The sequence below is a fragment of the Drosophila miranda genome, chromosome 3 (genome assembly GCF_003369915.1).
Source record: "Drosophila miranda strain MSH22 chromosome 3, D.miranda_PacBio2.1, whole genome shotgun sequence".
Taxonomy (NCBI): Eukaryota; Metazoa; Arthropoda; class Insecta; order Diptera; family Drosophilidae; genus Drosophila; species Drosophila miranda.
In genome coordinates, this window is record NC_046676.1 from 14,055,997 (window position 1) to 14,258,890 (window position 202,894).

General features: G+C 46.4%; 31 protein-coding genes and 2 long non-coding RNA genes across 59 annotated transcripts; 20 read left to right on the top strand and 13 right to left on the bottom strand.

The window, feature by feature from the left end:
* Positions 1 to 738: 738 nt before the first annotated feature.
* LOC117188160 (myosin heavy chain, non-muscle-like) lies at positions 739 to 23,982 on the top strand (the record flags this gene model as incomplete). Its single annotated transcript, XM_033391583.1, has 7 exons — positions 739 to 876; positions 954 to 2,690; positions 19,670 to 20,941; positions 20,998 to 21,528; positions 21,607 to 22,902; positions 22,968 to 23,131; positions 23,745 to 23,982. Coding segments are annotated over 7 exons (5,289 nt in total), but the record flags the coding sequence as incomplete, so codon positions are not given.
* On the bottom strand, positions 18,616 to 29,757 carry LOC108158556 (scavenger receptor class B member 1). Of its 4 annotated transcripts, XM_033391584.1 has the most exons (8): positions 28,389 to 29,757; positions 26,954 to 27,244; positions 26,799 to 26,890; positions 26,503 to 26,730; positions 26,155 to 26,427; positions 25,504 to 26,095; positions 25,043 to 25,431; positions 18,616 to 18,793 (listed from the first exon to the last, which is right to left on the bottom strand). In XM_033391584.1, exons 2-7 carry the CDS (start codon positions 27,207 to 27,209, stop codon positions 25,073 to 25,075), a joined length of 1,800 nt encoding a protein of 599 aa, XP_033247475.1. In that variant the 5' UTR covers positions 27,210 to 27,244; positions 28,389 to 29,757; the 3' UTR covers positions 18,616 to 18,793; positions 25,043 to 25,072. The 4 variants fall into 4 exon arrangements, with proteins under 4 accessions (XP_033247475.1, XP_017146461.1, XP_017146460.1 ...); XM_017290972.2 differs by lacking the exon at positions 18,616 to 18,793 and having other exon boundaries at positions 24,865 to 25,431; positions 28,873 to 29,757; XM_017290971.2 differs by lacking the exon at positions 18,616 to 18,793 and having other exon boundaries at positions 24,865 to 25,431.
* A 1,797-nt stretch (positions 29,758 to 31,554) lies between these two features.
* Positions 31,555 to 41,086, top strand: LOC108158557 (scavenger receptor class B member 1). Of its 4 annotated transcripts, none has more exons than XM_017290975.2 (7): positions 33,351 to 33,437; positions 37,662 to 37,781; positions 38,740 to 38,992; positions 39,066 to 39,239; positions 39,319 to 39,890; positions 39,953 to 40,074; positions 40,146 to 41,086. In XM_017290975.2, exons 2-7 carry the CDS (start codon positions 37,721 to 37,723, stop codon positions 40,524 to 40,526), a joined length of 1,563 nt encoding a protein of 520 aa, XP_017146464.1. In that variant the 5' UTR covers positions 33,351 to 33,437; positions 37,662 to 37,720; the 3' UTR covers positions 40,527 to 41,086. The 4 variants fall into 4 exon arrangements, with proteins under 4 accessions (XP_017146466.1, XP_017146464.1, XP_017146462.1 ...); XM_017290973.1 differs by having other exon boundaries at positions 33,353 to 33,527; XM_017290974.2 differs by having other exon boundaries at positions 33,354 to 33,467.
* A 1,730-nt stretch (positions 41,087 to 42,816) lies between these two features.
* On the top strand, positions 42,817 to 46,134 carry LOC108160405 (scavenger receptor class B member 1). Its single transcript, XM_017294396.2, has 4 exons — positions 42,817 to 43,592; positions 43,649 to 44,051; positions 44,120 to 44,370; positions 44,441 to 46,134. The coding sequence occupies exons 1-4, from the start codon at positions 42,975 to 42,977 to the stop codon at positions 44,717 to 44,719; spliced, it is 1,551 nt and encodes a 516-aa protein (XP_017149885.1). The 5' UTR covers positions 42,817 to 42,974; the 3' UTR covers positions 44,720 to 46,134.
* Positions 46,135 to 47,029: 895 nt separating this feature from the next.
* Positions 47,030 to 48,382, top strand: LOC108160404 (ejaculatory bulb-specific protein 3). The gene is made up of 2 exons (XM_017294395.1): positions 47,030 to 47,136; positions 47,898 to 48,382. Exon 2 carries the CDS (start codon positions 47,909 to 47,911, stop codon positions 48,284 to 48,286), a length of 378 nt encoding a protein of 125 aa, XP_017149884.1. The 5' UTR covers positions 47,030 to 47,136; positions 47,898 to 47,908; the 3' UTR covers positions 48,287 to 48,382.
* Positions 48,356 to 49,442, bottom strand: LOC108160403 (m-AAA protease-interacting protein 1, mitochondrial). Its single transcript, XM_017294394.2, has 3 exons — positions 49,051 to 49,442; positions 48,701 to 48,996; positions 48,356 to 48,635 (listed from the first exon to the last, which is right to left on the bottom strand). The coding sequence occupies exons 1-3, from the start codon at positions 49,357 to 49,359 to the stop codon at positions 48,494 to 48,496; spliced, it is 747 nt and encodes a 248-aa protein (XP_017149883.1). The 5' UTR covers positions 49,360 to 49,442; the 3' UTR covers positions 48,356 to 48,493.
* A 1,457-nt stretch (positions 49,443 to 50,899) lies between these two features.
* Positions 50,900 to 52,032, top strand: LOC108159896 (60S ribosomal protein L19). The gene is made up of 3 exons (XM_017293519.2): positions 50,900 to 51,009; positions 51,253 to 51,359; positions 51,430 to 52,032. The coding sequence occupies exons 1-3, from the start codon at positions 50,921 to 50,923 to the stop codon at positions 51,927 to 51,929; spliced, it is 696 nt and encodes a 231-aa protein (XP_017149008.1). The 5' UTR covers positions 50,900 to 50,920; the 3' UTR covers positions 51,930 to 52,032.
* Positions 52,033 to 52,268: 236 nt separating this feature from the next.
* Positions 52,269 to 54,711, top strand: LOC108159894. The gene is made up of 4 exons (XM_017293516.2): positions 52,269 to 53,668; positions 53,733 to 53,937; positions 53,998 to 54,306; positions 54,367 to 54,711. Exons 1-4 carry the CDS (start codon positions 52,754 to 52,756, stop codon positions 54,462 to 54,464), a joined length of 1,527 nt encoding a protein of 508 aa, XP_017149005.1. The 5' UTR covers positions 52,269 to 52,753; the 3' UTR covers positions 54,465 to 54,711.
* Positions 54,712 to 55,408: 697 nt separating this feature from the next.
* Positions 55,409 to 60,939, top strand: LOC108159895 (dentin sialophosphoprotein). Its single transcript, XM_017293518.2, has 3 exons — positions 55,409 to 56,032; positions 59,647 to 59,788; positions 59,904 to 60,939. Exons 1-3 carry the CDS (start codon positions 55,992 to 55,994, stop codon positions 60,561 to 60,563), a joined length of 843 nt encoding a protein of 280 aa, XP_017149007.1. The 5' UTR covers positions 55,409 to 55,991; the 3' UTR covers positions 60,564 to 60,939.
* A 7,474-nt stretch (positions 60,940 to 68,413) lies between these two features.
* LOC108160328 lies at positions 68,414 to 74,623 on the bottom strand. 2 transcript variants are annotated; one of them, XM_017294257.2, is made up of 8 exons: positions 73,691 to 74,623; positions 73,112 to 73,415; positions 72,101 to 73,046; positions 71,391 to 71,979; positions 70,883 to 71,305; positions 70,625 to 70,819; positions 69,933 to 70,567; positions 68,414 to 69,867 (listed from the first exon to the last, which is right to left on the bottom strand). In XM_017294257.2, the coding sequence occupies exons 2-8, from the start codon at positions 73,358 to 73,360 to the stop codon at positions 69,635 to 69,637; spliced, it is 3,270 nt and encodes a 1,089-aa protein (XP_017149746.1). In that variant the 5' UTR covers positions 73,361 to 73,415; positions 73,691 to 74,623; the 3' UTR covers positions 68,414 to 69,634. The 2 variants fall into 2 exon arrangements, with proteins under 2 accessions (XP_017149746.1, XP_017149747.1); XM_017294258.2 differs by having other exon boundaries at positions 71,391 to 71,934; positions 73,691 to 74,622.
* On the top strand, positions 74,579 to 74,898 carry LOC117188515. Its single transcript, XR_004472615.1, has 2 exons — positions 74,579 to 74,671; positions 74,836 to 74,898. It is a non-coding gene; the product is annotated as an uncharacterized LOC117188515 (long non-coding RNA).
* Positions 74,899 to 75,120: 222 nt separating this feature from the next.
* On the top strand, positions 75,121 to 77,071 carry LOC108159645 (dnaJ homolog subfamily C member 21). The gene is made up of 2 exons (XM_017293112.2): positions 75,121 to 75,862; positions 75,922 to 77,071. The coding sequence occupies exons 1-2, from the start codon at positions 75,257 to 75,259 to the stop codon at positions 76,960 to 76,962; spliced, it is 1,647 nt and encodes a 548-aa protein (XP_017148601.1). The 5' UTR covers positions 75,121 to 75,256; the 3' UTR covers positions 76,963 to 77,071.
* LOC108159647 (LHFPL tetraspan subfamily member 2 protein) lies at positions 77,004 to 78,568 on the bottom strand. Its single transcript, XM_017293114.2, has 3 exons — positions 77,487 to 78,568; positions 77,316 to 77,429; positions 77,004 to 77,260 (listed from the first exon to the last, which is right to left on the bottom strand). The coding sequence occupies exons 1-3, from the start codon at positions 77,893 to 77,895 to the stop codon at positions 77,118 to 77,120; spliced, it is 666 nt and encodes a 221-aa protein (XP_017148603.1). The 5' UTR covers positions 77,896 to 78,568; the 3' UTR covers positions 77,004 to 77,117.
* Positions 78,569 to 78,716: 148 nt separating this feature from the next.
* On the top strand, positions 78,717 to 80,840 carry LOC117188517 (wnt inhibitory factor 1). The gene is made up of 3 exons (XM_033392517.1): positions 78,717 to 79,506; positions 79,559 to 79,669; positions 79,723 to 80,840. The coding sequence occupies exons 1-3, from the start codon at positions 79,100 to 79,102 to the stop codon at positions 79,823 to 79,825; spliced, it is 621 nt and encodes a 206-aa protein (XP_033248408.1). The 5' UTR covers positions 78,717 to 79,099; the 3' UTR covers positions 79,826 to 80,840.
* On the top strand, positions 80,691 to 82,562 carry LOC108159650 (troponin C-akin-1 protein). The gene is made up of 3 exons (XM_017293116.2): positions 80,691 to 80,872; positions 81,792 to 82,111; positions 82,180 to 82,562. The coding sequence occupies exons 1-3, from the start codon at positions 80,858 to 80,860 to the stop codon at positions 82,346 to 82,348; spliced, it is 504 nt and encodes a 167-aa protein (XP_017148605.1). The 5' UTR covers positions 80,691 to 80,857; the 3' UTR covers positions 82,349 to 82,562.
* Positions 82,563 to 82,711: 149 nt separating this feature from the next.
* Positions 82,712 to 83,592, top strand: LOC108159651 (putative gamma-glutamylcyclotransferase CG2811). 2 transcript variants are annotated; one of them, XM_017293119.2, is made up of 3 exons: positions 82,712 to 83,196; positions 83,256 to 83,363; positions 83,430 to 83,592. In XM_017293119.2, exons 1-3 carry the CDS (start codon positions 82,883 to 82,885, stop codon positions 83,470 to 83,472), a joined length of 465 nt encoding a protein of 154 aa, XP_017148608.1. In that variant the 5' UTR covers positions 82,712 to 82,882; the 3' UTR covers positions 83,473 to 83,592. The 2 variants fall into 2 exon arrangements, with proteins under 2 accessions (XP_017148608.1, XP_017148606.1); XM_017293117.2 differs by having other exon boundaries at positions 83,256 to 83,592.
* On the bottom strand, positions 83,494 to 85,028 carry LOC117188516 (protein CDV3 homolog). The gene is made up of 4 exons (XM_033392516.1): positions 84,715 to 85,028; positions 84,560 to 84,642; positions 84,133 to 84,388; positions 83,494 to 84,053 (listed from the first exon to the last, which is right to left on the bottom strand). Exons 1-4 carry the CDS (start codon positions 84,940 to 84,942, stop codon positions 83,802 to 83,804), a joined length of 819 nt encoding a protein of 272 aa, XP_033248407.1. The 5' UTR covers positions 84,943 to 85,028; the 3' UTR covers positions 83,494 to 83,801.
* A 1,006-nt stretch (positions 85,029 to 86,034) lies between these two features.
* LOC108158172 lies at positions 86,035 to 86,818 on the bottom strand. The gene is made up of 3 exons (XR_001775226.2): positions 86,422 to 86,818; positions 86,283 to 86,352; positions 86,035 to 86,214 (listed from the first exon to the last, which is right to left on the bottom strand). It is a non-coding gene; the product is annotated as an uncharacterized LOC108158172 (long non-coding RNA).
* Positions 86,819 to 87,882: 1,064 nt separating this feature from the next.
* LOC108158874 (putative fatty acyl-CoA reductase CG5065) lies at positions 87,883 to 97,730 on the top strand. Of its 3 annotated transcripts, XM_017291619.2 has the most exons (11): positions 87,884 to 88,174; positions 91,096 to 91,379; positions 91,441 to 91,866; positions 93,657 to 94,095; positions 94,164 to 94,295; positions 94,366 to 94,494; positions 94,568 to 94,632; positions 95,291 to 95,729; positions 95,788 to 95,919; positions 95,975 to 96,103; positions 96,165 to 96,398. In XM_017291619.2, the coding sequence occupies exons 2-11, from the start codon at positions 91,100 to 91,102 to the stop codon at positions 96,256 to 96,258; spliced, it is 2,265 nt and encodes a 754-aa protein (XP_017147108.1). In that variant the 5' UTR covers positions 87,884 to 88,174; positions 91,096 to 91,099; the 3' UTR covers positions 96,259 to 96,398. The 3 variants fall into 3 exon arrangements, with proteins under 3 accessions (XP_017147109.1, XP_017147108.1, XP_017147110.1); XM_017291620.2 differs by lacking the exons at positions 93,657 to 94,095; positions 94,164 to 94,295; positions 94,366 to 94,494; ... (3 more) ...; positions 95,975 to 96,103; positions 96,165 to 96,398 and adding exons at positions 96,489 to 96,687; positions 96,746 to 96,985; positions 97,049 to 97,180; positions 97,238 to 97,363; positions 97,429 to 97,730 and having other exon boundaries at positions 87,883 to 88,174; XM_017291621.2 differs by lacking the exons at positions 93,657 to 94,095; positions 94,164 to 94,295; positions 94,366 to 94,494; positions 94,568 to 94,632 and having other exon boundaries at positions 87,897 to 88,174.
* Positions 97,731 to 100,831: 3,101 nt separating this feature from the next.
* On the bottom strand, positions 100,832 to 101,643 carry LOC117188165. Its single transcript, XM_033391608.1, has 2 exons — positions 101,140 to 101,643; positions 100,832 to 101,065 (listed from the first exon to the last, which is right to left on the bottom strand). The coding sequence occupies exons 1-2, from the start codon at positions 101,535 to 101,537 to the stop codon at positions 100,954 to 100,956; spliced, it is 510 nt and encodes a 169-aa protein (XP_033247499.1). The 5' UTR covers positions 101,538 to 101,643; the 3' UTR covers positions 100,832 to 100,953.
* A 6,140-nt stretch (positions 101,644 to 107,783) lies between these two features.
* On the top strand, positions 107,784 to 110,783 carry LOC117188453 (transient receptor potential cation channel protein painless). The gene is made up of 3 exons (XM_033392352.1): positions 107,784 to 108,002; positions 108,068 to 110,074; positions 110,142 to 110,783. The coding sequence occupies exons 1-3, from the start codon at positions 107,784 to 107,786 to the stop codon at positions 110,703 to 110,705; spliced, it is 2,790 nt and encodes a 929-aa protein (XP_033248243.1). The 3' UTR covers positions 110,706 to 110,783.
* A 1,079-nt stretch (positions 110,784 to 111,862) lies between these two features.
* LOC108158872 (sodium channel protein 60E) lies at positions 111,863 to 143,554 on the bottom strand. Of its 7 annotated transcripts, XM_033392348.1 has the most exons (30): positions 143,476 to 143,553; positions 142,376 to 142,543; positions 140,075 to 140,751; positions 133,017 to 133,228; positions 129,257 to 129,465; positions 128,779 to 129,189; positions 128,491 to 128,710; positions 128,292 to 128,426; positions 127,486 to 128,227; positions 127,206 to 127,420; positions 126,981 to 127,151; positions 126,723 to 126,916; positions 126,558 to 126,660; positions 126,368 to 126,496; positions 125,408 to 125,422; positions 124,786 to 125,037; positions 122,594 to 124,725; positions 122,192 to 122,519; positions 122,026 to 122,126; positions 121,251 to 121,425; positions 120,840 to 121,136; positions 120,372 to 120,526; positions 119,449 to 119,582; positions 118,698 to 119,367; positions 118,218 to 118,577; positions 117,997 to 118,105; positions 117,758 to 117,939; positions 116,161 to 116,279; positions 115,458 to 115,700; positions 111,863 to 115,378 (listed from the first exon to the last, which is right to left on the bottom strand). In XM_033392348.1, the coding sequence occupies exons 3-30, from the start codon at positions 140,109 to 140,111 to the stop codon at positions 114,825 to 114,827; spliced, it is 8,604 nt and encodes a 2,867-aa protein (XP_033248239.1). In that variant the 5' UTR covers positions 140,112 to 140,751; positions 142,376 to 142,543; positions 143,476 to 143,553; the 3' UTR covers positions 111,863 to 114,824. The 7 variants fall into 7 exon arrangements, with proteins under 7 accessions (XP_033248239.1, XP_033248240.1, XP_033248236.1 ...); XM_033392349.1 differs by lacking the exons at positions 116,161 to 116,279; positions 125,408 to 125,422 and adding an exon at positions 117,319 to 117,419; XM_033392345.1 differs by having other exon boundaries at positions 120,840 to 121,425.
* LOC108158879 (mitochondrial thiamine pyrophosphate carrier) lies at positions 130,096 to 134,531 on the top strand. Of its 2 annotated transcripts, XM_033392357.1 has the most exons (5): positions 130,097 to 130,207; positions 130,324 to 130,414; positions 130,488 to 130,946; positions 133,389 to 134,216; positions 134,339 to 134,525. In XM_033392357.1, the coding sequence occupies exons 4-5, from the start codon at positions 133,400 to 133,402 to the stop codon at positions 134,455 to 134,457; spliced, it is 936 nt and encodes a 311-aa protein (XP_033248248.1). In that variant the 5' UTR covers positions 130,097 to 130,207; positions 130,324 to 130,414; positions 130,488 to 130,946; positions 133,389 to 133,399; the 3' UTR covers positions 134,458 to 134,525. The 2 variants fall into 2 exon arrangements, with proteins under 2 accessions (XP_017147121.1, XP_033248248.1); XM_017291632.2 differs by having other exon boundaries at positions 130,096 to 130,207; positions 133,389 to 134,531.
* On the bottom strand, positions 134,717 to 136,188 carry LOC108158877 (loricrin). The gene is made up of 2 exons (XM_017291631.2): positions 135,879 to 136,188; positions 134,717 to 135,800 (listed from the first exon to the last, which is right to left on the bottom strand). The coding sequence occupies exons 1-2, from the start codon at positions 135,894 to 135,896 to the stop codon at positions 134,739 to 134,741; spliced, it is 1,080 nt and encodes a 359-aa protein (XP_017147120.1). The 5' UTR covers positions 135,897 to 136,188; the 3' UTR covers positions 134,717 to 134,738.
* An 863-nt stretch (positions 143,555 to 144,417) lies between the features above and the next one.
* Positions 144,418 to 146,805, top strand: LOC108158876 (angiotensin-converting enzyme). The gene is made up of 4 exons (XM_017291630.2): positions 144,418 to 145,576; positions 145,642 to 146,208; positions 146,276 to 146,589; positions 146,645 to 146,805. The coding sequence occupies exons 1-4, from the start codon at positions 144,528 to 144,530 to the stop codon at positions 146,659 to 146,661; spliced, it is 1,947 nt and encodes a 648-aa protein (XP_017147119.1). The 5' UTR covers positions 144,418 to 144,527; the 3' UTR covers positions 146,662 to 146,805.
* Positions 146,806 to 146,980: 175 nt separating this feature from the next.
* LOC108158875 (sodium/potassium-transporting ATPase subunit beta-1-interacting protein) lies at positions 146,981 to 154,720 on the bottom strand. Of its 7 annotated transcripts, none has more exons than XM_017291629.2 (8): positions 154,153 to 154,240; positions 153,068 to 153,470; positions 152,836 to 152,973; positions 152,659 to 152,739; positions 152,397 to 152,588; positions 152,269 to 152,329; positions 151,298 to 151,352; positions 148,362 to 148,477 (listed from the first exon to the last, which is right to left on the bottom strand). In XM_017291629.2, exons 2-8 carry the CDS (start codon positions 153,125 to 153,127, stop codon positions 148,465 to 148,467), a joined length of 600 nt encoding a protein of 199 aa, XP_017147118.1. In that variant the 5' UTR covers positions 153,128 to 153,470; positions 154,153 to 154,240; the 3' UTR covers positions 148,362 to 148,464. The 7 variants fall into 7 exon arrangements, with proteins under 7 accessions (XP_017147115.1, XP_017147117.1, XP_017147118.1 ...); XM_017291625.1 differs by lacking the exon at positions 148,362 to 148,477 and adding an exon at positions 148,764 to 149,812 and having other exon boundaries at positions 149,885 to 151,352; XM_017291626.2 differs by lacking the exon at positions 151,298 to 151,352 and having other exon boundaries at positions 146,981 to 148,477.
* A 1,866-nt stretch (positions 154,721 to 156,586) lies between these two features.
* Positions 156,587 to 160,694, bottom strand: LOC108158147. The gene is made up of 3 exons (XM_017290367.2): positions 160,601 to 160,694; positions 158,634 to 159,585; positions 156,587 to 158,572 (listed from the first exon to the last, which is right to left on the bottom strand). Exons 1-3 carry the CDS (start codon positions 160,692 to 160,694, stop codon positions 158,041 to 158,043), a joined length of 1,578 nt encoding a protein of 525 aa, XP_017145856.1. The 3' UTR covers positions 156,587 to 158,040.
* Positions 160,695 to 163,091: 2,397 nt separating this feature from the next.
* On the top strand, positions 163,092 to 172,670 carry LOC108158141 (latrophilin Cirl). Of its 2 annotated transcripts, XM_017290357.2 has the most exons (13): positions 163,092 to 163,693; positions 163,831 to 163,895; positions 164,048 to 164,124; positions 164,477 to 164,666; positions 164,728 to 166,205; positions 166,278 to 166,505; positions 166,564 to 166,774; positions 166,843 to 167,083; positions 168,711 to 168,876; positions 168,948 to 169,177; positions 169,239 to 169,336; positions 169,406 to 171,151; positions 171,219 to 172,670. In XM_017290357.2, the coding sequence occupies exons 4-13, from the start codon at positions 164,632 to 164,634 to the stop codon at positions 171,658 to 171,660; spliced, it is 4,875 nt and encodes a 1,624-aa protein (XP_017145846.1). In that variant the 5' UTR covers positions 163,092 to 163,693; positions 163,831 to 163,895; positions 164,048 to 164,124; positions 164,477 to 164,631; the 3' UTR covers positions 171,661 to 172,670. The 2 variants fall into 2 exon arrangements, with proteins under 2 accessions (XP_017145846.1, XP_017145845.1); XM_017290356.2 differs by having other exon boundaries at positions 164,048 to 164,666.
* Positions 172,671 to 174,415: 1,745 nt separating this feature from the next.
* On the top strand, positions 174,416 to 175,351 carry LOC108158155 (vacuolar protein-sorting-associated protein 25). Its single transcript, XM_017290377.2, has 2 exons — positions 174,416 to 174,540; positions 174,593 to 175,351. The coding sequence occupies exons 1-2, from the start codon at positions 174,491 to 174,493 to the stop codon at positions 175,065 to 175,067; spliced, it is 525 nt and encodes a 174-aa protein (XP_017145866.1). The 5' UTR covers positions 174,416 to 174,490; the 3' UTR covers positions 175,068 to 175,351.
* A 272-nt stretch (positions 175,352 to 175,623) lies between these two features.
* LOC108158153 (probable palmitoyltransferase ZDHHC24) lies at positions 175,624 to 176,908 on the bottom strand. Its single transcript, XM_017290375.2, has 2 exons — positions 176,450 to 176,908; positions 175,624 to 176,399 (listed from the first exon to the last, which is right to left on the bottom strand). Exons 1-2 carry the CDS (start codon positions 176,685 to 176,687, stop codon positions 175,783 to 175,785), a joined length of 855 nt encoding a protein of 284 aa, XP_017145864.1. The 5' UTR covers positions 176,688 to 176,908; the 3' UTR covers positions 175,624 to 175,782.
* A 982-nt stretch (positions 176,909 to 177,890) lies between these two features.
* On the top strand, positions 177,891 to 181,157 carry LOC108158145 (sulfhydryl oxidase 1). The gene is made up of 2 exons (XM_017290365.2): positions 177,891 to 179,460; positions 180,337 to 181,157. Exons 1-2 carry the CDS (start codon positions 178,030 to 178,032, stop codon positions 180,820 to 180,822), a joined length of 1,917 nt encoding a protein of 638 aa, XP_017145854.1. The 5' UTR covers positions 177,891 to 178,029; the 3' UTR covers positions 180,823 to 181,157.
* An 8,562-nt stretch (positions 181,158 to 189,719) lies between these two features.
* On the bottom strand, positions 189,720 to 190,569 carry LOC108158237. The gene is made up of 4 exons (XM_017290469.2): positions 190,423 to 190,569; positions 190,236 to 190,364; positions 190,043 to 190,171; positions 189,720 to 189,964 (listed from the first exon to the last, which is right to left on the bottom strand). Exons 1-4 carry the CDS (start codon positions 190,487 to 190,489, stop codon positions 189,741 to 189,743), a joined length of 549 nt encoding a protein of 182 aa, XP_017145958.1. The 5' UTR covers positions 190,490 to 190,569; the 3' UTR covers positions 189,720 to 189,740.
* Positions 190,570 to 198,890: 8,321 nt separating this feature from the next.
* On the top strand, positions 198,891 to 200,325 carry LOC108158247 (parafibromin). 3 transcript variants are annotated; one of them, XM_017290482.2, is made up of 3 exons: positions 198,891 to 198,993; positions 199,145 to 199,802; positions 199,860 to 200,325. In XM_017290482.2, the coding sequence occupies exons 2-3, from the start codon at positions 199,263 to 199,265 to the stop codon at positions 200,220 to 200,222; spliced, it is 903 nt and encodes a 300-aa protein (XP_017145971.1). In that variant the 5' UTR covers positions 198,891 to 198,993; positions 199,145 to 199,262; the 3' UTR covers positions 200,223 to 200,325. The 3 variants fall into 3 exon arrangements, with proteins under 3 accessions (XP_017145971.1, XP_033246513.1, XP_017145972.1); XM_033390622.1 differs by lacking the exon at positions 198,891 to 198,993 and adding an exon at positions 199,067 to 199,084; XM_017290483.2 differs by lacking the exon at positions 198,891 to 198,993 and adding an exon at positions 199,067 to 199,084 and having other exon boundaries at positions 199,863 to 200,325.
* The last annotated feature ends 2,569 nt before the right edge of the window (positions 200,326 to 202,894 follow it).

Here is a 202,894-nt window from a genome sequence, read left to right on the forward strand (position 1 = left end):
AAGAAAAGATAGAATATACATAAATGAGAATATACATAAATGAGAATATAAGTATATATTAACATTTTTACATATATACAAACTGATGGCTACATACTACAGTACAGGTAACTGGCTGACTAAGATGTACGTTTAATCCTAGAAAAAAAATTCGAAAATCTCATAGAAGTCTGGATAATTTTCCCCGTCCCCGCCCATGACTAACTAACTAACTATCTAACTAATGGCACCCTATATGTTTTGTTGATCCTCTCCTATCTTTCGTTATCTATTACGTTTAACCCAATTTTAATGTTTCTCCCAATGAGGGGACTGGTTTCTCCCACTTGTCCATATTTTATTTCTAATTCATTTATGTATGTTTTGATGATGCATTTCCTCTCACAAAAGAGTACCTTCCAAGGGGCTCTGTGTTCTGTTTTCCCATTTCCATATCAAGACCACACATACACTCTGTACATCTGTTTAAAATCATCTCTCTGCTCACTGCTCTCTCCTCTTGCCCTCCATTCCATGCCACGCATTTTTAGAGTAGTCAAGAGGCATTTTCGGTAAAGTATGCTCTACTGTACACACCCCCCCAATTTTTAGAGTAGTCTTTTGCTTGCTTTCCGTAGATTAATCCTTTGAGAACTGCATGTGGTTGTCCTTGTCCTTGTCCATTGTTTGTTGCATGTTTTCTATGTGTACATTCTGCTTTTTTTGTGTTGCTAACCCTAGACATCGTTAGATCTCTGAAGAACCTGCAATAATCCCATTCTCTTGTGTCCTCCCGCTACTCAGGGTGAACTGGAGCAACAACTGCTGCAAGCGAATCCCATACTGGAGGCCTTTGGCAATGCCAAGACCGTCAAGAACGATAATTCATCGCGTTTCGTAAGTCACACACACACACACACGTTTCGATAGAGACTCTTCCAGTAATCCTTGTATTTGTGATCCTTTTTGTGCAGGGCAAATTCATACGGATCAATTTCGATGCCTCTGGTTTCATCTCGGGCGCCAACATCGAGACGTACCTGCTGGAGAAGTCGCGGGCCATCCGCCAAGCCAAGGACGAACGTACATTCCACATCTTCTATCAGTTGCTGGCGGGCGCCTCGCCGGAGCAGCGCGAGAAGTTCATACTCGATGATGTCAAGTCGTATGCATTCCTGTCGAACGGCAGCCTGCCAGTGCCCGGTGTGGATGACTATGCCGAGTTCCAGGCCACCGTCAAGTCGATGAACATCATGGGCATGACCTCGGAGGACTTCAACTTGATATTCCGTATCGTGAGCGCCGTCCTGCTGTTCGGAAGCATGAAGTTCCGGCAGGAGCGCAACAACGACCAGGCCACGCTACCCGACAACACAGTGGCCCAGAAGATTGCCCATTTGCTCGGCCTGAGTGTGACGGACATGTCGCGGGCCTTCCTCACGCCGCGCATCAAGGTGGGCCGCGACTTTGTCACCAAGGCCCAGACCAAGGAGCAGGTGGAGTTCGCTGTGGAGGCCATTGCCAAGGCCTGCTACGAGCGGATGTTCAAGTGGCTGGTGAATCGCATCAATCGGTCGCTGGACCGCACCAAGCGGCAGGGGGCCTCCTTCATCGGCATCCTCGACATGGCTGGCTTCGAGATTTTCGAGCTCAACTCGTTCGAGCAGCTGTGCATCAACTACACGAAGCTGCAGCAGCTCTTCAACCACACCATGATCATCCTGGAGCAGGAGGAGTACCAGCGCGAGGGCATCGAGTGGAAGTTCATTGATTTTGGGCTCGATCTGCAGCCCAGCATTGACCTGATCGACAAACCGGGCGGCATCATGGCCCTGCTCGACGAGGAGTGCTGGTTCCCCAAGGCCACCGACAAGACGTTTGTCGACAAGCTCGTCTCGGCCCACTCGATGCATCCGAAGTTCATGAAGACCGACTTCCGGGGCGTGGCCGATTTTGCCATCGTCCACTATGCCGGACGGGTGGACTACTCGGCGACCAAGTGGCTGATGAAGAACATGGATCCGCTGAACGAGAACATTGTGTCGCTGCTGCAGGGCTCGCAGGATCCGTTTGTGGTGAACATCTGGAAGGATGCGGAGATCGTTGGCATGGCACAGCAGGCCCTGACCGACACCACGTTCGGGGCACGCACCCGCAAGGGCATGTTCCGCACCGTGTCCCACCTATACAAGGAGCAGCTGGCGAAGCTGATGGACACGCTGCGCAACACGAATCCCAATTTTGTGCGCTGTATCATACCGAACCACGAGAAGCGGGCCGGCAAGATCGATGCCCCCCTGGTGCTCGACCAGTTGCGTTGCAACGGCGTCCTCGAGGGCATACGCATCTGTCGCCAAGGCTTTCCCAATCGCATACCCTTCCAGGAGTTCCGCCAGCGGTACGAGCTGCTCACTCCGAACGTCATCGCCAAGGGCTTCATGGACGGCAAGAAGGCCTGCGAGAGGATGATCCAGGCGCTGGAACTCGACTCGAATCTGTATCGAGTCGGTCAGTCGAAGATCTTCTTCCGCGCGGGCGTCCTCGCCCATCTCGAGGAGGAGCGTGACTTCAAGATCTCCGACCTAATCGTGAACTTCCAGGCGTTCTGTCGCGGCTTCCTCGCCCGCCGCAACTACCAGAAGCGGCTCCAGCGCAACTGCGCCGCCTACCTCAAGCTCCGCAACTGGCAGTGGTGGCGCCTCTACACGAAGGTTAAGCCCCTGCTGGAGGTCACCAAGCAGGAGGAGAAGCTCGTCCAGAAGGAGGATGAGCTGAAGCAGGTGCGCGAGAAGCTCGACACGCTGGCCAAGAACACCCAGGAGTACGAGCGCAAGTACCAGCAGGCGCTGGTGGAGAAAACCAGGCTCGCCGAACATCTGCAGGCCGAGACTGAGCTGTGCGACGAGGCGGAGGAGTCGCGCTCGCGTCTGATGGCTCGCAAACAAGAGCTGGAGGACATCATGCAGGAGCTGGAGACGCGCGTCGAGGAGGAGGAGGAGCGTGTATTGGCCCTGGGCGGTGAGAAGAAAAAGCTGGAGCTGCACATCCAGGACCTCGAGGAGCAGCTGGAGGAGGAGGAGGCCGCGCGCCAGAAGCTGCAGCTGGAGAAGGTCCAGTTGGACGGGAAGATCAAGAAGCACGAGGAGGATCTCGTGTAACGTGTCATCTACGCACGTCTGTGTATATAAATCCTGCCAGGCTAGCTGTCATTCAGCGAAGGGAAGCACACGCTTTGGGTTTCCGGCCTCTGCTCGTCGGCTATTGGAGTGATGTTCTTGCCCCCCTCCTGCTGGTGGCCTATACGCATTATACCGCGAATGAAGTAGCGTGTCACGACGAAAATGCTTAACCGGGAGACACTGTTTATCCCTGAATAGAATTGTGGATGTGTGCTGGAAAGGTATCTCAACTCCGCCTCTGGTGTTGTCGAGGTCGTGTCGCCCACCCTACCATGGCCATTCCAAACCGTTCGATTTAATGACGGAATGGCCCCTTTGTCCGGGGCGTCCTACATGGGGAATTTGCCAGCGAAAGCAAAGCGGTAGATTAATACATTATAAAGTTTATTCACCTACTGGCTAAAACACTAACATTACCCGCAAATACCATAATATAATCACCCACATTAAAAGAGTAGCTAAATGAAATATATGTATAAAAATTCCTACAAATACTTGGCTATGTGTCATACAAACGATATACTAAATAAGTCCGAAATGGACAAACTAACTTGCTTGCTGACTCCGTAATGCTACGAAACCAATTCGAGTGGGCACTTCTCCCTCTCACTCACCGACCGGCCCTAGTTCCCTTGTTTCAAGTTGTATTTATTAATAATAGAATTTAAGTCCACTCATACCTTTTCTCCAGTTTATGGCTCCATCGGCGAAAGCGCTTTCCTCGATGAATACCTAAAGCTGCTGTGGTGGAAGAACACTTAAATGGGCACAAGGTTGGGGGAAATCATATTTGCAGATCGGCGAGAGTCACGAGAAGCCACTACCGGAATCAAATCTAAATCTCTCCTAATTAGCTCCGCACAGAAATCATAATTAATTACACATTTACAAACACGAATACAATTACTCCGTCAATCCGTTGCTTCCTCTTTTTTTTCTATTCTCTTTCTCCCAACTGTTATCTATGTTTCCTTTCCACCTCCTGGGCGAACGGGAACAACTCAAATTCTTTCCCCTGCTTCTGCAGGTGAAAGGTACGCGAAAGCAAAGAAAAAGGCCAAACGGCCAATCTCCGACGGTGCTAGATTAACACTTTCTCTCCGCCGCTCTGCTCGCGACCAAGGGACGGGCCCTCCTTATCTGCCGCGTCGCGCTCGACTACTAAAGTGCCGACGCCAACGCCTCGGGAAGCTAGCCGCTTGGGGGACCGAGCGTTCCCCAAATGTCTTCTCCCTCTGCTTCCACGCTCGCTTCTCCGATGGCTGAGCGCTTTCCAGATAATCCCAAAGGTTTAAACGCCACTTTGTTAGGCTTGCGGCTGTTGTTGTTTGCTGGCTGGCTTCCTTGGACGATCGAATCCGCACTGATTAACTCGATTTACTAAGCGCCAAGACTACAAATGGGACAACTCTTTATTCTCCTTTAGCCCTTATCTTCTCTTCCCGCAGCACTTACCCCAACCGGACTCAGCGCTATACGGCTTCTGACGACTGAATAGCCCACTCGCCTTCAACCAAGAATCTCGCAGTCGAATCTTGGATTTAGATATTTAGATTCCCTAGAGTTTTTCTCTTCACTAAATTCTTGGTTTTCCTTTCCGTCGGACCGATACGCAACCGACTCAATTGACTTTCACGAGGGAATAGCCGATAGGGACGCCAACGTTCTGGCGGCAAATCCTCTAACAGGTCCCTGGATGCATTTTCAACAGAGATAGCCTGACGTTTTGACCTGTTACCGTCTTTTTGGTTTTCCCTTGACCTGTCGTTCGCCTGCCACTCTGAGCACTAGATGGCGCCACAAAAAACTCAGCATTCCCTGCTACAAGCGCTACAAAAGCCCCCCCGAAAGATCAGGCTTGGGGGTTACACTCCCAAGAATGATAACAGGACAGCTTGAAGCAGTTGGTTTACTGACAAAGATCTTTCGCGTGAAACCGTCCTACGTAACGACCCTGCAAATCCTCTAACTCATAGTAGGCCTGCCCTATCTTCTTTTTGACCCTGGCCTTCAGAAAGGCCGGACCCAACTTCGCGCTGTACCCTGACTGAAAATTGCTCTGCCTGAAATTTCTTCGGAACACCTCCTGGCCGACATTGTAGGATATGTCTCTCGACCGTAAGTTATACTGCCGTCCATTCTTATCGTTCTGTTTTTTCATGACTTCTAGAGCCTTGCTTCGAACCAAGTCTAATGAATCCTCCCGCGAGAAAACTGCTGACCTGTCGTCCATCACCCGCAATGCTCTCAGAAGCTTGTATGTTGCCCCGGAAGTGATGAAATGCTGTCCGAACACCATATAATAAGGAGTTGCATTCAGACTTGCATGCACCGCCGAACGCAATGCGCAGCAAATGCTGCTGAGGTGCTCGTCCCAGTCCTTCTGATCCTCGCGCACATAAGATCGGATTGCTGCAATCACCGAGCGATTTACACGTTCGGAAGCATTAGCTTGGGGTGCGTACAGGGCCGTGAGAGTGTGCGAAACTTTATATTCCCGGAGTAGCTTTTGGAATGCCTCAGACTTAAATTGTGTGCCATTGTCGGATACTATTGTCTCCGGAACCCCGAAAGCATGAAAAAGATCTTGCTGCATGTATTTGACTACCACGTCCGCGGTCAACTTCTTCACTGCCTTAAGAAACACATATTTAGAATAGTGATCGAGGACGATAAAGATGCCTATATGTCCACTTCTTGAACGGGGATATGGCCCCAGGAAATCTACATATAATTTCTGGAAGAAACGTTGTGACTCGGGCGCAATTCCAATCTTCGGTCTCTGGATTGTATTGGGGGCCTTGGTAGTCTTGCAGACATCACAAGCCTGGATATACTTCTTCACATCGGCAACCAAACCAGGCCAGTAATAATACCGCCGTATCCTTTCTAGGGTTTTGTGAATGCCTCCATGGGAAGCCAGTGAATTGTCGTGCGCGTTACGCAAAACGTCAACCACTAACCCTTGAGGAATCCAGAGTTTCCAAATGAGCACATCATGTAGCACCTCTCCTGTTGCGTGATCTGACCTACGATACAACAAGTTATCTACAATTTTGAGATCTGGCAACTTATCAATATTGGCCCTAACCCTTTCTACGATCTCCACGTAATCTTCTGCCTTGAATTCTGGCGATTCCAAATCCACCAACAACCCATTGCTCGCGTCTAGAGTCGCCACTTCCTCCTCATTTACGCGAGAAAGAGCATCCGGAACCACATTAAGCCTGCCGCTACGATGCTCGATTTTAAACGAGAAACTCTGCAGCTTTAATGCCCATCGGGCTAGACGTGAGTGTAAGTCAGTTTGTGACATGAGCCACTTTAAAGAGGCGTGATCAGTGATTACAGTAAATTCATGCCCCTCGATATAAGCTCTGAACCTATTTATGCAAACTATTGCGGCCAGACATTCTTGTTCGGTGACCGAATAATTCTTTTGGGCTTTGTTGAGTTTTTTCGATACAAACGCAATCGGATATTCGTCCCCCTCCGGCGTCTTCTGCACCAGCACTCCCCCAACGCCTGTCTTGCTAGCGTCGCAGTGAACATAGAATGGTTTGCTAAAATCAGGACTACGCAAAACTGGCGCTGAGCAAAGCATCTCCTTCAACTTTTCAAAAGCCTCCTGACCCTCTGGAGTCATTGAAAATTTCTGTCTGGGTTTGAGCAAGTCCGTGAGAGGCGCGGCTACCGATGCGAAGTTGCTTATAAACTTCCTGTACCAGCCTACCATACCTAGGAAGCGACGCAGAGACTTTAGGGATTTTGGCAAAGGAAAATCGGACATGGCCGAAATCTTATCCGGATCTGTACGAATCACCCCTTCGCCTACTATATGCCCCAAATACCGCACTGACTTCATGCAAAACTTGCTTTTCTCCACATTCAGCGTTAACCCTGCCGCTTTAATGTAACTTGCCACTTCACTCAACACCCTCCGATGTGACTCGAAACTGTCCGACACAATCAAAAGGTCGTCCAGGTACACAAAAACTTCATTTCTTAAACTGGCCGGAATTACCTTGTCCATCAACCTTGTCATGGTCTGCGAAGCATTAGTGAGACCAAAAGGCATTACCTTATACTGGTAGAGAGGTTTCCCCGGAACCGTGAACGCTGTTTTATCGCGTGAGCTCGGCTCTAAGGGAACTTGCCAATAGGCATCCTTAAGATCCAGGCTCGAAATAAACAACGCCTTAGGAAGACGTCCTAGAATCCCATCAATTTGTGGTAACGGATACGCGTCTTTTTTGGTCACCGCGTTAACTTTCCTACTATCTAAACATAGCCTCACCTTTCCTGGCTTCTGCACCAATACTACCGGTGATGACCACGCACTATCGGATTCCTCTATCACCCCTAAGCTGAGCATCCGATCTATCTCCGCATATAACAATTTCTCTACCGCAGGAGATACAGGGAAGTGTCTCTGCTTCACGGCTTTTGCATCACCTACATCAATTGAATGCGAAAGCAGAGCCGTCTTTCCTAGACCGGAAACGGAAAACGAAGGAAATAAATTGATGGTCGCTTGCAACTGGTCCATTTCCCCTCGGCTGAGGTTCTGCGGTTCATGAACTATCTCTGCCAGCGACATGCTGGGTGGTAATAAATCGAAACTTGACCAAAAGTCGATCCCTAAATACAAGTCCTGGCTGAGCGATGGAATAATGTGCAGCTCAAGGTCCTTCACTGCACCCTTATACTGCACCGGTGTCCGCAGTCGTCCCACTACCTCTTGCCTCCGTCCATCCGCAGTGGAAGCATTTACAACTCCTCTCTTAAAAGGAATTCGGCTTTGGATTACGCGTTCTGCTAACTTTCCGCCTATAACACTCATAGCTGCTCCGGTGTCCAATAGACCAAGGACCGTTTGATCCAACAGGCGAACTTCCGCATATGGACGCTTGTCCTTCTGCTTGTAACGAATGCAATTTATCGCTTTCGCCGCCTGCCGGAACGCTCTCATCCTTCTTGCACTCCTTGTGAGGGACTTATTACTGGGTTGGTCGTTGGTGAAAAGCGAATGGGATCTGGCATGGACTAGTTGTGGCCAGACTAAAGCTTGGTGTATGTCGGATTCTGATTTCTCAGACGGAAGCTGGGCGGTAGTTTTAAGTATCCCTACTGGGATTTCGCCTCTGCACTCGACTGCTTGCGCTGAACACTGACCGGCTGGCGAGGCTGGGTGTTCACTTTGCCGTTTTTTTGGCATTTGCTACACGACGGCTTATATTTATTAGGTGCTCCGCACCCAAAGCAAAAAATTTTCCTTTTGCTATCGCAATCGTGGTAGCGATGCCCCTCCTTTCGGCAGTTCCAGCAAATCAGTGCCATGGCTGCCACCTCGTCCTCTTCTTCTACATCCGAGAATTCGGAGGCCTCCTCTAATTGGGCTTCCTCTACCAATTCCGCAACCTGTTTCCGGAAAGGAATCAATTTCTGGTACCCATGACTCCGCCTAACGTCGTCGAGAAAACCCTCCCTTCTACGACAGACTTCTCTCAAGCGTTCTACGGAGTCGATTTGGACATTCAGGAGCTCATGTCTAATTTCAGGTCGCAAATTGCGCCGTAAGGTTTCCACAATCGCTTTCTCTGACATGGGAGTTTCCAAATCATCCATCAGCTGTATCAGGGCGTCGTGGAAGGAATCGAAATTTTCTTTTTCTTTTTGCTTCCTGTCCCTTATCGCTTCTCTGATATCCACATCGGTTCGAGAATCCCTAAACTGCTTTCTTAGAGCTTGGCATAACCGGTCCCATCTCATCGATCCTGAAGTCTTGTGGTAACGCCAATAAAAATCTCTGGCCTTTCCGTCAAAAAGCAGACTGGCTTTACTGCACAGAACTGGAAAATTTCCTTCGAGAGTCTGATGCGTCAAAGCCTCTACCCTATAGAGAAAATTATCAATGCTCAATCCTTCTTGGGTACCATTAAAACGTAATTTCCAACTATTGAGGATATGGGCGACTTTGTCCGGTCGCTGACTCAGATCTGAGACTGCACTGCTTGGACGGTCGTAGCTCGGAAACTGTGCTGAATACTGACTATTCAGTCCCTGTCGGAATGTATCCTCCCCTTCTCTGTCCCTATTTTGTTGGACCGGATTATCCGCTTCCCCACGTCTATTCCCTTGAGGAATGCTATTGCCAGTCTCTTGGAAATGTGCTGCTATGCTGGACTGAATGATTTGAGCCATTTTGTCCGTGAGCTGGGCTACCACCTCGTTTTGCATCGTGCTGATGGCCTGTGTAACCATGCTACTAACTCTTTCCGCGGTTATGGCTGCTGCATCGTTTTGCTTGGCCTGGGACCTGGTATTATGAGGAGTACTTCTATCGACGCATAGCGTCTTGCATGTGGGACAGGTAGTATGGGTCTTGACATGTGACTCAATACAAGTTTTGTGAAACTCGTGGCTGCACTTTGTTTTCAATGTAGGAGCCGAAGCCAAAGTTTTCCCACACAACTGGCATTTTGGCGCCGGAGCCGGTTCAGGCTCGTTATCGGGGTTCTCCATTGTAAAAAAATAAATCAAACTTAATTGCTAACTGTCCTGACAAAAATATGTCCCACAAAAACTACACGACAAAACATAAACACTTACTTATCAAACGCAGACAAAACCAAAGTTAAAAATGTGTTAATAGTAAAACTAAATTAAGTATTCTGGTTAAAAGTCAGATAACTTATGCTAGCAAACCTAAGATGACCTAAAAATTCAAAAATAATAAGTAATTGTACGTGAACTCAAATTGCAAAGAGAACTGATTCCTCGTGTTATAATTCATAGCTTCCAACGTTGCCAACTTAGGGTCAATGGCCCAGCAAACGGCACAGCTGTTCTCAAGTCTCGCTTCCCTTGTACAGCGAGAGAGCTAGCAAATCAACAGCCCTACCAAATAACACACATGGAATGTAAACCACAAGAATAGAACGCAAAGAATATGATACGATAAAATAAAGTCATAAAAATGTTTGCCTTACGCATAGCTAATCCCCATGCGAAACGGACCCTATGCTAATTGAGACCCCAATTCCTAAGCACAAAAGAAAATGAAAAGAATGTGTACGCGCGCAGACGCCTTGCACTTGTCGCTGTCTAATCAAAACCAACAACAACTGCAGGCGCGAGCCGTGGCCAGCTGCTGCTTTGATTCGCGCCGCTGTCGTCCAAACATCTCGGCTCGGCACTCTACACTTGCAATGAGCATGCTGCTTCTGATTTCACTCGTGGCCAACGGAATTCTATAATCAAGATTAATCCGAGTATGTCCAACGCGCTAAAGCTCATCAGCAGCAATGTCTAAGCCTTCCGCACAGTCCTTCAGCCGTGGGCAGGGTTCCGTAAGTAAACGAGATTCCCTCTGCAGTCCTATGCGCCCGAAAGACCATGTTTAAGACTCCTGCCTCAGAAAAAGTAGGGTATTATTAAGATCGATGCACTTTTCGAAACGCTCCTCAGACGTGGCCGGATGAAAAGTCAAAACTTCTGCTTCCGTTTTCCGAATCGTCTGACAAGCCCTCTACTTGGTGTTGAGAAAAGAAGATATTCTTGAGCAATGACCACTTTCAGAGAAACAATTTTGGTCAATGCCGTCTATGCTGAATCGGGAAGTTTTAAAGACAAAAAAAAAGGATGTCACAGTGTTGATGGTGTCACACCTGAAAAGGTGTGGCTACACGTTGGGCGCCAATTTTTAGTTATAATACTATATCTATGATTCATAAATGTAACGTGTCATCTACGCACGTCTGTGTATATAAATCCTGCCAGGCTAGCTGTCATTCAGCGAAGGGAAGCACACGCTTTGGGTTTCCGGCCTCTGCTCGTCGGCTATTGGAGTGATGTTCTTGCCCCCCTCCTGCTGGTGGCCTATACGCATTATACCGCGAATGAAGTAGCGTGTCACGACGAAAATGCTTAACCGGGAGACACTGTTTATCCCTGAATAGAATTGTGGATGTGTGCTGGAAAGGTATCTCAACTCCGCCTCTGGTGTTGTCGAGGTCGTGTCGCCCCCCCTACCATGGCCATTCCAAACCGTTCGATTTAATGACGGAATGGCCCCTTTGTCCGGGGCGTCCTACATGGGGAATTTGCCAGCGAAAGCAAAGCGGTAGATTAATACATTATAAAGTTTATTCACCTACTGGCTAAAACACTAACATTACCCGCAAATACCATAATATAATCACCCACATTAAAAGAGTAGCTAAATGAAATATATGTATAAAAATTCCTACAAATACTTGGCTATGTGTCATACAAACGATATACTAAATAAGTCCGAAATGGACAAACTAACTTGCTTGCTGACTCCGTAATGCTACGAAACCAATTCGAGTGGGCACTTCTCCCTCTCACTCACCGACCGGCCCTAGTTCCCTTGTTTCAAGTTGTATTTATTAATAATAGAATTTAAGTCCACTCATACCTTTTCTCCAGTTTATGGCTCCATCGGCGAAAGCGCTTTCCTCGATGAATACCTAAAGCTGCTGTGGTGGAAGAACACTTAAATGGGCACAAGGTTGGGGGAAATCATATTTGCAGATCGGCGAGAGTCACGAGAAGCCACTACCGGAATCAAATCTAAATCTCTCCTAATTAGCTCCGCACAGAAATCATAATTAATTACACATTTACAAACACGAATACAATTACTCCGTCAATCCGTTGCTTCCTCTTTTTTTTCTATTCTCTTTCTCCCAACTGTTATCTATGTTTCCTTTCCACCTCCTGGGCGAACGGGAACAACTCAAATTCTTTCCCCTGCTTCTGCAGGTGAAAGGTACGCGAAAGCAAAGAAAAAGGCCAAACGGCCAATCTCCGACGGTGCTAGATTAACACTTTCTCTCCGCCGCTCTGCTCGCGACCAAGGGACGGGCCCTCCTTATCTGCCGCGTCGCGCTCGACTACTAAAGTGCCGACGCCAACGCCTCGGGAAGCTAGCCGCTTGGGGGGACCGAGCGTTCCCCAAATGTCTTCTCCCTCTGCTTCCACGCTCGCTTCTCCGATGGCTGAGCGCTTTCCAGATAATCCCAAAGGTTTAAACGCCACTTTGTTAGGCTTGCGGCTGTTGTTGTTTGCTGGCTGGCTTCCTTGGACGATCGAATCCGCACTGATTAACTCGATTTACTAAGCGCCAAGACTACAAATGGGACAACTCTTTATTCTCCTTTAGCCCTTATCTTCTCTTCCCGCAGCACTTACCCCAACCGGACTCAGCGCTATACGGCTTCTGACGACTGAATAGCCCACTCGCCTTCAACCAAGAATCTCGCAGTCGAATCTTGGATTTAGATATTTAGATTCCCTAGAGTTTTTCTCTTCACTAAATTCTTGGTTTTCCTTTCCGTCGGACCGATACGCAACCGACTCAATTGACTTTCACGAGGGAATAGCCGATAGGGACGCCAACGTTCTGGCGGCAAATCCTCTAACAGGTCCCTGGATGCATTTTCAACAGAGATAGCCTGACGTTTTGACCTGTTACCGTCTTTTTGGTTTTCCCTTGACCTGTCGTTCGCCTGCCACTCTGAGCACTAGATGGCGCCACAAAAAACTCAGCATTCCCTGCTACAAGCGCTACACTCGCCCTCACCGACGACCAGAACCAAAAGCTGCTCAAGGAGAAGAAGCTGCTCGAAGAGCGGGCCAACGATCTCTCCCAGACGCTCGCCGAGGAGGAGGAGAAGGCCAAGCACCTGGCCAAACTGAAGGCCAAGCACGAGGCCACCATCGCCGAGCTCGAGGAGCGCATGCACAAGGATCAGCAGCAGCGCCAGGAGACGGACCGCACCAAGCGAAAGGTGGAAACCGAGGTGGCGGACCTTAGGGAGCAGCTGAATGAGCGACGCACCCAAGTGGAGGAGATGCAGGCGCAGCTGTTGAAGCGCGAGGAGGAGCTCACCCAGACCCTGATGCGCATTGACGAGGAGTCCGCCACCAAGGCCACCGCCCAGAAGGCCCAACGTGAACTCGAATCGCAGCTCGCCGAGATCCAGGAGGATCTCGAGGCCGAGAAGGCGGCCCGCGCCAAGGCCGAGAAGGTGCGACGCGACCTCAGCGAGGAGCTCAAAGCACTCAAGAACGAGCTTCTCGACTCCCTGGACACCACGGCCGCCCAACAAGAGCTGCGCTCCAAGCGCGAACAGGAGCTGGCCACGCTGAAGAAGTCGCTGGAGGAAGAGGGTGTGAACCACGAGGGCGTCCTGGCCGAAATGCGGCACAAGCACTCGCAGGAGCTGAACGGCATCAACGATCAGTTGGAGAACCTGCGCAAGGCCAAGTCCGTGCTGGAGAAGGCCAAGGGTACGCTGGAGGCGGAGAACGCCGATCTGGCCACCGAATTGCGCAGCGTCAACAGCTCCCGGCAGGAGATCGAACGACGCAAGCAGGCCGAATCCCAAATCGCAGAGCTTCAGGTGAGTGACGAAAGCAGAAGGTGGCCGAACGATCTCTATTCTGATTCTGTTTGCAGGTGAAACTGGCCGAGATCGAACGCGCACGATCGGAATTGCAGGAGAAGTGCACAAAGCTGCAGCAGGAGGCGGAGAATATCACCAATCAGCTGGAGGAGGCCGAGCTGAAGGCATCGGCAGCCGTCAAGTCGGCCAGCAATATGGAGTCGCAGCTGACGGAAGCGCAGCAGCAGCTGGAGGAGGAGACACGCCAGAAACTGGGCCTCAGCTCCAAGCTGCGCCAGATCGAGTCCGAGAAGGAGGCGCTGCAGGAGCAGCTCGAGGAGGATGAGGAGGCCAAGCGTAACTTTGAGCGCAAACTGGCCGAGGTCACCGGCCAGATGCAGGAGATCAAGAAGAAGGCTGAGGAGGATGCCGACCTGGCCAAGGAGCTGGAGGAGGGCAAGAAGCGGCTCAACAAGGAGATCGAGGTGTTGGAGCGACAGGTGAAGGAGCTGATTGCCCAGAACGATCGCCTGGACAAGAGCAAAAAGAAGATCCAATCGGAGCTGGAGGATGCCACCATCGAGCTGGAGACGCAACGCACGAAGGTAGGTCCCTGGCCCTCGTCATATTCCTTGAAGGACTCCCTTTGCTAATCCCCAATCCCAATCCCAATCCCTCATAGGTGCTCGAGTTGGAGAAGAAGCAGAAGAACTTCGACAAGACCCTCGCCGAGGAGAAAGCCATATCAGAGCAGATCGCCCAGGAACGCGACACTGCAGAGCGGGAGGCGCGCGAGAAGGAGACCAAGGTGCTGTCGGTGTCCCGCGAGCTGGACGAGGCCTTCGACAAGATCGAAGATCTCGAGAACAAGCGCAAGACACTCCAGAACGAGCTAGACGACCTGGCCAACTCCCAAGGCACCGCCGACAAGAACGTCCACGAGCTTGAGAAGGCCAAGCGCGCCCTGGAGTCGCAGCTGGCCGAGCTGAAAGCACAAAACGAGGAGCTCGAGGACGACCTCCAGCTGACGGAGGATGCCAAGCTGCGTCTCGAGGTCAATATGCAGGCCCTGCGCTCCCAGTTTGAGCGCGACCTGCTGGCCAAGGAGGAGGGGGCGGAGGAGAAGCGGCGAGGACTGGTCAAGCAATTGCGCGATCTGGAAGCGGAGCTCGATGAGGAGCGCAAGCAGCGAACGGCCGCCGTGGCATCGAAGAAGAAGCTGGAGGGCGACCTCAAGGAGATCGAGACCACGATGGAGATGCATAACAAGGTGAAGGAGGATGCCCTGAAGCACGCCAAAAAGCTGCAAGCACAAGTCAAGGATGCGCTTCGCGACGCCGAGGAGGCCAAGGCGGCCAAGGAGGAGCTGCAGGCGCAGAGCAAGGAGGCCGAGCGCAAGGTCAAGGCCTTGGAGGCAGAAGTATTACAGCTGACCGAGGATTTGGCCAGCTCGGAGCGGGCCCGACGGGCGGCCGAAACGGAGCGCGACGAGCTTGCCGAGGAGATTGCCAACAGTTCCAGCAAGGGATCGCTGATGGTCGACGAGAAGCGGCGACTGGAGGCCCGCATTGCCACACTCGAGGAGGAGCTGGAGGAGGAGCAGTCCATTTCGGAGGTTCTGCTCGACCGCAGCCGCAAGGCGCAGCTGCAGATCGAGCAGCTGACCACCGAGCTAGCCAACGAGAAGTCCAACTCGCAGAAGAACGAGAATGGACGCGCCCTGCTCGAGCGCCAGAACAAGGAGCTGAAGGCCAAGCTGGCCGAGATTGAGACGGCACAACGTACCAAGGTGAAGGCCACCATCGCCACGCTCGAGGCCAAAATCGCCAATCTGGAGGAGCAGCTGGAGAGCGAGGGCAAGGAGCGACTGCTGCAGCAGAAGGCCAACCGCAAGATGGACAAGAAGATCAAGGAGCTGACGATGAACATCGAAGACGAGCGGAGACATGTCGACCAGCACAAGGAGCAAATGGATAAGGTAAGCAGCCCGACCGTTCCTGACTGTGGGATGGTTATACTAAAGGATTCGTTTTGCTCCCACAGCTGAATAGCCGCATCAAATTGCTCAAGCGCAATCTGGACGAGACGGAGGAGGAACTGCAGAAGGAGAAGACACAGAAGCGCAAGTACCAGCGCGAGTGCGAGGATATGATTGAATCGCAGGAGGCCATGAACCGTGAGATCAACTCACTCAAAACTAAACTACGGTAGGTGCAGATCCCTGTTCGATCAAGGGTTTTGTGACGGAAGGGGGAAGTCTCTAGCGCTATGTCTCTCTTTCGCTCTCTTCCGGGATTCAGATTCTTCCTATATTGTTTTGACATTTTATTGTTTTGGTTTAAGCTCCATCCAAGTGGCCGAGACCGAAAAGGCCAAGGCCTATTCGCCCAAAAAGGATGCCGCACTCATTATGAATTGTGAGGGTCTGCATTAGGTTTCGAATCGTTTCGCTTCTTTCTCGTAGGCGCTGTAAGTGCTGCTGGCCAAGATCCATAGTCAGATCCTCAGACCCAGACCCAGACCCAGACCCAGTGAATGTGAACCAGAAACCAATCCAAACCAAAGAAAACCTAGCAACCACACGTCTGTGTACATCTCTCTGCATGTTAGGAACACACCATCCAGCAAAATCATCCAACAGTGCGAACTAATGCCGTTCAAACTCCTATTTTAAATAGAACTTAGTTCGTGCAACTCCAACCTCTGTTCTGTTATTTTTGTATTCCCCCATGCACTGCACGTCTACCCAGAACCATCCTCTACTATATATTGTAAACCCTGATACTAATCCTGCAACTTGTATGTCTCCCTTTCCTTTAGACGCACCGGCGGCATGGGCCTCAGCTCCAGCCGGCTCACGGGCACACCTTCATCGAAGCGCGGAGGAGGCGGTGGTGGGGGCGGCGGCGGCGGTGACGACAGCTCATCGGTGCAGGATGAATCATTAGATAGCGAGGATTCGGGCAATTGACGCGTTAATTATTAGGTCAAGATCGAGAATAGGACGGAGAAGAGATGAAGAAGAGAAGAGCAAAATAAACGACGTAAACCAACAAAACCAACATTTTATAACGACAAACGAGGGGGAACGTTGTGAGTTGCTGCGGACACCGCAACTCTACGGTTATACCCGATACTAAGTCAGTATAACTCTCCTCCGGCAGACGCCGCTAATATTAAACGACACGACAAAGAGTGCGTGCGAGAGAGACAGAAAATCAGTCTGAGCGTGACGTCGGGCGCTGCGTAGCAACTGAAAATTGATTTCTTGCTTTTGGCTACAAATCTGATCCAGATTCAGCGATCTGATAGATATGGTCATTATCTATGATTCTGCGTTTTTAGTTTTCTCGAATGTGCAATATTGTGGATGCAACAGATTTTCGTCTTTTGTGGGGGCGGAACGGGGTGGGGCGAAATTCTGAGATATACGTTTTATAGTGAGATCTAACAGAAGTGCGGATACCAAATTTGGTTACTCTAGCCTTAATAGTCTCTGAGATTTGTGGATGCCCCAGATTTTCGTCCTTTGCGGGGGCGGAAGGGGGTGTGGCGAAATTTGGACACGAAACGGTCAAGGTCCGATATCACAGGAGTGTGGATACCAAATTTGGTTGCTCTGGCTCTTATAGGTTCTGAGATCCTTGAACTCATATTTTGCAATTGACAAAACCGACCATGAAACCTGTGTGTTAGAGAGAGACAGAGCGAGAAAGAATGAAATTGTTTTCTTGATTCTGGCTATAATCATTATTCGATCTGGTTCAGATTTTGCACTGTAGAAGATATGGTCATCCTCACCGATTCTGCGTTTTTGGTTTTATCGTATCTTTAAAAATGTGGATGCCACAGATTTTCGTCCTTTGTGGGGGCGGAAGTGGGCGGGGCGAAGTTTTGAAATATTTTTGTAGCAGTGACATATCACAGAAGTCTGGATCCAAAACATCGTTGCTCTAGCTCTTATAGTCTTTGAACACTAGGCGCTGAAGGGGACGGACGGACGGACGGACGGACGGACGGACAGACGGACAGACAGACAGGGCTCAATCGACTCGGCTATTGATGCTGATCAAGAATATATATACTTTATGGGGTCGGAAACGATTCCTTCTGGACGTTACACACATCCACTTTTACCACAAATCTAATATACCCCAATACTCATTTTGAGTATCGGGTATAAAAACATAAACAATGAAACAAAAAAAGCAAAAAGAAAAACGATGTTGTCAAACACTCCAATTTCCCCCAATTTAAATTTATATAAAACAACCGTAAACACATAAGAAACTTTCCCCGCATCCCCCGATTGGCTGCCGATCGGAGCAAGCATCGAAAATAAAAACGAAAATTATGCAACTCAAAAACAACCGAAACCCAGAAACTTATTAACTTCCTTCAGCATATCTTTAGGATACACTCACTTCCACGTTGCAATCAATCTTTAAATACATACATAAATACCTAACATAGAACAGCCCGTAGCATTGCAATACGATGCAATATGTAATTCATGCATTTAACAACTAAAACGGTTCTCAAAATGGAAACGAATCCGAACAGAGCTGAGTAAAAACAAAAGATAATCGGAAAGAGAATGTTGAACAAGCAACTAATGTACGAATTTAATTTCGTTTTTGTTTAGAACTAAACAATAAAATTTGCTATATTATATACATAAAATGATTTTGTACTGTTAGCCGTTAGGTTGCTCTGGATTGAGGAATAGGAAATACAGAGATCAGTGTATAATTTCTAGAGTTATTCATGATCTCGGCATGTATTCTGGTTCTCTTCAAAATTGGGGTAGTTTGACCGGAATTTAAATTGAAATTTGTGCTTTTTAGTGTGACCATCTTTTCCAATTGTTATCGATACCATCGAAATTCGATTTTTTCTGCATACTTTAGAGCACTGGAAATACCATTAAATCGGAGGGAATTTTAAGAAACATTAAAAACTGAACATGTGATTTCTTTCCTGCAAGCGTGGATTTAGAAATAATAATATGCCATATTATTTAAGAAAAGATAGAATATACATAAATGAGAATATAAGTTTATTAACATTTTTACATATATACAAACTGATGGCTTCATACTACAGTACAGGTAACTGGCTGACTAAGATGTACGTTTAATCCTAGAAAAAAAATTCGAAAATCTCATACAAGTCTGGATAATTTTCCCCGTCCCCGCCCATGACTAACTAACTAACTATCTAACTAATGGCACCCTATATGTTTTTTTGATCCTCATTTATGTATGTTTTGATGATGCATTTCCTCTCACAAAAGAGTACCTTCCAAGGGGCTCTGTGTTCTGTTTTCCCATTTCCATATCAAGACCACACATACACTTTGTACATCTGTTTACATCTCTCTGCTCACTGCTCCCTCCTCTTGCCCTCCATTCCATGCCACGCATTTTTAGAGTAGTCAAGAGGCATTTTCGGTAAAGTATGCTCTACTGTACACACCCCCCCCCTACCCTCTATAAGTAAATCCTAAACAAAACTAAAACTAACCATACATATATACGTAATGTGAATATACGATTTTCAGTTGTAGATAAATAGCTAGATCTAGATACATATGATTTTAAGGCTTCCCCTTCCCATAACCTACCCAAAAAATCCTGAATAATTACAGATCTATTCGGTGTTAGCGAATAAATACGTAAACGTCAAAATATTGACCAAGAAACAAAAACAATATAAGTATCAACGGAATATCGATATAGCAATGGAGAGTGATCAGAATGAGGTAAAAGAATCCAACCGGCTGGAGCAGCCATCGCCGCCGCCGCCGAACGGCAGAGTAGAGGAGTTTTGTCCCGTGTTCAGTACAATTTTTAGAGTAGTCTTTTGCTTGCTTTCCGTAGATTAATCCTTTGAGAACTGCATGTGGTTGTCCTTGTCCTTGTCGATTGTTTGTTGCATGTTTTCTATGTGTACATTGTGCTTTTTTTGTGTTGCTAACCCTAGACATCGTTAGATCTCTGAAGAACCTGCAATAATCCCATTCTCTTGTGTCCTCCCGCTACTCAGGGTGAACTGGAGCAACAACTGCTGCAAGCGAATCCCATCTACACGAAGGTTAAGCCCCTGCTGGAGGTCACCAAGCAGGAGGAGAAGCTCGTCCAGAAGGAGGATGAGCTGAAGCAGGTGCGCGAGAAGCTCGACACGCTGGCCAAGAACACCCAGGAGTACGAGCGCAAGTACCAGCAGGCGCTGGTGGAGAAAACCAGGCTCGCCGAACATCTGCAGGCCGAGACTGAGCTGTGCGACGAGGCGGAGGAGTCGCGCTCGCGTCTGATGGCTCGCAAACAGGAGCTGGAGGACATGATGCAGGAGCTGGAGACGCGCGTCGAGGAGGAGGAGGAGCGTGTATTGGCCCTGGGCGGTGAGAAGAAAAAGCTGGAGCTGCACATCCAGGACCTCGAGGAGCAGCTGGAGGAGGAGGAGGCCGCGCGCCAGAAGCTGCAGCTGGAGAAGGTCCAGTTGGACGGGAAGATCAAGAAGCACGAGGAGGATCTCGCCCTCACCGACGACCAGAACCAAAAGCTGCTCAAGGAGAAGAAGCTGCTCGAAAAGCGGGCCAACGATCTCTCCCAGACGCTCGCCGAGGAGGAGGAGAAGGCCAAGCACCTGGCCAAACTGAAGGCCAAGCACGAGGCCACCATCGCCGAGCTCGAGGAGCGCATGCACAAGGATCAGCAGCAGCGCCAGGAGACGGACCGCACCAAGCGAAAGGTGGAAACCGAGGTGGCGGACCTTAGGGAGCAGCTGAATGAGCGACGCACCCAAGTGGAGGAGATGCAGGCGCAGCTGTTGAAGCGCGAGGAGGAGCTCACCCAGACCCTGATGCGCATTGACGAGGAGTCCGCCACCAAGGCCACCGCCCAGAAGGCCCAACGTGAACTCGAATCGCAGCTCGCCGAGATCCAGGAGGATCTCGAGGCCGAGAAGGCGGCCCGCGCCAAGGCCGAGAAGGTGCGACGCGACCTCAGCGAGAAGCTCAAAGCACTCAAGAACGAGCTTCTCGACTCCCTGGACACCACGGCCGCCCAACAAGAGCTGCGCTCCAAGCGCGAACAGGAGCTGGCCACGCTGAAGAAGTCGCTGGAGGAAGAGGGTGTGAACCACGAGGGCGTCCTGGCCGACATGCGGCACAAGCACTCGCAGGAGCTGAACGGCATCAACGATCAGTTGGAGAACCTGCGCAAGGCCAAGTCCGTGCTGGAGAAGGCCAAGGGTACGCTGGAGGCGGAGAACGCCGATCTGGCCACCGAATTGCGCAGCGTCAACAGCTCCCGGCAGGAGATCGAACGACGCAAGCAGGCCGAATTCCAAATCGCAGAGCTTCAGGTGAGTGACGAAAGCAGAAAGTGGCCGAACGATCTCTATTCTGATTCTGTTTGCAGGTGAAATTGGCCGAGATCGAACGCGCACGATCGGAATTGCAGGAGAAGTGCACAAAGCTGCAGCAGGAGGCGGAGAATATCACCAATCAGCTGGAGGAGGCCGAGCTGAAGGCATCGGCAGCCGTCAAGTCGGCCAGCAATATGGAGTCGCAGCTGACGGAAGCGCAGCAGCAGCTGGAGGAGGAGACACGCCAGAAACTGGGCCTCAGCTCCAAGCTGCGCCAGATCGAGTCCGAGAAGGAGGCGCTGCAGGAGCAGCTCGAGGAGGATGAGGAGGCCAAGCGTAACTTTGAGCGCAAACTGGCCGAGGTCACCGGCCAGATGCAGGAGATCAAGAAGAAGGCTGAGGAGGATGCCGACCTGGCCAAGGAGCTGGAGGAGGGCAAGAAGCGGCTCAACAAGGAGATCGAGGTGTTGGAGCGACAGGTGAAGGAGCTGATTGCCCAGAACGATCGCCTGGACAAGAGCAAAAAGAAGATCCAATCGGAGCTGGAGGATGCCACCATCGAGCTGGAGACGCAACGCACGAAGGTAGGTCCCTGGCCCTCGTCATAGTTCCTTGAAGGACTCCCTTTGCTAATCCCCAATCCCAATCCCAATCCCTCATAGGTGCTCGAGTTGGAGAAGAAGCAGAAGAACTTCGACAAGACCCTCGCCGAGGAGAAAGCCATATCAGAGCAGATCGCCCAGGAATGCGACACTGCAGAGCGGGAGGCGCTCGAGAAGGAGACCAAGGTGCTGTCGGTGTCCCGCGAGCTGGACGAGGCCTTCGACAAGATCGAAGATCTCGAGAACAAGCGCAAGACACTCCAGAACGAGCTAGACGACCTGGCCAACTCCCAAGGCACCGCCGACAAGAACGTCCACGAGCTTGAGAAGGCCAAGCGCGCCCTGGAGTCGCAGCTGGCCGAGCTGAAAGCACAAAACGAGGAGCTCGAGGACGACCTCCAGCTGACGGAGGATGCCAAGCTGCGTCTCGAGGTCAATATGCAGGCCCTGCGCTCCCAGTTTGAGCGCGACCTGCTGGCCAAGGAGGAGGGGGCGGAGGAGAAGCGGCGAGGACTGGTCAAGCAATTGCGCGATCTGGAAGCGGAGCTCGATGAGGAGCGCAAGCAGCGAACGGCCGCCGTGGCATCGAAGAAGAAGCTGGAGGGCGACCTCAAGGAGATCGAGACCACGATGGAGATGCATAACAAGGTGAAGGAGGATGCCCTGAAGCACGCCAAAAAGCTGCAAGCACAAGTCAAGGATGCGCTTCGCGCCGCCGAGGAGGCCAAGGCGGCCAAGGAGGAGCTGCAGGCGCAGAGCAAGGAGGCCGAGCGCAAGGTCAAGGCCTTGGAGGCAGAAGTATTACAGCTGACCGAGGATTTGGCCAGCTCGGAGCGGGCCCGACGGGCGGCCGAAACGGAGCGCGACGAGCTTGCCGAGGAGATTGCCAACAGTTCCAGCAAGGGATCGCTGATGGTCGACGAGAAGCGGCGACTGGAGGCCCGCATTGCCACACTCGAGGAGGAGCTGGAGGAGGAGCAGTCCATTTCGGAGGTTCTGCTCGACCGCAGCCGCAAGGCGCAGCTGCAGATCGAGCAGCTGACCACCGAGCTAGCCAACGAGAAGTCCAACTCGCAGAAGAACGAGAATGGACGCGCCCTGCTCGAGCGCCAGAACAAGGAGCTGAAGGCCAAGCTGGCCGAGATTGAGACGGCACAACGTACCAAGGTGAAGGCCACCATCGCCACGCTCGAGGCCAAAATCGCCAATCTGGAGGAGCAGCTGGAGAGCGAGGGCAAGGAGCGACTGCTGCAGCAGAAGGCCAACCGCAAGATGGACAAGAAGATCAAGGAGCTGACGATGAACATCGAAGACGAGCGGAGACATGTCGACCAGCACAAGGAGCAAATGGATAAGGTAAGCAGCCCGACCGTTCCTGACTGTGGGATGGTTATACTAAAGGATTCGTTTTGCTCCCACAGCTGAATAGCCGCATCAAATTGCTCAAGCGCAATCTGGACGAGACGGAGGAGGAACTGCAGAAGGAGAAGACACAGAAGCGCAAGTACCAGCGCGAGTGCGAGGATATGATTGAATCGCAGGAGGCCATGAACCGTGAGATCAACTCACTCAAAACTAAACTACGGTAGGTGCAGATCCCTGTTCGATCAAGGGTTTTGTGACGGAAGGGGGAAGTCTCTAGCGCTATGTCTCTCTTTCGCTCTCTTCCGGGATTCAGATTCTTCCTATATTGTTTTGACATTTTATTGTTTTGGTTTAAGCTCCATCCAAGTGGCCGAGACCGAAAAGGCCAAGGCCTATTCGCCCAAAAAGGATGCCGCACTCATTATGAATTGTGAGGGTCTGCATTAGGTTTCGAATCGTTTCGCTTCTTTCTCGTAGGCGCTGTAAGTGCTGCTGGCCAAGATCCATAGTCAGATCCTCAGACCCAGACCCAGACCCAGACCCAGTGAATGTGAACCAGAAACCACTCCAAACCAAAGAAAACCTAGCAACCACACCTCTGTGTACATCTCTCTGCATGTTAGGAACACACCATCCAGCAAAATCATCCAACAGTGCGAACTAATGCCGTTCAAACTCCTATTTTAAATAGAACTTAGTTCGTGCAACTCCAACCTCTGTTCTGTTATTTTTGTATTCCCCCATGCACTGCACGTCTACCCAGAACCATCCTCTACTATATATTGTAAACCCTGATACTAATCCTGCAACTTGTATGTCTCCCTTTCCTTTAGACGCACCGGCGGCATGGGCCTCAGCTCCAGCCGGCTCACGGGCACACCTTCATCGAAGCGCGGAGGAGGCGGTGGTGGGGGCGGCGGCGGCGGTGACGACAGCTCATCGGTGCAGGATGAATCATTAGATGGCGAGGATTCGGGCAATTGACGCGTTAATTATTAGGTCAAGATCGAGAATAGGACGGAGAAGAGATGAAGAAGAGAAGAGCAAAATAAACGACGTAAACCAACAAAACCAGCATTTTATAACGACAGAAAACATAAACAATGAAACAAAAAAAGCAAAAAGAAAAACAATGTTGTCAAACACTCCAATTTCCCCCAATTTAAATTTATATAAAACAACCATAAACACATAAGAAACTTTCCCCGCATCCCCCGATTGGCTGCCGATCGGAGCAAGCATCGAAAATAAAAACGAAAATTATGCAACTCAAAAACAACCGAAACCCAGAAACTTATTAACTTCCTTCAGCATATCTTTAGGATACACTCACTTCCACGTTGCAATCAATCTTTAAATACATACATAAATACCTAACATAGAACAGCCCGTAGCATAGCAATACGATGCAATATGTAATTCATGCATTTAACAACTAAAACGGTTCTCAAAATGGAAACGAATCCGAACAGAGCAGAGTAAAAACAAAAGATAATCGGAAAGAAAATGTTGAACAAGCAACTAATGTACGAATTTAATTTCGTTTTTGTTTAGAACTAAACAATAAAATTTGCTATATTATATACATAAAATGATTTTGTACTGTTAGCCGTTAGGTTGCTCTGGATTGAGGAATAGGAAATACAGAGATCAGTGTATAATTTCTAGAGTTATTCATGATCTCGGCATGTATTCTGGTTCTCTTCAAAATTGGGGTAGTTTGACCGGAATTTAAATTGAAATTTGTGCTTTTTAGTGTGACCATCTTTTCCAATTGTTATCGATACCATCGAAATTCGATTTTTTCTGCATACTTTAGAGCACTGGAAATACCATTAAATCGGAGGGAATTTTAAGAAACATTAAAAACTGAACATGTGATTTCTTTCCTGCAAGCGTGGATTTAGAAATAATAATATGCCATATTATTTAAGGAAATACAGAGTATACACATAAATGAGAATATAAGTTTATTAACATTTTTACATATATACAAACTGATGGCTACATACTACAGTACAGGTAACTGGCTGACTAAGATGTACGTTTAATCCTAGAAAAAAAATTCGAAAATCTCATACAAGTCTGGATAATTTTCCCCGTCCCCGCCCATGACTAACTAACTAACTATCTAACTAATGGCACTGCTTGGTCACCTGGCTTACGCTGCTCGATGATCATCCACTTCGATGTGTGGAGCAGAAGGGGCACAGGAGACTGGTATGTTTAAGTGCTGCACCATCACTATGCCACCGTTCAGCGCCTCGAGCTCAGCGGAGGACTTGCTCTCCTGGAGGTGCTCCTCTCGCTTGCTGTTAAGGTAGTAGACCCCGGCCACAATCAGGCTGAAGGAGGTCACGGAGATGAGGAGCGTACCATACTTGAGAGACTGCTGGATGGCGTCAAGGTAGAAGGTGCTTACGTACAGCATGTGCAGTACCTCCTCCGAGAAGTCACCCGAGGTGATCTCGATCCACATCAGTGGCAAGATGGTACCGTTCTCCAGAAGATCCCCCTGATCTGAAATTGCCAAAAATTATCATTATCAAAAAGGTTGGATGGAGATGGATGGAGATCCTCCTGATAACTTACTCTTCAGTAGAGGGGTCTTGTCCAGCATAATGTTGATCTGGACGCGCGAAGCTCCGCTGATGGGGAAACCAAAGCGCGGATGAATGTCGGCGTAGGTCTGATGGAGCTCCGCATCGGGTTTGATGCCATCGAAGATCTTGTACAGGACCGGATCGCCGGAGAAGAAGTGCGGGAAGGAGGGAAAGATGGGCGAGTCCCCGTAGCACTTTGTGGCATTGATCACTCCGCTGGGCAGGCAGCGTTCCGTGTTGTGGCAATAGCACTGATTCGCCGGGTTCTCGGACGGATGGTCAAACACATCCATGGGCGTCCGGTAGCGCAGCACATCGATATCGTCGTAGATGGTCACCTCCTTCTCAAAGTTGAGCGGCACCTTGCGACACAACACTTGCAGGAAGACGTGAACCGTATCGCGAGTCTGCAGGAGATTCGGGGAGAACATGGAGGGGTCCACACCATCGATTCGATTACACTCCTCCCCCTCCCAGTAGTCCAACTGGGGCATGCCATTGAATTGGGTGATGGTGCTGTACTTGGTGATATCGTCCTCGCCGGTGTTCACCTGAATCGAGTCCACGCTTGTTCCATTTCGCTGAAGGAAAATAATACTATTGGGCCAAAGATCTTGGCAAAGGATCGACAAACACTTACGCTCATCAGCAGGCCGAAACGCCTCTTGCCCTTGCCCAGGCTCTTCAGTTTGATGATCTTGTCCTCGTATCCCCAAAGGTACTCTGCAGCCGTAAGGTTCTTGAACAGGCCTTCGTTGAACGTGTTGATTAACATGCCTGAAATGAGGCGATCAACGTAAGGCATACGCTTCACGTGGCCGGCGGCACTGATCAGCGGCACATTTGGTACCAGCAACACATCATCCTCCCGGATGGCCGATTTCTCTGGCAGAAACTTGTACGACTTGCGATCCTGCAGAGCAATTATAAAAAAGGAGGAAAATTAGTAAGCCCTGCTTTGGTTTTTAAGTCGGCTAGTGACACCTACCCTGAAGGTGACCGTGAAATTCTTGTTGAACGAGACCTCGTCCTTGACCGTGTGCTCTTGGTAGACTAGCGGGCCCATATCGCGAATCTGTATCTTATCGGCCCGCCCGGCCAGATAATCCTCGATGTTGGGGTAGTGGAAGATGTGCGCCTTCAGCAGCGTATCGTACTTGGGGTCTGGGTTGAGCCAACTCTTGGCCGTGTCCGAGTTCTCGGCCAGTACCAGATTCTATGGTGGGGTTTTGGGTAGATTCAAGAATTTTCGCAAGCCAATTCTGCCAGTGGGCAGCATCTTACCTCTAGCATGGTGTTGTTGTAGAACTCGGTGAACCACATCACAAAGAATCCAGTCACACTGATCACGAACAGCAGGAACATCACCCCCAGCACTGCAAAGTGGGTCAGGTTAGTCAGGGATACGAGTATCATCCTATCAACCGTGCTCTACTTACTTATCAGTGTGCCAATATCCTTGGACGTTGGCTCGCGGTTTTGTGTGTGATTGCGCAGCCCGAAGGCCTCCAATATCATCTGGAGTATCGTTGGCTTGTCGTGCCCACTCTTCCCGCTGCTGTAGGCTCCCCCGAAGGTTCCAGTTCCTCCCGCACCGGCCCCATTCCGCTGAGAGTTCAATGTGTTGGACTTGGATCTGCTGAGATCATCTTGAGTTGGTGGCAAGGCCACATCAAGGTTTGTTGTACGTGGCATTCTGTGTGTTTGTGTGAGGGGACGCTTCGATGGAGCTGAAAGTGGAGTTAACAAATGTTATGCTGTCCTCTTATCACAGTGATCGCAGTATAGTATGTTGTTGCTAGCCAGGAGCCTGTAAGCTAATAGATTATGATTCCCATGAATTCCGATGCCATTCTACTATCAGTAATAAAGTTTCCATAAAAGGTGCTCCTTGAATTACAGATATCTCGGCACTTGAAACTGATTCTTGTTCACTGATATTAATAATATGTATAATTTGATGTTATCTTTGGGATTGGGAACACGTGGCGCAGCCAAGGGATCTATCTGCCTGGGCTGATTATAATTATGGGCTTATCAGAGAATCCAAGAGTTCATCGAACACATAAGTATACAACGATTGTACAACAAGTTCGCGAGTGTTAAGTTAAGTTTTCCTCCATTGATGGAAATCAAATTCATTAATACCTTTTATAGGGTTATATATAATTGTATTTGTATATGTGTGTTCGTTTTCGTGTGCGTGGTTTAATCGGAACTATTTTCCGTGGAGCTAAGATTATTAACCATGCGATCGTTTACAGAATTTTTCACCAACTAATCTGGGTTTCAGCTCTCAGAGCCTCCGCATGCTGGGCTCAGCTGCGACTTCTGCCCGTGCTGAAATCAAAGTACAACCCATATGTATGTGCTAGGCCTTATCAGTAGCTCCTACGAATATATAATACTGATACTTTTATATACTATAGCTGGCAAATCATAAAATAATATTATGGAAGCAACAAATCAAGGAGGTATCAGTTTGAGTGACTGTGTGTCTGTATGCCATAGAGTTAAGCTCTAGAAATTACCAATTCTGGGGGGTACTTGTACGCTAACTTTGAAAACGGGTCAACGCCACGGAATAAGCCTCAACCTGGGCGTCAAATTTTCCAATTTTTTCAGCACGAGCATGAACTTTTTGTGAATGTGAACGAACTGGCGGAGATAATGGCTCAATGGGTTTCAATGGGGTTATTGATAGCTAAAGTGATCTGGAACTGCTGTGACCGCAAATTGATTTGATTTCGAATTTTGATAAGACTGGCTCTGAGCAGCATGAAATTGCGCCTTAGACTACCCCCCAAACATTATGAATTCAATATTGTGTTTGAAAAAAATGTTTTTGGATTCAAATTTGCTCTTGAGACCTACGCTTAGAGGGCGGCAATCTGTCGTCTGGTTGGTCTGTTTCTCCTATTTATATGTGTGGGACGCGTCGCGGCGAAGGTTGGTTGTCTTCACCGTTCCTCTCCCTTTTTGTCTGCTTCTCTCCTGTCTGCTTTTTCCCAATTAGTTGCAGAAAACTGAGCTGGTGCAGGCAGTTCAGTTGACTGATAACGGCTTGGAGATGCGGGTGCCAAGCGAACCAACAAGAGAGTGGGTGAGTGAGCGGAGAGAGATCGTGCGCGAAGACAGCTGTTCAGGTGAACGAAATGGAAACGGAACACAACACACTCACACAAACGCAAGGTAATTGCACCCGCACTTCTCTCTCTCTCTCTCTCTCTCTTTCACAGTGCGCGTTCTCTCTCTGTGGTTTACTTTGCCTCCCGCCACTCGCCTCTGCACTTTCGACGACTGCCAAACATTTGGCGTCTTAATTAACAATTTTGTCGTATTTACGCTGTGTGCACACCATTCGTATTGAGCTTTTTTGGGGGGTTTTCCTGTCGCTCTCTGCCTCTCTTAACGATGTGGATGCTGGGACTGCTCCGCGGGATCTGTCGCTGTCTCTGTCACTGTATCTGGATCTGTATCTTGCAGCCACACACTTGCACGAGCATCTCTATAAGAAAGAACTCTTGTCGCTCTCCTCTCTCCTCTCTGACCGACACTGTGTTCTCTGTTTTTCTTGGCTTGTGTTCTTTGTTCGCCTGCTTCTTTGTTTTGTCGCTATTCTCTTTTGTCAGCTCGATCGTTGGGGCCAGTTCCTGCCTCGATTTACAAAAAAAAACAGTGGAGCTGTAACTGCAGCTGGAGCTGGTTTTCCATATGGAATACACTCAATCCTTCTCCACTCTGCCACTGCCACTGTTATTGCCTCTTCTGCTTCTTCTTGCTCGTCGTCTTCCACTGCACTGCACTTGGAATCGATTCCGTTTCTGGTTTGTCTTAGTTGTCCCAACAACTGCAACGGTACGACCGAACAACAGGGAAGGAAACACAACGGCAAACACTACATATTCGGACCAGCCGTTGGCTTGATAATATCTTTCGAGCGTTTTGCCCCCGAATTGGCACTGGATCAACCACTTGTCCGTTGGGTATGGTATTTGTTGCGGATTCCGCGATTAGAGCCCGGGACCTCTAGAACCGATTAGATTTCGCTTTCTGGGGGTTCTGGGGCTGTTTGTAACCCGACTGCGGGTTTCCATAGACTCTGAAAAACACTGGGACTGGACACGGGGACTGACTGTGGTGCGTGCTGCTGCCCACCAAACAAGTTATTACTACGACGGAATCGGCTCCGCTCCGTTCGGAATCAACAGCTGGGCCTTCGTTGTGTTTCGTTCTCTTTCCTCGTTCTACGATCTTGCTTTCGGTGTCGCCGTCGCCGTCGCTACCGCAGCCGCTGTCTCTGCTGCAGCTCTGTTTCTGATAAGCGAGTGGTCAGCAATGATTGCTGATAACTGCAGGGCGCCGACAGCGCTGCCAGCGTTTTACGTATCGGTATTGCTTGCTTACTACGTAGCAGCCAATGTGCGTGTGCCAGCTTCTATGCTTGTGTGTGTAATGAGACAAAGTGCAAATTTAATCATCGTTCATACAAAGGAACCACAATGATACCCACACGCACACGCACACGCACACACACTCTCAGGAAGAAGAGATAGAGAGCAGCATCTGCAGCAGCACCAGCAGCAGCAGCTGCAGCCCCATCCCCCATTGCTTTCTCTCCACTCGAGAGAGTAGTGGCTGCTTCATTATTATCGAATTAGATGAACGGCGCGGATCATGCAGAGACCGAAGAAGAGGGGCGGGGATCCAGAAACGGGCTCCATTGTTTCTGCTCCAATCTGCGATGCACTAAGAGAAAACGGGAAGCGGGAAACAAGTGGAAATGGCACAAGGTGAAAGCAGGAAGAACCTTTTTATAGAACATCTTATATATACAGCAGTCAAATATAGTGAAAAGAAAGCTAAAGAGTCGTCTGATCAATAATATATGCATTATAGGTCTATATATAGGAATGTTCAAATGGCCCAATACAATTGTATGTATGTACGTATATTCACACGTGCCAAAAAAAAAGCAATTAGCACTTAGGCTTTTTATAGCGTATTCCTGAGTTTACCATTTCACTTATAGAGCTGTAATGGACTTTAACCAGTCAATTAGCGGTTGACAAAGAAATGTGCATTCACTATTTCGCTCAGTGCATGGGTGCTCAAGGTGCTACCTCTGTCTTCTTATTCTTTTTCTTTTCTTTTCGTCTCGTTCTCCTCGGCTTCTGTTGTCGTTTTGCAATTCTTGGAGCATGTGAGGATATATTTAAATTAGCTTATCTTCCAGTCGTATGAATGCTCAGTTCTTAAGCTGGCAGACTTGCCTCAAGCCCGCATCGCTATGACATGACAACGTGATTACTCGCGTAAATACCCCCGGGAGGAGAATCGCAAGTTATTGAACCCCACACGGCCAGAGACCAGGCCCAGGCCCAGGCCCAGGCACAGGCGACGATTGTGTGCTCGGCATTTATCAGTTTAGTCAAGAGTTTACAATTAATCTGTCGTGCTCCCTATAAGGCGCGGTGAAGCGGCGGCGGCCCCATCGTGTTTTGCATCATTTTCGATTGATAGCCTCTCTGAACTTTTTGTTTTTCTAGAAGGCGCGGATGACGCGCATGATATTCCAATGGCTCAATCGTTTACTCGTTCCGTGCTGCTAATAGCTTTCCAATACTGTTCGCCTGCAATGAGTATTGTCTCCGCCCCGAGCAGGTCCCAATAGCTAGCTTCAACTTCTATTTTACGGCGGAGTATTTGACTGGAACTGACAACTTAAGTGGCACTAAGTCAGCCGCGCTCTAAGTTACTGTAGTTTGTTTAGGCCCTCACATAAACTACCTTAAAAGCTGTAAAGATGGAGGGCAAAGTCGTTTCCATCACGTTAAATGTAGAGCTGGCGGTGCCCTCGATTGGCTTTCAGTTCCCGCTTCCTGAATGCTCGCTTGTAGGGATCTTATCAGCTCTGACGGAGAAATAAAAGGGAAAGCGGGGGGGGGGGCCTTATCAACAACCTGGGTTGCCGGGTCGTCAAGTGCCAAAAAAAAGTTCTTACATACACAAATATGTATAAACAAGAATCACACATAAAAAATCTCAAAATTAAATAATAAAAGTTCTTCGAAAAGTAGGACACAATCATCGGAAATCCAGAATCTTCAAAGCCTACATCGATAGCCAATCTGAGCGAAGATACCCTGAGGAGCTGATGATTGGCCATGCCGACGTTGGTCGACATTCTGTATCGTAAGTGAAAAACCAAATTTGATTCTCTTCCGTCGGCGGGGCAGGGGCTATTGATGACACGCAACAACATTTAAATTTACATATGCGTATGTTGTTGTTGTTGTTGTTGTTGTTGTTGCTTTTGCTGTGCTTTTATTATTATTTATTGCATCACTTACAACAAAACTGCGCCACTTTGTACGACAGTTTACATAAACAGAAAGGTCGCATGCAACCCGGTTGGCCTTATTGGCATGCAAAGTCGTCATAGAGTTAGGCATTGGATACGGGTCGCCGTCACCGTCGTCGTCGTCGTCGCCCCGTCCACCAGCACTCTATATCTTTGTGCGTCTGTGTGCGTGTGTGTGGTTGGTCTTGGAGTCGGAATGTCAAACACATTGAGGCGATAATGTCTTGGTTCGCCTTCTAACTAAAAAGCCATTGTTATGGGGATTGAGCAATGGTTTTGTCAGGCTTAAGCAAAAGATATTAATGCTAGTACACAACTGGATCCTCTTAAGATCATTCCCAACTCTAAAAATTCTATCCGAATATCTGAGAATCATAGAATCTCCCAAGTCTTATTCATTTAGCAATCATCATATCGTCAGAACTTGCCCCTGATTCATCTAAGCTGGAAAAACTCTCCATCGTTTCAGAACGAACGTGCTCGCTGTGAAATTTTCTGCCAGTGGACAATTTCTCGAATCACATTTCCTAGACATGGTCTGAAATGATTTCCCCTCGCTGTTATTGGTTATGCAAATGCAACAAGTTTTTGTCGCGCGGTGTTGTTTCCCCGGCTTGCGCATTTCCCAAAAGCCTGTTTATGCTCAAGCAGGAAAGCTTTTGCAAGATTCCGATTCTGGAGACGGACAACAACAAACAAAACCAAAAAGCTTCGCAATGCCCACCGAAACTGCAACATTCAGTGGCAATAACAATAATTTGTGATCGTTGGAGCTGTCAGCTTTAGCATACATTCTGTGGCTTCAACTTGATCTGTCTTCGTTATTGTGGCTTCTGATGTTTGGTGTTTGGCAACCACTGGCACAAACCATAATAACAACAACAACAATCACGATAGAAGTGAGTCATTTGCAACAACAACTAAATATCATAATCGTTTAGTGCTGCCAGTGGTATTGGTGTGGCAATCAATGGGATTGTGTCTCTGTGTGTGTGCAACATAAAACGGAACGGAACGCAACCAAAACGAAAGACTTCAATGCAAAAGCAACAAACTTGTTTTTTATCAGTCGCCGCCACCCATTCCATTCCTCAACAGCAGCAGAAAGAGAGAGAAGAAAATCGAGGGAGCGACAGCAGAAACAGGCAACATTTATTTCGAGCCGATCGAAGACTATTCGAATATCCGAAAGCTTTTATCGCATACAGTGCATTGAGCAAAAGCTCAAGTCATGCACCACACACAGCCACACACAGCCACACACAGCCACACACAGAGCGCGCTTGCTTACTCTCGCTTTTGCTAGTGCCTCTCCTCTTGAGCACACACCTTCATACACACATACGCACACAGGTGTACCTGTTTATCTGGTTTTCGAGTTTCGCTTTGTCGCAATGCCAAGCCGAGCTTCAGGTGGAAGCTTTCGCCGCCCCAACATCTTACGTTGTGGGGCCACTCGAAGACATCGACATCAGTTTCTCGGCGGCTTTACGAGCGTACAAGTCGTGAACGTTTTTTACCGGCAGTTTGGTGTTACGTTCCACATTTTGTGGCCCCCCGTAAGAATCTATCTATCCACAAAACAGCGCGTACGTACTAAACTTGCATCCGTGTAAACGGCCAATTTCGACTCCGATTCCGGCTCCCGTGTGAGTGCCTGTCTGTGTGTTAATATAACTATTTTGAAATGTCTGCGGATTGCGACTTGCGGCTTGTGGCCTGTCCCCTCCCTTCCCCTCAGGCTGGACAGGTCTGCGTCTGCCTCTCTGGTGTGTCTTTCACAAAAGCCAGCAGCAACAGCAGCAACAAGTGTGTGGTGTGTTGTTTGTGGTATGGTATGGTATGGTGTGGTGTGGCAGTAGCACTCACATTCCAGGCCTTTTGCGGCAGTAAAAGTCCATTTGTTGTTGCTGCTTACTGCATCGATCATTGATAAACCTTATAGATGTTGTCGGGTCGGTCTCGTCGCAGTCGCCGTCGCAGTCGCAGTCTCAGCGTTGAGCAAGACCTTGCCCACTCAGCCAAAATGAAACCATTTCCATGGTGGCTCGATGGCTTGGCTGGGCGCTTAATAGCTCTACAAAAGCGGAAAATCATTGAATTATGCTTTGTGGCTGCTGCTGCTGCTGCTGATGATGCCTCTTTCCCCCTGGAGCCAGCGGCAGCAGCTAAATGCTGTCTACGGCCCTGCCAAAAGCGCATTTTACGAACGTGCATAGTTTTTATGATTACTTGTGTGGAAAAAGTGAAATTTTCGCTCTGCACAGCGCGCTGATTGGCGCTGCCACGAAGCAGCGACTCAAAACGAAATCAAATAAAAAAAGTTTACCCAAAAAACACCACACATACTACATACTCGTCCAAAAATCCAAAATCAAAATTCAAAAATTCAAAAATCAAAATGAAGCGTGTGTCCAGGTCAGAAAACCCCACAGAAATCAAATAAAACTAAATAAATGCATAAACAAGTGAAGAGGGCCCGAAAGAAAGCTCTCTTTTTGACCACATAACCATGATGACGATTATGTGAAGGTTGCACCAGAAGCGGCCAGCAGCAGCAGCAACAGTCCGGTCCGGAGCAAAAGCTTTGAATCATCATCTTCATAATACATATACGACTACGAGTATACTATGTTATCTTGTGGCACTCTGTTGCTGAAGTTTCTGCTGAAGTTGTTGCTTGATTTCGTTGCCAAGTTGGTCATAAAATTGAGGTGACAATTGCCAGGCTTTGTCTTTGTCTTTGCTGTTGCCCGTTGCCCGTTGACACATTTCACTGCGAAAGCAAAACGCAAACAACACTTTGTACTTCTGCTGTCTCTCTCTCTCTCTCTCTCTGTTATGGTCTGTTCCATGTACCTGTACCTGTACCTGCACCTGCACCTGTACCTGTCCCTGTCTCTGGGGTAATTGCCACCAAAACTGACCTACTGAAACTCCAAGATGAGCCCCGTCGCACATGTTTGTCACGCCATTGACAACAGCACAGCCAAGCACTGTTTAACGCACAAAAATGTAAAAATCATTTCATTTTGTATTATTAAAAAAAAAGGCAAAGTGAATTTTGTCAGCAGCCCGCTTGGTTTTTGGCCAGGCCAGTGTCACAGCGGCAGCAACAGGCACAGCCACAGCCACAGCCCCAGCTCTGAAATTGGGTCAGGGTAATTGTTTAAAATAAGTAGCTGCTACCGCTTGTATTTATTTGTGCAACATTTAAACGCAGTGAAATTATGAGACTCGACTCCACGTTGTCTTCGCCTTTACTTCATTTCAATCCGAGAGCTCTGCCAAGCTCTGATCAGCAGCAGCAGCAGCAAGAGGGGCAGAGGATGTCTTCGCCAAGATTCCGCTTTCAGTTCAATTCATACAAAAACGTGTGTTTAGAAAGTAAATTTCTATTGAAGTTGGGATTCTGTCTAAGCCATATATAACATTCAACACATGCTCGTACACGTCGAAGATATAAAAGCGAACACTCGGCTGGCGATTTCACGTTAAACACAACACGTTAGCCGCTAATTGAACAGCTGAAAGAGCAGCTCCAACAGCTCCAACGACTCCAACAACGGGCGAGATCCGAGTCAACAAAAGTAAAATGATTACATCAGTTATCGCATTTCATTGGAATAGAATGGAATGCCAAAACTGCTGAAATCTGGCTGTGATTCTCATACCAAGGTGTTTGGATGGTCTGCTGTTCAGATCTAGAATTTCCCAGTCATTCCAGTCACCTCCGGTTGCTTGCATACTTCTTGGGGATGCGAGACACAATGGCTCAGGTTCTGTTAGTTACACACACATTTCATTTCCCGAGAACCAGCACTCTGAGTCACACTGCATCTCCAGTAGACTCCACTCCACTCCATTCCTCGTTCTTGGCAAGCATTTGTAATGCTAAAAAGTTTTTACGTATTTGTACTTATAATAGCCAGGCCCTGAAGCAGTGCACTCCGCCAACAAAGCGCACAATCAGCCAACAGCTAACAGCAAACAGAACCGAAATTACGAGTACTAAGTACTCAGCAAATAAATTCCTGATTGAATTAACTGATTTATGGCTCGATGACGGGTGTCACCGAAAATCATTTGAAATAATTATGGGTTAATTGGTATTCAATGGGCATCGCTCGACAAGAGCCAACAATGGTGGATCCAATGGTGGATCCAATGCAAAACACACAACACAAATCACAAACACACAGATATTGGAGTCGCCAGCTCGACCTTGTGGCGTTCAGAGAGCGCAGTAAACTCGACAAATACTAAAAAAAAAATACAAAAAACTTTGTATCCACTCAGTTGGTGGGTAAGTGGGGTGGTGTGCGTGTGCTGTGTGCTGTGTGCTGTGTGCTGGCCAGGGCCCAAAGTACAAAGTTTAATGGTTTTTGGCCGAAACCGTAAAGCGAAAACATCTAAACTGGTTGTAGGCCACCATTTCCGCAGAGCATCCAAGAATTTGAGCGTCGAGTCTGGCTCTCATGTTCTCGTGTTCTCAGTGCGTTCTTCCGAATCGCGGAATGGAAGGTGTGAACGTGCCCCAGCAGTAATCTCCCACTGGAGTTGCACATTATCTCGTTCGCGCCGATAAACGACTGTTTGTATGCACTTGAATCTGAGAATAATCTGCGTATCGCTGGAGTGCTGGATTGGATCGAGTGGGGCAATTAAAACGCTTCGTTTCTATTGTCTCCGACCGTGCGACGCCTGCAAATAGCTCAAACCATTAGCCGAATCCCATTTTGCTGCATTGCGTTTCGTTTATGAATATGAATAATGGCTTGCGGGCTGTCTGCCTGGAATTTTCAATAATAAAATCGTTGCTGTTTACGCACGAGTCCGAATATTAAAAGATATACTCGTATGTATGTATGTATGCCCAAGCACAGCCCTGGCCTCGGTCAAGGTTTCATTCCGACATTTGTTATATGCGAAACCTCAGAGTCAGAGCCAGAGCCAGAGCCAGAGCCAGAGCCAGAGCCAGATTCAGAGCCGTAGAGTAGACAGAGGGGGAGAGGCAGCAGGAGCCTGCCAGTCCATTAAAAAGTGCTTAATTGCCGAGCTGAACGGCAGCCAAGGTCTGTCCCTGCCAGGAAGGGCGCAGAGCGTTACAGTACTCGTATGAGACTCGAGCAATTATCCAGCGCACAAAAGCCGCGCCACAAAAGAGCCCCAGCAAAAAGTCATTGTGCTGACTTGAAGGTTCTGGAGACAGTCCCCGTCCCCCGTCGCCCAACCACCAAAACAAGATTGCAGATCGGTTTTGTTCGTCTGTTTTGTTTTGTGTCGAAGCATCGCATAGCTGATAAATCAGCTTTTGGCCAAAACTAAATACAGCCACAGCTCGAGCGTTGTCAAGCCCCACAAGGCCAACACGCCCCGCAACGTGTCTGAGGTCTGGGCCAACGTCGGGGCATCTCTCCTCCACTGTCATCTGGTTGTCTCTTCAAGCCATGCCATGGATATCCATAGACATAAGTAAACATATGGAAAGAGTGGGGAAAAAGAAGCAGAAGCACAGAACAGAAGATGTTGATCATGATCGTATCGTGATCGTGAACGCTGATCGCGGATCATGAGCTCCAGCATCGAGACCCAATGTCGGCTAGAACTTTACGATGTGATTATCAAGTGATATTGAATGATTGCATTCCTGTTTACCTGGCTTTTGCCTGATAATTATAGATTAACAACTTAACCGGTATTACAGCTTATCTGTCTGTAGGTCGTCCCCCCATAAAAACAGCTTGATATGTCTTATATATAATTTTGATTTGCTTTTCTAGTTAACAGCTGCAAGGCGGTCAACTCTTGAAACAACAACGACTCCAACAACAGCCACAACATGAACGGTCCCAAACACAAACTATGCACTAAACTGTCCAGCACGTATCTGAGAAAATGGTGTAAGTATAATCAATTCAATGAATCCGAGTAGCCCCCAAGGGGGTGAGCGATGCTTCGGTGATGTGTTCTCAGAGTTTTCCCCACTGGAAGCTGGACGAGTATTACCTGAAATCCCACTACCATTAGCATCTGATTAGCCAACCGCGCTCTTCCTATTAACAAAAAATTTCCATATGGATTTCCGCATTGATTTGTGCAATAATCCCCTGAAACGATTTATGCTCAACGCAATGGCAGGTGGAACCACAAGAACCCATCGACTGACTTAACGCCAGGGCGAATCATCCATATATCGCATACAATATATAACTCCACGTGCCGTGCCTGGTTCTTGATTTTGCTCAATAGATTGCGAATGCTTCGCTTTGTTCGTATGACTGGTTAGACTGGTATTCGCTTTTGAATTTCTAATTGATTCCGCTGAAAGTACGCAGAGGATAAACTCAGATCTTCACCCAAGTAGCTACCGACTTTCCCTTCCTTTCGTTTCCTTCTGGAAAAATAAGACTAAGGCGCAGTGGGCTTTTAGTTCCAAGGACTGGGACTGGGATCTGGGACTGGGATATGGCTCTGATTGCTGTTGTTTAGCGTCGACATTCCAGTTCTGGCGCTTGCACTTCAGTAATTAAACGATAATTATTCAATCACAACTAATTGGGGATCGGATCGGGCATCTCTATCCATCGCTAATTGGATAACAAAGTGTATAAGGTCAAAGGGTCACTAGAAGAGTGATTCATGTTCCGCAATATGTACACTAGTGTTCTATTCGTTCGATGTATAAATATTTATGCCGAGCTGTCCCAGTCGAGTGCCAACTCAAATATTTGTCTCGATCGAAGCCAACAAAGCCAACATTTTCCCACCTTCCCGCTCACAGGGTCTGACTCATTCCAATCATCCACTGATTTATGCAATCGCTGTACAACCGTTGAATAATTCTCCTTGGTTTTCCAGGGATTACGATCGCCATTGCGTCGATTTTGATAGTGGGAGGCGTTTTGGTGGCCTGCGAGTTCTCCGTGCTGATCAATGCCATTGTGGACCGCATGGTGGCTCTGCGGCCTGGCGCCAAGACCTTCGGCTGGTGGGCCAAGCCGCCGGTGGAGCCCCACATCAGTCTGTACATCTACAATGTGACCAATGCCGATGACTTCCTCAGCAATGGCTCCAAGGCCATTGTCGATGAGGTGGGTCCCTATGTCTACAGGTAAGTGATCTTTAAACTGCACCTAAACGTCAATGTTAACACGATCTTCTCTCCCTTCATCTCCGACTTGCAGCGAGAGCTGGGAAAAGGTTAACATCGTGGAGAATGACAATGGCACGCTCAGCTACAATCTGCGCAAGATCTACTCGTTCCGCGAAGATCTGTCTGTGGGCCCCGAAGATGACGTGGTGATTGTGCCCAACATTCCCATGCTGAGTGCCACCTCCCAAAGCAAGCATGCGGCCAGGTGAGTGCCCTGCGTGTGCCGACAGTGGCTTCTACAAAAAATGCTGCAATCTGATTAACCCTGATCTTGCCCATCCCAGGTTCCTGCGTCTGGCCATGGCCAGCATCATGGACATACTGAAGATCAAGCCGTTCGTTCAGGTGTCCGTGGGACAGCTGCTCTGGGGATACGAGGATCCGCTGCTCAAGCTGGCCAAGGATGTGGTGCCTAAGGAGCAGAAGCTGCCATACGAGGAGTTCGGCCTGCTGTACGGCAAGAACGGCACCTCCTCCGACCGCGTCACCGTCAACACAGGCGTCGATGACATCGAGAAGTACGGCATTATCGACCAGTACAACGGTCGCACCCACCTGCCCCACTGGACCACCGATGAGTGCAATCACCTGAACGGCACTGACGGCTCCATCTTCCCCCCGCACATCGACCACGATCGTGTGTTGCATGTGTACGACAAAGATCTCTGCCGCCTGATGCCGCTGGTCTTCGAAAAGGAGGTGATGACCTCTAACGAGGTGCCCGGCTATCGCTTCACCCCACCCGAGTGGGTCTTTGCCGATGTCGAGAGCCACCCGGAGAACATGTGCTTCTGCCCCGCCGGCCAGCCGTCGTGCTCCCCCAACGGTCTCTTCAACGTCTCGCTGTGTCAATACGGTACTACTCACTGGGCCTCAAAAGATCCCTTCCTGACACTAACAAATGTCTCGCCCGTACAGATTCCCCCATCATGCTAAGCTTCCCCCATTTCTATCTCGGCGACGAGAGCCTGCGGACACAGGTGGAGGGCATTTCGCCGCCAGAGAAGGAGAAGCATCAGTTCTTCCTCGATGTGCAGCCGGTAAGAAAGGCGACCCTTTCCTCCTGTCAGTTCTCCTGTAATGGTCATTCATTTCCGTCTTTATCCCATAGAAAATGGGAACCACTCTGCGTGTTCGAGCTCGTATCCAAATCAATCTGGCCGTCAGCCAGGTGTTCGACATCAAGCAAGTGGCCAACTTCCCAGACATCATCTTCCCCATTCTGTGGTTCGAGGAGGGGATCGACAGCCTGCCCAATGAGGTCACCGATCTGATGCGCTTTGCCGAACAAGTGCCGCCCAAGATACGTGTGGCTCTGATTGTCGGCCTGTTCGCCCTGGGGGTGGCCCTGCTGCTGCTGTCGACCTTCTGCCTGATCCGCAACTCTCACCGGCAGAGCACCCTGCATCTGGAGGGCTCCAACTACCTGGCCACCGCCCAAGTGGACATGAACAAGAAGCAGAACAAGGACACCCAGCCCGCCAGATACTAGAGATTGTCGAGTTTTGGATGATATGATCAGTAGACGTATCGAGGGGTCGGTCTCTGGGTGTCTTAGTTTAGTGTAGATAGGTAACTGGGACTAGCCCATTCCATTCCATTCCCATAACCCATCCCCTGCACCCATCCGATCCGATCAGATCCGATCAGATCCATTCGGGTTTGATCCGGTGGGGGGTGTGTGTGAGTGTCTGTAGTCTAGAACAAATGGAGCTGGGAAGACTTGTATGTATTTTGTATGTGTATCTGTACTTGTATCTGTATCTGTATCTATTGTATTGTATGTAGGTTATCTTTGTAAGTAATCGTTATGAAATTTTGATGATGATGTGTAGTCCTACGCAACAGTCGTGATCGCATTAAGGCTCAAAGCTTCGACTTAGCTTAAACTTTGATTTGTTATACCAAAACTGAATTAATATACCCCAACAACCCCACAATTCCCCGTACCCCGTTGTACCACTTGTTGAAATTCGATGTCAAGACAATCAAGTCACAAACCAAACCCGAAACGTTTCTCAAATAAAAAATAAAGCAATGTTCCGTCCTCCATACAAATGTGCTTCATTATCGATCCAATAGAAAACATCTATTGTATCTATCCCATGTACAATTTATATGTGTATAATATGCAAATAATTACGATATTATTTTAATTAGGCATAGACCGGAATCGAATCCCCTCTTCCCCTCGCCTCCACAACCCCGAAAGCTTCAACAGAATCCAAAGCAGGGCTTCACGTTCCCCTGCAAAATGTTTGTCGGCTTAAGCTCTACACATTTGGTTCTCAAATGGCCTATCCCCATTCAGTAGCCATAGAATATTTAGATGGGTTCCCGAAACAAAAGAATATTTGTATTTCTTAATAAAAATAACAACAATAAAAAAGTACCTAGCGGGAGAACAAAATCAAATTTGAAAATGTGTTTTGCCATCGATAATTGCTTAATTGCCGACCATTTCAGTGTTTATAGACATGCAGCTTCCTTTTCCGGAATGCAATCGGTACTAGACCCGAAAGTATGCAACGAATGATGTTTCAGAATATTATTCTCTGATGAACTCTGGAATAATATCCCAGCAAATGCGGTCTGGATTTGTGTCTATTCTTGGGAATGATCGAATGCAACGACCGGCTATAAGTATTCCCCTGTGGGCCTTTGATGCTTAGATTTAAAAATGTTAGAATCTGGCTCCTATTGATCCCAAAAGTATGCTTCCGAAGGGCCTTAGCTGGATCGAGATCAAGTGAAAACGAAAACGAGAATCGAGGCAATCGAGGCAATCGAGACAGATAAGCCCTATCTATCCATCAGTTGATTTAATGTCCGAGTTCCCTTTCTATATAGGATTCCAGCGGCTGCGAGGTCATCCAACATAACCCAAACAAACAAAAAATACATGAAACATTAAATGGTAATAAAAAATTCAATGAATTATAAAGCCCGCCTATCAGCAGAACTCATCTCAAAATGCCAGGTTTAGGAATTCAGTTATATAGTAGTTTGTTTACTTTCGATTGGATGCATTAAAGACCTCCAGACACAGACCAGACCGGATTCTGCAGCACAGCCATTAAAGCGTCTATTAATACTGGATTCCATGATTGTTATTGCGGATCACTGTGCCTGGATCAGAGTCAGAGTCAGAGCAGACCAAGACCAATCCGGGACAGACTTTAATGGCAAGTCATTTGTTTCGTTGCACGTTCTACTGCCCGCTGGACTGATAAGCGGAGTGCCGTCTGCGTCTGCGTCTGCGTCTGTCTGTGCCTGATAAGACAGCCTCTGCGGCGACCCCAGGGCGGCGTCTCCCAGTCAAGTGCAGGCAATCTCCACCTGCCAACGACCGAGGTTAGCCGTGAATCCACGCAGGGGGGACTGCCACCACCTGAATGGCAACAGGTGATCCAACAAATGGAAGACGTCATTCGGACGCATAGCGCTCCTGAATAACAGGAGAAAGTGCTCCGTGCAGACTTACAGTAAGTACCCTTAAGTACTGCTTATCTGGAACATAAAGTTTTAATTGGAATGTGCGTGAATTGTATGATCGGGTCAGAGATCCCCCATTATCGCTGCTATTCCCCAGAGTGGGAGCAACGGAGAGAGCGGCCGGGAGCCGGGAGCCGTAAGTCGGGAGCCGGGCAGCCGAATCAGCCTCAGCCTCAGCCTCAGTTTCAGTTTCAGCTCCAGCTCGAGGGCTTAGCTGATAGCCTTTCCGTTATTTTGATTTCATATATTTTGTTTTCATTTCATTGCGTTCCGCTGGCCAAGAGTCGTGATAAGTGATTGTAACACCAGTGTCCAAAGCGCTTAGATTTCGAGTCAAACGGATCGCGTGTTTTCTCCCGAACAGACGTGGTTCTTTCTCCGGCCAGTTGCTGTCTCCATCTGACTATTCGTCTTAGTACCAAGATCTCTGAACCTCCCTTAAGAGATGAAGCCTGGACAGAAGCTGAGAGTAGCTCTCTATGTGTTTCTCGGCCTGACGAGTCTCTATCTGTTTGTGCTGTCCTGCATCTGGGACTATCGCGTAGTGGTGGCCCGGGAACATGTCCGCTTCCGCCAGGAGATGCCCACCATGGACAGCTGGGTGAACTCTCCGTTTGGTAAGCTCAAGAGCTACCTGTTCAACGTGACGAACGCCGCCGAGTTTGAGAGCGGGCGCGACAAGCGGCTGAAAGTGGACCAGATCGGACCGATCACCTACAAAATAGTGGGCTACAACGACATCCTCAGTCGCACAGAAAACAATGTGACGTACCGAAAGAATCGCTACCGCCATGTGGAGTTCCTGCCGGAGGAGAGCGTTGCTCCCGATGTCCTCAACTGGACCATCACCTCGCCCAACAACGTGTTACTGGGCGCGGCGGCCAAGTTCAAGCACGTGGCACCGTTCTCGGTCCTTGGCTTCGATGCCATCACTAGGTTCGAGGACTTGTTCATCACGGGCTCCGTCTACTACTTCCTCTGGGAGTTCACACGACCCTCCCTGCAGCTGGTATCCAACCTACTGCCCTTCGCCCTGTCCTCCAACTGCGGACCGCTGCACAATGTAAGCGGTTCGATTCCATCACATCTGGCCATATTCTTATACGCTTCCACCCGTAGGCTCTCAAGGATAAGGAAGAGGTCTACACGGTGAACATTGGCCCGGAGCAAGGCATTGACAACTTCTTTCGCATCGAGACCCTCAACGGCCAGCAGGTCATCAAAGAGCAGCTGCCGCGCAGCGAAGAGTGGTCCAATGACGCCTGCCCCTACAACGTGAGCGGCGCTCACGACAACTCGCTTTTCCCGCCCTTCCTGCAGCCAGAAACACCGCTGAACGTCGTGGCCATCGAGTCCTGCCGCGTCCTGCCCCTCATCTACCAGCGCCCAGAGCGCTACGCCGGCCTCGACACCTACCGATACCTGCTGCTGCAGCCCGGCCAGGAGCCCCCAAAGTGCATGGACACTACCTACGGCATCAAATTGCACAAAGGGATGTTTGACGTCTCCAAGTGTGTGATAAGTAAGTCGATCGGGGGATTCCCTCACAAAATTTTTGAATTATTTCTAACGTTTTTGCATCGGTTGCAGATGATGCCCCATCGGCGTTCTCGGCGCCACACTTCTATGGCAGCAGCTACAACTGGAGCGAGCACTACGAAGGCTACAATCCGAATGCCGAGGAGCACGAGCCGTTCATCCTGATGGAGCCCACGACAGGCATACCTGTCAACGAGAAGTACCGCTTCCAGTCAAACATACCCATGCCGAATCTCTCTTCCTACAGCAGGAGACTGAAGAGCTTCAGCAACATGCTGCTGCCCACCTTCTGGTATGAGTTTGTAAGTGGAAACAGCCGCCAACCCCCATGGAAATTTCCCTCCCACTGATACCCCATTGAACGTTTTCCAGGAAATGGGTGAGCTGCCCGACTTCGTGCTCAGGCTGATGTGGATCAATGTGAAGGTGCTGCCCCACGTGCAGGCGCCCTGCATGGCTCTGCTGCTGCTGCTCGGCCTGTGGAGCGCCCTCAAAGTGATCCGTGTGGCCTGGGGCGATCTCGGTTACGTGGATCTCTATCGCAAGATCTGCGGCCGCGGCACCACAAACGCCTGCCTTGAAACGGTGTTTCCGACAACCGATCGCCACCTTACGCAATGCGGCCAAGTTTCTGATGAGGCTGTCAAATAGTCTCTGATTTAGGTTGTGATTGAGCTCAGTTCCAAGCCCAGGCCCAGGCCCAGGCCCAGGGCCAGATCCGAGAGCTGGACTAGTGTACATATACTATACATGCATACAAATACTCGTAGTTTTAGGCTAGAGGTGCGGTCTGCCGCTGCACTTATCAGTTTTTTTTTGTTTTTTTTCTTTTATATAATATACTATTAAGTTGAAAATTGAATTCTCGCCTCATTTCACCTTATCTGTCAGAGGAGAGCCAGAGCTCTGCCCAAGCCCGGCCTAAGCTAGTCCCAGACATTGGTCTCATCTAATCCCCACTGATCCTCCTCCCCCTCCTCCTACCATTCCTCTGTCGCCACCTTTGCCGTGTTGACTGTTTGAGGTCGCGGCTTTCGTTTGATTCGCCTCGCTTTTTGTGTGGTGGCAGGCAGCAGCTCGGAATGACAATGAAAACTTGGGCACGTACCAAGTGGAAGATTTATTTTGCGCTTTATTCAATCTGTACATTTAACTTTTCGTTGTCATTATTTCTTCAGCTTCTTCTTGCTCTGTGTACCTTGTGGTTTTGTATACCCTTGAGGAGGGTCGAAACGTTTTGGCCAGGAGCTTGCAACGCTCCTAGAAAGAAATGCTTCCGCGTCTATTCAGGCATCTAAATAATTGTATTTATTATTTTGAAAACTTGCTATTGGGTTTTCTGAAAACTAACTAAAGTGTTAAATACAATTAAAATTACAAAAGTTTAAATATTTAAGATTATACAACCAAATTGTATGATCTGAGAGTTTTCTTCATCATCTTTCGACATAATCCTGTAGAATATTTTAGACTCCCTATAGGAAGGGAGTTCAATGCTTCGATCCGTTGGAGGATAGCCTTCTTTTCTTGTTTACCTGTATTGTACTTGATTTTGTTCATCTTTCCTGAACCTGAACTTTTGAACATGCCCCTGTCATGCCCATGTCTCTCTCTCTGGCTGATGCCCCGATGCGGTTTCAAGGTAAGCAACCCTTTGTCTCTTTTTCTCTCGCGTCAACGAAATGTCGTGTGTTGACCGTTTTTTTCCTTTCCCGATTACTCTCGATTTGCATAAATCGATATATATGTGACGACTGCCGCTTGGGGCAAAGGATGCCCCAATTTAAATGTTAATCGCCGCCAAACAAGCCGAAAGTTGTTTGTATAATTGGCTCGGATGTTATATCACAGTGGAGAGTCGGGTCAACGCCGGTCGAGGTGATTTATTAACCTTTTCGCAGCCTGTCTTGGTAATCCATTGAGCCAGCCAGCAGCCAGATCGTCTTCATATGCTTGATAATTGCGCTTTTTCTAGAATCGCCTGCGTCATTGGCAGTGCCATAGTGCCATAAAAGCTGCGAAAGTACATAATTATACGAATATAAAGTGTATTTTTACTTTTTTATAGTTAATTAATGTTGCCCCCAAAGCGGCTAGAATTATCAGTCTGAGCTCGAGTCCCGAATCCATTAGCAGACGTCCTCTTGTCCCCTGTACAGCTGACCGACCGTTGGAGCTAAATATTATCTGCCAAAAAGGCGGAAAAACCCCCTAGTCATGGCTAAGACGGCAACAAATACATACATATGTATGTATGTACCCAAGGCAGTGGGGTAAATCCCGATTTATTAGACCAGTTGGAATGAATCGGCGCTAAAGCTTTCGCAATATGGTCGGGTCTAGACTTGTGCGTGCGATCCATGAGCCGAAAGATAATTAAAAGGGAAATGGAAATGCATAAAAGTGATTACAACACAAAAACAACAATAACAATAACAACAACAGCACCAGCACCAGAAACAACTAAATGCGATCGTTAAACCAAGTCAGAGTCAGAGACCAAACCAGCTAAAGCCAGATCAGTGAGTGTCTCAGATCTCCGCTCTCCATGCTCGGCTCTGTCCAAGTCCAACTCCAGCTCGGAACTCGGTCCGGACTGGCAAAATCAACATTTAAATTTCAATTTCCACGCAAGTCAATGTTTTTCCTACGAATTTCGTACGTGAGAGCCGCCAAAAAAGAAAACAAAAACAAGAGTAACGATCAAATAAACACAAAACCAGAGATCTGGGCAGAGGCATGAGGAGTGGACAGATAAATCTGTGATAAACTCGCATTTCCATTCCACCCTATGAACTGGTGGACTGAACAGACAGACCGTTTGACTGCTTGCCGAAAAATTCAGCTGAAAAAACCTTAAGTCAATCGTTGAAAATCCGGTTCCACATGCGAAAGCTCCAAGCGAGCGGGGCTGGCTGCTGGGAATTGCGCTCAGTGTATGAGCCGTTAAAGCTCCTTAGTATAAAAGTCAGCTAAACAGGCTAACAGCTCGCAATCAAAGCTGCACCGTTGTACGCACCACAACGCAACCCATCTCCGCCCAACCCCAACGATCAGACAAAAACGAAGTGAGTGACAACCGTGTTTAGTAGTGCACCACCAGTCGTAAAGTTGAGTGCCAAAAAAAAAAAAATAGAGACGAGGAAACCAATTCCAATTCCAATTCCAATTCAGGCTTAGAGCATGATAGTACGTCCGACCTGTCGTGCACAATTATTGAGTAAATTTTGACAAACCACCGGCGGCCGTACTGCGCCCGTTAAACAACAGTTTGTGGTGACATGGCTGCACTGATTTGCATAGTCAGAAGAGCAGAGTAGAGAAAGATGTAGTGGATAGAAGGGAATAGAAGCGGAGAGGACAGAGGGAAACCAACAAGCAGCGACGTGGTCTTCGCCGATTGAGAAATTGTGAAATCTTCTGTGTAAAATATCGAAATTAAAATGAACACCAATTAGTATGCATACGCGATATATATGCCAAGGGCCATTAATAATGCATGACAAAGTGGGCTCCGCTCCGCCATCGGGGGGCTCATCGCGATCACCTCAGATGATTCTTTCTACATTCAGACAAACATAAACCGATTTCGGAGACTTGGCGGCGACGCCTTCTATATTCAATAGATTTGCATGTTCAAAGCGTTTCCAGATAAGCAGCCTCTGGCCAATGCGGCCATTCCAAGAAATCATTCCGAATTATTTGCACTCTAAACAATTGCCTCTATAAGCATCAGACAAACAATGGCACCAGGGGGTCTAATTTTTATTTGCTTTGCCATTACCCGAATTTGGGGACTAACCCAAACACCTCCCTCCTCCTTTTACAGCACTCGTCAAGATGAAAGCTTCGCTGGCCATTGTGTTGTGCGTGCTCGCCGGACTGGCGGCCGCCGCTCCGGACCAGTACACCAGCAAGTTCGACAATGTTAATGTGGATGATGTGCTCGGCAATCAGCGCGTGCTGAACAACTACCTCAAGTGTCTGATGGATAAGGGGCCATGCACGGCCGAAGGCCGTGAGCTGAAGCGCCTGCTGCCTGACGCCCTGCAGTCCGACTGCTCCAAATGCACCGCCGCTCAGCGTCGCAACTCCGAAAAGGTGATCAACATCTTGCGCTCCAAATATCCAGGCGAATGGAAGCAGCTGCTCGACAAGTACGACTCGAAGGGAATCTATAGGTCCAAGTACGAGGCGGCGGCGAAGAAGCAGCACTAAGCGGGGGTCGCACTCCGCGGTCTACAACTCATTTCACATGAACTTAATTTAAAATCAGAAGCTCCACAATTAAAAATGTAATTTTGTATACCTAAATGCGGCAAAACAAAACTTTTATTCCAACGCGGAAGCTGGATGCGGATGCGCTAACGAATATCAACTAGTGCTTAACGAACAAAACAGGCTGCACTGCGGCTGGGGCTTTTGTTATTTCGTTTCGTTGATCAGATCAATCGCCCTAAAATGATTTGCCACATTGATTGTCCAGTCTGAGTGTTGGCCGGCAGTGAATTCCTTGATGAAGCGGTAGTTGCAAATAAAGACCTTATCCTGGTACTCCGGCAGAATTCTGTAATGAAAAGGATGACTCATCAGTTAAAGGGTTCTGTGAGATGGATGGCCGGCACCACAAACCCCATGTTCCATGGTATCTCCTCGCCGCGCTCTCTCATCTCGGACAGTCCTCGCATCACATGAAATACCATTGTGATCTCAACCCAGCGCTTCAGCAACTTGTCGTTGGCCTCTTCGAAAATGATGCCCACCTGGTAGGGGAACGAAAGGTAGATGTCACTCTCCTTGATCTCCAGCTGACGGCGTTGCGACATCGACAGTTTCTGTATCACGGGCTTCAGCTCCGCAATAGCATCGACAGAAACCAAGCTGTCCAAAGCCTCCAGTTCGCCGGCCATTAGTTTAAAGGATACCACCTAAAGAGACTGGAGTTAGGCCCCCTGCGTTAAATAGCCCCATGTCAATCGAACCTGCAGTGCCTGCTTGGCGCCAAAAATGAAATCCTTGAGCTGGAACTCGCTGTCGAAGTAGGGCCGGATGATGAACTGGATTGTAATCCAGTTCTTGATCGTGTTCAACACCGACGGCCACACAACCTCCGGGAAGTCCATGAGGCGCGGCAAATGATTACGGTCGGACCTCGTCTCCTGCTCTTTTTTGTTTTCCTCCTGCGGCACTGATGCGAATGATATTCTATTTGCGACTGCGATGGGACTATGATGAAGGCGCAGCAGGGGCGTCCGGGCCATGCCCAGGCAACGTCTGAGTGTGTGCTGCATTGTTAATTTTCTCAGATGCAGGCAAATTTTTCGTCGCTTTGTAAATTTTGTTGTTGCGGAGAATATGGGCAGTGTTGGGTAGCGAGCAGTTGCCATCAGTACTGTAAAACGAGTCAGAGTAAATTTTAAATCTATTTATTTTTTGGAAAATACAAATTTTTGAACGTCCTTCCGTGCGATAGTATTGAGCTTTTTCTTTCGGGAAGATTTGCAAAATCTCGCGCTCTATAATATTTATCGCCAGTTGCCAGATTTCGATATCCATAGACTCTTTTTGTCATCATTTTGCCGGTCATGGCATATGACATTAGACTAACGGACTACTACAAAAACAGAGACAGCCTGCCTGTCTCCCTATTTATTTTCTCCATTGTTGTACAACAACAACAAATTTTTGTAAAACAATTGACAACAACAACTTTTGTTGTTTTCGCCGTTATTTGTAGCTTTCTTGATCTAATTCATTCAATATCAAGGACCAAGGAGCAAGGGTATTTTCTCCAAAAATATATATCTTTCTCCCTTATTTGTGGCCAGATCGCCACGTGCGATTGCTTCCTGTGTTCCGAATAGCATCCTTAATCAAGTGCAGTCCTTATCAAGAACCAAGGATCTGATCTGCGTGATCAGAAAATGGTCCTTGATGCTTCGCTTAGGACTCCAACACATCCGATCTGGGCGTGCGATGGCTTCCTGTATTCGAAAAAATGTCCCTGATTTGATGGATCTGCCTATTTCAGGCACGACGAGCAAGGACAGCATGACGTATATTTTTACCAGGGCTCTTTCAAACCGTACTTCCGTGCATCCATTCCAATGGATTGCATTTAAATCCTTGTCGCTCATTTATTTTCTAACAATTTCTATTTGGCGCTCAAGTTTTGTGGGATTTCCTCTCTATTATGTGATGGGATATCCTCTCTTTGTGGGGTGATTTTTCATCGCCACAATGTCCTTTTCAGCTCAATGTCATATGCTGCTGGCAACATTTATCTAAGGATCCAATATATGAAAAAACTAGTCAGTCTCTGTTTTAAAGCTATTTTAACGACATTTTCAGCTAATTGTCTTCTTACAGAGACCAAGAATAGGTATCGGGATCGAGATATATATACAAGACAGTAATCATATTCATGAGATAAGGTCAACAGCTTGGAAAACGAAACTAATCGTATAAATCTAAGCAAGGTCATTATTAATTAGGTTTTAAAGCAGCTGTTCGGCTATATACTTCTTATTCTTCCTCTTTCTTGGCCGAAAATAACGCATGGCGTTTTATTACGTTGTTTTGTTGAACTTTTTTACTTAAACCTTTTCTTAGACAAGATCCAATAAAAGCAAGTATTTTAAATAAGCCAGTCAAATAGGAAATAGATTCATTAATCGGATACAATTATGTGGGCATGACTGAGAGCTCTATCTAGCTAGTAGTATTCGACGGAATATCAAAATCGAGGAATATGATGGAACTTTAAAAATTCGTAAGCATATCACGGTATATTTTGAAAATGAGGCGGTATATTTTGGTATATTTCTGAGGGTCAGACGGTATATTTTTTCGATGATTCCGCTGTCACCCTGCTGCCTACTTCCGCCTGTCAAATTTTTCTTTCTTTCCCAGCCACGACGAGCGACGAGCGACAGCATGAGGTACATTTGAGTGTTTTAAATATGCGTGAATTAGCCGTTTTTGTGGTGCCGAAATATGTGAAAAGTGCGGCGGGGCGGTGGTGCAGCACGGCCCGTGCCACACAACATGAATGCAATTCAATTTTCGGCCAATAATTGTGAAATGTCTTGAACGTACTCACACATACAGACACACACACAAACACAAAGGCGCAGAAACAAGCACGCTGTTTTCATGAACTAATGCTTGTCCATTATTTGCAGTTCTCTAAAGCTCCAGAAGAGGCTCGCAGCCTCTGTACTGCGTTGCGGCAAGAAAAAGGTTTGGTTGGATCCCAATGAAATCAACGAGATCGCCAACACAAACTCGCGTAAGTGCTGCTCGCCGGCTAGATATAGGCTCATTGAATAACCATCTGATGGCCGCCTCTTGTCTTCCAGGTCAAAACATACGCAAACTGATCAAGGATGGTCTGATCATCAAGAAGCCCGTCGTGGTGCACTCCCGCTACCGTGTGCGCAAGAACACCGAGGCCCGTCGCAAGGGTCGCCATTGCGGTTTCGGTAAGCGCAAGGGTACGGCAAACGCCCGTATGCCCACTAAGCTGCTGTGGATGCAGCGTCAGCGTGTGCTGCGTCGTCTGCTGAAGAAGTACCGCGACAGCAAGAAGATTGATCGCCACCTGTACCACGATTTGTACATGAAGTGCAAGGGTAATGTGTTCAAGAACAAGCGCGTCCTTATGGAGTACATCCACAAGAAGAAGGCCGAAAAGCAGCGCAGCAAGATGCTGTCTGACCAGGCCGAGGCCAGGCGACAGAAGGTGCGCGAGGCCCGCAAGCGTCGTGAGGAGCGCATTGCCACCAAGAAGGCGGAGCTGGTTGCCCTGCACGCCAAGGAGGACGAGATCGCTGCCAAGGCTGCCGCTGCGGCTCATTAAGGAGTCCACGCTTCGCTAGTCGAGGCACATAATATTGATAGTAATTGTTTATCAACTGAATAAAACAGAAACTTTAGTTTGGCGGAAATGATTTTGTACAAACACGAAAACCCATTTTTCCATGATTTCCAATGCGTGCTGCAGGACAAGGATAACCAATAAGAAGAGTTCGACTCTGTTTGGAATCAAATTCAGTATCAGTCTGGGCTAAGCATATAATCTAGAATTTTTTGAATATTTTTATAAACATTTTAAAAAGCAATAACTTTATTAAAAAAATACTACATCTATCGCGATGTGTTTCGATAAACACACAGATGCGTTTGCCCATATTTAGTGACTAAATTTTAGTCCAATTCAGAAATCTTATTGTGCATCACGAACCAGTAGCTGCATCTACACATGTTTTTCTTTCTTAAAATGAATTCCAAGGAGTTCTTGGAAGAAAATCTAACGCGGCATTACCGTAAGTACATTGAAATTAAGGAGCGGGATAGAGCAGTATATGGTAAGCATTTCGAGACCCTTCACACAACACTATTTCGGATACTACAAAAAGAAGATCCAACGTTGGAGCATCTCATTGTGGAATTCAATTTGGAAGGTAACATTTATTCTGTGCAACAGCATATGGTGTTTTTTCTCTTCCTATAGGTTTGGAGCCTTCATCAAGGGGTCGATCTGTCCTCTAACCGTTAGTAGTACATACTTATGTACATATGTATGTAGTAGTGTATTGTATTTTCGAGTTCACCCATTCTATAGTTTGCTTTGGACTGGTTAGTCATAATAGTTAGACTCGTGCGATAATAAATTTGTATACCATGTTTATGGTATACCCCCGCGATAAGTGGGCCTGGTTGAATCGCGCGTATCGGTACCGTGAAGCCGTAATCAAACCCATCCTGTGCCCCGCCGTGAACGACTCGTGTCCGTACAAGAATCGCGTCCGCCGTTTCCGCGTGATTTATTCGAATAGTGTTTACTTTGCTCTTGCAGGAAGCTCGGGAGATATGTTAAAGATCGCGAAACCCAACGAATTCGATTTGGTATTTAAGCTCCGTTTTCCGCATTACCGGGAAATAATCGTGACGCGAGATTCGGAAATGCCGGGCAACGTTTTACTCGATATAACGCGCGTACTTCAACTACTCAAAAGCGATCCCCGCGAGGATCAACAGAATATCCGCCGGCTGTTAAAATCTCTCGTAAACGCTCAAAACATCCTCATCGTGGAAAAGCTGCAGCACTGGCTCCAAAGCCTATTCAGTCGCACTCTTAACCGGCTCGATCATCGGATCGTAGTGGATGGCAAGGCATCTAAGTTAAAGTATCGCACTTGTGGGCCGGCTCACACCATCGAGGTCGAAGGAATGGAATATTCGGTTGATTTTGTGCCTGCCATCCGACTGGATGACGCGCAGAACGTGTTTCGGACCGAACAGTTGAATTACCACGCGAACATACACTACTGGGATGCGATACCCAAACCATTAAAAAAACCGCTCATAACCGAAAGTATTTCATTTCGATCTTCCTTTTACGAGGCCGAGAAGGCGATGTTAAGGGGTAAACACGAGAATTGCCGGAATGTAATCAAGTGCATTAAGAAATTTCGCGATGTTCAGACGAATTTACACAACTTAAAGAGCTATTATATTAAGACTCTTTTTCTTTGGAAGATTAGGTTCGAGCCGGAGTCTTACTGGTACAAGCCGCTCACAGTCATATTGATCGATGTATGTATGAGTAACAATCCTCAAATCCGATCCCCACTTTCTGAGCCACACAAATCAATTCTAGATGTTTGAGGAGTTGACGGATCGTTTAATGCACGGAAGACTAGACTACTTCTGGGACCCCAAGCTAAACATGCTGGATATATATTCAAGGAATCAAACAATAGAAATGTTTCGATGTGTCCAAGGAATGTCGGGCAAGCTAAGGAGGGTGGCTAAAGCTAGAAATCCCACATATCGCAGTTTGTTGAGTGTTCTGCAGGCTTTCAGCAAGTGAACCCCAAATAGTAAACCGGATTTTTGCTCTAATTAAATTATATTTCCCACAGGTCACAGAGAGGAACGCATTGCTATCCCTCGCTGTTACACGAGAAAGTCTCATCAAAAACGTCAAAGCAATAGGTCCTGTATTATCCCCCAGGAGATTATAAATTTTACATCCGGACCAAATAGAAAAACTGAAAGAATACAAATAGGAGCATCTACATTCTGGGATCCCGAGCTGAAAAACTTCGATATCTATACAAGCGTTCAAACAATGGAAAAGTTCCGATGTGTCCAAGGGACAGTGGACAAACTTAGAAGGGAAGCTGGGTATACCATATATTGCAGTTTGTTGAGCGTCCTGCAGGATTTCAGTAAGCTAATCCCCTATAGTTAACAGGACTTGTGCGCTCAGTAAATTGTATTTTCGACAGGTCACAATAAGGAATGGATTGCTATCCCTAGCTGTTACCCGAGAAAGTCTTATCCCAAGCGGAAATGCGTCAAGCGCCTGAAAAATCACTCCCAATGATGCCGTCTAGGCAATGGGCCCTGAATTAATCATGAGGAGATAACATTTCTTTCTAAAACTGGATGAAAAAACACAAACTGAATAACAAGCTTCGGCTTGGTTTCGCAAGGGCCACTTGATGATGCAACCATTGCACGTCAACGTCCTAATAAGAACAAGATTAATTTGGAGTATCTCGCACTCACAGACCCATGCACCGATGGTACGATGCACCGGTACGCCGCTAACAAATAAAATTTAAATTCATTTTTTTGGGGGCGCATATCAATTAAGACCTGGGCTCTCCTTCTCGAACTTGCGTAGCTTCGTGTGCCAGCCCAGCCAATTGGTTCTCCACAGATTAACACTTTACGTTCCTCAATATTCAAGAGGGAACATCGATAGTGACAGTAGGGGTACTCTCTCACTTATTCACTTTCAAACAATTTCTATTTGGCGCCTACCACTCGCCTCTTTTGGCTCTCTTCAAAAAGGTTAAGGCACTCTCTAAATCGGATACTGAATCGGTAGCAACAATGAATCTCATTCCATATTTTCTAATTATGTTCTTTATTTACTGTACTTGGATAGACATATGGTGAAGATTGGAGTTGCATTTCCCAAAACATTGAAAAGGTGAACCCACTGGGAAATGTACGTTATGTTCAGAATTCAAAATTGCATGCGTCGAAAAGTGGTATACCATTCAGGCTGAGCCACTTTAACAGCCTAAAGCTGGAGACATTCGGAAAGTCGCTAAGAGTGAATATGCCGCAATTATTGGGGAATGTAATTCAAATTTTCTTATCGATTTCAGCTGAGAAAATCAGCTGATTTTTAAAATCTTTTATCGATAAAATATACCGAAATATACCGACTTTTGTTCAAAATATGCCGTAAATATACTGACAAATTGACGAGTGTATTTAACGACACACTACTGTGTATTTAAAATTTTTGCTCGTTGGCTGAGGTTGTGGTCGTCGTCGTCGTCGGTCTAGTTGTGGTCATCATTGTCCATTGTCAGCGTCAGCAGTCCAGCAGTTCAGCAGCCGTGCGCGTGCAAACTGTTTAGAATTCTGATATATAAATTAATTGAATCGGGCAAGATCATCAGCCATAGGCCGTCCGCCTGTCTAATCGAACACCGTGCGTGCGTGAATGCAAATTTTTTGGCATAAAACGGCCGCGACTTCTTGAAATCAGCGCAATAGCAATCGCGCCGGGGCAACAGACAGTACAAGCTATCCAGCCACTAACTAAACGACACTAAGCTAAACAAAACTAACTAAAACAAGAGCTGCATATCTAACTGAACTACCTGTAACTGCAGTTGACAGCGCATTTCGTAATCCAAAACCAAAAGCGAAGCAAGAATACGGGTCCGAGAAACAGCTGAAGGCAACGTAACGCCAAGTGAAAGTGCGCGTGTATTTGTGAATAGCGAAGGCAAACAGAAAATTTCTTATATCAATTATAACCTGCGTTTGTCAGCAGAAGCATCAGAAGCAGAAGCAGCTCAACACAAGAAAGCAACACGAATTCACAATGAGCGGATACACAGACCTCACCAAGCTGGAGACTAGTCGGTAAGCCACGAATCCAGTTCGCTAGTTAAAGTGCTTAAGTTCAATTTAATCAAAACGATGCTAAATTGGTGGAGAGCGGAGTGGTGCAGCGGGGCAGACAGCCATAAATTCCTCTCTTTCTCTCTCTCCCTCTCAGCAGCACCAACCGCACCCCTCCATATGTTTTCTCTTTCGTTTGCACCGAAAACGAGATACAAGAAATTTATCGTACGATTTTGTTGGACGGGTGGACGGACGGTTGGACGGACAGGCAATTCAAACACGAAAGAAAAAACCAAGCCACCGCGCTGCCCGCTGCCCGCTAATATGACACAATCGGCTATATCTATATATCGTACCAACCTCTCTGCTCTCTGAAATATGTAAACGCTGCCTGCGAGCGTCTGTCTGTGGCTACGTATGTACATGCATGTACATACGTACATATTTGAGCGTGTTGTTTGTTTAAACGTTTTAACTAAACTAATACCAGAGCCAAAGCGGAGATCAGCGATAAGGGTTTATCTTTGCGGCGGCAGTCACTTCCTCCGTCCGCTCTAATCAACGGACACCTCGCCTGCCATTTACCGATAATAGTTATTACTCATCCACAAACATACGATGGCTATACATATTTGCCACATGAGCAGACCAGGCCTAGCCCGGCCCTCCTCCTTGGTAAATCACAAAAAAGTTCTCTGATTCACAGTCTTGTGTACGTACATACATACATATGTACGTTCGTATGTAAATGTGTATATGTATGGATAGTTTTGTGTGTCACAGCTATTGTATTACTATTACTAACGACGCTTTTGTGGCAAGTGTCGCCTTGAACAGAAACTTACGGCGAAACCCATCTTCGTTCCCCCCGCAGTTTATGTGTGTGTGTGTGTGTGGTCGTTGGCCAGTCTTGATCGAAGCTAGAATATCAAATTGGTAGTACGCGGGGGCGGCCATATCAAATATCGATTATGTTTAGTAGGTCCGAACCCCAACACCGCCACAGTGGTGGAGGTCAGACGAGGGGCCAAGTCGTAGTCAAGCTAAGGCAAAACAAAACCAAAAAATATTGGTCAATTCGGTTCAACAAAAAAACGAGTGTATTGTAAACATACATATGTATGTATATGTTTATACATATGTATATGACCATTGCCCAACGTTGCAAATACGAGAAATACCACAAAAACATACCAATCGCAGCCGCAGCAGCAGCAACGTTGCTGTTCAACAACAACAACAACAATCACAGAGAGGAGCATCGCATCGGCAAACGATTTCATTCATCACACGCTCAGCTGAGAGGAAGAAGAGGGAGAGATGTCATCAGTGGAAGAGCAGCAGCCGTCTCTTGCTCTAACAATTGCCCGTACAGTTGCTCAGAAACATCACGCCACACGCCACACACACACACACGAATCCTAGTAAAGAGAAACCCGCTGTACAGTCAAAGAGAGCACTAAAGCACCATAGTCTGAGCGTAACGGCCGCCGCTCTCTTTTGTGGCAAGAGTCAGCTTGTGAATGCTGCAACCCAACAACCCACCACCACCCACTGTCTGCCGTCACTGAATGAAAATAATCGCCTGATTTCGGTGTTGTATGCGGTACATACATAGCATTTCTCTGCCGCTGTCTCTGCTTCTTCTTTTTTGCGCATGTCGCGTGACGCCGCGATTCGTCGCCTCCTCCTCAGCTTAGCCCAATTCTCAGAGTCAGGCGGCCCAGCCAGCCAGGTGTATGGCAGGGGGGGGCGGCAGAGGGGAAGAGAGCTCTTTATTATTATATCAGAGACGGAGATGGAGCCGATGGCTGGTTTGTTCATGCTGCTCTCCAATTGGTTGGCTCAATGTGGCGTGTTCTTCATGCCGGCATTTCTTCTTCTTGCATGGCCAGAAAGAGGGAATATGAAAAGGGAACAATAGGGAAGAGCTGGCCTGCAAGCAATTGTTGTATTTATAACAAAAGGTCAATAGCGCGGACACTCCCGCTGACTGGCGTGCGGCCAACATTCGAGTGTCGTATCGCCTGATTAGAACCATCTAAGTAAATCAACCCACAGGGGTGGTGACGATGCGCTGTCTAACATTCCTCGCAAATAATTGAAACTAAGTTGAGATGATTAAACAACAATCAAACAAATTACAGTGTCGAGCCTTCCCACCTCTGGGGCTGGGGCTGGGGCTGGGCCTGGGGCCTTGTCTATTCAAAATTATGTGCCTCACAAGTGTCCGAAGCTGGCAATCGTTGATAAGATGATAATTATTTTTGCATTCCTACGCTCTGTCTGTCCCTCCGTGTGTCTGTGTGCGATTGGAATTCAATGCTCAATTACGTTAATTAGTCATTTGTGTGAATGAATACTCGTAGGAAACTCAGCCTCTCCCCGTCCTGCCCCTAGACCAAGTTCCAAGTTCTCTGTCCCTGGAACTGTGCCAGACAAACCTTGACACAAGCGGGTCTGCCACTTGTTCTGCTTCTGCCTCTGCTACTGGTACCTACCGATATCTATCCATCTATCAGTCGGTCAGCCGTCAGAGCACGCAGTGGTCGCGTGGCCCGCCCCCATCCCTCACACTCTGTTACATGCATACATATGTACATATGTATGTATGTGCTTTCCCATACTGGGGAGACTCTGGGGGTAAGAGGTCTTGAATGGCGCAGTCTGAAAACTGAAAACTAAATTTATATCAGTTGCTCGCTCTGTCCCGCCGTCAAATACAATAGTATAGTTGCGATCACGCGGCTACCTACTGGCTGGGCTGTCGCTGTCCCAATCTTAAGCCAAACAAGCAGCAGATACAGATACGCAGCTGGTACTTGCTCCTCCAGCTGATTCGTCGTCTGGGGGCTGTCTGGCGGCGATAAGCCGGGTCGGGTTGGGACTTTGGATCGTACTAGTTTAAGCTCTCGCCCTGGGGGGTTAATGGCTGTCAAGTGCTTGCGAGTTGCGAGTGATTTTTTATGGAGCTTGACGGGGGGAATGACTGTTACGCGATCCCAACGTGAAATTAGCTCTTAATGAAAGACCCCGCTCTGACCGGCGAGAGTTGCATAAGGTGTCCGTTCGTAGCACTCTACTTTGCTCCAAGCTGCGATTCCAGCTCTAGGGAACTAGGGAACTGACTCTCTTCCAGCGCTCGCAGTCCCAGCACGTGGCTGGGTCAAATTGGCTTTTACCTCCAGAAATAGAAATCTTTCGGTCTGTCCGTCCGTCTGGTCTTTGTTTTAGACCCGCACGAGCACTTTCAGGTACAATAGCAGGCACCGCCAGGGCGGCGGACGGCCAACAGGTTTCTCTATTTTATACAAATTCAATTTGCGACAACGATTCACTAATTTGCATAGAAACCAATTCATATCTGTCATACGCCACGTTGTCCAAGCGATTGGGCGGCGCACCCATCCGAAAGAAAGAAGATTTCGGCTTTCGAGTGGCGGAAGTCTAAACGGCGCAGACTTAACGACGCTTGAGAATGGCCAGCGTCTGGTGGGGTCTAGTCTGATGTGGCATGGGTCCCCAATTATGGTATCTATTGTCTCAAACTGGTTTCCCCCCACATTACTGGTTAGCCGACTCAACTCAAGATCATCTTTATCATCGTTCTGCTTCTGTTCTGCTCATTTCAGGAACTGCCTGCGCCGCATCGCCCGTCACGATGAGCAGCAGTTCTCCAAAGACAGCATCGTCAATGTGATGGAGAAGTTTGTGAAGACTGTCAACATTATGGACGACACCATTTTGGTGCCATGCAGGCTCATGGATCGACAGGTACAGCATAGCATCCGACCCTGAAGCTATCTCCCCAAATTCTTGCCTCTCCTCCCACATAATCACAGCCCCAACTGATGTATGCCACCCTCTTTGCTTGCTTGCTCTCCCGCAGATCGGTGACAGCACTGACATTATACCAGCCTCGGGCAAGGACACTACCGCCAACCAGCTGACACAGAGCTCCAGTGCCCAGGGCAAGCGGGGAGCGGCCCACTCGAAGAACGTGCACGAGTTCCTCAGCGCCTCCGAGCTCTTCAATCTCTACAGCATGCTGAACGCTCTGAAAAAGGATCTGCTCTGGACCGCCAATCAGGAGGACGATGAAGCTGTCGAGATGGAGTCCCACCAGCAGCAACAGCGCACCGCCAGTCCCGTTGCTAATTCCAGCGAGAGCAAGACTGAGTCCAACCCCTCGAGTACAACATCTGCATCGAGCAGCATCAAAGGTCATGTGCGACGCACCTCCACCGCCTCAATGATGTCCACCACCTCTGTGAGCAACATGAGCGACTCGGACTCTGACATCTCGCAGGAGAACGACTCGGGCCTGGAGTCGGATGGCAACAAGAGCGACCATGCCCAGAGCAGCGACGGCAGCGACATTGTGGACGACGCCTGCCAAAAATCGAAACAGGCCTCCGGGGACAAGGCCACGGAGCTGGCGAAACGCTGCCGGAGACACCTGAACGGTCTGTACCAGTGCCTGGAACAAATGACAGAGGCGGCAAACTATCTAACCGCCAGATACCAAAGTGATATTGGGCCCGTCTAGGAGTTCCAACTCAACACCCTCTCCTTCTTCTCCTTCTAAATCAAATCCTTCGAACTGGTCGGGGCTAATCTTTACACCATATATATAGTCTGTTTAGTGGGCGGGTCTGTTTACTCTAATTAGTATCGATCGAAGCAAAGGCGAGGTCTTTCTCCAACTGTTCGAGTGTCTCTATCTATAACTATATCTATTTCTATGCCTACACCTAAAACTATATGTAACGCGGGGGGTGCTATGTACGTGTGACCCACGGGGATTGTATATGTGTGCCAGAGGAAGATTGTATAAATGTAAAACAGTTTGTAGTTGTAATATTAGATAGTGCAGCAGCAACTAAAGCAACAACCAATACATTTTATATTGTTAAACTTGCAACCATTTCGGCTATCTATGTTTACCTCTTTCTATCTGTATCGGGGTGTAAGGGGAATCGAAACGAGTCACAGAAAGCAAAGCGCATCAACTCTTAGCATTCCTCCGGTCGCCGCATTACGCTACGGGTTTGGGGCCCAACTGTACTCAAGTCAAATCCTATTTTAGAGTTTGCTCCCCAGGCTCGTTTCCGATAAAGTATAGAGCTATACCAGATACATCTAAAGCTATGGGTACTGCAAAAACAAAAAATGTTCAACAAGTACAAGAAATTTAATTTCTAATTATATTACGAATACGAATACGAATACGAGTGAAGTGGGAATGGGGTTAGCGGATCAGAATCACAATCAGAATGGGAGTTAGGGGGTTGGTTACCGACATTGTGGGTGTGGGGAGGGGGGAGGGGGAGGAGTTTCACTTCACTCTTAGTCTGTATGCAAGTTTAAATATTCCAGAATTGTTATTGTAATTGTTTAAGCCAACTATTTTTGTGCCGTTATTATGTCTCGTTGGATTCTTCACTTCGCAACAGACCAGCGATTAAGTTCAATGGGGGCTCGGACGATCGATCCCCCTAAAAAGTCATTTTGAAACCAATTTGCATATCGCTGGCCAGGCCATCGAAGCACACACAGAACAAACTGTAAATTACTAACGTTAATAGTCGCTTGTGCGAGAGCTAAATGAGAATTATTTATACAAAATAAATAAATTTACTTAGAAAATACATTTATACCACACGTCGTTTTTTTTCTTTATTTCTTCTTTATTTTGTGTCTTGCCTGTGTTTTATCGTTTTATCGGAGCGGCAAAGAAAGTGCCAACGGAGCTGAAATTGAATGGATTGTGGCCCGTGCGATGGGTACAAAGGCCAATTGGGTCGAAGCGGGCTGTGGACAGGTGGCAATGGTCATCATAAATGCGCCATATAGATTACAGTGGGCATCGGCCAAACGTACTCGGACTTCAAAGGCGAATTTCGATACAAGTCTGTTCCAATTCTTTTTACAGGTTTTTCATTCTTCGGAGTGTATGCTTCTGCTCTTTGATCTAGTCCAAAATACTACCTAATGGATTCTATATACATATGTATATATCGATGGCTATTTTATCTTATCTGGGTTTAGGTCAAAGATACATACAAAAGAAAGCTTCAATTTAGATTAATTGTATGGATATCAAAAAACGAAAAGTTTTCCTTGAATCTAATCTCTTTTTTTTTTTAAGACAAACAAATGATTCATTACTTTCGCTTATGCACTTATATCTATATCGTAAACAAGATAAAATTTTAAGTTGGAAATGATCATTTTATTTTGAACACATTTTTTTACGCATGTCCCAATCGAAGATTCCGAAGCCCTTTCCGTAACCGTAAATTTTCCAGTGCATCCCAATCGGAGATTCGACTATCTAATCTCTGATGCCACTACACTGATTGCGGATGGCGCGTGTCAATGGTGGCAAGTCATTGGGTTTATTCCTCTCTTGACTCTGAATAGGTATATCTTTGATAGACGCCGAAACTTTCCTCCACACATCGATAATCACGGAACGGAACCGATTGATCTAAGCCCCAATTCCTTATCTGTGGAAAAGATCATGTGCTGTGCTCAAGACGGGGAAGAATGCTTTAAATACGAGTGGGTAGTAATTCCCAGTGCAATTCATAGGCCATGCCCATGAAAAACAATCGATCATGGGGCTGTCTCATGTCCAAACCCACAATATAAGCTCCCAGCTCAAGTTCAGGGCAACGGAAGGGTAAGGAAATGAAAAATGAGAAATGAGAGTTCTCGAGTTCTTGGTACTTGCACCGCGAGTGGAGAGCAATACAAACATTTCCAAATGGGTCTCTTCAGGTAGTCAAGTACTTATATGGAAAGCATTTCCTTTGGCGTATGTCCCCAACTTGAGATTATGTTTATTAAGAGCGAATGTCAGTCCATTCTGGCAAGTATCTGGGCCAAGATAATTCTGTTTTCTGCTCTGTCAGTGCCGATGCCGCGATGTTGCCGATGTTGCTGTTGCTGCTGGTGGTTTGTGTTTGTTTCGGTTTCTATTCTGGTTTCGGTCGTGGACATGGCCTTATCGGTGATGAGAATTGCAACAAATCTAATAGAAGCCATGAACTTGTCTCGCCTTTATCAGCAGACTCCACTTGAGCGGTTTCCAGGGCCCCGTCCCTCCTCCGTCATGGCTCACTGAGTCACAGACAGAAGCAAAGTACGACGCTGGGCTGATTCGGATTCTTAGGGGTTCTACTGGTACCAGTAAATCAATTAACGCCTTGCTACGGCTTCCGCATCGCCGGTCCGGGAATGGAGGGGGGTGAGGCACGTGGATTTCTATAGATCCAAGCCATTTGCAAATTGCGTCAGTATTCGCTTCAGATTCGTTTTCGTTTATATACCCTTGCCGAAGGTATTCGAGTTTTACCCGGAAGATTGCAGCATCATTTCCCAGCCCATAAACTATAAGTATGGTATGCACACGAGTTTATATTCTTGTCCCAGTCCATTAGTTGGTTTCTATGAATAGAATTTCGGTGTGAAAGATACCTGTATGATGAGACTCAGCATTGACCTTCTCCAAACTGAATATTTCAACAGATATTTAAGAAAACCTTTTTATTTGTCTTCATAATCCTTTAAAGTTTATTCAGATTCGGTTCACATAGTTTTTAGACCACAAGGGTATAAGAAGCTTCGGCCTACAGAATCCAAGTCTTCCTTTCTTGCTTGTACGACTACTACAATATATTTGTTTTGGCGATTGTCTCGGATTTTCGGCGGCTGTGGGTTAAAACTTGTTTACGGTTCTAGCTCTGGGGCTCTGGCTTCCGCCTGTTGTTGTCGGAGGTTCGCCTTAACCCCCAGCAGAATTGGAAATAGACGGAAGTATCATAATTCACCAAAAGATCGAAGACAGAAGATTCGATATATTGGGGTTTTGATGCTTCATTTCCGTTTATTGACCCCGCCGCCGCCGCCGCCGCCGCCGACCAAAGGCGAACCTTGAGCCCCGACCAAGCCGAACCAAAGAACTGGAACCAGTTCACCAGCTTTGACCGCTGATCCCCCACCTCGATGCCCCTTCCCCATTCTATCCCAGCCAGAATTAGCATAGCCAATCGCATCGACCTGCTCTGCCACAAAAGAAAGTTGCGATCGCCGTGATTCAGCAGTTTGGGCAGCTTGTAACTTCTCAAGCGGTTTCGTAAATACCCCAAGGTTTCCGCAGACAGACTGACTGCCTGTCAGGTACAATAAGTCTCCCAAGGCTGCTTGGTTCTTCGGTTCTTTAGCAGTGAACTGCAGCAGTGGCAACAGGGGCAGAAGGGGACTACGTACATACATTCATATGTACATATGTACATATGTATGTATGCACATAAATCACAGAAGCAACGCCAAAATTCGGAATCGAATTTTATCACGTGTCGAGCTCGAGTTCCAAAAATAACTGCGCATGCAAATCGAAACGAGCAATTAATTAATAACGGCACTTCATCTTCAGTCTCCGCTTTAGATTAGCATGAGCATGAGGGTTCCGAAAATACACATACTGCATACATCGAGAAACACTTCCGTTTGACCCCAGCCTCCGATTCAGCCCCAGCCCCCTATTCAAGGCGGAAACGCTAAAGATCTTTGTTCGGCTCCAACTATTATCGAACGGTTATTAACTAACAGTTGCCCCCCCATCAGACAGTCAGCCGACTTCCTGCTTGCCAAATCCAAAGCGATCAGCTCACGGCTGATCTACGAATGGAATATGCATTGACTGTCCGTCCGGTAGATATGGCTAGGGTTCTGCAACCAAATCGGGAACAGAATTCCGCATTATGCTGTCATTAGAGTGCGTCACATTGTCGGAATAATTAGAGCCCCACGCCCCATTCCCTTCGCCCAATATACACAGGTACCGTACCCATCCCATCCCAGCTGAGATGGCTGCTTGGGTAGATGGCAAACCACTCTCTGCTATATATCACGATCACGTTAACCAAGGGAGTGGAGGGGGCTTGGACTTGGACGGTGCCCGTGTGTGTTGGCGGCCAGTGCTTGAGCTGAGCGAACGGTTCATGGCTAGCCACTGGTACAAAGTCCAAAAACTCGAAATTCCACACTCACACACGAACAGAGACAGAGTCCGAGGCAGGGGCAGAGCAAGAGCCAGAGACACGCAGAAACATGAATACTCGTACGTACATACAGTATTTCTTACAAAGCGCTCTATCATGCCAAAGATTCATTCACGAACATTCTGCGACAACTGGAAATTGTAAAAAAATGGTACGCCTCCAACTGGTTCCGGGATGCACACAGGTGAGCGGCAGCGGATGAAACAGTTTACCAAAGTACTCGAAGATCGTCTCGATATCCGATCAGAGTCAATGGGAAATACACAAGCGCTAATTGAGTATACTCGAAATTAATTAGCTTGGCCCACTCCACACACACACACACACTTAAAGCACACACAATAAAGAAAGGGAACACATACACACATGGGAACTTGGCTCAAGTTCAAAGATCGACGCTGCGTTGTTACGTCAGGGACCAGGCCAGCGAAGAATTCCCAAAATAGTAAAAAAAATACTAGTATCTCAATCAGCAGCTCAGCACTTGATGTTAATGCGAAGAACTCAGACGTGAACAGGGTCAAAGACTAGGAGAGGAGACTAAGAAAAAGGCGAAGGAGTGGGGGAAGCTCTACCCAGCATGATCTGTCAGAAAAATGAATGCTTAAAGCTGGCAAAGCTGCAGCTCGGCTACCGTTTATATCATCATTATTAGCATCCCAGCGTGACCTGTTTACGGAAAGAGAGGGACAAAGGAAAGAGTAAGAGTGGGGGGAGGAGATCAATGGAGAAGGGCTTCCCATTCGAGCTAGTTTTGTCACTCTTCCACCGATCGCTCCCTTCTACCTTTAGAACCGGACAATCAGCTACGTCGCAGACAACGCTAATCTTTTGCATGACACTGCTCTTTTTTCCTTTGTCAACTCTGATTTGTGTGTTCTCATCCTAAAAGCTTACTCTATGTCTCTCTCGCAGCATCTCTACTGCTCTCCCATCTCCATCACATGCTCTCTGTTTCATTATTTCCAGAGGCTTTTGATACTGCGCACATTTTGTCTCACTTTTTCTATAGACAGCAGACAGAAGTGGGCTGATGAAATATTGAGAACTGGCCAAGTCAGCAGCAGGGTGGTGGAGAAGGGGGCTCAGACACATTTGGCGCTTTCGGGGACGCCTCAATGGTTTGACAATCATTTTGGCTCGGAGTCTGTCTTTGTTTCACGAAATTTCTATGCAGACAAAAACGCAAAGAGATGTGCAATATCTATCTACATATGTATGTAATTACAATCTTACAAGAAGAGCAGAGGCGAAAGCTCAAAGTTGGCACACACAAACACACACTCAGATAGACCCTCACACACACAAACGGATACAGAGCGAGTCATTGGACTAGTTTCATAACTGCCAAAACAACAACCTGCCCCCTTGGTTCCGCTCCCTGGCCCCTCCTTGGACCACTCCCCCCTTATGTCCCTCACACGTTTAGCGTTGAGCGCAAGCGCAGCCACGCCGTGCCGTGCCGCTGTGCTTCGGCTCGGACTCGGGCCGGGGCTCAGGTGAGTCTGAATGCCATACACCTGGGCATGACCTTCACGGCTAAAAACAGCAGCGACGTCTCCATCGGCAGCGACTGCGACTGCGACAGCGCGGTCGAGCAGAGTCAACAAAAAAGTAACATTTTACGGCAAAAAAGCCACTGCGTTAACGTTGGAAATACCAACAACAAGAATCACAATAATAATAATAACAATAATCGAAACAGACGTTAAAAAGCAACAAAAATCTCAACAGACAACATGACGGACTGACAAAAGCAACAAGAACAACAGTTCGAACCGTGCTTAAAGCTTTCGGCATAATCGAAAGCGCATCGACAATACAATTTGCTCCGCTATCTCTCACGGTACTTTTTTCAGAGTACCGTACCGAACCTAGTAATACCCTAATAAGTAGAATATTCTACATATGTGTGTATATATCTCGGAATGAAATCGGAGATCTGATCTAGTTTTAGCAAAGAGTAAAGAGAAGAACAATCCTATATTACCTAAACTTTGCTGCCAGAACAACGTTCAGAATATATCTGTCATATCATTTTTACATAGGGTATAACAAAGCAATATTGGAATGTGCAAGCTTTTGGACCAGCCCCTACCTTTTCCATTGCATTCCATCTTCTGGCCACAAGAGGCGTACGGCATTCAAGAGATGTTGAACCAGTTTTGGCCATGTTGGGTTGCATCTCCGTTGTCGCCCCAGCAGGCCGTGCCTCCTTCACTGGGCCACCGGCTCAGCGAATGCCTCATTTTGTAGATGCTTTTTTGTGGCTTGCCCGTATTTTTGCCCACTTAATGTCGAATCGATGTTTTAAGCATGGCTCGTCCACTTGGTATTCCGCTTGGGCATTTCCTCCCCAGCTCTCCGCCTCCATTTGCATAATTAGCATCAGAAGCAGCAGCCCCAGCCACAACAGCAACGAGTCCATGATCTGTCTGCTAATTTTCCACTGTCGATGCTTTTCTGGGGATTTTTAGAACACGTCGAGTTTATTTTTACCTTTTCACAGCCAGGCATAATAATGAACAAGATGACAAGAAATGGGGATCGGAGGAGTCTCGAAATCGTCTCCATCTGTGGAAATTCCACACTCATATTGAAGGCCACTGCCGCCAACTAAGATAAGAAGCGAATCACAAAATTGGTCCTTTATTATAAGTAAGTACAATAGAATATTGGATTCAGATCCATAACGAGGGCATAGCGCATACCACACGTGTTGCGGAGATTTACATACATAAGTACACCCATTAAAAGGGTGAATCGCGCTGCAGTCTTTGTCTAGGTTGTGTTTTGTAAATTTTCTTATCAGAAAGCTCGTTGGATTGTCTTAAGGTCGCTTCACATCGGAAATCCAATTGAATATTTTGAATTTAGGGCGCATAAATTAATTAACATGAGAGCTGAGAGCTAAAGGTTCAAGCCGTCACTCGACTCTGGCTCTGGCTCTGGCGTCGACGTCCCGGACTGGAACTACGCATCGGCGTCCAAATTAAAGTTCGATACAATTTCTTCGTATGTCGTTCGGTGTCCGGCGGTCGATGTTCAAGTGCCGCATTTGGGTAAAACTAATTAAGTAAATTTAACACGGCATACCAGACCACTAGCCCACCACTTCCCAGTCCCTGACTAGCAATGTGATCTGAGCCTTGTACGTAAGCGAAAATGAAAACTAATTGCAATTTCAATTACATTGGCAGAGGGTACTAAAAACTAGAAAGGTAAACGACGGGGTAAAACAATAAATCACAATTATAACTGTTTAGCTATAGCTATTCTATATACGGTACATAAATACTTACTACGATTGCCGCTTTAATTCAGGGTCTTGGGGTATTCATTAAGTTTATTATCACGTTACATTATTGACTTAGATTATATATGTACGCTATGTGTGGATTCTATAGCGTCTACATATATGCATATTAATGGGGCACACAACACAATAATACATATGTAATTCAGAAAAGAACATGTAGGTACAAAATCGATGTATCCAAATTACAAACAATTTATCCGAATTGGAAATCAGCACAAACTTTACCAATTGCAACAAATTTAAAATTCATGGAGAACACAATACGATTTCGGTTCGCTCAATCAGTTTCTTCAACTAAGCAATGCAACTAAGGAAACAATATTTTAGTTTTTTTCCATTAAACTACAAACAATTTGGCTAAAACAAACAATTTTCATTTGGATGGATAATAATTTGGTTTACTTAAAGGTCTAGCTCCAAATACTCTTCGATAATGCTGATTAAGTGAATCATTCTAGTAATGAGCAGAGTTCTATGTATAAATCTCTAAATGTAGGCGCTGTTCATGTGGGATATGCTTAGGATTCAGTCGCCACACTCGCACATAAATGCTCGATAAGTAAAACTAAGGATAAGTATATCAGTATTGACACATGTAGTTCCATATAATGTCTAAGATCAACGTATTCAAGCTAAGGTTTTTGGTATAGTATGGTATGAGTGGGTTAGATAGTTACTTAAAGGATGCACCAAGGATTTGGTGTTTAGAACACCTTTCCAGCTTGGCAACCCAACGAAATAATACTTTTTGATTTGAATGTTATTCATGTAAAAAAATTAAATGAATATTAATACTTGGTTACGAATTATAAATTTCAAATGGCAAACAACAGACTAAAATATCAAATCTCAGATGGGTCTATAAAATATCCCCCTGTTTGAACAGATCAACGAAATATAAAAGAACAAAACCCTTGGGAAATGTCTACAGTTAAACATACATACTCCAACATAAACAAGTTTAAAACTACATTCTACAGATATTTTGGGGATAACTTTCTGCACCAGTCCATAGTTTCTATTGCGGCCCTTGAGGATATCGTGTAAATAATCGGGTTCTCTTATCATTTAGAAAGTTATTGCGCTCAGTTTCAGTGTCTAGTCTGAGGGATTCGGTTGGACTTGTTAGTTTAGGCCTTAGCAAGCTATTTACTGTCTAGAATCTAGATTATGCATGGGTTACGTATGATAATGATGATCTTAGCCTCTGTAGTCAGTTCAAGCTCAGTTCTAGTCACAGTTCAGGCCGCTCAGTTGATGGCTCTGATGCTCCAGACTTCGCTTCAGATCCACAATGGTGCTCAGTATTAACTGCTGCTTGCGGTTACTGCCTCCGCCTCCGCCACCCATTGCCTGGGCCTTCGCCTCATTACCGGTCACATCATGCATTGAGCTCTTGGCCGACACGGAAGTCGACAACTTTGATTGCGAGCGTTCGTTCGACTTGCTACGTCCGCTTATGTCTGTGGTTTTAATCAGTGGAAGGATGAATCATAGCAGAAGGGCAGGACATATGCAAAGCACTTACCTAGCTCCAAGTCAAAGTTCTTCTTGATGCGCTCAAAGGAAGAGCTGCCCTTGTAGACCTTTCGCTTCAGCGGCTCACTATGTGGACAATAGAAATTGTTATTATTGCTCTGCGGTGCCAACTGTGGCCCCTCCTCCGAGTTGATATTGCCCACATCCTCCACAGCAATGCAATCCAACTCCGAGTCATCGTCATTGAAGCTGAACACTGTCGTCGTAGTCGTCGACGTCACCGTCATCATGCGTCGCTTGCCCAAGGGACTCTCCTGGAGCCGCCTCCCATTTAACTGCAGCTGCGGTGAGAGCGGAGCAATGGGTGGGTTGCCGTTTATTTTGCGCGGAGGCAACTCGGGCGGAGCATTCTGGTTCATGAAGTTGGTGAGATGAGTCTTCCGGGGACTGCAGCGGCCGGGCTTGGGACTATTGGGTGGCGACGACGCCGCAGAATTCTCTGCAAACTTCAGCATCTCGATACGTTTATTGATGGCGGCGGCTAGTTCGTGCTCCGACGGAGGAGTTGCCGGTGGCGCCGGCTGCTTCTTCGAGTCAACCTCGCTGTGCTTAAGCATTTCCACGCGCTTGTTGGCCAAGGGATTCACGCGCCTCGGACTGGCGACGGGTGTGTCCCGGGGTATACTGAAAATGTTTGATTGGTTAGGATCCAATCCCCTAGAATCTGTAGACGTTACGCACCTCTGCAAGCTGTTCCTCATTGATTCCAGCATTTGTTCGGCCTCCATGATGAGCTGCTTGTACTTGATGTCAGCCTCTAAGTCAGCCTTAAGCAGCGCCTTCTCGCTCTCGGCAATGGTCAGCGAGGTCTTCTCAGTGATGCTGCCAAAGATCAGCGAATTGGAGCGATTCGAGAGCGGCGACGTCTTATAGATCCTGACAATCAAAGAAGGATATTTAAAATAATATACAGGCCGTTCTGTAACTTGACCATCATACCTCTCCTTGGGGCCTAGCAGCTTACGACGCAGACAGACTGGCGTTCCACCCACACTACGGGAACCACGAGGCTCACGCAGAGGAGATGCCGGAAGCTTTTCGCGGTTCTCACAGCTCTTCTTGCGCGTCTTGAGAAAGCGCTTACGCCGTCGCTGCTGCAAACCATCAGCTGACTCCTGACCGCTCTTCCGGCGGGAGCGGGTCGAGGTCTTGCGCTTGATCAAGGGACTGATGGGCTCATTGAAGTAGTACTGGCAGCTTCCCAGATTACGGGCCAGATCTTGGCGGTCGAGGACCACCTCCTGCATGGATGAGGTGTCAATAAAGTCGATGTCCAGCAACTCATCCGTGTCACACTCATCGCCAGCATCCTGTCCGGTGTCCAGCTCCGAGGCACAGTCATCTGTGGGATCAGAGTCGCTGCTGCAGGACAAAGGGTAAGGTAAGGTAAGGAATTTAATGGACAAAAAATACTAAAAGGAGGACTGAAACTGGGACTGCGTCTCACCTGAGTATGTCGGTCTCCTTTTCGTAGATGTAGCTCTCGTCAAACTTGCCAATCATCTCGTTGAGTGTGGCCTCATCATCGCTGAGCATGAAGGAGGTGGTGGTTACTCCAGCTCCACCGCCAGCAGCCACCGGGGCCGAAGTTGTTGTCGTCTCCACGTGCTCCAAGTGGCGCCGCTTTATGGTGTGTGGGGCATGCAGATTTTCCACTTCAGTCGACGACGAAGAGCCCTCCGAGGACTCGTAAGCAACTCCCCCAGGTGCAACGCCACCCTCCACACCCACTCTAGCTGACTTTCTGGGAGTGCCTTTGCAGCTGGTGGTGGTTGCATATGCTGATCCCTTTACCGTTTCTGCTTTTGCTGTTGTTTTGGCAGCCGGAACTTCCAGCTCATTGCCCGACTTAATGCCCGACGATGTGGTGGAGGTGGTGCTCGTGGCATCCAGCTCTAGACGCGTAGGCGCCGAGGAGGAGGGTGGCAAATGCTCGGCCGTGTTGTACCAGGGATTGGTCCTTATGCGACAGCGCTGTCTCGGCGAGGGAGCTGCAATTGGGGATGGGAAATGGCCGTCATGTGAAGGCGATGTCACTTGAGTTGAGCCGAGACTCTAAATAGGTTAATTGCTCAGTTTGTTGTTGGGTGGGTCTCGTTTCAAAGGATGGGGGAGCTCTCCATCGGATCTGACCAAAACGTAACATTTTACACTCACATTCAAATAACTTTGGCTGCTGCCGAAGTGCCAGGGGACTGGGCGACGACTCCAGGCCGTGAATGGCATTGGCGAAGTTGCTCTTGGGCAAGGGGTCCATAGGTGACATCTCCTCGATGCGATTCAAGCCGAACTTGTAGCGCTGCGCCTCGATGGCCAGCGAGTTGATGCTCTTGGGAAAGTAGTGGGTACCCGAGCGCATGTTTATATAGTACTCGGGGGGATTGTAGTTGCTGGCGGCGCATGGAGAGGTGCCATCTGTGGAGTATCCCGTGGAGTAGGCGCTCTCTGGCGATGGCAGGCTATGCGGACGTGGTCCGGGCATGAAATTAGTACGCTGCACTCCCCGTGGTGTACGAATCCTCGAACCAGCGGATGCAGAGGATGCAGCCGGAGGAATGGGTGGAGCAGTGGTCAGGCCGTCCCCAGCCTCTCCCAGTTGAGCAGGAGCTAGTTTCGAGGGCAGCAGGCGGCCATAGCGGACATGATTGGAGTTTGGTTTGCTCTCCTTCTCGTAGATCAGACGCATGTCGGCCAAGTTCTCCGACTGCGGACGCTGGTAGTCCGTTATAGGAGGCTGGGGGCGCAACAGTAGCGCTCCCACCTCCTCGTACTCCACCTCATCTTCCTCTTCGGGTGGAATGTGGTACTCCCCATTGGGCTGATGCTCTTTGAATGTTGTTTGCTTGCCCGACGAGGGCTCCTTGGATCCGGTGGACCAGGAAAGCGACGAAATGGACGAAGAGGAACAGTTCACTTTGCTGGGCGACTTCTCTGCACAGGAGATATCCTTGCAGTTGGGCACGCTCAGGTGATGGGTGTGATGCTGTTGCTGCTGAAGTGGTTGGTAGCATTGTGGGGCATACAGCAGATTGTCCGATTTTGGTGATGTTATGACGTATGAATCTTCATCTGGTGACTGCCATCCATACCGACGACTGGGTGGCTATACAATTTAGAGAGCTTCGGATCAGGTACGTTCATACAAAAAAGGAACAAAAAACGACTTACATGGCACTGTATGGGCGATACCTCGCGCCTCCGCACTGGGCTGGCGATGCTGTGGCTTCCGCTACTTGTCAGCACGGGGCTGGTAAGGTTGCTGCCCTGTGGAGGCAGTGTGCCCGCCTTCTTGCCATTCCCAGTGGTGATACCGCTACTGTGCGAAGCCTCTGCGGCCGCCTGCTTGTGCTTGCTGCCCTTCTTCCGCGGACGCACGATGTGCGTCTCCATCCAGGAGCGCAGCTTGGATCCAAACATAGTGCTAGCTTCTATCTTAACAAAATTGGACGGACTGTTGTTGCTGCTGATATAACTGAAACGGCAGAGAGAGAGAAAGAGCGTGCGGGGAGGCCATTAGGGTGTGCTTTGCTTCAAATGCAATTTGGTTGCAACAATAGAGGCCGAGCGGCCTCCTGGGACCACTTTGGGCTGATAAGAAAATCCATTTATGACAGCACAAAAGCCCGCCCGGATTCCAGTCAGGGCAGGGTCACATTTCAATAGTTTTTGCGATTCCCATGCTTCCTATATACATACATCCATACGTATGTACAAATGTAAGTGTGTTGGAATTTTATGCGAAATTACCTTATTCGCAAATGCGGCTATCTTTGTCTGCCGCCTCATAATATCCTTCCTTCCTTCCTTTTACGTCTGTTTTTATTGCGGCACACAGAAAAACACACACCAGCACGCGAGATGAAAGGCAGACCAACGGTAAATCTATACGATGGCACAGACACGCATTCACATACGTGCACACAGACAGACAGCTCGTCGGCTTCGCTTGTTTATTTTTTTGTTGGCGGGTCTTTTTTTCCCGTTCAGGCCGAATAACGACGCACCCAACGGTTTGGGCCACGGTATTGGGGGTGGTTTGTGAGCTGAGATGCTTCCTGGCCTCCTCTATTGCCTAACGGTGCTTCAAGGACTCCGACTGCGACTCCACTCCTCGCTTCGTGCTGTGCGGTGGAGTAGCTGTATGCGTGCGTGTGTTTGTGTGGGTTGTCTGTGTGCTTGGCAACCTCCCCCGCCGAAATCAGCTCGCTCGGCTGACGACGGGTTGTAAATCCGACGTAACTGTGAATTTTTATGTCAAGCTATTTCTCTCCGTTCTCCCCCTCCTCCTCATCACTTGCTGCAGACTCAAATGTTTTACGTTATTTTGGCACTTTATGTGTATTGTTATTGTTGATTGGCAATGTTTGAGTCAAGATGTGTATTTCATGCAAATTATTTGTAAATATTCTCGGCAAATTATATTTAAAAAAGCAGAATACTTCCAAAGAGAAAAAACCACTGCGGTTTCTACTGAGTATATACTTTTTCACTCGAAATTTTTTCTTATTAAACTTTTCTATATGATTTATGTATTGGTATGTGCTTAGTTATCTTCTCCTCTTCTTATTTATATTATATGTATAAACTGTTATGTATCTATGTTTGTGGTGGTAGCGAGAAAAGCGTGCGAACGAATGCTGTGCGGCAACAGAGAAAAGGAGCGTCCGTTGCCGCCGAAGAAAAAAAGCTAATGAAGGAATGCGCAGCGCAGTGGCAGCAGAGTACACAGTAAGTTTCCGTTGTAAGTTTAAAAAATGTATGGACTCTCTATGATTGCAACTTAATGACTGCCAGAATTTTGAAAATTATTTTTGAAATGAAAACTTAGCTGTTTAAGCTGAAAAGTATGCAATTTATTTATTAAAATGTTTGTTTATTGCATCGTTTTGCAGCACTAAGGTGTAACGCATTCATGAGCAACAGCTGTTTACACATGCAACGAAAAAATGAGTCGGTGAGTAATTTTAGACATAATCCAAAAAAGGGAGTCCTTAAAATTAGCCAGTCATTTAGTAAATTAATTCATCAATAGGATAAAATTATGTGGGCAAAGCTGAGAGCTCTAGATAGCTAGTAATATTCGAAGGAATATCAAAATCGAGGAATATATATAATAGAACTTGAATTCGTCAGTATATTTACGGTATATTTTTAAAATGAGACGGTATATTTCTGAGGGTCGGACGGTATATATATGCATATTATAAATCTGCAATCTAATTTCGTCTAACCATGAAAATGCGCTGTTTCTAAATTGTAAACGAGGTCTTAAGGTTTTGAACAACCTAAATAGTCGTAATAACCTTTGTCAAGATGCGCTGCTACTACGAGGAGCTCGGGCTGCAACGAGACGCCAACGATGGCGACATCAAAACAGCATATCGCAAATTAGCGCTTCGATGGCATCCCGACAAGAATCCAGAAAGTTTGGCTGAGGCCAAGGAGAAATTTCAACTAATCCAACAGGCTTATGAGGTGCTCTCGGACGCGCAGGAACGCTCCTGGTATGACAACCACCGTGAGCAGATTCTGCGGGGAAAGAATTCCGAGTACTCGGAGAACTGCCTGGATGTGTTCCCATACTTCACCAGCTCCTGCTACAAAGGCTATGGCGATGATGCAAAGGGCTTCTACAAAGTCTATGCCGATGTGTTCGTCCAGATTGCCTCCGAGGACATCGAGTTCATGGATAGCGATGACGAGTTGGGCTGCGCACCGGCTTTCGGCAATTCGGAGAGCAACTATGAGGAAGTGGTGGGCCCGTTCTATGCCTACTGGACTGCCTACACCACAAAAAAAACATACGAATGGCTGTGCCCGTACGATGTGAGGGAGATCAAGGAACGTTTCATTCTCCGCAAGGTAGAAAAAGAATTGAAAAAGATTGTTCAAGGTGCCCGCAAGGAGCGCAACGAAGAGGTAAAGAATCCCAACGTTTCTCGAGAAATTCCAGTTTTATACAAGTTTTATCTGTTCAGATTCGTAATTTGGTTAGCTTTGTGCGCAAGCGGGATCGCCGCGTTGCGGCATATAGACGTGTACTGGAGGAGCGAGCCGAGGCCAATCGCCTGAAGCAGGAGGAGAAGCGACGTGAGCAGTTGCGAAAACGCAAAGAGGAGCTAGCCGCCGCCAAGGAGAACAAAGTCTTTAACGAGGGCTACGAAGAGCAGCTAAGGCAACTGGAACAGGATTACGGCAGCGACTCAGACGACTACACGGATGAGGAAGATGAAGACGGCGACTACTCTGAGGCAGATAGCGACGACAATTTGGATGCCGAGGAAACCGAGTATGAACTGGAATATGTGGACGACCTGTACTGTGTTGCCTGCAACAAATCATTCAAAAATGCCAAGGCGCGAGCCAATCACGAGGAGAGCAAAAAGCACCGAGACAATGTGGAACGTCTGCGCCAGAAGATGGAGGCCGAGGAGGAGGCCTTCAATGATGCCTCTCCCGAAGATAGTCTCAATGATGTCGAAGAGGCACTGGATGAAATACATCTAAGCGATAATCTGGGGGACACCCAAGTGGAGGAGGCGCTTAGTGAAGAAGAGTCCGCGGCGATCAAACGCAACAAGAAGAACAAAAAGTCAAAGAAAGCTGTGGCAAAGCAACAGCAGGAAGAGGACAGCGATGTCTCCGATGATCATATTCAGCTTAACCAACCCAAAAGCGAATCTGAAGACGACTGGAGCAAAGGAAAAAAGTCAACCAAGAAGAGCAAAAGCAAAAAGTCAGCGACCAACAAGGGAAAGTCTTCTGATCAAGTGTCCGATCCACCAAGGGAAGTCAAAGTTACACCAGCAATCGTAGTCAACAGTGAGGAGCGAGAAGATCCCGACGCCGATCCGACAAAGCCCCAGCACACTTGCGTCACCTGTCGCCTCGTATTTGACTCGAAGAACAAACTGTTTGCCCATCTGAAGAAGACAAACCACGGCGTCTACATCCCAAAGGCCCAGCCGGATGTTGTAGGCAAACCGCCAGGCAAAGCCAAGGGCAAGCGCAACAAATAAAAGAAGTTGGGGAGCTTGGCACTCCGGCACATGTTTTACACTATATTGTAGAAATGTTAGAGGTTTATTTATGCTAGAAAAGTTAAAGTAAATTCGAAAATGATGTTAAGTATTCCCGCTTAATGAAAGTTCTCAGTTTTCTGGGGCAGCTACAGCTATGGAATGCAGACCAGCTTGCTGCCCTCTTCGACGCGTCGACGAACGCGCGTGCGCATGTTGGAGGACTCCGCCTTTAAGCTGATGCCAGCGGCAGCGAATGTGAGGAGTATGCCGATAACGCCGCAGTAAAATGAGATTCCTAGGGGGAATGGGTTAATTTTAGCTACGCATATGCGGAGTCTCCAATATAGTACCTATACTGCAGTCGGCTGGATAGAAAGGTTCTGCCTCCGGACCACACAGCCGCTGGACGCGAGTGGCCCGCCAGCCCAGGGGATGGAGGAAGAGGGCCAACATAACACTGATTCCTGGAATGAAAGCTTAAAAACTATCGTCTCGATATAGCTTCTGGAGCATGTCTTTACCTGACACCACCTGAGCGCAGGCGGTCATGTTGTGGATACTCTTGCCGAATGCCGACTGACGGCAGCAGGTGAGCAAAGTGAGTAGAACCGTGACCGAGAGCAGGGCGAATCCCAGTGAAATGAAGAACATGGCCGCCTTCCACTCGCTGGGATAGACGCTGCTGTCTGTGGCCAGTCCATCTAGGTCGAAACGTCCGCAGTGGTAGCCCACCTGGTGCATCACCTTACAGCGGGTGTAGATGCCCACGGAGGACTGACGCTGGCTGGAAACGGAGGAGAGCTCATCCACGGGCTGGACGGGACCAATCAGCCACCTGGGCGTGACCAGTGCCGCCGCTATGAGCATGTCAGCAACCAGGGTGCAGAGGAACCAGACTAGACTGCCGCTTGTGATGATAACGTAACACATTTTGGATGATTCGATTTCGCAGAGTTCAGAGATTGTCCGGTGGCGATGTCAGAACGCGTCAGCACTTGCCGGATACATAATAGACTCTAAGCATTAGCTTTGCGCGAGCACGCACTTCCACAACGGGCACATCCCACAGGCCCACACCCACACCCACCACCACCGCTGCCGCTGTGCCACCACCAGCAGCGCCGGGGCCAGAACTTCCTCCCAGCTGACCGCCCGAAATGGTATTGTTTATTTTATGCTTTCGCCCGTTGTCTGTTTTATGTTATTCACCCCATACACACAGGCACACAAACTCACACGCAAGCACTAAGAGAATGAAGGAGGGGGCGAGTGGGAAAGAGCGAGAATCAAGCATTCAATTTATAACTGCAATTAAAGCGGTTCGTTCGTCGTTGGATGAAGAAGAAAAGTCACAAAAAATAGAGAAGTCTGATGCGTTTGCGCTTTTATTGTTCACCAATCCGCCACTGGCGATACGAATCCGAGTTCGCACTCTGATCACCGATTGCCTTCGATTTTGCAACTTTGTGCCACACTTTGAACTTCCGTTCACGCAGGCGTCGCCGTCTCTGTTGAGCCGCTAACTTTGTCTTTATCGTTGCCGTTGCCCGATCGGGACTGGGAGGCCAACACTGCTCTCAGACCCCAAAAGACTGAATGAATGGGGCGCATTCAAACCAGCTGCAGCTACAGTTGGAGTTGGAGTCGATGTCGGAGCCGGGGTCCCTAATTCCAGGGCATGCGGTGGGGGTGGGGGTGAGAGCGGAGACGCCACTGAGCCAGCCAGAGTGTGGAATCCAGACATTCCAGAATTGCGCTCTCATTGGGTCTCCCTCTCTATCTCTAGCGCTCGCTGGGTGTGCATACATGTCGGAGTTGGATCTGTCTCTCTCGTTCTCTCCGCGCCACCACTCTCCGTGCTCCCAGCAGCAGCTGCTGCGATGAGTAATGCGGTGCTAGCGTCTGTTGGCTTCGTTTGCATGCAAATGCTTTTGTTGTAATTCAGATTGAGAGGCTCTCCGGCCGAGCGGTTATCAGTTGTCCATTGCATCATTGACGTAATGTGTACATATGGCGATCGTGACCGCCTCAATAACGGGACTAATAGATTCCGTACACAAATTGCGCCGCCTACGGAAATCACTTTCACTCTCATTACCCGCGCCATGGAGGAGATCATTTGCAATTGTCAAAGATGCTCGGCCGGACGGTCTTCCTTCAACTGGTGCTCCAGCACGTCTTGGTCCAAGGATACTACTACTTCGATTATGGCTATTGGGAGATTAATGAGCCGCCGCCACTGTGCTCCGACTACGAGATGCTGATCGTGAACACCAGGCAGTGTGTGCGACGCTGCAACATTGTCTGCCTGGGTGGTGTGTGTTTTGAGGATGGCGACTGCCCTTGTGCCGATCAGTATCTGGGGGCCAATCCGGACGGACTGGTCTGCGCTGCCAAGTGTCTGCCCGGCTGTCGGGAGGCTGGTGGGTACTGTGCCGCCCCGGATCTATGTGTGTGCCGGAAGGACAGGCACTACTACTTTGATGCACTTTCGCGTCGTTGTCGCCACAGGGGTGCACGCCTTCTGGACCCCTGCCACGGGTGAGTTGAATTCCTGCCGGATAAATGTGATCTCTAATTGTTTCCTCTGCAGGCGATGCACCCACGGCCGTTGTTCCTACGATGGATCATGCATTTGTGCCCAGGGCTATGAGCTCCGCACCACCCTGCTACACGGGCAGCAGTGCACGCCCATCTGCCAGCAGTAAGTTATTGATCCTTATCTTCGTTCCAGTCTCATCTGTGAATCCTCTGCAGCGACTGTGGACCCCATGCATACTGTTTCTCTCCCAACATGTGCGCCTGCCGTCACAAGCACCACCATTATGCCCATAATGGCATTTGCACCAAAGACTATTAACATTGGGGACAGAGAGCTTCAGTCGTCTGGGTCTGTTTTAGGTCCCACACTGCTGCTGACGTCATTCGTTCGAATTTTTCTCAATTTACCATTGCAGATTCTATAATTAAATTATTTGTATTTCGTTTAAATAAACATCTGTTGAATGCTTTTCGAGGGACTCTTCGAACTGATATGCTGTATGCCTCACGACCATGATTGTAGGGCATCCAAATGTTGAGCACACACAAGATTGAGAGCGGTAGAGAGAAAGATAGAGAGCGTATTCAACAGAAAATTATATGGCGAATTTGTTATTGTACCTGGCACATAGAAGGAAGGCCCGTCCGTCGCCTTAAAATTTGAATTAATGATATCTTTAATCGACCACTGATCGACAGAAGAAACAAGAGCAAAGCTGAGAAAATTAAAACATGCGTACGTGCGCTCCAGAGGCGTAGCTGTGGAAATAATATTCGTTGCGCTTTAATAAAGGGGGACAGACTTCCATGGAAGCCCCTACGCTTGGGCAGAGTGAAAGGGATAGCTACACATGTATGTACCTTTTTGCCTGTAGGCGTTTGTCTTGTTTATCCGATAAGACCCAATCCAATTTATAAAACACACAAAAAAGTGAAATGTGTATTAAAATAGGACTAGTTTTGAACTAAATCACAGGGTATTTGTTAGATAAAGACTAAAGCTAAGAATTGACATCAGCAGCGACGTCGACGGCGGCGTTGGCGTTTTTAAAGGCGCGCGTGTGGCGTGTTTTCATATTTCTTGTTGTTTGAAGGGGACCGACCGGGCCCCAACGTCGACGACAGCAGCAACACAAAAAGCGGCAGCACCACTCGTGTTCCGTTTGTTCTCCGTCGCGTTTTAGTTGGAGTTTTGCTTTCCAACGGCGCGGTCCAATTTTGTAGCTGGAGCTATTTCCCCATATCCTGAGGAGCGTATATTTTTTGTCTCTCTTGCCAACTGCAGCAATTTGCAATTTTAATTAACTTAAGGCAGCCTACTGAAAAAGAAGAAACGCCATAAAAGCAAAAAATGGGCCAAGTCAAGGTACGTAAAAGAGAGAGCGCTGCACACACAAACACACACAAAATTCACATGCTTCACATGTATGCGTATCCTGTTATCCTGTGGCAAGTTGGCAGCCCCAAAAGGATAAAAGCGTGGGAAAACTTCAATTCAAGATGAAATTGTAATTCAATTCGTGAATAGTGATATTTTTGATGTTATCTGGGAATTTTATCGCCTTATATGTTAATATACGTATGGGTGTATGTGTGCGTTTGTTCTGAGAGTTATGTAAGCAGATGCCTCAATGCAACGGTTCATTTAGTAATGACATTGATTGAAGTCCGGATAATAGGTTGTCTAGCGATAGCGTGTGGTTTCCATTTACAGAAATGATTAAACGATTTAAGCAATTATTTATGCACTTAATCACTCGCACATATGTACATATACTATATACATATATACATATGTACATACATTCATATGTATGTTCTTTTTTGATGGTGGCGTAGCTGCTGCGCAGTTTTAGAGGAACGAACGCACGTCGGCCACCGAAAAAGCGCCTATTAGCCATAATAACAGAATGGGAAATAACAAACACAAAAAAAAGTGTGAATGCACCAAACCGGTTTAAGTAATCATCCCCGCACGGTCTCTTCTCCGGGCAGCAGAACAACGCGGCAAAAATTTTATAAATAAATACGACCGAATATAACTGAGGAGACCGAGACGCAGACGTGTGGCTCGTGTGTCGCGCGTTATCAGCAAGTTAGTAGGGGGCCTTTCATGAGTGGAAAATACTCAGATCAGTGATAAGCCAGACAAAGTGTTCGATATTAATAAAGTAGAATATAGTCCCGGATAGGTACCACACCTGTATACACGCTGAATATCGGATCATTAACCTAACCTTACTTCTGCTCTGTCTATCTCTTCCGCCGTCGCCACACCCACACAGAAAGCATCAACTGCTCTGAGCAAACTTTTTGTCTACGGAGCTCTGAAGTACGGTCAGCCGAGCAACTCGATCCTCGCCAGTTCTAGCAACGGATTTGCCAAGTTCTGGTGCAAGGCCACCACCACAGAGAAGCTGCCGCTGGTCATTGCCACGCGCTACAACATTCCCTTCCTCCTCAATAAGCCCGGCATCGGCTATTATGTAACCGGTGAGATCTACGAGGTGGACGACCGTATGCTCAACTCCCTGGACAACCTGGAGGACTGCGAAGATGTCTACACGCGTGAGAAGCAAGACATGAACATCGGCGTGGGGGAGGGGTGAGCATTGACGTCATTCCTCTGATCGACAAATGTATTTACGTACAAGAATTTTTTTATCTTTGCAGCACCATCCCGTGTTGGGTCTATCTGCTGCAAAAGTATCCAGAGAAGCTGCTTTCTCTTCAGTACTTGTCCAGCTACGAGAACAGCTCCACCCACCCATACATCATGCGCCATCGCCGCACCCACAAGCATCCGGCTCAGGACGATCTCAGCTATGAGGCCCAAAACTAAACGGTTCTCCTCTTGGATTTGCTCTGGGAAGCCTGGCCAATTTATTATATAATGTTACCGGTAGTTGCATTTGTAGTCCGTACAACATTGATTTCCCCTGGGGATGCAGACATAACAGATTGATATACACAAACATACATATACTATGGGAAATTGATATATACAATGATATATACACTGTACGCATTAAATTAATTAGATTTTAGCAACCGTAGTTTATAATAATATATTATATTTTCGACAAACAATAGCAAATAAAACTGAAGCAATTCAAAGTAAATTTAATGACTGATGTTATATAAACATATACAATATAGACATGATATGGGTCAACACAGTAATTTTCCACTTGCCACCCATTCGATTACGCCGATTTCTCCCAGTGCACGGCAACAAGTCGCGGGGTGAATGGCAAACGAATGCCAACAAGAAGAAGAGCGAACGGGTTGCGGCGACTTGACAAACTTTTGGGGCGAAATATATGAACAAGATAACCCGCGCAACTGATAAGCACAGCGGATAGGCGCACTTGTAATGCTAAGAATGTCCGCGAGAGTCTTTGTCTATGGCACGCTAAAGACCGGTGAGCCGAACCATCACTGGCTAACCAAAAAGGAGAACGGCCAGGCGCAATTTCTGGGGCGTGGGACAACGGCAGTGAAGTTTCCACTGGTTGTCGGTACCCGGTACAACATTCCATTCCTTTTGGACAGGCCCGGCGATGGCCACAACATACACGGCGAGATCTATGAGGTGGACGAGGCCATGTTCTCAAAGTTGGACCAGCTGGAGGACTACCCAAACTACTACGATCGTGAGGAACAGACCATACGGACGGAGACAGAGGGGTAAGCATCTGGTCACACGAATGTTTCATTGACATCATTCTTGTCTGTGTTTGTTGCAGAAATTTGCAGTGCTGGCTATACCTAATACGGAACTTTCCGGTGAAGATGCTGGCCAAGCCGCAACTGAGTGCGTACCATAATACACCCGAGCAGCCGTACAGTGAGAAGTCAGTGCGGGATCCCGCCATTTCGGCCAAAGACGACCTATCTTACTGATGTGCACTCTCTTGCAGCTATGCGGACAGCCGTCCGGAAGATCTTGTCGATGATGATTAACACAAAACGAGACCCGCGAGGTTATACAAAAGTAACGTTTATAAACGGATTTCAACGCATGGCTATTATTCATATTCTATTACATTGACTCCATACTTCAAAAATGCAAAACGAAATGAACAATAGTGTATGTGGTATAGGGATAGGAGTAGCAGTAGCAGGAGGTGGCAAAGATGAATCAAAAAGCCTAGAAAAAGTTGACATATGCGTGCGTACACTACAAACTTGTAAATGACTTGCTGCCGATTGCAGCGGCGAGCTCAGCAGTGGACACACAGTGGTAGAAAACGGTTTCTTGGGGTAGCAGCAGCGTCGACTGGAGCTGGCACCTAGCTATCCGCTTCATCGTCCAGCGACTGGAATCGATTGGTAGCCGCCACGGGTGCGGATGTCGGCTCCTGGACACGCTGAAAGCGTCCGCCGTGACGGACTTCTTCGAAGGCGGGTTCGTTTTTCTTCTTTCGCTGTTCCTCCGGGCGCGCTGCACTGAGCGTCGGGAAGAACTCCGTATTGGTGATGTCCGGAGCAGTGCGTCGTGCACGCGATCCGCCGCCAATACCACTTCCAAGTCCACTGATTTGCTGCATATTTGAATTGCAAAAGTAAAAGGTACAATGTCATATTGATTAATGATCAATGGGTTAGGATATCGCTACTTACGCTGTAACGTAACGCGGGTGAAACATAGGGCTTTGAGGATGACTTTTCAACCTCCACCGGCACTGGGATTTGCGTAACCTCCTCGGCTGGTATAAGTTTCTTCCACGGTTTCTTCCCGCCGCCGCCGCCACCGCCCTTTCCGCCCTGCACGTTTTCATAACCATTGCTATCATCATCTTCGTCTTCTTCGTAGTTGCCAGCGTCGTTTGCGGCTGCAACTCGTGTGGCACGAGCCTCCTCGGACTCCCTGGCAGAGCTGTGACATGGAGAATAGGGGTTAGCATGCAATTTTGACTGATTCAGCACTGTTCAAGCAGGGGAGAAGTTGTTCACTGGTTGGAATCACGCGACTGCAGCTTGCAAAGATTGCCATTGTCCACTTAATCGGACGAATACGCATACATGCACAAGCAGAACAGAAACTCACTTTGCGCTCAGCTGGCCAATCTTCAGCCCGCTGTAATCCTTGCGCTGCTCAGGCTCGATCTCATTCCATTCCTCTTCGACGGGCTGCACACGAAAACAAACGACAGCAATTGTAATGTAATTAACTCTTTTCATGAATGATTTCACCAGGCTTACCGCTACGGACTCTGGCACCTTGGTGTCGGTCTCGTTTTCGCCTACTACTGCCACGCCGCCATCGACTACTGCAGCTGCTGCTACTGGTTCGGGTTTTTTTGGCTTGACCACTTCCCGTTTCGTGTTGTCCTCCAAGTTCTTGACCAATTCGTCGGCGGTCACAAACTTGGTCTTGTTCTTGGACTTCTTCTTATCCTTTTTCGCAAAAAAATCATCGAGTTCGGCCATGTTTTGCAATTAAAATTTGGAACAAAAATTTAGCACGTTGAGTTGGGGACAGTGTGGCTGCGGATTTAATTTACTGTCTGACTCTCACAAATACCGCGAAATATACCGACTCATTTTTGAAATATACCGATGAAATAAAGAGCTTAGCCCACTTGACCCCCCCCTAAATTTAAATAGGAAAAAAACTTGAGCTAGCGGAAAATGAAACTGTATGTACATTATTTTTGTAAATCCATCCTATCCTTCCTCTTTATTTATAAAAACACCACGATACCTTTCACTTGAGCTGCGCTAAAATTGTTTAAGTTTCATGATATTCGTTAAATGTATTTTAATGCCCACTGGTCAGCAATGGGTTAATCCGTCTCTGTCCGTGGTCAGAAATGATATAGTCCTCGATTTTTATACTCGGTTAGATATTACTAGCTAGGTCTCTCAGCACTGAAAATAAAATTGTATCCCATACATGAATCATGACCAACTAGTTCTGAGTACTCCTTATTACACATTTGCTAAAATCAACAATATATTATGAAGTATGTTACGAACCTTTGTTTTCTTCGGGGCAAGGCCGGCTAGCCAGTCATCCCAGCGCTGGGTACTTCCCAAGCCCTCCGGTCGCACAATATACCAACTAATTGGACATCTCGAACAAATTGAAACAACAAAAGTAACCGACAAAAAAAAATGCAAACGGACTCTACTCGACAAACAACATTACAGTAACTTCCTTCAACACAGACGTGGACCAGGTCGAGGTGTCGATGTTTTTACCCCTGACGTACCCTCCCTACCTGAGATCTGAATAACAGCGTTTTGGATCTCACTGCCATGTGCAGCAGCCTTACCCTCTCGTTGCTGTGGCTCCTCTTCCCCCCATATGAAACGCTTAGCAATTCATTTTCTTCGTTATAATTTTCACTTCAATTTCCTACTTTTACACCGTATCATCGCTACACTAAGACTGCCTATTCATACCCCCCTCATCTTATCACTACGGGCGGTTAATAAATAAATAGATAAATAGAAATAATTAATATAATAAATATAAATAAGTTACATATAGATATAATATGGACGGACTTAAATTAGGGGATTAACATATACATATAAATGGAGACGTCTAACAAAAATAAATGATGGGTGTAAATATGTTGATTGATGATTTTTTTTCTCTCCCTAAATGGGCGAGGGACCCGCACTATGTGGCCAGGATTGTGTATTCGAGTCCAGCAAAAAGCAAGCCAGGATGGCGGAGCTGTGACCTATTCCCTACGGATTGGCCAACAAAAAAAAATTATTTTGGGGTTTCTTTACACCCCCCTTTGGAGCGGACTCACTCTTATGCTTCTTGGGTCTCTTTCCCGTCCCGCTAGTCCTGGTTCCTGGTCTCTCACTGATCTGGATCCCCTGGAATCACAGATTTATTTATCTTTTTTTTCAGGGTGATGGCCACTACTCCATCCTCATCCCACTCACTTTTTCTTTCAGAACAAAAAAAATCACTAGATCACTATGTCCGGCGCGCATGCTCCTCCGTTGCGGGAATTTCTTTCTCTGAACCCCCTCTTGGCTTAGCTGCTCTGTTTAATGCTCCCGGGCCGCTGATCCCCATCCTATCGCCCTTGAACTAGGTTCAAGGGCATGGCCTGATTCGGGCTGCTGGCGGCTCTCTTTTCTTTGGGGTATGGGTGAGTTGGCTTCGGGACTCCGTTATGGGATGAGATCGGATATCTTCTCTCATAACGGCTCCGGAGAGCGCGCGGAGCTCTCACTCTCCAGGACCAGGTGGCGCCACTCTTCGCTAACCTTTTCCCCTTAAATTTTGGCCTTGCCACTCTGTTCAAACTTCTTTCCTCCTCACCGCTTCTATGGGGTATCACTTATCGATATCTTCGCATGCAACAAGTATAAACATTTGTATTCCCTTTTTTTATTTAATATCCATTAGTGATTTCCATATACCAATTTATCCATCATAGCTTTAGAAATCAGAAGCAATGCATAAATAGCAGAGTGTTTTTACGCTCTCTCTACGAATTTTGCGGAACATAAAATATACCTCTAATATACCTTTAAAAATAAAATTTAATAGCAGCTTGATTTGGAGGAATTAATTTCCTTTATGACAGAATAATATAGTGCAGATTCTAATATTATAAAACGTAAGTTCGAATTGAATAAAAATGCTATCGAATATAATCGATATTACAGTAAATACAGTTCTGTGGAAATTTTGAGTGCTTGTTGTACTTCACCACGCACTAGGAAATTATGTTGATGTGGCGGTTTTTTAAAAACTGAAATCAGCAGTGGTAACGGACTTTTTGTTCATTTGTTCATTGAATGTATTTTAATTTCTGCAACAATATTGACAATTCGCTGAATTTATGTTTTTGCCAATTTGCAAATAGCAGGGGAAAGCGTAAGCATTGATTAAGTATATTCGCAATATTGGCAAACAAAGCAATTTGCATAGGAGATTGATAACCACCTAATTAGTTTCAGCAAAATGGAAATCACAGCAGCAACAGTCGCAGCATCATTGCGTAATGGCGACCGAATCCGTCCATGGCTAATTTTCATCTATAATGGCCCGAATATGCATGCAAATTTATCTAGAGCCCGCGTCAGAGTTCAAGCAATGCTGCAAAGCCAATAAAATCTCGGCCAAATTGCGCATCTAATTGTCCATCAAATATGTTTACGTTTGCCCTGGGATGTGGGCTTGTATTAGCCGCGACTAAGTGCCAAAAGGCAACACTTTCCCAGCACTTGGACAGCCAAGATCTGAGACAGTTCCGCCTAAATTGGCCAAACTAATAGATATATAGGTTTCTGTACCAACAGACACCTTCCCCCAGGCCATTTTTTGCTTTGGTTTGCCACATCCCAGAGCGAGTGCCTCAACTTTAACCAGTTGGGCCACAGCCGCCGAGCCGCAGAGCCCCCAGGCCAGCACACTCCGAGACCCATTCATATTGGCAAGCATTGGCCTGGCCGCGTTCAGTCTTCTGTCGAATGTCGTAGCGTGCACATCGTCTCCAGTCTCTTCTCCAGTCTCCATCTCAATCCGAACCCGATTCGATTCGATTGGATTTGATCCGAACTGTGTCACTCCGCTGCAGTCTCTATCCGCTAGTCTCGCACCGAATCGCGTTCGTGTGTGACGTGTTTGTTTCAACGATATTGCAAGCGTTTTAATTGAAGAGAAGAATCCCAACCACTCGAGGTAATTGAAACACTTGAATGCACCAAAAATATTCATATATAATATTCTGTTCACTCTGCAGATTATCTGCAGATAATTTTGCTTGTTTTTCTTGGACCCTACCTCTCGTGGTACATAGTGGTCTTTTGATTGAGGTATTGTCTTTCGCTTTTCGGGGCAATTGGTATGCAATGACAGCAGCAGAAGTAGCAGCAGCAATTCGAAACATTTACCTGCCCAGCGAAGCGTTTAATTGGGGATTATATAAACATCTTTGTATAATCGAGCTGGCTGCTTTACTGAGACGGACTTGTAGAGATACTTGGTCATAATCGTATGTGTGTGTGTGTGTGTGTGTGTCAGGGTCATGCCATGAACTGTCGCACTGGCTGGCAAAAAAATGTCTTATAATATTTATTTTTTATACACATACACATTTGACAGGGTACTTCCGTGAGCGAGGGAGCCCTTTGCATAAATTTGATTTGGAGCTTACACGTTGCGTTGCGTTGTCGCTCTGTTAATTTTATGCCCGTCTTGGCTTCATCTCATTCGTATCAATGGCTGATCCGATACAAAAAGCAATTTGCATATTCAGGGGGGTTTTTTCTTTATTTGTGCTGCCAGCCTTTTTGTGAGACCTGCCACCAAAGGCCAAATGGGGAATGGAATGGAAGAATTGCCAAACATTTAAAATTTGTTCGATTTCATGGTTTAATGCCAGAGTTTCAAGTGGTTTTCTTAATGATCCTACACAAACTCACGATCTCTTGAGCTCTTCTGCTCAGGGCAGACGTACTTCGTGCCTGCAGTAAGTCATAGCCTTAGCCCAGAGGTCAATCAGTCAGCCATTCAGGCAGTCAATCATTCATTTAGCTGGGCTTATTAGCTGCAACATCACACGGATAGACAGACAAATTGGAGACCTGTAATGCACATTCGATCGTTTTAATGGACCCACTCCATCTATCATCGCCAGCCAGTTCTGAGGCCTCAATCGGGTTGCAGCAACAAATGCGACTTCAATTTCAACATTTGCAATATGCAAACAAGAGGAAGCCAAGCCAGACCGACAACCACACTCTCACACACACACCACACACACACACACACACACACACACACACACACCCAAAGCTAATCAAAGATTCGAAAATGTTTCTACTTACAAATGAATGCCTAACCCAACCGGTTTGGGAAGCTCTTATGAAAATATGACAAACTGGAGGAGGGAATCCAAATGGCATACATTTATAATGATATTTTCGCTTTTAATAGGGTCAGCTGTTTTAAAAACATTACAAGATGTGTGTCTACTAAGTGGATCTTGAGATCCAAGCTTGCGAACAAAAAATCCTTTGGGATGTCTTAGCTGGAAACCAGTATCATCCGGTGATTAATATATTGAAATATTAGAAAGATACCAAAAATTTCTTTACCTTCAAGTTTATCAAGTATTGTAAAAACTTATGCTACAAAAGATTTTCTGCATAATTTAAAATTCTTAAACATTCTCTGCTTCCAAGACTTTATAGCCCCAATGGGTTCTGGAGCTTTTCTCAATTAGCTGTCTGCTTTTCCTTTAGTCAAAGTGGAAATTTTCAATAAATTAACCATGTGTTTGTGCCAAAATATGGCAAAAGTGGAAACTTCAGTTAAATATTGCTTCCTTCCGTGCTATTTCCGCTCCTTTTCGCGGCTTTCTTTCAAGTGTATCAGCATCGCTCTCAAGTTCGTTGCCCAAGTTATTTGTTTGCTGTCAGTTCGACGGAGCCTCGTTGTTTTAGCTAGAGCTTGTGTGTTATGCTTATGATTTCGGCTTTGTCAACTTGGACGACCTGGCTGGCTCTATTTGTGGGTCTCGAAATTTGGCTCAATGTGTGCTTCGATGCTTGCATAAGTTGCAGGCAACAGCTGCTGCTGTTGGCTGGCTGCTCTTGCTGGCTTCACACATTCGGCAGACGCGTTTTAATTGGCAATAAACCCCGAAACTGAGGCTAGGTAACAAGCCCCCTAAAGGCGCTAAGTGATGAAGGAGAACCGCAATTTGCCGCTTAGCCAAGTTCCAGCGTCAGCGTCAGCCTCAACCACAGCCACAGCCACAGCCGTTGTCGCAGCTCCATCTCCATCTCTAGCACCTGTCTCTTAGCCTCAGCCTCTGGCTGTGGCTCAGCCTTAGCTCTGCCTCGAGCGCGTAGTTCAAGGTGTAGTAGTGCAGAGGTGCAGTGTCATGCTTTCATTGCAATTTTTGCTAAAGAGTTTCCCTAAACACTTAGCTTGAGGGGGATACAGATACAGTTGGTGATACAGATTTGGATGTGGATATGGATATGGATATGGTTATGGGTTATGTTATGCTTGGGCGGATGGCAAACAAACAAAAGTCCGCTCGGTGTTGCATGAAATGTCATGACATGGCCAAAGTGCAAGGCGTGCTCAGAGATCAGGCGGAGATCGCCCAGAGGCGGAGACACAGCCAGATGTGGCCAAGTGTAACGCGGCTGCAATCCATGCCAAATTCAGATTGGGCAACACCGACTTGCAACAGTCCCCGACTCCGTTGGAGCGGAGTGGAGTGGGGGCGATATGGAAACCACTGCCTGTTCCCCCTGGCCATTGCATAATGCCGCAAAGAAATGCGAATCCACAGTGCAGGCGCAATCGAAAATCCAAATAGAAACCGAAAGTCCAGTCCGAAACCCGTTTACAGCGTTTGCAGCAGGTTGTTTGTGGCAAGACAGGCACGCGTGCCGCAGTCGGGCACCGAATCACAGAATTAGCCCCAGTTTTTCCAGCTGCTGCTTGCGACACTCCGCGAGTCGATTGCGGGTTTCCTTTGACTGGTTTTTGCCTTCCCGGAATGCTTCTTGCAACAGCCTCATCGTCCACAAAATAATAGGCTATCCAGTGTGCTAATACCCGATCCACTCTCTTTGTTGCAGCAAGATGACGGTGGATCTATCGCCCGTGCAGGAGTACTACAAGGATAAGACGATCTTCATTACTGGAGCGTCTGGGTTCATGGGCAAGGTGCTGCTGGAGAAGCTCCTCTACTCCTGCCACTCGCTCAAGGAGGTGATCATCATCTGCCGTCCGAAACGAGGCAAGACCGCAGAGACGCGTCTGGAGGAGATGTATAAGCTGCCCATCTTCCAGCGCATCAAGGATGAGCGCCCCCACATGCTCAAGAAGGTGACCATCTACCAGGGCGACGTTACCTTTGATTGTAAGGTCTAAGCTGCATCCTGCATCCTGCATCCACATTCACATCTTCTGTTTACTTGCAGTGCTGGGTCTGAGCGGAGGCAGCTTGAAGCATGTGACCGAGAACACCAACATCGTGTTCCATATGGCGGCCACCCTCAAGCTGGAGGGCAACCTGCGCGACGCCATCGACATGAATCTTGTGGGCACCAAGCGCGCCCTGGCAGTGGCCAAGCAAATGAAGAACCTGGAGGCCTTCATCCACCTGTCGACTGCCTTCTGCAACTGCGATCAGGAGGTGATGTACGAGAAGGTCTACGAGTTCCCCCACAAGCCCGAAGATCTCATTCGCATGGCCGAGTGGATGGATGTGAAGACCCTCGACACCATCACCCCTGATCTGCTCAAGCCGCACCCAAATACCTACACCTACTCGAAGCGCCTGGCCGAGATCCTGGTGCGCGACCACTACGAGAGCATGCCGGTGATTATCGCCCGCCCCAGCATCGGTAAGTGACCTTTTTGGCCAATACGGCTCCTTCCAGCTACATCTATCCGTGGTGGCCTCTCTATGTTGCTTTGGCTTCCAGCTTTATTAGATTTATTTATGTCATTAATTTCCCGTGTCTATGGCTGTGCCTGGGGGCTGCCATCGAAATGGAAACTGGGAAACTGTAGTCTGGCCTCCGCCGCCAGCTGCCACCGCTGCTCCTGCTGCTAACAAATCATGCGCCTCCGCTTAACTTGGCTTGTGTCTATGTTCATGTCTGGGGTCTATGTCTATGGCTATTGCTATGGAGCCCTGGCCATTTGCTTATGTATTTCTCTAGCCACCTGGTGATTTTTTACCTGGAGTTTGCCTTTGCAAACTTTACGATTTTTGTCTGTCAATTACATTTTTCAATTACGAATTTTGGCAATCTTGATAGCAAGTTGTTGTATATCCATGGGAGAAGCGACGACAAGGTAATGCATTATAGAGGAAAATCTTTAGTTTTGAAATACCCATTTGCGAATATATAATTATAAAATGCATTACGTACAAATTCCTAGTAGTATTATTATCTTTAATCAAACGCATCAAACCATTATCTGCTAGATCTGTTACAAAACGTACTATAGTTTATTCATAGATCGATTTATATACATATACATATATGTATATGTATGCATGCATGTATGTCTCGTACATTTGTATATTCCGATTTGATGTATGGAAAAACTATAAAACTACTAGCCAAAGTTCAACTAATCTACGGAAACGCGTTTCAATGACGTTTATGATCAACTTTAACTGGTTGAAAGACCCATTTCGATAGGAATTTTCTCTACGGAGTACCCTCTTTACAACGAGGTAATCAACGGCTATTGGCCCGCGATTGTTGGCATATGCCAAGCTGTTACGCCCCTGTCTAGAATCTGTCTCCATCTGTGAGTATGTCCGATTGGGTTCAAGGCATTGAAGACCGCCTTAGCTCGGCAGATACCCCATAAACATTGTCAATATTGTCTTCGATTGCTAATCACCTGGCCACATGGCAAAGTTCGTCGAAAATGACAGCTTTTTAGCGGATCCATGGTGATAAATGGCCGAGCAGATGAATGGATGGGGTGGGTGAGGGTGAGGGCGAAAAGGGAGTGGCCAGGGTTGGTCGGGCTATTTAGGGGCTTCATCTAAGCTGCTTCTTGCTGCCTTCTGCTAATTGGTCAAGTGTTTTTTTTATGCTTTTCGTGTGTGTGTTTGTTTTATGACAACCCAACCTCGTTCCGCTCCTGTCCTCCACTTGCCGCCCATTGTGCTTACGCCTCCTCCACCACCGCCATCGCTGAAGATTTTCCTTCAGCTGACAAGCTTCACTGTGAGAAAACTACAACAAAATCAGCAACAAATACCAATGTGTCTAAACGGCAACAAATACAGAAACAACAGCAAACAACAGCGCTTAAACAAAAACCAAAAACAAAAAGAAAAAGTTAAATTACATGGCATGGCATAAAACATTGCTTAAACAACAAAAACTACAGCACACAAACGCCGTCGTCATTGACCAAAAAGTTCAATGAGCATGCAATGCAAACAAAAACTACAATCCGCCTCGCTTACCCCCCGCCTGATCACGCTGCCATCCCACAGCCATGCCTTTGGCTCAGTTCAAGACCCAGCCCAAGACTCTGCCTCCGCCTCCGCCTCCGCCTTCGGCTCCTGTTTTCTGAGCGATAAAACAACACAGCACGCATACAAATTGCTCGGAATCCCCGTATCCCAGTCCAGACTGATTACCACCGTTCACTGCATCAGTGTCGCCGTCGGCCTACGAGCCCGTGCCCGGATGGGTGGACAATCTGAACGGACCAACCGGCCTGATAGTGGGCGCTGGCAAGGGCGTCATCCGCTCCATGCTGATCGACACGCGCTTTCTCTCGGAGGTGATACCGGTGGACTATGCCATCAATGGGCTATGCGTGATCCCCTACCAGTTCGCGGGGCTAAAGGAGAAGCCCGCGGAGGTGCCCGTCTACAACATCACGTGCGCCGACCACCGAAAGATGCAGTGGGGCGATGTGATCGAGATGAGCAAAGATATTGGCTACCGCTACCCATTTGAGGCGGGTCTCTGGTATCCGGACGGGTGCATCACCACCAACAAACTGCACCATAACATCAACGTGCTTCTCTTCCACTGGTTACCCGCTTACTTCATCGACTTTATGCTGCTCCTGCTTGGCCAGAAGAGATTGTAAGTTCCTCCGAAGCCGCAGACGTCGCCGAATCAAGCCTGGCCTGACAGTTTCTCCCTCCGCCTAGTATGGTCCGCCTCCAGACCCGCATCGCTGTGGGTCTCGAGGTGCTGCAGTTCTTTACGATGAGGGCCTGGTTCTTCAAATCGGACGCCTACTCGTCCCTCTGGAACATCATGAACGACGAGGACAAGAAAAAGTATGTACAGGAAGAGTACGGATTGGCAAGTGTTGGCTGAAGTTGACTAAATGTGATTCACACTCAAAAGCTTCAACATGGACATGGACCCCGTTGAGACTGTGCCCATGTACATCGAGTCGTGTGTCCAGGGCGGGCGGCAGTATCTGATGAAGGAGTCTCCCGACAGCCTGCCCCGTGCACGGCTCCAGCTGAAGCTGTAAGAGAGCCCGTCCCCCAAAAACCTACCCTAGAATCTAGTTCCCCAGAACTCTGATCTCTTTCAATTTTAGCATGTACATCTTGGACCGCTTGTGCAAGACGGTCATCGTGGGCTCCCTGTGCTACTGGACCTACGGTGTGGTGGCACGTCTCTTGGGCATCTAAGGTGGTGGCCTCCGACTCCGACTTTGGCTCGGACTTGTACCGAACAATTCCCAATTCATTTGCGCGCATTCCTCAATCAAATCAATCTCAATCTTTGCTTAGGTTCGCTTTGGGGCACTACTTTCGAGGTACTCGAACCTCGAATCTGGTTTTCATTTCTAGTTTAAGTGATCTTTTATGTTTCATGTGAAATAAAACAAAAATCAAAAAAAAAAAAAAAATACAACAAATTATACATATGTGTTATATGTGTGTGTGTGTGTGTGTTCCAAGTGTCCAAGTGTTGATCCAGTGCTGAGGACCATCCGCTCCAGAGACAACACAAACAACACAAAACGAACTACACGATCGATCCTCACAAAAACAGACTCACAGATCCCCACACAGTCTTTCCCAGTCCACACAATTATACATACGAACTATACATATCTATTCATCCACTCATTATTCGTTCATCCATTCATGGCATCCATTCACACTTACCCACAAACACAAACACAAACTCACACACTTAATACGGCTTCGGTGACCATCATCCGGGGCTTTCGTGGTATGTAGAGTCAATCAATCACTTGGAATCTCCATCCTCCACTCGCCCTCTAATCGGACTCCTTCGCCTCTTCCCCCAGTCTCGCCCGCTGCCTATGAGCCAATTCCCGGTTGGGTGGACAATATGAATGGACCCACCGGTCTGATGATCGGCTGCGGCAAGGGCGTCATCCGATCCGTGCTGGTCAATCAGGAGTACAAGGCAGAGGTCATACCCGTCGACTATGCCATCAACGGCCTGATTGTGATCCCCTACGAGTTCAACAAGCAGGCCAAGCGCCCGTCCCAGGTGCCCGTCTACAACATCACCAATGCGGATCACAGGAAGATGACCATGGGCACCGTGGTGGAGCTGAGCAAGCGCATCAACAGGCAGATACCCCTGAACGCAGGCCTCTGGTATCCGGACCCCTGCGTAACCACCAACAGATTTTATCACAATATTAATGTGGCGCTCTTCCACTGGCTGCCCGCCTACTTCCTCGACTTCCTTCTGCTCTTGTTTGGCCAGAAGAGATTGTAAGTAGTTGTATTTGCCATCTTCTGTAACAACTGACTGAATCTGTTCTTCCTTTAGCATGGTGAGAGTGCAGCAGAAAATCTCCACGGGCCTGGGCGTACTTCAGTTCTTCACCCTCACTGCCTGGTCCTTCCGCTCCGAATTATATTGCTCGTTGTGGAACAAACTCAACGAGGAGGACAAGGCGATGTAAGTACCTAAGGTTCCATATCTAATTCGGTGCTAATCTTCATTCCTTTGCCAGATTCAACATGAACATGAACGTCAAGGAGACCGAAGACGACTACATGGAGCAGTGTGCCCTCGGAGCTCGTAAATTCATACTGAAGGAGAAGGAGGAAGACATACCCTCTGCTCGTCTGCACATGAAGATGTGAGTGATCCTCCACAGACGGTAAACGCCATATAACTCTGACTTTTCTCTGCCTTCTCAGTCAATATGTAGTGGATGTCGTGTGCAAGACCCTCATTGTGGGCTTGTTCCTTTACTATGTCCTCAAGTGGACAGGGGTGCTGGCTCTGTTTTGAGACCAAGGATTCTGGATACTCATTGGTTTGGTGGTCACAGGCATTTACTTAGTCAAAAATCTTAGTCATAGTTACGCATATTCGAGGTTATGATTCCAAATAAAAATGATTCTAGGTTGTTGTACATACATCTATCTCCATTCAACGTTGTTTTGCTCTCCTTGCCCTTCTATCGATAATCTTAAGGTCCGAATTCTTTCGAATACTTGAAATATTTTCTGTTCTACCAGTAACGCCGGCTGTGGCTGAGCCCCTGCCAGGTTGGGTGGACAACATGAACGGACCCACTGGTGTGCTCATAGGAGCCGGCAAGGGCGTTATCCGATCCATGATCTGCAATGGCGAACTGAGATCGGAGGTTATTCCAGTGGATATAGCCATAAACGGGTTGATTTTGCTGCCTTACCACAACAGTTTCGTGGAGAAGAGGTAAGTCTGAAGGAAATCCTGAAATACTAGACGGATCGATTACTAACCTTAATCACAGGTCCCTTCAGATACCAGTCTACAATTTGACGGTGGATGATGCCAAAAAACGCACCTGGAAATGGATCATGGACGTGGGCCGTGATCTCGGCAAGAAGTACCCCTTCGAGGTGGGGCTCTGGTATCCGGATGGTAACATGACCTCCAGCAAATTGTACCACACCTTCTGCACCATCATGTTCATGTGGTTGCCAGCCTATATCATCGATTTTCTGCTCCTTATTTTCGGACAGCGTCGCTTGTAAGAGATTCATATCCCACTCCAGATGGTGTGGAAGGTTACTCACTGTTACTCTTCGTTTAGCATGGTCCGAGTACAGACGAAGGTCTCTATGGGTCTGGAGGTGCTCCAATTCTTTACCACGCGCAACTGGGACTTCAAGTCCACGCATTTTGAGCAGATTTATCAGGAATTGGATGAAACAGATCGACAAATGTAAGCCACACAAATAACACCTTTACTTTTTGATCACGCTAATATGATCTCCATTAGCTTCAAGATCAACAGCAACGATGTGGACGACTATGAGTACATGAAACAGAGCATTTTGGGCGGTCGCCAGTATGTGATGAAGGAGCCTCTCACCTCCTTGCCCAAGTCGCGCATACAGCTGAGATTGTTAGTATTTCCTGAAATGACTATTCTCTTTTTATACGTAACGCTTATAACCATCCAAATTCTAGCATGTATGTCCTGGATCGCATTTGCAAGACGCTAATCATGACGGGTTTGCTTTACTGGTCCTCCCAAAAGCTGGGACTCATCGAACTAGTTCGGAATGGCCTCTTTGTTTCCAAATGAAGTCTGCCAGCTATTCTGCAGCCTCGAAATACGTACATACTTATTCTATTAAAGAGCTAGCACTTCTTATTATTTTCGTCACCCCAATGTACCTTTAGAGATGTTTTAACCATAGTTTCCTTGGTACAAATATTCATGAGTTGTATACGTTATAATATACTTATTAAAGGACACTGTTAGTACATATGATATGGATTTTTATGGTGCACAATTTATTTATCCACACTAAGGATATTTTTGTGGGATACTATATAACGGGAAGAGCTTTTCTGAACTTGGCTAAAATTTCTGTTATTTCCTTACTCCGCTGCAGAGAATTCAAATTATAGTTACCTTATACTCAAATATTAAGATTTTAAAAGTTTCAATAGCTTTTCCATCGCGTTTTTAAAATAAACGAGGGGGAACGTTGTGAGTTGCTGCGGACACCGCAACTCTACAGTTATACCCGATACTAAGTCAGTATGGCTCTCCTCCGGCAGACGCCGCTAATATTAAACGACACGACAAAGAGTGCGTGCGAGAGAGACAGAAAATCAGTCTGAGCGTGACGTCGGGCGCTGCGTAGCCACTGCAAATTGATTTGTTCCTATTGGCTATAAAAATGATCTGATCTGATCCAGATTCAGCAATCTGATAGATATGGTCATTATCTATGATTCTGCGTTTTTAGTTTTCTCGAATGTGCAATATTGTGGATGCAACAGATTTTCGTCCTTTGTGTGGGCGGAAGGGGGTGGGGTGAAATTTTGAGATACACGTTTTATAGTAAGATCTAACAGGAGTGCGGATACCAAAATTTGGTTACTCTAGCCTTAATAGTCTCTGAGATTTTTGAATATCCCCAGATTTTCGTCCTTTGCGGGGGCGGAAGGGGGTGTGGCGAAATATTGAAACAAACTCGTCTCGGTCCGATATATAAGGAGTGTGGATACCAAATTTGATTGCTCTAGCTTTTATAGTCTCTGAGATCTAGGCGCTAATGTTTTACTCTAAGCAAAGCCGGCTATGCTACGTGTGTGTTAGAGAGAGACAGGGCGAGAAAAAATGAAATTGTTTTCTTGATGCTGGCTATAATAATAATACGATCCAATTCCGCAGTCTTAAAGATATGGTCATTCTCTACACAGATTTTCGTCCTTTGTGGGGGCGGAAGTGGGCGGGGCGAAGTTTTGAAATATTTTTGTAGCAGTGACATATCACAGAAGTCTGGATCCAAAACATCGTTGCTCTAGCTCTTATAGTCTTTGAGCACTTGGCGCTGAAGGGGACGGACAGACGGACGGACGGACAGACGGACAGACAGACAGGGCTCAATCGACTCGGCTATTGATGCTGATCAAGAATATATATACTTTATGGGGTCGGAAACGATTCCTTCTGGACGTTACACACATCCACTTTTACCACAAAGCTAATATACTCCAATACTCATTTTGAGTATCGGGTATAACGAGGGGGAACGTTGTGAGTTGCTGCGGAGACCTCGTATGTAAAACTAGATTAAGTTGCCACGAAAGGTAGCAGTAAACTTGCTTACAATAAAATACAAATTTTCCACATGAAAAAAAAAAAAAGCTGCGGAGACCTCAACTCTACATTTATACCCGATAATTAGTCAGTATGGCTCTCCGACAAAGAGTGCGTACGAGAGAGACAGAAAATCAGTCTGAGCGTGACTTCAGGCGCTGCTTAACCACTGCAAATAGATTTGTTTTTTTTGGCTACAAAAATTATCCGATCTGATCCCGATTCAGCAATCCGGTAGATATGGTCATTCTCTATGGTTGTGCGTGTTTAGTTTTCTCGTATCCTCAATATTGTGGATGCAACAGTTTTTCGCCCTTTGTAAGGGCGGAAGGGGGTGCGGCGAAATTTTGAGATATACGTTTTATCGTGAGATCTATCAGAAGTGCGAATACCAAATTTGGTTACTCTAGCCTTAATAGTTTCTGAGATTTGTGGATTCTCCAGATTTTCGTTCTTTGCGGGGGCGGAAGGGGGTGTGGCGAAATTTTGACACGAAACGGTCAAGGTCCGATATTACAGGAGTGTGGATACCAAATTTGGTTGCTCTAGCTCTTATAGGTTCTGCGATCCTTGAACTAATATTTTGCAATTGGCAAAAGCGACCATGAAACCTGTGTGTTAGAGAGAGACAGAGCGAGAAAGAATGAAATTGTTTTCTTGATTCTGGCTATAATAATTATACGATCTGGTTCAGATTTTGCACTCTAGAAGATATAGTCATCCATTACGATTCTGCGTTTTCTGTTTTATCGTATCTTTGAAATTGTGGATGCCACAGATTTTCGCCCTTTATGGAGGCGGAAGTGGGCGGGGCAAACGGACGGACGGACAGACAGACAGGGCTCAATTGATTCGGCTATTGATGCTTGAGCCGAGTCGATTGAGCCCTGTCTGTCTGTCCGTCTGTCCGTCCGTCCGTCTGTCCGTCCCCTTCAGCGCCAAGTGCTCAAAGACTATAAGAGCTAGAGCAACGATGTTTTGGATCCAGACTTCTGTGATATGTCACTGCTACAAAAATATTTCAAAACTTCGCCCCGCCCACTTCCGCCCCCACAAAGGACGAAAATCTGTGTAGAGAATGACCATATCTTTAAGACTGCGGAATTGGATCGTATTATTATTATAGCCAGCATCAAGAAAACAATTTCATTTTTTCTCGCCCTGTCTCTCTCTAACACACACGTAGCATAGCCGGCTTTGCTTAGAGTAAAACATTAGCGCCTAGATCTCAGAGACTATAAAAGCTAGAGCAACCAAATTTGGTATCCACACTCCTTATATATCGGACCGAGACGAGTTTGTTTCAATATTTCGCCACACCCCCTTCAAAAATCTCAGAGACTATTAAGGCTAGAGTAACCAAATTTGGTATCCGCACTCCTGTTAGATCTTACTATAAAACGTGTATCTCAAAATTTCACCCCACCCCCTTCCGCCCACACAAAGGACGAAAATCTGTTGCATCCACAATATTGCACATTCGAGAAAACTAAAAACGCAGAATCATAGATAATGACCATATCTATCATATTGCTGAATCTGGATCAGATCAGATCATTTTTATAGCCAATAGGAACAAATCAATTTGCAGTGGCTACGCAGCGCCCGACGTCACGCTCAGACTGATTTTCTGTCTCTCTCTTTGTCGTGTCGTTTAATATTAGCGGCGTCTGCCGGAGGAGAGCCATACTGACTTAGAATCGGGTATAACCGTAGAGTTGCGGTGTCCGCAGCAACTCACAACGTTCCCCCTCGTTTTTTTTTTAATGTATCATCTTCTCTCGTTCCAAGGTCAACAAAATTACTTAAAAACTAAATAAAACAAACGAAAAACATAGAGTGCTTCCCCATCTCCACTTCCCATCGACCAGCCATCATCATTGCCGCTTCCAGGCACCCAAGAGATAGCCGCAATTGCCACAGATGACCTTGCAGTCGTTGTTGGAGCGTCGCATGCAACAGGGAAAGATGGGCAGCAGGGCAAAGCAGCTGCAACAATCGGAGACCAGCATTAAAGGAGGATCAGTGGATGGCTATACCTATACCCCATCCTCGCCACTCACCACTTGGTCTGCTGTCGCTCCAGACGCACCCCCTGCTCGTGCAACCGCTCGTGGCACTCCGGGCAGTACATCTGCCGCAGGCAACTGATGTTGGTGGCGGCGGGCGCCGGCGGTGAGACCTTCTCGGCCAGCTGACCCGTGGAGTTGGACTTCTTGCAGAAGTAGGAATCCGTTCCGGGATCAATGTCCGCATAACCATAGGGATAGCCGCGATGTGGGGGCGTGGTGGCCGCCAGGAGCAGTTTGTCCAGAGCTTGGGCCGACTGCTGCTTGGCCTGGCCGCAGTTGGGATTAAGGTTGATCTCGACTAGTTCTGAGTGGAACTCCTCCTCCCACTGCGACGGGGACAACGACGACGGATCCTCGACTTGCACATTGAACTTTAGTTGCCGGCTCATGTTGTTGAACTGACGAGACAATATTTTCTATTTGCCTATAAATTGGGTTATTTCCTTACAATTGAAACATTCAAGACATAAAAAGCATTGGATCAATGTTTGCTGAGCTGAGCAGGGGAGGAGGGGTGATCTTTTGGCCAAAACCAGTTGTTCGTCTGTTTTGTCAGGCCCCCGCCGGCTCTAGACTTTGTTTGTCTAACACTATTTTCATGGCTGAAATGTTAACGGTTGCACTTGAATCCAAAGTCAAAGCGATGAAAGCTCCCGAAAGCACTTCATCGAGTGGGTGGCAAGTGAAGCTTTTTCCATAAAAACAAAACACACTTATTAACCCGTTAGGGGTCTGAAATGTAGTTGCTCTCATATTGTTTAACAACAGCTGCATACAAATGTATATGTTTGTATATACATATTAAAAGCAGGTGAAAATTATATTGCGAGAGGCTGGAGTAATGATCTTTCGATGCAAAACCTGTAGAGAAGTATTTCCTAAAAGGGCCCCGACTCGCAATCATTTTTATACCCGATACTCAAAATGAGTATTGGGGTATATTAGATTTGTGGTAAAAGTGGATGTGTGTAACGTCCAAAAGGAATCGTTTCCGACCCCATAAAGTATATATATTCTTGATCAGCATCAATAGCCGAGTCGATTGAGCCATGTCTGTCTGTCCGTCTGTCCGGCCGTCCGGCCGTCCGTCTGTCCGTCCCCTTCAGCGCCTAGTGCTCAAAGACTATAAGAGCTAGAGCAACGATGTTTTGGACCCAGATTTCTGTGATATGTCACTGCTACAAAAATATTTCAAAACTTTGCCCCGCCCACTTCCGCCCCCACAAAGGACGAAAATCTGTGGCATCCACAATTTAAAGATATGAGAAAACCAAAAACGTAGAATTGTAGAGAATGACCATATCTTTAAGACTGCGGAATCTGAATTGGATCGTATTATTATTATAGCCAGCATCAAGAAAACAATTTCATTTTTTCTCGCCCTGTCTCTCTCTAACACACACGTAGCATAGCCGGCTTTGCTTAGAGTAAAACATTAGCGCCTAGATCTCAGAGACTACAAAAGCTAGAGCAACCAAATTTGGTATCCACACTCCTTATATATCAGACCGAGACGAGTTTGTTTCAATATTTCGCCACACCCCCTTCCGCCCCCGCAAAGGACGAAAATCTGGGGATATTCAAAAATCTCAGAGACTATTAAGGCTAGAGTAACCAAATTTTGGTATCCGCACTCCTGTTAGATCTTACTATAAAACGTGTATCTCAAAATTTCACCCCACCCCCTTCCGCCCACACAAAGGACGAAAATCTGTTGCATCCACAATATTGCACATTCGAGAAAACTAAAAACGCAGAATCATAGATAATGACCATATCTATCAGATTGCTGAATCTGGATCAGATCAGATCATTTTTATAGCCAATAGGAACAAATCAATTTGCAGTGGCTACGCAGCGCCCGACGTCACGCTCAGACTGATTTTCTGTCTCTCTCGCACGCACTCTTTGTCGTGTCGTTTAATATTAGCGGCGTCTGCCGGAGGAGAGCCATACTGACTTAGTATCGGGTATAACTGTAGAGTTGCGGTGTCCGCAGCAACTCACAACGTTCCCCCTCGTTTTTTTTAAATAATGAACAACCCCTAAGGTATGTTAAGGTATTTTTTTCTACGCGATGCGACGCACAGTGGCGCACTCGTGATCGAAATGAAAGCTGATCAGCTGGTGTCCGACTATCGATAGCATGTGTATCGATCGAAAAGCCGCAGCCGTTTTATTTAGACGCCCGCCAAGTGCTCAATGCTTCATTCGTTCGCTGGATTTTCAAGAAGAAAGTAACGTGCGTTAAGTTATTTTTTTTGAATATAGTTAAGAATTTTTGAATATTATTGAAAAGCCGAATTTCGAAAAACCCCTGAGGTGTTTCCAAAAACCAAATCAATGAATCATATCCATCGGTTATGTAAATTAGGACTGAGTGATGCTGTGACATGGCTTAAGCTCTGAATGCGGCGACGATGAGTCGCGGAGAGATTTTAATTTATTATTAGTTACTGTGAATGAATCATGTGTGTAATGAAGAAAAAAAAGGAATGAGTAAAACCGCAGTTGCAAAGATCAGCTCACTTCCAGCCCACTCAACAGCAGCAACAGCGGCAGTGAAAACAAGTTTTAAAACATTTTAACGTCAAATCAAGGTTAAAAAACTGCAGAAAAACGGCGCCCACGGCGAAAGCAACAAAAATACAATAAAAAAAAAATCGTCTTTTGTTTTAATGACGTCGCCGGCAGCTAATAAATTGATTGAATTGCATTTGATAAATGATTAAAATTTTGAATTAACACTCAAACTGTGACATCATCGCCAGAACGAACAAGAGTTTTTGAAAAACGATTTTCGAATGTGGGCCGGCAATGGTCACGATCACTTTTTTGATGCCCTAAAAGGAAACGCCGAAGGTGGCTCGTTTTCTCAAGTGTCTATTGTTTCTTTCAAGAAAAAAAAATAAATAAGAAATAAACGAAATAATCGTGCCTGACCGTCAGTCGATCCCCTCAGATAGTGTGCAACAGCAGTAAACGGAGTCCAGTTCCATGTTTACCCAATCGGGTTCGGGAGTAATCCAAGCCTCGCTTCATTTGCATGGACTTTGGGCGTCGAGTGCTTCCGTCCTCACATACCACATTACACATGTACCGAGAGCTGAATTTGCATTTTTTATTACCAATTACAATTAAATAATCCATCGATTAGGCGATATGTGGAGAGTCGAGCGACCAGGTCTCAGTTTCCCTCCCTCCCCATATACGACTACTACATAAATCGTTGGCTGGATTCATTCGTTTGCCGATCTGGCTCCGCCCACAAAGCTTTTGTTTACTGGTTTTCTACTTTTAGCGGGACACAAGGGCGTAGTCCCAAAAGGGGGGCTAAATCAAAGTGATCTTTAATTAATTTTTTTTTGGAAATCTTGCCTTTTTCAGGGCATTGCGAAGTTCCGGGGAGAATCGTGAAAGTCCCAGTACTACCGCCTCGTCTGGGCTTAATTAAATTATTCGAAATTATCGAAACGTGCGGGGCACTGACTGACATCCCCCCCACTTCTCCCACTCCACACACATCCCCCTCAAATCTTTTGTTGTGTGTTGTACGAGTACATGATGTAGGCCAGCCAATTGTTTATGAAGTGCACAGCGAGTACGAGTAGTATATACCCAATATAGAGCATGTATATGCGATGCATGTGTGCGTATCCACTTTAGTTAAGTTAAGCATGTGTCCATGTGTTTGTGAGCTGTCCGTATTTCGTTGCCAGCTAAACATTTCTTGTATACAACTATATTTTGTTGCTTTTTATCTGCGGATGCCACTCGGAGGCGGTTCAGCATGAAGTCATGCTTGGTCTCAGCTCCAGCCCCATCTCCTCACGCATTCATCTTAATTACGAAGTTTTTATGATGACAATTTCGGGGCTGCGTTTCACTACAAGACAAGTATATATTTCACTGTAAAAAAACTTCATTTGTAGATCAAGATTGTAGTTTTTTTCTGCCACACCCGAGTACTTTTTTCTTTATACTAGAATTTTTAGTTATTTCCCTTTGTTTTTCCAGTCTTAATGCCAAGTGTAAACAAAGCGGCTCGGGCCAGACCATCGCCTGTTGTTCATTAAGTGCAGCAAAACGCTGAGAATGCACAAACAAAATAAATAATGCCATAAATTGGATAAACAATCCAAGCACAGTTTGCCAAAAAACAGACTTTATGGACAAGCAAATTAGTTTAGTGTTTACCCTGCTCTCCTCCTCCCACGCAGCTAGAGGGTCTCTCGATCTGATCACGTCACGTATTCGGGAAGGGTATGGTAAAATATCATGTGAGAATGTTATAGCAGTGTAAGACAGTACGTATGTATATAGTATAAATTCTTGACAGACGAACGGAGAAACGCGGCTGATCCTGTGCAGCTGGACATATACATATTCAGTTTATCGCGTTAAAAACTTTACATTAATCACGTCTGTCCCCCTTCTACTTACTCTTTCCGAAGTGTTGTCATTTGCTGATTTCACTTTTGCAGCTGCGTCAACACAAAGAACTGTAGTAGAGGATTCGGTGTGCAACTCAGAGCCAATTTTGTTGGGCAATTTCCTAGGCTCCAGCTCTCTCAGTCTCCAAATTCCAGATGTTCCCACAGACAGAAAGAAGAACAGGGCTGAAAGGTTTATAAATATAAATTCACTCAAAGAAAATATGAGAAGTCGAATCAGTTTTCGAATCGCGAATGAAGATAATCTCATTATTATTTTTCTTTTAAAACTCGTAATAATGTCGATGGACTCCCTTTCCTTTTTGACACACTTTATTCTCAAATCCCAGAGTGATACGAGTACTTTTTTTTTAACAGTGTTATAGTATATACATACATACATATGTGAGCTCCAAGAGAAGGGGGAATAAAAATGCTGACAATCGTTAAACTTCTCGTGATATATCCTCATTTGTTGTCTGCAGCGGAGAGTTGTGCAAGACTTCCGTTGAGTGCAATTATTTTCATACTTTTTTTTTCTGCATTTCCCTGCAAACCTGATGAACGGGTTTTCTTGGGCTGTGAGTGCATTCCACTCCAGACTCCGGATACTCTGTGATTTCGACTGGTTTCCGTAGATGAAGCAAATGTTTAAGTGCCACAAGTATTGGGAAACTAGTGTTTTCCGAAGCTTTTCGCAATAAGTATAGATTACCTTGACTACATCAATATTTCTGAAAGTAGTGCTCTTAATTGCTTGGGTCAGATGCGACTGAGAGAGGAGTTGCTCACTTTCGAAATCGTTTGCTGTTAAGTTTTCTGTTAATTATTGTGATATTACGCCATTCTGTCAACCGAAGACTTAGTAAGACTTTGCGTGGAGCTTCAGCTTGGGCAAACAATAAAGTTGTTTGTCAATTGCTTGGGCAAATACTCGTACTCAGGTGGAAAAACAAATACCAGAATGGGGAAGAGGTTAAGGTGGGAGAACAAGAAAATGTCAAATAAAGGGCCAATTAAGGAAGGTGATTGTGCGATTCTGTTTATCTTATCAACGACAAATTTTGACCCCAGGGGCGTCATTTACAATCCTCAATTTGTTTGCATACTAAAGCAACATTATCCGAAGAGCTACCTACAAAAGAGAAGACGATGTTTCCTGATTCCCAATTCGTAGGCTATTGATAAACAATCAGTGGGGGAATATTCAAATTAGCCAGGTCTCATGTGTGATTAGCCGATTTCTCACACATTTCAAGCATCAAAGCAGACAGCAGACAGAACGGAACGGAACAGAACAGAACAGAACACAACAGAGCGGAGAAGACGTTGAGCTGGCGGCTGGAATGGAGATCAGATCCCACAGAAGAAGCCGCCTTGAAATTTACGAAAAGAGCCGCCTATAAATCGCAAGATTTCAGCACTGCCCAGGGCTTTATCTAAAGCTCCATTCGGAACAGTATTCAAAGCATAAAGCGTAACCAATTGATTGCTAATTGATATTGATGTGTCGATTATTTTATGATTATTCTTTATGATCGTTAAATTTTGATATGCCAAAAGGCGAGCGAGATCGAACACCAAACTTGATTCAAATTTGTAGATCACTTTGACCAATCAAGCCACTCCCTAAGTACTTCTCAGGCCTTGTCTTACCTTGATTTCAGTTGGATTGTTATAAAAATAATAACTACACGGGAGGGCAAATTAAGTCTGTAGTTCGGGTACCACAAAAACCACTTAAAGACGCTTTCTTTAATTGCCCCCAAAACGAAGATTTGGTTTTTGTTTTTCGAGAAACCTGTGGGGTAGCTTTCGGCTGCGGCTGCGGCTGTGGCTGTGGCTCTGACTGTGGCTCTGCCTCCAGCTGCTGGCCAGCTCCATGGACAGACAGTCATTTGTGTGAAAATCATCGTAGCATGAAGCGTTGTCAAATACCGTTTGTTGCGGGGGTCGGTCCACTCTCATGCTTTTGTTTCGGCCATTTCAAGGTCTGTACAGAAACCGTCTGTTGGGTCAGACCTCCCTCCATTGACCAGAGCAGAGCTCTAGCAATGCGGGTTCTGGCATCATTTTCATAGAAACGGCATTAGAAGTTACTCATACGCAGCGTGGGTTGGATAAGATTAACGAAAGCCATAGACATAGACATAGACATAGCTCATCCTCCCCATTCTCACTTGACTCTTTGCAGACAGCAGAATGAGCTCTAACAACTGCGGTTTCATTGATCCGCAGGGCCAGTTAAGCGCAGCCCTCGCTAATCGGGACATACGGGAATTCCACACTGCCCTGGACAGCGGTGCCCAGGCCAATCGCCAGGACGATCGACACACCACCCTCTACGAGAAGGCGTTGTCCACACCAGGATGCGCCCAGTTCATTGAGGCCTGCCTGTCCCACGGCTGCAATGTGAACTATGTAGGTTACCCAACTTCCAGCCGCGGTCTTCATTTATAAGATTCCCCAACCTTTATTCCCCGCAGATAAATCAAAAGCTAAATAAGGCCGCCATTAGCTATGCCGCAGACTCACGGGAGCCATCGAATCTGGCCGTGCTACTGCGTCATGGTGGTGTCCAGGTGGATCGGAAATACAGCCAGTTGACGCCTCTCAACTCGCTGGCCAAGAACCTCACAGCGGAGAATGCCTCTCAGGTGGGCTCCTGCATTCAGCTGCTGCTCGAGTACGGAGCCTCTCCGAATTTGGTGGATCAGGGCGAGTTCACGCCCCTCCACCATGTGCTGAAGAATAGAAAGATTGAGGCAGGCACTAAGCTGGAGCTGATCCGACTTTTCCTGAAACAACCACAGTTGGACATTGACAGCTATCGGAACGGGCAGGTACGCCAGATGCTGAGGGATCAGTATCCGGAACTGCCGTTGCCGGAGCTGCGCGAGGCCGGAGCAGAGATCGACTGCGAGCGACTCCTCCGAACGCTGCGGGACGGAGACGAGAACCAGTTCGAGCAACAGTTCGCGGAGTACCACCAGAACGTCAGCGGAAACGCAGACAACCAATGCAATGCCAACCAGGAGGAGTATCAGTCCCTGCTGGCGGAGAGTATCAAGCGGGGCAAGCAGCGAGCGTTTGAGGCCATCCTCGAGACGGGCATCAACATTAATCCTTCAAAATTGAGCGACATCAGCCCCGTGGAGTTGGCCGTAATCTGGGGCAACCACAGGGCGCTAGAGAAGCTGTTGAAGCATCCGCAGCTGAGGCTGACATCGCATTCCAAGCTGCTGAACGCGGTTATCAGTCGCCTGGGTGAGCAGCCGCTGGACGACTTCTGTGACCACCAGCGCTGCTTCCAGCTGCTGCTCGAGAGCGATCGTGTAGACATCAATGAGGCGGACAAGGCTGGCCTGGTGCCACTCTCCTATGCGGTCAAGTATCGCAACACAAAGGTGGCACAGGAGCTTCTACGGCAGGGAGCGTACATCGGGGCGAGAAGCGCGTTCGGAGATCTTCCCATACAGGAGATGGACCCGAAAGTGCTGGAGGAGCACTTCGATTCCTGCATCACCACCAACGGGGAGAAGCCCGGTGACCAGAGTTTCGAGATCATCATCAACTACAAGAATCTGATGAGACGCCAGCGAGAGCCCGGGCAGTCGGACAAGCGGAGCATTGGCCATCCTCACCAATTGGAGGACGAGATGACTCCAATCGCATACATCGCCGATTCCAAGGAGCTGCGTTACCTGCTGCAGCACCCGCTAATCTCGAGTTTCCTCTTCCTCAAGTGGCACCGCCTCTCGGTGATCTTCTATCTGAACTTTCTACTTTACTCTCTCTTCACTGCCTCCATTATCACGCATACGCTCCTTAAGTTTCACGAAAGCGACCACACGGGCCTGACTGCCCTCTTCGGCCTGTTCTCTTGGATAGGGATTGTGTATCTCATCATCCGAGAGGTCATACAGCTTGCCATGTCGCCGCTGCTGTACTTCAGGTCGGTCACGAACCTGATGGAGGTGGCTCTCATTGTCTTGTCGATCCTAACCTGCATGGAAGCCAGCTACGACAAGGAGACGCAGCGCATACTGGCCGTCTTCACCATTCTGCTGGTGTCCGTGGAGTTCTGCCTGCTGGTTGGCTCCCTGCCAGTGCTCTCAATTTCGACGCACATGCTTATGCTGCGCGCCGTCTCCAGCAGCTTCATCAAGAGCTTTGCTCTCTACTCGATCTTTGTGCTTACGTTTAGTCTGTGCTTCTACATACTGTTTGGCAAGCCCCAGGTGGATTCCTCCTCTCCGAAGGACAGCACGCCAGAGCCAGCAAAGGAGGGAGAAGATGATGGTCACTTCAACACCTTCTCCGTGCCCATCGAGGCGCTCATCAAGACGATTGTGATGCTCACGGGAGAATTTGATGCCGGTGACATAAAGTTTGACAGCGTCTACACTTACCTGATCTTCCTGCTCTTTGTGTTCTTCATGACCATTGTGCTGTTCAATCTCTTGAATGGTCTGGCTGTCAGCGATACTCAGGTGGGTCTATATTTCCTTTTCTTCCTCGGCTTTATCCAACTGTTTTCTCCCCTCTCCTTTCCCACAGGCCATCAAGGCCCAGGCGGAACTGAACGGCGCCATTGTCCGCACCAATCTGCTGACCCGCTACGAGCAAGTTCTCACTGGCCGAGATGGGAGCATGGGGGGTTGTGGGGTTCTCATTGTGGGGAGCGAACCCTTCCGCAGCATTTGCCAGCGATTGATGAACATCTACCCCAACTACCTGACTCTGCGCCAGATCTCAGTGCTGCCCAACGACGGTAACAAGGTGCTGATACCCATGAGCGATGGCTTCGAGCTGCAGCCCCTGAATGGCAAGAGCCCGGCCAGCTTCCAGCAACTGCCCACGAGCTCCACGCAGCTTGATCCACCGGTGAAGCTGCTGCCCTGCTGCTGCTCCGTGATGAACGGCAAGTGCGCCCAGATCGATGGCCGGACCGTGAAGCTAGCTCTGGCCCTCATCGATCAAAAGTCCAATACTGAGCAGAGGCGCCAGCGAGATCAGATAAGCGATCGTCGACTGCAGATCATCGAGCATAAGTTGGAGAATCTGCAGTTTATCGAACAGAAACTGGACCATCTGCTGCAAGTGCTGCAGGAGCGCACTTGACCAGGGACGCAGGATGGCTCTAAGCTATAGTATTTATTGTACGAGTAATAATCAACTAGCACTAGCATTTAACCCGTATTCAAAGCAGACTGTAAGTTTAAGTTAGTCTGAAATTGTTTTTATTAACATACGAATAATGAAATTGAACAAAACCCTTAATAATTTGTTGTCAGTAAGTAAGTAGTATATAATGGTTATATAGACAGTAAATATTGTATAAACGAATATCTTTACTGTATGTACCATTTTGTACCAGAGTAAATATTTTGTAATTGCAAATGTTAGATTTATGCATTCTTGAATTTTCATTTCTTTTTCTTTTCGTTATAATAGTTTTATTATCTTTAATTGGTTTTCTTGTTTCTGTTTTCTGTTTTCTGTTTTCGTTTTCGTTTTGTTTTTTGCATTTGATATGATTCGGTTCAAAATGTGTGTGTTGTTTAAGCAAATATTATGGTTAATGGTTCTTAATCTTGTTCGTTACTCTTTTATTACCCTTTTTGTATATCTTTTGTTTTATAAATTAATCTTTAGCTAAGCTGAGGAGCGTAGCGTTGCGGATCAAATCAATCAAAAGTTGATGGGTCTAAGGGGCTAGCTAACGAGGCAGTCAATGGCAATGGCAATGGAAATCCAAATGGAAATTTATGCAAACCATGCGGCAATAATTTGTTAACAATTTTCTGCTGCCCAATTATCGTTTTGAAAGAGACGAATTAAGCGGAAATTTTGATTTGATCCGTTGGAGCGTGTGGGGAGCGAGTGGAGCGCAGGCAATGGTTAAGCTAAGCTAGAATAGGAATTATTATAAAACTATGCATTGTCTCTTTTAGTTTATGTAATATTTAATTGCTTTTATTATACCTTAGCTGCTGCTACTGCTGCTGTTTTAGGACTAGGACTAGAACGACCAATAAGGTGGAAAATCAAAATAATTGACTTAGTTCTCAGAGCATGTTAAACAATTGTACGCCTTCTGCTGTAGCTTTGGTTTTCCGTTTTCTGTACGTATTAAATATTTATCTTTATTGCTGGTTCTTTGTGTTCCACTGTTTCCCTTTTATCTGTCCTTTTTCCATCCGCTGAAACGTCAACCTCATCATCCATATACATATACTTTAATCTCAACAATATGTATATATAAATAAAATCGTGTATTCTGTAAGGCATGCCTAATCAAACCAGCCGTATTGCTAACTATAGGTATATCTGTATGTACTATATGTAATCAGCCCCTAATCCGTCTCCAGTTGCTAATCCCTAGGGACTTCTGTTCTCGCTGCTGCTGCGGTGCCATTGCCATGAACTTTAAATGCATAGGACTCGGTTCTGTTTCAATTTGTGATGCTGTTTCTGCTTTTGCTCGGTTGGATTGGTTCTTGACTCGACTTGAATGGGAGCAAAGCATTATCTACTGCGATTACGAGTACGATTCGATAATGTCTAAAATCTAAATTTTTAAATCATCATTATTCGTTTTCCGTTGCTGCGTGTGTATGGCCTGATCTCTGTTCATTTGAGTTGGTTTCGGTTTTGGTAACGATGTCTATATAATTGAATATGCCTCATTCATTTTATTGTCGTTATACTCTATGACTAAATTAAACCTCCCATATTGCATCATTGCGTCGGCTCGGCTCGGCTCGGCTCGTCTAGCGTCGCTCTCTAATCGTAAACATCGTTTGAAGCGATTATTATTGAAAGATAACTCAAATTAAAGCTTCTTTGTTTGGGTTTTCATTTTCTTTGATGATTGGATGAGAGGTTCTATTGCTATTTCGTTACCGTTAATCATTATCGTTTATCGTTTATGTACAATCGAATACGAGTACTAAATATTGTAAATCCTATGTCATACAATATATAATCCTTGCAACTGTTAGGCAATGTACCATTATTAAATATCACTTAATTGACGAGTGTTTGGTTTCTGTCTGTTGTTGGTTTTGTTTTGCTTTTGCTTTTGCTTTTGTGTCGGTTTTTTCTTTTGGTTTTTCACATTTTCATATTTCATTTATCTCTGTTAACATTTCTAATTAAAAATTACGATTTTAGTTTGGTTTTTTTTTTTTGTTTTTTTTTTTTGGTATCATTTTGCTTGTTCTTGTTGTTTTTTGTGTGTAAAAATTGCAGTTAAAATCACAATTAATTTGTTGTGTGTACGATATTTTGTTTGTTCTTGGAGAAAACGATTTAGTTGGTACCATAGAATTTCAATTTACTATCAATCGCTGTCTGATTGTCTGTTGTTGTTAGGTTTCGAAAATAGAGTAAGAGTAAGAGTAGAGTAAAGTCGAGTGGAGTGTGCACTGCTTTGGAGGCTGCTGGTGTATTTCGGTTTCGGTTTTCCTCGTATAGTACTATGTATAATAATCATACCGCAAAACTCGTGTTCGATGTGTAAACTTAATGCGATCACAATGACGACTTAAGAGCGAGAGAACAACACTTAAAATATAACAAAAACACGAAAAGTTTCTTGGAAACTTGGCCCAGGGCCAAGCCCTTATCAAAGTTGTACAAAGATGTCACGTACATAGTTGTAAAGTGTAAATCATTATGTTAAAATAGAGTTCTTGTGGAAGCTTACTGGTTTGTTCTTTTGTTTCATAGGAGACCACAATTGTTGCAAGTTGGTTTTGATTTAAGCTACTCTAAATCATATAATAAATTAACTAATCATTAGTTCACAACAATAAAAGTTATTCGTTAGGTAGGACTGCGGTTCATCTGGCTGATTGCTGATTGATTTCGATTTGGTTTGGTTTGGTTTGGTTTGGATTAGTTCGATTACGATTTGACTTCGATTCTAGTGCTATCTTCTGGATAGTATATTATTTCCCGATTGGATTGGGTTTAATATTAGATTCACTTGACATTGTTCTTCGACTTAAGTTATTACTGGAGGATGCTGAAGAAGAGAGATGGATAGAGAGACACATGTACGGGTAAGTTGAGGGTGTGGATATCCAAATACTCATATGTACAATACATGATAATCAAAACTACTAATACTTCGCTTTTGTACTTCGAACAATCGGTAATGAATAATAATCGCTTATCGGTATCGCTAGCGCTATCGTAATCGGTAATTGTATGCGGTATCGTAGTCGTAACGAAAAACCTTTATAAATATTTTATTAAATTTGCACTAACTAATGTTATACATATGTACGTATGCTAAGACCTGGTACCATACGGCATACGCTATGTAAAGTATATGTATCTATAAGTATAGTATTAGCTCATTAGTTTAAAATACTTCCTTTGGCATATGTACAAAATATATTCATATGTATCGATAATTGAGAAAAAAAAAAAATCTACTGTCATGAGCCTAGATCTGACCGCGATAGTTACACATATGCATAGTTGCATATGCATGTATAAATGTGTGTATTGAATGCTCGAGCATGCATGCAATGCCAATCTCTTTGTATCGTATTGTATAGTTCAAAAACAACCTTCGAAAATATCCAAGAAATACCTCGATATGACTTCAACTTAGAACCGAACGGCCGGTAAGCTATTGACATATGTTCTGCACTTTTCTCCGATACCGATTCGTATTCTGATTGTGATAGTTATTCTATGATTCTGATTCTTATTCCGAATCTTTTTTTTTGTTTTGATTTGATTCGCGATCCGTGTACACAATGTACGGTTTGTTTAATGCACGTTTTTGTTAACACAGAGTTTAATATTGATTTCTTCTCCACCTCCACCATCTTCTGGTCAGCGTAGATTGATATTGTATATAAATTTGGATAGTTCCGTATATGTATATGTGTATATATCCTATAAAGCGACTAGTATGTATGTATATATATATATATATATATATGTATGTATATATATGTAATCGACTACGATAACAAAGGGGTACCCCGACCACGCCTATGCCTAAGCCTAAGCCTAAGAAACTACGAGTTCTGAGACAAATGCACACAGGAATCGGCATCAGATTTGCGCTCAGGTCGAAGGTTGTCAACTTGGACGCCGGCCAGTGACAGCCGAGGATGATGATGTTGACGAGCAGCAGGCACTGATCCTGCTGCTGGTGCTACTACTGCTGCTGCTGCTGCTGCTGGAATCCTGCTGCCGACTGTTGACCGAAGGTCATCTCTGTTGGTCCTCGGCTGGAAGTGCTTCAGCTTCAATTCCTCTTTCAGCTGCTGTCTGCTCCTCATCCTCGTCGAGTGTGTCCATCTCGACAATTTCGTTGCCAGTGGCTTTGTCGGGATTGTAGTCGTAGAACACCTGCGATGTGTCCCCCTGCACATTCACATCGATGGGAGATGGATCCACCTCCACACCGATCGTTACGGCTGTGGATGTAGCAGCCAATTCCGTACTGAAGTCGCCGCGTGGCGGCTCCTTGGGACTGTCCACCATTATCTGTACGGTAGGCATCAGGGACTTGTCCATGGGGCTCTCCGACGAACCCGTGCTGATGCGAATCTGCGGCGGCTTGGGCTTATCGTGCCCATTGCCATTGCCCGTTGAGAAGAGGCTACCCTCGTCTTCCTCCTTGTACTCTTCGCTCTCGCGGTGCACCAGCACATGGACTAGTGTGGCATTGTCCGGCCGCAGGCCGAGGGCATGCATGTGCGGATGCGTCTGTTGATCCGGCGATGGCCGGGTTACGATCACCTCGGGGGCAGGTCCCTCCGCTGAAAGTTTGTCAAAACAAAGATGACTTTAGTGGGGTTTGCTCTCGTGGAGGGAGTCTCAAGTACAAATTACACATACAGACAAAAGCGTTCTTGTTAACTCTTAAAGCGCTTTGTGCTGACAGACCTCTTTCAAGGGGGGGTTTCTTTCGTATGAAACTAGAGGCGCGCTTACGTGAGTTAACCGGCCCCCCCACCACCTGTTGTCTGTCGCTGTCGGAGGCGGATGCTGCTGTCGCAGTGGCGGTGGCGGAGGCCGCACCAGAGGCGCTGACGGAGACAGAGGCTGAGGTGGTAGTGTTGGTCGTGGGATTGATAGCAGCTGTTGTGGGTGAAATGCACGCATTAGTGGTTGACAATTGTGGTGAGCACAACGCACAGAATAATACAAAATAGGTTGTGTGGATAGGTCAAATACAGATACAATTACAGTTACGGATACGGATAAAGAGTAACATATGTCGGAGAGAGAGAGAGAGAGAGAGAGAGTATATACAGAGAATGAAGAAAAACTCATAATTATCGGTAGAGAGCGAGAGTTCACAGATTGGTTTCAATGAAATGCATCACAATGAGAAGTAGAAGCCATATGGATATGATCTTGATTGATGCTTAGATTCAGATTAAGATTGAGGTGCAGTGGTTGGTTCGTTGGTTCAAGGTGCTGTCGTTTCAGTGGTTTCGGTGGCTATGTACAGGGAGTATTTACAAATAGCAAACGTGGTGAATGATTTAACTGACTGAGTGGATAGGTGGGTGATAAGGCACTTGTCAATAATTACTTTTTCTATGTACTGAAGGTGAGGTTAAGCTGTCATCGACAGCATCCTGATGACGCAAAAAGAAATTATAAAAGCTTCGGCGACGACTTGCTCTAGGCGCTTCCACAAATATGCTACCGCTAATAATAGTAATAGTTAAGTAGTTGAAATAGCAGTAATAGTAACAATCATAAACATGAGAATTGGTCATTTGATCTGGTTTCGATTTGGATGTGGATGTTGAGATTTGAGAAAATGTGTGTAGAATGCTCGGTTGTGGGTAGATTAGATTATTCGATTACTTATAGTAGCTATAGATCAAGAGCCTTTGTTTCGTAGAAACTTTTCTGCAATTTTTCGACGACATTACATAGAAGAAAATAGTTGATAAGCTGTACATCGTTATGCATGAGCTTGGATGGGTTTCTACGGGTTTTCAGAGCTCCATAATTCCAATTTACCTGGTGAATTTGGATGGTTGTACGTATCAATGCTGCTACAATGAAATCTACAGAAAATCTTTTGCAAAAATAAACGAAAAACGATCTATAAGGGCAGGCAACCAATAAAAATCAACTCAAATTGCGCATTCTCGATGCCATAGAGAGTCGGAGTCGGGTGTAGTCGGAGGTGGGAGTGGATCTACAAGTTCAACGAATTCCGGTAAGGCCACTACTTGAATAATTGAATAATACATATACTCAAATTTATTATTAGAGCTGCAATAAGTTGTTGTTCAGATAGTTTTTTGGAAAATTGTTGAATAGTTGTTGTAGAGAGAGGGCGTTTTAGACGGCAAATGAGTATTTGACAGAGCTTTGCGTTCGCTTTAATGATCTGAATTGAGCTTGAGTTGAGTTAAGTTGAGTTTTTGGGAGCGAGTTTGGATGGTAACTAGAAACTAGATAAGATACATTTTTGAGCAGTCGACTGGTACGAGTACTGAATGGTGGAATCAATACATATACATTTACTTAATATAGCAGAGTATACAACAAATATGAGTGAGTTATAGACGAGAACTAAAAACGAAGTTTGTAAGTTTGCTTATTGCATTTGGTTGATTTGATCTGTTTTCTGATTGTTGTTTTTTCTGTTTTTAAGACTGTAGGTTTATGGGTTTGGCTAGCTAAGCTAAGCAGCTGTTATAGGATTGGATAGGAGTGATTGAGCCTTTACCTAGGTAATTCAAGCCACTAGGCTGGGAGTCACTTCTGAGAACCGCTGTGACCATATCTGCGAGCAGGGACTCATAGTTTAGGGAGATACAAGAGGATATGCTAGAAATAGGGCTTAAGTTCATATAGGTACACTGTGGACACACAAAACATTAAATTTATCGAGCATGGATCGACGGGTATGTTGTCTGGTTATTTGGTTTTTTGGTTTTTGGTTATCTGGTTGCATGGTTTGAAGGCGGCATGAGCATGGAAAGCCTTTCGATTTCGTATTCGTCTAAAAATTGCATTTCAAATTCATCGCAGCCATGGATACACATACACATATATATGGAGTGTCTTTGTATGGGTGAGTGTGTACGTGTGTCTGTGTGTGGATGGAGTGTGTGTGTGTGTGTGTGTTTTGCTGGGTGTAAGAGGGTGGACCTGGAGATAACTACCGTTTGCCCATATCGTCGCTTTGCTGCTTGATATCCTTGACGACATCGTCGGCCCCCGAGACTAGCATCAGCGGCAGATTCAGCCAGGGCCCGGCCAGCTCACTCAGATCGGAGCCATCAGAGGCACGCGAGGACTTCCGCGATGAGGCACGACTGGAGCAGGCGGTTCCCCGACGACTGACCTGCAAGAACTCGAAAAGTTATCCATAAGTATAGTAAGAAATCGGATGGCGACTCACCTGCAGATGGAAAAAGTTTAGAGCCGAGAGCTTCGATTGCCATCCGCCGGGGCTGGAGGTTTGGGTGGCACTGTCGCCGGAATTGGAGCGCTCCTTTTCATTCTTGCGCCTGTGAAGTTGAAGAGACACCACAGCGAGTTATACATTTGCAGATACGTATTATTGGAAAAGTAAAAAGTGTTCAAAGTTATGTTGTGGACTGGTGGTGTAGTATGTAGTACCGCAAATAGTCCTTCCAGCCGGTCTGTATGGTCTTGGCCGCCTTTTCCTGGCGCTTCCAGATCCGCGTCGACGAAACAATTTCCAATTCTTTGCGCGTTGGAAACTGTTTCTTGAACTTGACATCCATTTGTTCCTGCAACTGTTTGAAGTTATCGGTCTCCTCGACATGACCTAGCACGTGCTTCACGAGCGCGTGCAAAATATCGAGACAGTGTATTTTATTACCCTTAGAGATGGGCAGATTAAATGACACTAGAGCGACATTATTAGGCTTCGAGATGCCCAATGGTGGATCGAGAGAGGCAATAAAATCGGACAGTTGCGAGAAGTGTATAAACTGGGTGGCATGTGGATCATATCTGAAATTAAATCAATTGCAAATCCATTAACCAACATCGCTCTCTCTCTCTCTCCAATCTAGCTTGTGGCTGCTCTGGAGTTGTTCGTCTGCTACTCTAATGGAATGGGGAAACACCTACTTGGACCAACGTATGTAAAACATCTCCAAGTCGTCTTCGACAATCCCAATCTCCTCTTCCTGGTGCGCCTGGTTGAAGTTCTCCAGAATTATGGCAATGTACATGTTGATCACAATCATGTAGCTGATAATGATGAAGCTCGTAAAGTAAGTAATGGCCAGCAAAGGGTGGCCGCAGTCGCCATTAGTCTGCCGGTTGAAAAAGGGATCGCAGTCGGGTGGTTGGATCATCAGCGACTCGAGAACGTCGTTCCATCCGGCTGAAGTCATCAGGCGAAAGAGCAGCTGCATGCTCCGCCCGAAGGTCTGGAAGTTCACCATGTCGTCCAAGGCGCCCTGCAGCTTCACGTGCCCAAAGAGCGACATGCCCAGTATGGCATAGATGAAGGTAATCAGTCCCAGCAAGGCACCAATGTTGAAGAGAGCTGGCAGCGACACTACCAGCGCAAAAAGCAGCTTCCTTATGCCCTTGGCCGCCTTTATCAGGCGCAGGATGCGCCCTATACGAAATACTCGGACGACGCGCAGTAGTGTCGGACTGATTGGCAGGTCGATCATGATGTCCTCCATTAGAATGCCAAAGATAGAGGCCAGCACCAGTAGGAAGTCGAATACGTTCCATGGGACCGTGAAGTAATGATAGCGTAGTCCCACAATCTTGACAATGGCCTCTGCAGGAAGAAAAATATTGGCGAAAGGATCAGCAATAGATCCAAGTTATTCCTTGGCTTGTTTCCTGTTCGCTCCCTTACCCAGACCAAAGACCGTGGTGAAGAAGGCGTTGCTCACTTCCAGTATAAAGAAGACCGCATGCGGTTGATCGTAGTGCTCGATGCCCATGGTAAGCATGTTGAGAAAAATCAGTACAAAGATCGCAATCTCGAACCTGCACGTCGTCAGAGAGATACCACAAAGATCTATTAATGTTTTTCTTCAAAGTAGAAGCTTCGGGCGAGCCGAAGTCGTGGTGCTCCTCAGAGATATAGACAATAAAGGGGATATTTACAGGCAGTGAAAGGAGCACCATAGGTTGCTAATAGATAGATTTATAGAGAGATAGTGAGAGAGTAAACTATATCTAAGGCTAAATCGTACATGCTGATTCCATTAAAACACACCAAGAGGTAAAACCCCACCCTTGCGGATGACTCGAACATCCCCAGGACAGCTACTCATGCCCAGAGTGCGGGGAATTAGGGGAAATATCATAGAATATCCAAGTATCATAGTAAAAAAAGTGCTCTACAAGTATTACTTATTATATGCTTCGGGATATGGGATACAGATACAGAGAGTTAGGAGGCATTTTTGATGGTGTTTGGCCGGGTCTCCATCACTGAAGAGGCGTCAAACACCCTGGTGATGATCAAAAATGCTGGGAATTTCAAGTGTTCAAATGATTTTTATCACCAAATCAGAAACAACCGAGAGTTGTGTGAACGCCTAACCGTATAGACAACTAATAGTTACAGTTACAGTTACAGTTACAGTTAGAGTTAGATTACAAGTTAGATTTAGAGTAGGCAAGAGACAAGAGACAAGAGAGAGGTAGAGAAAGAGTAATAGTAACTAATAGTAGGCATAAACTATAAGATACTCGTAGGAATACGTAATTTGCTTGTCTTAGATTGAGCTGGTTTTTATCATATTGGTTTTGATCATATGGTTTGTTTACCTTCTCGAATTGGATAAATCATAAAACATAGCTAAAAAATGATTTATAGGTCGCTTAATAACTTTCTGTGGTTTCTTTCGTCCCAATTTTTTCATAGCCGTGTAATAGTGTTTTTGAGATTCGGTGAGAAACATTTCCAACACTCCTCCTTCATACTATATAAAAGTGATGAGAATAGAATGAACATTTAATCATATATATACAGTCCACAGTTAGGTAACGTAACGCTCTAGGCTATATACAACTCGACACAACAGATCAGAAACATTATCAGCAATACATTAACGATCGGGGTACACAAATTGATGGAGTGGACAATCAAACAGATCGGTGACGACGGATGGATATATGTACTATATGTATGTACAGATTATACATTTATATATATGTAGATATAAATTGATATATATATATATAGATGCGGACCAGATGCAGGGGCCCAGATGTACCATAGGCCAATGGACTTACCTTCTTCTTGAGCATATTGAAGTTATCAATGATAACTCCAATGAACAGATTGAGTGTGAAGAACGATCCGCACACAATAAATATAACAAAATAAATATAAGCATAGAGATTGGCCTCCCGCTGCGGCTGCAGGTCCACGCCCCGGGCGTCCACGGCATCCGCCATCACCTCCATCCAGCCCTCGAAGGTTGCGACCTGTAGCAGGGCCAGGTAGCCCATGCCCACATGATCGAAGGTGATCTTCGAGTTGATCCACGTGTAGTTCTGCTCAATGCAGTCCCACTTGTCGTTCACCTCCTGCACGCAAAAAATGGAGAAGGAAATATGAGTAGGGTGGGTTTGTACAGTCACACAGGACAGGTAGATCGTTCTCCTGCTCCATATTGGGAGTGTAGTGTGTAGTGTACTCACAGTAATTGGCAGCAATTCTCCCATTTCATTGACGCACTTGAAAAACTTCCCACCAAAGAACTGAACACCCATTATTGAGAAGATCAACCAAAAAACCAAACAAACCAAAAGTACATTGAAAATTGATGGTATTGCATACATGAGAGCGTTTACTACAATCCGCATTCCTTGCCACCTGGAATAGAAATGGAATGGATGAAATGCTAGTCATTACTGGGATGTATACTGGAGATCGTCGCTTCGTTGCACATCTATTTGTTTTTGCAATGGGTGCTAATTGATTACGGTTCTGGTGCAAACAAGTGGAGTTCTTTTTTGAATGATTCTCATCTAACCATTACAAGTACTATTACTATGCATATGTACATTGTCTACTTATTATAAATTTTAGGTTATTTACAAAGATTATACATATATGTATGCAGTTTTTGTGAAGGTAGAGGATAGACAAATCAAGGCTTCGGGCTACAGACTAGACAGAGGCGAGGAGGATGCAATGCAAAGTGTTCTACGTATTTCTATTCGAAATCCATAAAGAAGACGAGATTGTATTAAACACTGCACAGCTCTGACGAAAGCCGTATCGACAACTGACCGACATCTTCCAGAAATAGTAAGAGATACAAGAAAGTACGAAGAGTAGTAGTAGTAGTAGTAGTAGTTGCAAAAAGGCAAGAAGTAGCCTATGTGGACAGCTCTTACTTCATTGGATGCACAGGTGTTTGAGAAGGTTGTGGTGCAGCCTATAGACTAGACCAGCGACTGGTCGACTTACCGAGAGATCGCTCTCAGGGGTCTCAGGGCACGCAGGGTGCGTAATGACCGCAGAACCTTGAGGTTCTCATTCTCTTCAATTAGCAGCGAGAAAACCGATACCTATGGAAGAAAAAGACCAATCAGAGAATGTGCATCAAAGGGCTTATTTATGTAGATGCACTCACAAACACTATGATAAAATCGAGTATGGTCCAGAAGCTCGTGAAGTACTTGGAGAATCCCAGCGCCAGCCACTTGAGTATCATTTCCACCACGAAGATCAGGCAGAAGGAGAAGTTGGTCCAGTAGAGTACGCGCTTCAGCGTCTTGTTGCTGTCCAGGTAGATGTCCTCGAAGCAAAGCGTGATACTCGACGCAAAGATCAGCACTAGCACAAACCACTCAAAGGCCGGAGTATCGACAACCGTCAAGACAGCCGTCCTAATGCGGGTCCACTGCTTGGCGCTCGGGGTGTCCATGCAGGACATAAACCAAGGGCAACGGAAGTAAAAGCTGCCAGTATGAAAATAGGGAAAACAGGGAAATAGCATTAGAAGATGTAATTGGGGATCTTTTCAAATACTCACTGCTCGTAGCACTTCTGGGGGAAGCAGTCATCTGGCACCTTCGGCGGCTTCGCCTGCCCATAGCTCGGAAAAGTCATGGGATCATTGTAAGCGCCCTGCGAGTTACGTCTCCCACCGACGGTGAGGTCGTCTACGTAGGAAACCAAACAATGCCATGGTTTTTCGGTCAGTCGAGTGAAGGCCGACGGCTTCTGTGCCGCCTTTTCCGGCTGATCGGATTGCTCAGTCTTGTGGGTGTGGGCGAGAGCCAGGGCCAGGGCCGAGCTGGTGTCGGCGGCGCCCGAGCTGTGCGACTCGGTGCGCGCGGACTGGAAGGAAGCGGCTTTGTCTAAAGTCGATTGTGGGTGCTCCATGGGGCGTCGCCTCTGCCCTGCCTTTGGGTGTGCTTGTGAGTGGCCATTGCCGTGCCGATGGCCAGACCCATGGGTGTGCCTTTGGCCGTGACCATGAGAGGGGGCCGTTTGGATGCTCGTAGCATGAAAGTGCTGCTGGTGCTCGGTGAGGGCGGCCAGCGGGGGCGTGGGCGTGACCTTTAGCGATGATATTTGCGCCAGTGTCGGTGGCTCAATGCTCGACTTCAAGGAGGTGGGTGGCGTGGCGGGTACACCAGTGGACAATGGCAGAACAAGCTTCTGCTTCTGGATGAGCAGGTTCTCGTAGGAGTTGGTACTCTTGAGCGAGAGACTGTCCAGGCGCAGCTGGTCGCTGTTGAGAAACTTGCGCGGCATCTTCTCCGATTCGATGCGTAGCGTGGAGATCGGCTTTTCCTCCTCCGGCAGCTCCTCCAGCCGCTCGATCAGCGACAACCGCTTGAAGCGATCGAATTGAACCGTGAATGGGTCGATCTTGCGGCGCGTGAAGGGCGACTGGCTGGCGCCTGGACCTTGGCTGGTGGCTGCCACTGCCATGGCCTCCATGGCCACGAAAGGCGCATGGATTTGATCACAGATTTTGCGTATTTCATTCGATATGCTAAAGTCCTCGTCGATCTTGCGCTGCTTCTCCAGGCTGCGGCGTTTTATCTTCACGGACTGCCGCTGGGCGGCGGAGCTAACGGACTGGGAGCGTCTCGGAACGCTGGATAGGTCGTAGCTGTCATAAGGATTGAGTGGATGCACTACCTCATCGGCGGCTGTGCGCTCCGAGGCTCCCGTGATAATGGCAATGTGCTCCATGATCGCTTTGGTGGCCTCGTCGGCCGCCGGGGAGGGTTCTGAGAGGGTGGAGAGCTTGCGCTCCAGCGACGTAGTCGAGCGTTTGATCTCCTCCAACTCCTTCTCGAAGCTCTGGATGATGTTATCGAACTCCGAGTGCTCCACCAGCGCCTCGCTCTCCTGATGTCCCTGGCTGGAGGATCGGCGCGACCGCATGAGGTTCGACGAAATGTAGCTGAGATTGGACTTCGGCATCTCGTTATCCTCCTGGAGGAACTGAAAGAGCTCCTTCTGCTCGCAATTGAGCAGCTCCTCGCGCAGATTCCCCTGCTGCGAGAGCAGCTCGTCCTGCTCGATCGATATGGAGTTCAGGGAGTGGCCACTAGAGTGCCTTCGCATCTCCGTCTCCTCCGACTTGAGCAGCGAGCGCTGCGAGTGACCGCTGGACTGTGAGAGTCGGTCCAGAGACTTCCTGTAGCTGGGTGAGCGGGTTAGCAACGATTTCTGGTACTTAAGGTAGGCCTCGTCGTGCTCTTCGCTGCCGTAGCGCCGCGAGGAGTTATCCTGAAAAGAGTCTCCGCGGTTGAAAGAGCCACTTCGCTGGTCGTTGGCATATGGATCCGTGTCCGTGGAGTTGTACTGGCCCAGGAGACGCAGCTCGATCGACTCCGTGTAAGTGGCCTCGTCCCTGGAGTCGTTCTGCTGGGTGCTCACCCCCGAGGAGATCTGGTGTTGCAGCCGTCGCTCCGCCAGGGCGAACGGAGTTAGGTTGTTGCTGTGGGCAGACATGATGGCGGTCTCGTAGGTGGGCGGCAGCGAGTCTGTAATTGGTGGCAGTGGCTGATCCTGTAGCTGGATCTGCTCGGGCACATCCGAGGCCTCGTCGTACTCGAGGCCATCAACAATTGTGTGCAGGCCGTCCCTCAAGGGGATCTGGAAGCCAAAGTCAGAGCCCGAGACTGGCCGATTCATAGATTCCTGAAAGAAAAGAACGTAAATTAGTCGGATTTTAAAGAGAGTTCAATGTCAAACACCCACCTGGTAGCTCAATCTATGGAACTTAGTCTCGGCCAACAGATTAGACTTGTCCATCTCCATTCCCCCCGTGGAATGGAGCTGTGCCTGACCCTGACTTTGAGCGTGGGCCTGGGCCTGGGCCTCGAGCACGATCTGCTGGAACTTCTCGGCAAACTTTCGTTCTTTACGATCCTTACGCTCTTGCCGCTTCTTCCTTATCAGATCCCGCACCCGTTCGATACTCCTCGCCAGCTTAGACTCCTCGCCCACTTCCTATATCGGGGGAAAGAACACAAAAAGATCATTAGACAATGGTCGAATCTAAGGCAGAGCAGAAAGCAAAAGAGTTCGCTACAAGATTTTTTGGGTATTTTTTGACTAGACATTGACATCGATACATCGACATGGAGTTACAATCAGAATTCGGGGTTCCAATACATACAAAAGTAAGGGTTAAGGGCAGGCAACACAAAAGGTTATAACATTTATCACATATATATGTATAAATATTGCCTGATCAGCTTTGGTCTACTCTAGAAGTATATACACATTTATTTTGTTGGGATTTAGATTAAAGTTTGGCTAACATAAACGAAGCAAGCAAGTTTAAAGCAAGTTAAAACGATTTAGTTGGAAAAATTACCTTCTTCTTGAATATCTGTTTACGGTTTTTAGTGTATTTAAATTGTTTTGGTTTTCGGGTTAAGTGTAGATTTAGTGTCGTGTATTTTGTGTGGGCAAGTAGTTAAGATTAAGATTAAACGCATGGTGCAAAGTTGACAACAGAAGATTTGGTTAATTCGATTAGGTATTCAGTGCATTTCAGAGAATGTTTTAACATTGATACTTAGACAAGAGACATACATTTTTAGCTTCGAGTACGAGTACGAGTAGGAGTATGTGGGTCTGTTCAGTATGTACATACACATAAGAAGTGGTAAAGTTAAGACCCGAACAAACCCCCATAGTCACAAAATTCGAGCAGAGCCGAACTGTAGAGGCCCAGAACAAGTCAAAATACATTGTGCTGGGTCTAATTTTAAGGATCAAAATTAGATTTAAGTTTAGTAGAACACAAACATGTAGCAAAGGTAGTAACACAATGCAGAGTGTGATGGTTTTTGATGGGAATTTTAACCATAAAAGTGAAAAGTAAATATAATTTGCTTGTCTGAACAGAAGAGAAGAGTGCCAGATCGTATGGTGTATGATATAATTGGTTCAATTGTGTGGTATACCAATGCTAATTGGGCGATAATACGATGAAGGCTTAGATCAGACACACAAACACACACAGATTAAGGATCAGACACGCACATAAATAGAAATACCGGAAATCACGTCAAAGTGCAACACAACATTTAGGAAACGATCTAACGATCTAACCAGCGATCGTCTGAAGTAACATAAATAACTTTTCTTTTAGTGGGTTGGTTTTATGACAAGGAGAAGCATGATTGCTCTCCTGTCCATTCCGGAACTATTCACGTTTAGTTGTTAGATTGTTTAAGAAACTTTTAGTGGCACACACCAAGACATACGACATTTACATTCACGAACGTTAAGAAACATGGAAAAGGCAGGCGAGAAGCCTGTGACTTGCCTCTTTTTTCGACTTGAGCTCCTCAGAATTGAAGCTGTTAAGCAACAAGGCCAAGAACAAGTTGAGCACCATGAAGTTTCCCATGACCAAAGTTGGCAGAAATATGGCGAAGCATGTGGAGGCACCTTGCTGCAAGATATAATTAGTATATGTGCGATCTGTAAGTCCGTTTTCCAAGCTGTCTACAAACCTCTTCTTCGGCTCGCATACAGTCCCAGAGCGGCTCGATCCATTCCCCGCACAATATGCGGAAGATCATCATGAATGAGTGAAAGAAGTCATTGAAATTCCATCTGTAAAGGAGGATACAGATAAGAGAATATACGAGAATATAATTAAATGACTCAAGTCTTGCCTTGGCACTGGATCTGGGTCAAACTTTTCCGCCGTGTAGTCTTTGGAGAACAATTGCATGCCAATGACGGCAAATATGTAGATGACTATGACCAAGATCAGCGTGAGGTTACCCAGCGCCCCAATTGTCGATATGATAATGCTCAGCAGCACCTTCATTGTGGTCCACGACTGGGCCAGCTTTAGTACACGCAGCTGGAAATGTAACAAAGGTTTGAAATGAAATATATTTCGATTTAATATCGCACGGACGCAGTACCAGTCGCAGTCCCCTCAAGACACTAAGGCCATCGACCAGCTCGAAGATGATGTCCAGCAAACTGGCCGTGACAATGAGCAGGTCAAATATATTCCAGCCGCACAGAAAAAAGTCCTTGGACAAGGCCATCAGCTTCACAATGCACTCAAAGGTGAAAATGGACGTGAAAACCTGTGGAAAAGAAACGAATTTAGTAGATTCTTGGGCGATTCTTGGTTCACTTACCTTATTTCCCACATCCAGGGCATTGCGAAAGCTCTCGCTCATGCCGTGATGCTCCATAGCCAGAAAGGCTGTGTTTAGCACAATGCACAGCGTGATAGCCAGCTCGAAGAGCGGATCCCTCACCACCTTGTAGAGGCAGTTCTGGAACTGCAGCCAGCTCTCGTAGTCGGCGCAGCAGTGGACACAGCGATCGCAGTTGCGGTCGGGCAGATCATCTGATTGGAAATTAAAATAATTAAAAAACCCATTCCCCCCAAAAAGTTTCTTAGAGAGCACTCACCGATAACCACCACCTCCGAGGAGAACTCCTGATGCAAGGCATAAACATTATGATTCTTGATGCGGGCTATGTTCCCATTGCACTTGATGAGGCGCACTTCACGCGGGGATAGGGCCAACTCCACGGTGGACACGTGGCCCAGCTCGTTGGCCGGATCCTGCTCCTCGTGATCGTCGACCACCCCGGAATCATCCTGCGAGGATTCGCGATTGACGCCACTTGAGTTGGAGCTCGTCTGACGGCTGCTGGCGATGAGCTGGCCCTTGTTGTCCGAGGGGTACAGCATGTTGGGGTTCTTCTGCATCTCCTCCTGGAAGCTAATGCGGTTCTTGGGCGTAGCAGCGGCGGGCACCTTGGCCAGCAGATGCTGATGATGCTGCTGCTGCTGCTGCTCTATCTGCTTGTATTGCTTCTGAGCCTGCCGCGTGAGGGCGGAGGGACGCTCCGTGGCACTGTGTCGCGGACTTGGTCCCGGGCTGGGCGTGGCGGAAGGGGATTTGTTGGTATCGTTTTCATGGCCATTGCTGCCGTTCCCATTCCCATTCCCATTGCCATTAGTCTCTTTTCCGCCTTTGGTCTTTTTTCGGCGCGTCTTCTTCTTGCTGTACGAGGCCAGGAGGACGCCCTTGCGGGAGTCGATCCTCTTCTTGTTGTTCTTGTTCAATTTCTTAACATTCAGCACGGATGGATCAAAGCTGAACGTGGAATCATCCCGATGGTCCAGCAAATCCTTTTTCCGCTCCTGCAACAAATCAAAGAGGTTAGATCAGAGGATCAGGGTGCGGGCCAAGTTTGGGCCCGCTCACCTCGTTTGTTATCTCCGCCTCCTCCTCGTAACTCAACGCGACAACGGCTAGCATCAGGTTAATCAAGTAGAATGAGCCAAAAAACACAACCACCGTAAAAAATATGACACTCATTGGACCACAAGTTGCTAGCACCTGCGGAAAGGGATAATCTGATCGATTAGATCATCTCGATAATGGGAGCAAGGATTACACTGACCATATTGTAGACATTCTCCCAGTAGTCCAACGTAATCAGCTGAAAGGTCGTTAGCATTGACCACATGAAATTGTCAAAGTTGGTATAGCCATGATTGGGATTCTCGCCAACACAGATGCACATATAGCCGAATGGGCAGTGACGGGCGCCCGTCAAGTTTCCACAAAGCACGGGCATCTCCTCATCGTCGAATAGCCAGTTGTCCGTGTCGTTGACCCACCTGAAAGGAACAATGACCATCCCTCCATTAGCACTCAGCTTTAATCATGAATTACAAGTCTCGCATACATATGCCAGTCGAGATGGGAGACGTTGGACCACTCGGAGGGCACGTGGCGCACACACTTGTTGCGCAGCTCGCCCATATAGACCTGCAGGGCGAAGAGGGCAAAGACCATCAGACAGAAGATGGTGAGCGTCATGACCTCCGCCAGTTGACGGAAGGAGTGAAGCAACGCGTTGATAATTGTCTTAAGTCCGGGCATGATGGAAACCGTCTTGAGAGCGCGCAGCACGCGAAAGGTACGCAGCCCCGCCAGGTTGCCAACCTCCATGCCAATGGTGGCATAGCCACTAGTTATGACCACAAAGTCTAGCCAATTCCATGGGTTGCGCAGATAGGTGTACTTGTTGAGCAGAAAGCCTTTGGCAATGATTTTGATCACCATTTCGATGGAGTAAATCGCCAGAAAGATGTACCTGTGGGTTGGCAACAGTAAAGGTTTGAAAGGGTCGTCCCGTGACCACTCGAATTTGAGGTACTTACTCAGCCTCCTCCACCGTCTCGGTCATGGCTAGGAAAATGCAGTTGAACAGAATGGTGGCCATGACGCAGTAGTCGAAAAATTGGTTCGTTGCGATATAGACGCACACGCGCCGCGCTGGACTCCATGGATGGAAGAGGAATAGGCTCTTGGTGCCTGTGAAACGATGGATGTAGTTCTTGCGAAAGCGTTTCGAAACCACACAGAATGTCTGAAATAGTGGAAATGTGTTTTAAAGTAGGGAATTATACTGCGTAAAACGAAGCCTGCGTCAGAAAATTAGAAGAATCATATTCTAATTCTAATTCATATTCAATTCAATCATATTGAAACTATATTGCTCGTGGACGCAGCGCCGAATTAGGGCTGAATAACCATCGAAAGTATCGATACTTCACATTCCTGAAATAGTTATATTAAAAAAATACTAATAATAACACTCGTCATTGAATACTACTGATTGCTAAATTCAAAATTAGCGCCATAACATCTGCTGGGGAAAAAAGGACCGCTCATCGCACAATAGTATTAAAGTAGTTATTTTATATCGATATATTCCCTAAATCAACCTTGATGAGTCGATATTCGAACTGTCAGAGCTACGAGTATAAGTCAAATTGCGTGTATCGCACCAAAGTATCGATGAAATATGAAAATTTTCGCGTAAATCTGAAAAATGCAGTCGACAATAAAAATATAAAAAAATAAAGTGCTCTGATAGCCTGGAGACGGCTACAATAATAATCTTAGGTTTAGTTACAACCATTGTCAAAAGAATATTTATATCGATATATAAAAGTCAACCTTGGATGCGATAGTCGGGCTGCGGAAAAATATCTGCACGATATTCGTGCTGTCAGAGGAAACGCGAACCTAGCACCCAGACTTCCGTTCGACCATCGTTCTTTCGTTCTCGACCCGTCAAACCGACCAGAAGGAAAATGAGAGCTAAGGTAATAAGAATTTTTGCAAGACAAGATAAAAAGTGCAGAAAAAAATTGGAGTAGAGCAAGACTAAAAGTGGAAACAGATTTAGACTGCAATTTAATTGTTTTTATCTCGTTTTCAGTGGCGTAAGAAGCGTATGCGTAGGTTGAAGCGTAAGCGCAGAAAGATGCGTGCACGTTCCAAGTAGGTGCAGCGCCATCGACCACCAACTGGTGAGTACCCGCTTGGCCACAGGAGCCCTAGCGACACGCGAGATTCTAATTTGCCGTTTTTTGTTTGTTTCAGGAACTTTTGACCTACAAGCACACCATTACTGAAACATGCCGTCTGGGCCCCACATTGTGGCCCGAAAGTAATTTTGTAAAAACAGTTTTCGCGCAAAACAAGAAAATGTGCATTTAAAATACACTTCCGAATTTCACGTTTAAATTGATTCTAATAAATTACTGGATTTTCACAAAAGTTCCAACTGAATCAAATCATGTGTTCTTAATAATAGAGGGGTAGAGAAAAAAGCGGCACCCAGCGTGCTGTTTCAACATAACCACATTTGTATGTCATCTGTGTGTGTGTATGTAGCGCACAGAGCACGTTTTGGCTAAAATGTTACACTAATTTTTGACATTCCGATAATTTTTAATCCTGCAATATAGAGTAATTTTTTTCTCAAGCTTGGAAGTTTATGACACCGTGCCGGCAGAAAACTGGAGAAAGTAATCGCTTGAAACAAGAAGATTAGTGAGAGTGAGTAGCGTTTGGTAGCCAAATACCAAAACCAATTCAATCCAACATAGCCGACGCACCGTCCGACCGACTGACTGACCACATTAAACATTGATCATCGTGCTCCCGGCCAAGGCAGTAAATTTCCACTTAATCGGCTAATACAATTACACAAAGTACAATCAGACCAAGGGCTGCTGTTGCTTGCCCCTTGGGAGCGCGTGTCGTGCGCTCGTCAGATTGTTCCTGGGGCACCATTCGGAAATATCGATTTGTTTGCCGGAGAGGAGAAAAAGAGCGGCAGCCGAGCCGAGCGTTGTTCATTAGCGCCTTGATTTCTTCAATTATATACATATGTATGCAGATGTGCCAGCCAGAGCGGCCTGGCCTGCCGCCTGCCTGTTTTTCATGCTAAGGATGATGTTTCTGTCTGTCTGCCCGCCACTCCTCCCCCACTATTCTGAAGGTCGTTTGTCACTGTAATACACACATAAACGTCGCTCAACCGAGTAAGCAGAAATTTTAATGTAACAAGCAAAAATTACGATTGGGTGGCAGTTTGCCATTTACCATTTTGTGTGCCTTTTCTGTAAATTTGCATGCGCCTTTGGTTACGCTACGCTGCCGCTGTCGTCGCCCCCTCCACACCACACCCCATATAACGCCCTACCATTCCGTTCTAGGGGATGGATGGTGGCGAGTAGAGCTGTGGAGGATAAGCATGTGTACTTTTAAGTGCACAGAAGGAAAGTTGTGTAGGGTCTTGTTCGGGCAAACATGCGGTGTCGTCTGTGGCTGTGTCTTATCACTGGAGCAGACAACCGACGTCGCCATCGTTTGCGAAGTGAGGCAGTTCAGTTGTTTGCTTTTCCTGGCCGGCATTTGCCACTTGCATAAAGAGTGTCCCATTAAATGCAATTAAGCACTTTGATTCTCCTCCGCCTAAGTCTGTATAGGTTTTTGTTCCACAAACACACACACTCTCACGTGTACATGCATGAGTAAACATTGCATTGGCGCTGCCAATGGATGCGTGCAAAGTCTGGCAACATTGCGGGACATGTTCTAATCAGAGATGAGCAGGGTCGTGCAGTGATTTTAGTAGTCACGATATGGTCTTCCAGTGACTGGCTCAAGTTGCCATTCACTATTGTTCGTTATGAACTTTTGGTTGACTAAGCTTTAGTAAACAATAAGATTTAATTATAGATTGGCAGACTGTTTGCCCTGAGTAAGTACCCAATCGATAAAGAACATCACTCGACGTCAGGTACTTGGTCACAGGCTCATCTCCCATCCTGGTCACTTGCATGTTTATTTTTCCAGGCCCAGCCCAGCCCGGCCCGGTATATGTGCCGTTATTTGGAATTATTTCCCCACGACACGTGGCACGAAAAGTCGCCAAGTCTTGGTACACTTGCATGTTCGTCTATAATTTGTCCTTTTGCGGGCTGCTGCGGCTGTGTTGGCCAGTTTTGTTTGAGTCACGTAAATACGGTCGCAAGTTTCCTCTGCCCCAGAGTCGGTACCGTAGCCCCGTGCATGGCATGGCATGACCCATATTCCTGCCCTGCCAGTAAAGTACATGTGAGTGGATGTGTGTGTGTTTGGTTCATTGTTTGCCCATAGCTCCAAAAATTTATTCTCACTTTTGAAATTTAACGAGCCCGCGCGGCGGCATTTACGCTGATTTCCTTTTTGGCTTTCGAGAGGGCCACGAGGGTCGTTCTAGGCGTTTCCATTAACCCCCGCCGCTGGTCGCTTGCCAGGAAAAAGTGCATTTCCACTTGTGCACACACAATGCAAATGCAAATGCAACAAAATCAACAGCAAAAACAAAACCAAAGTCGCGTCGCGTTCCATTTCCGTTGTGCCACTTGCAGTTGCAGTTGCACTGCGCTGCCCATACCCATGCCCTGACCGCCCGCCCCGCCCCTCAATTGTTGCCCCTGGCTGGGACTGGGTCGCGTCTGTGTGTGACTTTTTAATTAGTGGCAATGGAGGCCAAATGGGGTGGCAGGGCAGCAGGGCTTGCTTGGCTTGGCCCCGGCACATTTTGGGTCTGCAGATAATGGATACTGAGCCACTTACCTCCTCGTATATGAAGGTGTCAATCTCCTCGAGCGGCTTGCCGTACATATCCTCCGGAAAGGGCTCAAACTTCCGCGGCAGCACATCGCCGTCCTCCACGGAGGCTTTGGTGCGCGGGTGGAAGCCATATTCCCGCACCAGCTGGATGTGCCGGTTCTCGTGCTTGACCTGCGACCTCTGCGTGTAGGCAACGACCTGGTGTTTGGCAACAGCTGCAAGGAGAGGAAGCACAACAGAAAGATGATCAGGGGTGTACAGAGGTTTGGTTGAGAATGAACTGTTTTGGCTTGGTTTGGTGAATATGCGTGCATTACCTAGTGCCACACTCCTACCACCCCCAGTATAGCTAATCGGCCGCCCTTTCTATTCCAGCAATCAGAAATATGCCTGATAATACTCCGCTCGTACAGTTGCTGCAAGCCTTAGGCGGCGGTGTCGCTGGGGGCTTGACTAGGACCTTGGTGCAGCCTCTCGACGTGATCAAAATTCGCTTTCAGATGCAAGTGGAGCCGGTGGGCAAGCACGGATACGAATCGAAGTACCAGGGTCTGCTGCACGCCTTTCGTAGCATATACAAAGAGGAGGGACTACGGGGAATCTGGCGTGGTCATAACTCCGGCCAGGTGCTGAGCATTACCTATGCAGTCGTGCAGTTCTGGTCGTACGAGCAGCTTCGAGTCAAGGCCCACAAGATGCCCTTCTTCGACGACCGACCGCTACTCTTGTACTTTGTATGCGGGGGATTGGCCGGATGTCTGGGCACCGTGGCTGCTCAGCCCTTCGATGTAATCCGCACTCAAGTGGTGGCCGCCGATCCCACCAGCAAGAGGAGTCGCATGAGCTCCCTGAGAGGTGTACACTTCGTACACTCTACTGAAGGACTGCGAGGCTTGTCCCGTGGCCTGGTCTTTACCCTGGCGCAGATCTTTCCGCTAGTAGGGGCCAACTTTCTCATCTACAAGTACCTGAACGCCCTTGTCCTCTTTATTGTCAAGAAGTCAAATCCCGACCACAACATTCCTGGTCTCTGCCTCTTCGTCAATGGTGCCCTCGCCGGGGTGTCGTCCAAGTTACTGGTCTATCCAGCAGATCTGATGAAGAAGCGCATGCAGCTGCACGGTTTTCACCAGGATCGACAAACGTTCGGTCGGAATCCCATTTGTCCGACGGCAAAGCAATGCTTCATGACCACCTTAAAGGGTGAGGGCATCTCCGGCTTTTATAAGGGGGTTAGCCCCACACTCCTTAAGTCCGGCTTATCCAGTGCCTTCTACTTCACTTTCTATGACTACATTAACCGCTACGTCATCCATCCTGTGCAGGACCGGGAAGAGCAGCGTCTGAAGGAAGAGAAGGCCAAGAGCGCCGCACCCAAAAAGGCCGGCTGGACCTAATAAAGATGCCCCATGTGGGTGATGCCAGCACCACACAGTCTCGTTAGTGAGCCCTAAACATCTCACCGCTGACCCATAGACACAAACGATTAAACACACCGGGAATGAGTTAAATTATTACACTAACATGGTTTATTTTGTACATCGGCACCGTTGGGGAGCTGCAGTGGAGGAGGGAGCAGTTCCTCCTTCAGATGTGGACATGTGGAATGTGGATGAGCGAACGAGCCATACGAGTATTATAAGTTAAAAGTCCAATGGAATCGGGTGAACTTGTGGGAATGAGCAATAGACTAGATGACCGGATGGCCAATGCAGGAACCGGCCCCTACGACCAGTTGGGGGCAGATCCCGACCAGCCACCGGTGGCGGGGGGCGAGTAATTGTAACCGTCCCCACCCCCGGAGGATGCACCGCCATGAGAGCCACCGCTATATCCTCCGCTGGAAGCGACAGCAGCAGTCACCACCTGGCTATCGTAGCTGCTTCCTCCGCCGGAACTGTAGCCCCCAGAGCCGTGTCCGCCGGAACTGTAGCCCCCTGAGCTGTAGTCTCCGCTGTTGTATCCTCCAGCGCCAGAGCCCGCGCTAGCTGCAATGGCTGCAATATGGGCATCATCGTGTCCGCCAGAGCTGTAGCCTCCCCCCGAGCTATAGCCTCCCGAGCTGTAGCCTCCGCTGCTGTATCCGCCAGCACCCGAAGAGCCGTGGGAGGAGGTATCAGCGCTAGCTGCAATGGCCGCAATATTAGCTATAGCATGACCAGAATCGTGTCCGGAGCTGTAGCCACCGGAACTGTAGCCTCCGGAACTGTGTCCGCCAGAGCTGTATCCTCCAGCACCCGATGAACCGTGAGAGGAAGAGCCAGCGGCAGCTGCGATTGCCGCAATCTGAGCATCATCGTGGCCAGAGCCATGTCCCCCAGCGCTGTATCCTCCGGAGCCGTGTCCGCCAGAGCTGTAGCCTCCGGAACTATATCCTCCGGAGCCGTGTCCGCCAGAGCTGAATCCTCCGGATCCGTGTCCGCCAGAGCTGTAGCCACCAGATCCGCCGTGGTTCTCGGTAATAATGGCATAGGTACTGACGTGGCCTCCTCCACCGCCATGTCCATCGTCATGGGAGTGAATCTCATAGCCGCCGCCGCCGCCGCCGCCACCTCCTCCATGCCCACCGTCATGGGAGTGAATCTCATAGCCTCCGCCGCCACCACCGCCTCCATGCCCACCATCATGGGAGTGAATCTCATAGCCTCCGCCGCCACCACCGCCTCCGTGATGATCTCCACCATGATCTCCCCCGCTCTCGGGCAGGTGGATGCGAATGTGGACGTGCTCCCGTCCAAATGAGGGCTTGCCCCATACCGCCGGACTGGCCAGCAAGAGCGCGCTCAACTATACGGGGAAAGGGAAAGATGACACTATTAGGATCCGTATTCGCTCGCAAGGGAGTGGAGTCCGCCGCCAACTCACAATGAAACAAGCTGCCATTTCTCCTGATGTCGAAAGTTGCCAAGGATTTGGATTGTAGCTCACCGGCTGCTGGGCTACGAACTATGTGACTGGAAATGATTCGGCAATCGTCTCTGCGCGCCGTTTTATACGCGCGCTTGGAGCAGAGCTCTCGAGCTCCGAAGTTGAGGTTATGTAAGTGGTGCGACGCGACGGCCGCTGTGGCAAGTGCAGGCGATAATCTCTCCGACGACGAGATGAATTGAGCTGAACTGAACTTGTGGCAGAGGCAGGGTCTGCTGCCAGCACGACTCATTGAAGGCCACATTGTTTCGTTTTACCTTTTCTTTCTCTCTACTCTCCACGTCTCTCTGCCTCTGCGCGATCGGCTAGAGTGTTGACCTTTCACATCAGCCTCATCATCATTGCCATCATTGACTGCCCTTTTGCAAAAACACTCTCACTCACTCTCTCCCTCTCTCCGTCTAATGCCGCTCTTGCGCCGCGCTGTGCCCCTTTTGTGCTCCACTTTCGTTGGATCTGGGAGAAAATCCGAATGGCCCTAAGCCTCTGCTGCATATTATTGGGTTGGCTGCTGCCGAAAATCGTTAATAATCATCGACATTCCAGATCCAGTTTTAGTCTCAATCCAAGTCTTGGCCCAGGGCCGGTCCAGTGTGGCTGTTAACCGTTAGTTATGTATGTTGTATTCGTTAATGTTTATGCATGGTTTATGCATGCTTATGCAGATACGATACGATACGAACTTCCTATTGGCAATTCCTTATTGCTGGATGTCTGGGCCTGGGCACTTGCATAACGAATTGGCCAAGCCAAGGGTCTGCCTGTCTGCTTTTGCTGCTGGCCGTCGTTTGTCATTAACCCATTGATGGCCATTCCCGTGCCGGAAATTAACCTGATAACATTGCTTACTCTGGTGCTGGCTGGCTTGCTGGAGCGAAAGCATTTCTCTCCCTCTCCCTCTCCCTCTCCCTCTGACACACACATACACACTCGCATAAACACAATAACAGGTTTTGTTCTATTTATGGTTTATTGGGTTAGGTCATTGTCTGAAACTTCTTCTGTAGCGCTGAGAGCCCCTTAGACTCCCTCTGCCGCCTCCCATCCGTAATTGGGTTAAGCTTCGCCTGCAGCAGATCCCCAGCGCCAGCATCAAAAATATCTTGTCATGCTCGGTTGCGCTGCAATGCTGGCGAAGCAGAGAAAAAGTACCGTAAGATTTTGACTCGCTCATCATCATGTGGCTCTTACATCAGCGGAGAGGCGAGGTCATGGCCAGTGGCCGCACTGGACGCCCAGCGTCTCGTTCGCTCTCACTTCCCTTCCCTGTCCATTGTTTTGCTTTCGCCGCTGATTAGCTACAGTTTTCATTAGCATTGAGTGGTAGGGGGAGTGTACGGGAGGGGGGTACTAGAGAGTGGGCTGCAATTTTCATCGGAAACGGGGCCATATGGCAATTTCGATTACGAACACCCGACAGTTGATTAACATGCCTCATCTTCCATCTTCCCATCTTTCATCTCGGTTCGGTCCCCATTCATATTGCCAAATCAATTAATAGACATTTAAATTCAGTCAAATTTGTAAACAAAAGCGTGGCATGGCATGGCCCCCTCAAAGTGGGGATGGAATGGATGCTTACATAAGGAACTAGTAGCAGCCACCAGAGCGACGCCAACGCAACCAGCTGTTGCCAATCGAATGATAATGATAATCATAATCATAATCATAATGATGTTGCTGATGGGATCTGTTCGACTGGGACTCGGATCGGAGTCTGCGACTGCGACTGCGACTGCGTTTGCGTCTGCGGCTCTTTCTGTGGCATTCGAAAATGCATTTCATTAACAGGAAAGCTGGCGTGCAACACTCCATGGGGATTACATCTTCGGCCAAGCCACCAAACGAGGGCCACGATGCTCATGATGATGATGATGATGATGGGTCTGGGCAACCGGTTGGCGGTCGCACATTAACATTAAATGCAACAAAGACGCATCTTCCCCGTATTGCATAACGGTCCCACCAGGTCGGAGCGCTTGCCGCATCTTCATGCGGAAGCAAAGTCATTCTCAAGGCGCCCAAAAACAAAAAGGAAATTACACACAGACACAGAAAGCAGCCAGTCTTTCGGATTTCCCAAAAAAACCAGTTGCATCTAGCCAACCGCGAAACGGGGTGGGTGGAGAGTGGTGGCACGTTGCAGTTGCAGTTGTCGTTGCAGACCTTTGCACAAGTTCAATGGTGACGGGAAATGGGAATGTGATTGTGATTGGAGATGGAAGATAGGTGATGGGTGATGGGTGGTGTAGGGACTGCAGACTACAGGGCCAATTATGCACCAAAGGGGTTTGGCTGCAATTTCTATGGGTTGCACATCTTGGCCCCAGGCGAATCGAGTTCCAATCCGCAAAGCGAGTCAGAATACGGCGCAAGGTAAACTGCAAATGAAAACTGCATCGAAACAGTAATGCCCAAAGGCTAACCGGAAATTGAGCACTAAAGCAGAAAACAGGCAGTCTCTGGTTTTCCAAAACACCAGTTGCATCTAAGAAACCGCAAAAGACAGTGGCGAGTGTTGGGACATTGAAGTTGCAGCTGCAGCTGCGTAGAGCTTGGTCCTTGGTAACGGGAAATGGGCTTATAATTGGAACTAGGACTGAGATTGGACCGCAGAGAGTGATGGGTCAATTATGCTCCATAGGAGTGCATGCTTGAACTGAAACTGAAAACTGCCAAAAACTGAAAAGTAAAGTAATTCTTAAAACGTCGAGAAACAAATAGGAAATTACGCACAGACATAGACATAGACATAATTAGCCAGCCTTTTGGCTTTTGCCAAAATCCCTTTCATCTAGGCAACCGCAAAGGTGGGTTCTGTGTTGGCATGATGCAGTTGCATTTGCGCAGATCTTTGTACAAGTTCAATGGTGATGGGCAATGGGAATGGGATTGGGGACTGGAGATGTTATATGGTTGATGGAGGGAGACAACAGACTGATGTTGCAATTATGCTCCCTGGGGATGGATTTCTGGCCCCATGCGAATCCAATTCGAGGCGGACAATGAGAAAAAAAATGCGGCACAAGGTAAACTGAAACTGAAAACAGAACGAAATAAATGAAAAAGAATGGGCCAAAGGAGGAGAATAAAGGCAAATGCAGCCATTGCTCTACATATTTAATTAGTTTCCGTTTCCGTTGATATTCGTAATCCGCAGCTGGCATTGTTAACCCTCCCCCCCCATGGATATCCTCCACTTACAATGGTCCCCATATAGCCTGCTAGCGTCCCACCCACCCCATCCAGTGAGAGGACAAATTGTCTGTGCTCTGTGGCGCTGTCCCTGTCCCTGTCCCTGTCCCTCTCCCTGGCGCCCCGCCTCTTCCTCTGCCATGGAAGGTTCCTGCCTGTGGAAAACGGTTGCGTAACTTATGGCCAGTCATCAGTCGAAAGTTTGTCCGGGGGCTGGAAGAAGAAGTTCCTCACATTTTCGATTTGTTTATCATTTATTTAAATGGCGCCGGCCTTAGGGCCGGGTCCAGTGCACAACCTTAAGCCGCCATTAAGCGGCTTCGATCCACATTTTATCCGCCCAGACATAGAAGCAGAATCAGAGGCAGGCCCCAGACCCGTACTGAACCAAGGGCACACACAATGAGCAATGCTATTTAATTATGTTGATGAGCCTTGGCCGAGCGGGAGCCTCAAAAAGGAAAAGGCAACACGCACAAAGAGCAAATTCCTTCTGCTCCTTCTATTGAATCTCCAATCTCTACCTCCTGCACAGTGGTTGTCTTCTGATGAGACTTGGGAACAAATGAACAGTCACAGGAAAATACGCTCTCGTTTAAGCACTCTCTGTAAAGTTTTTGGGTATATATGGATGAAGATGTTCCGCACAACACACAACGCCCACTGTGCCGCATGTTTTGCTGAGTTGGCGTGCAGGTGTCGCTGTCAGAGTGTCAGAGGAGGAAGGAGTCTTTGGCCCTGCCTTCGCCTTTGGCCCTCTTTTCGTATGCATGCCCTCGTATCGTATCCAGATTTGATGGCCCCAAATCCCCAACTAAGGCATAACATTTATGTATGTGGCCAGTAGGGATTTGGACATGTGGTTTGGGGAGTGCGGAGTGGGGAGTACGGTGGCATAGAAAACTATCAATAGCTGGAGTTTAATATTTCAGACTCACCTTTTTCATCATTGGCCCCGGCTTGATCATCACTCATCTTGACTGATTGTCGTCGTTTTGTTTGTTTTGCGCCTCTGGCGGTTGTTGCGATGCTGTTGTCTCCTGTATTTTGTGTCCTATGCTATATATATATATACATATATATATCGTATCTCCTCAGCGCAGCGGCATGTCTCTCTTATTCTCTCCCTCTCTCAAAGCTCGGCTCTCACTCGATAACGGAATGTATTGTATGTATGTAGTACTATACATACATATGTACATATGTCTCACTCCCTCACTCTCACTTTTCATGCATGCGGATCGCTTCGTTTACCGTTAATATTGTCACCGTTCCCTTTGTTAACCATTTTGTTGCTATTTCTCCTATGATTGTTGTTGCTGTTTTTGTTGTTGTTGTGCTTATCACGCTGGTGCTTTTCATGATGATACTATGGCTATAGTATGCAAATCTTATGACTACGACAGTTTCCAATAATGGCACTTGGCATCGCTGCGGCTGCTACTGCTGCTGCTGCTACTGCCCCAATCCAATCCAATCCAGTCCTCTCCTCCTACCCAGCACTCTCCTCCCAGCAAGCTTGAAGAGCCAAGCCAAGCGATGCTGCTTCTTCTACTTCTATTGTAAGCTTTTGCTGGCTTTTGTGCTGATTATTGCTTTACATTTTGTGATGCGTCTGTTTGGAAGAAAGAGGGAGAGATGTTTTGTAGATATTAGAGAGTTTGGAGAAATGTACTAGTGGAGAGATTTTTACTTGTGTAATGGCCTTATCCCAAAAGCAACGGGAAGGGCAAAAATAAATTAAATCTGTTCTCTCAGGTCTTTAGCCCATGGACGCCGCAATTGCTCTTCGTGTCATGTAACGGTAATTGGCAACGCGCTAATCCCCGGCAGCTTAGGGGCGCTGCTCAAAACAGTAAGTACCATACGTACTCGTGCACAGTGCACACATGTACGTAACGACTTACTCACATTACGTATATGTGCGTAACGGAAAAGATAAACACACCCACAAAGGTGGGAGAGAAAGATGCTGAGACCAAGAGCTGATTGAGACGAGGGTCGGAAGATGGAAGGCCGCTTTAAGACTTAAACCTTAACAAAGATACAGTTAATTAACATTATGGGCGTCAAGCGCACACACACACACACACACAAACTGACTGGCATCCCCTTATACATATGTACGTACTTGCTCGATGCTCGCACAAAGTAAGATACAAGATACAAGAATTGATAAATGGGCGCCCAACAGAAAGCAATGAGGTTGCGTGGGCAATGGCGTAGTGTGCGAATTTCTGATGGTTGGTGGGTGGGTAAATGAGGACACGCTTGGAAGCTGCTCATTGCTCAGTGCTTTGTGTCTGTCGGCTGTTCTTCTTGATGCTCCTCCTGCCATTGTTGCTGGCGTTGCTGTAGGCCTTCTTCCTGTTGTGTTTTACAAACTTCTTGACACGTCTGAGCGCGCTGCAAGCGCCACTGACGGACGGGCAAAAATGGAAAAACGTTAGATGAAGGCGCCCATAAAATATTCAATATCAAGTTTGCCCCCTGCTCTACCTCTACCATTATACCACTCCACCACTCTCCTGTGATGGCAGGCAGTTGATGTTTGCTGGCGGAAATTTGCTGTGGGCGGTGGCGGGAGGGTGAAGCGTGGGGCACGGTGGGCCAAAAGCCATTAGGCGCCCGAGATGCCATAGAAGATCTCCTACCTACAATCCTCACCTGCATCCCTGTTTACGTTACACACAAATCGTCAAAAATATTTTTATTACAACAATAAGAGACGAGAAGGCCCACAAAGGCATTAAACAATGTGTTGTTGGCTTACAATTTTCTGAGAAGGTCGGGGATCGGAAAGGGAGCCTGCCCCAAGGGGGAAGTACTACGGGTTTCTGTTGTTGTTTCCGTGCTGCTGTTTTTTTTGGGCGTGACCAGCGGTTGGTTTTAAAGTTGCCCCATAAAAGGGAAAAAGCTGAAGTCTCTCTGCCATTGCGGCCCCCAAAGTTGTGCTACAAATTTTGTTATGCCCCCACTGACGGTGCCACATGCTACCACTACACTACTCTTTGTTTGCTCTCGCACGAAAGCGAACCGAACGAAAAGTGTGGCCGCCTAGTTAAGTGCACATCAAGAGCTAATTTATGGCCCAATCCTCGTGCCACACCACACTATGCCGCACACTATACCACACCACATGAGCTGTGGTTGTTGTGGGTTGCACAAACATTCATGCAAAGGCATGCTTTCTCCAATCTCCGGCCCTGTCTTTCTGTTAAGCATTTATTCGGTTTTACCTTTAAAAATGTTCCTTTAATTGTTGTTTACTTTAAGTTTGTTTCAATTGTTGTTTCCTTTGTTGAATTGTATATGTTGTCGATGTGTTATAAATGATGATGTGCCACTTTATGTAATCGTTGAACGTGAGTGCAGTATATCTATTTTTATATACGCGTTGTATTCAGCTGCATAGCACACAAAAAAAACAGTGAAAGCCCCCGCAAAAGGAGTTTCATGCGTTTTTCACACGTTTTGCATTTCACTTTCACTTCCCAACACTGGCCTGGGCCCACAAACACACACACTACGCCTATTGTTGTTGCTGTGTTTCATTTGATTTTATTTTACATTAATTACATTTTTATTTAGCAACAATGGAGTGGGATGGTTGAGCGGGAGGCAATCACACAAAAAAAAGGAAAACCAAAAGTATAAAACTTCAGGCACGCACATTGTTTGACACACATACACCCTCTCGCTCGCTCTCGCACACAGACTTCGTCCTGAGAAGTGTTATTACAATTTACTGTTGATTTCTTTTGCGAGAGAGAGCGAGCGTCACAGTTGGCTCTGCACAAGTTATATTCACTACAATGTAAGGGAGTCCGGTTATCCGCTTGCCTGCTCTTGCGGACAGTCATACCTCCTATCGAATATACCATGGCTCTGCAGGTGCGTGTGTGTGTGTGTGTGTGTGTTTGTGTGTGTGTGCGAAAGCGTGCGAAAGAGCGCGAAAATGTAGGTTAGTTTCCGTTGTGTCCCCCCACTCCTCTCCGCTCTTCACTCTCCGCACTCCGCACTCTTCCTTTCTTGCGCTATCCTACAGCAGCAGCACCAGCAGAAGCAACAACAACAGCACTATCATGCAGAACATTTCACTCTATTTTTGGGCGCTGAAGAATTTTTCTTTGCTGCACTTGTGCGTGTGTAACAGTATTTGCCAGAATGTACATAGACGTGTGTGTGTGTAGGCTTGGGGTTTCCTTTTAAACATTTTTTTTCCTCCTCCCTCCTTTCTTTTTATACAGTATTCCTTGGGCTTTCATGTAGCTGCTTTTCAATGGGTATGCGTGTGTGTGTGTGTGTGTGTGTGTGGCAGATGAGGAATATACCGTACGTTCTAAAGGACGCGTGCGTTTACTCTAAGGTTCGTCGTGTGACTGAGCTGTAAAACGGGTTTTCCTTGCCGTTTGACGTAATCTGCAGAGCAACCGCGATGCAGAGCGATGAAACAGCAACAGTAACAACAACAGCAACACTGCCAGCCAATGAAAATTCCCCCCAATGTCCCCCAATGCCCTAAAAGGACAGCCAGGGAAATTCTCTCCCACGCTCTCTCTCTCTCTCTGCAACTGAAATGTCAGCAAGCGAAAGCGAAACGAGTCCTTTTTCTCCTCCGCTCCCTCTCCCGCTCTCTCTATATGTCTTGAAGGCCTGCCGGCATAAACAAATGCCATGCCACATGCTCTGGCAGAACTTCCCCCTATTCTGTTCCTACTGCTGCCACTGCTGCACCGCGGGGCAAATGTTCACGCTCGCTTCTACTTCCTCCGCCCGCAAACCCTAAGAAAATGTCAAAATGATTAAGCTTGAATATGGGCCACTGGCTAACAAAGCCAGGAGGAGGCAGTTCTGCCCCTTCCACTGCTGCAGCTGCCACTGTTCATCTATTTCCATGGAAAGTAGGCACGGGGAATGGAATAGGTCTGGTCAGTAATTCAATTCGATTTCCGTATCTTAAGGCAAAAGATGCGTATACGTATTATTCCAACGGTTCGTATACGTAATATTTATTTGTAGAGCTCTATGTTAAGATCAACCTCAGAGCGTTCTCTTTCATAACCCACACTCGATCGCAACCCTGGTCCAACTGATAAGCGGCTACAGTAAACACTCGCTTAACTAAAAAATGCTGTTACGGTACGTTAAATAGGGCTAAAAGTGGGAAATATATTGTTCGAAAATCCATATTACATGAACTTTTCTTTTTTATTCGGTCTATCGATGTGCCACTGTATGATCCAACCGAATTCAAGCCGTTCGCAGAGCTCAGCGCTTAGTACTCGTCGCGGTTCCGTTCGACTCGGAAGAAACAGCGCAAAAATTTAGTGAGCTAAGCACAGTGCCCCAAAGCGATAAGCTTATCAGAACCCTCAGCCCCAAAAGCGGATGCCATCCCAGCGCAATATGAATCTGGGGCTCTCCCCGAAATACCTTCGACTGATCCTGGTCATGGTAATGGCCCTGATCCCGACCTTGGTGGACTGTAGCATCAACAAAGCCAATTCCAATCACTCGGCCAACTATGAGGCGTCCACACGGGAAATCCTGGATAGAGCAACAGAGCGGATGCAAACCATTTGGAACATGAAGCAGAGGATTTTCCTCCAGCTGACATCTAAGGGAAAGTCGCCGCTGGGCGGACAGGCGCCCAGCAAGCAGGAGGTCGAAATGGAGACCTACCACCTGATGTACGAGCTGGCGGCGAATCTGAGCGTAGTGCCCGTGAAAGAGTTAGAGGATCCGCTGCTGCGACGTCGCGTCCAGCGCCTGTCCAAGCTGCAGTTGCAGGGACTGCGGCCGCGGAACTACGAGCAGGCCAAGGATCTGCTGCGGGCCATGAGGAACTTTGTGAGTGGTCCGTTGGTCTGCACCTTCGAGGAGTGCACCACGCGTCGCCCCCTGGCCATGTATCCGCACATTGTCAACAAGAACATGCGGGCCAAGCACTACGAGGACCTGGTCCTTAACTGGTTCAGCTGGCGACGGGCCATCAACGACAAGGACACGGCCAAGTCCACCTTCATCGACTACGTGCGGCTGCTCAGGATTGCGGCCACCTACAATGGACATGTAACGCCGTCGAGGACGTGGTACCTCCACTACGACACGGAGAACTTCCAGGCCGAGATGGAGGCGGTAGTGTGGGAGATCATGCCGCTCTACCGCGAACTTCACGCTTATCTACGGCACGAGGTGCAGGTAACCTACCCGAAGGCGGACACTAAGAGCGACGGCGCTATTGTGGCACCGGTTATGGATCAGATCCTGTCCCAGGACTGGTATCCGCACCAGTTCTTCCGCACTCCTCACCCAAGCAGGCAGCACCAGCTGCCGTCTGTCCATCGTCGTCTCGAAGAAGTCCTAGTCACTCCCGTGAAGATCAACAAGAAAGCTGCCGAGTTCTTCGAGTCGCTGGGCCTCAATCACATGTCCGAGTGAGTGCAAACCGTTCCCAACCTATCCTTTCTCCTTTAAAACCGATCACTCTCTGTCTTTCCAGTGGGTTCTACGACCGCTACTCTCGGCGGATGAACGATGACGAGGGCGGGCCGGACTGCAAGTCTCAGGTCTACTACTTCCCACCGGATGTGGCCCTGCGCTACTGCCCCAAGTTGGACTATAAGAAGATGATGCAGATCCATGGAACGATGGCCGAGTTGCAGTACAATATTTACAAGCGGAATCTGCCCTTTGGCCTGGACACCGAGCCCTGTCCGGGCTTCGGCAGTGCCTTGGCCGAGACTGTGGTTCTGGCCTCGGGCACGGCCCGGCACTTGCATCGGCTGCACATCTTGCTGAACGAGAGCCTCACGGAGGAGCAGTCCCTTAATCGGCTGTTCCGCATGGGGGTGCACACCCTCGTGGCTGTGCCGCAGTACTTCATCAACGACAAGTTCCTGGTGGACGTGATGGATGGACGGATCGGGGTGAAGGAGTACAACTGCGCCTATTGGCGTCTTCAGGACAAGTTCGCCGGCGTCCAGCCTCCTGCCCTGCATTCATCGAAGGATTTTGATCCGGACTTTAAGTTCTATCGGGGCATGAACCCGGAAACATCCAACACCAAGTAGATTAACTAGCTAACTCTTAACTAGCTGGGAATCTAATTAAACCTTCTCGTCATTTTTTTGTAGGAAATTTCTGTCGGAAATACTGGGATTCCAGTTCTATCGCTCCTTCTGCCTGGTCAGTGGCCAGTATAAGCCCGGAGATGCAAAGTTTCCTTTGCACAACTGCGATTTCTACGACAGTAAGGAGGCGGGCGATATGATGCGGGAAATGATGCAGCTGGGGGCCTCCCGGCATTGGCGGGATGTCATGGAAATTGCCACTGGCGAGCGAAAGTTGAGTGGTCGTGGTATTCTCGAGTACTTTGCCCCGCTCTTCACTTGGCTGAAGGAACGCAACAAGCAGCTGGACATTGAGCCCGGCTGGGATGCCGACGATCGTGAGTATCTTGGGATTTTCATTGATTATTTCATTATTTATTCTTATTTTTTCAGTATGCCGAAAGGAGTAAAACCCGCACCCCAAAATGGGGCAACCTATTGCAAATAACATATATCCTTTACGTATTAAGTTCCAAGTAAAAATATCATATGAAACAGCTTGGCAGATTTACCTATTAAACTGGGCATCTTCGCCCTAGAACCTTTACAAAAAAGCATATCATAAAAGTATTAGATATAAAGTTGATACAAATATTATCCTAAGCGGTCTCGATGCTGTTCGATGATGCAGGGATGATGCATTAACCGAGCCCTATTCGTTCTTATATAATTTCTTTAAAAAGGGACTTGTTCTCCTTCAATCAATACTGTTCTCTAACAAAAGCATCGTTAATTGTTTAGATGTTTATTTACAAAGGCACTTTGGTAAAACGACAGAAACTTATATATACTTTAGGCACTACACATATGTATGTACGTATGGTTAAGGATTAATTATACACTTTCTATATGGTCAAGGTACTCATAGGGAGTGCACTCACACAGTTCTGCTCTGGCTATGGATGTGGCTTGTTGCACAAGTATATATAATTTCGGGCTGGTGATGATGATAGTGTTGGCCTCCATAGATTCCGAGATCCTTGGTGAAGTTAATGTTTAAACTGAAAGCTTAGGATAGACCGGCAGACCGGTTTCACATAGTTGTCTCCGAGTCCGGTGGCGTGTGATAGTTAAGATTGTAGGCGGGCGGACCGTTGTTTAGGAAAGCCATGGAACGAATGCTCTCCCGCGAGGCGGTGCGCTTTGAGAAGGACATGACGCTCACATAGGCCGGTGCCGGCTCCATTGGCGGCGGTGGAAGATATTGCTGCTGCTGCTGTTGTTGCTGCTGATGGAGGGGATGCTGCTGGTAGAGAGGTGGAGTGCAGGGAGGCTGGGGCGGACTGGCATTGGCTCCACCTAGTCCGACGAAAACGTTTTCGCCCGCATTGGCGTAGGCAGTGGACAAGGGCCGTGACCCGTGAAAGTTTGAATAGCTAGAGCGCACCGACGGCGGCCTATTGTTGTACACCTCGTCGCCATGACCCACATCGTTCAGGTGGGTGGTGGAGTGCTGGTAACTGGGATTGTAGTGGCCTCCGCCATGGAGGTTCGCTGCTGGAGCTGGCACAGCTGGAAGTGGAGGCGGTGGAGGAAGTAGGGTGGGCGAGACGGGTTCTTCTTGCTGCTGGATCACGCCCTGCCCGTTGGTGTTGTAGTAAATCGGATCCAGGGGAATGTTTTTGCGGTAGCTGTGATAAAAGTGGCCATTGTTCTTTGCCAGACTGCCTAGCTGACTGCCGGAGATGTTCGTGTTATTGAGCATGTCATCGTTAAGGGACTGGAGATTGGAGACGGTCAGCGAGAGCTTGTCCTGACGATGGAAGGAGCCCAGGTGGGGCTGCTGCAGTTGTTGTTGCTGCTGCTGCAGCTGTTGCTGGTCGATCAGTTTTGTCACCGGGTTCTGTTGGTACTTCCTGCGGGAACTGCGAGTGCTGCTTCTTACATAACTGCCACTGCTGCTGTCCCCGGCTCCTCCTCCATGACCGCCTCCATGCTTGGATCTCAGTGTGCCGCTGGAGCCATGATGTGAACGACGACTACTGCCTCCTCCTCCACTAGATTGCCTCCCCTGGCTGCCCCTGGCCATCACCGACCTCCGTTTCACGCGCCTTGGTGTCATCGGCTTGGGGCTCAGCTCTCCGCCATCCTGGTCCCCTCGCGGATCGCCCAGCCCCATGCCCATAATGGTGTGACTGCTGCCATGCCGGATGGTGTCGCTGCTGCTGCAAAACTCCATGGAGTACAACGACTGGCGATGTTTCGACTGCTTGCTAATATGCTTCACTATAAAAAGACGTAATATCAGTAAGTGATCGTGATGGGGTAGTCTATAAGAAACAATATCTAATAGCAGTTACCTGGGGTTAGGTTTGATAGTGTATGTTTTGTGTGATTGGAGCTTTTAAGTAAGTTGTATTAGCTACTTGGCGGAGAGAGAAAGTCGTTAGCGATTGGTTAGAGCCACAAATGCTACAGAAAGCCTTCTACCAGGTGATACTATATTGTAGAGCTATACCCATAATTACAAACTAAAAAATACAAGAGAAAGAAGAGGAGAGACTCCAGAGAGTTTTGGTGTAAATGAACATTTATTGGAAACGCTTTCGAATGTCGTCGATAATTGGCACCACAATCCGCACCACTATAGATCAGCACAGTGACAATCTATAAGGTAAATAGTTAGATATTCTACTAAGCTATGAATTGGATTTGCTCTGCTTGGCGTTGCTTGCGCGTCTATAACTACTTTTTGTGTGGCTTCAAGCTTAACACTAAACTTAAACATTCACATATATGTATGTCTGTGTATATCTATATAGATCGATCGTTTTCATGTAATTATTTGTCTAAGTAACGAATCTCGCACGAATCTTATTCCATTAGGCAACTTCTTTGTTTGACAAACTAACGTCTATGTCGTAACGATTGGTATATGTATGTATTGTAAATCGTATTTTAATTAGTTAAACAACAAAAGGCAGCTGAAGGTGGGAGGCTGCGCTCTCCCACTCACATTTTTAACACATCTATATATTTTCTTTTTGTATATTAATCTCTAATCCATTCTTAATCCAAGGCATCTGGTTGCAATTGGCTCTATAAATTATTTTTCCTTATCTCTTTTCGTTTCTTTCAATTTCAACTTTTGTTCAACTTTCTTTGTGACATTTTCGCTATATAATTAATCGTTTTGTCGTTATTTTTTTTAGAGTTATCACAGATCAACATAAAATTATGCAGGCTCTCTTGTGTGTTATATGTAGGGCCTTTCCGCATTTCGATTTCCTATCACAAGTCGACGGGAAAGACCCTCGATGTATTTAGGACATGCGTGTGCTGTGTATTTTGGCTGATACAAAAATACTTGGCTTGGTTAAATAAGTTAAGACATTTGCTAGGCCGAATCCGTGTCCGAATCGATGAGCTCACGTGCTGGAAGCTTATGGTTGCGGAAGGGAGCCATTGTCATCAGCCATGGCTGGTTAGGCACAACATAGAAACAACAAAATGTAGTATGTACGTCTAGTATATGTGGGTGGTTCGGAAGTGGACCAGAGGGGATCCTTGCTACAAGTTGGGCATGGCAGATGGTGACACAAGCAGCAGTTGGCCCAGCACCTGCACGGACAGAGAGAAGATTACAGAGAGGCGATTGGAGATAGAGAGGAGAGTGTAGGGAGCTGGACGTACTTGGAGGCTTCGCTGGCCGGGATCTAGGCCTGTACGCCCACAATGGAGCTGCAGAAGGAGCGGGGACGGGTCTTGTTGTTGCTCCGACGATTGACGCGGGGAGCCGCCTCCGTCTGTTGATTCGCCTCCACCAGTCGATCGTCACTCTGTGTGCGCACCACGTAGCCGAGGGGAGGGGCGCGGATTTGATCGCAAAAATTGGCTTGAGCCGGAATAGCGGGTCGGTGGCGGCGATGGGTTCGTCGCACCATGGGCGAGCCGTGGGGCACCGGAACGGGAATGGAAGAGGCCACGGACACATGCTGGGTGGGCATGGCGTATTTTTCAGCTATCTCGGGCGAGAGATCAGGATAGGGCGCCTGACCCAGGCGCTGATGGAAGATGTGCGGACGGGGCACGGGTGGAGGCGGGGGCGTCAGTATTTGATCCCCATTCACCTCCTCATCCTCGTCTTCGTCCAGCACGTGGCAGGTGTGCAGCGGCACTGTGGGCAACGGAATCTGTGTGGGTCGCCGGGCCTTTGGACTGGGGCCCACACGCAGTGTGGAAGGCAATCCATTCTGTTCATAGGGAAAGGAGACATTGTTGTTGGGACTAGAGCGCGTAGCCGAGTTAAAGACGATGTGGGGCTGAGAATTGTTGTTGTTCTCGTGCACGAAGAGAGTGCTGGGCGTGGGACTCCTGAAGGGCACATATGTGACGCCATTTGCCCCAGAGGAGAGCTGCTGCATTGAAAAGTTGTCCTCTTCCTCCTCGAGATTGCGCGAGAGACGATCGAGCGGACGGACTGGGGAGTGGCCTGCCATGCCGATGCCTACACCTGAATCTACACCCACACCTGGTGATGATATGAGCCCCGACTTGGGAGCCTTGGCCTTGTGGTGGATGCGGGCAAAGTGGGTGCCGCTGCCCACACACTCGGGGATGCCCTGGAAGATGCTATAGTTGCTGTTGCTCAGCGAGTTGGCCAGATAGGGATTGGAGTTCTGCAGCGAGGCGTACGAAAGCGAGGGAGTAGTCTGCGGGGACATGGGACTGGGACCGGAGCCACTGATCTGGTGGTGCCGCTGGCGCCTCAGGCTGCTGCTGTTGCTGTTCTCGCCACTTGTGCGCTGGGTTAGATGATTGACTGATTGGTGGTGGCGTTGGAATGATGCATTGTGGTTAATTGGTGTGTCTAGCGGCGGCTGAGGCGGCGCCTGACGCTGGTGAAGATTATTGTTGAGTGTATTATTGTTGCTGTTGTTCAGTTGGTAGTTCTGGTTTAAGTGTGATACTTGTTGCTGATGATGATAGAGTTTCAGTGAGTTTTGCTGCTGCTGCTGCTGGTTCTGCAGTTGCAGCTGCAGATGCTTGTTTGATTGCATTGTGGCACTTGCGGATGTTGTGGGTATACTTGTATAGCTCACGTACATTGGGTGCACCACGGTGTGCTGGGGACTCTTCGCGTCGCCGTTCATGAAATCGACTGTAAACCAGAAATTTATTAAAGATGCTTTAACAATCCAATAGATAGACAGTGTCGAAAGACACTGTGCAACAGCAACCAAAAATCGAACTCATTTTTGGGATGGTTTCCAGACACGGTAAACATGCTGGATTGAAATCCATTTTGTTGCATATCCTAAAGAATCATTTTATTCATTTTCAAAGAAATCGGATCATAAATATAGACGGAATATGCAAAATTAAGGCATCTTTAGATCTTTTACTATAAGAAACTAAAGCTTTTGGATCCTTAACAGTACTGAACATGTAAGAAATGTCATTAAAATCCCAGTACCGAGTACCTATCAATCTTTTGAATCGATCTTGTTCGGTTTTTGTTGCACAGTGTCGTTATCGATAAGCAAATACAATATTGTAGTTGTTCTTGTTGTTATGAGTTGATGGCGGCTTAGACATACATATAACATTGATTACAATAACGAGTATATATGTATATGCACGAGTATATATAAATATGTATGATTATGTTGCGTTGTTCACAGTTCACATGGCTACGATACGATCACAATGGGGGTTGGGTTTAATCATGGATATACAACATGTATTTATACATACATACGATATATGTATATATATATATGTATAAGTTTGGGTACAATCGCATTCAGGGTAGAGGTATTGGATGCCAGGAGCTTACACATAGATAACTTTACGTATTTGACATTCGGTATAATATCGATTCACCTTGGGGAATACGGTTTAGGTGAGAAGAAAGTTGGAAATAGGGGGAAGGGGACAAAAGATATGATGTACCAGTATATACCGTGCGGAGTGATACCCAACAGAGGACAGAGATGCGGTTAGATAATAGCCGGTTCCAGTTAATGAAAGAGTATGACAAACGACATAGAATAGAATTGGTGGCAGTCACTTACATCTATCGTCCTCGTCCAGAAATATGCAACTGATCAGAATCGCACCGAGTATACCGAGCAGCTGGAGAAAGAGAGAGACGAAACAATTTACAACAATTCAGGGCACTTAAGGCCTGTTAACCACTCACCGCCAGACCGCACTGAACTCCCGAGTGAATAATCTCCACCAGCGTATAGTCGAGCAGGCAGCCCTCTACGGTCTCCGGCCGCTGTGGACGGAACGGATCATCCGCCGTCATGTTGTAGGTGGGCCGGCATCCATAACCGTTCGCCTCGAACCAGGAAACGCTGCCCGTGCCGAGATTGAGTAGATCACTGTCCTGGTTTCCACAAACAAATGCATACGTTGGAATAAGTATCCAGAGTTATTCATTGCCCAATAATACTCACCCTATCCAACTGCCCCACATTCAGATAAAAGCAAATGAGGAAAGCATTCCAGCCGATCCATAGGAAGTTCCATATTAGATACTGCCACAGTAAAACGAAAATACAGAACGAAAACAAATTTGGGTTATCGTACAGATATGATAATGGTGGAAAAGGGATTGGGGGCAGGGCACTCACGGTGATGATGTATTTAACGCGAAAGTGATATGCGCCATAGAATCCAAATATGATAAATAGAATGTGGAAGAAATTCACCAGGATGGGGGCCCACATGTATCCGAGAAAGTCGAATACCTGGCGTTCGAGAATCGTTATCTATACATTGTGAAATGGGGAAATGCAATCGATTTTTAATATGCAGATAACTGGAACAGCAAAAACAAAAACAGGTTTTCCAGTAAATACTCACCACTTGCAGGAAGCATATTGACAACAAAAAGTGTCGCCGCGTACACGAGCACGAGCCCATCACATAATTATTCCATTCAGAAATGTATGCTAAAGGTTCTTTAACTCTCCCTCTACCAGTCCTTTGTTGCGATCGCTGCCTCTTTTTATCTGGTTTTTTGTGTGTTACGCTTTTATCTGCAGTTTCCACATTACATGCAGGCAGCCTGCTGCTGCAAGTTGAATGTGGTCAAGTCAAGCGTGGCAAGTGCAGCCACTTGTCCCTCTCCCTCTTTCTCTCATTCGCTCTCTCTCTCTCTCTCTATGTATGGCTATTGCACCTTAGAACACTCAAGTATGCTAAGGGGAGGGGTAGACGCTTGGAGGGTAAAGAATGCAGCTGAACAAAACCTGATCTGTGTGAACTAAAAGTAAATAAAAAGAAATTATAACGAATTGAAGCAGCAGCTACCGAGAGAAACTTTGCTCACACATGCACATACACACAGGCACAGAACATAACTACAACTACAACTAACACACGAGGGGCTCACGTAACGTAACGTAAACTAAACACACGCACTAGTTTTCGCCGTTTACCCAATTTCTGGTGTACATATACAATACATATGCATGTGTATATTCTTGCTTTCTGGTTCTGTTCTGGCTAGTGTCCAGGTCAAGTATAAGCAATTAATTAATTAACACACAGCAGCCCTCTCTCGCTCTTCAATTACGCCATGTCTATATTTGTTTCTATAGTTTTCTGGTTTCGCATACTAATTCGATTGTGTGACTGGCTCTGGCAATCAAATTAAACCCTATAGCTTCAGGCTCAGCAATAATTCAATATAAAACGAATGACGCGCTCGGGGTTCGGTTCCGTTTCTGAATATGAGTCAAACAAAACAGAATTTCATTTCTCTGGGGACACGGAAGCCCCACACTGTCTCACTCACACTCACTTTCACACACACGCACAAGCATCACAAAATTGTCCCCTTTCTATATGTTTGGGAATGATTTATCGCTATCTGCACTTGTCCATTTTACATAAGCAGGCAGAGCACTTTATTATCATTTAAATTAACACTTTTTTGGCCTTACGTTGCGACGCCCGCGGGCGACAATATTGTCAATGTGCTCCGCGCCAGTCAGAGCAAATACGTCACAAATATCAAAATATACCGTAAATATACTGACGAACTATTTGTACTCAAGTTCCATCATATTCCATCGGTTTGATATTCGGTTGAATATTACCAGCTATCTAAGACCCTCAGCTCTGAACTCAGTATTTTATCCGATTATCACATCAATTTCCTACAAGACTGGTTAACTTTAACTTCTCATCTTTATTGGATTGTTTATAACATAAACTTTAAGCAAAACCGGTCAACAAAAATTTCCACTATATTAATAGCCATACATGGTAACTACACGCTAACTTCACATTTGCTACACACATACATACATTTTTATGTAATTAAGGCGACACTTGACTGGGAAATGTGTACGTTTGCCCGTAGCTTTTTTCATATTATCCCCATGGAAGCGCCAGTGTGAAAAAAACACGTTATACACTGCTTGACATGCCTTTTTCCGACATTTTTTAATAAGTAAGATTTTGATGGCAAACGATCACGAATTCGGTGCTGATCACGAAAAAGTATTCAATGTGGCCTGGGACATGAATTTAAGTGGCATTTCTACACGGTTTCTACATTGGTGTATTGGACAAGAGGGTGAGTCCATAACGCGTCTTAAAATATACTGGAATATACTACTAAATACTATGAAAAGTATAGAAATTGCAAGGTGTGTGAGCTAGACGTGGTGGCAAGAAAATAAGAAAATCCGATAAAGTATATGATCGTACCTCAGAAATATACCAATATATACCATCTCTTTTTCAAAATATACCGTAAATATACTGACGAATTCTAGTTCTATCATACATATTCCTCGATTCTGATATTCCGTCGAATATTACTAGCTAGATAGAACCCTTAGTTCTGCCCACATAGTTTTAGGGCGTTGATGAATAAATTTTCTTCGAGGTTGGCTAGTTTTAGTCCTTGCTTTTATTGTATTTTGGCTAAAACATGGCATAAACAAAATATATAAAAAAGTGGAAGTGGAAGTGGAAGGAACAACGGTATAAAATTTCCAGTAAGTCTAATAGGAATCGTGAAGTTTATGCGGCTCAACAGATCAGGGCTGCCTATGTCACCCCTGATCAAGCTGTGTATACCCTATTTCGTGTTTTCCAAACTTTTTTTAAAACGTAATTAATAAAGAAATTTTCTCAAATTTATATGTTTTAGACATATTCATACAAATGATTAGTATCTTGTATATATATATATCTCGATCCTGATACCTACACATCCTGGGATGACAAACATTTTCTCAATTTATAATATCCTTTTCCATAGGGTATGAAAGTTATTGTTGTCAAACGGGTTTTACAACGAATTCCTAGTTTTTGATCTTCCGTCAAATATTCCCAGCTACATAGAACATTTAGCCATGCCCACATAAATTTATACGATTGATGAATCAATTTTCTACTTGATTGGTTGATTTTTAACTCTTGCTTTTGTTGGATTTAGTCTAAAAAAAAGGTTTTAGCGAAGAAGGTAAAATAAAAAAAAAAACTTAATACGACGTTAGAGAAAAATCGTTCCTTTTGCTCAATTTTGATATTCCGTTGAATAATGCTGAGTAACTCAGACTCTCAACCCTGCCCACTTAATTTTATCCGATTAAGGAATCAATTTTTAACTTGACTGGGTTATTTTAAATTCTCCTTTTTTTGCATTTTGTATTAAATAAGTTTTAAACGAATAAACTCAAGGCACAATAACGTAATTTTGTACGGGAAGAAACGTAGTGTAGTGGAAACCGACCATAAAGAGTACCCCTATTACCATACTATCGATGTTTGCGTCAATCGATGGACCGAAAAGATGATCGCCTTTGAATTAATGGGAGAAATAAAATTAAGCCCAAAAAACGGAAGCCTGTGAACAAAATAAAGCCTTTCAACTCTTTAAAAAAAAAAAATGAAGTGCTTAATGGTGGTGTTAGAGTTATTTTTATGATAATTTGAATTTAAATTCAAAAGGATAGGATTTTTTGGGTTAGTTTAGTTTATTTTGTATGCATATTGTATAATTTGTGTTATTACGGTTATCATACATAAATAAATTAAATTATACTCATTATTCACAATATATGTAGGGCTCTGTGTCGTTTTTACTATTTTTTTGTTACATTTTTGGTTTCAATCAGATTATTTTGTCGTGTCTCTAGCCAAACACCATAAAATATATATTTCAAACTCAACATTACGCTCAACGTACATACATATGCTGCTCTGCTTGCATTTTTATTGTTGCCAAGTCAGTTGCGATTTAAATTTCAAATTCAATTTCCAATGCCTCCACCAGATGCTTTGCATGTTCTAGTAATCAATCAATCAATTAGGTTTGTTTGGGTTTTTTTTGGTTGGTTTTTCAACTCGTTAGTTCTTCAATTCTGTCTTCAGTGTATTGTTTCGGCCGCAATGGTTCCCAGCTTTAGCTAGCTCTCTGTCTACCTCCTCCTCCTCCTAAACGATTCATGTTTTATTTACAGCAGCTGGGAATATATTATAATAATAGTCAAATGTTTCGTTACAGTTTCTTATAATTGTTTCTCTTTGGGTTTTTTGTTTGTTTGTTGGATTTGTTTCCGCTGATAGTTTTCTCTGCTAGTCAGTAAATAAATTGTACTCGTATCCCTCTTAATCGTTCCTTCATTTCATTTTCATTTCCTTTTCGTTTCGTTTTCATTTTTGTACAATAGACGCGTGTTATCTTTTGTGTGTTATCAGTCGTTTTTCATTTACTTTACATGAATGTGCAGGGAAATTATTGTTAAGTTTTACTTGTAAATAATTCTCTTCTCCGCTAAATAATGCCTCCCTCAAAACATAGTATCTCTCGTATCTCTTCTCCAATCTAATAGTACATATGTGTAAGTGTGTATAGGTGTTGGATTTGGTTACCAGAATTGTATTTCTAAATTGACACAGATAATTTAGGATTCGATCACAAAGCGTAGTAAAAATAAAATAGATAGTTAGCTACGAAGTTACGAAGTAAAAGGGGGATTCCGGTTGCGCTTCCGTTCCCAATCCCGGGTATATGTATGTATGTATATATATTACAATAATTACATGAATATATATCTATGTGTATATCAATATGTTTGTGTGTGTATGTATATAATAATATAATATGTTAGTTAGCATTTAGTTGGTTGCTCGCCTTGTGGCCGCCCTTTGCTCCAGACTTTTAAGTATGCTTCCCATATAAATTGATTCCAGTTGCAGACACCAAAAAAGAGTTTGATATACAATATATAATATACATATATAATATACACATACGAGTATGTGCGGGTAATTGTCCTATGACATAAATAAGTACACATCTTGGATTGTAAAGAGAGAATCAATTGCGCTTGAATGGGCACAGGTGAAGGCAATGCAATGCCATAACCTGGTTTCCCCATTCTGCAACTGACAGCTGGATTCGACTGGGGTTGGGTGCTGGGGATGGGGTTGGGGTTGGGATTTGCAATGGGCTGAACAGATGCACTGGGAGGCTTGACATATACCATAGCGATGCGATTACGATACAATACAATGCCACATGTAATAGGACTTATATGCTTATTCAAAGGGAAGATAAGAGACAGTTGCCGTGTGTGTACGAGTATCTGGGTTTGCCATCTGGAATGTTATGTGTACGCTTTCTTGCGCACTCGAGCAGCCGGGGAATTAGATTCCATGGAATAGACAAATTTCTATTATGATCTGCGTTTCTGTTTGTGTGGGATTGTAAGTTTGGGGTGTCCTTTTGGCTGACAATGGATCAGTCAAACTTTACCAGTTGCCACGTCCTGCGGGCATTTCCAAGGGGGAAAAAAAATCCAATCTCCAGCTTACTTCTTGCTCTTGCGCTTCTGCTTCGACTCGTCTCCATTAGTTGGCCCAGTAGCAGCTGCAGCGGCAGCGGCAGCGGCAGCTGTGGCGGCGGCATTCAACAGATTCATGTTCGGCTTTACCGTACCCTTCTTCAGGGTGGGTGGCTGCTGGGGAGTGGCCTGGGTAATGTTGTTGTTGGTAGCAGCCGCCGAGGAGAGATTGTTGGCCGGGGTGGCCGGCGTCTCGTCCAGGAAGAGTGGATTCTTTACCTCCATCTCGCCGGTTGGCGCCAAGCCGGGACACTCGTACACCGTGTAGTCGCCCTCCTCGTTGTCGTCATCGCTCTCCACGTCGGACATTCCACAGCTGCCATCGGTAGCCTGACAGTTCTCCATGGCTATGATCTGCTGCTTCTGGTGCTGGTAATGGTACATCTGGGCGCTCTGGGCCAGCTTGCGGTCGCCCGAGGGCGAGACGTCCTTGTTGGGTCCGGTCACACCATACGCCGGGTAGTCCACGTCCGCTGCTGCTTTGCTCCGATTGTGGACCCTGTAAAGAAATGGTATTACAACTTACTCGATACCGTCTAGTTTGGGGGGGGGTGACTTACCAGGTCACTCCTAGCGCAAGAAGTCCCACAGTCACCGCTGCGCTCATGCCCGCTATCAAGGCCACAATGTATACACCCATTTCGCTACTCATTCCCATGTGCTGGCGAAGCACAATCTGATCGGAATTGGATTCGCCCCCTCCATTGACTAGAGTCACATGCGGGGACTTGCTCTGCTTTTGCAGCTTACTGATCAGGGCGTTCAGCTTGTGGGGTGTTTGATCCTTACCCTGGGGAATATTAACACCCGCTACAGCTGCGGCGGCCGCTGAGTTGGGATTGATACGATGGAAGTTGGCATTGGCGGCATCGAGCAGTTTGGGCGGCTCCACTGGGACAGGTGCATGAACTGGCGTGTCAATCTTCGTCTTGATGGTAGCCGTCGCCGCCTCGGCAGTGGGCTGAATTGGAGCATACTCCTCGTAGTCCTCTAGGGCTCGAGAGTCCAGCTCGCCCGAGGGATCGCTCGGGTTGTCGAAAAAGCGCGCATCGTTGGGTCCCACCGCGAAGGGAATCCTCTCGCGTGGTACACTATTCCGACCTAAGTTGGGAAGACCGTGGCGGCTGGGCAGATTCGGAAGATTTGGAAGACTGGGCAAATACACCGGCGAGTGGATATCGGGCACATTACTGATGGGACTGCCGTAGCTGGGCTCGGCCTCCGCGTTGTCGTATTGGTCGTACTGCTGGTTGTTCAGGTTGTTAAGGTTACCGTCATAGTCATCCTCCGTCTCACGCTCCACCTGCAGCTCCTGCTGTCGCTGGCGGTAGCGCTCCATCTCGAGCAGCTGCCGCTGGCGTTCCAGCTTCATGTTTATCTCGTGCAGCTGCTGGTCAAATTGATGCTGAAGCCGGCGGCGGGCGTACTGCTCCATCATTTGGGCAAGGAAAGCGTATTCCTGCTCGTTCTGCGGATCCATAGCGGGCGCCTGTATGGGTCGGCGGCGTAGTCCTGGTAGAGTGGGGGGTAGGCAAAAGGAGCAATTGATTAGTGGGCGTTAACTTGACGAGAGGCGTGGTGTGATTATGTTAATGACAAATTTCGTGCGTGTCAGCGGTCGAAAAATAGAAAGTAGTCGGAAAATAGAAGCAGTCCGAAATAGCCGCAACACGAAACGGTCTGTGACCCGCCGCCGCCCACCTCTCTCGCGTTCTTTGGGCCAAGGCAATACCAGAAAAAGGATTCGAAATAGACAAACAAAAGTCCATTTAATCGCCAATGGCCTAAAAATAGACCAATTACACACGCGCACAGGCCAAAAGCAAACACGCCAGAAGGCGAGAAAGAAAGGGAGTCGAGAGTCAGTACTGGCCACGGGCCTGTGACGTGCTTCGAAAAGTTTATCGTGTTTAGTGTACCGTTATGTGTTGCGCATACAATTGAGGAAGGACCTGCGGAAACTCTGTAGAATGGGGCTAAGGAGCTGCCCAACGGAAACATATTTCGAAAAAAATCAAGCGGAAATCCCTTTTACAGATTGCAAATAACCAAAGCCCGCCTCCCACCTGTGTGGGCGGACAATTACATCCATACACCAATAGAACTGTAAATCCAAATATATACACATACATATGTATATGTATGTGTGTGTGCTCTCTGACGCTGCATTTCATATACTATACTAGTGTATGTGTATGTATTCCGTAAGGCAGACGTGAACCCGAAGTCAAAGGGCGCGTGGGTGTTTTGGTTTGATTCGTGAATATTTGATACATACAGTATACATATGTACATACATACTTACATATACATATCTATAAATGTATGTAGGTATATGTACATGTACCTATATCTAGTGCACAGTATACACAAAACGAAGTGGCAAATGTCCTGGCTTGGCTTCTCGTTCGCTGGTTCGTTCCTCCTGCGCCATTCACGACGCACAAAACTTAAAACTATATGTGTGTATGTATGCATGAATCTATATGATTGTGTGTAAGTGGATTTGTGCTATTTTTAGGCATACCTGGGTATACGGACATTTCGCAATGACCCACTATGCTGCACACCACAGCTGCAAGCAGTGCCATGCTAACGTTCATTTCCAATCTGGACGCCATATTGCAAGGCTCTCTGGCACTTTATAATTGTACAATTTCTAGGTCCTCAGGTGCTTAACCGATTGCTGAAGATTCTCTTCCTTTATTGCGCGATTCTATAACAATTTCCTAACAATGCACAGTTGCCATATGGCCGGTTAACGGTGGCTGCTACTGACGGGTTGACGTTGACGGGTTTGCCCTTTCAGCAGAGCAGCCTACACTACGACGACGACAGAGTTTATTGATTTTCAGCACAAATACACATACGATATGGGCAAAGTTCTGCCAGCTGCTAGTGGTTGCTCCAGAGCCGAAGCCTGAACTGCACTGAACGACAAGGTACAACCGTATACCATAGACCGTACCGCACAAGTTTCGTGTCGCGTGGGCGTCCAGTTTTTTGCACAATTCTCGACACTTAACGGAACTTTTTCACTCTTCTTTTAATGTCTACCGTTGAACAAGATGACGTTGCAGTGTCAAAGGATGGTTAAAACGTCAAATGTTGCCGTTTTCTTTCAGATTGAAGAGGGGAAAACTTGTTCTTCAATGGGAAACAGATACATATGGAAGGATATGGATGGGGATACGAAATTCCGATCCGTTCGCCGTGCGTTGCCTTCGTTCGTCGTTGTTTGAATGAGCCTGGCGGCGGCAAAAACAGCAACAGCCACCGAGCTGTGACGCAAATGTTATCCGTTGTCCGCCCCCGCGCTGTTAAATGTTGCGGGTAGCTTTTGCGGGCAGTCAGAGCACTGTCCCTCCGAGAGGCGCCTGCGCGAGCCATCAAAAAAAGAAAGCTTTGCACGTACCACCATTCTTAGAATAAACTCGGATGCATTCATGAAAAAGCCGAGGCAAGACTCGACTCTCCATCAGCTAGCAGGTGGCTGCCACAAATACACACACTCTGTGTCTGGCAACAGAGGAGCCACCCCCGACAGTCCCCCTCCCTGCTCCACCAGATTTTCGGTGGGCACGCGCGAACCATTTTCGCTTGGGATAGGGCAAACTTTATTTTTATCAATGAATTTCCGCCCGAAAGCTCTGCTATGCAGATGAATGTGTAAGTAGGATTGGGAGGTCCCTAAACTAGACAGTAAGTAAGGATCGGTAATTAATGGTGCAACTCTACCCAAAGTACGTCAATGACACGGAACATTTTTAATTAATATATGGTTTCTAAACGATCTAGCCAATTAGGTATACTAAAATGAGCAACTTTCCACAACTCCTTCGGGAGTTCCTTACCATTCATGAAAAGGCTGCAAAATGGCTACTTAGTGTGAGGTTTGCCTCAAGGAAATGTTTTCATGCAAAGGCTGAAAGCTTATACGTGCTAAGAAAAGCTCAGCCGAGATCCAAAACCAGAATTAAGTTTGAATTTAAGCTTTGAACTGATAGTAATCGAACCGAATCTGCGCGGCGCCAGTTCCAAGTCGAGTTCCAATTCAGTAACGAGACGTAACATTCCATACTCACTTACGTTGCAACTGTTTTTTTTGTTGAACATTTTTGTTAAAACCGTTTTTTTGTCAAAACAAAAAACATGCCAGTACTTAAAAGTAATTAATCTTTAAAAAAATTTAAAAAATTGATTCAGCAATCATATAAAATTATCTGGGTAAAACTGAGAGATCTATATAGCTGGGAATATTCGACGGAAGATCAAAAACGAGTATTTATTGGTGAATAACCGGTTGACAACAATGATTCCCGGCAACACTAATATTCATACCCTAGGGAAAAGGATATGATACGTAGGTATCAGGGTCGAGATAAATATACACAAGATACTTATAATGTACTTGAATATGTCTAAAGAATATCAATTTGAGAAAAGGTCTTTATAAATTACGTTTCATCTTCATATAAAGTCAACGGGTATACTAAGGCATACACGCACCATGTCTTCAAATACCAGCAACATTGCGACTGTTTTTTTTTTGTTCAACTATTTTGCTTATGCCTTATTTTAGCCAAAGTACAATAAAAGCAAGGACTAAAAACTATCAAATCTTGAAGAAAATTTATTCATCAACGGCCTAAAACTATGTGGGCAGAACTGAGGGTTCTATCTAGGTAGTAATATTCGACGGAATATCAAAATCGAAAATATTGTTTCCAATCCTTAACGGAGAACGATTAGCCCATTGTAGACCAAGGGGGTGTTTCAATATTCCACCGAAAATAATGAAAATTGACTAATTTTAGCGCAGTTCAAGTGAAAGATATAGTGTTTTTTTTTAAGTTCAGAGGAAAGATGGCATGAATCTACAAAAAGAATTCACAATCGCTAATATTTTCCGCCATTTTCCTCAAGTAGCTGAACTATTTAAATATAGGGGGCTTAAGTGGGCTAAGTTCGTTTTTCTGCGGTCGGCGGTCACACTCTGCACAAATTCAAGTATACAGAATTTCTATAAAAATTTTCTTCTTGAGCCACGGTTTAAAAACTAATTTTTTGGAATTAGTGAGAAATAAAATTTCAAAGGCCTATTGTGAAAATATTGTGATTAAAAAATTGAAAATTGGGAATCACGTTTAATGAAAACTGCGGCTTGAGCCAGTCTACCATCAGAATTTTCCAATTACTAGCCAACGTCAGCATATTTCGAGTGTCTGGAAAAACCATTAGCCAGCGAAATTAACCAGAAAGTCTTAATTAAAGTGCCAAAATGGAACTTACAACAAAAACCCCACATCATTCTTTGATTTTAACACTGAAAATTGTGCTTGAAAGTGCATATGGTGGAGCGACAAGACAGAACAAAGAAAACCATAGAAAATGGTGCTCCAAGGGGCAAAGCAGCGACTAGCAGCAAAAACTTGAATACGTGCGTGCTGAGTATGTAGCATGAAGCAAGCGCACTGCCTGCAGTCGCAGCGCAGCCAGCGCCAACTTTTCTCTACATGCAACTGCATTTTGTACGTATACAAAGAAAACGGGTCTTTGTTCTGCATGACGAGGCGCAAATCGATGGCCAGCAACAACTACATACAGATCATGGAGAAGGGTGTGTATTTTTAGGCTCCCTTTCTCCCATCTTTTATTTGTCTATTTCCTGAGTGTCTATCACTGTGTCTGTGCGTGCGTGTGTATTGTAATGGATTTCAGTAAATAATTTTCTTATGTGTGGTTTGTCTTCTGCAGATAAGACATTAGTCAGTCAAGCCTGCTTTGCCATAAGAGAGCTACGGAATGGAATATTATAAGAGGTAATGCATCTGAAAATAGGTCACCAAACTAGTTTTTTATAGAGAAGTTTTAGACGGGTCGATGGCATTTTCGATCTTTTCTGAAAATAGGCCAACTAATATTCAGTAATTCAATAACAATGTCTTTATATTTTTCTTTTCTCTTCTTCAAGATTTTACAAATCGAAGCTTAAATGGCTGATAAACTATTGACTGTTGACGATTCGTGAGCTGGGGCTGGCAGGACTTGGTATTTATGACTACTATTCTACTTGCAACAAAGCATCCATCGCTATCGATCCACCAAAACCACAAACAGCCACTAAATATATACTAAGTATATCCCAGGCAGCGTAAAAGCGTATCATGCTAAATATCACATTATCTATCTACAATATCTGTATATTTGTATCCATTTAGAGCGTAAGTGTATTTGCAGGTCCATCATCACAAAACCAAACCAAACCAAACTACAACAAATCAACGCAACGCTAATCAATACTTTCTCTATATGCCATATATATATATATACTTACATATATTCTTTTGTATCCGACCAACTCTACATATGATCTTCAACTTACGAATCGTTCGATTTGCAGCTCCCAAGTACCAAACAGCCTATGCCTGCGAGGGCAAGAAACTGACCATTGAGTGCGAGCAAGGAGAGCTAATCAATCTGATACGGGCCAACTATGGACGCTTCTCAATTACCATATGCAACGATCATGGCAACGTGGAATGGAGTGTTAACTGCATGTTTCCCAAGTCCCTCACGGTTCTGAATTCAAGGTAAGTCGTAAAACTGAACTGCGTGACGGGAGCCCGTTCTCCAATCCAATTCCAATTGCAGATGTGCTCACAAGAACAGTTGCAGTGTGCTGGCGGCGACCAGCATGTTCGGGGACCCCTGTCCCGGCACACACAAATATCTCGAGGCACATTATCAGTGCGTTTCGGCGGCGCAGACGTCGACCACGACGAACAGACCCAGTCCACCGCCATGGGTGCTGAACAATGGGCCGCCAATCTTTGGCAATGGCAGCGGTCTGATACATCCGACGAATATCGGCGGCGGATCTGGAGGTGCGTCTGCTCCGCCCCGTCTGCCGACGTTGCCTGGCGTGGTGGGAATCAATGGAAACGGTGGCATGTTTAATGTACCACCACCTGCCACGCATGCCACGCCGCCGGGCAGCACAGCCACCCTGCCGGGCGGACGTCTCAAGGGAGTAGCGACCTCCACCACTACCACCAAGCATCCAGCTGGTCGTCGCGATGGTCTACCGCCGCCGCCACAGCTCCATCACCATCACAACCATCACACAGACGAGACCACGCCCACCAAGCCCAGCGGCAAGGTTCCAGCTGCAAGCAATGCCACAGCACCCTCAAATACTCGCATCCTAACTGGAGTAGGAGGAGGTGGAACTGATGATGGAACGCTTCTAACCACAAAGAGCTCTCCCAATCGGACTCCGGGAACAGCGGCCAGTGGCCCATCGGTGTCAAGCAACGGAAGCGCTGTACGAACCATAAATAACATCAATCTAAATGCTGCTGGCATGGCCGGAGCCGATGACGAGACCAAGCTCTTCTGTGGTCCCACCCATGCCAGGAATCTCTTCTGGAACATGACCCGTGTGGGGGATGTGAATGTTCAGCCGTGCCCGGGCGGTGCCGCCGGCATTGCCAAATGGCGCTGTGTGCTGATGAAACGAATGCCAGATTCAAGCTTCGATGAGGACGATGAAGAAATGGCTGGGACCAGCACCACGACCCCCATGCCCACCAGTGGCGACTGCCTGCACAATAGCAGCAGCTGTGAGCCGCCAGTGACCATGGCCCACAAGGTCAATCAGCGTCTGCGAAACTTTGAGCCCACCTGGCATCCACTAACGCCAGATCTAACGCAGTGTCGCAGCCTGTGGCTAAACAATCTGGAGATGCGAGTGAACCAACGAGACTCTTCTCTGATTTCCATTGCCAATGACATGTCCGAGGTTACGAGCAGCAAAACCCTCTACGGCGGGGACATGCTGGTCACCACCAAGATCATCCAAACCGTGTCCGAGAAAATGCTGCACGACAAGGAGACTTTCCCCGATCAGCGGCAGAGGGAGGCTATGATCATGGAACTCCTGCATTGTGTGGTTAAAACTGGCTCTAACTTGCTGGATGAGTCGCAGCTGTCTTCGTGGCTGGATCTCAATCCTGAGGATCAAATGCGTGTGGCCACATCCCTGCTAACAGGCTTGGAATACAATGCCTTCCTTCTGGCCGATACGATTATCAGGGAGCGCAGTGTGGTGCAAAAAGTCAAGAATATATGTAAGTAGCTTCTCTCTGGGGGATGACAATTCATCAATATTATCATCACACAATCTCCGTCTCTCTCTGTAGTGCTCTCGGTCCGAGTTTTGGAAACGAAAACAATCCAATCCAGCGTGGTCTTCCCGGACTCTGATCAGTGGCCTATCAGCTCTGACCGCATCGAATTGCCCCGAGCTGCACTCATTGAGAATAGCGAAGGCGGCCTGGTGCGTATTGTATTTGCCGCCTTTGATCGCCTGGAGTCCATACTGAAGCCCAGCTATGATCACTTTGACCTGAAGAGCTCTCGCAGCTATGGTAAGTCCCAAAGTAACTCCGAATATAATACAAGTGAATAATCAAATATTTGCCTTAGTGCGCAACACAGCAATCTTGACCAACGATAGCGATGCTAGTGCGGGGGATTTGCAGCAGCGCTTGCGCATATTAAACAGCAAGGTGATCTCGGCCAGTTTGGGCAAGGGCCGACATATACAGCTCTCGCAACCCATTACCCTGACGCTAAAGCATTTGAAAACGGAGAATGTGACCAATCCCACCTGTGTGTTCTGGAACTATATTGATCAGTGAGTGTCCAAAGTATTTGTAGGTTGTGTGTTCATTTGATATTCAACAATTGCTTTTTCTTGTGTAGTGCCTGGTCTGCCAACGGTTGCAGTTTGGAGTCAACCAATCGCACGCACAGCGTCTGCAGCTGCAATCATCTAACCAACTTCGCCATACTCATGGATGTGGTGGATGAGCACCAGCACTCGCTGTTCACAATGTTCGATGGGAATATGCGCATCTTTATCTACATCAGCATCGCCATCTGTGTGGTCTTTATAGTTATTGCACTGCTGACATTGAAGCTTTTCAATGGGGTATTTGTCAAGGTAAGAAACGCCACAAGTCCGTTGCCCCATCAGCGGGCGGGCAGCAGGCGCCAGCAGAATAATATTCGCGATCAGACACACGAGTCCTTGACCTTGACCACGCCCAGCAGCCAGACGAATGTCGCCACACCAAGTCACACCAATACAAACTTTATTCAACACAATTCCATTCGCAACTCACATCGCAACAACTTGAATTACAATGTCCAACAGCAGCAACAGCAACAGCAGCACCAGCAACAAGTTGTGGCAGCTGCTGCTGCTGCTGTGGTGCTGTCCAACCAGCCCCAACGAGCCATGCAAATGAATAACCTAAATCTGAATCTGCACCATCATGGCCAGCAAACGGCGGCGGCTGCAGCAGCTGCTGCTTCGATTGCTGCTGCACTGCAGCAGCATGCTGCCCAGGCCAACAATCCTGTGTCCAGCAATAATCTGAACATTAGCCACAACTATCTGCAAGCCAGGCAGCAGCAGCAGCATCAGCACCAGATGCAGCAGCAGGCACAGCAGCAGCAACAGCACCCACACCGCAACCACAATCTGAATGTGGACGGCAACGTCATGGACAACACGAACAACATTATAATGCAGGCCAATATGGATGATTTACAATATAAGTGGTGGTGGTGGTGAAAAAGAAGAGAAGCAAGCATAAACCGTAGGCTAGGCTAGGCTCTCTATTCGTAGATATATGTATGTATGTATTTATGATCAAGAGAGACATGTGATATAATGCTTAAGTAACTCAAATTATTCATGAAACGTATGCTCTGAGACAAACTAATTCAATCATAAGACTCGGAAGCTACGCAGGAAAGCGATTAGGATTTACGAATTAATCCAGATTTATCTTCGCTTGACAGCATCAGCTTTCACTTGAAGACTTTCCCAGTTCAGTTATATGTAGTTCTATATCGTAGTAATTTGTCATAGTCTAAGTTTAGTGTCCTTTTTTCGAAGCCTCCATACATTTTTGAGGTAATTTTAAATTGATGTCTGTGTTCACTTACCCAAACGATTCATATCATCATCTGTTAGCATGTTTTATTTTTATTACAATAATTATCTATCCTTTTGAGTGTATTCCTAATCCCGTTGTGTGCATTTTCATTGTCTAACAAATTAAACCTAGACATCGTACCATTGATATAATTCCTTTATTCATTTCCAATTTTCTTTTGTATGTATTTAATTAATAAAATATACAAATGTTGCTAATTTTGTCCTGTAAAACTTGCATTTTGTGTGTTTGTTTATTTGATTATCTTTTAATTTTTCGTTTGTACATACATATGTATCTTCCATTTTGTTTTTCTTGTTTCGTGTCTTGTTCTATATCTAACTTTATGCGCTATATTTTCTTTATTAGTCTTATTAATTTTACATAGTTTTTCTTTTTTTTTTTTTGACATTTCACCACCAACCACCAAAATTATTGTAAATCAAATACTAAACTAAGTTTGAGCATCGAATTTTTAAACGCAGTCAATTTATGACGTTCTTTAGGGAGGGGTGAGGGGCATTCCTCTTTCTATTTCTTCTTCTGCCTGGCCTGCTCGCAGCTTGGAATCCAACACCCAAAACTTATCCCCATTTTCTACTCTATTTCTTCTCGATATTCTAGTCTGCACGCACCTCGATTTATATCAACATTTATATTTGCTTGCTGGCCATTGAGCTGCTCTTTCTACTGGGCATTGAACAGACCGAAACAAGCATCTTCTGTGGTTTCATAACCGTTTTCCTCCACTGTGCCATACTCTCTGGCACCTCCTGGTTCTGCTACGAAGGTAAGCCAACCGCTTCTGCCACTCTATGTAAAGAAATTCCCACAGCTTTAACATCCTATCCACACCTGTAGCCTTCCATTCGTACTCCACTCTCACTTCGGACGAGCTGCTCCTGGAGGTGGATCAGACACCGAAAGTGAACTGCTATTACCTGCTGTCCTATGGCTTGTCGTTGAGCGTGGTGGCCATATCGCTGGTCATTAATCCCAGCACTTACACCCAAAACGATTATTGCGTCCTTATGGAGGCCAATGCTGTGTTCTATGCCACCTTTGTTGCTCCAGTGCTTATCTTCTTTATGGTAAGCTCCCATAAAAACCATCTTGGAAAAACCCAATCAATACCGCCAATAATCTTCTCAGGCTGCCATTGGATACACCTTCCTCTCCTGGATTATCATGTGCCGCAAGAGTCGGACCGGATTGAAGACCAAAGAGCACACACGCCTTGCCACTGTTCGGTAAGATCTCTCACACTTTCCGTCGATAGCCGATGGGATAATCTTTTGGTGCTGTCTCCTTGATTGCAGCTTCGACATACGTTGCTCGTTTGTGTTCTTCCTGCTGCTCAGCGCTGTTTGGTGCTCAGCCTATTTCTATTTGCGCGGAGCTAAAATGGATGAGGACGTGACCGGCATCTATGGATATAACTTCATCTGTTTCAACACCCTCTTGGGACTCTATATCTTTGTGTTCCATTGCATCCAGAATGAGAAAATTCGCCGAGAGTATCGCAAATATGTGCGACAGCACGCATGGCTTCCCAAGTGTCTGCGTTGCTCCAAGACCTCAATTTCTTCAGGTATAGTGGCCGGAGGTGGTACTGGACTTGGTGGCACCAACGCTGGAACGCTATGCAGCGTTTCGACTGCAAAGAAATCCAAACTACCGTTGGGGACAAATGATGACGCCCACGACGAGCAGCAGCAGCAGCAGCAGCATATGTCGGCTACCGAAGATGCCATCATGGGCGCCAGTTCCGATTGTGAGCTCAACGAAGCCCAGCAGAGACGCACATTAAAGAGCGGACTAATAACGGGCACCCTGCAGCCATCTCAGTCTCTTGGCGGTCATGTAGTGCTGGAAAGAGGAAATACTTTGCGCTCCACCGGTCATGCATCGCCAACGAGCTCGGCAGGATCAACTCACCTGATATTCGCCCACAAGCAGCAGCAGCAACAGCCACCTTTGGGGGAGGCCTATTACCACCAACCGGACTACTACAGCTGGAAGCAGACGGCTGGCGGGATGAAGGCCCAAAGGGAGTACTACAACAACGCTGGGGCAGCAACATCCTCTCCGCAGCAGGCCCATGAGGTGTTCTACTGGACGCAAAAGCCAAACAGCCAGCATGGCAAGAAAAAGAGGGGTGGCGTAGGAGCTATTCCGGCCTCTCCGAGTGGTTCCCTGCACAGCCGGGCCACTGCAGCCTCCCAAGTGCTGTTCTATCCATCGTACAAGAAGACCAAGCCAGGACAACAAGCACATCCGCACTATGCAGAGGCCCTGGACCCACCACAGCCACCAAACGCTGCTGCCTATTATCAACAGCAGCAGCAGCTGCGCCAACAAAGGCAACAACAGCAGCAGCAACTCTCCTCCGATGAGGAGCAGGCCGAGCAGCATGCTCATCTGTTGCACTTGCAGCATCAGCAACAACAGCAGCAGCAGCGACGAGCTGGTGGCCAGCAACAGCTCCCTGCTCCGCCGCCGCACATGGCGCAGTATCAGCAGGAGTTCATGCAGCGTCAATATAGAAATAAGCATTCCAACTGTGATCTGGGCGATGCCTACTATAATCAAGGCAGTGTCGGCGGAGCGGATGGCGGGCCTGTGTACGAGGAGATACTCAGTAATCGCAACTCTGATGCCCAGCACTACGAAGTGGGTGACTTTGATGTGGATGAGGTCTATAACAACAGCGTGGGCACCGGCGTTTTTAACAACATGCGTGCGGCAGTGGCTGCTGGCGGTAGTCGCTATGGTGGCAGTCTAAGTGGAGGTAGTGTCTCATCCCGAAACCAACAGCAGCAGCAACATTCGCTGGCGCAGCCAATATCTGCGAGACGTTGCACTGCCGACGAGGACGACGACGAGGATGAGGATGATGAAGAGACAACTGCCGCAGAGCAACTGCACGATGGCGTCTGTGATGAGGAGGAGGAAGACGAGGAAAGCGATATGGAGGATGATTCGCACGGGTTACCACCCCAAAGTGCTGAGCGAATGCGTCGATTAATGGCGCTACAGGATGAGGACTTTAAACGGCGGTTTCAGTAAGTTACTAACGCAAAGATCGAATTCAGGGAAAAAGGCAACAAGTAAATTTCAATCCTACTTTAGGCGTCAGCAGCGCAAGCATGGAGCGCCCGTTGATTATGGAACGCAACCCCCCGGAACAGCGCAAGCAGTAATAGAAGGAGCGCACCCAGAACGCAATGGTGCGGTTTTTGGGGTTAGCGGCGGCGTTGGTGAGGGCTCCATGCGGGGCGCGCTTAGGCAACAGCAGCAACAGCATGCCAAGTCACCGAGCGCCCGTTTGGCGGTAAACGAGCTATTTGGTCACGGCAACGCCGGACCACCGCTGCCACCTGCCAATCAGACGCCTGCACAGAAGCGGCAACAGCTTCAGAAACTATCACCGCAGTCCACAACATCATCGTCGTCGCATACATCACACAGTAACCCCCATTCGCATCCCCCTCACCATCAACAGCGTCATCTATCGGCCATGCTGGATGAGAACAACACGGTGCGCTGCTACCTTGAGCCGCTTGCAAAGTAGGGCAGCGCAGCCACTGGATACCCGGAACAGTCTTAGGCAAAAATTGTAGCTTAGGGTCTCTAGCTATACCTAGTATTAGTCGTTAGTCGAAAATATGGAGCATTGTGTGAAACAACATGCTGTCATACTATACGTGCAGTGATTCTAGAATCCCAAAACTTTATGAATGTATATGTAATAACTCAAATCTAGACGATAGGCCAACAACAGAAGACACATAGAAAAACACACGAAGACCAGACCCAACACACGGAGCAATGCAAGCTTAACCTAAATATAGGAGGGACTTGATTTGTCTGTCCTTCAACTTGCATGCATTTTATACCAACTTCGAAATCGATCTATTATGATATATAAATGTATGTACTATATGTATAATGTATTGTAATACATGTCACCACATGCCATTTTAAGTAGATTATCAATAATATTAAACAAAACCCAAATATATATATGAATGTGTATGTATAAGATCTGAGAACTGTAAATGTACATTATCTATTGAATGCTGGCGGATTATGTTTTATGTATTTTGTAAGGAATCAATTGTTTATTTGATTTGCCGCTGATTATTATCGTAAGATATATAGATATAGACACACGCAGGCTTAAGATTTGTTTCACGTTTCATTCACCAAAAACAGAAGAAAACGTGCTTTAAGAACTTTCGTTGAAAAGGTCTACTTTTTAATTTTGTATCTTTGTATTATCCAACTGCCGCTTTACACCTCTGAACCAAATATTCCTTCCAATTACGAAGCAAATGTTAAGAAACGATTTTGAGCGGAATTCTAATGCCATTTTTTTGTTGCATCTGTATTTCTTTTATGTTTTATGCGATCCAGAGCGAAGCATTTCAAGTGTACATTTTCATCAACATAGATGCTTTAAGCACACACACATGAAGGCATTTATTTTGTATTTTTTTGAAGAGAACTCTTAATTGCTTTATTATTTATATAATACCTATATACTGAAAGATAAATAAATCGAATGCAATGCTATGTAAATGACTTGGATATTAAATGGCAGGCATACGACGGGAAAACGAAAGACAGCATACAAAAGAATACCTATCTAGCAAAGAAAGATTTCAACCAAACCTCACTTGTTAACTAGGAACTAACTGTAAAGCTCTTTGAACATTAGCTAACTAATACACATACTCTAAACGGTACGGTATTATCAAGAGAAACCTTCGCTCCCTAGAGAATTTCACGCATGTGTACAAAAAAAAAACAAATAAAATAAAGTGCAAAACCAAAAGATAACTATATACATATTATATGTTGTATCTACCATGCTAAGGATCTCCTCCTAACTCTATCCCCATTAGACCCGATCCCACAGCAACAGGAAACCTTTTCCCTACTACAGAAAGAAAATAAATAAATGTATTACGATAGTTAATGGCAAGGCACACACACAGAGGATAAAGATAGTTATTAAGCACCCACATCATGCAAATTGTATAAGCAAAACCAAATTAACGTAAATCAGCTAATAACATAAAACTCAAATTAGTGTAAATGATTTCAAACCTATAGAATGCCGCGCAGGTCTGATTGAACACAAGCAAAGGACTCTAGAAAAAGACCCTAACTGAACAGAAAAAAGATATTGAATGTATTGCGCCTGCTAGTACTTAACGTATATTAAACAAGAATATATTGCAGATAAAATTAAATATATATATATATATATATATATATATACGTGTGAGTACTTTGATTATCCACCAAAATGCAAAAAAAACTATTGTCTCTACATGTTTACTTTCTTCGAGAAACCGGACTACAAACGTTTGAAATAAACCAAAGCAAGACACCACACCCCATCAAACTGTATGAAAAAGCCCGAGGAAATGTTTATGTACACAATTTTTTCTATTTAAGACCAATTAAAAAGTATTTCATTTGAATGTAAATGGAAAATCCGAGTTCTAATTTGGTTGGGCCGGGACTGAGTAAACATGAAACGTAATGGATTCTATTCCACCAACTGCCAGAATAAATTATTAAATACAGTTTCGGTTAAGTGGGCCGTTAAATTATTTGAATCATGTTTTAAATATTTGTTCAGTGCTGCCCATCTATGCGGACTGCCAACTGGTGGTAATTACTTACAGGGCTCCCGCTTGCGGTCTAGAATTTAGAAATTTCCATACGCAGGTTTTTTGAATTTCCGCTCTCAATTCGTACTTCCGTACGTCATTTATTCCAATGGATTGCATTTAAATCATTTTCGCTCATTCACGCTTGAGTTTTGTGGGACTTTTTTGGGATTTCCTCTGGAATTTGTTGCATACCCTGGGAAAATTTTTGCTAAAATCTATTTTTGTTTGACCTATTTCGATATAACCTTTTTTTACGCAAAATCTAATAAAATCAAGTATTAAGATTAAATGAGTTAGGTAGAAAAATGATTCATCAATCGTATAAAACTATGTGGGCATGGCTAAATGTTCTATATAGCTAATAATATTCGACGGAACATCAAAATCTAGCAATATGCTTTCCAATCCTGGACGCAGAACGATTAACCTATTATAAACCAAGGGGGTGTTTCAATTTTCCACCGAAAATAAGGAAAATTTAAAAATGTTAGCGCAGTTCAGGTGAAAGATATCGTGGTTATTTTTTAAGTTCAGACGAAAGACGGGATGAATCTACAAGAAGAATTCACAATCGTGAATATTCTCGGCCATTTACCTCAAGTAGTTCAACTATTTAAAAAGAGGGGGCTTAAGTGGGCTAAGTTTTCATTATACGAGACGCTATATCAACAGCTGTTTGAGATTGTTCATTAAATTAAGTTAAAATAAACAAATATGACTGAATTCCAATGGCCCTGGGAGTACACATTTCCACCGTTCTTCACGTAAGGCAATTTACAAATACTTGAATCATGCATTATTCAACTTTCCCGACAGTTTGCAGCCGCACGAAGAAACCAGACAGCAGCAGTTGAAGGTCTGGACGGATCTCTTTCTCAAATACCTCAAGCATACGAATAAGTTTTCACTCAGCATCAACGAACAGAGCTTGCCTCTATTCCACAATGAGTCTATTCAGCGACGCCTTTCGCCGGAGCTCATACTAGTGATACTGGAGCAACTGCAGCGGAGTGGGCATGCAACTGCTTTGGACAAACGTCGCCAGGAGTGGCAAGTGTATTGGTACACGCTGGAGGCGTATGGGAACATGGTATACGATTGGATACAGGAGACGGGCCAGACCAACAGCATTTGCACCCTGTACGAAATAGCTTCTGGCGAGAGCACCACTCAGATGGATTTCCATGGCGTGGATGAGTCAGTGCTCCTAAATGCACTACGACTGCTGGAAGAGAAGGGCAGATGTGAGCTAATTGAGATAGATGGCAGCCATGGTGTCAAATTCTTCTAAGTGTTTTGTAAATGTATTCTCTCGACTGTGGCTTTTAAAATGAACAAAAAAGAAAGCGTTGCCGGTCCCACAAAGAATGACCATTAATGTACTATGTACCCATATTTTAAAGTAATATCAATAGACTAGTCGATATATGTTAGCCATATCCATCTGAAGATATACTGTCACAGGAAGTTCTTTTCAGCTTACTGCTTTCTTAAGAGAATTTCCATCGCAATTTTTAAAGCATATATAAATGTATCGAGATGAATGAATGCACTTTCTATAAAAGTGGACACAAACAGTTTCAATTTGGCTATAAAAATCATCAGCTTTCTGAAGGGCAATGCCTAGCAGAGATGGCAACTGTGTGCGCTCCAATTTGGGCACTTTTAATGCAATTCTGCAGTGCATTATACCGAGCCTGGGCAGCTACTATTAGCTGCTGCATATCGGTAACAACTACGATGCCCACCGTATTCCCGGCACTCCCGCCGTGATCGCAGTGCAAGCGTCTGTGGACGATGTGAATATGGAGTCGCATAAGCTGAAGCTCCTGGTCGACGAAAGCTCCTTTGAGAAGTAGTAAACTTTATTGTAAAGATTCGTTTGTAATTGATTGTTATAAACACGATTGTTAAGTAAATGCATTGGTATGTGCTAAATTAATACTATAATATTGATATAATTGAGATCCAACTATTCGAGTGCTGACTAATGAGGATTGACAGTGTTAATCCTCTTTCGTTAGATGTGTGAGAACCGGCTCCCAGTTGATGCCATCGTGAGGCAGCTCGCTGTGCACAAACGGTGATAACCACGTCAAGTACATGCGCCTGCCGAAAATCATTTCCATGTTAGCCCGCATCCCGAGGTCGTAGTTGCGACTGCGGCGCTCCTTTGCCACCGAACCCAATTTTAATATAGGCCAGTGGTAGACTAGTAGTAGACTAGTGGATATACCGAAGGCCAGCCAAGTGAGTAGGTATGTAAGTAAATAAAAGCTTTCCCAGCTGGGGCTCAGAGTGAGGCTCACAGCGGGCACAAACACTGTGATCAGGGTGAATGGCCTATAATAGAAGTCGAAATGGACATTCCACAGATAGATGCCGCCCAGGATGCCCGCAACGAAAGACCCAATCATCAGATACAGTAGAAAGTAGACGAAATAGCGGTAATTGTGATGTCCAATGCAACAGCAGGTAAAGCGGCAATGATGGTCCCGCTTTAACACACACACGTTACAGACCTCACAGTGCCAGGACCGGGGTGGCACTAGCGCCTGGCACTCGTTGCACATATGCCAACGGGCTCGCAGATCGGGATCCAGAGGCGGCTTCAGAAGCTCCACTAAAAGGCAAACTTTGTAATCGCATTTGGAGCAGCAAGATTGTACTTACTTCTAATTGTGGTGTCCACCAGCATGCAGGCGAGTAAATTCGCGGTGATGTTAAATATCAGAAACTGAGCGGCCACCCAAATCACCGTGTACCAGAAGCTGCCGACTCCAAACAACTCCGGCAGCACAAGAGTCATATGGAAGACATATGTGACGGGGATAAACACCACCAACAGTAGTAAGCACGACAAATCAGCGAAGCATCGCGGTCGAACATGGTCCCATGAACGCAAAATCATTTCATTCCCGTTATTTTCGCCCCCACGGTTTGTTTTGACAAATAAGTGATGAACCAATAAGCAGGTTCATCTATACTAGTTCGTTTCACTGCTCTAAATAAAATGGGAGTTCACAGAGACATATAGTTTCGGCTGACAATGGTGCACTTCAAATTTAAACTAAAATGTAAACTAACAACTAAATGACTTTCCACACTGGCAGTTATTAATTTTGATTAATGGAGCATCAGTGAACTAGATGATAAACAAAAACCTATTTGGAGTTCGAGCTAGTTTTAGCTCAGTTACACTGCAGCGCGTTTTCTATTTAAAACGAAATTAACACAATTCCACTGTATGAGTGTTTTCATGGGTAGGAAGAACTCACATCCTTTTTTCTATATTTTCCATAATTTGTTAATTGCTTTCCATAATGTCTTAAAAAACAAACCAGCTGTTTTCGTAACGCAAGACGTAATAACGCAGCGAGATGTATGCCCACTGGAGTAACGCAAAGTTCGTTAAAATTTGTATTTACTCTTTTCCTTAGCCATATTTTTATCTTTAGAGTTTTTTTTTGCTGTCTCTCTCTCTATTCTTAGTAGCTAAGCCAATAACGCAATTGTGAAACCCTAGTGTAAACAGGGTGTTTGGGTCCCAGTCAAGAAGGAAATAAATTCTTTAATCGATCGGATAAAATTAAGTGGACATAGCAGGGCGTTCTTATTACCTAGTAATATTCGACGGAATAGAAAACTATAGCAATATAAACGACTATCCTCTTCGTTTTTTTTTGTTTCCCCATTTTTGCTAAAAACTATTTTTGTTTGACCTATTTCGCTATAATCTTTTTTTACGCAAAATCCAATAAAAACAAGTATTAAAAATAAGCAAGTTAAGTAGAAAAATGATTCATCAATCGTATAAAAATATGTGGGCAGAACTAAGGGTTCTATCTAGCTAGTAATATTCAACGGAATATCAAAATGGAAAATATTGTTTCCAATCCTTAACGGAGAACGATTAGCCCATTGTAGACCAAGGCGGTGTTTCAATTTTCCACCGAAAATAATGAAAATTGACTAATTTTAGCGCAGTTCAGGTGAAAGGAAAAGTGTTTTTTTTTAAGTTCAGAGGAAAGATGGCATGAATCTACAAAAAGAATTCACAATCGTTAATACTCTCCGCCATTTACCTTAGGGGGCTTAAGTGGGCTAAGTTCGGTTTTTCATCATAACGCTATATTGTTGTTGAGAACCAAATCAAATGCTGCGGTAAAGTAAAACTTATCGTATCGGTCGCGTTCCATAGTATACTGTGAAGCACTGCACACGAATCCCCCCTCACACTCCCACTCCGGAAAATGTCTGGTGCGCAGGTGGCAATTTTAACAGTTATTCTGCTGTTGGAGACGGCGACCGCTGGCGTCCCGCTGCAGCGATACGAGGCACTTCTGAAGCAGCAGTCGGCGCCCACCGACGAGCAACTGGGTCTATACGACGAAAATGACAAGGTTGTCCAGCTGAGTGTGGGAAACTTCAACGAGACCGTCTTGGAGCAGAATCACGGCTCTCTGGTGGAATTCTACAACACCTATTGCGGGCACTGTAGGCGCTTCGCTCCCATCTACAAGCAGGTGGCCGAGCAGTTGCATTCCTGGCAGGATGTGGTCATAGTCGGTGCCATTGACTGCGCGGCAGAGGAGAACAATGGTATCTGTCGGACCTACGAGGTCATGGGCTATCCCACGCTTCGCTACATGGGTCCGGGTTTCCAGCCGAGTGCCAAGAACTACGGACAGGATCTCAAGTCGCAGGATCCAGCCGAGATTCGTGGCTTGTTGGCGAGCATACTGGTCGCCGATAATCTAACAAGCAGCAACAACAACACTTACTGGCCAAATTTCCACTATGTCACGGAAAACGACTCAACCTCCACCATCTTCGAGGGACTGAGTAGCCAACGCGAGTTTGTGGCACTTGTCTACGAGCCAGAGAACTCAACGGTGGGCATTGAAACGGCCCTGTTCCTTCTACAGTGGCCCTCTCTGCAGGTGCGCCGTGTGAGCGATCTGGCGGCGGCTTCCAAATTTAAAATTGATCCCACCAGTCATCAATTGTCAATTGTGGATCGCAAGGGTGAGATCACACCCTACACACCGGCGGAACAAACTGGTCCAGCATATTCCGAGACCCTTCAGACTGCACTGCGCAAGAAAAACATAACACCAAGGCCTGAGAAGGCTGAGATCCAGCATGCTCCGGTTGCAGCTATTGGAGAAAAGGCTGAGCATAATGAAATCCTCGAGGAAGTTCATCGCCACAAGCATTTAGTTTATCAGGCAGATCTCGAGCAGGCCATCCGTACAGTACTGCACAACGAGGTGCCCAAGGTTAACGAGATAGGAGGTGAACGTCTACTTGCCCTCCAACGTTTCTTGGGCGTGCTGCAACGCTACAATCCTTTGGGATTCAATGGACACCAGCTGCTGTCTAAGCTCAAGGACTATGTGGTGCAGTTCAATCAAGAGCTGACAGGCAAACAGTTCGAGCAAGAACTGCAGCGACTCGAGGGGCAACTGGGTCCTATCTACTCCTCCACGCATTTCGTCGGGTGCACTGGCTCCAGTCCACATCTGCGGGGCTTCAGTTGCTCTCTATGGACCTTGTTCCATTTCATGACAGTGCAGGCGGCCGAGAACGAGGACTCGCAAGATCCCCTCGAAGTGTTGCAGGCCATGCACGGCTACATCAAGAACTTCTTTGGCTGCTCCGAATGTGCTGATCATTTCCAGGTGAGTCACCCGTGGCACAAGTGTACGTGCTAATGACCACTATATCGCTGATTGAGTTAAAGCTCTTCCTATGAGATCAGGGACAAGCAGAGAGGCAGGCCTAGGGGGGTAGAGTAGTTGATTACACGGCAGAAGATTGACGCGCTGACAATAGGGTTTTTCCATACGGAATTTTTTTTTTTTTTTTTAGAAAGTATTTTTTTAACCTTTGCTGGCTACGCTACTGTTATAGGTATTGGTGTTTGTTAATTGCAGCGTCATTCAAATAAATAAGTTTATGGATCAGCAACTCCGGCATCAGCTCGGCTAGGAAGTGGCGTATTCTTCAATCCATTTACTAATTAAATAATCACGGATATTTTTTGGATTCTGTTGTATAATTCCGACGTCTATCTTATCTACGCTTAGTCACCACAACAATCAATGCAGGGAAAACCGGTTTCTATACAATATCATCTACTACAGAGAGTGCTATTACTCTCCGCAGAAAACTTCCCCATTTCGCAGTTAGAAAAATCATTGCAAAACCGAATCAAACAAATGTGTTTGTTTTGATACCCGAAAAGGGACCACATAAAGGATATATGTATCAGCATTAACAACCATATCGATATCCCCATATCAGTCTCTCTGTTTGGTGGATCGGTGGAAGTGTATCACAATCTTCTGTCGCCGCAGCTATGTAGCTTTTCTTGTCAACATCTCGTTTACGTTAACTAAACAGTAGTCAATGCAACGTTTGTTTACTTGGAATGTACGTGCATACATTCATAAGTGGGCCTCTCTTCCCCAACTGTGCCAACAGCTGCGCTTTTGTGACGTACATATACATACATATACAGCTATTGGATAACTTGTTTTATATCTGTTGTGCAGGCAATGGCCTCAAGACGGAAGATATGGAGCGTGCCGAACAAGGAGGAAGCTGTTTTATGGCTGTGGGCAGCGCACAACGAGGTGAACCAGCGCCTGGCCGGCGATGACACAGAGGATCCTCAGTTTCCAAAGATACAGTTTCCCAGCGAGAAAAGCTGCAGTCAGTGCTACCGCACGCCAGGCTCCACGTCGGACAACATAGAAATCAACTGGAACAAGGATGCAGTTCTGAGCTTCCTCAAAAACATTAACAATCCACAGTTTGTAAGCAGATACGGCGTGCAACAGGAGGATCTGCTGCATGCGACGGCGGAGAAAATGAGACAAAAGCGTCAAATATCGAATGTATTCAGCGACATTGACATGAGGATGGGCATGCTTCTTTACGCCTTTTGCATTGTGATGATGGTCGTGGCATTCAAGTTGTTCGCCTTCAAGGGCTACCGCAAGAAGCCGTACGGACACGACCTGCTTGGCAAGGTGTAGATGTAGATAGGCCGGAGAGAACCAATCTAGGCTGCTTCCACTAATTTAAGTAATGACACAGAAACACCGAGCACCATATACCGGAACTTACACAATGACCACCTCTTCAATGATTTTATTAGGAGCACACACAATTATGTTTAAGTTCAAAGTGTATATATGTATGAGCACGCTTCCTCCAGTTTTAGTCCCGTAACCATAATGATAACATTCGCTTTTTTATAACGACTATGCAGACACTCTTATGGATTTTTCTTAAGTATGCAAATGTGATTTCCCGCAATAATGATTCATTTATGACTCCCGTGTGCGTTTAAATAAAATGCTAAATGCAACATCTCTTGTTTACAAGCTTGTTTCCGTCGACATCTTTGAACACATGCTACTGCCCGCCCAGGCCCACGGAACTCCGCATCCACGTTCATGAAGACGGCCTTTTCCCAGCTGGCCACTCAGGCCCGTCTCGCGTATCAGATCAGTGATCTTACCCTGGACACGATCGTCAAACTTCTAGCCGGATGGTGTCATCTTGGGCTGGCGGTCGCCCTCCTTGGCGTACACGCCCACCACAACGCCTTTGATCACCGACTCGCATTTCTCGGCGTTTTGCCGTCGCTGTTCCACATCTCTGCGTCTGGCCAGGGATGTGTGCTGGACACGCCTGCACAGGGCGTGCATCAAGCGTACAGACTTCATCGCTTAATGATAGTGACAGTCCCTCGCGACAGATTACGAAAGTTCTCTTATTTTTCAGACAGTTGCAGACAAAAGTTGATTTTTTTTCGAAAGACAAAAAATTTAAATCTAAAAAATAGAGAGAATAGATGTGGGGTGTGTGCCTCTTGGCAATTTGTGTGAAAATGTTGGGGGGGTGGTGGTGGGGGTACTTCAATTAAAAACAAATTTGGAACGCGGAACATTAACAAAGGAAATGTTTAACGAACATAATCAGATTACTTGCCGTCGGGCATGCTGATTGAAGGATGAAAAGAACCAAATAAAATATGCGAAAAGGTCTCCATTTTATTGTTGAGATTCATAATAAATCGAGAATAAACATGACATATGGGGCAAATCTGGGCTAGGTGAGGTCATTACAAATCGGGCTCGTTAAAAACCTCGAAAAACATTTTTGCAATACAAATGGTGGAGAAATTAGCCGCTTATTTTACTTTTTTATAATTTCATACGCACTCGTGCTCTCTTCTGTTCATCAAGTCTGTACTTATGCTCATTATTGCGTTGCTATTGCTTACAGAGGCTTTACATAGAGCTCTCACATGCACAGCCGAAAACCGCAACTGCACACACATGCACACGCATACAGCGATGCGTTCCGTTTTCGCATTGGGAGCGACGCATCGCGTGATCTTCTAATTCTCTTTCGCTCGCTTGCTTTTCGTTGAGTGGAGTTGCTCGGAAATTTCAGTTGCCGTACCGTTGCCTCTTAGCCGCGCCTTAAACCACTAACCGCGAAGAATACTTAGTTGGGTTTCAGCTCATATGAGTCAACGTGTCCCGTTTCTTTGGTGATTTGTTGTTGTTATTCGACCAAAACTTGTTGCCTTCTCGTTTCATTCGTTGTACCGTTGTAGCTGAGCGTCTTTGGTGCTAAGTGCGTCTTGCGGGAAAAATTAGTGGATTATTCGCGCACAAAAAGAGCCGATCGCGGAAAGAAAAATATGAATAAATTATAAAATTCATTTGTGTTTCTGTTTGTTTTTTTTTATAGTGCTTTTGTGTGTGTGTGTGTGTGTGTGAATATAACGACAGAATGGAAACGGCAAGGAAAGAACAGAAAGAGAGAATGCAGCAAAAGTGGAAGAACCAGGAAGAAGGTAAGAAAATGTTGTTTATGTTTTTCTTTGCTGTACGATTATAGGCGATGAACTAAAAAGATATAAAAAAAAATAGATCGATAGCATTTTGTTAGCTTTATGTTTAGTTTGGTGGCAAATAAGGGGAAAAACTTTTACCAAGAATCATCTTTCTTATAGGAGAAAATACTAAAGGAAAACAGGACTATAAAAATAACGAAAAATACCGAAAAAGTCAACTTCGGCTTATCTTAAAAGGTTTTCAGTTCAAAGCTAATGAAAATATATGCCTATTGTTTTCTTTCAATTTAGAGAATAATATCGGGAGAAACGTACATATATGGAAATGGGTTTAATTATTTATTCTCGTATATTGTTTTTTGACAGTGTGTGCCTCGCCCTGACTCCCTTTATTATTGTGATTTTTGTTGTTGCTGTTGTTTTTGGTCAGGTGCTGTGAGGAGGTGGGGGGCATGAATGTTTATGTTTCCGACTAAAGTGCTTCTTTTGTAAATCACTTTCGAGCTCCAGAGCCATGCAAAGGCTGAGGTTGAAGGTTGAATTAAAATTCCTGCACTTATAATTATCTCCTGCTGTTGTCCTTTACGGACCCACATGTACATACATGTGTACATATGTACTTCCTTTCACCGCATGTATTTTCAAATGTCAATTAGTTGAGTTAATTGAGCGAAAGTGCAAAATGTGAACCGCAATATCGTTTATACACATTTACGGAATTCACTCGCCTCTCTCTCTCAATCTTTTGGCTCCTATTTTCCCCTTGCCCCTTGCCTGGATCTCGGTCTTTTGGCCTTTGTTGGGGCAGCAGAGCCCTTTTGCGAGGCCAGCTTATTAGGCTAATTGCGTGAAGTTGGCTTTAATGAGTCGAAAAACGGTGCCAAGTCGGGCCCGCAAAAGGCCACAAAGGGTTGTTGGGGGTCTGTTGTGGCTTTGAATTTATGAGGCGGCTTTAATGGGTTAACTGGGTTAATGCTCATCCCTCAGCCCATCAACTATCCGCCCAGTCCCCCACTCCTGTCATTGTCGTGCCTTTTCATAGCTCTCTGGCCTGCAGCTCTTTCTGTACATTTCTCTCTCTCTCTCTTGAATTTTTGACAATTAAGCAAACATTTTGCAACCAAAAATGGCTCAATTTTCGGAGCAGATAAGAGGGGGAACAGCCCCCCAACGCCACCCCTTTTCTGGGAGTCGAAATATCTTTCGACATTTTGCACAAGTCATTAGGCCCTGAAAAATGATAATTTTTTGAAGCATTTTTGCATTTTCCAATTCGGAAAATACTCTGCCATGGGAGCCTTCCACTGGGACTTCAAGTGGGAAAAACTCAATCAACAACAAGCCGAGTGGTGGAGACTCTCTCCTAATTGGGAAATCATCCTTGGCCCCTCGCTCCTCTCCGACTGCGCCAGAAAGAGCATTGCCTCTTCGACTCGACACGACACGACTCGACTCGACTCCTTCAATGTGAATGGCTCTTCCTACTGATAAGTCAGGGGCTAAGGGGAAATGGCCCCCCCCCCCCCTCCGGCACCACCAATCCCCGGTTGTTGGAGTGCAGCCAAATGAATTTGCTAATGAGCAATCGGGCTTGAAAACGAATGCAAGTTTTCGGTGAGAGCTCTTTAAAGGGCGGCCCGGAGGAGGACGCGTTAATCATCTACAGCTTCGGTGCAAGGGAGGCCACAAAAGACCAAATTGTGATTATTTAAGGCCAAAACGTGGAAATTAGAGGCGCAAATTTTTCGGAGTTTCGGACAGTTGCCAGGGCAGCTGGCCAGCGTCGGAAATTATAGCCTACCCCCCATCCATAACGGTATTTCGGGGGCGAAAAGATACGAATAAATGAAAATGAAATCCTTTTTGGCACGGGGGGACGGGGCACAGGGGGGCGTGGTGGGTGTTCTCGACTAGAAAGAATTGCAATTGTGATAAAATTCAGCGTAACTAATGCCGACCACAGCGAAATGCGATAAATCGCTGGTTGGGCTTCACCGCGATACCCTGTACAATGAAGGTCCATCAAAAGGGGTCCAATTTGATTGAAGTTGATCCCTAAAACCGGTATACAGTTCCTCTCTCCCTGTCTTTCATTCATTCTCTGTTTATCGTTTGAATGAATGCCTCTGTACATATATTCGATATTATTTCGGGTCTCAATCAAAGTTCTTCTAGAGCATCTCTGCAGTCGCTTAATGAGTCGACATCTTTTTCTGCCCGGCTATCGGCCGGAGAGGGGGTGGGGGGACTGCCTTCTGTTGCCTTTTGCGGTCGTCCGGGACGGTTTGTCCCCGGCTAAACTTTTGTCCTCAGTTCCCCCTCATCCTCTCGTTTCTTTTCCTCTCTATCTTCGGCACTCTTTCTCGTCTGTTTGACTGGTGTTTTTTTGTGGTGTGTGTCTCTTGCTTTCTCTGTACATTTTTATGGCGTTGCCTTTTGCTTTGTTTCGTTTTTGCTGGTTTGAAGGGATCCGTGGACCAAGGACCAAGGACCAAGGCAATTTAGTTTCGCTGGAAATGATAATTTTCACTTGAGCGAGCACGTGAAAATGAGGAGAGGGGGGGGGGGGGAGGGCGGCGGTTGGGGGTCTCTGCTATAAATTGCCAATTAATGGCAGAACCGCAGCGGTACTCGCTCGGCGGTATTCGCTTCGATTTGGATACCCAAAAAGTATTCCCCGTCACACATGGCGTATGGATAATATTGACTTCTTTACTGATTTTGGCCCACTGTTCCACAGCTCTCTCGGTTGCCCCTGTCACGCTTCACTTGCCTGTCGAGCGCTGCATTCAAATGCACTCGATCTAGGCAGAACTCAACCCCAGCCCCCCCAGCCCCCCAGCCCCATCTGCTCCTCTTTTCGGTCAAGCTTCGTGCTAAATTCGTTGCGGTTTTTGTGGCTTCCTTCCGGTCCTTGCTTCTCCACTTCCTCCACTGAGCTGGTTTTTCCTCCTTCACTCGCAAAGAAAAACAAATACGCCTCGAATTTTCGGCACAAACAAAAAAAAGAAGCGAATGAATAATTGAGCGTATGTGGTGAATAGGAATGAGTGTACTCATTGTTGATGCACACACAGAGAGAGAGAGAGAGGGAGAGGAAGAGGAAGAGGGGGGTGCCTTGTGCCGGTGGTCCTTAGATTAGAACCCGGATAAATTTCAATAAATACTATTATATTGGAGGTTGAACCCGCCTCCCTTTCCACACCCCTTCTCACTCTCTCTCTCTCTCTCTCTCACTGTCTCTCCCCCTTTAATGCTTTAATACTAATCACATTTCGTTTATCATCAGTTCTATTGCTTGTTGCACAACCAGCGGCGAGGCAGACAAATAAATCAGACGCACCATCTAACGTTCCATCGAAAATCGTTGGCCTATGCCTCGTCCTCCGATATCTGGCGGTACATAAAACTGTCTGGACAAAATGCTAAAACAAACAAGCAGCCAGCAATAACAGCAATGCCATAGCACAGGCCCAGCACAGGCATGGCATACTATTAGTAGTCCCCGCCCCCGCCACCAGCACCCCTTCCCCTTTTGAATTGGCAAAATCAAATTATGTTTATTATTTATTTATTTTTAATACTCACTCCCCTTCTCACGACTAGCAGGCCAATGGGATAGTTAGATTTATGCATAAAACGAATATATTGACCAAATACTCGTACACGTACGGTGCAAGTCATCGGGGTATGGCTGGTATAGAAAACTATTATTATGGAGGCACTGCAAGGCACTCCTCCCCCCCCACCTATCCTGGGTATTTATATTATTATTATTTTTTATTGGTTTTCGTTCTTTGGCCAGAAGCTTTTTAAGATCTGTCTGCTTGTACCTACAGCATTGAAACGGACTGTATATTGGCTGGTTTGCTTTAAATACAATTGGCAAATTAAAGTGCCCTGGCCACCAATCCCCCTGGCCACCATTTCGCCGTAGCTCAATTGCATTTTTGGCATTTTTGGCATTTTCGTTTATTGTGCAAATTTCCTCGTTAAGGCCGAATGTGTTCCCAGAAACGATTTCGCTTGGAATAAATACAGTAATCATAGTATCGTGTACGAAATTTTTTATCTTGAATTTCCACAAATTTTGCATATATATTTCTCTGGAAATTAAAAGAAAAATGCACGGTTTTTAAATATTAAATATACATTGGAATATTGGAATAAATACTGTAATCAAAGTTTTTATTTGTATTATTTATTATTATTATTATTTATTATTATTTTTTTTATTTTATTTTGAATTTCCACAAATTTTGCACAAATATTTCTCTGGAAATTAAAAGAAAAATTCATGGTTTTAAAATAAAAACGAGGGGGAACGTTGTGAGTTGCTGCGGAGACCGCAACTCTACAGTTATACCCGATACTTAGTCAGTATGGCTCTCCTCCGGCAGACGCCGCTAATATTAAACGACACGACAAAGAGAGAGACAGAAAATCAGTCTGAGCTTGTCGTCGGGCGCTGCGTGGCCACTGCAAATTGATTTCTTGCTTTTGGCTATAAAAATGATCCGATCTGATCCAGATTCAGCCATCTGATAGATATGGTCATTATCTATGATTCTGCGTTTTTAGTTTTCTCGAATGTGCAATATTGTGGATGCAACAGATTTTCGTCCTTTGTGGGGGCGGAAGGGGGTGGGGCGAAATTCTGAGATATACGTTTTATAGTGAGATCTAACAGAAGTGCGGATACCAAATTTGGTTACTCTAGCCTTAATAGTCTCTGAGATTTGTGGATGCCCCAGATTTTCGTCCTTTGCGGGGGCGGAAGGGGGTGTGGCGAAATTTGGACACGAAACGGTCAAGGTCCGATATCACAGGAGTGTGGATACCAAATTTGGTTGCTCTGGCTCTTATAGGTTCTGAGATCCTAGAACCCATATTTTGCAATTGGCAAAACCGACCATGAAACCTGTGTGTTAGAGAGGGACAGAGCGAGAAAGAATGAAATTGTTTTCTTGATTCTGGCTATAATAATTATACGATCTGGTTGAGATTTTACACTCTAGAACATATAGTCATTTTCTACGTTTCTTCGTTTTTGGTTTTATCGTATCTTTAAAAATGTGGATGCCACAGATTTTCGTCCTTTGTGGGGGCGGAAGTGGGCAGGGCGAAGTTTTGAAATATTTTTGTAGCAGTGACATATCACAGAAGTCTGGATCCAAAACATCGTTGCTCTAGCTCTTATAGTCTTTGAGCACTAAGCGCTGAAGGGGACGGACAGACGGACGGACGGACAGACGGACAGACGGACAGACGGACAGACAGACATGGCTCAATCGACTCGGCTATTGATGCTGATCAAGAATATATATACTTTATGGGGTCGGAAACGATTCCTTCTGGACGTTACACACATCCACTTTTACCACAAATCTAATATACCCCAATACTCATTTTGAGTATCGGGTATAAATATACACTGGAATATTGGAATAAATACAGTAATCAAAGTTTTTATTTGTATTATTTATTATTATTATTTATTAATATTATTTATTATTATTATTTATTATTATTATTTATTATTATTATTTTTATTTTATTTTGAATTTCCACAAATTTTGCACAAATATTTCTCTGGAAATTAAAAGAAAAATTCATGGTTCTAAAATATAAAAAAAATATACCTTGTATTAAAAACAAGAACTTGCTGTGAATAGAGTGGATGGAATTCAAATGTCGACCTGGCACGATACCCTGTAATAAATAAATATTATTTATATTTCTACCACTGTACTTCTTTTTTAGTGCTCGGTACAAAATTTTTCTTGTCGAGATTCAAGTGTTAATATCCACCGGCATAACGGCATAATTTACAAATGGTCATTGCATTTTTTTTGTCTGATTTTTGTGTACATTTTCATTTTGAATTGCAAATAAAAGCGAGAGAGAGAGGGAGAGACTGCGAGGCACGAATTCGAGTATAAATAAATGCGAAAATGAAAAAATAAATATGCGAATATCTTGTGCATATCAGGAGATGAAACCTCTCTCCCTCTCTCTCCCTCTCCCCCTCTCTCTCGCTCCATCCGGCAGATGCAATTTACCAATGCCTGGCCCCACTCCTGGAATTCTGTGAAATTCTGTGCAGCTCCGAATCCTTGGATGCCACCAATTCGATGCCGATGCCGATGCCGATGCTGCTGTCATTTGCATCCCAATTGAGCTGCATTGCGTGCTCTGGCCACAATGCAAGGCATTAAAATTAGTTTATTTGAGCCCCGGCTGCGCCCCAATGGGCATTGCCAATCTGTGCCAGCCACCCCACCCCCCATCTCTGGTTGGCATTGCTCATACGCAGTGTGTCCCATCAGCAACTGTGTGTGTGTGTGTGTATGCGTGTTCTCTGGTGTTTCGTTTATCGCCTGCTTTTGTTTACCCTCCCCCTCGCCCATCACCCACTCCCAATTGGCCACTGGCTATTGGTCTATGATTATGGTATGCTTTCGGTTCGTGTCCGTGTCCGTGGCAGTATTTTGTTTGGATTTTGATTTACCACAGAATTTTATTATATTTTATTTATTTAAAATAATTACCGGATATTGCAGAAATGTGCTATGGAAAAAAGGTAATCGGATTTATGGAAAATCATGCCTTAGACAAAGATTTCATGCACAAATAAATGCGATTTAAGCCACTGATGAAAAGGATTCCAAGGAACCTCCCCCCCCCCCCCCCCCCCCGTACCCCCTGGAATGCTATTTTCCAGTGCCTTGGACTGCCTCGGGACTGGAAATAATTTTCAATAATTTATACAATTTATTCCACTTTGATTTATGTGTAATTTTTAGTTTATTTATTTAAAAATAAAAAATAAAAACAAAGAGTTTTTATAGACAGCGGGCATCAGCGACGTCAGCAACGTCATTGTCATCATCAGCATGGCATTTGTGATTAATGGGCGGGCAAATAAATGATGGCACTTCATTGGGCCACAGCGGTTGGCCACAAAAAAATGGCCATTAAAAATGGCCCATAATGAATGGCCATAAATTTCATGAAACTTGTCAAAATCAAAAAGCCCGGAAATGTCACATTACACAAGAGGGGAGGTCTCTCCCCGTGTCAAACTATTCGATATTTATTCAGCAATTGATAAACGTTGAGCAAACAGAGGGCCAGGCCCATTACATGCATCGTTTGAGTGGTGGAAGAGCAGCCATTACAGGGTATCAGACCGACTCGGGAGGTGCACACACAGGCCTCGACCTGCATGCCAGTGGGATGGGTCTGTCGATAGCAGCCATTGCTGCTGTTCACCCTGGCGCACATGTACGTGATGTTCTGGACTGCAAAGAGGGAGCGAAGGAGGGGGAGGAATGGAGTAATGGAGGCTATCACTGCACTTGGAGGATACGCATACTCACTTCCGCCTTTGAATATGTAGGAGTACTTGACACACGAGAAGCCCGGCGACATTTGGCAAAGGAAGTTCTCGCGATCCTCGGTGGTCATATTGTGCCACAGGGCCTTCACGTCCGGCACCGTATCGTTGGCTGGGGAGATTCCCGCGACTCAGAGATATTGATTTCCCGCCACGGCCAGTGGCTCAGTACTCACCTGTCACGACCAGCGGCATTACGCAGGGTATATCGTTGAAGTCCCCGACCCTCGCCTCGCAGGTCTCTGTGTGGATATTCGAGTGATTCTCGTAGGCCCCCACCCACGTAAAGTGGAAGCACTGGGGCGCTGAAATTCGAACGGGTAGTCAGGGTTAATGCAGCCACTCAAGGAACTCTCTATTCACATTCGGCAGCCAGTTGACGGAAGAACAGAAGCCACGGTAGCCACAATCTCCACGTTTCCAGTGGCATTTCCGATAAGGTGGCCTCTTTTTCGGCTGAGATACACTGTTGCTGTTGTTGCCACTGCCGGAGAATGACTGATGTGGAAGATAGATGGCAATCGATCGAGGGGCACAGATTGCAGGGGTCTTATCATTAAGTCTACTTGGCACTTGTCCCACTCCCACTCTGGGGGAGTGCATGTTCTGCGAGTGATATACAATTACTTGAAATGGCATTCAAAGTAATGTCTATCTGGGGCCAAAGCTTAGTATTTGATAGGTAGGACGCAAATGGATGGCAGCAACAGATGCATATCTTTTGGCTGCTTGAACACCTGGCTTCCTGCTGCCTTCTCCCCATCGATCGAGTGTGAATGATGTCTCTGGTGTGGTCAGCCATTGGTTCTTCGCTATTCGAGTAGTATTTCCAAGTGTCTGTCGCTTTGATTGCAATCAGCTTTGTCGATAAGCATTCTTATCTCTTCCTCTCTTTCTTTTGGTAGTGTTGATAAACACAGAAAGTGTCATAAATGGTTTTTAATATTGTTTTTGTTTGAAAACCCCCCGCTCCCCCTCCCCGCTGGAGCCACATCTTGGCCCTTATGCAAATGGCATTTAATTAAAATCTCACAATCGAGGGGGGAGCAGGGGCGGGGGGCCTGCTGTTGGCCGAAAATTGTTGTGAACAAAAGTCTGCAAATTGTATTTGTTGTTAATTGTTGAAATGTCCTCCTGTTCGGACGGCTCCTCCTTCGAGTTCCTCCTCTGGCAAAATGAGTTTGGAAACAAATAAAAATGTCAAACGAATGAATAAAAGTTGTCTAATTTAATTTGTTTAGCAGTGGCAGTGGCAGAAGTGGCAGAAGTGGCGGCAGGACAGTGCCTCTCGCCAGTGTGCGCACACACACTCACGTAGTTTGGCAAATATTTGCACAAATTGAATAAAAGAGAGGTACAGCGTGTCTGTGTGTGTGTGTGTGTGTGTGTGTGTACTATTTTTTAAATTTAATTTTTAATGGTTGAAAACAATTAAAATTTATTTTTGCAATTTTGTTTGCAAAGCCAACCCCAATGACAACGGCAGCTGCCATCAAAGTACGTGTTCCAAAAACTTTGTCCGACGACGCTGCAGGAGAGGGGAGGAGCAGAGGGAGAGAGGGGGAGCAGCACTCATTCATCCGTCCATTCCCTGATTCGTCTTTAAACTGCATTCGATCCATCAATTTTGAATGTATTTTCTTTTTTTTTTTATGGGTTCTCCATTAACCTACAACATGATAAGCGCATTTTCCAGGCGCTTTTCTTTGGCCCCTTGGCTGATTGGGTTCTTTGTACCGCCCCGTGATGGATCATATTTTTGGTTGACACAAATCGGAAATTGGCTTTGTGAGCACTTTTCTACGAATATTAAAGGATAATCTTCGATTCCCTTTTCGAGGGAACAAACCATAACTCCTACACCAAAAACGGGCTGTTCTCAGAGCCCAGAATTCATTAATTATGCTAATACCTTGATTTGGCCATGTTTGTGGCTTTGGCTAACAATACGAACCACAAATTATGTCGCTGAAATGCAAATGTTACGCCGGCGGCTGAGCGGCTCATAAAGAGTGCCATGTGATTAGCAAAAGTCCCCAAAAGTTAACAAAAACTAAACATACACTCATAAATATGTATGTGCACATGTATGTATGTACATATAAGGGCTCCTTGAATGTAAGCAAATATCGCTTGGGTCTCATGGCGGAGCCTGCATAAAATTTGCATGCGATTAAAGTTGATAAATTGCCAGGGGGAGGGAGTGGGGGGACGGGATGTGTGAATGGAAATGGTCCCTGGGTCCAAGCTTCAAATACTTCGATCTTTGTACCCGATACTCGAAAAGAGTACAGGGGTACATTCCTTTTCTGGTGTGTAACAGCCCGAAGGTAGGGTTTCCGAACCCACAAAGTATATATATTCCTGATCAGCAGCAATAGCCGAGTCGATATAGCCATGTCTGTCTGTCTTTCTGTCCGTCTCAGAGACTATAAGAGCTAAAGCCAACCAATTTGTTGTACAGACTCCTATGATATCACACTTTTGCAAGTGTTTTACAGAATAACAGAGCTTAGCGGTTATGTTTACTGTTTGCCCCCATGTTTTGTCCATCTCTCAAGACAAGTGGTGGCAAAATTTGCCAGAGAATGTGTATTACCACACCGAATCGGGTTACCAAAAGGCAAGGAGGAAAAAACCATTGGTTATGCAGTACTGACTGAGTACCAGGTTTAACAGTAGAGCCGCGGCCCTTGATGCAGCTGTTGGCAGTCTCTCGCTGTCGCGCTCGCTCTTACGATCCACACGACGCTCGGGCGGCCGGAGCTTACGTTCCCACCCACGTTTCAACACGAATCTCAGAAATATACGACCTACTCGGAGCTATCCCATCGCTTGGGGATCCCTACGTCTAGATTCGCCCTCCCACAAACTCCCTTGATTTTCCTTGGACTGTGAATTTTATCCCGACAGATCCTCAATAGCTGGATTCCATATGCAGGCCCGAAAATATATCGGTTTTTGTAAATTTATTTGTTGGTGTTTTCTTGTGATATTTTTCCGTATTTCCGATATTTTTTCGTGACGAAGGCCGTCTAGAGGGACTTTATTATGAATATTTCCACAGAGTGGGCTTCAAGAATCCCGCGACACTCCTTCTTCGAGTGCGGAGTGCGGAGTGGGGGGGTAATGTGTTGCACCTGGTATCGGCGTCTAATGAACGTCGCTTTCAAGTGAAAGTAAGAGGCTAATGCCGTCAGTAAATTTAATAAGGCAATTGTCAGGGGACGGTGGGTGTGGCGGCCTCTTGGTTTTCCCGATGACTTGCTAAACCGATTTGCTAAAGTACCAAGTTGCCCCGGAACGAGGACACGGCGCACAGAGGAGGCTGTGCTGCCCCTCCGCTCCCTCTAATTACACCAGGCGAAGCGATGGCCGATTGCGGCTCCGGATCATTATGTCACCTGTACGAAAAACGTCTCGCACGTAAGCCGGAAACGAGGGGCCGGGCCAGAGTGTGCAGCACATTGTGCGGAAATGGCATTTGGGGCTGGTCGTTAGTTTGCCCCCGCAATTCCGAAACCAAGGACCTACATACCTCTGGCCCCTCCTTGTGTCCCACTAATACGATTAGTGTCATAATCGGAGCCGGTCTGGGGGTCTGTGATTCTGTGGGTCTTATTTGCAGTCTGGGTCCGCCTTCTGCTTGAGCAGAGAGATGATCATTTTCAAGTCGTAGTACGAGAACCGATGGTAGGCGAAGTACTCCTGATTCCTGCAGGCCCTGGGACCAGGCAAAAAAAGTGGGTTTAAAAATAGTTAAAGATCAGACAAGGAACACTGAGAAAATGTGACTGAATCCTTCAAGGGAAACCCCAACGAATGAAAGGAATATGTTTATTTGGCACTAAGCCTGTCATAAACATAAGCTCTAAGCCGGGCCATAAACAAACCCCACATAAAGCCAAAGCCAAAGCATGTTGAATAATTTCGATCATTAAACTTTTGCCACTTAAAATCCATTCAGGATTTGCCAAAGCAAAAACTTTAAGGAGCCGAACAGCGGCAGAGATAAATGCTTCAACAACCCAAAATGCTAGCCCTCGACAATCAACCATACGACCCAGAAGCATCCCCCTCCACCCCACCATCCCACACCCCTAAACAGTGGGGAAAGTTTTTAAAACTAACAACAATGGCAATAAAAATCACCAACAACAACAGAAACAACAGAAACATGGGTTAAATAAACGTTGAAACGGTGTAGGTGAGTGGATAGGGGGATAGGGGGGTAGGGGGCGAGGGGGGGCACACTGTGCACCAGAATGGTTTTTAATACACTCTCAGGCCCACGCAACACCTAAACTTTCCCACACACACGCACACACACACACACACACACACACACAAAGATGGCGCACATAACGGTAACTCGACGTCGTCTCCATTGCGGCCATGATTGTGGCTTGTAAATTTATAGTTTCACCAAGAAAATCGCGTTGGCAAAACTTTTTACAGCTATGTAGGTCTCTGCCACACCCACACACACTCATGCCACGCCCCCACCTGCCACCTGCCTCCAGCCACCTGCCACCTTCCACCTCCCACATACACAATCGCAATCCCAGTCAGCCAGTTGGCGACATCTAATTGCTTTTGTTTTGGGGCACACACGAACACGGCCAGAGACAGACACAGACACAGACACAGAGACAGAGAGACAGACGGGGTACAGTTGTGTCAAAGAGGTTACCACAGTTACGGAAGCCCTTTCGTTAAGGTAATTTTCCGCTATAATTTGTATGCTTTTTTTTTTTTCTTTGCCCGTCCCACTTAGGGTTAAAAGTTGAAAGTGTTGTAAAAGTGTACTCCTACTCCTACTCGTACTCGCACTCGTATTGTACGCTTGAATTGAGCTTGAATTGAGGTTAGTTCTTAGCAGGCCAGGGATGTGTTCCGATTGGATGGGGTACTAAAGATAAACCAATGAGGAAATTACCTTAAAGACAGGCTCCGATTTACTGTTGAAAAACGGAAGAAGTGGTGCTCCCTTTATCGCAAAACGCATTGCCAAAAGACTTTAATTGCAAAAGGAAAAAAACCGATGACTAGTTGATGAATTGACATTTAATTGACAGCAATATCAGGGCTATTTAGCTTTTCCCTATTTTATTAATAATTTTTATTGTAACCCAACCTCAAATTTTGCTTTGGAATAATTGGCTCTTCTATGTTCTCTAACACACACGTGAATATTCTTCCAGAATCTGATGGATTGGATCTGTTTTATAAGCATTTATAAAAAATAGTACAGTATGTATATTCGGAGAGTGCCCGGAAGAGCGCCCGATGTTTGACGATGTGTGGATGCAGCTTATTCGATATTTCGAATGTTAACCATAACAGAGGCTTTGGTGCGCCTAACAGACTCAGTTTCTTCGATCACTTGGGCAACTACTCTTTCGAATGCTTACACTCCTCCCTCCTTCGATTGAATGGTAACGATTTAAGGTCTTTTTACACACCTCATGAATACAGAGGTCCTACATAATGGCCTGCCCAGATCATTATCGGAATTAATCGGCTTTCCAAATGTTAAACTGGTAGATTGGTTTTTTATACGACTTCCAGTACTTCTCATAAAGTCTATCGGGAAGTACTTGTAGGAAAGTAGGGGAAAGAAATGGAATAGTTTTAGTCTAGTCTCCGCCTTCTAGGGTGTATATTTACCCCCATGTAACGGCTTATTCGGTTCATTTCCTCATCAAATGTTTTCTTAAGCCTGATGTAAATCGAATCAAATAAAACAGACCTACCTTCACCGTATCCTCAACTCGTATCCTTATAGATTGTGAGAATTACTCAAGACATTTGTTCGACATTCGTGGTGGAAAATGAAACAAAGCTGCAGCTGCAGATGAACTTTATGCAAATGTTACGGGAATTTCTGCCGCATGCCCCATCCTCGCTACGCTGATTACTCATTGCCGAGTGGGTGGTGCCAAAAACCAAGAAAGTCCTACCTTTTGATGCCCTTCCCGATGCCAGCAGCATAGAGAAGGGGTCCGCCTTGGAAAGGGTATACTAGGGGCGGGGCTGTGGACTATTTGGCTGCTTGCTTAATTAAAATGCGGAGGCAGTGCGAGCGCTTCATTTGGGCCGCTTAATCGTCCTGCCACAGATTCGCATCGGCTGAGGGCCGACTCCCACAGCCAGGACCCAAATCCAGACTCGGCTTTCCGTTGTTTCCGCCGTTGTTGTTGCTTTGCTTGTAAAGTGTCAAGTTTTTCATTATAATTTGCATATTTTTCGCCAACTTTTCGTCTGCACCTCCATGGCCAGCGAGCCCCCGAGCCACCCCCCCCCCCCACCGGTCCGTGGCAACAAGGCAAATGACAACAATAAGCATTATGGCAAGAGGCCGCCTCGGCTGTGGTTCTAGACAACATTCCAGGACAGGACCTAGGCTACATTCTCGCCAGCTATCCTGCTAGATACACAGAATGTATCTCTTAAGCCATTTTCAAGTTTAATTCCTTGACTCCGCTCCCCCCCCCCCCGTCCGGTGCGGCCTCTCCGAAGATGTTGCCGAGCCGCGGCGCATAATCACGCGAAATCTGAAAACGTGTCTGGTATAATAATGAGCACTGATTATAACTTGAAATTGTGTGTAAAAGTACAGTTGTGTGCACAAGTTATGCTACGTGCGACTGCAAAAAAAACCAAACCAAAACAAAACAAAATGAAAATTCGCCAAACTTTGATGGGAAGCCGGGAAAAAGGAAAAGACAATAAAGCGAGAGGCTTTCCTTGGAGAGAGTTTCTTTTTAGCCAAAATCTATAGGCGGCCAATGTACTCGTACATTTCTTAACCACTGTGCCACCTTTTTTTTTTTTCTGTTCCTTTCTTCCGAGTCCTTTCCTTCTCTCTCTCTCTCTCTCTCGCCTCTCATTCGATTTGATGCGTATTTAAACTTAAAATGAACTCTTCTTAATCAACTTTCAGCAGGAAGGAGCTGAGCTGAGCTGAGCTGAGCTGTGTGTCCAGGGCAGCAGGAACTAGCCTGCTCCCCACCTCCCGATGCCCCCCGGCGCCATTGTTATGTGGTATTGTGCCAACATGGATGATGGCATGTCCTCTCCTCTCCCTCCTCTCCTCTCTCACTCATCCTACACGTCCGCGTGCTCCATCCTGGAGTACGTGCGGAGAGCTTGCAGGATATTATATAATGTGTAGTAATTTGAATTTGAAGTGTGTGGCATGGAATGGAGCGACGACTGACGCGTCATGCCCTCTGTCGATTTTTCTTTCTTCTTTCCTCTTCTTTCTCCCCCCCTCTGGCTCGTCTCGTCCTGTGAGCCCTAAAGGAAACATCAAAAATGTTCCTCCCAAAACCAGGGAGCATGTGGGAGACGGGATTAATGAGATTTTCTTTTATGGATTTATGATGATTATTTTGCTGTTATTAGAGTCTAGAAGCGTGACAGTCGATTCTCCATTTTAAAGTAATCCTTTGATATATGACTCGGCCACGGGAAGGATCCCAGACACAGTGTTTCCACTCCACTCCACTCCACTCCACTCCACTTGCAAAGCCCCACTAAATCACAAAAATTGCATGCAACCGCCGCCCCATTAGCCGGCTCTTATTTATGGCAACGCGACTTTCAATGACAATTCAATATATTTTTGGGATATTCCTCCACCAAAAAAAAAGCGGAGTATATGATGGGGAAACGAAATCAAACGTCGGTCATTTTTGGTTGGTCGTGGCCATTTTGGCCTGGCCGAAACAGACACCAGCTATAAACCATTACAGACGATTAATTTCATTATCCGCGCCGCGAGTGGCAGATCAAAAACAGCAGCAGATTTATGCCCACGACCGCAGAAATATCGCCTGCAATTTTCCAAACAACCCGTCGTTTCTTTTTTTTTTTTTTATTTTTATTTTGTAATTTTTGTTTTCTGTTGATAATTTGGTTGTATTCTGCTTTTGTGCCGTGTTCCAATGATGGATTGATCGAGGCGATAGAGCGTAAATGTTCTTTTATGGCATCACATTCTAAATAGCAGCCCCCCCCCCCCCCCCAAAAAAAAAGACAATGAAATGGCATGGCCCCAAATCCCAAATCCATAAATTTGCATGCTTTTTCTTTGTTTTTTGTTTTGTTTTATTGCCCTGAAAGATAGGGTTTTCATGTATTTAATTATGATTTATTTAAAAAGCCTTTTATTAATTATTTTTAGTGGCAATTTTGAAGCAGTTTTTATCTGTGGGGTCTGGGGTATTTATGTATTTTTTGTTTTTGAAGAAGTTTTATGTGTGAAAATGCAAAGAAGCAAAGAAAATACAGAGACTCCCGTTTCGTATTTGCTGAGAGCGGCAGTCGTCTCAGGCGCGCTGTCGAGAGCGAGAAATAAGACATAAGAGAGAGAGAGAGAGGTAGAGCACTGCAACGAAGCCATAGGGAGAGTGTATGTATTGCGCTCCCGCTCTCTTTCGCTTGCTGTTGTTTTTGCGTGCTTGCACTTGAGAGCAAAGCTCGTAAACGAAGTGGAGATCAACAGATAAGACACTCTCCCTTTCACTCGCACTCTTGGCGAGTCTACTCTTCAACGCTAGGCTCTCCCGAAAACCACCTGGAATGGCATAAAAATGACAAGAATAGCGGATCATGCGGCAAAGTAGCAGAGACCAAAGCACAGAGAATTTAGAACTCAGTCAAGGACAAAAAATGAACTGGGAATTTATGGAGGACGCTCTGATTGGTGCCCAGCACCTCGAACTCCTCCGCAAACACTCCAGGACCGTGTCCGGCCAAACGAGCGGATATTGTGGAGGCTCTGATTCATTTGTTTTCTGATTTCTCTGATTCACAAAATATCTGGATCTAGTAGTCCTGGATAAATACTCACCTCGTATTTAATCGTTAAATAACCCAGAATTTTCAGATCATTCAGTTCGTTCTAGAAATCGGAGTGAATCGGACGTAAGTTGAATTCAAAATTAAAATCCAGTATTCGGATGGAAAAAAAGTTGGAAGTTCGGAAGTGCAGAAATTATTTTCAATATTTTTTTTTGTGTGTGTTTTTTTTTTTCAATCAGTGTTTCCTATTTTCTATTTTCTTTATTTTGAACAGGAAAAGAAGGATAGATAATCATAAAGTAAAAGAAAAAGTCCTTGAAAAGTATATAAATCCCCAATCATCTGGGGGTTTTCAATCAGTTTTGAAAGTCAGTCAGACCAAAGGCCTCACAATGGAAAAGAAAACAGAAAAGAAAACATCGAACTTGGAATCGAATAAAACATTGAAGCAGACCATATCCGTATCCGTATCCATATCCATATCCATATCCGTATCCGTATCCACATCCGTTGATGCCGAAAAGAGCAGCGCTAAGGAGGAAGCCGAGAAAGTGGAGTCCATTGGAGTACCATTGGCTGGGAGTTGCTCTTCCGGGGAGGGATCGGTGCGGCTAGCCCCTCACTCTGTCAAGGATGAGAAGAAGCCGGCCGAGGAGCAGGCACCGCCGAAGAAACATCACAAGCGAGACCAGGAGAAGTTCCTGCTGCCGGTGGCCAGTCGGGGCAAGAATGACCTCAGCAATCCGGCCAAGCTGAGGGCTTGGGTCTCCTCGCGCCGACCCATCATTGTGGTGCCCCAGGCGGTGACCAGCCTGATCACGTTGCACAACGCGAAGGAAGTGCTGCAGCATCTGCACTTCGTGCAGCCGGACATGGAGAGTCTGTTGGACGCCCCAACTCCGGAGGAGGTCGTCATTGAACGCGATTTTCCGGTGAGCATTTCGCCATCATCGCCATCTGCCTCTCGCTCATCCTCTGATTCTATCTAGCAGATTGGCAGAGCCCGGGAGTACCGGATCATCGATAACGTGTCGAAACTCGGCATCGATGAGTGGCAGCGTGTGGTTGCGGTCTTCGCCCTGGGCCCCCACCGCCAGTTCCGGGGCTGGCCCTGGATGGGCGATCCCGCCGTCATCTTCCGCAAGGTGTGCGTCTTTCACCTGTACTACCAGGACGTGGGCGTGCACAAGGATCTGCTGAATATGGCGGTGCATCCGCTGGAAATCCCCAAGAACGAGCCGCACACGCACGGCGGCATATTGAAGGAGTTCTGGGGCACGTTGGACGAGTACGTTCGCACCCAGAGCCAGTTTTCGTTTCTGGCTGAGGAGGGGTCCTACCTTCCCGAATAAACACAGACAAGAGGCCGGTCCCTGGGGTGCATTCCATTCTAATTGTTTGTCTTGTTTGTATTTATAAAAAATTGAAGCAAATAAATAGAAGATTCAGATTGCAGTGGCCCCCACGCTAGACGCATCTTCCATCTTCCATCCGCTTCCGTTTCCGCTTCTCCCCACCATTTTGACGTATTTCTATTTGTATTTGCCACGCTTTTATTGTCGTGGTCGATGGCCGCCACAGAGAAGACATGAAAGGATTTGGCACTCGCTCGCATTTCTCTTGCTTTCTCTACTCTCACTCTCTCTCTCTCTCTCTCTCTCTCTCTCTGCTGGGGGTCATGTTTAGCTTTTTTGCACCCCGTTTGAATGGCTTGGCGCGCCTTGAGGGGTTCTCCAGCATCGCTTCGGTCTCTTTGGTCTCTTTGGTCTCTTTGGGTGTTGCTTCTTGTTTGTTTGCGTCTCATTGAGCGTGGAACGGAGCCAGGAGCTCGAGAAAGAGACCTGGAAAACGTTTTCGTTTGGATTTATTTGCTCAAAGCCAGAGCAAAAGTTGGCTTCTCCTTCGGGAAGGGGGGGGGGGGGGGGGGGGGGGGGGGGGGGGGGAGGGTTGGCAGGCGGTAAACTGTAATTGTCATTATGGCCCTGGGCAGTCAGCCCCAGTTACTTACTAACCTCCAACCCCCTTTACCAGACAGACGGGTATTACCATTTGTATCTGAGATTGGGCCCTGGCTCTGGCTCTACCCGTCATCTCTCGCGCTTGGGGAATGTTTGTCTTTGGCTTGAAAGTAAAGTGAAGGCGACTTGAGTCACTCACCCGCCCCCCTTTTGGTGGCCCCCAGCCAAGAGCTTTTCATATTTAGACGTGCTACTTGCGGCCACGCCCACGCCCACGCCTGCAATGATCATCATCATAATTTAGAAGGAAGTTCTACTACCCTGAACCCACTCCACTCCACTCCACTCCACTCCACTCCACAAAGTATCTATCAATATTTGCCTTTTCGAAGGAAGTTGGCTTTTGCCTTTTGGCGTATTTGTTGAGTTATTAACTGAAATTAAGAAAATTGAAATGCGTTTTCCGCATAAGAGCGTGAAATTAAGGTTATCTCCCACTCTCCCCCTCTCCCCCTCTCTCTCTCTGACTGGCCTGAACTTTTCTAATTATCAGACAAGATAATTAACTCAATTCTCAAGGCCTAAACCACAAATGGGTGGCAGCACGGAGCGGCAACAAAGGACACAGAAATGTTTTGAAAATTTCTCTGCTGGCCAGGCTGCAATGTGGCAATGGCCATGGCCCAAAACAATTGGCAAGCCGCCGAGAGTTGGCTGAAAAGTGCCATAAAAACCGCCACCGAATGATGCTGAAGTTTTCAAATAGCTGCCCAATGTGGCCAAGGGGGGGGAATGGGGCTAAATGGGGCTTTTGTTTGATTTCATTTGCTTTAAAATGTTTCAAAATCCGCCATAGATACATTTTTTGGGCTGTTTCGAAGGGAATCTACACAGAAAACAGATATTCTTTGATATTTCAAGGCTGTTAGCCATGAAGGATCTATTAACTCAAACACTCCTCAAGCCGTGCCACCCGTTGTACGCCCCTTTAATCAACGCTTGTGTGTGTGTGTGTGTGTGTGTGTGTGTGTTTGTGCTTGTGTTTGTGTGTACCTAAAGGAGACACCATGCCAGATGTGCCCCCGGAGTCATCCATGTATCATAGAGCATCATATCATGATAATGCCGCCTGATTAAGGGCTCTATGGGCGTACTCCCCCCCCCCCCCCCCCCCCTCTATGATGGTGGTTGATCTGCTGACTTTCGCTTTCCATTGTGCCCTGCGAAGGGATATTTGCATGTAGCCTGCGTCATCATCCTTGTCGTCAGGGCCCCCGCCCCTTCCCCCCCGCCCCGCCCCTGGAGCACCATCGTGACGTGGCTAATTTAAGATTTTGTTTCCTGTTTCGCTTTATTTTGGAGACAATAAACAATCCAAGTAATTCAATAATTTGCTCAAGGCTCTCGACTCTCAAAGCAACTCTCAAAATAATAGAGGCCTATAGAGTCCTGCGACAAATGGAGCTTCCGTGGAGAAGCAACGGTATCGAATGAAGAGAAGCTCCTCGGTTTTCCTCTATAATTATGCGCCGTGTACTTTAAGAAGATTTAAAGGGGATGGGGATGGGGAGGGGAATATCGTATCACAAAGAAGAGAAAATCCCCCCCCCCCAAGGGAGAGAGAGAGAGGTGCCAGAACAGCCCCCGAAGAAGCTGTCAAGCGTTGAATGTAAATGCCAGGCAGCCAAGAGATAAGCCCCCGCCAAGCCCAGGCCCAAGCCCAGGCCCAGGCACAAGCCCCCCCGTGTCGTCCTTCTTTCTTGCCTCTCGTTGTCTTCGTTGTGCCCTTGCAGCAGGGCAACACGATTATGTGGCAGGACCGGGCACAGATGGAAGTATGAAAGGAATGAAAGGGTATCCTTAGCTTCGGTTAGCAAGAGCTCGCTGGTCCTTCCTGCGAGCGACTAAAAATTAAAAGAAGGCAACAAAAATGTGTACAAAAAATGATAAGGAATCGGCGCTGCCAACTTGACACAATGAACTTAATATTAATATGAAGTAAATAAAGGCACCGCCCCCCCCCCCCCCCCCACGCATCACCGCACCACCGTCAAGTGTTGAAGCTC

What these genes read in the sequence shown, in the direction of transcription:
- LOC108158875 (XM_033392354.1), bottom strand. Translation starts at nt 153,127, where the DNA reads ATGGGCTCGTGCTCGTGTACGCGGCGACACTTTTTGTTGTCAATATGC. An exon ending in CAATATGCTTCCTGCAAGTG is followed by an intron (nt 152,974 to 153,067) that starts GTGAGTATTTAC and finishes CACAATGTATAG; the next exon opens with ATAACGATTCTCGAACGCCA. An exon ending in GCGTTAAATACATCATCACC is followed by an intron (nt 152,740 to 152,835) that starts GTGAGTGCCCTG and finishes TTACTGTGGCAG; the next exon opens with TATCTAATATGGAACTTCCT.
- LOC108160328 (XM_017294257.2), bottom strand. Translation starts at nt 73,360, where the DNA reads ATGTTTGGATCCAAGCTGCGCTCCTGGATGGAGACGCACATCGTGCGT. An exon ending in AAGGAGACCGACATACTCAG is followed by an intron (nt 71,306 to 71,390) that starts GTGAGACGCAGT and finishes TTTGTCCTGCAG; the next exon opens with CAGCGACTCTGATCCCACAG. An exon ending in ATGAGGAACAGCTTGCAGAG is followed by an intron (nt 70,568 to 70,624) that starts GTGCGTAACGTC and finishes AAACATTTTCAG; the next exon opens with TATACCCCGGGACACACCCG.
- LOC108158237 (XM_017290469.2), bottom strand. Translation starts at nt 190,489, where the DNA reads ATGCCACTGGAAACGTGGAGATTGTGGCTACCGTGGCTTCTGTTCTTC. An exon ending in CCGTCAACTGGCTGCCGAAT is followed by an intron (nt 190,365 to 190,422) that starts GTGAATAGAGAG and finishes TTCGAATTTCAG; the next exon opens with CGCCCCAGTGCTTCCACTTT. An exon ending in CTACATATTCAAAGGCGGAA is followed by an intron (nt 189,965 to 190,042) that starts GTGAGTATGCGT and finishes CCCTCTTTGCAG; the next exon opens with TCCAGAACATCACGTACATG.
- LOC108159645 (XM_017293112.2), top strand. Translation starts at nt 75,257, where the DNA reads ATGCGCTGCTACTACGAGGAGCTCGGGCTGCAACGAGACGCCAACGAT. An exon ending in GCAAGGAGCGCAACGAAGAG is followed by an intron (nt 75,863 to 75,921) that starts GTAAAGAATCCC and finishes TTATCTGTTCAG; the next exon opens with ATTCGTAATTTGGTTAGCTT.
- LOC108160405 (XM_017294396.2), top strand. Translation starts at nt 42,975, where the DNA reads ATGAAGCCTGGACAGAAGCTGAGAGTAGCTCTCTATGTGTTTCTCGGC. An exon ending in CGTCTCCAAGTGTGTGATAA is followed by an intron (nt 44,052 to 44,119) that starts GTAAGTCGATCG and finishes CATCGGTTGCAG; the next exon opens with ATGATGCCCCATCGGCGTTC. An exon ending in CCACCTTCTGGTATGAGTTT is followed by an intron (nt 44,371 to 44,440) that starts GTAAGTGGAAAC and finishes AACGTTTTCCAG; the next exon opens with GAAATGGGTGAGCTGCCCGA.
- LOC117188165 (XM_033391608.1), bottom strand. Translation starts at nt 101,537, where the DNA reads ATGAGCCGGCAACTAAAGTTCAATGTGCAAGTCGAGGATCCGTCGTCG. An exon ending in GAGCGACAGCAGACCAAGTG is followed by an intron (nt 101,066 to 101,139) that starts GTGAGTGGCGAG and finishes CGATTGTTGCAG; the next exon opens with CTGCTTTGCCCTGCTGCCCA.
- LOC108160404 (XM_017294395.1), top strand. Translation starts at nt 47,909, where the DNA reads ATGAAAGCTTCGCTGGCCATTGTGTTGTGCGTGCTCGCCGGACTGGCG.
- LOC117188516 (XM_033392516.1), bottom strand. Translation starts at nt 84,942, where the DNA reads ATGGCCGAACTCGATGATTTTTTTGCGAAAAAGGATAAGAAGAAGTCC. An exon ending in AGGTGCCAGAGTCCGTAGCG is followed by an intron (nt 84,643 to 84,714) that starts GTAAGCCTGGTG and finishes TTTCGTGTGCAG; the next exon opens with CCCGTCGAAGAGGAATGGAA. An exon ending in CACCCGCGTTACGTTACAGC is followed by an intron (nt 84,054 to 84,132) that starts GTAAGTAGCGAT and finishes TCAAATATGCAG; the next exon opens with CAAATCAGTGGACTTGGAAG.
- LOC117188453 (XM_033392352.1), top strand. Translation starts at nt 107,784, where the DNA reads ATGAGCTCTAACAACTGCGGTTTCATTGATCCGCAGGGCCAGTTAAGC. An exon ending in ACGGCTGCAATGTGAACTAT is followed by an intron (nt 108,003 to 108,067) that starts GTAGGTTACCCA and finishes TATTCCCCGCAG; the next exon opens with ATAAATCAAAAGCTAAATAA. An exon ending in TGGCTGTCAGCGATACTCAG is followed by an intron (nt 110,075 to 110,141) that starts GTGGGTCTATAT and finishes CCTTTCCCACAG; the next exon opens with GCCATCAAGGCCCAGGCGGA.
- LOC108158155 (XM_017290377.2), top strand. Translation starts at nt 174,491, where the DNA reads ATGACTGAATTCCAATGGCCCTGGGAGTACACATTTCCACCGTTCTTC. An exon ending in ACATTTCCACCGTTCTTCAC is followed by an intron (nt 174,541 to 174,592) that starts GTAAGGCAATTT and finishes CTTTCCCGACAG; the next exon opens with TTTGCAGCCGCACGAAGAAA.
- LOC108158872 (XM_033392345.1), bottom strand. Translation starts at nt 140,111, where the DNA reads ATGAGTGATGATCAAGCCGGGGCCAATGATGAAAAAG. An exon ending in ACACCTTCATATACGAGGAG is followed by an intron (nt 129,466 to 133,016) that starts GTAAGTGGCTCA and finishes CCACTATTTCAG; the next exon opens with ACATTCTGTGTGGTTTCGAA. An exon ending in CTCGGAGGTGGTGGTTATCG is followed by an intron (nt 127,421 to 127,485) that starts GTGAGTGCTCTC and finishes ATTTCCAATCAG; the next exon opens with ATGATCTGCCCGACCGCAAC.
- LOC108158876 (XM_017291630.2), top strand. Translation starts at nt 144,528, where the DNA reads ATGCCATCCCAGCGCAATATGAATCTGGGGCTCTCCCCGAAATACCTT. An exon ending in GGCCTCAATCACATGTCCGA is followed by an intron (nt 145,577 to 145,641) that starts GTGAGTGCAAAC and finishes CTGTCTTTCCAG; the next exon opens with TGGGTTCTACGACCGCTACT. An exon ending in CCGGAAACATCCAACACCAA is followed by an intron (nt 146,209 to 146,275) that starts GTAGATTAACTA and finishes ATTTTTTTGTAG; the next exon opens with GAAATTTCTGTCGGAAATAC.
- LOC108159650 (XM_017293116.2), top strand. An exon ending in AACATCGGCGTGGGGGAGGG is followed by an intron (nt 82,112 to 82,179) that starts GTGAGCATTGAC and finishes TTATCTTTGCAG; the next exon opens with CACCATCCCGTGTTGGGTCT.
- LOC108158874 (XM_017291619.2), top strand. Translation starts at nt 91,100, where the DNA reads ATGACGGTGGATCTATCGCCCGTGCAGGAGTACTACAAGGATAAGACG. An exon ending in CTGCTTGGCCAGAAGAGATT is followed by an intron (nt 94,096 to 94,163) that starts GTAAGTTCCTCC and finishes CCCTCCGCCTAG; the next exon opens with TATGGTCCGCCTCCAGACCC. An exon ending in CCTGTGCTACTGGACCTACG is followed by an intron (nt 94,633 to 95,290) that starts GTGTGGTGGCAC and finishes CTCTTCCCCCAG; the next exon opens with TCTCGCCCGCTGCCTATGAG.
- LOC108159895 (XM_017293518.2), top strand. Translation starts at nt 55,992, where the DNA reads ATGAGCGGATACACAGACCTCACCAAGCTGGAGACTAGTCG. An exon ending in ACCAAGCTGGAGACTAGTCG is followed by an intron (nt 56,033 to 59,646) that starts GTAAGCCACGAA and finishes TGCTCATTTCAG; the next exon opens with GAACTGCCTGCGCCGCATCG. An exon ending in GCAGGCTCATGGATCGACAG is followed by an intron (nt 59,789 to 59,903) that starts GTACAGCATAGC and finishes GCTCTCCCGCAG; the next exon opens with ATCGGTGACAGCACTGACAT.
- LOC108158153 (XM_017290375.2), bottom strand. Translation starts at nt 176,687, where the DNA reads ATGATTTTGCGTTCATGGGACCATGTTCGACCGCGATGCTTCGCTGAT. An exon ending in GGTGGACACCACAATTAGAA is followed by an intron (nt 176,400 to 176,449) that starts GTAAGTACAATC and finishes TTTGCCTTTTAG; the next exon opens with TGGAGCTTCTGAAGCCGCCT.
- LOC108159894 (XM_017293516.2), top strand. Translation starts at nt 52,754, where the DNA reads ATGTTTATGGTATACCCCCGCGATAAGTGGGCCTGGTTGAATCGCGCG. An exon ending in GAGTGTTCTGCAGGCTTTCA is followed by an intron (nt 53,938 to 53,997) that starts GCAAGTGAACCC and finishes TATTTCCCACAG; the next exon opens with GTCACAGAGAGGAACGCATT. An exon ending in GAGCGTCCTGCAGGATTTCA is followed by an intron (nt 54,307 to 54,366) that starts GTAAGCTAATCC and finishes TATTTTCGACAG; the next exon opens with GTCACAATAAGGAATGGATT.
- LOC108159647 (XM_017293114.2), bottom strand. Translation starts at nt 77,895, where the DNA reads ATGTGTTACGTTATCATCACAAGCGGCAGTCTAGTCTGGTTCCTCTGC. An exon ending in CTGCGCTCAGGTGGTGTCAG is followed by an intron (nt 77,430 to 77,486) that starts GTAAAGACATGC and finishes CTTTCATTCCAG; the next exon opens with GAATCAGTGTTATGTTGGCC. An exon ending in TCCAGCCGACTGCAGTATAG is followed by an intron (nt 77,261 to 77,315) that starts GTACTATATTGG and finishes CATTCCCCCTAG; the next exon opens with GAATCTCATTTTACTGCGGC.
- LOC108158557 (XM_017290975.2), top strand. Translation starts at nt 37,721, where the DNA reads ATGAACGGTCCCAAACACAAACTATGCACTAAACTGTCCAGCACGTAT. An exon ending in GTGGGTCCCTATGTCTACAG is followed by an intron (nt 38,993 to 39,065) that starts GTAAGTGATCTT and finishes TCCGACTTGCAG; the next exon opens with CGAGAGCTGGGAAAAGGTTA. An exon ending in TCTTCCTCGATGTGCAGCCG is followed by an intron (nt 40,075 to 40,145) that starts GTAAGAAAGGCG and finishes TTTATCCCATAG; the next exon opens with AAAATGGGAACCACTCTGCG.
- LOC108159651 (XM_017293117.2), top strand. Translation starts at nt 82,883, where the DNA reads ATGCTAAGAATGTCCGCGAGAGTCTTTGTCTATGGCACGCTAAAGACC. An exon ending in ATACGGACGGAGACAGAGGG is followed by an intron (nt 83,197 to 83,255) that starts GTAAGCATCTGG and finishes TGTTTGTTGCAG; the next exon opens with AAATTTGCAGTGCTGGCTAT.
- LOC108158556 (XM_033391584.1), bottom strand. Translation starts at nt 27,209, where the DNA reads ATGCCACGTACAACAAACCTTGATGTGGCCTTGCCACCAACTCAAGAT. An exon ending in GGATATTGGCACACTGATAA is followed by an intron (nt 26,891 to 26,953) that starts GTAAGTAGAGCA and finishes CCCACTTTGCAG; the next exon opens with TGCTGGGGGTGATGTTCCTG. An exon ending in CAAGACCCCTCTACTGAAGA is followed by an intron (nt 25,432 to 25,503) that starts GTAAGTTATCAG and finishes TGGCAATTTCAG; the next exon opens with ATCAGGGGGATCTTCTGGAG.
- LOC117188517 (XM_033392517.1), top strand. Translation starts at nt 79,100, where the DNA reads ATGCTCGGCCGGACGGTCTTCCTTCAACTGGTGCTCCAGCACGTCTTG. An exon ending in CTTCTGGACCCCTGCCACGG is followed by an intron (nt 79,507 to 79,558) that starts GTGAGTTGAATT and finishes TTTCCTCTGCAG; the next exon opens with GCGATGCACCCACGGCCGTT. An exon ending in TGCACGCCCATCTGCCAGCA is followed by an intron (nt 79,670 to 79,722) that starts GTAAGTTATTGA and finishes AATCCTCTGCAG; the next exon opens with CGACTGTGGACCCCATGCAT.
- LOC108158247 (XM_017290482.2), top strand. Translation starts at nt 199,263, where the DNA reads ATGGAAAAGAAAACAGAAAAGAAAACATCGAACTTGGAATCGAATAAA. An exon ending in TCATTGAACGCGATTTTCCG is followed by an intron (nt 199,803 to 199,859) that starts GTGAGCATTTCG and finishes GATTCTATCTAG; the next exon opens with CAGATTGGCAGAGCCCGGGA.
- LOC108158145 (XM_017290365.2), top strand. Translation starts at nt 178,030, where the DNA reads ATGTCTGGTGCGCAGGTGGCAATTTTAACAGTTATTCTGCTGTTGGAG. An exon ending in AATGTGCTGATCATTTCCAG is followed by an intron (nt 179,461 to 180,336) that starts GTGAGTCACCCG and finishes TCTGTTGTGCAG; the next exon opens with GCAATGGCCTCAAGACGGAA.
- LOC108158879 (XM_017291632.2), top strand. Translation starts at nt 133,400, where the DNA reads ATGCCTGATAATACTCCGCTCGTACAGTTGCTGCAAGCCTTAGGCGGC.
- LOC108158141 (XM_017290356.2), top strand. Translation starts at nt 164,386, where the DNA reads ATGCCATATATATATATATACTTACATATATTCTTTTGTATCCGACCA. An exon ending in TTCTGGAACTATATTGATCA is followed by an intron (nt 166,775 to 166,842) that starts GTGAGTGTCCAA and finishes TTTCTTGTGTAG; the next exon opens with TGCCTGGTCTGCCAACGGTT. An exon ending in ACACGCCTTGCCACTGTTCG is followed by an intron (nt 169,337 to 169,405) that starts GTAAGATCTCTC and finishes CCTTGATTGCAG; the next exon opens with CTTCGACATACGTTGCTCGT.
- LOC108160403 (XM_017294394.2), bottom strand. Translation starts at nt 49,359, where the DNA reads ATGCAGCACACACTCAGACGTTGCCTGGGCATGGCCCGGACGCCCCTG. An exon ending in GCGCCAAGCAGGCACTGCAG is followed by an intron (nt 48,997 to 49,050) that starts GTTCGATTGACA and finishes CAGTCTCTTTAG; the next exon opens with GTGGTATCCTTTAAACTAAT. An exon ending in GAGATACCATGGAACATGGG is followed by an intron (nt 48,636 to 48,700) that starts GTTTGTGGTGCC and finishes TTTTCATTACAG; the next exon opens with AATTCTGCCGGAGTACCAGG.
- LOC108159896 (XM_017293519.2), top strand. Translation starts at nt 50,921, where the DNA reads ATGATTCCGCTGTCACCCTGCTGCCTACTTCCGCCTGTCAAATTTTTC. An exon ending in GCGACGAGCGACAGCATGAG is followed by an intron (nt 51,010 to 51,252) that starts GTACATTTGAGT and finishes CATTATTTGCAG; the next exon opens with TTCTCTAAAGCTCCAGAAGA. An exon ending in GATCGCCAACACAAACTCGC is followed by an intron (nt 51,360 to 51,429) that starts GTAAGTGCTGCT and finishes CTTGTCTTCCAG; the next exon opens with GTCAAAACATACGCAAACTG.
- LOC108158147 (XM_017290367.2), bottom strand. Translation starts at nt 160,694, where the DNA reads ATGGCGTCCAGATTGGAAATGAACGTTAGCATGGCACTGCTTGCAGCT. An exon ending in CGAAATGTCCGTATACCCAG is followed by an intron (nt 159,586 to 160,600) that starts GTATGCCTAAAA and finishes CCACTCTACCAG; the next exon opens with GACTACGCCGCCGACCCATA. An exon ending in CTTGCGCTAGGAGTGACCTG is followed by an intron (nt 158,573 to 158,633) that starts GTAAGTCACCCC and finishes ATTTCTTTACAG; the next exon opens with GGTCCACAATCGGAGCAAAG.